Source organism: Acomys russatus, chromosome 7 (assembly GCF_903995435.1).
Source record: "Acomys russatus chromosome 7, mAcoRus1.1, whole genome shotgun sequence".
In the NCBI taxonomy this organism is placed as follows: Eukaryota; Metazoa; Chordata; class Mammalia; order Rodentia; family Muridae; genus Acomys; species Acomys russatus.
In genome coordinates this window covers 52,221,898-52,508,606 of record NC_067143.1, presented here as the reverse complement: position 1 = coordinate 52,508,606, position 286,709 = coordinate 52,221,898, and the positions used below count along the sequence as shown (strand labels likewise).

General features: G+C 45.7%; 7 protein-coding genes, 1 non-coding gene and 1 pseudogene across 8 annotated transcripts; 2 read left to right on the top strand and 7 right to left on the bottom strand.

Moving 5' to 3' along the window:
* Positions 1-2,956: 2,956 nt before the first annotated feature.
* Positions 2,957-3,482, bottom strand: LOC127192144 (cytochrome c oxidase assembly factor 4 homolog, mitochondrial). Its single transcript, XM_051149464.1, is given in 2 exon segments — positions 2,957-3,454; positions 3,456-3,482. Coding segments are annotated over 2 exon segments (267 nt in total). The 3' UTR covers positions 2,957-3,214.
* Positions 3,483-28,488: 25,006 nt separating this feature from the next.
* Dnajb13 (DnaJ heat shock protein family (Hsp40) member B13) lies at positions 28,489-43,480 on the top strand. The gene is made up of 8 exons (XM_051149044.1): positions 28,489-28,623; positions 34,846-34,949; positions 35,946-36,107; positions 37,780-37,937; positions 40,216-40,329; positions 41,843-41,956; positions 42,583-42,659; positions 43,287-43,480. Exons 1-8 carry the CDS (start codon positions 28,556-28,558, stop codon positions 43,438-43,440), a joined length of 951 nt encoding a protein of 316 aa, XP_051005001.1. The 5' UTR covers positions 28,489-28,555; the 3' UTR covers positions 43,441-43,480.
* A 4,363-nt stretch (positions 43,481-47,843) lies between these two features.
* Positions 47,844-51,318, bottom strand: Ucp2 (uncoupling protein 2). Its single transcript, XM_051149042.1, has 6 exons — positions 50,747-51,318; positions 50,376-50,586; positions 49,487-49,681; positions 49,313-49,414; positions 48,507-48,687; positions 47,844-48,107 (listed from the first exon to the last, which is right to left on the bottom strand). The coding sequence occupies exons 1-6, from the start codon at positions 50,870-50,872 to the stop codon at positions 47,993-47,995; spliced, it is 930 nt and encodes a 309-aa protein (XP_051004999.1). The 5' UTR covers positions 50,873-51,318; the 3' UTR covers positions 47,844-47,992.
* A 16,196-nt stretch (positions 51,319-67,514) lies between these two features.
* Ucp3 (uncoupling protein 3) lies at positions 67,515-80,036 on the bottom strand. Its single transcript, XM_051149041.1, has 7 exons — positions 79,981-80,036; positions 73,956-74,115; positions 73,255-73,456; positions 72,866-73,066; positions 71,782-71,883; positions 70,961-71,141; positions 67,515-67,679 (listed from the first exon to the last, which is right to left on the bottom strand). Exons 2-7 carry the CDS (start codon positions 74,079-74,081, stop codon positions 67,565-67,567), a joined length of 927 nt encoding a protein of 308 aa, XP_051004998.1. The 5' UTR covers positions 74,082-74,115; positions 79,981-80,036; the 3' UTR covers positions 67,515-67,564.
* A 3,739-nt stretch (positions 80,037-83,775) lies between these two features.
* On the bottom strand, positions 83,776-188,197 carry C2cd3 (C2 domain containing 3 centriole elongation regulator). Its single transcript, XM_051149040.1, has 33 exons — positions 187,955-188,197; positions 185,472-185,741; positions 181,609-181,766; positions 170,339-170,562; positions 169,387-169,634; positions 163,020-163,152; positions 162,450-162,569; positions 158,428-158,575; positions 154,812-154,963; positions 153,849-154,058; positions 152,858-152,970; positions 149,697-149,815; positions 147,251-147,373; positions 145,350-145,838; positions 143,228-143,379; positions 141,376-141,622; positions 138,467-138,647; positions 135,823-136,006; positions 134,589-134,761; positions 133,208-133,331; positions 130,796-131,064; positions 130,279-130,368; positions 128,780-129,382; positions 124,755-125,093; positions 118,519-118,657; positions 116,622-116,686; positions 112,663-112,868; positions 111,786-111,919; positions 107,069-107,230; positions 104,368-104,588; positions 100,594-101,515; positions 97,679-97,790; positions 83,776-84,212 (listed from the first exon to the last, which is right to left on the bottom strand). The coding sequence occupies exons 1-33, from the start codon at positions 188,007-188,009 to the stop codon at positions 84,063-84,065; spliced, it is 7,035 nt and encodes a 2,344-aa protein (XP_051004997.1). The 5' UTR covers positions 188,010-188,197; the 3' UTR covers positions 83,776-84,062.
* On the bottom strand, positions 153,461-153,591 carry LOC127192485 (small Cajal body-specific RNA 8). The gene has a single exon (XR_007830972.1). It is a non-coding gene; the product is annotated as a small Cajal body-specific RNA 8 (non-coding RNA).
* Positions 188,198-188,474: 277 nt separating the features above from the next.
* On the top strand, positions 188,475-237,041 carry Ppme1 (protein phosphatase methylesterase 1). Its single transcript, XM_051149039.1, has 14 exons — positions 188,475-188,736; positions 208,226-208,320; positions 208,802-208,893; positions 213,719-213,776; positions 214,264-214,315; positions 218,598-218,752; positions 220,638-220,728; positions 222,166-222,231; positions 226,349-226,472; positions 230,861-230,990; positions 232,056-232,100; positions 234,053-234,117; positions 234,643-234,710; positions 235,897-237,041. Exons 1-14 carry the CDS (start codon positions 188,636-188,638, stop codon positions 235,913-235,915), a joined length of 1,161 nt encoding a protein of 386 aa, XP_051004996.1. The 5' UTR covers positions 188,475-188,635; the 3' UTR covers positions 235,916-237,041.
* On the bottom strand, positions 226,149-226,270 carry LOC127192515 (uncharacterized; annotated as a pseudogene).
* A 5,259-nt stretch (positions 237,042-242,300) lies between the features above and the next one.
* P4ha3 (prolyl 4-hydroxylase subunit alpha 3) lies at positions 242,301-278,294 on the bottom strand. The gene is made up of 13 exons (XM_051149038.1): positions 278,074-278,294; positions 270,833-270,975; positions 269,388-269,611; positions 265,504-265,653; positions 262,372-262,423; positions 258,897-259,060; positions 258,352-258,528; positions 253,273-253,337; positions 250,882-251,041; positions 248,817-248,879; positions 244,319-244,387; positions 243,031-243,127; positions 242,301-242,371 (listed from the first exon to the last, which is right to left on the bottom strand). Exons 1-13 carry the CDS (start codon positions 278,271-278,273, stop codon positions 242,301-242,303), a joined length of 1,635 nt encoding a protein of 544 aa, XP_051004995.1. The 5' UTR covers positions 278,274-278,294.
* Between the last annotated feature and the right edge of the window lie 8,415 nt (positions 278,295-286,709).

Sequence of the window (286,709 nt, the reverse complement as noted above, 5' to 3'; positions counted from 1 at the left end):
CTTTGGGATTTTTGGTTTTTTTTTTTGTTTTGTTTTGTTTTGTTTTTGTTTTTGTTTCTGAGACAGGGTTTCTTGGGTGTCCTGGACTTGATTTGTAGACCAGGATGGCCTCCAACTCATTTAAACCGCCCCCCGCCTCTGGCCCCCTGAGTGCGGGGACCACAGGTGTGTGCCACTGCACTCAGCTACATCCAATTTTCTTAGGACTAGGATATGGGAAATATCCCCATTTAGTTGAAGAAACAGGCTTGTGTAGTCCTGTTCGCTCAAATGTAGTTCATGACCCACCTAGGTCTGGCTGGATAAGTATCTGAAGACTACACAAACCTCGTCTTCTTCCCTCATTCCCTCACGGTACAACAGCTACCTAAATGCATTTCCACTTATGATGGGAGTTTAATGGGACATCGCCCCACTGTGAATCATGTCTACATGTTCCTATTATAGAGCTGAATACATAAGCAACTGTGGTCCTTACTGATGGAAATTTACACTGTGACTGTGCTGCAGGACATATATTCAGCTGAGGATCTCTTGGGAAATGAGCTTGTATATTTTGATTTTCTTCTTGAGATAGGGTCTCACACTGTAGCTCTGGCTGTCCTGGAACTCACAGTGTAGCCCAGATTGCCCCCAACCCCTCCTGCTTCAGCCTTCCTGGGTGCTGGGATTATAGGAATGTGTCACTACATCCAGATACGCATACTTAATTGTTTTGAGAGCTCATCAAATTGTCCTCCCAAAGCCTAGTGATCCCTTCACTGAGAAGAACGCCTCTGTTCCTATCTCAACCAACACTGCTCACTTTACTTGCCAGCAGGATCAGCTAACATTTTCTTTGAAGCCTGTGTTTTTCTGATTGTTTGTAATATAGTACATATTTCCATTTTTCTATGATTTTAAGCATATTAGCTCTTTTCTTTTTTCTTAAATATTTATTTATCATGTTTACAGTGTTCTGCCTACATGTATGCTTGCTTGCAGGCCAGAGGAGGGCACCAGGTCTCATTACAGATGGTTATAAACCACCATGTGGTTGCTGGGAATTGAACTCAGGACCTTTCGAAGAGCAGGCAGTGCTCTTAACCTTTGAGCCATCTCTCCAGCCCCCTTTTTTCTTTTTTCTTTAAATAATCTTATTTTATAGGCCAGGTCAGACTGGAACTTACTACATAGTCCAGGCTGGCCTCAAATTGATGATCTCCCTGCCTCAGCCTCCCAAATGCTGGGATTGTAGGTAGGTTCGGGTGTCCATGCCCAGCCAGTGTTCCATGTCCAGTTGCTCTTTCTTACTGACTTTGATGGGCTTTTCATTCGCTCCAGAGGGTAACTCTTCCTGTGTTACAGATAAGTAACGTGTACTTCATTTTTAAAGGCTCCACTCAACTGACTCCTTTTCATTCTTGGGATTTTTTTTTTCCTTCTTGAGACAGGGTGTCACTATACAGCTATTGCTGTCCTGGAACTCATATGTAGATCAGGCTGACCTCATACTCAGAGATCTGCCTGCCTCTGCATCCTGAGTGCTGGGATTAAAGGTGTGCGCCACCAACAGTGCCCATCTTTGGGATGCTTGCTAACCCAGCCAGTGAACACCACTCACCCCATGACTCACAGCTCTAAGCTGGAGTGGACCAGCAGAGGTGCAGCTCTATCTGCTCACTTGGTCTTAAGCTTTACTGTTCCTTAAACTTCCCAAGCCTTCTCTACTTCCCTTCCCTTTTCCCTAAAGTTTCCGCACACAAGGCTCAAAGTAGCTTTCAGAGTCTACCATACTTACTTGGACTGCTAACATACAGATGCCTAAGAAGGGTTTGTTAATAATAGTTTTTTTTAAAAAGCACCATAGCTTCTATGGAAGGGTCACCTCCCAACCCTCTTCCCATTCCCAAATGACTTCCAGGATCACGCAGAAATAGATTCAGGGGTCCCACTGAATAAAAACGAGAAGCAACTGTTGATATTATAAGCAGGACACAACACCCCCAGAGAAGACATTATCAGTTGTCAAACTGTTGTCAAGTAGGAACAGAAGCTCTATGATGGTAGAGGCTCCGTTTTTCCAAAGGTCAAAGTCTGTATTGTAATGTTAAACATGCTTCCAAAATGTCAGGCGAGCTTTGTTGGTTAGGCTAGGGCAGATTCTGAATCTGCTAATTCAGCAGGGCCTGGCATATAACAGGTATTCATGGTTGAAAATGTTTTCCTGACAGCTGTGGGGGCATGTGCCAGTACTCTTGCTGCTTCGGAGTGGAGGCAGGAAGATCAGGAGTTTAAGGTCATCACTGGCTATAGTAAGTGTGAGGTCAGTCTGGGCTACACAGAATCTGTCTTTTTTTTTAACCCCGAGACAGGGTTTCTCGGTGTAGCCTTGGCTGTTTTGGACTCGCAATGTAGACTAGGCTGGCCTCGAACTCACAGAGATCCACCTACCTCTGCCTCCCCAGTGCTGGCAGATTCTGTCTTTAAGAAGAAAATAGAATGTTTCCCTATTAGCTTCGCTCACCCCTTTAAACTGAATAAAATACCCAGAAGAAACGAGGAAAGATAAAGGCTCTATGTCACTGTTGGGAAGTAAGTTTACTGTTTGGGTGGTGTTTACTTCTGCCTCTTGAACTAGTCTCTAAGCAACAGGAAGGTCACATTCCTCTTCAAATTACCTTAGAAACACTTTCTGTTGTTAAATTTGTGGTTGAAAAAAATAAAGGCCTGATTGGGCAACCAATTTACCTTGATTGTAAGTTTACTTATAAAGTACTTGACATAGGGACTCAAGAGGTAGGTGGAGGAAGTGGCCTATATCCCACCTTAGTTTTATTTTTATTTTTCTGTGCATAGGTGTTTTACCTGCACGTATATCTGTGTGATGGTGTCAGATATTGGAGTTACAGATAGTAGTGAGCTGCCATGTGGGTGCTGGGAATTTAACTCAGGTCCTCTGGAAGAGCAGTCAGTGCTCTTAACCACTGAGCCATCTCTCCAGCCCCACACCTTAGTTTTAAATACAAATATTGGTAGAACAAGAAAGATGAAGAATATTTGTGATCTGACAATAGAGTCAACAGCTCATGACGACCGTCATGTGCAAACTCCTGGTGTCTGGCTTTAAATCCCAAAGACTGTCCCCAAACTTTATTCCTCCTGTTGCATACTTCTTCTACTTTGGGTTTCTTCTTCCCAGGGTCTCTGGCCTGTGCGGACGATGGCTTAGGTCTCAGTGTTGAGCACTGGCTTGTTCTTTCCTCCTCTGCAGTTCCTCCCGCCGTCTCGCCTGCTGTGCACTCATGCAATCTCGGAAAGCCTGCACTTGCGGCTGGCACTGACGCCAGTCCTGGTGCTGGGCCATACACTCTTGCACGGCAAAGTGGGAGGCAGCACAGCCAGAGCGGGTGATCAGCTGGTCCAGTGGGTCCTCCTCCTCCCCCTCCTCCTTCTTCACCTGTCGGGTCCAGTTTATGGCCTGGTGGGACCGAGGCTGACATCCTGAGAAACCTAGAGTGTCAAGAGACAAGGTTAGCGTATAGTTATGACTATACAGGTCTTCCCGTTCACTAACGGTACAGTTTAAGCTGCACTGTATGGCCTGCGTATGTGCCTTCTCCCCTAGGAGAATAAGCTCTTTAACATCAGGTACTGGGCCTGATTTACCACAGGCGCCCCTAGCACGTGGCCTGACAGGGGCCTGCAAAATGATTTGATGAACTGAGACAAATGTATCTAAGCTCAGTGGAGTCAGCTAGTGGGATGCAAATCAAATGAAATGCCGTCTTTTTGGAGAAGCTATTTCTGATTTTGGATCTACCTCAAAAACAAAACAAAACAAAACAAAAAAAAAAAACCCCAGCCAGCCAAACAAACAAACAAACAAAAACACAGCCTTTCTTCTTTCCTTCAGAAGAATAAAGTCAAACACTTGGAATGTTCCAGCACAAGCAATGTTTGCCCCACGGGAGGAACTGGGGGTCTGGTGTAGCTGTGGCACAGAGCACAAAGAGTCTGTGGAGTATGAGGCTACTTAGTCAACAATTTCCAAATTTGAAGTGTGTTTGCCCAGGCTGTTTTCCCAAGACCACCTGCTCCAGCATCCCAACCACTGCAGCAAGGGTGAATCTAAGAAAGGCTTCAAGGACAGCCAGGGTTACACAGAGAAAGCCTGTCTCGAAAAACAACAACAACAAAAAAAACCCAAAAATAAATAAATAAATAGAAAGAAAGGCTTTAATAGAGCTGACTTTCACCTTTGCACAAACTTTATTACGATGGGCTGTAAAGGAACTAAACAGATCTCAATGCCTCTTCTGTCTCATAGTTACTGAGTGTTGTGTGCCAACCACTATGTTGAGAGTATACAAGCATGACCAGGCTAGAGACAGTTCCTGCCCTCATGGAGTTTACAATCTAGGCAACAGGTAGTTTACAACAGTATGTACAGATGGCTGAAAACATGGGCAGGAGTAAGCCATGAGTCCTTTCTTTCTTTTTTGGTTTTTCGAGACAGGGTTTCTCTGTGTATCCCTGGCTGTCCTGGACTCGCTTTGTAGACCAGGCTGGCCTCCAACTCACAGCGATCCACCTGCTTCTGCCTCCCGAGTGCTGGGATTACAGGTGTGCGCACGCCTGTGAAGACTTCCTAGAGGAAATGATTTCCAGGCTGAAACTCACGGATGAGTAGTGAGTTCGGCAAACTTGGGGAAACTATTTCTGGCTAGACGTAGACAGACAGCACTGGACACAAGAAAGGAATCAAAAGTTCAGTGGTTTAGTAGTAAAGCCAATGTCCACCGTGCGAGAGCCCACTGAGTTTAATCCCCCCCACCCCCCGCACTACAGAGCAATAAAACACTTCAGTGACTGGAGAAATGAGGAGAGCAGGAAATGAAAACTGGCAGAAACGAGCAAATGGTAGAACAACAAAAAACTTTGCAGCTCATGTTAGGAGTTTAAGACTGTTATCTTGAGGACAAGGGGTAAGTCACAAAAGGGATTTAAACACCCCCACCTATATGGAGGCACAATAAAAGGGAAAATGGCTTTCAAAAGACATTGAGTGAAAAACTGCCTCATTGGGGTTAGCAAGTTACACACGAAAAATAGCCGCTTTCGGCTCCACTAGGCGGACTCAGTAAATGGTACTGCAGTCTGCGCCCAATCCATGTTGCCCTCGGTATTCCTTGAACGAAATGAGTCCAACCCATGCTTAGAGATTAAGGGCGGGCTAGGTGGCTGACAGCTTGGCCTGGACTTAGAGAGGCATGGCAAGAAAGGGAAAGCACAGAAATAAAGGCATCCGGGACCCTTGGAGCACCTCTCCCAGTTTGGGGCGCACTCCCGCGGTCTCTCCGGCGTAGGGATGCGTGCGAAGTGCTCACCCGCAGGTGTCGAAGGGCGTGCGGACGCGTTCTGCCCTAGACGCCAAGCTCCGCGGGCAGAGAGCACTCCGGCTTCTCTCCGCAGAAAGCGGACACTTGCGGGAGAGCACACACACACACGGAAGGACGGAGCCCTCTGCACATTTTCATTGGTTGGCTCTCAGTGTAGAGCCCGCCCTCAACCCCACTCTTCCGGGAACAGGCGGAAGAAGCGGACAAATGGAGGCAGGGTGACAGGGAAGACGCCTTTGGTAGTTCTGAGTGACTCCAGGCTGGATAGTGGGACAGAGGAGAGGAGTAGCCTATTGTGCTTTCTCTTCTGCGAGAGCTATGCCTGACTCCGATGTCTGGGCACAGGGTCCAGAAAAGAAATTGTAAACTCTCATGGACATTATTTTTCATTCTCAAAACCAAGGAAACATATGCTCAGTGCGATTCATGTCAGAACTAGGATCTGTAAGCAGTTAACTGTTGCCATGAAAAGAAGAGGCTTTTTTTTCCCCCTCTCTGTTTTTAAAATTACATTTGTGCGTTTATGTGTGCCGCCAAGGCACACCTGTTGAGGGCAGAGGCAAGGAGAATTGGTTCTATCCTTTTACCGTGTCGATCCCAGGATTGAACTCGGGTTGTTTCTTTACTTATGAACCACCTTGCAGGAAGATATCTCCCTCCCCTCCCCCCTCCCCCCGTCTGCCTCCTCTCCCCACTTTCTCTCATAGACAGTGCACAGCAACCCCCACCCACCCACCCAAACAGGGTTTCTCTGTGTAGTCTTGACTGTTCTAGACTCTCTTTGTAGTCCAGGCTGGCTTCGAACTCACAACGATCCGCCACCGTGCCTGGCTTAGAGCTCCTTTTCTTAATCTATCATTCTAGACATCAGGGTAGAAACTGATTTACTTCACCTAGCTATAGCCAGGCAGCTCCCAATTCTTAACCTCTTTCCCCCATGAATGGCACTCTGTGTCATTTCTGACAGTTCCGTTCACCAAAACCAAATCAGCCTTCCTAAATTCTGTGAGAAGAGCTTGTTTTATTGATTATCTATCATATCGGATACCATTGCTGTGTTTTATATCTATTTTTGGTTTTGTTTTGGGGATTTTTGTTTATATTTTGGAGGAAAGAGTCTCACTATGTAGTGTGGGCTAGCCGTGAATATATTATGTACTTCAGGCTGGACTCAAGCTTATGACATTCCTCCTGAGTACTACAACAAGTGTGTGCCACCACGCCCAGCTTTGAAGTTTAATCTTTACTATGATAGGTGAAGACCATCAGCCATTTAATCTGATGATCTTCACCTATCATCATAGAAGGTGAATTCTATTTCATAACCAGTAAACAAGTTATAATTATTCTAGGAGGGTGCTGGAGAGATGGCTCAGGGGTTAAGAGCATTGTCTGGAGCTGGGCGTGGTGGCGCACGCCTTTAATCCCAGCACTCGGGAGGCAGAGGCAGGTGGATTGCTGTGAGTTCGAGGCCAGCCTGGTCTACAAAGCGAGTCCAGGACAGCCAAGGCTACACAGAGAGACCCTGTCTCGAAAAAAAAAAAATCATGTGTGTGTGTGTTGTGTTGGGCAATCACATGGTGGCTCACAACCATCTATGCTGGGATCTGATGCCCTCTTCTGGTGTGCAGGTGTACATACAGATAGAACACTCATACATAAAACAAATAAATCTTTAATAAAAGATAAAAGTATTTTAGCAACTTTCTCTACAAATGATAAATTGCATATCTAAAACTTTTGGTGGTTTTTTTTTTTTTTTGGTGTTTTTTTGTTTGTTTGTTTGTTTGTTTTTTAGAAGGTTTTATCTATGCATCCCTGGCTATCCTGGGACTCACTTTATAGACCAGGCTGGCCTCAAACTCAGAGACCCAGAGTTTAGGGATTAAAGGCATGTACCACCACAACCCTGTTTTGTTTTTTGATTTATAGTCGGTTTTTCATTGTATTCTTTCCTAAACTCAGTTTGTTTCTCTTATTTTACCTGACTTCCAATATTGGTATGTGATGTGGTTGGTGTGTGTGTGTGTGTGTGTGTGTGTGTGTGTGTTGGGTGTGTGTGTGTGTGTGTGTGTTGGGTGTGTGTGTTGGGTGTGTGTGTGTGTGTGTGTGTTGGGTGTGTGTGTGTGTGTGTTTGGGTGTTGGTGTGTTGGGTGTGTGTGTGTGTTGGGTGTGTGTGTGTGTGTTGGGGGGGTGTGTGTGTCTGTGTGTGTGTGTGTGTGTTGGGTGTGTGGTGTGTGTGTGTGTTGGGTGTGTTGTGTGTGTTGGGTGTGTGTGTGTGTTGGGTGTGTGGTGTGTGTGTGTGTTGGGTGTGGTTGTGTGTGTGGGTGTGTGTTGGGTGTGTGTGTGTGTTGGTTTGTGGTGTGTGGGTGTGTGTTGGGTGTGTGTGTGTGTTGGGTGTGTGTGTGTGTGTGTGTGTGTGTGTGTGTGTGTGTGTGTGTGCCGCTCTTGTTGTTGTTCCTTTGGGTCAATTATGTAAGTGAACCATTTGTTCAGATACCTGAATCGGGTCTTCAAGGAGACAAATATTAAATTTATTTATTATTTATTTATTACTTTTGAGACACAGTCTCACTATGTAGCCCTGCTAAGCTTGAAATTTGTTATGTATATCAAGCTAGCCTTAAATTCACAAATATCCACCTGCCTTTGCCTCCAAAGTGTTGGGATCAAAAGTGTACAACAAGGCCAGACGTGGTGGCACACATCTTTAATCCCAGCACTTGGGAGGCAGAGGCAGGCAGATCTTTGTGAGTTCAAGGCCAGCCTGATCTACAAAAGTGAGTCCAGGACAGCCAGGCCTATTACACAGAGAAACCCTGTATTGAAAAACCAAATTAATAAAACAAAACAAAAATGTACAACACCTTGCCCAGCAAGTTTTTATTTTTAAGACATTCTTTTGTGCCATACAAAGGAACCATCTTTGTTTGGCAGCCTACTTGTCAAGGAATTGGCTTAGATGGGGTCCCAGACTGTGAATAACATGAACAAGGCAAGCTTTATGCCCTGTAAATGGCACAGCATTGAAAACACCCTAACCATATAGCTCCTCCACATAGCCACACCCGTCTTTATCCTGTCTACTTCATTTGTAGAATAATCAAGTGTGCCTTTGATGGTGGTGTACCACCATGCCTGGTTTACATGGTGCCGGGGCTCCAACCCAGGGCTTCAGGTAAGCGCTCAGCCATATTCAGGCTTTTTTAAAAAATAACAGATAAATTAGAAGGAAGGAGACACTGCAGTTCTGTACAAGAAATGTTTGCCTTCCTGCCATCTTCTGCACAAGCTCCCCTCCCCCACCCCATGTCATGGCAGTGTCTCCCTTCCTCATCACTTCATCAGCCTCTCTGCTGTTAACCGCTCCCTCGCGTTTGCCATCACCCAGCAAATCTCTGCTGCAGGAATACAGCCCTCGCCATCCTCATCAAGCACCTGGATGCTTCTCTAATCTCCCCTCACCGTCTGCCCTTCATTTTTCTTGCCATCCTTGGGCTACGTCATTGCCACCTGTATCTGCTTCATTAATTGTGGCCTCTTACTCCGCTTCTGGGGATTCTGCACAAAGGTTGTCATGGCAGCTCCCAACCCCTTTGATGTTCTAGTTCTGGCACCATCCTTGTCAAATGTTGAAAATTCATTTGAAATCTGCAGTCTGCTCTCCAGGTGAGTTGGTCAGCCATGCTGTGAAGGCTACCGGGTTCTGTGATGGGACCACACAGCCACTTGGCATGATGCACTGGGTTTAATGTCTTTTTTTCCACCCCCAGCTCCTCTTAAGCCTATGTTCACTTTTGCTTTTGCTTTTTTTTTTTTTTTTAAGATTTATTTATTACTTATACAGTATTCTGCCTGCATGTACACCTGCCTGCCAGAAGAGGACACCAGATCTCGTTGTAGATGGTTGTGAGCCACCATATAGTTTTGGGAATTGACTCTTAACCACTGAGCCATCTCTTCTGGCCCCCACTTTTGCTTTTTGTTGCTGTTTTTGTCAGGGCCTTATATGACATGCTCCTGGCCTAGAACACGCTATTGAGATCCAGTTGGCTTCAGTCTCAGAGCAACCTAGCTGTGCCTGCTTCCTGAGAACTGTGATTACAGGTGCACACCACTATAGCCAGTCCTATATTTATGTATTTGTTTGTTTGTTTGTTTATTGGTTTTTTGAGACAGGGTTTCTCTGTATAGCCTTGGCTGTCCTGGTTTTGTAGACCAGGCTGGCCTCGAACTCTCAGCGATCCACTTGCCTCTGCCTCCCAACTGCTGGGATTACAGGCATGTGCCATCACACCTGGCCCCTATATTTATTTTTAATTCAAGTTGAACTTCTGTTTATTTACACTAGCTAATGATGCAAGCTATACCTGTGATTTTGAGTTTTCTCATAGTCACATTAAGTTTTTAAAAAATGGGCCAGGGAGATGGCTCAGGAAAGGCACTTGCCACCAAGCCTGATGTTCCAAGTTCAAGGTCAGAATCCACATGGTGAAAGGAATGAACCAATGTATGAAAGTTGTCCTCTGACATCCACACCAAGCTGTGGTGTGTGTACACACACACACACACACACACAATTTCATTTTTAATTTTGGTTTTTCAAGACAGGGTTTCTCTGTGTCGCCCTGCCTATGATGGAACTCACTGGCCAGTTCTCAACCAGGCTGACCTCAAACTCGGAGATCTGCCTGCTTCTGTCTGTGTTGGGACTAAAGGTGTGCACCACACTGAGCACCATTGCTAAGTTTTGCCATGAACATGCTGGGTGGGTTCAGACCACAAGTGTTTCCGGGTGAATGTTTGCTTCCTGCCTGCCGTGAGCCACTTTGCTGTTTGACATTGCTCTGTGCTCTGTTCAACAGAAGACCTGTCCTTACGCAGAAATGTTTAATCCTAGGAAGTAAAACACAGCTTGCCTTCAACTTTTTTCTCCGTTGGCGTGCTCACCCTTCCCTTCTTGGTATTCATCTGTTATGCTGACTTCTGCAGCTCTGCTTTACGCTATTTCAGCAGCAGCAGCAGCAGCACAAGAGGCATCAGAACACAGCTCAGCGTTTGTCTCCCTCCGTAGTTTGCTTATGAATTAGAGGCTGATTTGGAGGCTGATGAGCCTGCGGCAGCAAGCAAGGCTTCTTGAAATCTGTCACACAATCAGCCCCAAAGATCTAAAGGCCCAGAGACCAAGCACCAAGCACTCCCAGCATCCCTGCCGCCACCGGTAATTCAGCCAGGAGAGTTTAGCTGGCACTTCAGTTTGTGGTATGGGAGACTTTCCAGGTCCAGGTCAGCTAGCCTGCAGCTGGCCATGTGGTTTGTGAGGTGGTTCGTGGCAAAACCTTTAACAAGGTTTGCAGCCAGCCAGGCAAGGTTATGCTGGCAAACAACATTCTATTTGAGTAAAGACAGTTTTTTTTGTTTTTGTTGGTGGTGGTGGTTGGTTTTTTTTCTGAAATAGGGTTTCTCTGAGTAGCACTGGCTATCCTGGACTCATTTTTTAAACCAGACTGCCTTGAACTCACTTGAGATCTAGCGGCCTCTGCCTCGTCCCAAGTGCTGGGATTTTAAGGATTTAAATTCTTATTTATTTTATTTAAATGAGTTTGTTTTGGTTTGGTTTTTTGTATGGATGTCTATATACCACAAGAGTGCCTGGTGCCTGCAGAGGCTCAAAGAGGGGCTTGTATCACCTGGGACTGGAGTTATAAACAGTTGTGAGCTGCCATGTAGGTGTTGGGAATTGAATCCACATTCCTCTGGAAGAGCAGCCAGTGCTCTTAATCACTGAGCCATCTCTCCAGCCCCTGAATCGATATTTTAATTGTCTTTGAAACAGATGACCTGTCATAAGAGAATATTGATTTTTTAGGGACTTTGAAACTTTTGCTAATGAAATGTGAGTTCTTATCTGTTAGATATAAAGAGGTTCTAGAAAAATCTTGATTATTGAGGACGTTGTCACTGTCCTTCAGAATTCCCAGAAATTTTAAGTCCAGAAATAGCAGGCTAAGGGCCCTTATGTGAGTGTAGCTCCTGGCACCTCACAGAAAGCACGGTTTGGTGCTATTTTGCAGTTAGTCTCTGTTGTTGGTGTTGGTGTTAGTACTGTGTTGGTTAGAATAAGAGATGTCATGTTGAAAGGATCCTTGGAGAAGGGTTTTCCGGCCTTGTAACAGGGTTTTTTGTTTGTTTGTTTGTTTGTTTGTTTTTGGTTTTGTCGTTGTTGTTGTTTTGAGACAGGATTTCTCTGTGTAGCCTTGACTGTCCTGGACTTGCTTTGTAGACCAAGCTAGCCTCAAACTCACAGAGATCTGCCTGCCTCTGCCTCCCGAGTGCTGGGATTAAAGGTGTGGGCCACTGTGCTTTGTATTAGTATTTTGAGAACATTTTATTAAGCTTATTTGTCTGCATATGAGTTTGGGTGCACATGTAGAAGTCAGAGGACAGCTTACAGGAGTCAGTTCTGTCCTTCCACCCTGTGTGTTCTGAGGACCTTCACCTGTGGAGCCATCTTGTGTGTGTGTGTGTGTGTGTGTGTGTGTGTGTGTGTATCTGTCTATCTGTCTGTCTGTCTGTGTATGTGCGTGTGTGTGTAAGTGTCTGTGTTTGTCTTTTTGAGGCAGGTCTCATAGCTAAGCTAACCTTGAACTCACCCAGTTATAGAGGTTGGCCTTAAACTCATGACCTTCCTGCCTCAATGTCCTGAGTGCTGGGACTACAGGCACGAGCAGCCGGGCACAGTCGGCTTTCAGTCTTGTGTTTTAGGCGGTAGGCTTGGGCCAGGCGCTGAGTTTGCTCACATTTCTTTCGGCACTTGCCTGTTCCTTCCAGAACTCACTGAGCATATTAATATCTGATTTTCTTCTGGAAACGAATGCTTATGTCTTCTGGCTATATCCCGCTGCTGTTCACCTTCTATAGGAACAGCTCACTTCATAATTAAAAAGATAATGGCATCTCTTTGATAAGAAATTACATTGCATCTCTCTGCACTAAAAGGAGAAGGGGGAGAGCTGGCCTTGCGGACTGGGGAGGGAGGGGTGGAGGTACTCTGTGAGGAGGAGGGCTTCCTGGAGTCCTAATGTTTTCATTAAGAAGCTGTAATTGCATCTGACTTGCCTCCCTTGTGGCTTTCTTATTTTCCTCTCTGTGTAGACAAGTATTCATATTTCATGTCCAAAGGAAAACACATCCTCAGAGTTTTGGGCACCATATGCTCTTCCCAGGATCTGCACAAGGAGTCTAAAATATTTTAATAAAGGAAAAGTATAATGGCATGTTTATCTTTCTTTTTTCCTGATTGTCTGGTGGTATAAACATATTCATAGCTGGGCATGGTGGTGCATGCCTTTAATCCCAGCATTTGGGCAGCAGAAGCAGGAGGATCACTGTGAGTTTGAGGCCAGCCTGGTCTACAAAGTGAGTCCAGGGCAATCCAGGCTACACAGAGAAACCCTGTCTTGAAAAACAAAAAAACAAAAACCAAACCCAACAGAACATATTCACAATTAATGAGTGTTTTCATTGCAAGGTAACACAGCTAACCACTATGTTATGTGTTTGGCAATACCAGTACTCAAGACCAGAAAGTGTCTGGGCAAAGTACTCACCAATAGCCTTGAAGATAATATGAAATTTCTTTAAATATGTTTTTTTGAAGATTTATTGTTTTATTCTATGTCTAAGTATTTTGTTTTCATGTTTGTATGCACACCTAGTGTGCCCGGTGCCCACAGAGGTCAGAAGAGAACAAAAGAGCTCCTGGACCTGGACTTACAGATGGTGACGAGTCACCATATGGATGCTGGAAACTGAAACCAGTCCCTCTGCAAAAACAACAAGTGCTCTCAATGGAGGGAGCATCTCTGCAGCCCCTTTAAATTGTCATAATATAGTGACATCATAAGGGATACTTCATAATATGCTACTGGGCATATATTCCTGCTCTGTACCCTAGACAGGTGAACTTCCTTGAAAGTCCAAGCATCACAGTGTGAGGGATAATTTTAGGAAGTTATGTAACTAGGCCCCCCACCCCCTTTTTCTTCTTTTTATCACCGTGGACTTTTTTGGAAGCAAAAGCAAATTGCAGATAAAGTGATTATGTAATGTTCCCTATTTTTTTTGTTTTAATTTTTTGTTTTGAGAGAAGGCCTCATGCTGCCCAGGCTGGCCTGGAACTTGCTACATAGCTGAAGACAGCCTTGAGCTCTTTTCTAAAATGTTTATTCTTCTGTGAGTTTGAGGACAGCCTGGTCTACAAAGCAAGTCCAAGACAGCCAAGGCTACACAGAGAGACTCTATCTAAAAAAACCTAAATAAATAAATAAAAAGTTTATTTATTCATTGGCAATTTCACACACAAATACACACCTACATATATAATGGGCTCTGATCATATTCCTTTCTCATTACTCAATATTATTCCCCTCCCCACCCCACCCCTGATTTCTTCTTCCAAGTAAATTTCCCCTACTACTTAAAAAAAAAAAAAAAAAAGGTTATTTACTTATTTATTTATTTAGGTTTTGTGAGATGGGGTTTCTCTGTGTAGCCTTGGTTGTTCTGAAATTCATTCTATAAGACCAGGCTGGGGCCGGGCGTGGTGGTGCATGCCTTTAATCCCAGCACTCGGTCTACAAAGTGAGTCCAGGACAGAGAAACCCTGTCTCAAAAAAACCAAAAAAAAAAAAAAAAAAAAAAAGACCAGGCTGGTCTTGAACTCACAGAGATCCACCTGCCTCTGCCTCCTGAGTGCTGGGATAAAAAGTGTGCACCACCACCACCCAGCTAAAAAAATATTTTTTGATTCAAGGTCTTATGGAGCCAAGGCCAACCTTGAAATCACAGTGTACAATCCTAGTCTCAAGAGAGAGAGAGAAAAAAAAAGTACACATGAAGGCTGTCAGAGAAACCTTAGCCTAGGGGAAGAAACCTTCCTGTAAGGAAAAATGGCCCACTCTACAACACAGGATCACCAATCTGCACTAGGTCTGTTTACCCATTTGGTAATTGGAGGTCTGTTCTCAAATTTAGTGATTTGTCAGACAGAATGGGGTGTAGCAAGTGACCCAGGCCAGCTGTTAGGTTAGGGGGCAGGTAAATGAATCCCCAAGCTCCCAGCTTCTTACACTTAGATCTAGACCGAGAGCCAAGGAATTCAATTCTACATCTGTAGCTCTGAGCCAGGAAAGGGAGCCGGCAGCCCTTCGAATGCTGGCTGGGAGGCAAGTGAGCTAAAGAGATCCTTTACACAGGCTTTCCTAAAAGCCAGCATGTGGGCCACACGCAGAAATATCCCATCTAAGGGGCCTAGTAACGGGAGGTGAGGAGAGAGTGTTTGATGTGCTTTCCCTATCAGGCCTTGAGATTCTGCAGTGGCGGGAGGCGGGGCATGGATGCTCGGCTGCCGATCTGGCTCGCTGAAGACTCTGCCTGTGTGGTGACCTTCAAAGATTACAAAGGAGCTATGAAAAGGCCTCTCTAATAATTCCCAAGGGCAAATCACTGTCAAAGATAGAGACAGAAATTAGTTATTCACAAACTCATCAATAATTCACTCAGTGGCCATTTGGATGCTGTTCAGTCCCCAAGGGCTGGAAAGAAAGTCCTGTGTGTCAGAACAGCTGGTTTGTTTTTTTTTTTTTTTTTTTTTTTTTTTTTTTTTTTTAGAAAAGGTCTCATGTAGCCCAGGCTGGCCTAAAACAGGCTGTGTAGCTGAAGGTGTCCTTGTGTTCTGGTCTTCCAGTCTCCACCTCCTCCTGAGTGCTAGACTATAGGTACAGGCCTTGGTGTCTGGCTGTATTCAGTGCTGGAGACTGAACCCAGGGCCTGGTGCACTTGAGGCGAGCTACATAGTTAGCGCTGCTGCTCAGTTTTGTTGGTGATATCTAATACTGTCTTACACAGATTTTAAAAAGAAGTTTATTATTTTATGTTTATGGGTGTTTTGGCTGCATGTATGTCGGTGCACCACATATGTGCCTGCTACCCTCAGAGGCCAGATGAAGGCATGGTTGTGAGCCTCCATGTGGGTACTAGGAATTGGACCCAGATCATCTGGAAGAGCAGCCGAGTGCTCTCAGTTGCCGAGACATCTCTCTAGCCTGTACAAAGATGTTTCCCAAATGATTATGGGAAAATTATTCTCTATAGATCATCTACTTGTGTGCTTTGGAAAGACGGGAAGGGAATCTGCATTTTCTATTGTTAGATCCTGGGATGACATAAAAGATGGAGCTTCTTGTTTGTTTGTTTGATGAGCCGGGGTCTCAAGTAGCCCTGACTGGCCTCAAGCTCTCTTTAACCAAGGATGACCCTGAGTTTGTAGCTGGGAGTGGTGGCACACGATTGTGTGTGTATGGTGTAGAGGCAGGAGGGATGGAGGATCAGGACTTCAAGGTCATGTGGTTACATAGTGAATTGGAGGCCAGCCTGGACAACCTGAGACCACACCTCAAAATACAAAAAAGGACAAGGCCCACAAGGAGACTCAGAGCTTCTATTCCTCCTGCGTCTACCTCCAAAGTGCTGGGCTCATCGGCCAGTGCCATGGTAGCCAAAAACCCACCGCTTCTTGTGTGCCAGAAGGCAATGTACTGACTGTCCAACATTGTCTCTTCCCTCACCCCCTTAAAGACAAGATCTAACTATGGAGGCCAGGCTAGCCTGTAACTCCCTCTGTAGACCATGCTGGCCTCAAACACACCAGCCTCTGCTTCCCCAGTGCTAGGATTAAAAAGCCTGGCATCACTGTCTTCTTATGCTGTATATTCCTGAGCAAGAAGCCACTGTAAATATTCAGAGATGAGAAGTAAAGGGCTCCCAAAATAATGCAACCTATGGGCATGCTGTAGACTACATTACTGTTCCACTCTGGATCTTACTCCATCTCTTTTGCAGGCAGTGTTTTCCTCTGTGCTTAGGTTTCTGAGTTCAGTGTCCAACGATAAGCCTTTCCCTGGAGGAACAGCCTTTTGTCCCTCAGTGATGCAGCACTAGGTTTTCTTCCCATCTCAATGTCGCTGCGTCTTAGTCTCCTTTTCCTACCTTTATATATGGGTGAGTTTGGGCTAGAGAGATGGCTCAGAGTTAGGAGTGCTTCCTGAGGCCGGGCGTGGTGGCGCACGCCTTTCATCCCAGCACTCGGGAGGCAGAGGCAGGAGGATCACTGTGAGTTCAAGGCCAGCCTGGTCTACAATGTGAGTCCAGGACAGCCAAGGCTACACAGAGAAACCCTGTCTCGAAAAACCAATAAACAAAAAAGAGTGCTTGCTGAGCCTCCAGAGGATCCAAGTTAGATTCCTAGCACCCACATCCGGCAGTTAACAACTGCTTGTTTCTCCAGCTTCAGAGGATCTAATGGTCTCTTCTGGACTCTGGCGCCTGCAATCACACATGCACATAAACACATGATTTAATAATAAAATCAATCTCATATAGCCGTGTGTCTCACTTTAAAGTCCTGGGCCCTCAGCTCTAAACCTAGTTTCTCTCTCTAGGTTATGCCAGCAGTTCTACAACGTTAAGGAATATTTAAGCATATGATTTCCAAAGTGTGTCTAAAACATAGGCTTCTTGCCAGGGCTTGAAAAGCTTGACCATATCTTATCTAATAAGAAGTAGTTGTCCCCTCTACCTGACACACACACACACACACACACACACACACTGATTTTCCCCACTTGAGAAAAAGGCTCAAAGCCTTAGGCTTTCTCCCTTCAAAGTGTGTAATTGCCTGCCTCTCCTTTCCCAGCCTCCAACGTTTGCACACTGGGAATATCACAAATCTTGTGAAACCTCAAAACCCACCCTCAGTGACACACTTCCTTCAACAAAGCTGCGGCTCCTAATCCTCCCAAACAGGGGACCAAATATTTAAACATGGGGCCTCTGGAGGCCATTCTCATTCAAATATCTAAAAGATGAGGACTCTTTCTGTTGTTGTTGGAAAAGATAATTGGGGCCTAGAGGAATGGCTCAGAGGTTAAGAGCACTGGCTGCTCTTCCAGAGGTCCTGAGTTCAATTCCCAGCAACCACGTGGTGGCTCACAACCATCTATAATGTGATCTGAGGTGCACTGTATACATAATAAACAAATCTTTAAAAAAAAAAATAAAAGGAAAAGATAATTGTTACTCATAGTGCAGGGAAAGCTAAATCCCCCAGCATATTCTTATTGGAATATGAATTAATAATCGATTAAAATTTGGAAAAAGTTTAAAAATATTTATTATTATTATTATTATTATTATTATTATTATTATTATTATTGTTGTTGTTGTTGTTATTATTATTCAGTGCTCAGCCTACGTGTACATCTGCATATCAGAAGAGGGCATCAGATCACATTGTAGATGGTTGTGAGCCACCATGTGGTTTCTGGGAATTGAACTCAGGACCTCTGGAAGAGCAGTCAGTGCTCTTAACCTCTGAGCCATCTCTCCAGCCATGGAAAAGTTTTCTTATTTTAAATTACATGTATGTGTGCATTTGTGTGTAGGCATGAGCATGTGAATACAGGTGCCTGTGCAGCCCAGAGGAAATTCTCTGCAGCTGACCAGATGAGTACCAGAAGGAGAGAGACATCAGGTCCCTTGGAACTAGAGCTATAGGAAGTTGTGAACTGCCATGTGGGTGCTGGGAACAGAACCTGGGTGTTCTGCAAGAGCGGCAATTGCTCTTAACTGCTAAACTACGTCTCCAGTCCCCTCATATCTTCCTTTCTCCTAGTGAGTCCAATTAGCACTGTGCACATACACACAAGTGTGGGACTACCTACTGGGGCATGGGCACCCTATAGTTGGGGCCACTCCTCAAAAATAAGGACCCTCCCCCAGCAGCCATCAACTGCCAATAGCTCCTCAGCTGGGGGAAAAATAGGACTATGTGCCTGCCCAGGAAAGCGCTCTTCCAGTGGGCACCTTCCTTGGGTCAAGGTTAAGACTTACTGCTAGCGACTTTCTCACATACTCTGGTGCCTCACATTTGACCATGTCCCCTGGAGGGGGAGACCTGGTGGCACTCAGAGGAAGGACAGCAAGTAGCCAAGAAGAGACTTGATACCCTATGAGAATATATAGGGGGACGTAATCCCCCTCAGGAACAGTCATAGGGGAGGGGAATAATGGGAAAATGGGGGGGGGGGAGGAATGGGAGGATACAAGGGATGGGATAAACATTGAGATGTAACAAGAATAAATTAATAAAAAAAAAAAAGACTTACTGCTATTTTCTTGGTGAAACTTCCCTTCTTTTCCTAGTATATGTAGCCAAATCCATGGCTTCAGGAATAACCTGGGAGCAAATTAAAGAAAACATTTGTCTAGGGAGATGAAAGCACTGTCGACGATAAGTGTGCAAATAGATGCGTAACCGTGTAAGCTTGCAGCCGCTGGCTCTGTGTGTCTTTGGCAGGTGCTGCCGATCCAATACAGGCCTTTTTCACCTTGACTTTGCACTTGGCCTTCAAAGCCTTCCAGTGACACACCTCCCAAGGTCCTAGTTGGCTCTCGTTGTAAGACTTGTTGAGCATCTCAGGCCATCTTTATTTTGTGTACACGGAACTGGGAGTGGTGGTGGGTGGGTTGCAAGTGCCACAGCAAGTCAAAGGACATCCATCTTGAGATTCTCTCCCTCATCTGAGTCCTTGGACTCAATTCCAGATCACCAGGTGCCTTCATCCACTGAACCATCTCACCAGCCCATCTTCTTTAGGCCAGTATTCTACAGAGAGAGCAAACAAACCCCCTGACTTGTGTAAAGTCCAGCAGCACACTCTTTGTATTTTCTTTCTTTGGTGATGCATGGCGTCTTATCATTCAGTAAGACTTGGACTATGCCACTGAGCTAATGGGGCTGGCTATGTGCCTATGGGCAACACCTGGTGAGCCTTACCTGGAATGTAGGGCTTCGCAGGGACTGACCTGGGCTACCCTGTGGCTATTAGGGTGGCTGACATGCTGCTTACTGTAATAGCAATATGGCAGGATAGAAAAAAAAATCAATATGTTTAGTCAGAAAGGACTGTATTACCTAACTGGCCCTAGAATTTTAAAAGATGTCTTTATCTCCTTTGCCTCTGGGTTCATCTGCAAAGTAAGGCTAGAAATGAGATAATGGACAGGAATGCTGTTAGTAAATGTATTTTTTAAAATATCAGCAATTGTTATTGTTATCCATTCTCAGCTGAATAGAGTGGACAAAGAAAAATGAAATATGTTTTTGGTTAGACACTGTCCTGGCGACCCCACAAATGCCATCCCATTTAAGCTGTGTCACTCTGGTGATAGGTATGACTACTCCATTTTTTCTTATAATTTTCAAAACATACAGTCAGTATGTACATAACTACAAACATTATAACAATACTGAATTATACATAATTAAAAGTCTGCTCTAAGAAATTAGGGTTAACAGTTTCATATATATAATATTATATATGTGTGTGTGTATATTATCTATCTTATTTATGGATGTTGTGCCTGTCTGTGCATGCCTGGTGCCTCCAGAGGGCATTGGGTCTCTTGGAACTGGAATTATAAACAGTTGTAGGTCAACATGTGGTTGCTAGGAATCAAACCTGGGTCCTCTGGAAGAGAAGTCATTGCTCTTAACCACTGAGCCCTCTCTCCAAGTCCAATAGCTTCGTATATCTTAAAAAAAAAAAAAAAAAAAAAAGATAGGCTCTCAAATTCACTAAGCCCTACTTCGCCAATTTGAATGCTGAGATCCACCACACCTAGTTCTATATACCTATCCCTTAAGGCCTTTTGAAAATTTGCATCTCTGTATTCATTCATTTATGTAAACAATGTAGCTTCATCTTACTTTATGTTTTGCATAATTGGGTTCACTCTGTCTGTTGCCCACTAGTTCATCCATTTTTCACTCAATATCTTGGAGTTTCCCCTAGGTGAATGTACATAGATACAAAATTTATAATTCCTATATAATATTCTATATCTATTCCTGCATATAGGGGCACAGCCAGTTCCTCTAAGTTCAATGACATCATCAAAGTCTTTTTAAATTTTTTTAAATTTTATTTATTACTTATACAATACAATCCAATACAATCTTTTGCCTGAATGTGAGCCAACATCTAATCTCATTATTGATGGTTATGAGCTACCATGTGGTTGCTGGGAATTGAATTCAGGATCTTTGGTAGTACAGCCAATGTTCTTTTTTTGTTTTACTTCCTTTTTTGGTTTTGTTTTCTTAAAGATTTTATTTATTTAATGTATATGAGTGCTGTATCTGCATGCACACCTGCAGGCCAGAAGAGGGCATTAGATCAAATTATGGATAGTTGTGAGCCACCATGTGGTTGCTGGGAATTGAACTCAAGACTTCTGGAAGATCAAACAGTGCTCTTAACTGCTGAGCCATCTCTCCAGCCCCATAGTTCAAGTCTTACTGAACATACATATCATTTCAGTTTTACAGAGGAAGCTGGGACTCAACAGACAAAGGAAGTATTCATAGTTCTTTCTGCTCTGTGGTTATTTCAAAATGCATGCTGTTTCCATGGTGCTAGGAGCTCTCACCTTTCATTGAGAAATTAACAAAATGCTCATAAGAGGAAAAGGCATATATTCAGAACTTTATACATACAACTTAGTCAGAACCACAAAGCCCTGCCCCCCTCAGGAGCTGACTCTGCACGGTGCACACACACACAGGGCTTCGTTCTACTTGTGGTGGTCAGTTCCTCTCTCCTCTTCCTTAAGTGCACTACCAATCCTGGTCAGAGGTGCTGTGAACACAGGTTGATGACGGCCTCATTCTTACTCTTGTGGTCAATAAATTGCTCGGACTGAGGTTTGGCGTGGTGGTATGCCACTGTGCTCCCAGCATTCTGGAGGTGGAGACAGGAAGATCAGACAGTCAAGTCACCCTCAGCTACAGTGTGAACTTGAGGTTAGCTTGGATTAAGATCCTATCAAGCCGGACATGGTGGCACACGCCTTTAATCTCAGCACTTGGGAGGCAGAGACAGGTTGATCTCTGTGAGTTTGAGGCCAGCCTGATCTACAAAGTGAGTCTGGAATAACCAAGGCTACACAAAGAAATCCTGTCTTGGAAAAAAAATTTAAAATCCTATCAAAAACAAAAAACAAAACAAAACAAAAAACTCTCTCCCACCACTCCCTTGGATTAATCAAGGTTAAAATTAGGGTTTTACTTTTTAAATTGCTTCTTTTTTTTAAATTTTCATTTTATTTCTCTGTGCGTCTGCGTATGTGTATGCTATATGTGTGGGTGCCCGTAGAGGCCAGAAGAGGGCACTGGATCCCCTGGAGTTGAAATTAGAAGCATCTGTAAACTGCCCCACTCTTTTTTTGTTTGTTTGTTTGTTTTTCGAGACAGGGTTTCTCTGTGTAGCCTTGGCCATCCTGGACTCACTTTGTAGACCAGGCTGGCCTCGAACTCACAGCAATCCGCCTGCCTCTGCCTCCTGAGTGCTGGGATTAAAGGCGTGCGCCACCACGCCCGGCCAAGCTGCCCAGCTCTTAACCAATGAGTCATCTGCCCCCCCCCTTCTCTTTTAAAAATTATTTAATTTTACCTATATGAGTGCTCTATCTGCATGGACAGCTGCATGCCAAAAGGAGGCATCAGATCACATTATAGATGGTTGTGGGCCACCATGCTGTTGCTGGGAATTGACCTCAGGACCTCTGGAAGAATGGATGGTGCTCTTAACTGCTGAGCCATCTCTCCAGCCCGAGCTGTGAATTCTTGTTCCAGGTTGCCACGTGGAAGAGTCAAATTTGCACATGCTGTTTAGTCTGGTGTGACATTATCACTTCCAGACCTCTGATCCCCTAGAAAGAGAAGCATCAGTAAAGAGGATTGACCCTGAACAGCAGTGAGGCGACACGCCATTGGTCCTGAGCAGTGGGGTGACATGTCATTGGTCCTGACCAGCAGTGAGGAGACACGCCATTGGTCCTTCTATCTCTTTTGTTGAGGCCGGGTCCTTACAGAGCAAGCATTTTATATACTGAGCTGTCTGTATCTTTACAGCTTCCAAGTTTTGTTTATTTATTCTTTTATTGTTGTTGTTTTTGTTTGTTTGTTTTTGAGATAAGGGTTCTCAATGTAGCTCTTGCTGTCCTAGAACTCACTCTGTAGACCATGCTGGCCTCAAACTCGCAGAGATCCGCCCGCCTCTGCATCCCAAGTGCTGAGATTAAAAGCATGGGCCACCACAGCATGGCCCCATGTTCTCTTTTTAAAACAAAATAATGCCAAGCAATTTTTTTTGTTTTGCTTTTCGTTTTTTGTGACAGGGTTTCTCTGTGTAGCCTTGGCTGACCTAGACTTACTTTGTAGACCAGACTGGCCTCAAACTCACATCGATCTGCCTGTCCCTTCCTCCCCAAGTGCTGGGATTACAGGCGTGCGCCAGCACTCCCAGCATGCCAAGCAATTTTTATGCCTTTTGAACACTCTAAATATTAACTTATTAGTACAGAAGCAAAATGAATTCACATTTGGCCACACTTGTATTTGTTTAATAAACATACAAACAAAAAACTACTAGGTACAAAATGCTATGTAAATCTGAGCTTTCACTGCCAACTTTAAGGATTTCAACTTAAATATCAAGTAGAAACAAAACAGGAAACAAGAACAAGGTGACATTGGCTTATTCTACAGCAAACAAATGTCTCTGAGTTCCTACCCTAGGGTTTAGTCTCCCACATGGCCATCACAATACACACACACACACACACACACACCTTTTAAAAAAAGAATTATTTTAAAAATATGTGGGTGGTACGTGAGTGAGTGCAGGTGCCCATGGAGCCCTTCCCCTGGTGTTACAGGCAGGCGTGAGCTGCCTAATTGGAATCGAACTCAGGACTCCGCAAGAACAGCAAGTATTTTTCAGCACTGAGTCGGCTCCCCAGCCCCACACCGCTCTGTTTTCCAAAGGTCTCCAGAGTTGATGTTCTGGTTGTGACAGCTACCTGATTCTCTGTTGTCTTTGTCCACAGCGAAATGGAAGCAGTTCAGGCCTCTGCAGAGATCCGTTTCTCGGCTTGCCAGTGCCCCCTTGTGACTTCCGGGGAGAACTGCTTTTGTCTCTCACTGCCTGCTAATGTCCTAGCCGTAGATAAAGGCTTCTTTGGGGGAACATGTTTTTGTGCACATTTGGTTTTCTATTATTTTAAACTATTTCAACCATGCAGAAAAATTAACAGAAATCATACAACATTTGGTGTGCACCTGTAATCCCAGAAGTTGGAACACAAAGGCAGGGAGTGGATGCAAGTTTAAAGACAAGCTGGTCTCATAGCAAGTTCCAATGAGTCCTTTAAAAATATGGAAGTGGTTTCATCAAGATAGCTCAGTGAAGCCTTGGGTGGTGATACACACTTTTAATCCCAGCACACACACGGGAGACAGAGGCAGGAGGATCTCTGTGAGTTCAAGGCTAACACAGAGAAGCCCTGTCTCGAACAACAAAACAAAAAGGCTCAGTAAATAAGGGAACTTGTTGCCAAGCTTAATGATGATTTTTAGAGCCTGCCTGACAGAACCAGTCCCTGCATGTTGTACACACACACACACACACACACACACACACACACACACACACACTCAATGGGTAAAGTACTTGCTCCACATGCATGAGGTATGAGGTCCTAAGTTCGGGTCCCCAGCACCATGACAAGCTGAGCATGGCAGTGTGTGCCTGGAAACTCATTGCGGAAGGTAGAGACAGGACGATCTTTGGGGCTTGCTGGCCAACCATCCAGCCTCACCAATCTGTGAGCTCCAGGTTCAGTGAGAGACTCTGCCTCAGAAACTAAGAGGGAAAGCAAAAGGCAGAAGACACCCAACATTGATTTACAGTCTTTGCATATAAGTACACCAGTACAGAGACCCAGGCTGCACACACGCACACATACACACACGCACACACACACACACACCAGCGCAAATGATTTCTGCATGCTCCTGTCCACATCTCAAAGTTGTTAACTTTTAAATTGTTTCCTTTATCATTCTGTACACACAGTTTGTATTGCTGTATTTTTTTTTTCTGACCTGCTTTAGCAGAATACATACACACGCCATCTTGTCGCTCTAAAATACTTCAGGATGCTTTTGCTAAAATGGAGGTCATTCTCCTGCCTCATCGCTGTGTAGCTATGAGAACAAGGAAATCATCATTGGTTCTGTACTGTTACCCAGTCTGCAAGCCACATTCTGTTGCCCTAGCAACGCATTTTCCAGCTACCCTTTCCTCTGTGGCCAAACGCTCTAAACCAGGAGCGCATGTTACATTTCTTTGTTTTCTGTTTGAAGCAGTTCCCAGCTTTCCCTTGACTTTCATGAGCCTGATGTGTTTGGGATACAATCCAATTTGAGATACACTCTTAATTTCCATTTGTCTGATATTTCCTCATGATTAGATTTCGGGTACACATTTGGGCAAGAATAACACAGACATGATGTTCATGTCCTTAGAGCCACAGGATGCTGACTACCCCTTAAGTGATGATACTTATCTGCACTAACAGCACAGGAGGAGACTAGCCCAGGGCTCCTAACCACACCCCCGTATCTGCTTTGGCAGTGTCCTTTACTTATGGGGCTGGAGAGAGGGCTCAGCAGTTCAGAGCACTTTGTTCCCAGCACCCACATGGCGACTCATAACTGCCTGTAACTCCGATTCCAGGGAATCCGATGGCCTCTTCTGACTTTTGTGGGCTCCTGAACAAGTGTGGTGCATAGACATGCACTCAGGAGCATACTCATACACAAGAAATAGATATAGATAAAAGAGATGAGAGGTGATAGGTAGATATTAGATAGATAGATAGATGATAGATAGATGATAGATAGATAGATAGATAGATAGATAGATAGATATAGAAAAGCAGAGCAAGATACAGGGTGGTACATCTGTAGTCCCAGCACTCAGCAGGCTGAGGTAACAAGATTGTCATGAGTTTTAGAGCACCATAGGCTACATAGTTTACTGAAAAGGCCAGCCTAGGAAGAAGGATTAAGACAAGTTTGAATCCAACTTGGTCTACACAGTGAATTACAGGTCAGACAGGGCTGTAGAGCAAGAGCCTATCTCAAAAAACCAACTCGTGTGTGTGTGTGTGTGTGTGTGTGTGTGTGTGTGTGTGCATATGTGTGCCTGTGCATGTGTGTGTATGTGCAGTGGTAGACAGAACACTAGGTTCGTATGTACGAGAGATGTGGGAGTCCTCGGCTTAATCCCCAGGACCAGGAAAAGGAAGAGGAGGGAAGAAGGGGAAAGAGAGGAAGGAAGAGAAAGAAGAGGAAGAAGACAGTGGGGCCATGGGTGGATGAGTAAGGAAGCATAGACCACAGGGCTATGCCAGGGGACAAGGCAGAGTATGGTCTTGGCAGGAGAGAGGCAAGGTAGTGACACCAAGGACACTATCCTGCTCTTGCTGAAAGAGCCATGGCAGGGGCCATTGAGGTTGGAGACTGATGGGATGTGGGAGTGAGTGGGAAACAGGCTCTACTGCCCTCAGGGAAGGGAAAGGTGGCTCAAAGGGTGCATGTGGGGTGGGGAAACCTTGCAGTGGGGAAACACGGCTGACTACCTCAGCAGGGTGGTCAATGCTCATGTCACTGATAGGCCACATTGCTAGGGATGTAATACATTGATGAAAACGGCACCCTACTCTGCCAGGTTCCTCCTCACAAGCCACGTCCAACCACAAGGAAACTATCAAGGTAGTTAGTACATCTGACCTACTAAGGGTCATCTGACATAAGGAGAGTCAGGCAAGATGGCACACACTTGTAATCCCAGCACTCAGAGGCAGGTGGATCTCTGTGAGTTCAAGGCCAACCTGGTCTATAAAGCAAGCTCCGTGCCAGCCAGGACTACACAGTGAAATCCCATCTCAATAATAAATGAATGAAGCCGGGTGTGGTGGCACACACGCCTTTCCTCCCAGCACTCGGGAGGCCAGAGGTAGGCGGATCTCTGTAAGTTCGAAGTCAGCCTGGTCTACAGAGTGAGTCCAGGACAGCCAGGGCTACAAGAGAAGCCCTGTCTTGAAAAACAAAACAAAACAAAACAAAACAAATGAATAAGTAAATAAATAGGCTGGGGATATGGCCTCCTGGGTAAAGTGCCTGCTGTACATCCATGTGAACCTGAGGGTGCCCAGCACCCTCATAACAAACTGAGCATGGTGGCATTTGCAACCTCAAAGCTGAAGTAGTGGAGAAGCAGAGACAGATGGACCTGTGGAACTGGGTAGCTGCTCAGACTTGCCAAACCGGTGAGCTTCATATTCTGTGAGAGACCTTGTTTCAAAAATAAAGTCAGGGCTGGAGAGATGCCTACAGTTCCAGAGGGTCCAACACCCTCTTCTTGCCTCCAAAGGCACCAGGTGTGCATGTGATAGACATATATACATGCAAGCTAAACATCTATATACATATAAAAATCAATCAATCAATACATTAAAAATAAGGTGGGCAATTGAGGAAGACATCCAGTGTCAGCCTCTGGCCTCCACATGCATATGCACACCCCTGCATTCACACCTGCACATGCATATGCACACACCTGCATTCACACCTGCACATGCATATGCACACACCTGCATTCACACCTGCACATGCATATGCACACACCTGCATTCACACCTGCACATGCATATGCACACACCTGCATTCACACCTCCACATGCATATGCACACACATCACTCACCTGCATATACACAGGAACAGGAAGAGAACACAGAAAGAAAGTGGGCACTGATATTAATCATATTTATGACAAATGTACCACTCTTTTAAATTAATATTTTATTTTTTATTATATATATGTGTGGATTTTTGTGTGTAGTTATGGCACCTGAGTACAGTTGACTACGAAAAATAGAAGAGGGCATCAGATCTACTAGCGCTGAGCTCCTGGCTCTTGTGAGCTGCCTAGTGGGTGCTGGGAGCTGAGCTCAGGTATGGCTCAGGCCCTGCTCTTAACTGCTGTCTAGCCCCCAGAAAATGTACCCTTCTAATTTAAGATATTAATAGGGGAAACTGGGTTAACGGTATATGAGAACATTTTAATCTTCCTTGTTTTTCTGAAAATATAAAATATCCTACAATTTCAAAAACTCAGCTAGAGCTGAGCAGTAGTGGCACACACCTTTGATCTCAGCACTTGGGGGAAGGCAAGGGCAAGTGGATCTCTGTGAGTTCAAGGCCAGCCTGGTCTACATAAGCAAGTCCAGGACAGCCAAGACTACACAGAGAAACCCTGTCACGAAAAAACCAAAATAAAGAAAAAGAAAAGAAAGAAAAGCTGATTGTTACAAGTTATTTCACAGCCTCAGCTATTCTTCCAAGGCCATGAGTCACACGATTAAGCAGGCTACTCCACTTTTGTATGAAACACTTGCTTGGATGGCTGAGGTACCTGCTGAACATCTGTTACAAAACTGAGCCTTGCTCACACCCTGACAGGATTATGAGTTACTTTGGATCACCAACATTATAATTTTGTAGTTTTTTCTTTTATAATCTTTTGGTTAACAATAGCTGGGGCCTTTCATAGAAAATTCTGTTTGGCTTGGTCCTGGCCAGTCCCCTGCTCCTCTTTTTTTTTTTTTTTTTTTAAATAAAAACTTTCTAATTTACTAAAACCGAAACTGAGTCAGAGAGTCAGTGAAATCTCTCTCTAAATGACCTCAGACCCACAACAAATTCACTATGTAGATTAGGCTAGCCTCCAGCTCAAAGAGATCCAACTATCTCTACCAAGTGCTGGGATTTAAGGTATAGCACCACTACACAGTTTTGTTCTGAAGATTTTAAATTAAATCTGTACTAAACAGCCTGGTCTACAAAGCCAGTCTGGGACAGCCAGGACTACAAGAGAAACCTTGTCTCAAAAACAAAAAACAAAAAACAAACAAACAAACAAAAAACCCAAAACAACAACAACAACAAAAAAGCTGTACTACAAAATAAACAAAAAACGTGCTGGGGACTCCAGTTTCTGAGCTTGGTGACCTTTACCCTAGAACCAGTTCAAGGTGGAAAGACTACAATTCCCAGAATGCACGTAGTGGTTGCTAGGAGCAACCACAGCCCGCAGACTAACAGAGGCTGGAGTCTGAGGAAAAACTGTGACCGCTACCAGCCATGGGGCTGGATTACTATGCTGTGCTCCAGGTTACTCGCAACTCAGAGGATGCCCAGATCAAGAAGGCGTAAGTGGGCGGGATCCGAGCCTGGCACGTGCTGAGGCAGCTCCACCCTGATGCCAGGCAGAACAACTTCCTCGCACAGTTCAGGGAAGGAAAGAGACACCTCTCTCCTTCCTCTGGAATACTCTAACCTGGCTTTGGGCTGGCCAAGACACAGGCTGGAAATTCAGACACACCCCTAGTGCATCAGTGGGCGTCGCATGCCCAGTACTCCTGCCTCTTAGCTCCTCTTGGGCCGTGTCCGAAGTCTTAGCTAAGAAATGAGAACAAAGGGCCATTAGGACCTTATCCCGAGTCTCATGGAGACTCATAGGCCTGTAAACCAGAAATGACCCGGACAGGTGGATGACAGAGTTTCCATTTTGGCCATTATATGGGGTTTGTCACTGACTGATCATCTCTGTCAAGTCTCAGGGACTCTGTGAAAGTCTAGATATGGGTGTGATGGTACGTGCCTATAATCCCCAAATAGTGAGCCTTGGTTAGCCTGAGCTACACAGCAAGGCCCTATTTGGAAAATAAAAGGGGCAGTGTGTGTTGGCGGGGCTGGGGAGTGGGGGGTGGGGTGGGGGCACATTTAGGACAGAGGTCAGGCCATGTTTCTGTCTTTTGGGGTTTTTTGTTTTGTTTTGCTTTTTCGAGACAGTTTCTCTGTGTAGCCTTGGCTGTCCTAGACTTGCTTTGTAGACCACGCGGTCCTTGAACTCAAAACGATCTGCCTGCCTCTGCCTCCCAAGTGCTGGGATTAAAGGCGTGCACCACCTCCGCCCGGCTTAGGCCATGTTTCTGAAGATTTTTATCTTTTACAATTTTTTTCTTTGAAAACATTTTTTGGGCAAATATTTATGGAGCCCTAATTTTTGGGTTGTCCATAGTGTGGAGCATTGGTCATGGAGTGTGTATTGTTATAAAAAAAAAAAAAAAAGAAGGACTCCGTGCTGCCGAAGCTTGTGTTGAGATGTGAGTGGCTTCTCGGGAGGCCGCCCTGATAATTAAGCCATAGGACAAGGCTTGAAGGAGGAGTAAGGCTCTCTGGTGGGCTGGGGAGGTGACACTGAACTTGGCAATTGTGTCATCAAAGGTATAAAGACAAAAGGCATCTGAGGCAACTCCAGGTTTGGGGTACACTCGCTGCTTGTATTGAACATGTTAGGTGCCATTCTGAGTGCCTTCTATCTATCTTTGTGTCATGTACTCCTCACAGTGGCCCTGAGAGGTAATTGTCATTGTCATCCCAGCTTGTATGTGACAAATGGAATCAGAAATCAGACACCATCTCTATCTGCCTGGGCCAGGCCCCATGTGGACTGGAGAGGGGTAGATAAGTGAGTGTCCAGTGTGCATGGAGAAACGGATAAACTAATTAAACAATGGAGAACAATTCAGTACAGTGTGTAATGTCACCCACTTCTCAGTCATGGGCCACTGGGATTTATTAAATGAAAGGTTACCATGAGAGAAACCAAGTGGCCAGTGGGACTCATCAAAGGAATGGTTACCATAGCAAATAGAGAGATAAGCAGAGCCCAGTTACCAAAAGACGAAGTGCGCTGGCTACTTTTTTTTTTTTTTTTCTTTTCTTTTTTTCAGGAGACAGGGTTTCTCTGTGTAGCCTTGGCTGTCCTGGACTCACTTTGTAGACCAGGCTGGCCTCAAACTCACAGAGATCCACCTGCCTCTGCCTTTCAAGTGCTGGGATTAAAGGCGTGGGCCACCATGCTGGGTGCGCAGGCTACTTATATGTCAACTTGATGTAAGCTAGAGTCAGTTGGGGGGCGCTGGAGAGATGGCCTAGCGGCTAAGAGCACAGATTCCTCTTCCAGAGGTCCTGAGTTCAATTCCCGGCACCCACATGGCAGCTCACAACTGTCTGTAACTACAAGATCTGACACCCACAGACATACATGCAGGCAAAACACCAATGCATATAAAATAAAAATAAATAAATTATAGAGTCATTTGGGAAGAGAGACTGTCAATTGAGAAAATGTCCCCACCTTATTGGCCTGTGGGTTGACCTGGGACAGCCCAGCCCTTGGTGGGTGGAGCCACTCCTGGGCAAGCCAGTGAGCAGCACCCTTTCATGGCTCTGCATCAGCTCCTGCCTCCAGGTTCCCTCCTGTTCCTGCTCTGACTTCCTTTGATGACGGAAGATTTGACCTGCTTGCAGAAGTGTAAGATACAATAAACCCTTTCCTTTCCACGCTGCTTTTGCTCATGGTGTCTTAGCACGGCCATAGAAACCCAAAACCCTAAGATACCAAACATGGCAACCTTTGTGGGCCTCAGCTTCTCGTCTCAAAAAAGAAAAAGAAAAAAAAAAAGTGTGGTGTGGGAGAGATAGAGAGCCGGCGCAGTTGGTAAAGTGTTCGCTGTACAGTCAGGAGGACCTGAGCTAGAGGCCAGAACCCACATGAAAAAAAAGCTGTGTTTTGTTTGTAACATGGCCCTGGGGAAGTGGAGAAAAGCGGTGAATTCCCATGGCTGCTTGGAGAGTTCCAAGTCAGTGAGAGACTGTTAATGAGGTGGCCAGAGGAACAGGAGAGGCTGTCCTCTGGCCTGCACATGGACGTGCCACATGTGTATCTGCATGGACCCAAGACACACACTTTTTAAAAAGACCGGGAGATGTTGTGATATTAAATTAGGGTCAGATGAAATAATATGTATGAAAATGCCAGAAATCACTGCCATGTGAAACCATGTGAGACAAGAGTGATAAAAAGAAATGCATGTTTCTACTGACAGCCAGCAACTCTTCCACTGTAATAACTGTATAGCCTTGGCTGTCCTGGACTCTCTTTGTAGACCAGGCTGGCCTTGAACTTACAGAGATCCACCTGCCTCTGTCTCCTGAGTGCTGGGATTACAGGCGTGCACCATTGTGCCTGGCCTCACTGTAACAATGTTTAAGGCTTGAGCCTCCCATATGCTATATTGTTTCATAGAGCCCTGGCACTTGAAGGCCAGCTGTTGTAGTAGAATTTGTGAGCCCCAGAACAGCCTCCCCATCAACACACACACACACACACACACACACACACACAATCCTGTATAGTGAAGAAAATCTCTACGTTAATCACTGAGTTATCAGCTTCTTCAGAATCGCCCATTCAGTCTTTATCAGCACACATCCATTGTACCAAATAGCAGGTTTCATTGTGACATTTGCATGTACCCGGATCAAACACTCACCCACCATTCACTTGTGTGTTTACTTTTGAGAAAGAGTCTATGTAGCCCTGGCTGGCCTGGAGCTTGCTATGAGTGCCAGATTGGCCTCAAAGTCACAGAAATTTTCCTGCCTCTGCCTCCCAGGCATGCACCACCACACCCGGCATCACACCACTGAGTTCTGCACCATGGCGCCATCCTCTCTCTCCCATGCAAGACAGCTGATGAGCAAGGAGAGATGTTATTTTGGAGAGAAAATGGGGGCTTGGATCGTTAGCTCAAGGCATCTGGATTATCTGCGGAAAGGCAGCAGGAAAATGAGTGAGGAGTTTCAATAGGAGAGTGGAGTGATGTCAGAATATTTTAGGAGAGGAAAAGGAAAGGAGAGGGGAGAAAAAGGAGGGAATAAGAAAAAGGAAGAAGCCGGGCGTGGTGGTGCACGCCTTTAATCCCAGCACTCGGGAGGCAGAGGCAGGCGGATCGCTGTGAGTTCAAGGCCAGACTGGTCTACAAAGTGAGTCCAGGATGGCCAAGGCTACACAGAGAAACCCTGTCTCGAAAAACCAAAAAAAAAAAAAAAAAAAAAAGAAAGAAAGAAAGAAAGAAAAAGGAGGAAGTGGGAGGAAGGGATAGAGGGAGAACCCATTCGCAGCATGAAATAAGACAGAACTGGGGGGTGTTCTTGTGGACACAGGGAGACATGGTTCTGCCACAGTTACAGGAAGGAGAGGCAGGGCAGAGCGTTTAAGAACAGAAACGGACTGGGCGGTGGTGGCGCACACCTTTAATCCCAGCACTCGGGAGGCAGAGGCAGGTGGATCACTGTGAGTTCGAGGCCAACCTGGTCTACAAAGTGAGTCCAGGACAGGCAAGGCTAACACAGAGAAGCCCTGTCGCGGAAAAAAAAAAAAAAAAAAAAGAACAGAAACGGATGCCATTTGGTGACTGATGAGATGGGAGTAGAAGATTAGGCTTAGATTTTCATCTGTAGCTCCTGGGGGGAGGAATGGAGGTCCTGTCTGGGCTCTGGATGTGGGGTACCTGCAAGACCTGGGAGAAGGTAGTGAGATGCATTGGCGGCAGGGCACAGGTGGCTTCGGCTCAGGGACGTGGGCTGGGAGCAGCCGGGCATCTGCTGCGTGAGAGGAGCTCAGCCTGCAGACCGAAATGAGAAGAGATGCTACGGAATTCCAGACACCTGATATGGCCCAGCAGGGGCTGTGTGGGGTCAAACAGGGACGGAGCGACTGGGGCTGCTGGGCCGGAGGTTTCCTTCCTACCCTCCGTGCCATGGCCAGCAGTAGCGGGCTCGCTTGCCCACATGGCATGACTTCCCCACATCCCCTAAAGCAAGAGGATAGACGGGGAGAGCTGGCCTTTGGTCCTTACATCACAGTTCCCTTCCTGTGCGCTCTCTCTCCAGACCGCTCAAATCTCTTAACTGATGGCCTCAGCTCCAGGCCGGCCATGTGCGCACTTGTCAGGGTTCAGTGCAGTTCCCGGCACTCACTCCTAGAGTTCAGTATGGCCCCAGCATGTCTAGTTTGGGGGAGCCAGACTGTCTTTGTGGCGGTCTCCTTCCTGCATCTAGGGGGACGATCCCTTTAGTAAACTCCACAGACCATCTACTCGTCTCCAAGCTGTAGACCTTTCAGGACTGAGTGGTGGGGCAAGAACCAGCACAGAGGTGGAAAGGAGTGCCGGGACCGATGGGATCCGAGGGCTGGTCGTACACCCGAGAAGCCCGTGTGAGTCCTGGTCCACTGTAATGCAGACACCAGGACAGAATCAGGTGTACACAGTGCACTGCAGGAACCGATTTCAGGAACAGAGGGGAACTGCGAACTGCAGCGTAGGCCCAACATCTGAGAGGGAAGGACCTGTGAGGTAGGAAGAGCCCAGTGTGGCCAGTGGGGGAGTCTTCAAGGCAAGTTGGCAGAGGGTGTTGTGGTTTGGGTATGAAGTGTTCGTGTGTTAAAGGCTCAGTTCCTAGCATGCTGTGCTATTGGGAAACAACTGCCTCATGAGGAGCTGGAGAGATGGCTCAGGGGTTAAGCGTACTGTGTGTCCTTCCAAAGGTTGTGAGTTCAATTCCCAGCAACGGCGTGGTGGCTCACAACCATCTATAATGAGATCTGGTGCCCTCTTCTGGCATGCAGGGATACATACGGACAGAGTACTGTATAAATAATAAATAAATCTTTCTAAAAAAGGAAAAGAAGCCGGGCATGGTGGCGCATGCTTTTAATCCCAGCACTCAAATTGCTGTGAGTTCAAGGCTAGCCTGGTCTACAGAGCGAGCCCAGGACAGCCAAGGCTACACAGAGAAACCCTGTCTTGAAAAACAAAAACAAAACAAAACAAAAAGAAAAATTAATACCAATTAATGAATCCCTTCATATTGGGTAGGGACTAATTAGAAGAAGCGGGTCTCCGGAGGTTGGCCTTTGATGTCTTGTCCCTAGACCCGCCCTTTCTGTGCTCTTTTTTCCCTTTTCTCTCCCTCCCCACTGCCACCCCCACTTCCTCCCCTCTCCTGTCCATTCCTCCTGTTCTCCCTTTCCTCCCCCCACTTCCCTTTCTGTCTGTCCTTCCTGGCTGCCATGCCAGCGACCAGCTTTGCTCCTGCCACGGTGCTCAGCCTGAAACCAATGGTGCTAGCTGACCACATATGGAGACCATTAGCCAAATTTTTTTTCCTCCTTTTAAGTTATCTTTCTCAAGTATTTTTGTCACAATGTAAAGAAGCTAGCCTGGGGGTGTTCTGTGTCTCGAAGGTGGGCTGTCACTGAGTCCCCTGCTGTCCTTAGGTCTCAGCTGTGGCAGCTGAGGGGACAAACAGCCTCAGGACAGATGCCTAGGGGGGCAGCTTTTGGGGCTGGGGGCCAACTGTGCTCTCTACCCCAGGTTCTTCTCCAAAAGATCCAAGCAGCACACTCGTAGCCAGTGATCCCTGGTTCATAACAGACTAGAAAGCAGAGCCAACCCTGAGCCACGCCCCAGCCTCGGAGGCGGGGCAAAGGCAAGGGCTTGTATTCCTGTCCCCTCTAGGTACCGGAAACTTGCCCTGAAGAACCACCCAATGAAGTCAAATGAGCCATCTGCACCAGAGACATTCAAGCAGATAGCAGAAGCCTACGATGTGCTGAGTGACCGTGAGTGATGGTGGGGGCTGTCACTCACCCGTCAATTAAGATATTCCTCAAGTGTCTGCAGTAGAGAGTAAGCGACCATCCTCCCTGCCAGCATCTAGACAAACAGAGCAAACCAGGCCGCCACAGTCAGGTGTATGGGCTTACCCCTCACCTAGCAAGGCAGTACGAAAGTGGGGTGTATTCCTCTGTCGCCAGCCTAGCAGAATGAGGCTCTTGAGGAGGATGCTGGCTGCCAGGGGCACAGGGCTTAGGTGAAGACTTTCTCATTTATTTTCCCCTGACTGTCTCCAGGGACAGCAGGAGCAAAGGGCCACAAAGAGGCTTAGAGCCATTAGGAAATCTCTCCCTTTGGAAATCAGTTGTGTGGGACGAGGGTGACTCACCACAAAGCAACGTGCAGCAGCCCAGCTGGCTTGTGTAGGGGCTGGTCTTGGGGTCTGCGATTGTGGCTGCGTTCCTGAGAAACACTAGACTACAGCTTCTCCATTGTTTTGAGACAGGATTTCTCTGTGTAACAGCCCTGACTGCCCTATAGACCAGGCTGGCCTTGAACTCCCGGAGATCTGTCAGTCTCTGCCTCCTGAGTGCTGGGATTAAAGCTGTGCCTAACCGTGCCCGGCTCTCCAGCCCTGACTTTTAAGAACTCTAACATTTGCAAGTTAAGAATTCTTAGATTCTAAAGTTTTAAGATTTTAGAATTCTACTCTCACCTTCTAAGGCAAACCCAGGCATATATACACCTGACCCTCAGTCATCTAATTCCTCTCAAAAGCCCAACCCAGGAGGGTTTTAAAATTGCTTTCTGAGCTATCCTATAGAATCTATAGGATAAATAAATGACTCTGAAACACACAGCGTGACACTTCACCCTCCAACTTCTAGAGACTGCCAGGTGGCAGCTGTCCTTGCCCCTCCCCTCCCCCAGCTTTCTTGCCACCTCCCAGCCTGTCCAGCAATAAGCCCTGGGACCCTCCTCAACATCACTTGTACCCACAGCTGTCAAGCGAGGCATCTATGACAAGTTTGGCGAAGAAGGCCTGAAGGGTGGGATCCCCCTGGAGTTTGGATCCCAGACTCCATGGACAACGGGCTACGTCTTCCATGGCAACCCTGAAAAAGTGTTCCACGAGTTTTTTGGGGGAGACAACCCCTTTAGTGGTAAGAATCTCACCCCACCCTCTTGCCTTCCTGGGAGAGAACACAGCTGTAGAGGATACCTTTCTTGGCAGTTAGGTTTTGTTGCTTATTACTTATTTTGTTTACATCATCATCATTATTGTTTTTGTTATATTGAGACGTGTATCCCAGGCCAGCCTTGGCCTCAATGTTTAGCCAAGCATGACCCTGAACTCCTGATCCCTCCGTCTCCCAAGTACTGTAATTGCACACATGTGCCATCACACCCAGTTTTTGTTTTTTGTCTCTTTTGGTTTTTTGAGACAGGGTTTCTCTGTGTAGACTTGGCTGTCCTGGATTCACTTTGTAGACCAGGCTGGCCTTGAACCCATAGTGATCTGCCTGCCTCTGCCTCCCGAGTGCTGGGATTAAAGGCATGTGCCACCACGTCCAGCCCTTGATCCTTTTTAAAAAGAGTTTTTATTATATTAGTGTTTGTAGGTCAGAGGGCCACCACCAGGAGACAGTTGTCTCCTTCCACCTTGGGCGCTGGTAACAACTGCCTTTACTTACCAAGCCATGGCGCTGGCACCCAGCTACTATGTCTGAAGCCTCTGCGTATTCCCAGCTGTTGCTGGCCATCTCACCATCTAGCTTGGCACAGCCATTTCTTGACACCGACCACAGGAGGCAGGGTACATAATAGCCACCTCTGACTCCACAGTCTACAAAGGGCCCTACATCTAGCAATATAGCATAGGACTCTGTGGCTGAGAGGTCCTGTAGTACAGGTCCCAACTTCATTACTCACTAGCTGTGGAGCTGTGAGCATTTTGTTGGCCTTTCTGGACCAAGATGACAGTCACTAAGTGCAGAGCCTGATCCACAGCAGGCTCTCCCGAGGCTTAGCTGTTTCTCATCTTAATGGTACAGGGCAGAAAAAGTATTTCCCCATACCACAGACTAGAAAGGTCTGTCTGTCTGTCTGTCTGTCTGTCTGTCTGTCTGTCTGTCTCTCTCTCTCTCATCAGGTTAAAGGCAACAGGTAGGCTCTAGGATGGAGAGCAGGCAGGAGTAGATGAAGTTGAGGAGCTTGGGGCACACCGGTGACCACTCAGAAGTTGAGGAGCTTGGGGCACACCGGTGACCACTCACAGTTGCCGTGGGCCACCGCAAGTCCTTCTTCACATCAGCTTGTAACTCCAGAGAACTCCAGGCTGGCTTGTCTAGAATAGTCATACCGTGGACAGAGAAGGGCCATTAGGGCCCTGAGGAAGGGTAGAGTGGACTAGCTGTTCTGACCCAATCAGCCTGAAGGAGTCTTCTCTGCTCTACCAGGATCTACCACTTAGAGTGGTGCCTCAATTTGTTTACGAAGCGGGAGTACCAGCACCTCACTTTGTGGGAGTCTCAGGGGAGCCCTGGGGACCAAGAGCAGCTTCTTGAAGCCCAAGTGTGATGGCCCACACCTGTACTCCCAACATTGAGGAGGCTGGGGCAGGAGGATTGCCCTTAGTTCAAGGCCTAAAACAAAATGAAACAGAACAAATAGCCCCTGGTCCGTGGGTCTGAGAGATGGAAACGATGTGAGAAACCTTATTCTTGGGGCACTGAAGAGGTTCCAGGGAATACAGGTGCGTGCGTGCGCGTGTGCATATGTCTGACCTGTGTCTTTGGACATCATTTCTGTTACCCATCCTTTTCTCTCCTTTAGAATTTTTTGATGAAGAAGGAAAGGATGTAGATTTGAATTTTGGGGGGCTTCGGGGCCGAGGAGTCCAGAAACAAGACCCTCCAATCGAACGAGACCTCTATTTGTCCCTGGAGGACTTATTCTTTGGCTGTACCAAAAAAATTAAGATCTCCCGAAGGGTGAGTACTTAGCTTGCTCCTCTTAGCCGGCACCATCGCCCCTGCAAACTTCCCTATCACCTCCACACCCCCAAACAGGAAAACTCAACCTTGCAACCTTTTTTGAGGGCATCATGGGATCTTAGGTCAAGAGACTCAGCAATTTTAGGTTGTAGAATTCTAGAATATGACATTTAAAACGAATAATGGAAGGGATGCGCCCTTCTTTCTGGTACAGAAGTCACCTCTGCAGCTACCCAATGGGGACAGGATACTCCCCTTCCTCATCCAGCCCCACCCTTGTGGAAAGTGGAGGAGTAAGAGTGGAAGGGGTCCCCTGTGAGTTCCACTCCAGAGCAACTTTTATTCGCCTGAGGTAATTGTTGGCTCAGAGGTTTACCGCCTCTGTCTGCTAACCTAGGCCCAGTCCCAGAAGCTTCTAGGCCTAAAATGTTTTCAGCCTAGATACTTTCTGCTGAATAAGCTCACCCTTTCTAGTTCTTTCTGAACTCTGGCTGTCTGGTTCAACTTAACTGTTCTGGCACAAACTCCTCTCCAAGCTGACTGATTCAAACTGGCTTCTCTCACTTCTGCCTGAATTGCTCTGCTTGGCCTCAAACTAACTCTAGCAATCCATTCTAATCTTCTGGCTCCTTCTCATTCTCTAGCTTGTTCTGTCTTCACCTGTGTCCAGCTTGTTCTCTTCAACCTGTCTCTCTACAATTCTCCCTGTAAAACTGCCTCCTCTTTCGGTCCCTCTGTGCTCTCTTAAGTCACTTCTCTTTACTCTCTGTTCTCGTGAAAGTTGGGCATATCCTATTTTATCAAATCTTTCTCTGATTTGTTACTTTGTCTGCCTCTCAATTCGATACCACTTTTTTATTTTTTGTTTTATTTTTTGTTTTTTTGAGACAGGGTTTCTCTGTGTAGCCTTGGCTGTCCTGGACTCATTTTGTAGACCAGGCTGGCCTCGAACTCACAGCGATCCGCCTGCCTCTGCCTCCCGAGTGCTGGGATTAAAGGCGTGTGCCACCACGCCCGGCTCCATATCACTTTCAAACATGATGCTTCCTTCCACAAACTAACTTTACCTTCATTGTTTGGGATTAAAGATGAGTACTAAGGATCGTCGGGCGTGGTGGCGCAAGCCTTTAATCCCAGCACTCGGGAGGCAGAGGCAGGCAGATTGCTGTGAGTTCGAGGCCAGCCTGGTCTACAAAGTGAGTCCAGGATGGCCAAGGCTACACAGAGAAACCCTGTCTCGAAAAACCAAAAAAAAAAAAAAAAAAAAAAAAAAAAAAGATGAGTACTAAGGATGTGTCTGTATTCTAGGTAGATCACACAGACTAGAAGGTCTTTAGATGTGTTCACAGCAGCCATATTATTGGATTAAAATTCCTCTACAAGAGCATTGCTACAGGGCTGGAGAGATGGCTCAGAGGTTAAGGACACTGTCTGCTCTTCCAAAGGGCCTGAGTTCAATTCCTAGCAACCACATGGTGGCTCACAACTGTCTATAATGAGATCTGATGCCCCTTTTGGCCTAGTGGCTCACATGCAGGCAGAATACTGTATAAATAACAACTAAATATATCTTTTTTTAAAAAAGAGCATTATTACCAGACCACACCCCAAAGAGTATGTGCCTCAGCCACAGTGTGCATGGACATGGGCTGGCATAATCTCTAAGATGACAGCTTAGGGAAGACCCTTGTGAGTAGTTGTTGCAGCATCTAGTCCTTGGCCTATGGTCCAGCCACCTTTCTCCCCTTTGCCTGGGGGAGATGCCCATTGTGGCCATGGTATCCAAAGGTGGCACTGTGGACTCACAGAGTTTCAGACACAATATGGGGGATGCTTTGCATGAGGCACAATATATTGTCTTCTGAGAGGTCTGCAGCATGCTTGGGACCCCTCTTTTCTTCATATCAACCAATAACTTCCTAGAAACTGAAGTCTGGGGTCCGTAGTGGTCTTGTGCTAGACAGTGAGGGGCTGTGGAGCCTGGGGAAGGGTAGACAAGACTTTGGGATTAGGACCAGACTTCTGGGGGTTGGAGAGTGGCACCTTTCTCTGTGTTCTTGTTGGTGGCCAGAGTTAGTGGTGACTGGTGTCCCAGGCCACAGCTTCATCAATTTGAGGATATGCCTTGGGAACTCACAGGCTCTCAGATCCAGTGGCAATGAGTACGGGAGTGGGAATGACTCTGGTCCACCATTGCTATGGGTACTGTCTGAGCACAGACTCCACAGAGCCTTTTCCCTGAGCCGATTCCCCACCCCTGCCCCTGTCACTGTAGGTGCTAAATGAAGATAGGTATTCTTCCACCATCAAGGACAAGATCCTGACAATCGACGTGAGGCCTGGGTGGAGGCAGGGCACACGCATCACCTTTGAGAAAGAAGGGGACCAGGTGAGAGGGCAAGAAGCTGGCGGGAGGACTGAGAGTGAGGGACTCCATATTTTTTCCCTATCCCTACAAGCTCTGGTCTAGTAGAGTGAGAAGGTCCCTAAAGTCCCTTCCTAGGGACAGAGCCTCACAGTACTCCTTTGTGAATACAAGGTGAGGATTACTACCATTATACAAAGTGGGAAAACTGAGGCCCCCATAATGGAAGAAACTTGCTCACTATAAGAACACAAAAAGCTAAAAGAAAGGCCTTGGGGAGATGCCCAACTTGATCCCTAGCACCAATGGCAGAGCTGGGTGCCCTGGGAGCCCAATGCTAGACACAGGCAAGTGATCCCCCTGCCTCGGCAGTGGAGAAACAGAGGATCCTTCAGTTTACTAGCCAGCCAGTCTAGCTGAATCGGTGTGCGCTAAGGTGAGGAGAGATCCTGCCTCAAAAAATAGGATGGAGAGCAATTAAGGAAGACATTCAGTGTTAACTTCTAGCCCCCTAACCACATACATGAGTATATGTCCTTGTTCACACACAGGAAAACACACACACACACACACACACACACACACACACACACACACACACCCCACAGTGCAAGACTGAAGAAAGCCGAAGGGGAGAGCTACTTGGAAGCATCTCGTTAATAACTAAAGTACTCACTGTGGAAAACATTGTCATTGTGCTGGGATGCTGAGTCCTCACATCCCGAGAAGAAATGGAGTAATGGAGAGCTCAGAGCCAGGAGAGATGAGTTCCCTTGTTCATACCTGCCCCTTTCTCACCTGGAAAACATCTGCTTCCAACAATCACCCCTCAGCCCGGCTCACTGGAGGTTGAAGCAACTCAGGAGGCTGAGGCAGGGGATCACTTGAGCCAAGGGAGTTCAAGTTCAACCTGGGTGACATAGTGAATTCCAGGCTAGTCTGGGCTACAGAGTGAAACAGGCAGGCAGAGACCCAGTGCCAACACACCCCACTCTGGGAAGCTTTTCCCAACCTCCTGCCGTGGCCCAGGACCTCCTTAGAGCCCAGCCTCTGGGCCTCCCTTTCTCTCAGCCTTGAGCTTGCCATTTCTGACTATATGGCTATTTCTGACCATCTGACTATTTCTCACACCGGGAGTGGCAGCTGCTCTCACTCTGTACAGTGGCCAGAAGAGAGGCCAACCTTCGGGGAGGCCCGCTGGAGTGGAGAATTCATTGCTGAGTTTCTGCCTGACAGAGAAGTTGTCTGACTCCAACATAGTGTCCAGCTGTCACTCAAAGAAGCCCCGCCCCCACCCCACCCCGCCCCATACTATTGAGGAGATTACTTTGGGCATGCTCAGTAGAGAAATACTTGGGGAGCGGGAGTGATCCAGGCAGGCTCTAGGGATTTGGCCCTAGGCCACACTGAATGCCCCCTCTAGAGAACTGGGTCTGATTCTCCACCGCACTGATGAAAACCCAGAGACAAGTCGAGGCAGGAAGTTGGCTGACTCATCTAAGTAGTAAACCCCTTACCCCTTGGCTTTCCCCTCCAGGGCCCCAACATTATCCCGGCTGATATTATCTTCATTGTAAAGGAGAAGCTGCACCCTCGCTTCCGCAGGGAGCTTGACAATCTCTTCTTCGTGTACCCCATTCCTTTGGGCAAGGTGAGTGGGTACGGTGCAGAAGAAGGGCGTGGGGCCCAGTCTGAACCCCACTTGCAGCAGTTTAGGCTTCATCTCTTCTCCTCAACCAACCTTTACCAGTCCCTGGGTCCTGTGACTCCCACCCCTTGTGTCTCTCTCTCCCTCATTGGGCAGATCTGTGCGGCAGTCGTCCACCCCCCGCCCCACCTCCTCATCTTTCCATACACTGTCCTGGTCCTGCTGCTGTGCTTATGGTCTCCAAATAGTCACGTGGTACTCTTTAAGGTACCCCTGTTGACTCATTCTTTGTCCTTCAGGCCTCAGGGTGAACATATCTGCCTGGCTGGGGCTTTTTCACACCTGCCCAGCTCACCCTCCAGGTTTTTCAACCGCTGCCCCTACTGTGTGGCAGCACACAGAGCCTGTCATAGCTGCCTCTCAAAAGCCTTACTTACACTCTGTCATCACCAAACTGACCTACCACACGTCAAACTAGAAGGCAGGTAATGGCCGGCCTTGCTCACAGTTAGATTTCTGGCAGCCTTTCGCTTCCCTGGTACCCAGGTCAGGATTGGAACCCAAATAGGCTCCCGAATGCCTTCTAAATGGAATGGCTGTGGTGATGCTCCACATCCTACACTCTGCAGGCCCTCACCTGTTGCACTGTGGAGGTGAAGACCCTTGATGACCGTCTGCTCAACATCCCCATCAATGACATCGTCCAGTGAGTCTATCTGCCTGGTACCTAAGTAGTCACAAGAAAGAGAGACTTGGGGATTGTGCAGGCCACAGCCACAGGAGGGTTTCCATCTCAGAGGCTGGGACTCCAATCCCACCCGCCTCTCTGCCTGAGCCATGAGCTCTGTTTACCCTACACAAGAAATGCCTTTCTCTAACATACATGAAGCCCCCGTAGCGGCCCGAGAACCCCAGTATTGCCTCTGAACCCCAGTATTGCCTCCATTCCCCAAACCTCTCATCAGAGCATGGAACAGTAGCTCCCAAGTCTTGCTCCAAGAAAAGTCCTAGGTAAGGGAGGGCTTGGCTCCACCCCCCCCCCCCCCCCAACCCCGTCCCGGCCAGGCTGCTTTGCATCTTGGGGAGGGATGCGCACTTCTGGGGGTCAGTCAAGCAGGGCATTTACTTTGAGCAAGGGTTTCCAGGAGTGTGCTATTTGGGACAAGCCAGTCTCTCCACCTACCTGTTCCAGCTTGTGAGACCTGGCCATCTTCTGGGAGGCCGTGATAACGGCCCACTCCTGTGGTTCTGTGAACTAGTGTAGTGTGCACCCATTGGGCACCACTCTCTGAATCTTCTATACTTTTTATTCTCTCGTCTTGCCCTGCCTCAGCCCTAAGTACTTCAAGACGGTGCCAGACGAAGGGATGCCACTGCCTGAGAACCCCAGCAAGAAGGGAGACCTCTTCATCTTCTTCGACATCCAGTTCCCCACACGCCTCACACCCCAGAAGAAGCAGATGTTGCGCCAGGCACTGCTGACCTAAATCTGGGGACCTGGAGAAGAAGAGGGATGGAGAGGGCTAGCTGGGCTTTGCCCAATCCTATCCCCTCAACCCCCCACAGCCTGTGAAGATGAAGAGACATGAGACCTTAGGCTGACTTAATAAATATTCCTTTTGTATCCTCTAGCTATGGCCTCAAGTGTGCTGGATGGATGCTTCCTGCAGGACCCAGAAAGCTAGGCACCTGGGGCCCCACTTTGCCTCCCTAGGCATGGACTGTTCCCTGAGGCTTCAAAGCTTGTTTCCACCTTGGTAACATGAGACAGGGCCATGTGACCTCAACAGTCCCTCTGTGCTGGACATTTCATACCATAGATCTTTAGAAGGAACCTTGTGTGGTCTGTGCTGTCTTGAGCAATATAGACAGGAAAAGCAAAGCAAAGACACAGCACTTGTCCCAGCACTCTGGCTAAGCTGCCACCAGACCTTAGGCCACTCCATATAGACTCACAAACTTCAGTTAATCCCACCAGGGACACAGTGCCAGAGCAGCTTTGGGCTCCACCTCTGGCGTTGGTTCCTTCTCTGTGGAATGGGTCTTAAGCTACCTCTAGGCCAGTGCTCTGGGATGCCTGGTGGTTGGGATCGGGTCCAGGTCTGCCCCTGATTCCTGCATTGATTATTAATTCACCTTGTTAGTAGAGCCTACAACCTGCCTACAGGGGTGAGGACTGGGGAGTGGGGCATTGGCCGTTGGTAAATTCATGGTTAGATTATAGAGGGCATCAGAGAGCATCACTGCCTAGTGACCTGGAGGAGATCTGGCTTCTGGGTGCAGCCAGGGTTGTGTGGTCCATCCCTGTGAGGAGCTTGCCCTGTTTAGGCTGTGGTTAGGCCTAGGCTTATGGGTAGCAAGCAGGTCCAGTGGCTTCTAAGATATGAGGGAAAAAACAAAACAAAATATCCACATTGCTTAGAATCCTACCATTCAAAGTGCCATATTGGCTTAAGGATTTTTCCTTTAGTCCTTTCAAAAAAAAAAAAAGATTTTTTTTTTCCCAGATGGTTTTCTCTGTAGCAGCCCTGACTTTTCTGGAACTTGCTTTGTAGACCAGGCTGGCCTCAAACTTTGAATCCACCTGCCTCTGCCTTCTGAATATTGGAATTTAAAGCATGCACTAACACACCTGGCTTTTTTCTTTTTAAATTTTGAGGCAGGGTTTCAGGGAGCTGAGGCTGGCTTTAACCTCTTATCTTCATGCCCCAGCATTCCACATGCAGGGATCATAAGCATGTGCCACCACGCCCAGCTAAAAGATTGTTGTTTGTTTTTGCAGTTTTTCGAGACATGGTTTCTCTTGTAGCCCTGGCTGTCCTGGACTTGCTTTGTAGACCAGACTGGCCTAGAAATCACAGAGATTTGCCTGCCTCTGCCTCCCAAGTGCTGGGATTAAAGGCATGCACCACCTTTTTGCTTTTTTTAAAAAGTGAGAGTACAACTCTGGGCAAGAACTTTGTTTCTGAACACATTCAGTCTTGCCCCTGCTAGCCCCCAAACCCCTAGGCTCAAGTTATCCTATGGCCTGCAGCTGTCTTTGAACCACCATGAAGACAGCTCAGAGTGGTGGTGCACGCCTGTAATCCCAGCGCTTGGGGGGCAGAAGCAAGTGGACTTCTGAGTTCGAGGCCAGCCTGGTCTACAGAGCTAGTTCAGAGCAGCCAGGGCTACACAGAGAAACCCTGTTTCAAAAACCAACAAAAGGCTTTGAGATACTCTGGGGCTGGAGCTCCAGGAAGAATCTCAGTGGAGCAGTCACCTGTGGCCTTGGGTCCACTTGTGGCCTCTCTTCTCTAGGTCATTTTTTTTTTTTAAATAAAGTTGTCTATTTATTTATTTTTCATGTTTTGGTTTTTCAAGACAGGGTTTCTCTGTGTAGCTCTGGCTGTCCTGGACTCACTTTATAGACCAGGTTGGCCTTGAACTCACAGCAATCTGCCTGCTTCTGCCTCTGAAGTGCTGGGATTAAAGGCATGCGCCACCACTGCCAGGCATAAAGTTGTTTTTTTGTTTTTGTTTTTGCTTTTAAGAAGTGTTTTGCCTGCACATGCTGGTATACCATAAGTATGCTGTGCCTTCAGAGGCCAGAAGAGGGCATCAGATCTCTCTGGAAAGTTTTAGATGGCTGTGAGTTATAGTGTGGGCGCTGGATCCGGAACCCAGGATCCCCGAGAGAGTACTTGAGAGTGCACTTGACTACTGAGCCATCGCTCCAACCACTTTAAATCTATTTTCTTTTTTCCTCTTTAAATTTAGTTTTTCCAGGGTTTCTTTGTATAAAAGCCCTCATTGTCCTGGAATTCACTTTGTAGACCCTGCTGACCCTTAACTCACTGAGATCTGCCTGCCTCTGCCTCCTGAGTGCTGGGATTAAAAGGGAGAGCCACCACCACCTGGCTCCTTTTTTTTTTTTTTTTTTTTTTTTTTTTACAGTAAAGATTTCAACCCCTCTATTCCAGACTTGTGGAGCCAGATGTTCACTGCACTCTTGTGGCAGGACTGACCTGAAGGCAACCGTAACTGCCTGATCTGAGGGCAGGCCTCCAGCACTACAGGAAGGTCACAGAGGGACTCCCAGACCTCTCAAAGGCCACTGCTGCTGACCCTCCTGAAGGGCTCATGGGAAGCCTGGCCTCAGGCCTTAACCACAAACCTTTACCGAGATTTCCTGTCCTCTCAGTAACGAGGCTACATAGGGAAGCAAAGCAGGGTTTATCATACACCCTGAGGTGCTCAGGCCTCTGGTATGCTTTCCAATGACTGCCGCCTCTTTCTCAGGTCATCTGATGGCATCTCCAGGCATAAAGTCCAGTGGGCTCACATCCGCACCACTTTGTGTGCGGCATACATTGTGTGCTCTCACCTGACCTGTTGGCTGTCGGTAGACGTGCCTGGGGCAGTGAACTGTTCCTTGAAGGACTTAACACAGTGCCCTGCCAGTTGACCTTCATTGTGGCTTGCTGCCTCAGGACTGAGACTGTGGCCAGATTTATCAGTAGCCGAGGAGAACTGGGCGCCCTTCGCTGGAAGCCTGTCATCAAGCATTGAGAAGGTCTAGCCTTCCAGCTCTGACCCAGCCTGCTGAGGAGGTGAAAAGGGAAGAAGCCACAGCCTCTTTAAGCTGGCAGGACATCCTGCTGTCTGGGCCCAGCCTCACCGCTACCAGACACAATTCCCCAAGAACCCTGTCTTGGCTCTCTGCAGAGACAGGCAGATGTCCGAAAGAGGTATAAAAATGGGCCTTGGAGACTTGACAGGCCCATCCCTGTCTTGGACATCAGTTGCTGAAAAGAAGTAGTCCTGCCTCCTCCTCTTGCCTTGAGAACTTCTGGCTGGAAAGAGGTTGGAATGAACAAGCTAAGCCTTGTCTGGTCAACAGCGTTGGGAGAGGGGGAGACCTCTAACAGAAAGGCTCCTCTGAGGCCAGGAATCATAGATGCCTGCAGTTCCAGCATGTGGGAAGCTGAGGCAGAGTTGCCATGAGTTCAAGGCCAGCCTGGGCTACAGTGTGAGACCCTGACTCGAACAACAAAACCAAACCCCCTACAGGCTGTATGTTTGCCAGGCGCCTGAGCCCAACTCTTCAATAGGTCTGGCCTGCCCTGCCTCCCCAGTTCAAAGCCCGCTTCAGGTGGGCTTTTTTTTTTTTTTTTTTTTAAGACTAGGTTTCTCTGTGTAGCCTTGGCTGGCTGTCCTGGACTTGCTTTGTAGACCAGGTTGGCCTCAAACTCACAGCGATCCTCCTGCCTGTCTCCCAAGTGCTGGGATTAAATCGTGCACCACCACGCCCAGCTTAGGTCTATGATTTAGGAAGGTGGGTTGCTATGTGTGAAACAGACTAGAGGAAGCCCCAAAGAATAGAAGGTTCTGGAGTTCTCTACATCTTCCAGGTACTTGATGTGAGGGGACAGGGGTTCTTTCACTCTGCAGATGGACAGGCCTGGCCAGCAGAGGTGAGGAAGGCAGCTCTAGAGCCCCAGGCGTTGAGTGACAGCTTACAGGACCCACAGAGAAAGGCAGGATAGGCAAAGGCTCTGCTGCCTCCCTGGGCTGTGCCACTTTCCAGCTCAGCCTAGACTGAGTCTGGAGGAACAAGCTGATCTCCATGAGCCCCTTTCCAGGTGCTAGAGGCAGAATGTGGGTCACATCCCTCTAAAAAGTCACTGGTCCCCCCTGCACCACCCCCCTGCCTACCCAGGTGCTGAAAAAGCCCCCTGGACCAAGATCTCTATAAACAGCTTTGAGAGATAGAAGACACCAAGGTTGAGCTTGCTTTATGGGTGAAGGCTGGCTGGCTGAACTGAGCTGGGGATGAGGACAAAGATTTGAGTTTAACTGTAAAGAGCACTGAGGAGGGTCTGGTGTCAGGCCTCCTCACTGGGGTACCATCAGCAGGGAGGAGCAGGGAGATGAGGTGGGAAGGGAGTTGGGATGAGGGAAATGGAGTGAGAAGAAGAGATGTGGGGCTGGGCAGAGGATGAAGAAAGAGACAGGGCAGGGAGGGGAAGCAGGGTCCAGGTCAGTGGCTGGCCAGGCTCAAAAGGGTGCCTCCCGGGATCCGTAGGCAGCCATCAGGGCCCTTTTGAGCTGCTCATAGGTGACAAACATCACTACATTCCAGGATCCCAAGCGGAGGAAGGAAGGCATGAACCTAGATAGAGCAAACACAAGTCAGGGGGCTTCTCCACCTCTGCTTTTACCACAGGGCTCACCCACCCATCCAACCCGTGGACTTTTTCTCGAAGGAGGCTGGGAGGATCTGAAGAGCCCACAGCTATGTGCCCAAGAGCAAGAATCTCCAGTACCCAGCTCACTGCTTCTGCTGTGCCGGGGAGTAAAAGCCAGTGCCCAGAGCATGCTAGGCAAGTATTCTACTACCAGAGTCACCCGCCCCACAGCCTGAGTCCCCATTTTAACCCTTAAAAACCAGAGGTGACAGCAACTATGGGATGTTTGACATTTGACTATATCTCCCTCCTCTCCCTTCTGAAAGGCTTGGAGTTGGATAAGGTGTGTGTGTTGGGGGGTGGGGCGGGGACCAGAGGCTCACCCCTTGTAGAAGGCTTGAGGTCCCTCCTTCCGGAGCATGGTAAGGGCACAGTGGCCTGCGCTGTGGTACTGGCCCAAGGCAGAGTTCATATATCTCGTCTTGACTACATCAACGGGAGAGGCGATGACCGTGGTGCAGAAGCCGGCCCCAAAGGCAGAAGTGAAGTGGCAAGGGAGGTCATCTGTCATGAAGCAGCAAGAAGGACGTCAGGTCTCCCTAGCCACCATCCCATCATTGCAGCAGGAAACACTGTTTGTTTTTTGAGACAGGGTTTCTCTGTGTAGCCTTGGCTGACCTGGAACTTGCTCTGTAGACCAGGCTGGGCTCAAACTCACAGAGATTCGCCTGCCTCTGCCTCTTGAGTGCTGGGATTAAAGGCGTATACCACCACGCCCGGCCCAGGAAACTCTTTTAAGGAGAGGAGTCTAGTGGTTTTAAAGACACAGGGACTCCAGGTCGGGTCTCTTAGGGGGACTTAAAGATTCTTTTGGTCAATCTAGCCTGTTACTCTACGTGCAAAGTGGGGTCTTTGGCCAGCTGTTTTTGAATGGTAAGAAATATAAACTCTATAAGCAAAAGGCAAACAGGATAAAAAAAGAGGCAACTAGATGCCTCTACTAGCTTTTTTTTTTTTTCCTAGACAGGGTTTCTCTGAGTATTCTTGACTGTCCTTGACTTGCTTTGTAGACCAGGCTGGTCTCAAACTCACAACAATCCTCCTGCCTCTGCCTCCCAAGTGCTGGGATTAAAGGCGTGCACCACAACCCCTCGGCTCCCTCTACTAGCTCTTACTAACCCTAACATACCCGTCATGAGGTTGGCTTTCAGGAGAGCATCCTTGATGAGGTCATAGGTCACCAGCTCAGCACAGTTGACAATGGCATTCCGGGCAACATTGGGAGAGGTCCCTGTAGGAAGAACTTGTGTGAGCCCAGGACATCGGGGAGAAGAGAGGAGAAAAGCAAACACCCAGCACACACCTTTCCAGAGGCCCCGGATCCCTTCCTCTCGCGCAATGGTCTTGTAGGCTTCGACAGTGCTCTGGTATCTCCGACCACCGCCAGCCCGGGCCTGAGCCTGGAAGCGGACCTTTACCACATCTGTAGGTTGGGCCACAGCCACGGCCAGGGCACCTGTGGTGCTCCCTGCCAGGAGGCGGCTCCCAATGCCTGCATCTGTGGGCACACAGGAGGTCAGTGGCCAGCAGGCCTGCGCAGGGGTATAACAAGGAGTAACAAAATGGAGACTGCTTTCTCACAGGAATATGGTCATTTAAGCTACTCAGCAGCCTTGGGAAATCAGGGTTAGTTCCATTTAACAGATGTGAAACCCAAGACCAAGAGAAGTGACTTTTCCCAATGGAACTGGACTAGAGAGACAGGTTCTCAGCCCAGCTCTACCTCTCCCTGCAGTGTGATCCTGGGAAAGGCATCCTTGTCTTAGGTGCTCAGTTTCCTCACAGGTAAGGAGGGCGTAGTGACACATATTGGTAAAGCCAGCACTTGGGAGGCTGAGGCAGACAGAGCTGTGTCTGTGTCAATTCCAAGGCTGCATGGTGGAGACTCCTGTCTCAGCCCCCTCCCCTCCAAGGAGGGCTGGCTGTGGGGGCAAGAGGCTGTGGTTGCTTCCTCTCTGTTGTGCCTTTGGCCTAGTCCCTCCCCCATTTCAAGCCTCAGTCTCTCTGACCCAGGAGGCCACCTACTGCCATGGTGGTTGTGAGGACTATCAGTGGGCTCCTGCCTTGCTCGGAGATAGCCCCGGTGCTTGGATAACAAGAGCCAGGGTCACTTCAACTTCTCCACCTAGGGGTCTCGGGAAGCCTGAAGGAGCCGTTGAAACTATACACAAACTGAGGCCACTCATACTCACGCTCTGAGCCCTTGGTGTAGAACTGTTTCACGGAGTCATAGAGGCCGATGCGGACGGAGGCAAAGCTCATCTGGCGCTGCAGGCCCGCAACCAGCCCATTGTAGAGGCTGCGTGGACCCTCAGTGCGCACCATAGTCAGGATGGTACCCAGCACGCCGCGGTACTGGGTGCTGGCTGTGGTGCGCACTAGCCCTTGACTTTCTCCTTGGATCTGAAAGGCCAAGATGGGGTAGTTAAGAACAGGCAGGTGGTTCTGCCAGTCTTCAGCCAGCTCTCGGCTCCTCCCCACCCCTGAGGAGTCGGACCTAGGGAGGAAGCGACCCAGGGAGGGAGCGGATTAGACAGCATCAGGACTCTCCTTTCATCCTCACCTGCAGCCGGACTTTGGCAGTATCTAGAGGAAAAGTGATGAGATCTGCAATGCAGGCAGCTGTCCCAGCCCCCAGGAACTTCACGGTGGCTGTAGGGGGCACATCTGTGGCCTTGAAACCAACCATGATTCTGATCTCCTGCTACCTCCCAGAAGATGGAGAAAAACTGGAGAAGTGGGAACCTTCAATCCGCAAGACGAGACAGAGGAACTCTGCCGGAAGCTAAGGCAAAAGGAGAGAAGCCCTCAGTATCAGCATCCCCAGGCCAGCCTCCCCCAGGCCTCCCTCCATGTTCACCGTCCACCTACCCCAGCCTAGACTTCCCTAACGGCACCAAGCAAGTCTCAGGGTTCCCGGAAGGAAACCAGGAGAGAGCTCCAAAACCACCCAGGTAGGGTCTGGGAAGCAATTCCAGGCGAGGAGCTGAGAATCTGAAAGGCTCCCTCTTATTTAGTGCAGGGAGTGTGGCTTAGGATCATCCTGAGGCCACCTCACAACCAACAGGCTCATGATCTGCTGCTGGTATAGACTGCACAGAGGAAGGCCACATTCCTGTGCTGCGGGTCTATTCCAAGGGACAAGACTGGCAGAGCAGGGCCTGACAGGCAACCCCCACAGGCTTTTGTTCTAGGTTCCTAAGCAGGAGAGGGTCTAACTTGTGTGTAATTCCTGAACTGAAAGAAAACACATGGTTGCTTTTTTTTTTCCTAAAAATTTATTTATTATTATGTATACATTATAGATGGTTGTGAGCCACCATGTGGTTACTGGGAATTGAACTCAGAACCTCTGGAAGAGCAGTCAGCGCTCTTAACCACTGAGCCATCTCTCCAGCCCAGACACATGGTTGTTAATTCCATCCTATACCCCACACAGATCAAGCCCTCAGCTTCACCAGGTGCAGGTGTAATATCCGTTCCCTGCGGGTTTATTGTCAGGCAGAGGAGAAGGGCAGGGACCAGGCCAGCCGGTTCCATTTTCCTCCAGGGTAGGGAAATTCTGTTATCTGTGGTGGGATGGGAGGAGCAGTTCACAGGAAACTAGAAGAGATACAGGAAACTCGAAGCTCCATTTTGTTCTTAGAGCTGGAACACTACCTTCCTCACAGCCCCAGGAGGAAGTGTGCCCAGCACCCGGGGCGGGGTGACCTGCTTCTTCTTCTTCTTCCCTGTCTCTGATTTCATTGGAGCAACTGCTCTGAGCCCAGCTTGATTGGCTGCCTGTGTTGCTAGGGCTCGGGAGGAAAGCACTAGCCTGTGGAGGGAGGATGTGGTGGTAGCCACCTGTGAACACAGGTAACCATGGAAACCAAACAGCTCCCCCAGGCTAGGACAAACAGGGACAACCAGAGCGACTCACCATAACAACGGGTTCAAGAGCGCCTCTCGGCAAAGCCTGAATCATGTTTCTTTGAGGCTGGGTCCTTGTGCCTCAGCGAAACTAGGAAACCAATGGCAGCAGATGCTCCTAGACTCCCTAGCAGACACCTCCTTCTCCTAGGTTGTGCTCTACACTTTGTCTGGCTCCACTGAGAAATCCTGAGAGTGGCCTGTGAGGCAGCTGCCCTGCCTGCCTCCTCACTAGACGAGAGAGCGCAGAACTGTGTCCACAGGCTCCAGCTGTCCACTGTTTGTCCAGCCCTGTTGCACCTCACTTCAGATAAGGGCCTTCACAGCAGAAGCCCTTCCAACAGCTCTGAGAGGCTTTGAACAGGCCTACTCTTGAGGCACCGGCCGTATGATGCATGGGCCTAGTATGTGCCTGCCTGATCTTGAGCTAAGTGGTAGGGTGCTGTGGAACCCAGAAAGGTAAAGTGTCGGTTGCTGCCCAGATCCAAACCATGGGGCTCAGCTGCCATGGTAATGCTGCTTAGGGGTTTCCGAAGGTCAGGTCCTTGAGGGTTGGGTGTAGAGGCAAAGATCACCTGTACTAAAGCTCCTGACCAGTTACAACCCAGGCCTAGAAAGTGAATCCAGCCAGGCATGATCTACATAACACTCCAGGACGGCTGAAGATGTTGTTATGAGATCCTGACCCAGACGAATAAACAAAAATAGAACGTATCTTTATAGGACCAGCCAGCCACTGTAGTTAATTAAAAAACAAACAAACAAACAAACAAAAAAACCCCAAAAAGCAAAAACAAAAACAAAACCCTAACAATTTCTGATCTCATTCACAGGGACTGTCAGAAGCTAGGGGGAAAAATGAAGTTAGAAAGAGTGGAAGTTCAGACCAGGAAGATGGGCCAGTGTTGGTGCCCCTGAGTCTGAGGAACTGAGTTTGATGCCTGGGACCCACAGAGTAGGAGTTGTCTTCTGACCTTCATCTGCATGCCATGGCACGCGCACACACACACACCCTACACACATGCACACACACTACTGAACCAAACACCCACTGTGGGAAAGATTAAGCTTTGTCACAGGTGGAAGCAGTCTTGGCGGGCTTTACCCTTGGGGGACCCCATGAATACCTTGTGACAGACTGAGTGGAGCCATCCTGGGTTCACTCTTTTGTCCCTTTAACCTTTTTTCCTTCTTGTGTAAGCTAGTTGGGTTGTATAATAAAGTTTAATTGTTAAAGAACAGAGCCAACAACCCACCTCTGCTGCTGGCTGCCAGGGTGACCTGGAACCAGTTCCCATCCCACTGGGGTTATACCCTGGAGTCTGCTGCCATCTTTAAGGGCCAGAAGGTGGCCGGGCCTGGTGAAAGAGCTTGCTGAGCTGTCAAGAGCCACTTGCCAGGGTGGGAGGAGGTTAATTTTTATTGTCCTGCTGATTGTCGCCCTAGCCCTGAAAGAAGGCGGAGAGGGGCCTTCCGTCGGTGGTTTGGACTCCTTACCTGATGGTGGTTTGGACTCCTTACCTGACGTGGTTGGTGCTTTGAGGTCTCTCACAACGAGGCCTCCAAGATCAAGCTTCTCTAAAAGTGTCCCGTTCTTCAAAGTTGCCTGTGGCTATCATGGCCTGATCCCCGTGATTTTCCATAGAAAATGGCTGGGAGACGAAACACTTAAAGATCATACTATGTGTCCTGTGGGTGAGAGGAAAGAAGCCAACTTTAGAAAGGAAAATTCTCTTTGCAGGACCCACAGCCCTGCAAGGAAGGGTCACCTGCCACATGCGTCCTTTCAGACAGCCTTGCTGCAAGGGACCCAAGGCCCCTTTTCACTCAGGATAGCCAGGATCTAGCTAAGTGCACACTGGGGCAGAGGGAGTTTTTTCCTCCCACAGTTTGGCTCACTTCCATATTTGTTTCCCAGACAGTTATGTCGATAGGCAGCCAGGCTGTGCTGGGACAGTCAGTTGAGTGGAGCACTGTGTCTATTTGTGTGGGATCAGGATAAGGCAGGCCCAGTCTCCCTGTGCCTTTACTCCCACTGGATCAGAGAGCTTAACACTGGCCAAACTCCAAGCTTCCTCCAGGCACAAACAACCTCAGAAACCAGAACAAACTTTAGGGCACATAGTCCAGAGAGGACTGGTGACAGTCATTCTGGTCTTCGATGACGCTGACGTGGAAGTCCCCCGCCCAGGGCAGGCTGGGTACATTGTGGCTGAGAGGAGGAATGGACCAACTGGACGCCAGAGGCAAAGAACAAAGGGAAAAGACAAAAAGGATCAAGAGAGGATAAACTCGAACTCCAGGGAAGGGAAAAGAAAGAGCAAAGAGAGATAGATGCAGTGAAAGGGAGCAGATGCAGCCGACGCAGGGCTGGGGTCACGCTCACCAGACCGCAGGAGAACACCGGAGTGCAGACGACTGTGTCCGACAAGTGGACAAGTGATGGCTGCCTAGGAAGAGCTCGACCTGAAGAAACCGCGGCCGGGGCTGACAGTGGCTGCGAACCCGCGGCTGCGGAACTTAAACCTCGCGGGCGTGGTCAGGGCGTGGTGTGACGGGGCGGAGCCAGAGCAGCCCACTCTCCCGGGCGAGGGGGGCCTTTCCCATCTGTGATTGTCTGGGCGTCTAACGTCACTCCTGTTTCCACGAGGACCGCTAACCCTCGGTCTCCCCAGAGGGTCCCGGTGTCTGGTGTCCTCCGCTGGTCCCGGGTCCTCCAGTCTCTTTGTGGGGACAGCCAGACTGACTGGCTCGCGACCCCCACGTCCTTCAAGGCACCTGCGGTTGGGGTGGAGCGCGGGCTCTAGGGACCGGAACCAGCCCTGGCGCGGCGACCAGCTAGGCTGGCGTTCCCGCCTTCTGCTGCTGCTCCCCTCTGGTCCTTGGGGACCCGGGCACCTAACGGCTGGGGTGGGGCAAAAGCACCGGGCCTCACCTCCTCTCTGTACGACTGTAGCTAGGCTGCAGCAGCAAGGGAGAAGGCAGTGCACAGTCCCGCCTGCTACACTCCCAGCCCAGAGGTGACAGACTCAGCAGGTGGAAGGGACCTGAACTAGACAATGGCCACATGGAGGGGCCTGGGGGTGGGGGATGGGGACACGACGACATGAAAACAATTCTTGGGCCCTTCTGTCCCGGACTAACGTGCATTGTGGGATTAGGAAGCAGGTCTCAATTTGTCTTGGACTGTGTCCCTGCTTTGGTACACTCTGTTTTTGTTTTTATCCGTGTCCGCCCCAGAGACTTTCTTTAAGAGATTAATTAGATCAGGGTGCGGAACTCTTTTTGTTTGCCTAGGAGTTAGGCGTCCAGGAGCAGGAAGCCGGGCACCAAGGGCCCGAATATACTGTAATAGACGCTCAAGTAGGTTTGGGCTGCTGTGGAAAGTGTAGTGGGAGGAGAGGATTGAGTGAACACTTGTAGAAAGCAATTACTATGCATCAAGCAGGTGTGGACACGTCATATAACCCTTCCATGTCATGGTTAAATTTTATTTTCCAGAACAAGAAACTGGAGGCCCCCAGATTTTAGCACAACTGACTCGACGATGGAAGTAGCATTCAGGGGTTAAAACTCAGCGTATAGACAGCACCACCTGCCAAAAAACGAAAATAAAGACCTAAACTCTCACAATGTCTGTAGTTCTGGGAATGTTTTTGGCTGTTTTTGCTAATTGAAGTATGTCAACCTAAAACATGGGTGGTGTTTTGCTTAAAAGCTCACCCAGAGAAAGGATCCCAAACACCCAGCCTAGCATGATTAGCCAGCCAGCCTTCAGGATCCCAGTGTAGCTGCTGGTTGGCTAATAGAGACTTCCTATTTGCTTAAATCCGTGTCCAAGCCATTTTCTCTGGTGGATACCCCACAACAAAACTGAGTGCAGAGAGACTAACTCACTTGCCTAATGTCACACCGTGATGTGCTCTGGCTTAAACTCTGGTCAATTTGGCACCAGTTCCTCCATAAATAGAAGGAACTATCTGTGAAACACTGAGGGGACCTGAGCTGGGAGGGACTGGGTAAGCACTGCAGGAACTAGACACTCACCAGGCGCTTCGTCTTGGCTGAAGTAGAAACAGACACAGAGGGTAAGGCAGGAAATAACTTCTGCCACTGTGGCTGGAATCACTGCTCATCTGGCTGGTCAGTTCTGACTCTGGCTGTGGTGAAGAGACTGCCAGAGTTCTTGGCAGATTTGTGGTGGAGGGGGATGAATCCAAAAGCCTGCATACCAGGGTGTTATTCTGGTAGCTTAAAAAAGGAGAGATCTAGATTCTAAAGACACCCTGCTGTCCTTGAGATGAATCCCTGAGATTATCTCTTTTGTGTGTGTGTGTAAAATTCAAGAGATTGTCAATAGCACGCAATGACAGAGAAAATTGGAAATACCAAGTAATAAACATCAACATGAGAAAAAAGTAAACCTTTCCATTGTCTCTGGTGATTCTTGCTAAGAATACTGCGCAGATGCTGCCAATTCCCCTCCTCAGCATTAGCTGCCTCTTCCTCTTCCTCTCTTTCTGAGACAGGGTTTCTCTGTGAATCCCTGGCTGCCCTGGAACTGGCTCTGTAAACCAAGTTGGCCTCAAACCCAGAGATCTTCCCGCCCCTGCCTCCTGAGTGCTGGCATTAAAGGTGTATACCACCACAGCCTGGTGATGTACTTCTTTTAGGCCAAGGAAATTTGATGATCATATATGTTTTGAAATAAGGAAAAGTTGCAAAAACAAAGCTAAACAAAGCAAACAAACAAAAAACAAAAAAACAAAAAAACAAAAAAACCCAGTGAATACACAGAAAAACCCTGTCTCGAAAAACAAAAACAAAAATCAAAAACCCAGTGAAACTATGTCTCAGTATGTGTCCCCTTCTGGGACTATGATCTCTGATCCTACTTCCTCAATCTCCCAAATGCTGGCATTACAGATGTGTGCCACCACAGCTGATCTAAAGTTGAATTCAATCTTACAAAGATAGTAACAATGCGTGTAGCATGTATGCAAGCAGGATGGTGGACAGATATAAAGACAGACAGGATTATTTTAAGCCAGAGTAGAAAAAATAAACCTTCACTTACAAAAGTGGCAAACGCCATAGCTGGTGAAATTAATCCCAGGAGGCTGACAGTACTGTAGTTACTGCTGTGCCCATTGCTCACTTACAATGTACTCAATAAACTATTTTTAAAAATTGGTCAAACGAGTTAAAAGATGCATCTTCTCATAGATGAATGTGTGAGTTGATTATTGGGGTGGCTAAAACTCTAAATTTACCATTCTGAACTGCTACTGCTACTACTACTACTGAACTGTAAGTCTTTTTTTTTTTTAAATTTTAATTTATGTCCATTGGTGTGGGGGTGTCAGATCTTGGAGTTACAGACAGTTGTGAGCTGCCATGCGGGTGCTGGGAATTGAACCCCGGGTCCTTTGGAAGAGCAGGCAGTGCTCTTAACCACTGAGCCATCTCTCCAACCCCCACTGAACTGTAAGTCTTAAGCCAATGAATTGTATCATTTGTGGATTAATCTTGATACAACTGTTACAAAAAAGGGGGGGGGGTGGTGTAGCAAATGCCAACCAAGCAGTGATTGAATTGCTGCACCTTGAATAAATCTAAATGGGAAGCTGGGTGGTGGTGGCATTCGCCTTTAATCCCAGCCCTTGGGAAGCAGAAGCAGGTGGATCAGTGTGAGTTCGAGGCCAGCCTGGTCTACAAAGCGAGTCCAGGGCAGCCAAGGCTACATAGAGAAACCCTGTCTCAAACACACACACACACACACACACACACACACACACACACACACACACCAAAACTAATCTAAAAACAAAACAAAAATAAATCTACATGGGGAGATGGACTGGAGAGATGGCTTTGTGGGTAAGGGAGCTTGTTCTGCAAGCATGGGAGCCTGACTTAGAGTTCCCGGTACCTGTATACACAGCTAGGCATGGCTGCTGGTGCTTATAACCTCAGTATAGGGGCCGAGAGCTGGCTACACAGCTAGGCACGGCTGCTGGTGCTTATAACCTCAGTATAGGGGACGAGAGCTGGCCGGCCAGCAAACCTAGACAAAAACACACCCATGTTAATTTGTGCATCATTAACAAAGGTTAGCCGGTTCAATTCGCAGTTCTCCACAGTAGGTTTTAGTATGTCATCTCTCCGTAGTATATATCTATTGCTTTGTAGTTTTGCCCCTTTAGTTAGACCTTTCCCCACAAAGAGCTAAATCCAAAACTTCATTCTGGCTGAGGTGGTTGGGATGAGAATGGCCTCCAGAGGCTAGTGTGTTTGAATACTTGGTCACCAGTTGGTATTTGGGAAACTTTAGGAGGTGTGGCCTGGTCCATACAGTGAGTTCCAGCACAGCCAGGGCTACACAATGAGAAAAGAAAGAAGTTTTCTTCCATCCTGTGACTCATCACTGTAAGCTTTATCAAATCACCATGCCTGGGGTAATGAAGAGTAACATAATGTGTTAAGAGTTAGTAATAAGGCCAGATGTTGTGGCTCATGCCTTTAATCCCAGCACTCGGGAGGCAGAGGCAGGCGGATCGCTGTGAGTTCGAGGCCAGCCTGGTCTACAAAGTGAGTCAAGGATAGTCAAGGCTACACAGAGAAACCGTGTCTCAAAAATAAATAAATAAATAAAATAAAATACATGGTAAGTAGCAATGCCAGTCTTAAAACATGTCTGTTAGTTTCTCAAGCTTAAACCTTTGGACAACAAAATAAACAGAACTCTGATTTCCAGCTGTGATTCCTACATAGCTACACAGAGGAGTTCTATCCAGATGGGCTAGATTCATGGTGAAATGAACCGTGGAAGCAAGCAGTGAACAATTTATTTTTATCTTTGGTGTGTGCAAGATGTAGCTTTTTAATTTGTTTGTTTGTTTGTTTGTTTCTGAGACAAAGTTTCTCTATGTGGCTTTGGCTGTCTAAGACTTGCTTTGTAGACCAGGTTGGCCTCGAACTCACAACGATCTGCCTGCTTCTGCCTCTCTGAGTGCTGGGATTAAAGGTGTGTGCCACCACACTGGCATAACCTTTTAGTTTTAAAAAGTTACACTTGTTAAGTGTTGTGGGGGTACACAGGCCATAGCATGCATATCAAAGTCAAAGGACAATTTACAGGAGTTGGCTCTCTCCTACCACGTGGGTTCTGGGGTTGAAGGTCAGGCAGTCAGGCTTGGCCATCAGTGCAATTACCTGCTAAGTCATCTTGCCAGCTCAGGAATGTAACTTTTACTTAGATCGCTGTTGCAGGTCATAGGAAGCTTCCGCACTATAGAATACTTGGGGGGCGGGGCAGAAGAGTTGAGTTGTCCTCGTCTGAAGTTATATTTTTGCTATGTGGACATGGAATTCTGATTCTCAGAGTAAGAACTTGATCAAAATCTGTCTGCATTCCATACTTGTCCTTTACCAGTGTTTTGAAACCTACTGAGTTCTTTGTTTAGGGAGCTGCTCAGATACTCAAATAAGAGTGTGACAACTGTTGATGAAAATTTTCCTATCAAAGAGTTGAGCCAAATAGCAGTTTCTGGGGATTTCACACTTTGGGAGGCTGAAGCAGGAAGGGTACACAGAATCTCAGTCTGTCTATCTATCTGTTTATCTATCTATCTATCTATCTATCTATCTATCTATCTATCTATCTACCTATCTATCCATCCACCTATCTATCCATCCATCTATCTATCTATCTACCATTTATATCTCTCCTTCCTGGATACCATGTGCTTCTGCATCACCATAGATCCCCAAGTAGGCCAAGCAAGAGGATGGAAACCTATGAAATATCTTCTAATAAAGTTGATTTATTTCAAGCACTTGGGATAGTGATGGAAAAATTAATAACACACTATCATGAAAGAAATTCAAACCAAAACAGTGATGAGGTGCTACCTCATACCTGTTAAGACGATACTGTTCTGAGCCCCAGAAAGTAATGAGCATTGGTTAGGACATGGAGAAAATAGAGATCTGTGAGCTGGTGGGAGATAGTCCAAGGGCGCTGGTCTCCATCTTTTTTATTTTTATGCTTTTTCATTTTTGAGACAGGTTCTCCCTGTGTAACCCTGACTGGTCTGGAGCCTACTATTAGACCAGGCTGGCCTCAGACTCAAAGATTTACCTGCCTCTGTCTCCTGAATGTTGGGACTAAGGCTTGTGCCACCATGTTTGCTTGTCTTAGTTTTGAGGCTGGGTCTTACTGAAACTGTAGCTCACTGACTAGCCTGGCTGGCTAGGCATTGAGATTATACAGTTGCCAGGACGTGGCGGATCTGAACTCCAGTACCTGTGCTTTTGACACAAAGCCCTTGACCGACTAAGCTGGCTCCCCAGCACCCTGCATTTCTTTTTGACCCAGGGCTTGATATAGCCCAGGTATGATTGGAACTAAGAAGAGGCTGTATTTGAGCCACCAACGTGGTTCTCTTCTTTTTCTGATGGCTGAAGCTGTTGGGTGCAGGTATTTGATCAATAGCTGCCAAACCGTTCACCCATGTTGGCCATGGCGGCAGTGGCCTCGGGGCAAACCAGGTGTCTTTCCTAAAGCAAGCAGAGAGCAAAGCTCAGTTGGATTGCTACTGCTGCTCCCAAGTCTGGTAGTGGTGGTGGTGGTGGTGGTGGTGGTGGTGGTGTGTATGTGTGTGTGTGTGTTGGGTGAGGGACATGACACAACAGCTTTGGCCCAACCATTTTTGTGGATACTGTAGGAGCTGTCAGTTGCACAGCCACTCCTCTGGGGATTCCCCCCAGATGTTGTCATGGCAACTTTGACTGCTTTTAAAATCTCACAACTACTCAGGGAGACCCTGACCCATCCTCAGATGTTGAGTGGTATATGTACACAACAGGAAGAGATATTATATGTTCTTTCTTATACGTGAATCTGAGTTTCTAGTGTGTGTGTGTGTGTGTGCACCTGGATACGTGTGTGTACATGGGTGGGGGTTGGGGTGGCCATGTATAAGATGTAAAATGAGAAAGGGGACCATGACAGGGGAAGGAGAATAGAATAAAGTGGCATGGTAATGGTAAGGGAACTTCTGACAGGAGCATGAGCAGAGTGTAGGGAAAGATGGAGAGAGGAGCAGGGGAGGAGGATCGACCAAACCGAATGTATATGAAAAATGCCAACGTGGCCGCCTCCATGGCTCGCTCCTGTAACCCCAGCACTCGGGAGGCAGAGGCAGGAGGGCTCTGTGAGTTTGAAGCTGGCCTGATCTACAGAGTTCCAGGACAACCAAGGCTGTTAAACAGAGAAACCTTGCCTTGAAAAACCAAATTAACTGGGCGTGGTGGCACACGCCTTTAATCCCAGCACTCAGGAGGCAGAGGCAGGCAGATTGCTGTGAGTTTGAGGCCAGCCTGGTCTACAAAGTGAGTCTAGGACAGTCAAGGCTACACAGAAAGACCATGTCTAGAAAAACAAAACAAAAAAGAAAGAAAGAAAGAAAGAAAAGAAAAAATCCAAACTAAAGCCAGGCATGGTGGTGCATGCCTTTAATCCCAGCACTCAGGAGGCAGAGGCAGGGGCATTGCTGTGAATTTGATGCCAGCCTGGTCTACAAGGCGAGTCCAGGACAGTCAGGCATACACAAAGAAACCTTGTCTTGAAAAACAAACAAACAAAAAAAAAAATTCCAGCACTCGGGAGGCAGAGGCAGGTGGATCGCTGTGAATTCGAGGCCAGCCTGGTCTACAAAGAGAGTCTATTACAGCCAAGTCTACACAGAGAAACCCTCTGTCTTGGAAAAAAAAAAAACCAAACAAACAAACAAAACTAAACTAAAAAGAAAGAAAAAAAAGTGCTCCAATGAAGGCCAGGTGTGGTGGTTTATGCCTTAATTCCAGCACTCTGAGGTAAGAAACAGGTGGATCTCTAGGTTCAAGACCAACTTGGTCTATATAGCAAATTCCAGGACAGTTAGGACTACACAGAAAGACTCAGCCTCAAAATGAAGGAATAGATGGAAAGAAAAGTAAAGAAAAATGCCAAAGTTCTTCAATGTTCTACTGTGTCAGTCCTGTAGTTGAATTTAGATTCAATCTAGGTTATATCTGCTTGATACACTAGAAGAATTAGAGGAAAAGCAAATTTCTTTCTTTCTTTTTTCTTTTATCTGTTTTTGGTTTTTTGAGACTGGATTTCTCTGTGTAGCCTTGGCTGCCCTAGATTCACTTTGTAGATCAGGCTGGCCTCGAACTCACAGAGATCCACCTGCCTTTGTCTCTGGAATGCTGGGATTAAAGGCATGCACCACCACACCCAGACAGATTTTTCTCTCTCTCTCTTTCTTTTAAGATTTTATTTATTTTAAGCCTGTAATCCCAGCACTCAGGGAGGAAGAGGCAGACAGATCTCTATAAGTCCGAGGACAGTCTAGTCTACAAAGTGAGTTCAGGACAGCCAGGGCTACACAGAAAAATCCTGCCTCAAAAAGAAGAAGGAGGAGAAGGAGGAGGAGGAGGAAGAGGAGAGGGAGGGGAGGGGAGGGGGAGGGAGAGGAGGAGGAAGAGGGGAAGGGAAGGGGGAGGGAGAGAAGGAGGAGGGGAAGGGGAAGGAGAAAGAATTTATTTTAAAGTGTGTGTATGTGCGTGTACACATAAGTGTACATATGAGTGGAGGGCAGAAGCATTGGCTATGGCTACCCCTAAAACTGAGGTCACAGGAGGTCGTACCACCTGACATGGTGCTGGGTGATGAACTCAGATTACCTAAAGGAGCACTGCCCTAATTGCTGAGCTGTCTCTTGAGCCTTTGAATTGTTTTGACTGACCTGAGGCTAGGCACATGTGGAGTGCTGGGCCCCAGAACTCAGGAGTCTATTTCCTGGGTGGGCCCCTGTGGGAGAACTCGCATCAGTTCCTAGAGAGGGTCAGGTAAATAGTCTCTGGAGTCACAGAACTAAAGACCCTTCAATGAGCTGGTTCAGCCTCCTCTTTTAAGCAGGCAGAGGGTGGAGCTCAATTGGTAGCTCACTGGTCTATCCCAGAGCCCCAAGTTTGATTCTGAGAACAGAACAGAAAGCTGAAGATCTCAGCAGAGCAGCCAGCCTAGTGCTCTGCCCAGGGACCCCCATCAACCTTATCCTCCCTTCCCCGAAAGCCTGGACCCAAACATTGCGGGGCTCCTCCTCTCCTCTTCAGAGCTAGGCATGGTGATGCAGTCTTGGAATCTCAGCACTTGGAGGGGCAGAGGCAGGAGGATCAGGAGTTCAAAGTCATCCTTTGCTATACAGTAGATTTGGTCCAGCCTGGACTACATCAGGCTGTCTCAAAAACTAAACAAAGAAATCTCCTCAATCTCCCAGATCTTCTTCCTCCTCCTGCTCCCTGCTCTTCCCCATCCTCTTCTTCTTCATCCATATAGTCCCCTCTTCTAATGGCACAGAAATTAACAGAAGATGGTTTCTGGCCCCGGGAACTCCAAACAGAGATCAGGAGTTTAAGAGTGATTTACACATGTCAGTCAAGTCAAAAGAAAGAGGATCTTCTAAATGCAGGTTTTTGTTTGAAGGCCTCGATGGACTTTCAATCAAGATAATTTCTTTTTCTTTTGTTTCAGTTATCTACTTCGTGCATGTAGATGATCTCAAGCTACAGTTGAAATTTAGGAGCATGCTGGGGAACACTTTTCCCCAGTAGGCTGAGTGTCTGGGCAGGAAAGGAAGAAGCCCCCTCCCCTTTTTTTTTAGTGTTTTTTAGTGTTATGGGTTCAGGAATAGCCTCACACTGAGCACTCAGACTGATGGAGTTTATTGAACCCTAAACAAGAACTGATGGTTCAGGGCCACAATCTGGGCTTGGGAGCCAGACTCTGCTGTCAGTCTGTTTCTAAGGCAGGTTTTTGATTTTTCATAAGAAAAACTGTAACTAAGTAACAACCAGGTACTCAGGTGGGAAGCAGGGGGCCAGAGGCAGCATCACATCATTTGACTGGCTAAACATAATTGACTTTCTTCTGAGTACATTGTATCTAGGTAGCTAGACAAAGCATTTTAAGCTGATTGTTTAAGATCTATGCTTGGGGACTTTACAGTTACCCACTGTTCCAGGAGAAAGGAACATAGCAGGGTACTGTGGTTTTGTTTACATAGAACATACATCATTAATTTAAGCAGAATATGGAACAAGTATTGAGTTGTAAGCAAAAGGTTATTTAAGTTTTCAGCCAGGCAGAGTCTGAAACCCTGAACTAAATTTCACCTTATGATCAAAATGGAGACTTAAAAACAAAATGGCTTCTGTTGTGCCACGGAGGGGCTGTAGAGTTGAAGCAGGTTACAGCATTAAGATTTATTTATTTTTATTTTATGTGTATGAGTGTGTGCCTGCATGTGTGGCTACGCACCATGTGTGTGCAGTGCTCAGGGAAGACAGACAGTGTCAGATCCCTTGCACCTGGAGTTATAGGTGGTTGTGAGTTCCCCACCATACGGGTGTTGGGAATCAAACTTTGGTCCCCTGCAAGAGTAGCTAGTGCTCTTAACTGGTGAACCATCTCTCTGGCAGCCCGCAAGGTGTTTTTAATTAATCCTCACATGCTAGTGGGCAGGTGTTGTGACAGCCAAAGTTAAGTTTTAATTACCATGCCTAAAAGATCCATGAAACAAAAATGCCTCTAACCTTAAGCCCCTTGGCCAAGGACAGACACTCTCTGAAATGCTGGAGGCTATTATTTCTGTTTTCACTCCCCTACACACATTTGTGTGACCCAACCACACAGGATGTGCTTGGCCACCTGTAGTGGGAGGTACTAAGGCAGGAAATATGTCTGATGTGTGCTTGCTCCTGAGTGGACCTGGTGGAAAATACGATGGCCTTATGGGGTTGCCTTTTAAGCCTCTGCAAAATGTGACCCATTGTCATTTTCTGGGAACCCAGGAAAGGACCTGGCCAGAGTGCACCATCTTGTCTAGTATTTAGTTAGAGCTTGCTTCAAACTTGCATCAAATTTATGCAAAAGGTCATATTCTTGCCTGGGGGATTAACAGCATGTCACTGACACCTCTGGGAGGACACTGAGCAGCAAGGGCTCTCTGTGGCTAGCGGTCTAGTAAACTGAGGCAGGATGAGGCTTGGAGACCAGCTCTTTTCTTTCTGTATTCTTCTCGAGACAGGGTCTCATGTGTTTCAGCCTGATCTTGAACTTGCTATGCAGCCAAAGTTGGACCTTGAACTCCTTGACCCCCCCCCCTTCCACTACCTCCTGTGTGCTGGGATCACAGGTGAGCATCGTATGTCTGGTTTCTGTGGTGCTGAGGATCATACCTGGGACTCTGTGTCTGCTGGGCAAGCACTCTTTCAGATGACTTATACCCCCAGCCTGGAGCCCCTTCTGACTTTCATCAGAGCCAACCGAGCTCCTAAGAAGCAGGAAAAGGCACCGCATGTCACACATATGACAGTGTAAGACAGTTTGAGAGATGTGCACTTTCTCAGTGACTTTTCTCTTGCTGTGATGAAACACCATGACCAAGGTGACTTATAGAAGGAAGATTTATTTGGGGCTGACGGTTCCTGAGGAATTAAAGTCCATCATGGTGAGGAGGTCTGGCAGTAGGCAGGCATGGGGGCTGGAGCGCCCACTACAATCTCACATCTCAAGCTGAAAGCAGGAAACAGAAAAAAAAAAAAAAAAACAACCCAAAAAACAAAACCCCAAAAAAACCCAAACAGCAACTGGGAATAGCATGAGCCTTTGGCCTTTCACAGCCAGTCCCAGGTGAAACACCTCTTCCAGCAAGGCCACATCTTCTAAGCTTCCCCAAACAGCTGCCAACAAGTATTCAAATGCCTGAGATATACAGGGGACATCTCATTCACATCACCATATGCAGTAAAACTTTATTTCTTCTTCTTCTTCTTTTTTTTTTTACATTCATTCCTTTATTTATTGTGTTTGCACATATGTACATGCACATTTATGTACAGGTGCTCATGTGGAGGTCAGAGGACAATTTACAAGAGTCAGTTCTGAGCCAGGTGTGGTGGTGCACGCCTTTAATCCCAGCACTCGGGAGGCAGAGGCAGGCGGATCGCTGTGAGTTCGAGGCCAGCCTGGTCTACAAAGCAGGTCCAGGACAGCCAAGGCTACACAGAGAAACCCTGTCTCAAAAAAAAAAAAAAAGAACAACAACAAAACAAGAGTCAGTTCTTTCATTCCACCATGTGGGTCCCACGGATTGAACCCCCTGAGCCATTCATCTTGTTGCCACATGTGCAGTCTTAAGCTTGGAAGTTGGTCCTGTGCTTCATCTCTCCCTTCTGCAGATGGAAGGCTGAAGGCTTCACAGGTAAAGCAAGGGCTCTGCAGCCAAAGGCATCAAGAGAGAAGGAGGAAGATTGGGGGCGCGGGGTGGAGCCGGGTCTGTAGCAACTCTGACAAGTATGACCCCTGACACGAGAAATCTGTCGTGTGACAGAGAAGGCATAAGAGCAGCCGTCCTTAGTCTCACCTTTAAGGTGGGAATTCTTTCATTGAGTCATAACAATTTCCTAGCGATTCTGAGTCCTGCTGCTTTGGACTGATGGACAAGCAGTGCCTCTTCCCTCAACCCACAGTCCTTTGCAGTTCGCGGGCAGCAGGTTCCCATGGCGTCAGTCTTCCATGGTCCCCATTGTGCAGTTTCAGTGTGCACAGCCTCACCACCATAACCTGGATTTCCATCAAACTTCTTCTCTAGACAAACATTTCTCCTAAAATATTTTGTCCTCGTGTCTTAGACTTGTAGACGGGCATGGTTGCCATAAAGTACCTCCACGCCCTGCTCCTCCTTCGGTCTTCCCAACACCCTGATGAGGTAAACAGGGAAGGCTTGACTGTTGTCCACTGTGTATCCTCCATCCTCCAGTGTCCTCGGTGGGCCCAGCAGGACTCCATTGTGTGGCTTCAATGTCTTCTTCTTCCTTCCTCATTTTCCCCAGAATCCTAATGGAGTCTACTTGACAGACTGATTACAGAAGGGCAGATGACTCGTAGGAAGTCCCATGACTTGGAAGGCTGCATCAACAGCTTTGTGCTGAAGTGTCCCTTGGGGTATTTTAGTTGGTTCAGTGACACAGTGGGCTGATCTTCCCAATGTGTGCAGCCTTTTCTGTTTATTATTCATCGCCTAATCCTACATTTCAAAAAGGAGTTGGCAAACTCCCCTTTTGTCCAAAGGAGTCTGGTTTTCTTTGTTCTCTCTTGCCTAAATGTTAGGCATCCAACTGAAAGTGTTTTAAAAATTAATATAATTTATTTTCCCGTCAGGTGCAAAGCAAAGGTGTTTTTAGGACAAAACACAGAAGACCAAACTTTCCTCCTTTTTCAGTTCAGTCTCTCGAGTCAGCAGAAGGTACAGACTGTAGAGCGTGTGGGCCGGGGGTCCTCTAAGCTGAGAGCTGAGGTTCCATCCGTTCTAGGCAGCCTTTGATAAGGAAAGCGCCACGTGGCCCCTTGCCTTGTTCAAAATGGAGATTCCCGCAATACCTGGACTTTCATCAAGGCCCGCTTCAGCTGCTCATAGGTTACAAACATCATCACATTCCAGGCTCCCAAACGCAGAAAGGAGGGCACAAATCTGAAGAGAGAAACAAATGCCGCATGAGTAGGAGCCGGCTAGGAGGCCCAGGTACACCGGTCAGCTGTTCCCCTGCTCACTGGGGCTGCTTGTCACAAGTCTGAGATCCATTTCACCTTTAGCTTGTCTGCTGAGGGCATTTAGGCAGAAGAAGTTGGACTCAGAAAAGGAAAGAAAGCTGACTTGTTAAGGCAGGTTGCTGTAATTAGAAAGTTGATTCTCATAGGCCTGTGTGTCCACTCTGCCGGCTGCCAGGCCCTTTGCTAGAAACTGAGGCCAGAGAGGCTGAGTAACTCAAACCACAAAGTTGGTAAATTGCACTGTAGGGTTGAGACTGGCCCAACTTACCCCGAGGCTAGGGGCTTTGGGGGGGGGGTGATTTACAGTCAGATTTCCACCTAGAGAAGGTCCAGGCTAGGATGTCAAGAATTGTATGTGGGGCAGGGTGGAGGGAGCATGGCACCAGATTTAGCTCAAGTCCAGAAAGCACTCTGGGGCTCTGGTAGTAACTGGGGACAGAGTGTCCGTCCGTCCAGTGCTTCTCTGAGGCAGGGAGGAGCCTGTCCTCTGGCCCCTTAGCCCAGCCACTCTCCACTTTCTCCTGCTTGGGCCCCTTGATTCCTGCCAGACTTAACAAGTCGCCCTGACGATGCCAGGCCCTCTCCTGTCCCTTTAAGCACGTTACTTTCCCCTCAGCGTGCACTGTCCCCTATCTTCTTCCAGCCTGCAGGATTCAATTGGGCATGGCAGCCATATGCCGTGACATTTTCTTTGTGGGGAGGGTCTGAGACAGACCTTACTATGTAGCTCTGGCTGGCCTTGAGCTCGAGGCAACCCCCCTCTGCTTCAGCCACCATACCCAGCTTGCCATGGCTGTTCTTGAACCTTCACAAGGACTATATAACCAAGGCAATATCACCAAACTCTGGAGTCTAGTCAAACCTGGGCTAAGATCTTAGCTCCTCCAGCGTCAGGTGCCTCATCTTGCAAGTGAGGACAGTAAGAGCTGGGGGTGTGGCATATGCCTGTGATCCTGGCAGGGAGTGTGGCATATGCCTGTGATCCTGGCACTTGGGAGGTCCAGGCATGAAGATCAGGAGTTTGAAGCCTGTCTGAGCAACAGGAGGCCTTGTTTAAAAAAGAAACGAAGCCGGGCAGTGGTGGCACATGCCTTTAAGCGGATCTCTGTGAGTTCAAGGCCAGCCTGGTCTATAGAGTGAGTTCCAGCATAGCTAGAGCTGTTACACAGAAAAACCCTGACTGGAAAAACCAAACCAAGAAGAAGAAGAAGAAGAAGAAGAGAAGAAGAAGAAGAAGAAGAAGAAGAAGAAGAAGAAGAAGAAGAAGAAGAAGAGGAGGAGGAAGAGGAGGAGGAGGAGGAGGAGGAGGAGAAAAGAAAAAAGAACTAAACTAAAATAAAACAAGAGTGTGGCCACCTTTAATCCTAGCACTCGGGAGGCAGAGGCAAGTGGATTGCTGTGAGTTCAAGGCCAGCCTGGTCTACAAAGTGAGCTCAGGACAGTCAAGGCTAACACAGAGAAACCCTGTCTTGAAAAACCAAAAATAAAATAAAATAAAAAAATACAACAAGAGTGTGTAGCAGTACCTCCCTTACAGGGATGTCACATGGCTGACTGGGCCTGTGGGGAGGGGACAGCATCTGGCACTGCTCCATCAATGTCATGTACTTGTCCCTGACTCTTAGAGGGAGGCATTGGCCAGAGCCTGGCACACACATAATGTTCAATAAATGTTTTCCAAGAGAAAGAGTAAACTGAGGCATTAGATGGGGACACTTAGCTGAGCAGTGTCAGGCGACAGGTTGAGCATGTTACTTCCAGACATGAGAACCTCCAGTGGCCTCTGTCTGTCGAGTTCACCTTAATGTCACACGCCAGAAAACATCTGCAAAAGGCATTGGGGTGGGAGCCAAGCAAAGACCTTACCAGTGGGATAGGCAGCACCACAGTGGGCGTGGCCTCAGACCCAGGGCCCTGCCAGTTGATGATCTTGGGCAAGTTCCTATTTTGAAGTGCTGTGTGGGAACTACTTCTCAGTTCAGAGGGTTCTTGTAATACCGTATATAAGGTACCTAGCACAAGGCCCAGTGAGAGACTTGGCTTTTGGGATGGTGGTGAGGAACCCACCCAATTGAACGCTTGCTCTCTGTGTTCATGTCCCAGATAATAAAGGATGAATGGGCCGCCAGCCTCAGCTCCAAGGAGCTTGGGCACTAACATGCAGATGAGCTTCATTTTGTAGGAGGTGGAATTACCCAGAATGGGTCAAGTAGTATTGCTGAGGCTCCTGGGGAGGCAGGAAAGCTTAGATCCGACAGGGCAGGGCGGGTAAGAGTTAGATGGTGTGGGCAGCCAGGGAAAGGTGTCCCATGGACTCAGGCACTGCTGTAAGTGAAAGCACACCCTCAGACCGAGTTCCAACCCTGGAACCCATGCAAAGAGTGAAGGAAGGAACTGCCTCCACCAAGTTGTCCTCTGACCTCCACATAGGTGCTGCCTCAGACACATATCAAATGCACATGCACCACACACAATAATGATTATGATGTTAATGGTAATTTTTAAGGGATAGGCCTTCCATGCAAAGGCACAGGGACCCTGATGTTGGCGTAGTGAGTATGGCACCTCTGTGGTGGTAAAGTGGTCAGGAATGCAGGTGGAGAAAAGCGCCCCACCCCCCCTGCCTTGAACATTTAGAGACAAATAACAACTTTACCCAGCCTTGGCCTACTCTTCCTTAGTAAGGCTTCTATTGTAGGCACCTTGGATAAGAAAACCCCAAGAGTCGGGTGTGAAGGTATATGCCAATAACGCAGTGCTCCGCAAGGAGCCAGGAGGGTCAGAATGTCGAGGTCATTCTTGGCTGCATAGAGTTTTAGGCCAGCCTGGAATCATGAGAGTCACTCAGATAGAAAAGAGGGAGAAGGTGGAAAAAAGAGAAGACACACACACACACACACACACACACACACACACACAGAGAGAGAGAGAGACAGACAGACAGACAGACACACACACACACACACATACACACAGAGAGAGAGAGACAGACAGACAGACAGAGACAGACAGACAGATAGACACAGAGAGAGAGAGAGAGAGACAGACAGACAGACACACACACACACACACACACACACACACACACACACACACACACAGACAGAGACAGACAGAGACAGAGACAGAGACAGAGACAGAGAGAGGGAGCCCAAGTGTTCTGGAAAGACTGCTGAAGGCAGAAGGTGGTAGCTTACTTACCCTTTGTAGAAGGCTGTGGGGCCCTCCTGGGCTACCATCTTCAGCATACAGTGTAGAGGGCTGAAGTACCTGCCTGGGGGAGCATTCATATATCGGGTCTTTACCACATCCACCGGGGAGGCCACTACTGTGGCACAGAAGCCAGCGCCAAATGCAGAGACAAAGTGACAGGGGAAGTTGTCTGCAGAAGGGAGGGAAGAACAAATCCCAGGAATGAAATATGTGTCCATGCTGTGCAGGTGTGGGCACTGTCTGTGCAGAGGTGGGCATTGTCTGTGCAGAGGTGGGCACTGTCTGTCTGTCCAGATGTGGGCACTGTCTGTCTGTGCAATGTAACCCTGACCTCCTAGAGCACAGTGCCCAAAGCTGAGCTCTTGGTTAGTCTTGGCAAGCTAGAACTGAGCGTCTCTGAGTAAGAAAACTGCAGCCCAACGGTGTTCCTTTGTTTTGTTTTGTTGCTTTTTCAAGACAGATTTCTTTGTGTAACAGAGCCCTGGCTGTCCTGGACTCTCATTGTAGATCAGGCTGGCCTCAAACCCACAGAGATCCACCTGCCTGTGCTGGGATTAAAGGCTTGTGCCACCACAGCCTGGCTTGTTTTTGTTTTTTTAAGGAAATTGAAGTCAGAGTAGGCAAAAGTGGCTGTCACGAACAGATACATCAAGTTTGGTGCTGGCCCTCAAACCCACGGCTCTGGCCTCTAGCTTAGGCCTTTTTCCTCATCACAATCCTGAACTGGGTACTGGTCCTCTTTCTTTTTTGGGGGTGGGTCCCTGAGGCCTCTGGGTGGTACCCACTCCTGCCTCCCAACCCACGCTCACCAGTGAACAGGTGAGAGTCCAGCAGCTTCTCCTTGATGATGTCATAGGTGACCATCTCAGCGCAGTTGACAATGGCATTTCTCGTGATGTTGGGCCAAGTCCCTGTTAGGAAGGCAGCGGGGACAGATGAGTGCCGTGCTCCAGCTTGGGTGCAGTGTCCTCTAGCAATGGCCTCAGCCAGAGGACCAAACCTCCTCAGCCAAGCAGGTCCCACATTTCCACCTGGAGTTATCAGCTTTTAAACTCCCTGTATCTTCACAAAGACACACCCATTGCTTGGCTACGTTTGAAGCATAATTTGCACTGTCAGAACTTCAGCGTGCCTCCCGGAGCCCCAGGAGCAGGAAAAGATGAGAGGCTGAGCCCCAGGACAGCGACAGATGCATGGCAGGGCCCTAGTAGGCAGGTTTAACTGAGGAGAGGACAGACTTGACGTGTATGTGTGTGTGTGTGTGTGTGTGTGTGTGTGTGTGTGTGTGTGTGTGTGTGTGTGTGAAGGGGACACTAGCAAGGGAGTACTCTGGCAGCACCATGGCTTAAACATCAGAAGGCCATTTTTCTCCTGCAAGGCTTCATGGGAATGGTGGTCCAAGTGATGGAGGGATTTGGGCACTTGCCAAGGGCTAAACACATAGGAGATGCTACAGTCTTCACTCCCAAAGAAGTCCCCTCATCATCTCACTGCAGCTGGCTCCACAGCTGTGCTCCTCCAGGCCTCTACTTTTCTTCTTTGTCCTCTGAAATCCTCCCTCCTTCTCCACACCCTGGCCTTTGAGACCAGGTTCTTTTTGGAGCTAGCATGGCCTTTCCACCTCTGGCCTGCCTCCTGGCCCCTTGCCTGTGGTATAAGCTTGCACCTTGCTTTTCTTTGCTCCTCTGCAGTAAATCCCTGAGGAGTGGAGGCAGGGGAGGACTGGCAAGTTGAAAAGTATTTGAGGACCTGTGGCTGGCATGTGGAGTGGAGTGTTTGGAGCACCCTATGGTATTGAATCATACTTTGGGGGTTCCTCTCTGATGGATTCCCTGTCTCAGCCCTCAGGGAAGAAAAGCTTTTTTCCAATGGTTCCAAGGGTGCCAGGTTTACCTTTCCACAGGCCCCTGACTCCTTCTTCCTTGGCGATGGTTCTGTAGGCATCCATAGTCCCTCTGTATTTCCTCTCGCTTCCAGTTCCCAGTCGTATCATGGCTTGAAACCGGACCTTCACCACATCTGTGGGCTGGGCACAGGTCACAGCCATGGCTCCCGTAGTGCAGCCTGCCAGAATCCTAATGGCAACGCTGGAGTCTGGAGTGGGCAGAGAGACTTAAAAGTCCCTGACACTGCCAGGATCTTACCAGTGTCTGTCACCAGCTTCCCCATCCCCTACACTGCTTGGTGGACCACTCCATGTCCTTGACCCATACTCCAGCTGCCAGCTGGGCTTCCCGCCCACCCTTGGGTGTCCCTCGGTGTCGATGGGTGCCGCCACTCACGGTCTGCTCCCTTGGGGGTGTAGAACTGCTTGACGGAGTCGTAGAGGCCAATTCGAATGGAGGCAAAGCTCATCTGGCGGTGCAGGCCAGCCACCAGCCCACTGTAGGGACTGCGGGGGCCCTCTGTGCGCACCATAGTCAGGATGGTGCCCAGCACGCCGCGGTACTGCACGCTCTGCACCCCTGGATTCTCCCCCTGGATCTGGGGGACAAGCACAGGGCCTGAGGAGCTGATGAGTGGCCGGGGAGGAGGGGCCATGTGTGCAGGGCCCCTCCAGGGTCTTGGAACTAGCATGGTTATTACACCAGGGTGAAAAACGGCTGAGCAGGTCAGCGTGGTGCAGTTCACAAAGCAGCTCTCACTTGATGGGCAGCTCGGCACACCAGAGGGGCTGGCTGCTTTCTGTGTCTTACAGCAGATGGTTAGTGGTTTACCCAAGCTCACACTGTTACTTCCTTACCTTTATTTTCCACTTTATGGTTTACAAAGCAGGGGTAAGCAGTAAAGAGCCCTGTCACATCATGTCAAGGCATTTGGATTGTTTTGGTCACGAGGGATGGTGGTGGGGACCAAGGCAGTGTAGGGAGTGGCCTTCCCCAGGCTCTGTGTGAGGAAGGGCATGTTGGCACACTGGGCTGATGCTGGGTAGAAGCAGCCCCTCCTTCCTTGGCAATCACGAGTGCTGGCCAAAGGCACCCACCTGCAGGCGGACCTTGGCGGTGTCCAGGGGGAAGGTGAGGAGGTCAGCAAAACAGGCCGCAGTGCCAGCCCCTAGGAACTTGACAATTGTTGTGGGAGGCACTTCTGATGGCTGAAGTCCAACCATGGTCCCAGGAGGATGGGCCTGGTTCCTCTGGTGCCTAATGAGGTCCAAGGAGAGAGGTTACCTGGCAACCCTTTGCTTCAGTTCATGGAGGAAGCTGCAAGAGGGGCCAGGGGAACAGACGGTGGCAGGGCCGTTTGGCTTTGTGCCATGTCCAGGGACCCCACAGCACTCTGAAGGGGCTTTACGAAGCGAGAAGTCTGGACACTGCCACACTTAGGCTGCTTGAATTTGGCCCATACAATCAGTTGATTTCTCATCTTTCACACCTTAGCAATCCCTGTCACCTTTGCACTGAGGGTCCATGGGGGAAAGTAGACAGGGTCATTGGTGTCGCCACTGAATGGCTGAGGAAACAGTCCTGGCAGGTAGCAGGTCTGGCTCTGACTCCACAGGCTCCGTGTTCTCCCAGTGTCTCGCTTCTCCTCACTGATCAAGCTCTCTAACCTCATGCCTCTTTCCCAAATGGGGAACATTCCTTGAGACTCAAGGTGACAGTCATTCATCCTGCACTATGCCATCTCCCCTGAAAGGGATGGCTGAGTATACAGCACCCGTGTAGTGGGGATTGGACTTAGGGCTCAGTGTAAGGCAAGCCCTCTACCACGGAGCTACAGCCTCAGCACTTACTTACTTACTTTCTTTCTTTCTTTTTTTTTTTTTTTTTTGAGACAAAAGTTTCATTAAAAAGCCAGGTGTGGTAGTACATGCCTTTAATCCTAGCACTTGGGAGGAGGCAGAGGCAGGTGTATCGCTGTGAGTTCGAGGCCAGCCTGGTCTACAAAGTGAGTCCAGTAAAGCTAAGGCTACACAGAGAGACCCTGTCTCAAAAAAACATAAAACAAAACAAAAGTTTCATTAAATACATCAGGCAAGTCTTGAACTTGAGACCAGCCAGCCTCAGGCTCTCGAATGCTGGGACTGTATGCCTGTACTGCCACACCTGTCCTGGATATGCCTTTCTGTAGGATTTCCTGATTGGTGGTCTGTTGGTGGCACTCTGTTGCTGAGCCCCCTGTTTCCGAGTTGCTCTGCGGGTGGTGGTCTGACACATGAAGACTTCTGCTGTCAGGGCTGCTATGACTGCTCCTCCTGGCTTAGGTCCTGATCTTTCTCAAATCACGGAGGAGACCTTCTCACCTGAGGATAGAGTCTCGGGGGAGAGTCTCAGTCTTAGGTCAAGGTGACACATAAACAACACCGGGGCAGACATGTGCTCACTCATACACACACACACACACACACACACACACACACACACACAATTGTGTGCTCACACGTACATCTATCTTTCTGATGGTTACCCAGGGATCATTTGATGTGAAGGGCTTGGCTTCGCCTCATGTGTGCTGGGGAACTGGTGCACCATCATGGGTGGCCCCATGTTCTTACAATCAGATTTCTGTGCATCTTCTGTGTTGAGGCCATCTCTTGGTGGTGCCCATTCATGGTGCACTAACTCAGATACTCTCTTGGTGTGATGAAGTCCTGATCCTTTAATGACCCGTTCCCAGGGCCAGGGCTGGTCTCAGATTTGTGAACAGTTTGCACCCCTTCTCTACAGAGCAACAGGATTCTGGGCCAGTGGTTAGGAAATCTGGGCTGTGGTCCTGTCTTCTAAGGCTTGCCTTAGGTGCATTTACCCTGTCTTGGGCCAATGAGGATACACACACACACACACACACGTAATGTATCATTGGTATATATTGATATACATATCACATTTAGATATATCGTATGTATGTATGAATGTATGTATGTATGTATGTATGTATGTATGTATGTATGTATGTATGTGCCTCTGTTCATCAATAGGGAGTATTTATGTACCAAAGTATAGTGGCCAGGCTAGGTGACTTTTCAAGTTTTCTTTCAAGTCTGCCCTGTATGACTCTGGTTTCTTCTGTGATGCCTCTTCAACCTATACCTACAGAAGCCAAAGATTCAGGCTTGCTGTCACCTCTCCCTGAAAATTCCTGCCATTGGGAAGGGACTGATGTGCTAATTCTTGCTGAGCAAAGTGACTTCTGACCATCATCCTGGATGGCAAGAGAGATGGAACAGGTTGGTTAGCTTCGTCTTCAGGGGGTTTGATTTCTAGTCAGAAAGATGACCAGATGAGTGGGGCGAGGTCCATGGGACATGGACTGAGGCTGGAACCCACAGCTGCCGGGCACCAGTCTGGAAGCCTGGGTCCTACTGTGGAAGAGTGGCTTTTGAACCCTACCCTGAGGAAGGATTGAGGCAAAACTGAAAATCACTCCATGTTTCTTTCTTTTTCTTCTTCTTTCGGTAGGGTCTCTTGTAGGCCAGGATGGCTTCAAATTCTCTATGTAGTCAGTGCTGACCTTGAACTTCTGCCCTTCCTACTGAGCATCAAACCTAGGGCTTCAAGCATGCTAAGTACTTGAGCTATATCCTAGCCCCTGTTTGCATCTTAAGGGCCACTAAGCTCTAGATGGAGTTAGACAGTGACTCAGGAAAGTTGGGCCTGAACAGCAGAGGCAGGAAGTGTTCCCCACTGGAGACTTACATCAAAGCCTTTATCTGTCCTAGACTGTTACTCTCCTGGAACTGTACCCATCCAGATGTTCTGTACTTGCTGAGAAAACAGATGGTGACATCATTGGAAGATCCCCTCTCATACCTAACTCCAATCTTCACATCATGTCTCTGAGCTAAGCCAGGGATTTGGCCTGGTAAAAGCCACCAGTACATGCTGAGGGGACCCATTGCACACAGGGCTCTGTGCTTGGCTTCCCGGAATAAAAACCCATGCACATGAGCTGCCTGTGGAGGGTCTCCAGCGGCTGTAAGGGCTGGCATAGACAGTGCCCGCAAAGAACTGAGTGCAAGCTGAACTGTGGTCGGTATGGATGACGTGGAACTGTCAAGAAGGCATGCAGGGGAGGAAGAGCAACCTTTCACTTGTAGGGAAACAAGATGGTCAATGCAGGCTAGGCCTGAGAAGGACTGTTGGTATTTTAGAAAAATGAGATGTCCCAGGGGAGGCAGAGGCCTGAACCTGTAGGGCAGAGTGGTTCTCAGCCTTCCTAATGCTGACACCCTTTAACACAGTTCCTCTTGCTGTGATGACCCCCAACCATAACATTATTTTTGTTGCTACTTTATAAGTTCAAGTTTGCTACTGTTATGAGTTGTAATGTAAATATCTGAGAATCAGGGGTCAAGACTCACAAGCTGAGAGCCATTGCTATTGGGTGAAGCCAGAGCTCAGTGGCAGCTCAGAGCAGAAGGGCCTGGCTGCTGGGCTGCTGGGCTGTGGGGCCCCTGCAGTGGGAACTTGCCATATGTCACTTCCCTTGATTCTCAACACCTGTCAGGAAAGGTAACTGAGGCTTGAACACGTTAGCTTGCTCAGCATCTCCAGCCCCTGGTGTTTGGTCTATTTTAAGTTCAAAACCACTTTGGAAAACGTAGGGCAGTATTTAAATCCAGTTTACAGGTGAGAAAAATAGAGGCTCAAGATGGGAAGAAGTTGGGCTGGAGAGATGGCTTAGTGTTTAAGACTACTTACTGGCTGCTCTTCCAGAGGACGTGGGCTCAATTCCCAGCACTGACATGGCGGTATACTATTGTCTGTAACTCCAAGATCTAATATACCCACATGGACATACATGTGGGCAAAACACCAGTGCACATACCATGAAAATAATAATAATTTAAAAAAAAAAAAAAAAGAAATCTGGGCGGTGGTGGCACACACCTTTAATCCCAACACTCTGGAGGCAGAGGCAGGTGGATCTTTGTGAGTTTGAGGCCAGCCAAGGATACACAGAGAAACTCTTGACTGACCGCTGCTCTGCTGTTCTGATAGCCAAGCAATAAAACTGTCATTGTTGCATTGTGGCCTAGTCAATGTGGCCATTGGCTCCTCAGAGTTTTGCCTTTTGTTGAGCATCCAAAGCAGCTACTAAATGCTTCATAAAACCAAATGTGAGTCGGGAGAAGGCTGGGTGAATACCAGGGTCCACTAATCAGATGAACTTCGTGGGCCCAGAGAGGCTACGGTCTGTGTGGGGTGAATGTAGTCAGGCCTTGGCTCTCGCGGGCTTTTCCTTCAGCCCATCACCTTGTCTGCCTGAGTTGTAAGCTGAGACAAGCTCAAGGAGGGGGCAGGTTCTTCAGAGATCGAGGCCTGAGGCTTAGGGCCCTGGGTGCCAACTTGGCTGGGGGACAGCAGTGCAGGCGTGTTCGGAGAAACACCAGCTACTTGCTCGGGCTTCATTCCCCTTTGCCCTACAGAAGAGCAGCCAGACTGGGCTCCGTCCCAGCAGGGAGGTACTGGCGGCCCTGCCCAGGCCTGGAATGTACTGTGGGAGCAGCTGGCTCTCCTCGTGGCATCCTTGGGGGGGGGGGGCTCTCTTCCCCCTAAGCTTTGCATTTGCCCTGGAGAACTAGGCTGCTGGGTGACTTGACATCCTGAATCTGAGGCTCACTCAGAGCTGGGCAGGCCCTCAGGGTAAGTTCTTCAGTAGCCCTTCTTCAAAGCCTGTCTGGGGAACCCTCAAGTGCTGGTAGAAAAACCCTGTGTTCTGCTTTACTTTGGAGAAACACTGAGGTCAGACAGGCAAGGGGCCCCATGTATGGCCACTGTCAGAGCCCTGTGACTTAGTGGCATTTTTCTCCCCACTGAGGCAGGTGTGCCTCTGAAGATTTTGCATCCCTGTCAAGCAGGCCTTCCCTCTCTCCCTACTTTATCCCCTGCTACTTCTGACCCCACTGTCTTGCAGCTTTGCCCAGTTATCTGTTTTGTAGCTCTGCCAGAGGTTCTAAAGCAGGAACAAGACCAACTTGCTCTCCTTCCCTGTGAAGACTGTAGTTAGGGTAGGCCCTGAGACAGGCTAAGGAGGGCCAGCTGGCCCAAGAGTCATTTTTACCCCAAATGAGAAGACAGGAAATGAGGTCAGAGATGACCTCAGGGTCCTTTGGTAGAGGGCTGCAAATGGCAAGGTTACACTTAGTCCAGTGGAGACTGAGGAGGGCTGGGCAGTTGGAGCTGGTGCAGGCACAAGGATAGATTAGAAGGAACCAATGGGGCCTCTAAGACCAATGAGGACATTGTTGGGAAAGTGCTCACTTAAGAGCTTGTAATTGGGCGTACCCAAGTTTAGAAGGGGTACCCCTGAGCCATCCATCAGAAATAGAAACAATGGGCAGACACATACTTGAGTATGTGGGCAAGGTGACAATGGTAGGCGTAGTAGGAACCACCCTGAGGTCAGGGCTCCCCACCCTCCTTCTGGCTGCGCCTCAGCTGTTATTTGAGGAACACTGACAGGTGGCAGACCTTTGCCTCTGGGGCTGGAGGTGGAAATTGAGAACAGTCCCCCTCCTTGTAGTTCTGCTGGGGTACCCGCAGCATGAGATGCTCTGCTCTAGCGACCGGTCATGTTTGCTGAGCGTGTCCTGCACTGCCCAGCCCAGCTCCCTCCAACCAAGCCTGTGCACTGAGTACGCCACCAGGCAGAGTGGCCACAGGCTCTAGAAATGTCTACCACACACCTGGGCCAGGCTTGAGGCCAGAGGTGCCCTCATCGTCTCTACCCAGGCCCCTCAGGACCCTTGCTGGAGAGGGCTTCGTGTTTTGTGGGGGATCCTGGGCCAGAGGAGAGGGATGCTTTACATCCCGCATTTGTAAAATCCCAGCAGAGGAGTCAGTAGGACAAAGGGCAGTCACCGGGAGTCAACACAGATGTGGGAGTCAAGACTCTGCCCTGGGGCTGAAGTTCCTTCATCTTTACCAGGTGGGGGCAAGACTGAATCCCTCTTGGTCTCTCATGCTGTGTTGAGTGATCCCTGATAGTGAGCATCCATGGAAAGGAGAGCAAGCAGAGCGGCAAGGGAGAAGGGGCTGCTGAGGAGAGGCAGTGGTTCTTACCTGTGAGTCTAGCCAAGGGTGGGTAGTGCAGGGGCTCCCCTAGGGCTCCATTCCACGGGGTGGCAGCCGGACCCGACGGCCGCTAGTCACCATTCACTGTTATCTCTGCTGCCTCTGGCTTGGCACTGGCCTTATGCACCAGATGACCTGAAACCTAATTCTGAGAAGCTGGTTGACAGCCTGATCACTTGACAAGGGGCGGGCTGCTGAGGGGCAGGAAGAGGAGGGGACCAGTGAGTTCCAGCTCTGGGTTAGCTTCCTTGACTTGGGGCTCTTTAATATGGATGGCTCCTTTGGGCTTCCAAGAGGAGGGCTCGGTGCCCAGGAGATATGGGGTGTGTGAGCACGTGAACTTGTTACCTTTAAGAGCCCAAAAGGTCAAGGCCTATTAGGACAGGGGTTCTCCATTTCATGTCACCTGTTAGGTGCTTGATATTTTAGGCACACCATTTCTATTTTCCATATCCCTAGGAAGCAGGTATTTACCAGGATCCTAAATTTAAAAACAAAACAAAACAGCTTTGAGATGTACTTTGCATAGCATCGATTTGCCCACTGAGAGCTCACAACTGGAATACTTTTTTAGTATAGTCAGGTTGAGCAACCACTATAATCTAGTGCAGTACATTTGCATCACTGCTCAAAACCAAAACAAAACAAGTCATCCCTCCCCCAGCTTCAGGCAACCATTTATCTCTCATCTCTCTCTCTTCTTCTTCTTCTTCTTCTTCTTCTTCTTCTTCTTCTTCTTCTTCTTCTCTTCTTCTTCTTCTCTTCTTCTTCTTCTTCTTCTTCTTCTTCTTCTTCTTCTTCCTCCTCCTCCTCCTCCTCCTCCTCCTCCTCCTCCTCCTCCTTCTTCTTCTTCTTCTTCTTCTTCTTCTTCTTCTTCTTCTTCTTCGTTGTGAGCCTAGCCTTTAACGGCTAAGCCATGTCCCCATCCCCTCTTTCTGCTTCTTAATTTGCTTGTTCTATTTTGTCTGAGTAGGATCATACAGAATGTATGACTTCTTGAGGCTGGCATCTTTCATTTCTTTCACAGCCCTGTTATGTGTTACACCCTGCAGTGTGTTTCAGTACTTTACTCCTTTGCTGTATAGAGCTGTCATGTGTCAATGCTTCACACAGAAAACTGAACCTCAAGGGCAGTGGCTTCCCAAGGTCACACAGGTAGTACAACGGCAGAGCCTGACTTGGCCTGTAACCTGTAACCCACTTTAGGTCTATCTGCTGCAACCATGACATTCGCCATGACAAGCCATTTGGCATGGGCATGCTGGGGGGGGGGGGCAGAGTGAGCAGAACTCCTTGCAGCAATCACTGCAGGCTGGTCTGTCTGCAGGAGCTGAGGTTAAGATTGGGGGAATGGTTGGGCTGGAGAGATGGCTCAGAGGTTAAGAGCACTGGCTGCTCTTCCAAAGGTCCTGAGTTCAGTTCCCAGCACCCGCATGGTGGCTCACAACCATCTAGAATGAGATGTGGTGCCCTCTTCTGGTATGCACCCGCACATATATAAATAATTAAAAACATCAAATCTTAAAAAAAAAAAATAAATAAGATTGGGGCATGGCTGACCCTGGGAGCTGGGTGACACAGAAGGGAGACAACAGGGAGGAGGGAGACAAGACAGGTAGGACACAGAAGGTTAGAGGCCATTTTGGAACTTGAGCCCCGAGCCATGACAGCTATGATAGCTAACACGATGATTTTGGGCTCTGTCTGGAACTATCTGCAGTGGGGCAGGACTGTGGGAGCTATGTGAGGGAGGGGACTACAAGTAGGAGTCAAACTAGAGGCATCAGAGAGAGAGAGAGAGAGGAGCTCAGCTAACTCTGGCCTCAGCTTCCTGAGGGTGGGTCTGCCTGGGGCTCTTTGCTAGGAGGTTGAGGGTTGGCTGCTACAGTCTCCAGGTCACCAGAAACACCTGCTTTCAGGTGTGTGGAGGGTACGCATAAAGAAGTTGGGGTGACCCACTCTGGTCTTGGTGACAAATGTACTGTATAACTTGGCCAGTCATGGTCCCTCAGAGCTATCACTGGGGGGAGACGTTGGTAAATAACACACTGTGCATGTTGTCCGTGTTTCAGACCTTTCCCATGTCATCAGAGGCTGCCAGCAGCCCATGTCCTCCTGTGGCCCTGTCCTCACATGACCCCTCCAGGTTATGTACAGGAGCAGGATATGGCAACTGTCTTCCTTCACCTGAGGCCTGGAACCTGGAGGTTTCTTATTCCCTAAGGGGTGTGGAACTCCACTGGAGGCTCTATTCTGGCCGAGTGTGAGGCCTGGGGCCAGGTTGGCCTCTGCTTGGAGAGAGGGCGGGGCTGGCATTTCCTACACTTCCATTTTGTGCCGAATGTCAGCGAAGAATTTTCATACATGTCCCATTTGATCTTTACAGCAACCATATGACACCAGTGTGTAACGGTGTCTGTGTCTTCCAGATGAGGCCAGAGCCACAGACCCTGCCAGGCCGGACTAATATGGCCCAGAACATCCTAGGTTCCCTCTGTCCGTGGTCTGGTCCATTCTCTGGGCCTTACCCCAGGTACTAGCTTCTTTCAGGAATCCTTCAGTAGCCTGGGACTGCCCTAATGGACAGCACTTCCGGGCTGCACCTTGCGTTGGTCAGAGTCCCTTATTTCTGGGTCTGTCTGTCTTGTGTCCTGATGCATGGTCTAGCTATACAGAATGCATTCCACTTCTTTGATCTTGTGTTTACCCGTGGGGGGGGATCAGTTATTTAGGGGGGGGTTCAGCGGAATGACATACTCTTAGGGTGACAAGTGGCCCTCTGGAAGCTCCTTCCAGCCTCCTCACCCAGCTGGGGCTGTCCTGTACATCTGTACCCTTCAGAGTCATCCCCATTTGTCTATGGTAGCTGCCCAGGTAGCTGTGCTTTCAGAGAGATGCCTTCCTGAGCACCACACGGGACTCTAGGGACCGGGTCCTAGACAAACTTTCACTGTGATACAAGGTTTCAAGGGCCATCAGAGGAAAAGGCAAGCCAAGAATGAGCAAGCATGCTGGCTGTGGTGGCACACATCTTTAATCCCAGCACTTGTGACGCAGAGGCAGGCAGATCTCTGTGAGTTTGAAGCCAGTCTGGTTTACAAAGCAAGTCCAGGATAATCAGGATAATCAAGGCTACACAGAGAAACCCTGTCTCAAAAAACCAAACCAAAAAAAAAAAAAAAAAAAAAAAAAAGAAAGAAAGAAAGAAAAAGAAAAAAGAGCAAGCAGAAGCCCAGACAACCAGAAGGGGGATACTTCTGTCACTCTAACGTGGGCCAACCTGACACCTGGCAGAACTCAGAAGGCTCATGGCGACCCAGGTCCCTTGTTCCAGATGGCTGAGTCATGGTTGCCAGCCTTTTTGCAGTTTAGAGTAGAAATGAATTCCAACACCTTTTCCCCCAGTGACCAACCCAGATAATAATTGTACACAAATACAAACGCCAGACTTTTATTAAAACAAGGGCAAGAACTATGAATTTCTGAGCTGAGTAAAAAACAAGCATTAAGTTAAAAACATGGTTAGGAATCAGACAATCAAATACAGTTTTAAAGGAGGCAATTCCCCCTGTTCAATTGATTAATACATCACAAAAATAATTTATATCTATCAAATACCTCATTTCCAAACAAATGAGCTAGACAGGGCCCTGGAATTTCCTCAGCTATACACACACTTACTGCATGCCCCCTCCAATATTTAAGGCAAAAATAGCCTGTCCTATTCAATCAGAGGGTGGGTTCTGGTCAGCAGTTGGCTGTGCCAAGGACACTGGTTCCTCCGCTCAGATGCCTTCTTCGGCCCCACAGTCAGAAGATGGGTGGGAAACTTGGGCGCTGGAGGCCATTCATTTCCATCCGTCGCTCATTACAGAAGGAAGCTGAGGTCCTGGGAGGGCAGGGTCTAGGTGGTTCTGGACACTTCTCTAGTCTTAGCTGACTGGGTCTCAAGATGCCCATGGGATAGGGTGATGGTAGTGGCCTCAGGATGCCGAGGGAAACAGACCAGGGACCTTTTGCAAGCTGAACAAAGCTGAGGGGGGTTGGCTGGTAGCCGATTCCTGAGTCCTTCAGGCCTCATCAGTCCTCTGGGAGTACTGGGAAGAAAATATCCGTGCAATCCTGCGAGTTTCTTCCTCTGGAAGGTTGGGAGGGAGGGAGTTAGGTCTGGGACGACAAGGCCTCTGCGTGAGGGCTCCCCTGGTGGCTTCACTCTTGTCCTGGAGAGGAGGAAGTGAACTAGATTAGCACTGAGGGTATAGTATTGCCAAGGGGCGATTTTGGTCCTTGGGCTGACATTTCTGCAGAGGTACCTGGCTTGCAAACCACCACACAGGGTTTTGTGGAACCCTTGCTCCAGCATCACAAGGTGGGGTGGGGATACCTCTCTCCACAGCTCAGGAGCAATTAGTTCAAGCTCAGGCAGTTCTGAGAGGCAGAGCTGAGGTGGGAATCCCCCTTGAGCAGTACCACAGATAGAGCCATCTGCTCACATGCTCATTCACGCTTTCCTTTTTGGCATCCTGGGGTTCCTGTGATGAAGGGACTCAGATCTCTATAATAAAGCCGCCTGGGCGTGTGGGCCGAGAGTAAGGCCCCTAAGGGAAGAGATGGAGGCCAGGTACGGAGAGGCAGCATGGAACAGAGTAGAGATGACCACCATGGGCACTGGGCTTGGCTTCACAGCACACAGCCTGCCCTATGGGAAGATCTCTTTTCTGACCCCAGATCCATGAGCCTGATCCATGCTGATGGAGCACTGGGGCTCTACCACACCATGCCACCTTCCCAGCTTGCCCCCCAAAAGCCTGCTAACTGAGACAGGGCTAGCTAGAGAGGCTCCAGGAATGAGTACACCCGGGAATCCCATTGTTCCGTTCTATAGGGCAATACAGGTCAAACGGATGCAGAAATGAACAGTTCCTGGCTACATAGCTCAGAGTTAAACAGGTGAGACACAGTGACCTGCCCAAAGAATGAGGGCAGCAGCCAGACTGAGATAAGGGAGCGAGAGCTAGGTATCTCCTTCTACTGCTTGGGTGCTAGTTTCCAAACCATGAATGAGGGTGCTGAGCAAATAGTCAGTAGGGTCCTTGCCAGTCCAGAGCTCTAAGGCCTGAGGGAAGGTGGACACGCCGAGCAGGTCCTTAGGCAGGCTTTCCTGGTAACCAGGAATAACAGTGCCAGGCTGGGCTGCTTGGCAGAGCCTGAGGGTACAGCTCTATGTTCTGGGCAGGTCTGGGCTAATGGGAAGGATGTCATTTGTTGGTTTGCAGCTCCTCCTTCCAGGGGAGGGCTAAGGGGCCAGTGTTCCCATGTTTCCCTCGGTTCAAGACTAGGCACTTCTGAGGGCATGAACTAGAGGCTTCGATATATATAACATCAGGTAGTCCAGGCCAAGATGAGGGACCTGTGAGACCAGTGGCTGGGTAGGACTGGGCCATGAAGCCCTGGTTTAGATCAGGTGGGGAGGAGACTGCTCTTGCAGCGAATGCCTCATTCATTCCTTCTAGAGCCAGCGGTTGCTTGTCTGCATCTTTCCAGTTCTCTGTGCTCCCTCCCAAGATCTTGAGGGACTTTGTGTTTGGAGGTGACACTAGTCCCACCCAGTCCTTGGGCTGTAGCTATAGATGGATCTTTAGAGTTACTAGCTGTGGCATACGCTACATTTTCTTTTATGCATTTTAGAACTGCATGTAAGAAACTGATAAAAGAAATGTGAAAGGAGCAGGACGTGGTGGCACATGCCTTTAATCCCAGCACTCGGGAGGCAGATGCAAGTGGATTACTGTGAGTTCAAGGCCAGCCTGGTCTACAAAGCGAGTCCAGGACAGCCAAGGCTAACAGAGACCCCCTGTCTCGAAAAACAAAAAACCAACCAACCAACCAACCAAACAAACAAACAAAAACCAAACAAACAAAAAAAGAAAGGTGAAAGGGAACTAAGGCTAAGCCAGACAGGAAACAGGTCTTGACCTTTATGATGACCACTTCTGAGTAGCAGGGTTGATTTTTGATCATTTTGTCAAATTCTCAAACCAGACCTTTGTTTCCACACTTGCTAGAGTTCATTCTCTACTTTGGAAACTTACATAGTTCTGTTCAGCTCATGAAATGACTACCACAGCCTTCTGCTGGTGTCACATCACGCTTAGGACCTACTCCCTTTGATCCACTCAGATGCCGACAGACAGACACGGCTCCTGTCCTCGCGGAGCTACTCAAGACAGAAGGGAGGTGAACCTCTCACAGAGATGATTTGGAGCTGGGAGAATGGAGAAACAGCCAAGGCGGTCCAGACAGGCCTCAGTGACTGCTGGGGTCTAAGATAGGCTGAGTTTCACTGAAGCTGGGGTGGGAGCGAGGCCACCCATAGGGAGGAAGGGCATGCACACAGGCCTACAGGGGTTGCTGGGTCCTATCCTTGGAGTTGAGGAGAAGTGGTTGGTTCAGCGAACCTTCCAGCACCCACACCCAGACCCAGTGATCCAGGAAACCTTATCTATACAGGCCAGGCCGAGGCCCAGGGCAAGAGGGGGAGGGGGGCGGAGATATACATGCTCAGTAGCAACTGTTGACTTTAAAAGGGCCTAGCAAACATCTTGACTAGTAAGGTACTAAAGAATCTCTTTGTTAGAGTTTCTACTGTAAAACACATAACCCTGAAAGTCTGGGCAGAAGGAAAATGTCCAGGGAAAGCAAGAATGTCCCCATTCCTCCCATGCTCCTGCTTAGGGGAGCTGTACAGCAAACAAACAAGCAAGCGCCTTTGTATGAGCCATAAGCAAAGTGGATCATCAAACTTTGGGGGTTGTAGAGCCTTCAGGGTGTGGACAGAGGGACCATGCATTAAGTGGAGTTCCCAAAAGGGAACTTCAAGGAGGGACTAAAGAAAAACATGCAGATGGGGTCTGAACAGTATGACAGGAGATGATGCAAATAGAGGCTCAGCTTGAGCTCAGCCGTAGAGGGCATTTCTCCACGGACAGCGGTCACCAGGCGGTGCTGGCTGCAGGAGTGAAGCTAACAGAAGGAAGGCAGACCCAGAAAAAGGAGCTGCTTCAGCATCTGGGAGGCAGAGGCAGATAGCCAAGTTACACAGTGAGACTCTGTCTCAAAACCAACCAACCAACCAACCAACCAACCAACCAACCTAACCAAACCACAAAAAAAAGTCTGGAGAGGGCGAGAGAACGCTAATGTCAATGCAGGGCCCTTCATTACACCTCTCGATGCATCCCATCACAGGCTATGTGCTCCTGGGGAGCGGTGGGTGCTGGTGCCTGCCTCTAGTCTTCTTTACGTTTCTCCAGCCCTTTCTCAGAGGGGAGATAGTGGGATGAAGGGAATATGGGTCTGTGGTACAGATGACTTCTCTCACTTGCTTACGACTAAAATGCTTTCTGTTTGTGGGTCTCAGGGCCCACTGTCTAGCCGAACTGGTAAACTGGTTTTCTTTCTCTGGCCCACTGTGAAATTCAAGCCAAATCTCACTGAGGCTCATGCCAGACACATTGTGCAAAACGCGGGAGCTATGCTGGAGTTAGGGGTGACCCTAGCTAGACCCTAGCTTTTACTCGCATCTCAGGCAAGAAACTAGGCCTCACAGGTCCCGAGCCAAACAAGGGGTTGGCACCTCCCCAAGGTGTGTTTAGTGCTTGGCTAGGTAAGTGCTCCACACCTGCCCCCTACAAGTGATCCTCTGTTCTTTTCTAGGCTCCTTTAAGGGAGAAACAACACTGCAGAGATAACTGAAAGCAAACAGCTGCCCTGCTCAGTCAGGCTGGCTCAGAGGTTGTGTGAGGGCTCCACGCAGCTGCCACCCTTGCTCAACTTTCACCCTCTTGGCTGGCTGCCTTCCTCTGGGGTGGCTCCTACTGTCCTTTCCTAAGGCAGTGACAAGGACTTCCTAGACACTGAAGGCAGCAAAGAACTTAGCAGCCACAGCCAGGGGTAGGGGGAAGTGAAGACAGGATACTCAGCAGGGGTAGGGAGAAGTGAAGACAGGATACTCAGACGGGAGTCCCAGCCCCGAGTGGAAGATCGAAATCTAAGCAACCCAGCTCCAGCTTGGCTGGTGCTCCAGCTCACTCTCCATTAGGGTTAGCATTCTACCCCGGGCTCTGCTACACAGGTGCCCCCTCTGTGCCTTCCCACCTGCTCCCTCTGTTCTTCTGAGAAGTCATTTCTAATAGGGACACACTATAGGGCTCCTGGTGACACCATCAGTTTCCACATTGAAGGGCACAGGAGGGCCAGACTGGCTCCTTAGCCCACTAACCAATGCTGACTAGTGGGAGGTCTCCGCAGTCCAGACTCCAGAGAGAACAGGTTAGCCTAACAGTCCTGGCAGGGTTCCTAGATCCCGCCACACAGCAGGCTGCCTGCAGCTCAGGTCTAGACAAGGACAGCACATGCCAGCAAGCCTACAGGCCTTGCCTGGGAGGCACCATCAATGTGTGGCCTGAGTCAGGATAGGCACCAGCTGGTTCTGGCTCCTTGACTCCTGTATATCCTTGGCCAGGTTGCTCATCTCCTTCCAAAAACTTTAGGTCGCCTTTAGGAGAACCTCTCCATGACCTTTAGGTCTTTTCTTGACCTCTGCAGAGGGCTAGGGATATTTGGCTCGAAGAAATGAGACAGCAGGTCAAGATATCTGGCTAAACAAGAGGGGCAGCTCAGCCTTAAGGCTTGGGCCACATTCTGAGACAGGAGGGCCCTGGGTCCCTTGGACCCGACTTCTTTCTGGTATGATCTGGTGACTGTGGGGGCTGTGCATCTTTCTGGGGTCATTGGACTTAGGAGCAGCAGCCAAGGGAAGGAAAATCCTTTGGCCCTAGGGAGACAGGAGCCACAAAGCCTTAGCTTTGGTGACAGGCAGTGACTGTTGCAGCTAGGAATATACCCTTGGTGTGGGTTGTATGCTGGTCTGGTCTCTAACTCAGTCTAAATTGGGCCCAGCCAGCTGGCATGGTTCAGGAATTGCTCTCCAGACTTTTGGGGTGGCCCTGTACCTTCCCAGTGCCCACCCTAGTCCTAAGCTTTGGATCATGACCCTCTCTCCCAACATTTCTACCTTACCATACCTCCTTCCCTTCCACACATGCCAGAAGGGACCAGCTTATGAGGGAAGACATCTGGATAATATTGATAGTGATATTAAGACAGCTAATGCTCAGAGTGCTTACAGCAAGAACTCTCCTAGATACAGCCTATCTGACTGAGTCACTCCACAAGCAACTCTAGGTGACAGGTTCTATTACACCCACTTTTCAGATAAAGGAAGCATACAGGAGTCAGATAAGTTGAACTTTAAGCTTTGGTTGTGTAGATTCAGAAGTTAAGTTCCTACATAAAAATCGTCAGTGCTGCCTCTTCAGACCAGCGAGCACACTGCCCACAACCTTAGCACGCCAGCAGCAGGTCAGCTGGTGCCCTTCAGCTCAGCTGCTGGGCTGGGCTCCTCCATCCCTGGCAAGGTCTGCAATGCTGCGGTCTGGCTGAAGGAGATGTGGGGGTGGTGCAAGGTCTCCTGCCCCCTACACTTACTGTTTATGGAGAACTGTGTCTGGCCCCATGCCTGTGGTTAACCCAAGGGTTGTTAGATGAAATAGGCAGAGCCAGGGCTTGATGGGGGAAGGCGCAGAACAAGAGGGCTCATCTCATGGGAAAGACACAGGCTGAAGGCAGAGCAGGGAGGCCAAGGCTCAGGACAGGCTGCTTCTTGCTCTCTAATTCCTAGCCTGCTGTTCCAGCCCAGGCCCCTCTTTTAACCCTTCTCCAGGGCGTGAAGTGGGCGCCACCGAGTTCAATTGACTTCCTGAGGTTTCTTCTCTTCAAATTGCACAATCCTCAGAGCTTTTTATCTTTGCTGAGTTCTCCTGAAGCCCCACAAGGCCCTGCCCTCCACATTCACTCTGTTGGCTCTGTTTCACGTAAGTGCTAGCGTTGGTAAACAGCATTTGAGAAAGTCTGTGAGTGGTCTGGAGGCCAGAGCGTCTTCAAGTGCCAGGAGCCCAGGCAGGTGTGGATCTGCAGAGCAGCTGCCTGGTATGCACAAAGTCCTGACTTTGATCCTAGCATTACAAAAATAAAAGGGGGAAGGGCCCATGGCATAGGACTTTAACTAAATAGGCATCTCCTATTTAGCTTGTTCCTAAAAAGCTGGCTCTGCTGTGGAGCTGCAGGTTCCCTGTGGAAGGGGCTAGCAATTCCTCCTGTCTTTCCCTGTACTTAGCTAGAACTATGCCATACTGCTAGAAGACGTTCAGTTCTGATTTAAAGCTAAGGACTCCTTCCTATTCCCACAGGTCTATCATCACACTCAGCTCTGGCTCTCCTACTCCCTGATGGGAAGTCATTAGAGGGTTCTGAGCAGAGAAGTCATGTGACAAGTGCTGTATGGAGAATGGGCTGCTGGAGGCAGGGCAGAAGCAGAGAGAAAAGTCAGAGACATCTCTTGCATTGACAGAGGAACCAATGGTGTGGAAGAGGGTGCTGATGGCAGGAATGGTGAGTAGTTAGACCAGGATGTTGTGGTTTGAATATATATGGGCCCATAGATTCATGTTTGGATGTTTGACCACAGGGAGTGGCACTATTAGGAGGTGTGGCCTTGTTAGAGGAAGTGGGGTCACTGTGGAGGCAAGGCTCTGAGGTAAGCCAGCCCCAATGAAATGGTTCCCTTTGTAAGAGTTGCCTTACCCTGGGCGGTGGTGGTGCACGCCTTTAATCCCTGCACTTGGTGGCAGAAGCAGGTGGATCGCTGTGAGTTCGAGGCCAGTCTGGTCTACAAAGCAAGTCCAGGACAGCCAAGGCTACACAGAGAGACCTGTCTTGAAAAAACCAAAACCAATACCAAAACACACACACACACACACACACACACACACACACACACACACACACACACACACACACGAGTTGCCTTAGCCAGGTGTGGCGGCGCACATCCTTGGTCACGGTGCCTCTTCACAGCAAAGGAAACCCTAATTAAGACAGATGTATTTTAAAGCTAAAGCTGTCACTGTCTTTGGGCTCACTGTGAACACAGACACTGGGAAGGGTTTGAAGACCTCTGCTCTGAACAATTAAAGTAGGATGGATTACCCGTAAGTTAGATGGGTGTGAAGAAGGGACAGATATGGAGTAAACTCTTGTGTTCCCAGTGACACCCCAAGAACGCATGAGGGAGGCTTACGGAAGAGCTCACCAGTGCCACGTGCTGATGAGATGACAAACACACTGAGGACCGAGACTGGAGATCAGCGTTTTTGAATGTTGTCAGCCTGAGACAGTGCTGTTCTCCTTTGCTCCTTAATGGTAAAGTGAGGTGCAAGTATAAAAGGAATGGTAGTGGTACAAAGTGTGAGTGAGCGACAACAGAAAGTCAGGAGTCACTGAGTGGCCTGGGCAGCTGGCCGCTCATATTAGGGGTAGGATTAGCAAGGCGCACAGTAAGGGAAGGGCTGCCGGCTATGCGTTATAAAGGAGAGGTGGCAGATGACCCCTGAGCTCAGGAAGAGCAACTACGCGGACAGCAGCTGAGTTTCCTGTGAAGAGGAATGAGGTGGCTGAGGGGTACGCAAAAGAAAGCGGCTAGTTCAAATTTGGGGCGTAATGAATTATCTGTGCCACATCAAAAATGTGACTTCTAGGATCCAACTGAATCTTCATCTGCAGCGGGGGAAAGAAGTCTAGATTGGAGCTAACTCGAGAGTCACCAAACAGTAATACCACTAAAGAACTCATAAAACTCAAGTAATCAGAGTGGTCAAGATGCTATTGAGAGAGGCCCTGTAAGGGCAGAAGACAAAAGAACACATATGTAAACTGCTACTCTTCTTAGCTACTGCTCTTCGACCCGGGAAGGAAGCTAAAAGGACCCTGGCCAGCTTGAGCGTGGTGAACATGGCTCTGGCAGGCTTTGCCCTTCTCCCCCATCCCCTCTGTTTTGCTAAAAACTATTAGATTACACTCCTAAGGCTAGCCCCCCAAGGTCTATCTCAGATTTAGACACTTCCTCCTCCTGAGGCTGACTACCAAGGTGCAGCTATCAAAGTATTGAGGTCCAGCAATCAAGAGCCCCGGTCCCATTTGACTCACCTAATTAACAAGCACAATTAAAAATTAAACATTCATCTTAACACAGGGTTTCCCCTTGTACCTTTATAAACTGCCATCTTCCTATGTGCCACATCTGTCTCTTGTCCATCCAGAGGCAGTCCTTTGTTCCCTGGGGACAAATATCCCTGCCCTCTGTCCCTCATCCTCTATCTCCCGTCTCTGTCTTTTATTCTTTGCCCTCTGTCCCTCTGCAGCAAATAACTCCCCTTTATGCTGAGAACTTGGTCTTGGGCGTCCTGAGCCAACACTCTTCCTAACAGAAGTAGACAAAACCAGCTCACCCTTTGTGAGGAGAACCAGACATAAATGCAACGGAGACACTGTCCCAATGAAGTTCTCTTCCCAAGAGACAAGTGGTAGAGGCAGAACTTGATTCATGAGGGGTGTGAGCCTGTACATCAGATGGCTTTGCACGCCCCTGCTAGGCTAGCCACACTGCACCCCCTTTTCTTTCTTTCCTTTCTCTGAGACAGGGTTTCTCTGTGTAGCCTTGGCTGTCCTGGACTCGCTTTGTAGACCAGGCTGGCCTTGAACTCACAGCAATCCACCTGCATCTGCACCACCACGCCCAGCTTCACACCCCTTTTCCTCATGGGGTGGGAGCGTGAGGGCCTGGCCTTTATTATGCCCTTTTCTTGTGCTTGTGGTACTTGTCACTACAGTACTACCACTCTGTAAGGCCTGAAAGCCCAACTGACAGATGGAATATACAAGGTCTGTCGTCATTCCTACATCTGCTATACTGTGGGAGGGAGAGGGGAAAGCCATTTTCACAAGTGCACACAGAGATTATCTGGGAGGCTGTTGGGCTCGTGTACATTGTTCCTAAATGCAGGCAGGAGTGGGCCTTCCCTCGGACCTTGTGGAGGACTCCAGGGCAGTGGGTACGACGTCTACAAGCCCTTTCCTGTTTTGAGGATGGGCTGCTTGTTCTGGCTCTGAAGCAGGCTGATGATGGTACAGTGATCCTAGATCATGGGCTGGAAAGAACCTTCAGGACATTGTTCTTTTCAGAGTCAGGCCTGACTCAGGCGTGGGTTTCAACCTAAGAGTTGTGACCCCTTTGGGGCTCCAATAACCCTTTCACAGGGGTTGCCTAAGGCTGTTATGATTCATGACAGTAGCAGAACTAGTTATGAAGTAGAACAGAATTAGTTATGAAGTAGAAACAAATAATTCTATGGTGTGTGTGTGTGGTTCCCTATAACATGAGGCACTGTATTAAAGCATCCCAGCCGTAGGAAGGTTGACAACTTTAGGAGGTGTTGTGTTAACAGTTTCCCCTCAGATTGAAATATTATATTCTGCAGGGAAACTCCTTAAGCAAAAAGGTAAGTAACTCAAGCTTCACAGGAAGTTCCTGAAACTGACCAGATTCACTCCCTGCCAGAGGAAGCAATAAAATTGCTGAGAGTCACTCAGAGGCAGTAAAGCTGAGCTACAATGACTCTTAGATAAGCTGAGGTGCCGCGGAAGAGAAAAGCTGCAAAGACTCAGACTGGACTAGCTGCCTGGAAGGTTTAGACCAGAGTCACCTGAAAAGGAGCTATCTGCAGGTTGTGCAGTGTGCGCCAGGCCTCCCAGCTTTGTGAGCTGTCACTGTGCTGGGGTGGGCCTTGGTGATGTAGCTGTCTTTTGAGTCCTGTAAGGAGCTCTCCATCCATGGTCCTGCAAGTCACCCCAATACAACTCACGGTTCACCAAATTGAACTATGATGGTGTCCGTACTTTGGTCTACTCTGGGCTCCTCATCTGAGGTTGAGTAGATGTCTGTTTTGTCTTTTCAGCAAAAGTTTTTGTCACACAGAACAAGAAGGGACAACACATGGGATCCACAAATGAAGGTTTAAGATGAATCCTTCTTTCCTTCCCCCTCTCCCTCCCTCTCTCTGAGCTGAAGCTTGCCTGGAACATTATCAAGAAATTACGTTTCCATCAGGTAGGCAATCTTGTCACCAAATCTCAGCTTCTACCTGCTTTAGCACACTCCTCAGAAGGCCAATGCCCCACGTGCTCTGGATCCCAGGGACCAGCCTGCTCTTCTGCAGCAGCATCTCTACCCTCAGCTCTCTAGAGACCTCTGTACTGGTACACAGAAGCTGCAGCTCTCCTCATACTCACAAAAGCAAACCCTGTCCAGGGGCTGAAAGCACCAGCTGCTCTTGCAGATGACAGGTTTAGTTCCTGTGGTGACTCACACCACTTGTGATTCCATGGGCACCAGGCATGCATGTTTTATACATACATACATGCAGGCAAAACACTCATAAACCTTCTTTAAAAAGCCTTCCCTTCATTCCACTGTCCTGTTTCTCTGCTCCAAACTCCCACCCATTATCTTTAAATTTTTAATTGCATTAGATTTTGTAACATCATCCCATACTAATGAATCTATGTAATGTAAGGAAATAATTAGCACAATAAAAGCAGACTCTGCAGCGCTGCAACGCTGTTAGTATAGTTAATGATCAGCATGCTCCTACCTGCCCTTTCCATCTCCACAACAAAGACCACTGTAGTACACACCCACCAGAAGCCAAGGCAGATCTGAGAGGCCCTAAAGAATAAAGGCCACATAACACCTTGGAGAATAATAAGAGACATCTATATCTCATCAGAAAACATTGGAAGACCGAAGATGGGATTTTATTTGTCTCCCCCAGAGTCTCAGAGGTTATTCTAAACTTCTGATCCCTCTGTCTCTGCCTCCCAAGTACTAGGCTTAAAGCCATGCACAACCATGTCCAGTTTCTGTGGTGCTGGGGTTTGAACCCAAGGCTTTGTGTACGCTGGGTAAGCACTTTGTCAGCTGAGGCACACCCCAGCAAGGTACCTTTAAAATGCTAAAAGACATATAGAATCCAAGCTGGAATTGCATAGCCAGTTTCAAAAAGAAGGCAAAATAAAGCTACTCGAGAGCACCAAACCAGAGAGGCCTGGTTACCAGCAGGTCCACGAGATGTGAAACTTTAAAGGAAGCCATTCCAGCTGCAGGGGAACTGCCCCAGCAAGAATCAGGACGTGAAAGAATGAAGTGCACGAGAATAGCAAGTATGTGGGTAGTGACACAGGCGACCCGACTTTCAGCACCAGCAGGCTTCCAGCCTAAATCCCATCTCCCGGCATTTTGTGGTCTGGGATCTTCCAGTGCTAAACCTGGGCAAACTGTGATGACACTGGTTATCCTAACTGGGACCCAGTCTGATGTCCTCAGAAGAGAAGTGGCCCCAAGGGCAGCAAGCATCGAAGTTTCTTCTATGGGCAATCCAAGGAAAAGTGAGAACTACATGAAGCACATCTTCCTGAAACTCAGTGTGCCCTTTAAGAGAAGGGAGATTCTCATCTTTTCCTTCTCCCACACTCTGTCTTGAAAAGACCAAAGGCAGCTTGTCCCTGGGGGAGGAAGTAAATCACAAGGGCACAAATACAGAAACAGGAACAATATTTTGCCTGGCAGCTTTGTCACAGTGGCCTGTGGAACTCTTCCCCTGGTGCATGACTCACTGATCCTTCACCTACTTGGCCCAGATGATGGCAGCGAAGGATTTAAGTGTGCCTACTTAATGCTCACCTCATCCTGCTGACCGCTCACTATTAGCTTGATGTTACTTAGAGTCAGTGAGGTCAAGGCACAAGCCCCAGAGCCTTTGTTTACTCACTAGCAGGTTCAGAGTTTTGCTCCATGAATGTTATGTTCCAAGATGCTCGGTGCACACAGGCCCTGAAGCCTAGTGCAGATGTCTAGGTCATGTATGTGAACTGTGAGAAGAGGTGCAGAGCCAGAGGAGGAGTAAGAGCACAGCAGGTCCCTTGAGGACCCAGCACCTGTACCCCTGCAGGGGATCTATGGATATAGTGGGACCTCAGATCGAGCTACCTGCCAAACAGATATTTTGGAAATACACTGGGGAGGTCGGGAAGAGGGAGAAAGAAAACCAGTGAATGGTTTGGACATCTCAAAGCTTTTCTTGAGAACCTTCACACAACTGTCTCGGCCTGTTAGCTTTAAGTATAGAACTCGAACGTAGGGTTTTCAGGATGGGGCAGAACTATCCCCTATCAGCACAGCCTCTGGGGAGGTATGCGAAATGCTTACATTGTTAGCTGCTAAATGAAGTCAATTTAAACCAGAGCTCAGTTGAGCACAACAAAAGAAGCCAAGTGTCAAGATGGAAAGCGAGTGGGTGGAGGCAGGGTTTGGAGACAGGAACTGGGATCCAGTCGACTCCCTGAGGGTCTAGTTCTCTGGCAAGAGGCGCAGACTTTGTTTATCAGTTTCCTTATGTGTAGTGATATTCTCATCCCTTGTAGATGTGGACAGAAAGCTCTGAGCCTCAGTTTCCCCTCATACTAAGGGCTGCATCCCTTGCTAGTGGCACTCTTTTGATAGATTCTGGAGGTTTCAGGAGGTGGGGCCTGCCTGAAGGAGGAGAAGAGCCTGTGGTGGTTACACTCAGCTCACTAGTCCTTCCCTGTTCACTTGCCTCTTGTCTGCCATGAGGTGGGTGGCTTCTGCCACATCAGTGCAGCCAAGGACTGTGGACTGGGATCTTTGAAGCAAACCTTTTCTCCTTTAAGATGCTTGTCAGTTACCCTGCCACAGCATTTGTTATAAATTAGGTCATGTTCTCCCCAGAGGGCATCCAACGAGGAAAAGCTGTCAGGTGGCCCTAGGGACATGGCAAGGGAGCCAGGGGCAGGGTCATGGGTATGGCTGGACCTTGGATAAGCTCTCTTTCTCTGTCCTCTCTCCTCCTCACCCCCCTTTTTTTTAAAAGATGAGCTCACACAGCCCAGGCTTTCTATCTTTCTCCTGATACTCCTGTTTCCACATGCTGGAATCATAGGCCTCTCCCATTGTATGTGGCTGGCTGGCTTTTTGCTTGTTTGTTTAGAAGTTGTATAACACAAGGACACATAATTTATCTATATAATCTATACATTATATATCTAAATATAATAATATCAGAATGTTATCATTATCATTGTTGTTGCTACTTGAAGACCAGGTACTATGTCAGAGGAGAAAAGTGGAGAACAGAGATCTGTACACACGTCCCAACTGCCTACTGCTCATGAATGATGAAGTTATGAAGGTGTTTTGTAAATAGCAAGTAGGCACACTGCTGTGATGCTGCTCTTTATCCAGACCTGACTGTGTTGTCACAGTCCCGAAGGGATGCTCCTCTTTTTGTGGTGTCCTCTGCTGGTACCCCGTTTGCTTGGCTGGGGCCCCCACAGCACTCAGCACTCATCCGAGTGGACTCTTGTTCATGCTGTGCAGCCTTTACCTCTGTCAGTCTCAGCTGACAAGGCTCTGCTTGATTTCATGTTGTTTGAGCTCCTTGCCCAGTGAAGGACCCACAGGAGATTCTCCAAGTAAGCATGGAGAGTGACTGGAGCAGCTTCAGCAGGGAGATAGCCCAGCGCAGCTCTGTGTGCTGCAAGCTTTCATGGGTGCTGACTGGACACGGAGAGGGAGAGGGAGAGGGAGAGGGAGAGGGAGAGGGAGAGAGAGAGGGAGAGGGAGAGGGAGAGGGAGAACAGTGGCTGCTCTTACCTGGTCAGCTGTGGCTAGTGGTGGCAAAGCTGGAGAGTGAGAGATCATGCGTAGAGAGGCCTCCAGTTGTTGGGGAGGCAAAAAGAAGTTGGGTACCACAATAGGTTCTGGACTGCAATGGTAGTTAAGGGACAAAAATATCTAGAAGTCTACCCTCATGCCAGGCCAACACCCCACTGACCTCGATCACACTGTTTGTGTTTTCCTCATATCTTATTCCCCCATCCATGAATCCTTGGCATAAGTGGTTCCCTCACTGGAACACCCTGCCCTCTCCTAACATGTGTCCTTCCTCCTTCCCTTCCCTCTCATTAGTCTCTACTGTAATGACAGGTTCACATCTAACCTCCTTCAGGAAGATCTTTCCTAACCTTGGCCACATGGCCCTTCCTTCTTCACTTCCGAAATCATAGTTTGTAACACAGAACGTTCAATTATGCCATTTTTTCAAATTATTATGTGTAAGTTTTTTCTGCATATCTGTGTACCACAGGCATGACAAGTGTTCAAGGAGGCTGGAAGAGGGCATCAGATTTCCTGGAAATGGAGTCACAGTTGTGAGCCAACATGTGAATCTATATGAATTGAACGTGCTCCTCTGGAAGAGCAGTCTGTGCTCGTAACCACTGCACCCTCTCTACAGCCCCTCAATTGTTTTCATAGGCCTCTCACATCTCCTTCAATATTCTTCAAACTTCTCAATGGCATTTTCCTTCAGTTACCCCAATTCCTGCCTAGAGCTCGCAGAAGGCCAGGAGGTACCAAGCATTGAACATTGGCTGAGGGCTGCTGGTTCGAAGTGATGTGCAGAGGGTAGAAAGCTGGCTCTAGGGGCAATGCCTTGACCACAGAGGTGATTAGTACTGGGGGACCTGTCTACTAGCTGTTCTCTGAACACACTAAAAACCAAAACTGGGGTGGGGGGCCTGGCATAGCTGGTCGGCCCGATCTATAAGGTGTGGGCCTTGTAAGCTGCTGCTGGAAGCACGCTGTGTTCAGATGTCTGCTGAAGCACAGCACTGACTCAGATTGCCTAATTCTGAGGGAGGCAGAAGGGGCTGTTGTGGTGCTCTTTTTTAGGGTTTCTGATTAAGCAGCTAAGAATGGCTTTGCCTTAAATTTATTGTTTGTCCTTTTATGTGGGCAGAGATGATGTGTTTTTCATAGCCCCATTACTATTACCCGGGACAGAATAATGTTCAGTATTTAGCTCCTGAATGGATGACATGCGACCATGTATTCAAGCCTTTGATTCTTCTAGCGAGGTGGGTGGAACAGAGGCCCCAAAGGACTACAACCCCTTGGCCCAGGCTATCTTCGGAATGGGAGAAGGGAAGGGGCTGAGCCTGTTTGCTGGTGCTGCTCTTTCTACTCTTAGCTGGCAGTCTACTGTGTGGAAGGGTAGGTGAGGGTGAGCATGGGGGAAAAAGGACATTGGCTGGAGGAGGTTATAAGTCTGGGAGTGGGGGTGGGAATCATTTGCCCCATTTGATAAGAACAGGCTCACAAAGGCTAAAGCTGAATCCATAGCAGTAATAAGATGTGGGGCCTGGAGGGTCAAAGTGAGTTCCTCTGACTTCTAGGATGCAAAGATCTCCTATCAGGAAAGCAGCCTTCTATACTGGCCGGTGGCTAGAGATAGTGCTAAGTGGTTTACTTTCCCTAGAACATGTCATCGTTTCAAAGGAGAGGTGCCACATCTTTCCATTAGTAATGACGTTCTGGGAGCCTGGGCAAGTCTACCTCAACGATACCTACTTCTTAGTTCATCACTTTTTTTTCTTTTCTTTTCTTTTTTTTTTTTTTTGGTTTTTTGAGACAGGGTTTCTCTGTGTAGCCTTGGCTGTCCTGGACTCACTTTGTAGACCAGGCTGGCCTTGAATTCACAAAGATCTGCCTGCTTCTGCCTCCCAAGTGCTGGGATTAAAGGCGTGCACCATCACTGCCCGGCTCCTCTTCCTCCTCCTCCTCCTTCTTTTTTAAAGACAGGTTTCTTTGTGTAACCCTGGCTGTCCTAGCGCTCACTCTGTAGACCAGGCTGGCCTCAAACTCACAGAGATCTGCCTGCCTCTGCCTTCCGAGTGCTGCGATTAAAGATGGGATTAATCTTTAAAGATTCAAGATTTTAACTTTAAAAAGTTGCCAACTTATAGTGGAAAATTTTAAAAAGTATACAGTGTCCAGGTGTGATGGCGTATACTTTTAATCCCAGTGCTCAGGGAGGCAGAGGCAGGCAGACTGCTGTGAGTTCGAGGCCAGCCTAGTCTACAAAGTGAGCCCAGGACAGCCAAGGTTACACATAGAAACCCTGTCTTGAACAAAACAAACAACAACAAAACAAAAGCAACAAAACAAAACAAAACAAAAACCCCCAAAAACCAAAAACACAGAACAAAAACCCAGTAAATGGAAACTACTGGTAATATTCTCTCTCTGCATGCCCTAGCGCCAGCCTCTCCTTTTGTTTCAACTGAGATCCCGAGCCTTGCCTTCAGGTATGGAATTGCACAGTGTATAAATTGGAGAAGTCAGACAGAAAAGTTTACTATGAATGTATTAATACCTATGCTCTGTCCAACGTTTACACCTGAAGGGGCTGGTGTCAACGCAGAGTCTCTTTTTCTTTTCTTGACAAGGCATATGCAGCCTATACCGACTTACAACTCAGTTTTCCTACCTGGGCCCCACAAGTGCTGGGATTATAGAATAGGTTGCCCAGCCCTGGCCTCAGAAGTAGACTTAAAACACTAGTCATGCAGGTGACCTTCTGAGGGAAGAGCCTTCCCATGCCCTGCACCTCCAGTGCATTCCGCAAGGGCCACTGGTCGCACTCATTCTGTTAGCCTAATACCAGCATCCAAAATGCCCAGGACGGATGGCCTGCGTACCCACTTGTGGGAAACACCAAAGGATACGGGAGCTTCTGCCGCGTGGACCCCCCTGAGCCGCCTGTTACCTGCTTCGGCCTCACAGCAGGAGATTCCACGGGTGGAGATCCCACGGGTTGAGATTCCACGGGTGGCTCCTCGTGCTTCTCCCTTTTGCTCTGGGAGGGCAGGTGGAGAGAGAACTTGTCAAAGCTCTCGGCAGAGTCGCTGAGCTCACTGGAGAAGGCTTCACTCTCAGCCAGGCTCTCTGGCACGGGCTTCTTGTCCCGATTTGTCTGTGGTGAGCTCCATCCAACACAGTCACTGCCTTCGTGGGCTCCCGAGAATGTCAGGCTTGGGACAAGTTGTGGCACGGCTGAGGCAGGCTCTTCAACCTTGGTCAGATAGGCTCCACCCTCACAGGCCCTAGGGGAGCCCTGTTCAGATTGGGGGGTGACTGCCTTTTGTGGGCTACTTCTGACCTTCAGCTCCTCTCTGGGGAAAGGTCCTGGAGGACAGGATGGGCCTTCCCTTTGTAATTCATTGGGCTGTGGGCTGAGGACCTCACTCATGTCTGACATGAAACTGGACCAAGGGCTAGTTTTGTCTGTCACTGTGGTGATTTCATTTAGGGTCCTGGGCTCAATAATGTCTTCTTCGTAGTCTTCATCACTGTAGTCTGGGCCCACCTCAGTGCCATCAATGCTCTGCACCCTTGTGATGGGCACTGCATGCTCCAGCGACTCACGGAGCGCCCCGCCTCCCTTTGATGTCTCTTTGAGATCAGGAGGAGGCAGGGGATTTGTGCTCTTCTCTACAGCTCCCGCCAATGGCTCCTCAGGAGTGGCGCTTCCTTCTCGCACAGCCTCTGTGTCCTGAACATCTGGGAAGGTGGTGATCGCACTGCTTTTCCTCCTGGCTTGGTGAGAAGTCAAAGCTGCTTGTGAATCTCTGGTGATGGTCTGCAGATCTGAATAGCAACAGATATCACTCTTACTATCTGGCAGGGCTGCAGACCACTCAGGTTCCTGCTCTGGCCTCTAGCCTCACAAGTATCCTTGTGATGAGACTTTAAACAAACCTTAGCATAGTTAATTCACCCAGGAGTCAGTGAAACTATGTTCATGGCAGTACAGTTTCTAATACTTTATTCTAATATTAGAGGGCTGAGTGCTAATCTACTGCAGCTGTGGAGACACCTGTGGTATCTCATGCTCAGGTCTCTCGGGAGCTGGGTCCTGACGGGCATGCTCACGCTTCCATTTACTTCAGTAATCACCTAAATTAAAACCAAAACGAGAATCCACTCATTTACCTAGTCGATGGCAGTGATTAAGACTATTTTACTTGGAAAATAAAAGGAAAGCTTCTTGATGCACAACAAAAGAAAAGAACGGCGGCAGCAGGGCACTGGAAAGACATGGGCTTTGCGTCCAGTTTCTGTAGTTTGTGGTCACGAGCAAGCTGTCCCCTCTGAGCCTGTTTTTCTTTCAAATGTGACCAATACCAGCCACTGCTCAGGCTTGAGACTCTGAGAGAAATGGGCATACCCTGCATGCTGCATGGTGCATGCACAGACACTTAAGGAGAAGGTACCAGTCAACTCAAATTATTTTTAGGTGAAATGAGGGTGGATAAATGAATACACTAGTTGAAGAAGTTCAAGTCTTCATGTTACCTATTCTGAAAGCTCAGGCAAGAGGGTCACTTTAGGAGTTTAGAACCAGCCTGGGCAACACAGCAAGGTCTCATCTCAGAAAAGGAACAGCGACAACAAAGACATAGTAAATGACATGTCTGCATGATTCATTTAGAGAAACGGGCAGATACTAGGAGTGGATTTGATTTCCAGGGCCACGGCTATCCCTTCTCACGGACAGGGTTAACTAACAGGAGGTGCTCGTTTACCACAGTCATAATCTTCAGGCATCAGGAGAGCGTGCCTACGTGAGTACACCTGTAAACAGAACAGGCACCAGGCCGATGTACTTGGCTCTAGTCTTTTGGTCTTAATTATTGTGTTGGAACAAGTCCCCTTTTATAAAGCAGTTTATCTTTCAATGCCCCTTGCTCATCACATCTCCTCCAGGAAGCCTGCCCAGAAGCACCAACTGGAAAGCTCCACTATGTGGCCATGTTCCATGAGGAAGCACATGAGACACACTACAGGGTAAAGCTGTTTCCAATATCAGCTGGGCAAGGCCCACACATCTGGTTCTTCTTGTCTCTAAGGGCCAGCAAAGGCTCACCACACAGGTGCAGCTCTTCCTCCCCAACCCCTTTTCTATGAGGCACTAGGATGGGACCTGGGGGCTTACACATATTTGGTCAGTGGGCTGCACCCTTATTTTCTGTCTGGGTAAGCATTAAACCCCCTAATTTGACTTCAAGGCCAGCTTTAATCCTTCCATTCCCTTTTGCTACATCCCTATAAGGAGACCCCCTATTTGTAGCCACTTGTATCCTGATAAAGGCTCCCCCCCAATATTATATTATTTGTGAATTTCACATCATAAAATCCCAGTCCCTAACCCTCTACCCTTGTGACCCTACCGCCGCCCCCCACCCCCACACGCAAGGAAAAAAATAACAAAAAAAGGTCCAATTAGTGTTGTCGTATACTCACTGGAGCATGTCAAACTCCCAGTGGCAAGTCCGTTAAGGAAAACCTCCTAGCCTGGCCCCCACCAGAAGCCATCATTGTGGAGAGCATCCCTATCGCAGTTTTGTTTTTAGTTTACTTATTATGTATACAGTGCTCTGCCTGCATGTACACCTGGCCACCAGAAGATGGCATCAGACCTTATTATAGATGGTTGTGAACCACCATGTGGTTGCTGGGAACTGAACTCAGGACCTCTGGAAGAGCAATTGCTCTTAACCTCTGAGCCACCTCTCCAGCCCCTGAATCACAATTTTTGAGTTCTCTTGGATGAAAACTTCTCTCTTGTTTCATCTTTCTTTTTCTTTGGTTGACTACAGAATATAAGTTTATGATGCAGAGACAACAGTCTGGTCTGGCTGAGACAGTGCTGATATGTAATGATTGAGGGGAAGTCTACTTACAGGGTATATGGAGTGTCTTTCAGGCCGTGTAGACTTTTCCCCTTCTGTAGCTCCCAACATCAATATGGAGGCAAAGTGAGAACTGCTCTAAGGGACTTTTTGAAATGGTACACTTTAGACCCATCCAAAGTCTTCTACAGTGCTTCCCAAGTGTGCAGACTTTGTTCTGGGTATGTGGGCACATGTCTGCAACCCAACATTTGGAAGGACAAGGCAGGAAGATTACTGTGAATCTTAGGTCAGCCTGAACTACACAGTCAGATCCTGCCTCAAATCCTGTTAACCAACCAACCAACACCACCACCAAACCAAACCAAACAAAACAAAGCTTACACACTTGTGGACTCTGGTACTAGAACTTTAAACATGTTTGCAGTTAAGTTTTCCTGAAAGATGCAAACAAGTTCAAGAACAGCTGGGGAACCACCATCTAATCCATGCCTGTCATTTTTGATTAGGGGAATGAAAACTCAAGAAAGGAACGCACACGCCCAGTGTCAATAGCAAGTCGATGCCAGAAACCAGGGACCTGGGCTTCCTGCCTTCAGCCCAGTGCTCTTTCCATTGCCCCATGCTCCTGCACACACCACTGTCCTGTGCTTTGAAAGGAAGATGACAAAGGAAAAAAAAAAAAAAAAAAGGATGTGAAAATTGTTATATTTGTCATGGAGGACCATCTGAGGATAGACACTCAGGTGGCCTTTGAGCTGACATCTAGTGACCAAAGCTGACTAGCAGAGCAGCTCTGAGCCATACCTGAGATTAAGGAGCTGACTTGCAACACCAGGTTACTGGATTTCTCCAGGATGCACTGGCTCTCGGGGTCTCGGCTGCTGGTTCCTGGGCGCACAGAGTCCTTCTGGCTCTCCTGGCTCTGTGAGGGGACAGGAGAGCTGTGGGAGCTGAAAGGCAGGAAAGGCTTGCCGAGCTTCCGGCTGAAGTACTTCTGGATGTCATCCAGCTCACTCAGGTTCTTCCTGCAGAGAGGAGGGGTTGACAGAGTCATACATAGTGGCTACAAGGAGCTTCACATGACACTTGAGGCAGGACTTTATACTGCTCACGTGGCTCAGTGCTATACAGGAGCTACTGTCCCCTTTAACCAATCATTCACCCTTCATCTTCCTGTTGCCAGAGCCAACTTTGTCTCCTCTGTCTGACTAGTTCCTCTTCTGATATCTAGCGAAAATGTAACCTTCTCATAAGAAGCCATTCTCTTTGCTAGGTTGTTTTTTTTTTTTTTTTTTTTGAGACAAAGTTTTAGTATGTAGCCCAGGCTGACCTGGAACTTGCAAGTGTCATTTCACATGGCCCATAAGCAGCCGTTCTCGGCCCTCACCGTGGCAGTCCTCACTTCTTTGCTCCTATTACTTCCTACTTGTCAGTCACTCCTCATCCTCATCTAGCCAGCCTTCCGTGATCCTCCAGGTTGGCTCCAGGACACCAGCTCACTTTGTCCTCCATTTCTCAATCACTGCGCCTATTGATTCCCTACCTACTTCCCCTCATCACTGTTATCCAGCGATGACTTCTTATAACCTCCACACCCAGCCAGCAGAGGTCATGGCACAAACAAATGACAACTGAATGAGTAAGTTAATATGAATGAGTGGTTTGAAAAATATCTCATTTTTATTGTCACTACTCCCCGACAGGAAATAGCACCAACCTACATTTGTGTAGGATTTTGTTTTCAAATACACTACCTTGACAGTTTTCAGCCAACCACTTGAAATTGGGAGTTATTACCTTACAAATAGAGGATTCAGACTCAGAGACCCGAAGTGCTTTGTCTAGGATTAGTATTAGTACATGGCCATACAGACTCTGGGACCCCAAGTCTCAGACTGCTCTCGAGGACACTGGATGGGCTCTGTCCCAACCTGGTCCACTTCTCAGACTGTGAACCCCGAGATCAAGCTGCTTTCTACCCTGTCTCTTCTTTCCACCGTCTCTTACGGCTGCTGCGCATGGCTTTTCTTTCCAAAGTCTATTAGCTGAAGTCACTGGGTCACCTGCTTCCTAAATCCCTTCACTCTCAGCGTTAGTACATGACCTTCAGTTGTGCCTTTTTTTTTTTTTTTAATCACTGGTATTTCATTAGTTTTCTCTAACTAGGCCATGGGTTTCTGGGAACAGATACTTGAGGAAGCATGTCTACTGCCCTGAAAATGCCTGAGAGATCCCCATAGTCTCGACTGAGTCAAATGCAAATGAAAGGAGGACAAAGCTCATCCTTGCTCTATCACTAGAGGATTCGCTTCATCAAACCGTGGCGGTGTCTGTATCTTGCACATCTGCAGCAGGAAAATGCAAGCAGAAGTACACTTGGCACAGCTTCAGAAAATCTGCAAGCCCAGTGCTGTCAGGGGTTCTGGCACAGAATCATGTACTTTCTCACAAGTGACAGAGGTCTATCAATACTTGTACAACAGGTCACACATGGGTCCCCCTAGTCTATTCCAGGCCCTTCATGAGCTAACTTCTAAAAAACTGCCCTGCTGCCTGCACTTAAAATTTTAGTGTGTGTGTGTGTGTGTGTGTGTGTGTGTGTGTGTGTGTGTGTGTGTGTAGACTGAGGACAGCTCTAGGGAGTTGTTTCTCTCCTGCTGCTATGTGAAATCCTGGGATTGAACTCAGGATGGGAGGCCTGTGTGCAAACACACTTAACATGCTGAGACATTTTGCTGGCGTACACCTTGCATCTTTAGCTCAACTTGTTTTGAACTGTGCAGTCAGTATTTCCTCAACTTGATCTACGTGCCTCTGGGGTTTGGAGACATTCTTTCTGCACAGAATAACCTTCACATTCATTAGCCTCTTCTTTCAAAGCCCACACGTGCTGTTTTAACTCTTTCCATGTCTGTGTTTCTGGATTACTCATTCCTCTGTCGTCTGCTCTGGGACAGGAAACCATAGCCATCACTACCCTGTACGTTAACTGGCCATGACTGTCTCCTGTACTGAGGCGGTCAGGGCTAGAGGTCAAACTGTGAAATCAAGTCCTTTCCACGGTACTAGATTTCTCACTCGATAGCCTTGGGCTGATGTTGCTGATGCTTTAATTCTCATAGCGACTCTTTGCTAACTAGACCGACACAATGGCAGGGAAGGATGGACCCAGGATAAGAATAACGATATGGTTGTGCAGGTGAAGGCCACAGACAGGATGGGGCTTTGTAGACGTGACGATGTGATGTCATGTGATGGTGGTTATCAGTAAGCTGTGGTGAAGAAGCTCCAGTTCCTGGATTTACAGGTTCATCAGTACCAGAGCTCCAACTGACAGTTTATCTGTGAGAACGCCTATGAGGTTCCAAGGTCCAATTTGACACTAATGTGCATGACACTTTCCAGAGAAGGGGCAATTAATGGAAACGCCACACGCCATGCTGCTCCTTTGCCTGTGCCACACACACAGTGGTTCCTTGTGCCTCTTCTCAGTGCAGGCCCTTACCTGAGAGAAGTCAGAATGGAGGTGTGGGAGGCCGAAGGCACTGTGGTCGGTTTCTCTTCACTTGCGGAGACTGCTTCCCCGTGCTGCAGGGACTCGTGAAATCGGCGGATGTTCTGCACATGCTCCTCATGGCGTGCCGCCTGGCTTCTTACGGTGCCATTTCTGTTGGGGGAAATCGGGAATGAAATCAACTCCTAACCAAGGAGAGGACTCTTAGTGTGACAATGGAGTCATTTTCTTAAGATGACACTGCAACCAGGTCTGGCTGGCTCAGCTCCTGCTTGGACCACACAGGCTTCCTCACTTGCTTTCAGTCTTACCCATATTCCACTTCCACCTACTGTCCACAGTGGAGCCTGAGTGATTTTCCTAAAGCACAGATCTGAACTAAAAGAAACTACAACAGTACATAAAGAGCCTTCAGTATGATGGCAGTTGTTACAAGGACTCAGCAGGGATTAGCTGTCCGCCGTTACCATTCCTTTCTAGCTTTGCCTCCTTTAATCTATAGAACAAATCAAGATGTAACTACAACAATCTTCTTTCTTTCTCTTTTACTAAGGCAGTCTGACTGAGATGTGATTCATCTAGCATCCAGTTAACCCAATTAAAACATACAATCCAGTGATTTTAGTGTATTCAGGACTATCTACTTTTTTTTTTTTTTTTTTTTTTTTTTTTTTTGGGGACAGGGCTTCTCTATAGCCTTGGCTGTCCTGGGCTTGCTTTGTAGACCAGGCTGACCTTGAACTCAGTGATCTGCCTGCCTCTGCCTCGCCCTCCCCCTCCCCCCAGTGCTGGGATTAAAGGCGTGCGCCACCTCGCCTGGCTTATCTACTTCTTTTTAAGGATCAGTTTTAGAACATCTTATTACCCCTCTAAAAACACACTTCACACCTACTAACAGCCATTTCCAGTTCTTCTTGAAACCCTCAACCTGTGGCGACTGCTCATTTATCTTCTGTCTTTATTATTTGTCTGGTCATATATTTTATACAAATGGAATCACACAATATACCTTAAAATCTCTTTCATGTCATAACTACATCAGTACTTTATTTTTTAATTAAATATTTTACTTGTATTTAGAACCTTTAAAAAGTATTATTTATTTACTTATTTTTTTGTGTGCACATGTGTGTGTGAGTGTGGAGACCCAGAGAGGGTGTCTGATCCTTTAGAGCTGGAGTTACAGGTGGCTGTGAGCCCCCTGCTGTGGATGCTGGGAACTCAGCTCAGGTCTTCTGGAAAAGCAACATGAAGTTACATATGAATTTTAGAATCAGCTTACTCATTTCTAGGAAGAAGCCAGCAGGGATTTTGATATGTATTATGTTGAACCTATATAAGAATTTTGGAAGTATCACATTTAAAAAATGTTAAATTCATGAACTATGAATATGGAATGTCATCTCCTTTATTGAGATCTTTACCATCTTTCAACAATACACTGATAATTTTTAGAAAATATCATCTGTAGTCATCAATATTTGTTCAGTCTGATATTATTGCAGATGCAATTGCTTTCTCAGTATTTTTGATTCTTCATTGTCGGTGTTCAGAAATACAATGATTTTGTATGCTTAAACTTTAAAAAAATGTAAATGTGCAATATGGTAAACATTTTAAGATATAATCCACATAAAAAAACCCTCTGGGGGCTGGAGAGATGGCTCAGAGGTTAAGAGCACCGACTGCTCTTCCAGAGGTCCTGAGTTCAATTCCCAGCAACCACATGGTGGCTCACAACCATCTATGGTGTGATCTAATGTCCTCTTCTGGCATGCAGGTGTACATGTAGACAGAGCACTGTATACATAATAAATAAAATAAATCTTTAAAAAAAAAACAACCCTCTGGGAACTCATCAAATTATTATCATTTGTCACAGCCTCATGTGTTGGCTCAGCTGGCCTGAACTATGCATGTCACGTTGTTCAGACTCACAGAGACCTGCTTGCCTCTGCTGTTCAAGTGCTGGGAGTAGGCATGAGCACCATTCCTGGCCTGGGTTGTCATCTTTAAGAGTACAAAAGAGTTCCCAAGTAGGAATGTTTAAGAACCACTGTTTTACTAAGATGTAACCAAACCTAAAACACTTAACATGTTTAAATTACAGAATTTGATGAGTTTTGACAATATGCCTACATTCAAGAAGTCATTACAATATTTTTGTTTGTTTGTTTCTTCTTTTTTTTTTTTTTTTTGTTTCGAGACAGAGTTTCTCTGTGTAGTCCTGGCTGTCCTGGGCTTGCTTTTGTAGACCAGGCTGGCCTTGAACTCACAGTGATCCACCTGCCTCCCTGAGTGCTGGAATTAAAGGTGCCACCATGACTGGCTACAAGATAATACATTCACTCCTTCCTCAAGGTTCTTTTTGAAATTCCTTCCTCTTGCCTCCTTACTCAGCCCTTATCGCTGGGTCACCACTAATTTGCTTTCTGCCTCTGTAGACCAGGATGCATCTTCTAGAATTTTATATAAATGGAATTTTTATAATGTACTTTTATCCTAGCTATTATTTCTCAGCATAACTATTTTGAGGTTCAGTTTGTTTTTTTTTTTTTGAGACAGGGTACCTCTGTGTATTGTTGGCTGTCCTAGACTTGCTTTGTAGACCAGGCTGGCCTCGAACTCCCATGTGCTGGGATTTAGTTTTTAACTTAACGTATCTCTTTCTGTGTTACATTCTGTTTTATGAATATGCCACAGTTTGGCAGTCTGTTCACCTAGTTGGTGATGGCCACCTGAGTTTTTAGTTTCCAGTTATACTAAACACAAAACAGTTAGGAATGCTGCCCCAGGCATTTGCCATATATAATTATGAATTAAACCTCTTGTTTCAGATTGGTATGAAAACAATCAGCGGACATACATAAAGTACATTAAAACGAGTTTATTTCTATTTTCATTTATTCTTTATAACAATTCTTGATGTAATATATTGTTTTCATTAAGTAAATACAAAAGCTGAGGCTCAAAGAACCAAAGTAGGGGCTGGAGAGACAGCTTAGTAGTTAAGAACACTGGCTGTTCTTCCACAGGACACACACTCAATTCCCAGAATCTGCATGGTGGCTCACACCTTCCTATAGCTCCTGATGCAATGGATCCCACACCCTCTTTTGGACTCCAAGGGCATAAGCACCCAGTGATACACAAACATACACGCTGGCAAAACACCCATACACATATAATAAAATAAAGAACCAAAGTAGTTAGCACAGACCATATCCGGCTACTCTAGGACCCTGACCCTGGAGGAAGGCATGCTCAGAAACAACTGGCGGGGGCTGGGGGAGCGGGCGCCCGTCCTGGAGTGGATGGTTAGATCTGAGCAAGGACACGGCAGTACAGCCTTTCTGAAGCAACTGGGGCATCTTTATGTGGACAAAAGCAAATCACTAAATTCTTAGCTTTAAAATTACTAAATACTGCTCTTATTCCTACGCTGTCTCTTTCTGTCTTTCTCTCTGTCCCCCTGGGGTGCTCCTTCTCCTTCTCCTCTCCCCATGCTTCTACAATAATCTTATACCATGTCTAAAAAATTACTAAATACTGAGCCCTTAGAAACAAACCCCAAAGGGGAGGGGGCAGGGAAGAAAACAACGATGACGACGACGATGACAACGACAACATTAACACCAACACCACTACCAACAAGCCCTCAGCCTCGTTTCATTGACTGGAGCTTGGAGGCCAGAACACTGGACATAGGAATTGAGACACAGCTTCTAGACAAGATTATCTTCACATGGCGACCAGGGGAAAACTACAAAGCACTAAGCAGACCTTAGGGGGGTAAGCAGTGTGTGAGTGTCTGTCTCAGAATGCAGGTCTATCTAGCAATGGCCACTGCAGGAACTGCTGTCTTCTGTTTCAGACAGGGTCTCACCTTGCAGTTCTGGCTGGCCTGGAGCTCCCTATGTAGACCAGGCTAGCCTTGAATGCACAGAGATATGCCTGCCTCTGCCTCTGTCTCTGCCTCTCGTGTGCTGAGATTAAAAGCATGAGCCCTGTGAGAGAATATTTTTCTCGTTGTGGAGGTGGTGAGAAAGACGTGGGGAAACTGGTAGAGGACATCAAGGCCAGAAATGGAGTGGGTTAGGAAGAGCAATCTCATTTCTGGCCCTGTTCTCAAAGAGGATAGGTGCACTGCAGCCCTGAAGTCCACACACAGTGCTCGTGGCCAGCTTAGTGAACACAAGAGCCAATGGTGTGTGGCTTTGTTTTTTTATTTTAGCTTTTTTAGACAGGTAGCCTAGGTAGGATGGCCTTGGCCTTCTGATCCTCCTTCCTCCACATCCCAAGTGCTAAGATCACAGGTGTGCACCACAACAGCTGGTTATGTGGTGCTAAGGACTGGTCTTGGGCCCTGCACATGCTTCCACAAACTAAGCTACACCCCAGGCCTAGAACAAAGTAAACAAAACTTGACATATAGTTTTTTTCTTTGTGGGGGGTGTGTGTGGGTGGGGCTGGTGATGTAATTTCTATAAAAGGTTAAAGGGATCTAAGGACAAGAGAAGAAGAGTGTCCGTCCCTTCCTTAATGGCAGTAAAAACACTCTAGTTCATATCTTACAAAGCATTTTCAGAGATCTTGAAAGTCAGTGTTTCTGTGTCTCCAGTTTCTTCCTCTAATAAACGAAAGGGAAGTGACAAGGCAGTTCACACGCATCGTTTCTTTGACCTCATCTCTTCCCATCAACAGTTACCTTGCAGGGGAGGAGAAATCAACCTCCTTTGGAGAAGTATGAGCAAGCTGGTCCTGGATGTGCCTTGCAATGGGCCCAGGGTACGCATCACATATAGTAGAGGCGGGGAAGGAGAAGGGGCTGAACAAGGGTATCTGGAGAAGCAACGAGAAAATGGTGTGCTGGTTACCACCAACCCCTTCACAAGAAAGCCATACGTCACCTTGAACAATCCCTTGGTTTAGTTTATTCTCTGAACTGTTATGAGCAATATACACTGCCTCATTTAAACTTAATAATGGCCCTACGAAGTAGGCACTGTTATTATTACTATTTTACAGATCATGCCCTCAGACTGTATTTCAGTTGCTTTTCTCGTATTTATGTTCTTATTCTTTCAGGTACTAGGGTAGACATGATTTCATATTTACACATGAGAACTGGGCTGTCATTGTTTTTTTCTTCCCTGAGACAGGGTTTCTCTGTGTAACAGCCCTGGTTGTCCTGGAACTCACTGTGTACACCAGGTTAGCCTTGAACTCAGATCTCCCTGCCTCTGCCTCCTGAGGCTGTGATATTCTTATCTCGTGACTACCAGCGCTGATTGGAGGACTCTTACAAAAGGACACTGAGCTCTTGGTCATTTTCTCATGTAATCACTCAGTACTGCCTGATTCCATGCTGTGCCGGGCAAACCGAGAGATGAATACAATCTATTACACAGCAACAGAGTTCCCCTCTCTGCAGAGTCCAGAAAACTCCCCCTTTTTTAGCCCACTCCCACCCCAAGCCAGGAAGTTGTATATATGAAATGTGGGCTACGAGCTGGAAGCACCAAACGGTGCAAAGGACCGTCTTACAGCAGAGCCTTTAAGTAGGTATGAACAAGGAAGCCTACCAGTGATCCTGGAGTCTCCATCTCTCGTCTTGCTTGTCTTTCTTCTTTTAAGTGCATCAGACTCTCCAAAGGGGAAATAGCAACTTTTATTTGCCCTTGGCACTCTCCACTGAAGTCTGTAATATTGTACCAGCCACAGATAAACTGGAAGCCAGACAGTAGTGGGGAGAGGTCCACTGAGGCAAAGCCAACCACCCTCTCCTCATCTGTGGGGAAGAGAAGACAAGAGTTGGGCAGTGTGGCTGGTGTTGAGGTTAGAGGCTGCACACACAGAAGCCATTGAACAAGACTGGCAATGAGGCCGAGAGGCTGGGAGCCAGAGCCTGTTATGAAGTCCTATTCTGTGCTGTGTTATCCCCGACCCCACTTTTTTTTTTTTTTTTTTTTTTTTTTTTTTTTTTTAAGATGAGGTTTCATGTATCCTAGGCTGGTCTTGAACTTGCTATGTGGTCAAGGCTGACCTTGAACTTATCTTTCTGCCTTCATCTCCTGAGTGCAAGGGATACAGGTGTGTGCTGGAATACAGTTGTGCCACCATGCTGCATTTATGTGCACTGGGGATAGAACCCAGGACTTCACATGTGCTCAGCCAGCGCTCTACAAACTGAGCTACATCTCAGGCCCCCTGTTTTGGTGCATCAGAGAATGGCTGGCAGAGCTGTGCTTGGTATATTTGATATAAGCTACTAGGAAAAATTCTAAACCTATACACGACTTTCCATAGACTTCACATGCATTCATGATTGTTCTCAGGTGTGTGTGTTGGAGCGCACTTCCACACACATATATGGGTATTCTTGCAATTATGCAACTTCAAGAATTTTCATTTTCTTATTTATAGTTACCTGTAGGTCCCACGTTTTCTAAGATATACATGTGTATATCCAATTAAATCAGTTATAAGAGAAAGACAATCTCTTGGAAAGCAGCATGGAATACTTTGTTTGCTGTCCCTCTGATACAGCTATTAGCTGTGACCTGGGAAGCCATTTTGATACCCTAAGTCTGGGTAAGTCCCCTTCCAGCATGCCCTGTATTTGCCCAAGCAAGCTATACTGCATTTCTTGTGTCTCCCATGGCTGTAAGCTCTGTGAAGACAGGGGCCACCTGCCTTCTTGGTTTTGTAGCCCTGTCATTTAGCATAGTGACTGGCAGGGTAGGAAATCAAGTACCTTCTGAACATAGCCTGGTGTGCTTTGGACAGTCTCTGTGGAACGTCTGCTGGGTCTGTGTGGGCAGGCCCGAGGACGGGAAGATACTTCCATGTGCCGAGAGACAGATGAACCTTAGCTGTCTGGTTTAGGCATTTCTCTTACCTCCATTTACAACTTGAGCTTATAGGCACCACTAACGGTCCTGAGGATGGAGACTGCGCTTTATTGTTATACCCAGTAGCCCTAGCACAGTGGTAGCATAATCAAAGTGGCCTCATTTACTGAGCAGCACTATGTGCCAAGTAGTTAACAGATATTATTTCTAATTTTCACACAACCCCACAAGGAAAGTACTATATCCTAACTGCATGAAAAAGATAAGATTTCTCTTAGCATTGGTTGGTTCAGGTTAGCAGCAGCTGCTCTAGTCATGAAGGGCTGGCAGCGGTGGGGTCGCTGGTTAGAGGGATACAGTGCTCACGGATGTTTGTGATGAGCTTACCCCTCAGTCCCAAGCCTGTTCTCAATGTACAGACAGAAAGCCAGTGATGGTGAAACTTAAGTGGGGATTGGAATACAAGGGCTACCTGGTCTCTGTGGATGGCTACATGAACACGCAGCTTGCACATACACAGGAATACATAGATGGGGCACTGTCTGGACATCTGGGTGAAGTTCTAATAAGGTGTAATAATGTCCTTTATATCAGAGGCACTGGAGGAGAAGGAAGATGAGAAATGAGAGAATAGTGTCTCTGGAGAGCTATACACACACACACACACACACACACACACACACAAGATTTGTTTTTGGTTTTAAAAAAAGATGCTGAGGTACAAGGGTCTACTTCAAGGCACTCAGCAAATGACAGAGTGAAGATCTGCATAAAATCAGAGCTTATTATTTTTCTCTTGCCATTGAGTTGAGGTGAACCTTGCTCTGGAGGACAACTCCTATAGAACCTCAGGGAGGAAGGAGGGCGGGGAGGAGTGTGGAGCGCAGTTAAGCACAGCAGGGATGACTTACACTGATTGAGAAACTGACTTTTGCCCAGTCCTGATTCACAAGGCTGGAAGAAGTGGGTCTTCAGTGAGTGCAAAGCAGTAGCACAGCACATAGGCAAAGCCAGAACCAGGGCGGCCTCGCACGGGAACAGGCTGGCCAACGTCCCTCATGCCCTGGGACTCCTGCTGTTTCTCAGGCTTGTGGTCAAACTGAAGCCAATCACTGGCAGGCCAAGTACTGTCTGTGTCTCTCTGGATACCCCGAACAACTGAATACTTGGAACCTAGGCCCTAGCAGAGTCTTAGAGGAGCTGAACGTTCAAGAGTGGTTAATGAGGGTGTTGCTGGCCACCTCATGCATCTGCATCATCCAATCCTTACCCGTCGCTGAGCCTGGGTCTCTTGCTGAGCCTGGACTCGCTGGCTTGGGGAGGCTGACAGGTTGATGGTCTCTAGTGATGGGCCATCCCCACCTTTCCAGTGCTATGAGCAGCTTTGATGGAGGTGCTGGGGATCCAAACTCAGGCTCTCATGCTTGCACAGCAGGCACTTTAGTGACTGAGCCAGCTCCCCAGTTATAGTTATAAAATCAGGCTATATTCTTTATCTCGCAGGGATTAGAGCTATTTGCCACGCTTGTCGCACAGTGCCATTCACTACCCAAGTACGAGAAACCGAAAGGACATTTACTGTCTGGACCTTATGTGCCCAGCAGACCTGATGAAGGAGGCGTTACTAGTAACCCTGCTTCACAGACGTGGAGACTGAAGCACAGACAGGTCGAGTCATTTGCCCAAAATCCCTCAGCAACGGTGAGAGGCAGAACTGACCTTTGGATCAGAAGAGTCTGGCTTCAGAGTCTACTGGCTTTTATCTTTTTATTTTCTTCACATTCTGAAAGTTATATTTATTTATTTATTTTGGGGGTGGGTTGGGAAGATGCATATGCCACAGCTTGTATGTGGAGAGATGTCAGGGCACAACTTGTGGGAGTTGGGTCTCTTCTTCCACCCTGTGGGTCATTGGGTCTTGTGACAACTTTGTCTACTGAGATAGCTTACTAGTCCCAGATTATGCCTCTTAAGTGCTGACACATACCTGCAATTCCAGCACTTGGGAATTAGAGGCTGTTGGGGGGGGGGGCGGGGCATGAGTTCAAGAACAGACCAGATGATAGTGAGACCTCAAAACAAGTAAAATACCCATAGTAGCTAAGCAAAAGTATGTTCAAGACTATACTATTAGCACTCCCTCTTAGGGAAGCCTTTGCATAGGAAGAACAAGCAGTCAGACTCTGGCCTCTATACACTACTGGTTTTGTTTGACAAGACAGAACCAAGAGAAGGCCTAACATCATACATAGGAGGGAAATGGCTTGTATGTGTCCTGTACGTTATAGTTAAGGACAGACGCAACTGGAAAGGCTCAAGTGTAAGTAGATTCCTACATTAAGCATGTGGTCGAAAAATATGATTCCTAAGTACTTAAGTTATACAATAGGGGGCTGGGAGAGCTGGTCCAGATGTTAAGAGCACTGAATGCTCTTTCAGAGGACCTGGGTTCAATTCCCAGCAACCATGTGGCAGCTCACAACTGTCTATAGCTCCAAGATCGGATACCCTCACACAGACGTATATGCAGGCAAAACATCAATGCACAACAAAAAAGTAAATTGAAATTCCACCAGAGAATAGCGTAGTCTTCTGTATGATCCTCCTCTACCAGACACCCGTGTTCCCCGAGGCATCAGTACCATGATTTTGCTTAGCTGGAAAAGGAAACCACAGAGCAGTGCTCATACCTCCTTTGTGCCACACTTTGAAGACCAGGGTTTGATGTGGGTCCAGAAGCAGCTCTTTTGATAGCCTGTAGAAAAAAAATCACCATTGCCATGAGTTAACTATAGGAACCTTCCACAGTATGGAACTTAGATTTGTGGATGATACTCTATCAGATTAGAGATGTTTTCATTAGACATTTTCAAGGAGAAGCCCAAGGAACGCTACAAGAAGCAAAGAAAATGTTGCAAGAAGAAACTGATGCCTCAGATGACTGGATGCGAAATTTGGCCACAACATAAACCATGAAGCCAATGAAAGGTAAACATAATACCTCCCGTGTACATGTGGTGTGTATGTGTTTGAGACAGTCTTTCTATGTATCCCTGGATGGCCTAAAACTTGCTCTGTAGACCAGGCTGGCCTCAAATGCACAAAGTTCCACCTGCCTCTGCTTCTTGCGTGGTGGGATTAAAGGCATATACCATGAGGACGAGCAACTGTGTATGTATGTGTGTATATATATATATATATATATATATATTTTTTTTTTTTTGATCATTTATTTAAAATCTGCATGCCAGAAGAGTGCACCAGATCTCATTATAAATGGTTGTGAGCCACCATGTGGTTGCTGGGAATTGAACTCAGGACCTTTGGAAGAGCAGCCTGTGCTCTTAACCTCTGAGCCACTTCTCCTGCCCCGCAACTGTATATTTTAAGAGTCAGTATTCATGTCGGCATTTTATATAATGAATATATTAACCTTCTGGGCTTTACATCTGTGTTATTAAAATTGGTTATGCAATCTTGAAAAAGACACACCTAATTAGATTTTACAGTGACCTATAAGATCACGTCCATCTTAAGATGAGGAGTCCAATGTTTGGAGATGTGACGTAACTTAGCTCTCACAGCAGCACACAGCAGGGATGTAGTGGGATGTGGAGCTTCTCTGGTTCCAAAGACCAGGTTCTTTCCATTGCACTAAAGGAAGAGCTTCTCCTTTACAAGATTAATTCTCTACCTGGATACCGCCCACATCCCTGGTCTCTTCATCTATGTAATGTATGTGCGTACTCTTCTAAAGAGAGCTTACTTATGAAGCGCACTCTGACTTCCAGATTGGCCTACATAACCTTTTTTTCCTGAGCCATCTTACTGCCAGCATTGAACTTACTTCTTTTACTACTGTCACACTTAAGTAGAACCACAACCTAACAGTGGAGAGGCTTTTACTTATCTCATTCCCAGGGCCTACAATAGGGCATCCCACACACCTGTCTCTCATTGACTATTTTTTGAGCAATAGTTAAAGCTAAAATCACTGAATACAAGGCAAGCAATATGGCTCAGCAGGTAAAAGCACTTGCCACCAAGCCTGACAACTCAAGTTGTCCCTGGTACCCACAAGGAAGGGGGGAGCCAATCCGCACAATTGGTCCTATGACCTCCATGCGCTTGCCACGGTATGGTGCACTCATGCACACAAATGCAATGAAGTTTTTTTTTTAAACTTTTTTTAATTATTTATTTTATTTTATGTTTTCTTTTCTTTTCTTTTATGTGCATTAGGGTGAGGGTGTTGGATCCGCAGGTACTGGAGTTACAGACAGTTGTAAGCTGCCATGTGGTTGCTGGGAATTGAACTCAGGTCCTTTGGAAGAGCAGACAATGCTCTTAACCACTGAGTCATCTCTCCAGCCCCACAATTAAGTTAAAAAAACAAAACAAAGCCAACAACACTGCAATAAACCTTTTAATCACTGGTAGCCATGAATTCATAAACCCTAGGACTAAGTAACTGTATAAAGATGCACTTTGCAGCTCTGTTCAAACATTGTTTTATCTATTATAATTATGGCTCTGAGTTTGTCTCTTGGAACAAAGAGCTGATTCTAAACATCAGAAAATACAAACCTTGACTGCTGTTGAAAATTCCAGATGGGTGACTCGGAGTTTTCAACCACGTGGGTGTATACAGGAGATGGCTCAGTGGCTGTTGCAAAGGACACACAGCAACTGGGTACAGATACCTTCCGCTCCGTCAAGGGGCTCCCTGAAAGAAAACACAGTGGGGGTGACTGTATTTTAAGGCAGGGCCTCTTAAACTATCTACTTGGAACTACTTTTTATCTGAGGAAATTTATATTTGACTTGGGTGGGCATATAAATTTAAAACAGGCATAGAAATCAACATTTACTCACAGCAAATTATAAAAAAATTCTTTTAAAATTTCTTTAAAAATATAAATTTACTGTTCACAAAAGATAAAAGGAATCTATATACTATTGAGACCAATGTGCTTGTTTATTTTTACATAAAGAGTTAAATCTTGGCTGAATATTTGATTCTGCAGGATATGGTTGATCCAGTCTGCTTCTGGATTAGTCAATGCTGCGTGAGCCATTCTGTACAGGTACCCATACAAAATGGCAGAAGCGGGCTTAGGGCCACTTCAGAAAAATGTTGGAAATTCTGTCCCAATTCCAAGCTAAAACTCATCAAAAGATTTCCTTTCAAGCCAGGTGTGGTGGTGCACACCTTTAATCCCAGCACTCAGGAGGCAGAGGCAGGTGGATCTCTGTGAGTTCAAGGCCAGCCTGGTCTACAAAGTGAGTCCAGGATAGCCAAAGCTACACAGAGAAACCCGGTCTCGAAAAACCAAAATCCAACCAACCAAACAAAAAGGCAAAAAACAACAAAAAAATAAAACCTAAAACAAAACAAAACAAAATTTCCTTCCATCCATCCATCCATCCATCCATTTATTTGCAAAACTCAATTCAGCAATTAAGGAAAAAAATAACCCAATCTATAGATAAAATAATTGGATACATGTTGAAGAATAGTGATGAGAAAATATTAAAAGTCTTTGTTTTTCACAATTAAACTGGGTGTTATAGCTTATGCCTTTAAGTTCAGCACTTGGGAGACAAAGCCAGTGGGTTTTTCTGAGTTCAAGGCCAGCTAGGTCTACATAGTGAGACCCTATCTCAAAATAACAAAGTAGAAGAAACCTTTGTATAAACACTGTAACTCACAACATTTAATAAGTCTAAAACCAGCCGTGGTGTCTCAGGCTGTGTTTGTTGGCCTTGAGTGGTGACGGCATATGCAATGTAAAATGTGCACGCTGTGAGTTCAGCACCAAGGCCGCCATGAAGTCAAGTGCTATAAGCTGCCAGAAACAACTCAGGTTTGTTAATGCTTGACTTTGAACTAATTTTTGATCTCTGTATGATCAGAAACATTTCACTGCTGTCAAATGCTCCGTGACTCTCACACTCAGTTGTGCAACCCGCACAAGTTGTGACCCACAGGTTAAGACGCTGGGCTTCTGGGTTTCAGATGGCTGGAAGGGGCCTCACGTGTGTGTAAGCAGGGCCGTGTCTAGCTCTCTCTTTGGTCTTTGCTTGAGCTTTGCCTCCTTACATGTTTTCATGCCTCTTTCCCTTCCTTCCTTTTTCTTCCCTTCCTACTATGTCGCCTAGGCTGACCTTAACTCACAGTCCCCTGCCTCAGGCTCCTTAGCACATGCCAGCAAGCCTGGCTCACCAGTGACCTTTCCACTACTGCCATTTATTTCACTCTGGCTCCCTGGGCTCATGTTTCTCCTCTGGACACATGCTCTCAAATCACTTCCCAAACAAACTTCAAATTCTAGATGTACACCAATATTGCTCTGGTCTGTCTCATGCCACTGCTCCTAGCTCCATCCTGAGTTTTACTTTTTTAAAAAATAGTTTATTAATTTATTCATATTACATCTCAATTGTTATCCCCTCCCTTGTATCCTCCCATTCCTCTCTCCCTCCCAATTTCCCCTTACTCCCTTCCCCTATGACTGTGACTGAGGGGGACCTCCTCCCCCTGTATATGCTCATAGGGTATCAAGTCTCTTCTTGGTAGCCTGCTATCCTTCCTCTGAGTGCCATCAGGTCTCCCCATCCAGGGGATGTGGTCAACTATGGGGCACCAGAGTTCGTGTGAAAGTCAGACCCCACTCTCCATTCAGCTGTGAAGAATGTCCTGTCCATTGGCTAGATCTGGGTAGGGGTTTGAAGTTTACTGCATGTATTGTCCTTGGCTGGTGCCAAGGACCCCTGGGCTGAGTTTTACTTTTGAAGCTACTATTTGTAGAGGTTTTGAAATAAAACTAGTGTTTTGACTTGGGAGAAATGGTTCTGGAGATTTCAGCCAAACAGGCAGTGATAAAGAAATCAGCTGGGCAGCGCAGGCCTGCCAGGTCTCCTACTCTTACATCATGGGTGGGAACTCATCTGGCCTTGTTTACATTTCTGGAAAGGGTCAAAGAAACTCCGTATACCTCCAGGAGGGTGGACACACACATGGAGACCAGCTGAGGGCTGAGGTGAACCGGCCTTACAACGCTCAACCTCTTCACTCCATTTCCAGCATTTCAGTTAAGTATGAAAAGTATTCTGGGTATCAGGGACTCAGAGTCAGAGAGATTAACTCATATTTAGATAACACTTTTTAAACTGCTTTATTATGCACTAATTTCATACTGATGGCACCTCTGAAAAATCACTAAGTGACTCTTCCTGCGTTACAAATAAGGCAAGCCAGGGAGGGTCAGGGAAGCAAAGAGCTAGCTTAGCACACTTGTGGGGCATTAGAAGTAGAAGAATAAGCCATGTTTGGCTGACTCCTTGTCCAGGGGTTCCCACTGTAATAGTTCTAATTCACTCTAGTGAAGAGAAGAGCTTCTGCTTTTAATACGAGCCAATGGAATCCTTTCAAAGGATGGAGAGATGGCTCAGCAGGCACAGGCTAGCTACACAAGCCTGGTGACCCAAATTGTACTGCAGGTACTCTGGTGGTACGCAACCGGAACTCAGCACTCCTCCAGTGAGACAGGAGCCAGAATTGCTGGGAAGTTCATGGACCAGCCAGCCTGGAGCACACCATCGAGCAGCCTGGAGCACACCACAGAGCAGCCTGGAGCACACCACAGAGCAGCCTGGAGCACACACCATAGAGTAACATGGAGCACACCATCGAGCAGCCTGGAGCACAATGTACACCCTGCCTCACTGACCTGCCTCAATTAAATGGGAGGTGAGAACCACTTCCCCAAAGTCCTCTGACCTGCACAGGTGCATGCACCATGACATGTGCACACATGCATGGACACACACACACAAAACACATTTTAAAAAAAAGTCTGGTTCTATGAAGTTAGCATTAATTGACATTTCTGAGCCAACTGTGCACAACCTGAGTCAGATTGGGTTCTTGATCCAAGGAGACAGCCCAGCAGCATCTACTCTCCAGCTGTAGCTCACACCACTTCGAAGCACTTTAACTTTGCTCTTCAGCTGCCTCTTTTATAACGCAGGGCTTGAGGCACTGTCTTGTGTGAGATTATTAAGCTGACTTTCTCTTCTTTTCACACAGACTCTTACTATGTTGATCACGCTGACTCTGAATTCCTGTAATCAAGCAATGCTCCTGCCTCCGCTTCCCGAGTGGCTATGATTAAAGGTCTCAAAGCTACTTCTTAAACAAGAGCTCCCCAGAGATTTCTGTAACACATGTCCTTATATCTTCAGAACCACAAGTGCAGTGGGGACCATGGAAAGTTCCCAACTGCTCCATGCTCAAGCTTTAGGGTGCTTGATGCTTTGTATAAAGAAACCATTCGCTCCATTCCAAGGCTTGGAAAGTTCGGGCCCAATGAGAGCGTTGTTGGAGGTGGGAGCAAATCCAATGTGTTGATGAACCATGTAAATGGCTCTTTTGAAAGCTTGACAAGGGACTCGAGTGTACAGAGAGCACATACACCGCCTCAGCCCCATGTTCTTAGAAGACAGACATGGAAGAGATTCTCTGTGATAAGCTTGCATGATCATCACATGTGATAGTTGGGAAGATGAGAGGTGGGCTTGCTCAAAGTCACAAAGCAGTTACAAGTCAGCTAGGCAGACGTGGCCCTCCAACTCCCATTCTGGAGCCCTGTCTCCATCATGGAGAGGGCCAGAGACAGGTTGCAGGCCTGCACTTCCCCCACTGGCTCATGGGTAAAGGGACTACATGCGGACACCAGTACAAGAGTAGCTATCTGAATACAAATAGCATCTTTTAAAGGCAGGTCTATCCTGACTTGTCATGATCTGATTGTTACAAGAGGCCAAGTGATTTACAAGTTGTTAACTCAGCCAGAACCGTGAGAGGGAGGCTATGATGCAGAGCAGGAGATATTTACCTCACTGCATCACGAGGCTCAGGATATTAGGACACAGAAACAAATAACACACTCCCTGACCCAAGGACAGGAACCAGAGTCAGTGTTGTGAGAATGTGGTGGTGGTGCCGGACACTTGGGGGGACAGAGAGGCAGGTGTACTGCTCATAGGTGTGACAGGGTAGGCATCAGAGTGTTGGCATCACTTTAGCCTACTCTTCTAAGGAGAGGGAGCAAGTCTGCCAAATAAGAGAGAGAGAGAGAGAGAAAAAAAAGGCATTTTCAGTAGAAGAAACAGCATAAAGCCTGACAGTCTCGAGATTTAACAGGGAACTATTACAAAACAAGTTGTTGGCTCTAAGTGAACATGTGAACATAGTGAGAAGTGAAGCTGGCAAGGCTGGTGAGGCCAGATGAGCAGGACCCTGTGTGCTGTTACCAGGGTTGCAGGTGACATAAAACCAACCAAGTACTTTGACTGATGGAGAGACAAGGTCAGATTTTTGGCCAGACAGTCTTGGTAGCAGAACAAGAAAGACACTGGGGGAGAGGACGGGAAGCAACAACCAGGGCAGACCTGGCAGGGTCTGAGAATGAGTCTCCCACAACCTCAGTGAGCGGCACTATTTTCAGAGGTTGGGCCTAGGTGGAGGAGGTGGGGTATAGGGTGTGTCCTTGGGGCTGTAGGTTGTTCTAGCCTCCTCCTTCCCATTCTCTTTGCCTTTTCTGCCAAGAACTGAAGAAAAGCCTATGCCACCTGATCCGCCCTCCATGGCCAAGTAGCCATGATTAAACTTTTAAAGAAGTCCTTCCTCTTCTTCAAGCTGTTGGTCAGAGACCTGATCACAGGGGGCTGAATTCAGACTGTTCACTCTATTCACCGTTCTGTGCCTGGCACTGAGACACGTGCTTACACACAGCAAACCCTACTGCTCACCTTGCTGCTAAAGGAACAAATGCACTCATTTGAATGGTCAACAATTACAAGGCCTTTACTCTTGAGAGCTTATTTAGCAGGAGAAAATGTCGGTACCATTTTATGGTAATCAGAAAGGTGCTGAGGGAACAGAGAGGAGGGAGCCTATGTCAGGCAGCTCTCTGGTGCACAGTGATGCTAGACCTAAGCCTTGCGAGTGGAGCAGGAGTGAGCAGCCTGAGGAGGGAATCCTAGTGAAGAGGCTGGGCTGAAGCAGGCCGGGGAGGAGGCTGCTTACCAGGGACTCCTTCACAGTCTGGTGAAGCGCTTAAGCCTTTTCATTGAATAGTGCTTCTTTCAAAACGCATAAGGGAAGACACATGGGATCATAAAGATATCCAATTCTCCTGGTAGCTATCAAACCCTAGGAGAACTCTGTGAGGTGGAAGTATATGTTCTATTGCTGAGACGCAGCTGTAGGTGGTAAATGCTGTAAGGTCAAAGAACTGAGATACTAAATGACGCAGAGGTTTGTGATTCCTATGGCCTCAACACTGTACGCACTGCCCTTAATATTTTTTTTCCTGTCTAGTATCACCAACTCTGAGTTTTCCTTATGAACCTCCTGGGGACTTACAGACCCAGTGCTAAGAACCCCCAGTCCTGGGTGCATACTGAGGACTACGCGAGTGGAGTGGAGGAGGAGGGAGAGGAGGAGGAGAAAGAGAGTTGTGAGAATTTTAATACAAGTGTTTACTTGATGTGGAGATTGGATGGTGGATAAGGGAAAGAGAAGCACTGAGGTTACACCTGGCGTTCTGGACAGGAATTTATGATCTGCAGCATTAACACAATTGACAAAGCTGGTTTTAACATCAGAAAGGCTTTCATGTTACTTCAACCTTCTGGCGTGGAAAATAAGATAATTAACCCTCCTTGCAAGTCTCGGCACAATCTGAAAGCTCTGTGGAGACTGAGAGTACCCTGAGGAACGGGAACCTGCTTTTGGGTAAGTGCACAGTGCATACCTTTCAAGCTCAGGTGCATTGCTCTCTCTACCAGGATACTGACTGCAAAACTCCCATCCAGCTCAGGAGGGGCATCCTGGGTGGGGCGCACATCAGCTGCAGTGCTGCTGCAGTGGACCTGGGTGGAGGTGGGAGACTTCTGGAGGACGCAGGGTGGAGAGAGCTGCAGCTCGTCGTTCTTTCTGGGAAGCTGCTCAGACTCACTGTGGCTGCTGCAGTCCATGGAGTCCTGCTCGCAAGTGGGCTCAGCATGTGAGGAGAGAGGGGACAGAGCCACATGAACGCGCAGAGCAGCTCCAGAGAGGTCAGAAGCATTTCTTCCAAATAGAGGATACACACCTGCAAGAGAATGGAGGCAAATAAGCCTGGGGAAGAGAGAATAGCTCTTGGAGGCTTATGAGCCTCTCTCCTGTGACAGGACCACAGGTCTCAACACACCTATTTGCAAAATGAATCTGAAGTGGTATATATAAAAATTTTGACATCCAATGACATCCAACAACACCAAATGGGGACATTTTTTATTTGAAGCCAGAACCAAATGCTTTGCAGGTCAGGCAGGGTATCTATAGGAGAGAATTCATGCACCAAGGGAAACTGAGTAAGACAAGAGGAGCCTGCCTTCTCTTCTGCATGCATACAGGCTCCCACTGAGATTTATCCTCACTAGGAAGCTATCCAGTGCTCCTATCAGCCTCTTTTACCATCTGAGTAGGACCTGGCAACACCCCCAAAGATCCACTGGGAGGAAGGCAGGAGGTGACAGCAAGGTGAGTCCTTTCTGGGCCAGAATTTCAGATGGGCCAATGAACCTGTCAGAGCCATTCTCCCAATACTCAGTGGATTTGAACTTCACTGACTTGCTGGATCTTTGTTGGAGCATGGTCTGGTGCTTTGTATTGGTTAATTGCTTGCCCCCAGAGATTCTTCCTGCAGACTGTCACATACCCCAAATATTGCTATTTAACCTTGCCTCCCTGTTTGACTAATAAAGAAAGCCGATACCTGGGCAGGGCCAGAGGAAGGTAGACATGGCTTTTGGGGGACAGAGGATCTTAAGAGAGAAGCAGACAGGGACTAGAGGAGGAGAAAGGAGAACCACCATGGGATAGAAAAGAGCCAGGCGGGGCTAGAGAAGAACTCTGAAGTTCCACATGAAAAAATGGCCCAGATGAACAACCTTAGGAGGTATTCTGGGCTATGGATGGGAGATAGCCTAGATAGAAACTGTCAGAACAGATGGAATGGAATAGAGGATAAGAGATACTGGAAGGTAGTTTAGGGGGTCAATGTCTGCCCAGACTCAGGTAAAATACAGTTTATTCTAAAATACAATAGGTGTCGCCAGTGTCTTTTTAATTATGATCATGGGTTAGATATTACCACCATAATAATTATAAGCATAATAATAAATATTTTATCACTAAACTAACAGCAATAGATCTTAAAATGAGATTTTACTTAGAACAGAAGGCATCAATAAGTTCTTCTGTACCTCAAGGTTTGCTTTGCTAGATTCAGTCCTATTTGAGGAAAAAGATGTTACCTGTCATGGCTGGCAATAAGACAGAACTTTTTTTTTTTTTTGTCTCTTTATAGCCCTTTCTTCCCCCGTGATACAAAGATCACCATGGCTCTCAAAAGCAGGAAATGAGAGTCATTATAGAGGAAGGATGCCCATATGCAACCCAGTGGGTCCTTATCCTTGGAGGTTTAAACAGACATAGAGACAGGTTGGCTGGCTGAGTGGATATGGACTGACACATTTAACAAACACAGGAAATGTATAAAGCTTTTGTATAAGTGGATACAAGCCTTAAACTAGTGAGATATTACAGACACAATCTGAAAAGTTCAACAGTCTCTTTGGAAACACTTAAAAGAGGGTACTTCTGATGGAATTCTGACCCTTGACCTATATTCTGTATCCCAGATCTGTTTTCTTCAGCAGTTAAGTTAAAAGCTTATCTTAAAAAAAAAAAAAAAAAAAGTTAGTTCAAGTGAGCCTGGCTTACTTCAATGATTTCCCTCTAGTTTCTATAGAGTGACCTGAACTGGCCTAGATAAAATAGGGCATAGAGCATTTGATGAGACACTTCCTAGGGACAGATTTATATCTGCTGGGCCCAAAAAGAACCCAAGAACTTGGATAATCACCCAAACTCACTCATTTATCCCCCTTTTTATTTTTAGATCGGGTCATCTACCCAACAAAAGGATTAGGGCCATATACCTGTAATCCCAGCATGTGGATAACTGAAGCAGGAAGATTGTGAGTTCAAGGCCAGTTTGAAATATATCGCAGACTCTATGCCAATCTAGCCTATATCATGAGGACTTGTTTCAAAAACACCAAGCAAGCAAGCAAAACTAAAATCAAAACCCCCAACAAAACCACACACCAACAAAAAAGTAACAAAAAAGCAACAAAACAAAACACCAAAGCAGAAGTAAAGCAGGGTCATGACCCCATTTCTTTAACTTCAGAAAGTAGGGAAGTAACTCACCTCATTGGAGTGTTAAACTGAGTAAGCGTCATGTTTGTACAGAATCCGTCATGGGCTGGTGTGAGCTCAGTTGGCAGAGCGCCTGCCAGGCTTACAAGAATCCCTGGGTTTGACCCCCAACACCACATAACTAAGATGTGGTGGTCCATACTTGTAATCCCAGCATCCTACAAGCAGAGGCAGGAGGATCTGGAGTTCAATGTCATCCTTGGCTACACAGTGAGGGGACTCTGGGCTGTGATCCATGAGATTCAATACCAGCAGAAACACCTAGGTGACTGCCTTCAATTCATGCCACATTACGGTCACTAGACTCACTTTTCTAGGATGCAAAGCTCTATGACATGTCATTCCAGAACCCATTATAATAACCTGTTGTAGTTCTTGGGACAAAGACCAAATACTTGTGCTCTGATGGGTCCAGTTCTCTTGGCCACTGTTCGGGCACCATGCAGTGCTTTGTACACCTGTGTGCCCCGAGGCCCAGGTCACTTACAGCAGCTACAATACACCTGACTGCTTTGCACCTTTACACTGGTTCTTCCTCTATTTAGAACACATTCCTTAGCTGGTGGCACACACCTTTAATCCTAGCACTTTGGAGGTAGAGGCCAGTGAATCTCTGTGAGTTTGAGGCCAGCCTGGTCTACAAAGAGAGTTCCAGAGCAGCCAGGGCTACACAGAGAAACCCTGTCTCAAACAACAACAAAACCAAAACACCTTCCCCCCCCCTTTGTTTATTCCTAAGTCCTTTGAAACTGTCATTTCGGTTGCGAGTCTGTCCTTTAATCAAGCCTGAAGGACCATGAACCCTCACAGTCCCGCCCGCTGGACCATTGAGAACACTCTCCTTTTAGCTCTTATGCTCACAGTCACTGCTTACAGCTGTATTCTCCTATTGGATTAGAATATAGACACAATTAGGCTAGGAACTAATTCATACTCATGTTTGAAGTCCCAGGGCCTAGTACATGTGCTGAGCACTGAGAGAATGTGAAATCAAAGTACTGCATTCTGTTTGTAAACCATAACTTTTCCCTTCTGCCCTTGAATCAGTTTAGTACCAGAAAAAAATGAATATTCTGAAAAATATCCAGAGAAATGAATATTCTTGGTGGGTATTCTTTTCTTTCTTTCTTTCCTTTTTTTTTTTTTGAGACAGTGTTTCTCTAGATGGCCCTTGCTGTCCTGAACTTGCTTTGTAGACCAGGCTGGCCTTGAACTCACAGAGAACCCCATCTCTGCCTCCTGAGTGCTGGGATTACAGGTATGTACCACTGTGCCCGGATAGGTATTCTTTCCAATGTAGCAAATAAACTATCATCCTCAATGATCACATAGGCTCTTACACATGTGTTTACAGGTAGTCACTAAAATTCACTCAACCTCATGCTACACATGCTAATTAAGCATTTATGATAACTTTTTTGGTACCACATTACATACATGTACAAATCTGATGAATTCAGGTCTAGAGGAGGTTCTCAAACAAAGAGTTAAACCTAGATCTTCACTTACCACTGACAGTTAGGGTCCTCGGTGATTTCCCCCCAAGTCTGGACAGGTCTACATAGGCTGAGCCAATCCAGCTGTCAGTCCGGTGTGGCCTCTCCAAGATATCATTGCCATAAGCTCGCCACACCTGGATCTCTAACTTCTCCTCCTGGAAGTACCAAAGCAGTGACTGGCTCCGAGTGACTTCTGCTCTTTTGGATGCCTTGAAAGTAACCAGGACCTGGTTTTTGTTTGTAAACTCCTTAGGTTTCCTGAGAGGGGTCCAAAAGGCTTCTTGACTGTACAGCTTGTAGCGAAGGTAGCAATACGTGTTCTTGTGAATGCTATTATGGCCAGCGAGCAGCACACAGTGGAGAGGAAGCCAGAGTCTTGGGGTGGAGATGGTGACAGTGGCTGGCACCTCTTCTTCCATCTTGACAAGATCCTTCTTGTTATTCTCAAAGCTCCAGCCCAACAGCTCAGCAGCTTCCAATACCCGCTCTCTATCTCCAGGGTGAGTGAAGGAGACAGAAAGCTCCAAGCCTCCCACAATCTTCTGCATAAACTCCAGGTCCGGAGGCAGGCCTTCGTCTTCTGGTAAAATGACAGGGTACCATCCTGTGATCCCTTATGGAAAAAAAAGAAAGATTTTCAACCACTGTCTTCAAAGAGAAAATACACATGCTCTTTACATCTCAGCCCCCATCCCCCTGGCCCAATGCTGAATAGAAGCACACCCACACTGAGTGGCCCACTGAGAGGAAGGCTAAGGCGAGGAAGTGAAGGTCTGAGTTCTTTCCTTGGTTTAGACTCTAGTGGTTTATTCTGGATAAGTCATTATATAAGTCGCAGTTCTCATTTCTATAAGGCACACATGGGAAAATTCACCCTGATCTTATTTACTGATGTCGCTTTAATTGCTGAATGAACAATGGCCAAGGAAGTGCTCTCAAGAGACGTGCTATAGAAATACGAAATGTCACCATGGAGTTGCGAGTACACGGAAAGGGAATGGAACAGCAAGTCACGTGTCTGGGGTCTGGTTCCAGGCTGTGTCTGTCTGTTCAGGCCTTTATGTGGTTATCTTTATTCCATCTGTAGTGGGGGCAGGAGAGTGAAAATAAAGGGAAACCAGACTACACTTCAAACCCCGCTACTCGATAGCGGTGAGGTTTTGGTAAACCAGTTTCTCTGAGCTCTTCTTCTCCTGTGTCACATGTAAATAGAGCCTCCATGTCCTGCTGGAGGCTTACTGTGGGGATCACACGAAACCTGAGGAAACATGTTACAACATGCTATATACACAGAGGTCTTGCCACTGTTTTCTCATCACATCATGTCTTCCTGGGGTAGGGTGAGTATGACCCTCAGTGCCTGGGACAGGCCTTCCAATGCCGGAGAGAACTGAGGGTCTCAGGTGAGCGTGCCTCGGGGGGCAGGCTTCCTTCTGTATTTTGCACAGGAGGGAGACAGGATTCCCGCAGCAAGGGCGGGATCAACACATGATTACTCAGGATCCTTACCAGATCTTTTGACCAGCAGCTCTTTTGTCGGAATCTTTACTACTCCAAGCAGATAATCTCGGCATGACTGGATGCTGGTTATATCACTGACTGTGAAATGAAGCAAAAACCAGCACTTATTGGAGGGCTACTGCAGCCTGGCAGCTCCCACAACACTTCCTTCTCACACAAGACTCAGAGGTGAACTGATGCGTTAGGGATTAGGCTACCTACATCCTAGTCAGAATCTGAACATCCTTCAGACCTTTTCATCAAATCTTCCTTTGAAGGCACATGGGAAAGGTGCACAAAGCTCACAACGAGCACGCATCCATTCTTCACTTAGACCCACCCACTAACATCTGAACACATTGCTGTTTTCACACACATTTCGTGTGCTTATTTTTGCTATGCCCTTTACAAGTTGTAAAGACGATGACCCCACGTATCAAATTTTCAAGGTATCTCCTGGAAGGAGTTTGGCATCCAAACCAGATTCTCATTTGACTCTGAAGGTGATGAGCCATTTGGTGCTTACCTGACTTGGTATTTTCATGATAGATAGCAAAAATAATTTCTGCAAACTCCAATAGCTCCGCCAGAAAACAGGTTTCTCCACTACAGTGCTGAGTCACCAGGTTACATGGGAACTCAATGTGATAGGAGAACTCAGGGCAGAAGGAACAGGCCACAGGGCGGGTTCGGCGCTGTTCTGCCTTGGGCAGGAATGAGAGATGAGTGGTGACAGAAGCATTAACTCCAACGGTGGCACTAAACTGCACAGCGGGTTCCTGCTCAGCCAAAGCCCTGTAGAGAATGAGAGAGGAAATGAAAGGATACCACAGCGCTATGAGAAAGCAGCTTGTATGCCCAGGTGCTTTCACAAGGTCCCAAGTGTGCTTACCAGCACTTATCTAGCCTTGTGACAGTGACACAATGTGGTTTCTTAGTAAGCTAGATATGACAGCATATTCACATGGACAGATCCTAATGAGGAGTAGACACTGGGAAGGCTCATGGGTATACAACTAGGACAGTAGAAGAAAACATAAAACTTGTTAACGTGTGTACTGAAGTTTCTCTATTCTGTAAGACATTTCATAATGTATTTAGTATATTAATATAGAGGCACATGAAGATAATTTATACATAAGAAGCACACCCCAACTTGAAAATACGCTAACTTTTAAATTAAAATGCTCTGTTAGAACTGATAACCATTGCTACTGACAATGGGAAACTCAAAAGTCTTAGTGTAGGGAGTAACCTGACTAAAGACTGCTCAGAGGGGCTAGACACAGGTCCCCTGTCACCACGATAAAGAGAGACAAAAACCAGACTTCTTTACAATCTTCTTTTAGAACATATCAAAGTGAGACCACTCTGTAAACCTAACACTCCTGCTTAGACTGGGTGACCTTGTAGCTTAAAAAGTTCAACTTTGACTCTAGTCTTGCCTTCCCTTCTTTTGGATAAAACTTACTTAGAGTGAATCCCAGCAGGATGCTGCAAGACCTCTGTGGCACCTTTTTACTAAGACACTCTCTGCTTCCCCCTGGTGTTTACTTTCTGTCATTGCAATGAGCAGTAAACCCAATCTGTTCAATGAAATTGATTGCTGTGATCTTAGTGTCCTTAGTGCCCTTAATGTCATTCGTTATTGGCAGATGAATATTATCAATTTAACAGCTTGGGTACTTGGGTCAGAGAAAGCTCAGCAAATACTTGCTGCTCTTACAGAGAAGACCCTAGTTCTGTTCCTGGCACCCACAGTGAGTGGCCCACGTCTGCCTATAAGTAGTTCAGATACCTTCTTCTATACTCCAAGGGTACTTATAGGTACATGGTGCGTGCGCGCGCATACACACACACACACACACACACACACACACACACACACACACACACACACACACACACACACACACCCAGAGAGAGAGAGAGAGAGAGAGAGAGAGAGAGAGAGAGAGAGAGAGAGAGAGAGGAGATCAAATAAAAATTTTAAAATTTGCCTGAAAGAACTTATAATTTTTAGTACATTTTCATTATTTATTTTGTGTGTGCACTCATGGAGGTCAGAGGTCAACTGTAGGAACTGGTGTTCTCCTTCAGTATGGTGCACCAGGGACTGAACTCAGATCATCAGGCTTGGTAACAAATGCCTTAGCCCACCAAGACATCCTGCTGTCCCTCAAAGTGTTTCAACCAACACTGGGATGTTGCTGGGTACTTCCTGAGAGTCTGCTTGGAGAGTTTAGCAAGGAGTGGCTCAGTAGACTAAGCCTTTATCAGTTGCTTCCGCATCAGACCTCACATGGGCAGTGAGCCAGTCGCACAGGGTTGGAGTTGGCTTTAATAGGCTATTATTGGTCGTCAGGTTGAGAACAGATGAAGAGGTACAAGAAGGAACAACAGGAGGTGATAAAGACAGACGGGCAAATGTGATCACGGGTTTATAAAGGATGTGCAGCAGGCACAAGCATGGTTTGGGTGTGCAAAACACAACCATGGCAGCAGAGGGCTAAGGCGCAGAGAACACACAGTGCCGCAAAGTGAAGAAACTGAATTCGCAATAACGGTACCAAGAGTCTGCAAGTGGCTTCCTGAAATTCTGAAATGCTTTAACAGAAAGTCATGGCTAGTGAAATGGAGAATTTTCATAGGTCACCCATGTGGGAGCATCACACTGTACAGACTGCAGTATAGGAAGGTTTAAAAAGCACTTTTGTAGCTGAGCATGGTGGCACATGTCTTTAATCCCAGCACTCAGGAGCCAGAGGCAGGTGGATCCTTGTGAGCTCGAGGCCAGCCTGGTCTACAAAGTGAGTCCAGGACAGCCAAGGCTACACAGAGAAACCCTGTCTCAAAAAAACAAACAAACAAAAAACAAAACAACACCCCTTCCCCCAAAAAACAAAACAAACAAAGCACTTTTCTAAGATGGACTTACTTTGCTGCTGCCTGCAGACCACAGGCTCTGATAATCTGGACTGAAATGGAGACAGCTCGGGCAGCAAGAACTCCCTCTGTTGTTCTTGGACTACGCAGGTACCTTAGACCCACATCCAGTAAACCTGCCGAATGAGAATAGGAAGAAAAAGACTACCAGGTGCTGTTGCTCTGAACCATCAGCTCCTAGGCAGGAGGCAGGAGGATGACTGCAACCACAGCGAGTGACAGAAGAGAGCTGTCCATGGTGGGAGTCACGTTGTATACTGTGCTTCATGTAACCACGTGCCATCTTTTCTAAAAGTCCTCCACACTACAGCCTCATTCATTGATAGCATCAAGGAAGAACTCAACAAGCTGAATCAGGGGGCTCGGAAGGAACAGCTCAACGTTAATTAAGGTAAGATAAAACCTTTGGTTTTGGCAGATACTCTTTCATAAGTATCACAGTAATTTTGATAATCTTGCAGGATGAACTGCTTTTATGGAAACCATCAGCAGCTTGGAGTGCCATTTAAAGTGCCAAATTCTTGTATGTTCTTTCAAGTTCTTTCTTTCTTCCTATCTATCTATCTATCTATCTATCTATCTATCTATCTATCTATCTATCTGACAACTTGTGGGAGTTGGTTTTCTCTTTCTAACAAGTAGGTCCTGGGGACTGATTATCAGACTTGGCAGAAGATGCTAAGCCATATTGCTAGCCTTAATTTAACCAGGTCTTGGGACGGGATAGATGGCTCACCACCTGTTGCTTTTGCAGAGACCCCATATTCAGTTCTTAGACCCATGTGGAGGCTCACAACTGCCTGTAATCCTAGTTTCAAAGGATCTGACACCGTCTTCTGACCTCTGAGGGAACTACACACATATGGTGCACATACATATAGACAGGCAAACTAAACTAAACTAAAATCTTAACTCTCACAAATGTTCTATGGCAAGTATGCCCTCCTCACATGTGTATACACACATATATCAACAAAAAGTTTTTAACCTTCTCCCTTACAGGCAATTTCCAATCCAAGCTAATTACATCCCATTAGTCCTACTTCTGCTCATATTGGCTTAGGATAATTTTCTAGTATGCCTATAAAGTACTTAGCATTAATGCTATACAAGCTTTTTTAATGCTTAAGAGTTCAAGGGAAAAATGAGACAAGCAGCATTTATACAGAGACCGTGGAACTGTGAGTTTTCTAAGATTATGTGCAAAATTGCAATATATATTCTACACTCATCTTTTTAAATCATCTTTCACAGTTCTCAGAGACTCAAAAAGGTAAATACCCCCAAAAGTGAAGATTCATTAACTCAGAAAGAAGCAGGATATTTATATGCACTGACTTTGAAAAGGAAAGACACACTAAGTCCTCAGTTACCTGATGACTGGTTCTTCAGTTCTTTGCTGTTCTCAAGTCTGGGGGTTAACGGGAGGCTAAAGTTCTGGATTCCCACATCTTCACGGTGCTGCATGGTTACCATGGCACAGATCCTTGATAATGGCAAGGTTCCTTTGGCAACCATCTGGTCCCTTACATTAGGATAATAGTACCTGAAAACCACAAAAGCACAAGACGGCAGCTGGAGTAATTAGTGGATGAACAGCACAGTCTGCCCGGTGATCCGCTCTCAGTAGCTATCTTTGGAGACAGCTGTTCTAGACTGGTGGTGTATGGTGGGGGCTGGACTGGCTGGATACACTGCCCATCACATGGGAGCAACCTCAGAAATCCATAGCCTCAGTTCATGGTGACAAAGTTCTGCTTCCTACAGGCTTTCTGCATGAGGACCTGCATGTACCTTGGGCCTTCCCCACAGCAGCAGAAGTGGCTCTCGGCAGGGCAGCCTCTCCCTCATCCCCACGGCTCATCTTTGCTTCTACGCCTATGATGTTCTAATTTGCAGTAGACGAGAATCTGTTAGTAACCACTCTGTTTCCTTTCCATGTCCCACTAACCCCTTCTTAGGTCATAAAGCTGCACATCAGAGCTGGGTGGTTGTAAAAATCTATTTTGTGTTTGGTTCCCACCTGATGGTGGAGTATTTTTGTTGTGTGACAGTACTGTTTGTGATCCTATTTCTCTTTCCTTTACATTTATTTGTATTCTTTTCATCACCTCAGTAGGTTTCCTGGAGGTGTAGATGCTGGAACAGGGCTGAACATCTACAACCAGACTAGCATCCTTTCTGGAAGCCTACCAGTGACTGTGACATTAAGTGGACCCTTGCCTTGTGAAGACGGTGGGAGGAAGCCAGTTTAGGAGTGGGGAGAACAGCTGGGAGGCTGTGGAAGTAGTTAAGCCTCATATAAAAAAGGCCTGAAGTAAACAAAGTGGTAAAAGAACACCGGAAATGGCAAGTGCTTTGCTTAAAGGACCAGAGGAGGTAAGGCTAGTAGGATCTTACTCCTTCACAGGTGGCAGAAGGATAGGCGTAACTGCTCAGAGATGCCTAACATACGGTAACTTCCAGAAACAAACTATATAAAAGGATATAAAGCAGGAGAGGAGTCCTGCTAGGCCTCTTACAAGGCTTCAACCTGGCCAAGGACAGGAGGCCTTAAGACTGTGCACTTCCTTCCTAAGCAGGGGGACTGGCTTGTCCATACTGTACCTGCACCAGATTTCAAACTGGACTCCACCCCCAGGGACCAGCCCCTGGGAGGAGAAGGCACTTAGCAGGAGCCTTTGCACTGGAACTTCAGTTGGCAGCAGGAGAGAGTGATGGTGCTCGCTGTTAAAGATGGGATCTGGGACACACAGTGTGGTTGAAGTTCTAAAGGGCTTCAGAGTAATTCCTTTGAGAAAGAAAAGCAGTTGAGAATATCGAACACATCCATGGATGTATCAGTGCAGCACAGTGACTGACATATATAGCGTTCATCTCCATCCTCACGCTCTATCTGTGACAGCACAGATGAGGATATGGACACTTTGAAAGTATTACAGACAGCCAGTTCCAGATCTGCTACAACCTGCAACTTCCAACTAACATTTCTTTGCGACTACAGTCCACTGACCAGATCTCTTTATTGGTGGATAGTATATTAGGGTTCAAATTTTCCATATCCTTTCAAATACTTATTAGTACCTTAAACAATTATACCTGTCTCTGTGGGTAGTTTTCATGAAGGTTTTGGTCTGCATTCTTTAAGTCTGATGACACTCAGTGTTTGGTTCTAATTTGTTCCCCAAAGCCTCAAGTGCTGGGGACTCAGGCCCTAGTGTGGCTATGCTGTGAGGGGTGGAACTTTTAGGAGGTAGGCTCTGGAAGGAAGCGGCTAGGCCACTGAGGGTGCTTTCTCAGAAGGCTTCACGCTAATCATTTGGACTAAATTAGTTCTTCCAAGAATAAGTTGGTACAAAGTGATGCCACCCCACAGGCTTGGCCGTTCTGGTATCCAGCCTTCTGATTTGGCTTATCTGTCATTATGACACAGCCAAGGAGGTCAAAGCAGGGGACATGCCACTTCTAAACCGAGCTAAATTAAACCTCTTTTATTTTCTGAAAGTTTCAGCCTCAGACATTTTGTTCTATCACCAAAGCAGACTAGCACAGTGCTTTGCTAAGTGCTTGCTTATTAGTTATTTGTATATCTCTGGGTATGTTTCTATTCAGTGTCAGCTCTTAGCCCAGGTTTGCTTGTTTTATGGTACTAGGTGTTAAATCCAAGGTCTTATATATGCTAGGTCTGTGTTCAATTGCTGCGCTGTCACACCAGACTATTCTGAGACAGTCTCACACCAAGTAGTCCAGACTATTCATGAATATGTCTCAGTTTCCAATGAAACTTTTTTTTTTTTTTTTTTTGAGATAGGGTCTCATGGAGCCTAGGCTACCCTCAGACTTGCTATGCAGCCAAAGATGACCTTGATCTTCCAGGCTCTCTGCTCCCACCTGGGATGCCGTGTGAGCATTGCCATGTCTGACTTGTATGGTGCTGAGGATCAAGCCCAGGGCTCTGTGTGTGCTGGGCAAGCACTCTACAAATTGGGCTACATCTCTAGCCCTGATTTGTTAAAAACTGTTTTTAAGAGTTTGTAATTTGCCAGGCATGGTGGTGCACGCCTTTAATCCTAGCACTCAGGAGGCAGAGGCAGGCGGATCCCTGTGAGTTTGAGGCTACAAAGTAAGTCCAGGACAGCCAAGGCTACAAAGAGAAACCCTGTCTCAAAAAACCAGAAGAAAAAAAAAAAAAAAAAAAAAAAAAAGAGTTTGTAATTTATTCTGTATATACATCTGTTGGAACGCTAAAATAATATTGGTAGCACCTGGTAGCCAGACATGCAGAGTGATGACCACTCCTTCCTATCAGATGAGATCAAACAAGGCAATGCCTGCCTTCTTGAGTTAGTTCTTAGAGACAGATGATCAGAGAAGACAGAGATGGAAAGGGCAGGGCCGTGCAGTGAAGGAAACACTGGCTCCGGTCTAGTTTTTTTTCTTGAGATGGGGTCTCATAAGGTATCCCAGGCTGGCCGTGAGCTCTCTGCCCTCCTGACTCAGCCTCCAAGTGTTGGGATTACAAGAGTGCACCAGCGTGCTTGACCAGGGCTGGAATCCTAAACGTGGCACTTGTTAGTGAGGTGTTCCTGACGTTTGTTTTCTCTTTTGGAGAAAAACAGAATCTACCTAGAAAAGCAGTTTGTATGGTTTAAGATTATGTTGTACACGAGGCAGTTATGTGGACATTTGTTCCTCAGCATCTTCAAGAGCCGAAGGTATTCATGGTGACTTTGTGAAGCATGCCCGCCACAGAAAACCAGTAACACACAGAGCAAACATGCAAAGAAAGACTAATATGTAGATAGCTGGTACCATGAAGGGAAAGGGTACATAGGAATCCTTTGTACTAGTTATTACAAGTGTTCTTTAAACCTGAATCATTTCAAAAATAAAGAAACTATATGAATCCATGCTTTGTTACTTTTTCTACAAAGGAAATGCTGAAGCAATGGTCAGAAGCAATGGTCTCTAACTCAACACAGACGGCCAAGCTCACCAAGAAAAGGTGAGTGCGTGAGTGTATGACTCCATGTTAGTAACGCACATGAAGACACACTATGAATAGCATGCCAGCGTCAACAAAGTAATTAGTTAAAAAGCAAAATGAGAATTTAGGCCATCTCTTATGTCACTATCTAGGTAGTACTGGGAACAACTAACAAGATAAAATCCACTCAGGAAAAACAACATTTCTAAGTATGTCCAATAAAAGAACCAAGCACGAATGGGAAGCTGTGGTCTCCCAGCCTACCATTTTCAAGGAAGTCAGGTCCTCGGAGCACACTGGGTTGGGAGTCTTGGAACGGAAAGTAGTACTGGACGTAACAGTCTGCTTCTCCCCACACTGTTGCCTGAAGGGGCATGAGTCCTTTTACCATCACCACGTGGAACTCAAAGTGGTGCTCCATCAGTCGCTTCCCCTGATTTTCTGGCTATGAAATGAAACAGATCCTGGTGAGCTTTAAAGGTGAACCTCTTTAGAGTACCCTTGTGCTTGTCTACGAAGAAACCTAACAGAAATCTATGTCTAAGTCTTATAACTGCTCTGTGTAACTAGACTAAGCAGGATTTTCCCTCGGCCACATGGCTGAGTCAATGTTGGGAAGTCTGTAAGGATGATTCAGAGCACGAATGGAACAAAGGAAGGTGACCTCAGCCTCAACAAATGCTGAAAAGGTGGTAAGATTTAACATCTGTTGTCCATAAGAACAGAGATGTGTTCATAAAACACAGAATAGAGCATTACTTCCTTAGTAGGAAAATGAATACATATTTGACGCAAGCAGGTATGAACGATTACTTCTAAATAAGCTGGGGGTGATGCTGAGCCTTGGGAAGGACTGGACACGTGGCTATTACTCCATAGCCACTACTTGTGTGCTTATTGTTTACCACGAGCCAGGGGCTGAATCCGCACGTCCCTTGTATTAGCTGGTTAACATGAAGGACTGGTAACTGCAGCCTAGGGTCACAAGCTGCCTGCCCTGCCGCCCATGTTCCTCACAGTGCTAACTTACAGAGCCTCAGCAGACATAACATAACATAATGTTAAAGGAAGAATTCAGGGTTCAGGTAAGAGCGGGATTGTAGGTTTTAAATAACATCCTAACTACAAATCCAATAAATCTAGAGAAGCATTATTTGTTTTGAAACCCAAAAATATGTAAGTAATACTGGTTCAAAAGTTCCCTTGGGTAAATAAAAAGATTGCAATTTGATCCCTGTAAGAAAAAAAAAAAAAAAAAAAAAAAAGGCAGAGTGGAGCCCTCTTATGAGCCATGATGGAAAGCTCCCTAATTTGGCCATATGGCATTAGAGCAACTTAACACTTTGGTCCTGCAGATGGTGAACTGGATGAAAGACAGTGCAGAGGGGAGCAGTTACACGTGCAGCTGTCTCCCACTCTCCCAGGAGCTCCTCCATGGATGCACCTAAGAATCATGCTCTCACTCTCAGCATGAGTTTAATAGATTTCTGAGTCTATGTTGCAACCAGAGGGCCATACACCACCTAAAAAGACTTGAGAATATTACAGATGCTTCTTAATCTGTGCTTTTAATGTAATTTTCAATTAGCAGAAACCCCAATTTACAACACCAGGCAATTAATATAATGACTTTGATTTTGTTTTATCTCCTATAAAAAAAATGAAAAAGAAATCCACTGTATGCATCTGTTATGAAACTAAACATGGAAATGTGCGCTAATATACCTTTTCAATTATACAGCAATGTATAAAACTAACTACTTCTTGGTAACTAGTGAAAAGCAAGGGACTTCACTGTTACTTTACCACAGGACTTCGTTAACAAACAGGGTAAGATTTTACAGCCTTATTATTTGGGTGCTCTCTATCTCTGTCTCTCATAAGACAATTTAATTGGAGGATTAATACTTGGTTGTCTAAGCAGATTTCCTTCTTTTTTGTGGTCTTTTACATACTAGGTAAGTTATTAAAGATTTGTTTATATTTTACGTGTGTGTGTATCTAAGTATATGTATATACACCATATGTGCAGGATGTTGAGAGTGTGTGTGTGTGTGTTTTGAGACAAACTCCCATGTAGCCTAGATTGCCCTTGAATTTACTAACTAGCCAAGTATAGTTTTGAGTGTTTGCGTCTTCTGTTTCTACCTTCCAAGTGCTAGGACGACAGCTGTGCTGCCATACTTGGCTTTGCGCAGTCCTGGTGATAGGACACAGGGTTTCATGAGTGCTGGGCAAGCGCTCTACTGAGTTAGTCAGCATATTAGGTCTTTATTGTGGATTATATCCCTAATCCTAGGCTTTGTTTATAAACTTAAAGAGGCAAGAGGGCTATGAAGACCATTTAATGTATGAGAGAAGAATACCAATGACTGATTTAAACAAGCACTTGTAGGGCTGGGGAGATGCTCACTGTGGTGGCCCATGGTTGTAATCCAAGTGCTCAAGAGGCAGAGACAGGTGGACCCTGGGTTCACTGGCTCGTCACCCTAGCCTGTCTGTTGAGTCCTAGGTCCCACTGAGAAAGTCTATCTTTAAAACAAACAAACAAACAAACAAATAAACAACAACAACAAAACAAGGTAGAAAGGGCTAGAATGATGAATGATGGCTCAGCAGTTAAGAGTACTGGATGCTCTTCCAGAGCCCAGGGTTTGATTCCTAACACTCACACAACAGCTTACAATGTCTGTAACTCCAGTTGAAGGGGTCTGATGACTTCGGGCCTTTTCTGGCATCAGCTACACACATGGTGCACAGATGTACATGTAAGCAAAACAATCATATATACTAAATGAAAAAAATTATTAGAAAATTAGAAAACAATAGGGAAAAAACACCCAGTGCTGACCTCTGGCCTCTACGTGCACACACAAGTACACATACTCAAATACAGATACACAACACACAGAGACACATACGCATAAAAGGTGGAGGGCTCCTGAAGAGTGACACCTGAGTTTAAGCACTGGCCACTGTATGGATGTGGACACACAGGCACTTATAAGATAATGTGCACATGCATACACATACCTTCCCCCACATAAAACAAAGCAAGTACTAGAGTACAAGTTATACTGTTTACTGGAGCTTTTCACTGGGTAATGGTTTCACTAAAATGTACAAGAAAAAAATGAGATAGTTTTCTGTGAACCATAATGTTGGATCATTACCATAGCAACAGATGCTACAGGTGGCTGGTCCAGGTAATGGGCTGGCCTAGGGCTGAAGGGAGGGAGTATTCCTTCTTCATTCTTTAATCTTTGCAGCGCTGTTATCTGATCTGAAGAGCCCATGGCTAAAAAGACTCGAAGACTCCCATTCTGGTGGCCTGAGAACACATCAATCACAGGCATATAGCTGTCGACAGCAACAACTGGGTACCTGGCATCAAGCAGCAGGTGAGAAATCTTGGGATCTCTAGGGAGTAAGACATTGTGAATGAGCAAATAACAATCACCAGTCAGGTCAGAGTTGCTCAAGTGACTCATTTTCTCAGTTTGTTAGAAATGGATTAATAACCAGAAAAACAAATTAATGGTTTTAAAAATTATGTTTCTGTCAGTAACCAAATTAAAATTACAAGGCAGGTAATTCAATCTGCAGTAATTACAGGGCTGGTGATGAGTCCAGTTGATCTCTGTACCACGGTGGCACCAAGTCCAGTGTCTGCAATGGAACGATACTTCCCTTGCTGAACTGCCCTCACAACAGGGTTGTTAGCACTGAATTGAGACAGCCTGTGTAAATGGTCAATCACAGTACTTGGTGGACAGTAAATGTTCAGTAATTGGTAGCTACTACTGCTCTGTACTTGATCAACCAAGAATGGGGCCTAATGGGATAAGGTGGGAAGGGAAGAAAGGACAACGAGTCAGATGGTGGTAGGTGTGTGTGTGTGCGCTATGGTGTGGTGGTGAGCAAAAGGCTGCAACAGATACTGACATCCGTGTCAAACAGTAGCACTCCTCAGCCTCGTTATGTTTAATGTTACCAACATATTCCTGGAAGGCAAATCCATGCATTTTCTCACTAGATCCTCATGATTACTGAGGAGGAGTCAGAGGAGGAAGTAGGGGATTCAGCTCTGGGCAGAGGTCCAGGAGACATCAGAACAGAGCAGCTGGGCAGGGAAAGCCATAAAGTGCAAGTGTCTCTGGGATGTACCCTGGGAGGAAGTCAGACTAGCTTAGAGGGTTAAGATTAGAGTACTACCTGCTCAATATTGTGCTTTAAATCTTGATAAACAAATAATATAATAGAGTCTCAAATATTTGGGTGATGATCGGGTTAAGAGAAAAACCGAGAAACAAACACAATTTTATAAAAATAACTCTAACAAAAAATTTGTAGGAATAAAAATAACCAAGTTAATCAGTGTTTTACCAGTTATTAAAGAGATGTGAATATAGTTGCAAACTTCAACCTGTTACAGAAGTCTATGAACTACGTGCCATTTCATGATGATTAGCTTGGAAGACTACCTCTGTCAGATGAGCTTTTGAGTAGAGTGGACTGAGAGAAAGGTTATCTGGTTCCCACCCTGGTTCCACTCTTACTACTTAAGCAACAAGTAATGCAATGCCTTTTGAGTCTCACTCTTCTACACCCACGTCAGAGGCTGCAATGAAGTTAAATGCCTTAAAGTCCTAAGGCTCTTTTTCTTTCTTTTTTCCCCCCCCCACCACCCGAGACAGGGTTCCTCTGTGTAGCCTTGGCTGTCCTGGACTCACTCTGTAGCCCAGGCTGGTCTCGAACTCACAGGGATCTACCCGCCTCTGCCTCCTGAGTGCTGGGACTAAAAGCATGCACCAGCACACCTGGCCAGTCCTAAGGCTCTTAACAAACACTTGAAACTCAGTTTCTGTATGGCTACTTTACAACAGGAGAAGAGCGGGATGTGGCTAACCCTGACAAAGGCCCTTGGAGGGATTCTATTCATACTTGCATACTCAAAGAATTAAACTTCAGTCTATATAAAGTTAAAGATGCAAAATAAAGAATACTCCAAAAGGTCCTATTTACTTGAATGACATGTAAAACTGATGGAGAGGGAGTTTCACCAGCCCGAGCAGCTTGTCCTGTCCTGGGCTCCGCGCCTTGTTCCAAGTTTCAATTATCATCACATTGTTCTTAAGTCTTTCCAGGTATTTGGGAGACAGAGAGACAGGAATCACCTGGGGAGAACAATCAGGAAAAAAACTGTCCACAGCTGACACAATTAATTTATACATTTACCCAACAAATGTTTACTGAAAGCCTACTATGTGCTTTACTATGCTGGAGACATTAAAAGAAAACCCAGTCTGTCTACCATAAGAAACTAACACACAAAGACAGACAAAAACCAGCATGGGTTCTTCCTGATGACAGGGTTCATACAGGACACAGAAAAGGTTGCAGGCTGTCAAATATGGTGCCTACCAAACTCACCCAACCTTTTCTAAGGCAAAACGATCCACTTTTAAATCCTGCTGCAAGATATGTGCACTTTAAAAAATATTTTTATTGTTTTCAACTACATGGATGTGTATATTGTCTGTGCAGGTACCCAAAGAGGGCAGAGGCTTGGGGGGGGGGGGTCATAGGCCATCGTGAGCTGCCTGATGTGGGCGTTAGGAACCAAACTCAGGTCTTCTGCAAGAGCACTGAATATTCTTTTTTTTTTTTTTTTTTTAATTTAAATTTTTTTTTTTTCGAGACAGGGTTTCTCTGTGTAGCCTTGGCCATCCTGGACTCACTTTGTAGACCAGGCTGGCCTCGAACTCACAGCAATCCGCCTGCCTCTGCCTCCCGAGTGCTGGGATTAAAGGCGTGCACCACCACGCCCGGCTCTTTAATTTAATTTTTAAAATTTATGTGCATTGGTGTGAGGGTGTCAGATCTTGGAGTTACAGACAGTTGTGAGCTGCCATGTGGGTGCTGGGAACTGAACCTGGGTCCTTTGGAAGAGCAGACAGTGCTCTTAACCACTGAGACAACTCTCTAGCCCACACTGAATATTCTTAACAAGAGCCGTTTCTCCACCTGGAGAAAGAGCTGCTTGTAACAAGGATGGCTACTACATGGAAAAAGTGAACCATTTACCAAAGGGTTGTCAAGACAGTGCCTGGACAGCAATTAATAAAATAAACCTGCTTAACATGTGTTATAGCAAATAGCAAAGCCATCTCTTCATGTGTATTTTCCATGTAAAATTGTTCTAGAATAAACTAGCTGGTAGTTGAACCGGGTATCTACAGCAAAGAGTAGTCTAAATTAGTAACTGTGGCAGGAGGCCGCCAATTTGAAGGACCCCAAGGGATAGGACATCTTTGAATTCTTTCATTGGCACATCCTTAATGGATACCTGGTACGTGTTGGGCAGTCCCACTGTAAAGTGCTTTAGAGACATCCAGGTGCTGATGTCCAGCCGACAATCAGAAAACTGACCCCTAAGGGAAATGTCTGATTTCCATAAAAGGACAGATCTGAAAGTTACCTTCACAGAATGAAGTGGGTTCATAGGAGAAGAGGGCGGTTAGAAGAACGCACAAGTGGGGGCCTAACAGTTAAAGAGAGAGAGGAGGGAGAAGGTGCTGGGGCTTCCACCTTCTCCTAATGGAGGGGTATCTGCCAAGCATACCCAACCCTTCCTAAGGAAAATGAGCTAGGTTTTCTTCTGGCCTGAAGACTGCAATTGATCAGCTGCTGAGTCAGGAAGAAAAGCAGAGAAGCTTGCCTAACACACACGAGGCCTTACGATCAGTCAGTGTCATAAAACAAAGCAAAAACAAAACAAAACCATCAGCACTAAATTCTACAGAAAAATAAAATCAGGAGATGGATATTAAAATAGAGAGTAAATGAGAACATATGTAACAAAGAACAGAGTTTAGAGATAAGATAAAGGTGGGAAGTTTAACTGGCCAAGTTTTAAAAGAAGCAGAGAAAAACAGAATCTAGAACCTAGGTAAATAAAAAAAAAGATGCATAAAGCAAAACTTTGGGCAGTGTCTTCACCTCCTCCCAGCAATATAGCACACTAGATAGCCAGGAAAACCTCTTCCAGCATGAAGACTCGACACATAAGACAGAATCCTGAGTTAGGAGACATTTGTCTCCTGCCCCCATAAACCACTAATGGACAGGAGACATACAAAGTTACCTGAGAAAAATTAAAGACAGGCTGTGTTGTGCCCCATGAGATGACAGATCTGGTGACTTCTTCTGTGCTGAAGAGCTTGCAATTGAAATAAACATTGCATGGTGGTTGTTTTTCTGAGTCGCCAGCAACAAAGTCTTTCCCATCCGGCACCATCAACAGTACATGTAGTAGCAGAGCCTGTTCTTTGCTCGACCTGTTTGCTTGGTGTACTAAATTGTGTGGTGGCGCAGCCATGAAGCCGGAAGAACCCGAGGCTATAGGGTTTGCTGACGTTGAGTGGGGGAACACTAAATTCTGTGTGTTCTTTGCAGTTTCATGAGTTTGATTTGAGATCTGTGGATTTCTGGTACAGCTGGTGTCCTGGCTTGTTTCTGGTAGTATCAGATCTGGACTTGTAGCAGCAGAAAGTGGAGCACACTGGGTGCTGCAACTTAACTTAGCGCTGATACCAGTGAAATCCTTGTTGCCTAAAACCAGCTCCATGGTGACCTAGAAAACACAAAAGGAGAGGCACCTGTAAGAATAGCTTGCAGCACTGGAATCAGAATTTTTGGAGCTGGAGCTGATAGCAAATTAAAAAATGAATTAATCCATCCTCAAATACTAACAGCCATGTATATGTCAACTTGCCAGACTAACAAGAGCCAAGCAGATTATTTATCAGTATATGATGACCTAGAAAATCATCTGGTACCAGAGAATATGGACATGCTAAGGAAAGGGTGGGGGCAGGGACAATGACACACGCCTGTGATCCCAGCACTCGGGGGCAGAGGCAGGCGGGTCGCTGTGAGTTCGAGGCCAGCCTGGTCTACAGAGTAAGTTCCAGGACAGTCAAGGCTACATAGTGAGACCCTATCCCAAAACAAAAACAACAAAGAAACAACCACCACTACCAAGAAACCACCATTTTACAACTATCTTAATAACATGATTCAGGCTTAGTCACAGTGGACCTGTAATCCCTGGACTTGTAGGAGGATCAAAAGTTTGAGACTGCTGAGAGAGAGAGAGAGAGAGAGAGAGAGAGAGAGAGAGAGAGAGAGAGAGAGAGAGAGAGAGGGAGAGGGAGAGAGAGAGAGAGAGAGAGATTCATACTCTATAATCCTGAGCCTTCCTCAGGATCCCCAGGCTCGCTCTGCTGCTTTTCTCTTTGTTGCCGCCACAGCTCTGCTCTGAGCCATCACCCAGCATCTCTTTTCAGAACTAATGTTTCAGGGCGCTGGAGAGATGGCTCAGAGGTTAAGAGCACTGCCTGCTCTTCCAAAGGTCCTGAGTTCAACTCCTAGCAACCACATGGTGGCTCACAACCATCTATAATGAGATTTGGTGCCCTCTTCCTCTGTGCAAGTGTACATGCAGCCAGAACATTGTATACATTAAAAAAAAACAAAAACAAAAACTAATGCTTCCGTGTTTTTATTGCTCCTTCACTCCCTCTAAGGTACTGTCCACACTGAAATAACTTAAAATGAAAGTGAGATGTCACTCCAGTGCTTTGGTGTTTTCCTCTTGGTTCATAGGCTAAAATTTAAACACTGCTTTGACCAAAAAAGATCTGAATTTCACTGTTACTTGTCTGTACCACTCTACTTTCTAACATTTAGCTCTTGCTTGCTATCCTGTGGGAACAATCATCAGTGTCACTTTAGGGCTTTTCTCTGTGCTTTTTTCTTCAAGTATCACCTTAAACACCAGCACCCTAGAGAGGGTTTGTCTGAGCATCATCTGCTTCCCCAAGATGCTAGTGTATGTATTGACTTCCTTCACAGCGCTCCGTGCTCTTCAGCAGACGCCTCCCAACTGCAGGGACCCTGTTCTTGTTTACAACTGTGTTCTCAGGGCCAGGCAACAGTTCATGCACAGGAAATACTGTGGCTTTCTGATGGATACCCACGTACCTTTAGGGGGCCAAGTGAAGATGGACCATTTTCCTGTTGCACAGGAAGCTGGCTACTGAGAGACAGCTGCTCTGACTGAATGACGGCTCGCAAAGGGAGAGATGCAGATCCAACGGCTTCTGGCTGACGGAATAAGAAAAGAAAAATCGTAAGGAGGAGCCGCAGGGGGGTTTGACTGAAGTGACAGCCTGTGACGGCTTGTGAGAGAATAGTGCTTTATAAAGTACAAGGCTCCACCATGATGCGACCAACAATGCTGCCGTAGCCGGCCAGCTTTCACTCTCCCTTCCGGGTTTTGCTATCTTCCCCTAGAAGAGTACAGAGGATTTCATAAGCCACAGAAATTATCCTTCTTATTAAAACTCAGTTTTCGCATAATGATACATAATGTTTTAAGACTAAGAAAATCACATTTGGAATGTTTGATCCCACCAAGGCTATATAGGAGCAAAAGGCTATCAATGAACAGGCTGGAATATAAACTCTAACACACCTGCACACAGGAAAATTGGCAGTTATTGTGAGAAGCTTTGTGGTTTTGGTTGTATTTCTGGAATTTATACTAGATAAATAACATATAAAAGCTATGCACAAAGTTCACATATTAAAAGCAGTTAGTAGCTAAGAAACAAACGTCTAATGCAGCAGTTCTCAACTTATGAGGCTTGCCCCCTTGGGTTCTCACAGCAGAGATTTACATTACGAATCATGACAGTAGCAAAATTATACTTATGAAGTAGCAATGAAATAATTTTATGTGTCTGTCCTGGACTCGTTACGTACAGCAGGAGATCCTTCAGCCTCCCATTCGCTGGCATTAAAAGCACGAGCCACCACTGCCAACTCACTGAGCTTATGGTAATACGAGCAACACCTGTTATGCTTGATAAAAGTTGAGTAATAAATTACATATATTATATAAATCCACAAACATAAAATTATGTAAAAATTATTTCATTTAAAAAATGAAATAAAAACCCATGGTACATGTTAAAAGAAAAAAATCCCAACAAACAGAAAATACATACAAAATTATGAAACACTGTACCTTGGTGAAAGAATCAGCAGGGCCTAGTGCTATGGGTCTGAAGTCTCAGCTACTTAGGAGCTAAGGATGGGCAGAAAGCTCAGGGCCTTGCTGCATGACAGAGTGAGTTCAATACCAGCCTGAGTAACTTAGTGAGAACCTGATCAAAATTAAAAAGTAGAAAGATGTCTGGGGCTGCATCAGCTGGAGACTAAGCGGAGCTCGGGCTCTTAGGCTGCTCAGGTGTTGGGGCAACCTTCCCTGGGAGCTGTAACATCTCTGTTGAGGAAGCCTCTACTCAGAGCTGCGAGGTTCCCTTGGGACATTGTCCCACTGCAGGCCTGGAATACCTTCCCAGCCCTCAGAGTTGCAGACACCCTTCCAGCCGAGTACCAGAAGGCAGGCCATGCACACACAACAAATCTAATAATCACACAGCGCAGCCCTTGCTGGCCTGGAACTTGCCTCGTAACCTGGCTATCCCTCAATTGCCAGAGAGCCATCTGCTTCTACCTTGGCTATAGGCAAATTCTGCCTTCTTGATGGGTGCTATTCAAATGGAAAAACATGTTTCAAGTTTCTTAAAAGAATGCAAAATTATTTTATAATTAAAAAATGCCACTAGCTAGGTTTAAGGAAATGCAATGTAAATGTATTAAAATGGTAATTGAGCTTGTCTTGAAGTCATGTCATAGCTGAACAATAATGTGATTTTTACTCCCTCTTCTTTATGTTTTACTATTTTCCTAAGGAGAGTTCACACTGTTCACAGTCTGGGGTAGGGGGATGACCACAACAAAAGGTGCACTCACCCTATTCACACCTGGGCTGCTCTTTCACTAAACAAACTGCTCACATCACTCATCTCCATGTGGTCACTTGCAAATGAACTTCATAAACTAGAACTATTTGATTAATCACTACCTATAATTTTATTATTTTTGGTGTGGGCTGGGTACTTCATGCATTTTGCCCAGAAACAGAAAGGAGAACTTCAAACTAAAGCCTATATAAAACAACCTATGCTAATACTGCCCCTGCCCTGCAGTGTATGGGCAGTCAGGACATGGGCTCTGTCAGCTGCGGTTGGCCCATACCTGTATACCTGAGGCAGGAGGACTACAAGCTCAAGACTAGCCTGGATTACATAAGTGAGACCCTGTCTCAGAAAAACAAACAAAACCCAAAAAATCCAAACCAGAGCAGACCAGGAACTTGCATGATGCTCTGTTCTGCTTTTGTTAGAAGGGGAACTTCAGGTCTCTGAGCTGCGCTGGGTCGCAGCTTCTTCTATGAAATGTAGCTGACAAGGGACTACTTCTCAGTGTGATTACTAGATTTGACAGTGTTACTTGAGTCCAGAAATCTGGTTTATTTAGGAAAATGTCTGGTGTGAATGTTAAGGCGTGAACGGCTTACCTTTTTCTGTGGGGTTTTCTTTGCATAAATTTGGAAGGAGAGGCTAGAGTTCCACCAGTGCTCTATCATCGGGCCACCGAACGCTATCGGACACACAAACCGCTGCTGGAATCTCACCACTGTGAAGGAGAACAGGCACATGCCACACAACCCAAACAGAGCCATCAATAATCCATGCTTGGACTCCACCCACCCTTTTCAAATCAGGAATTCAGTCAGTGTGACTTCATAAAATCACAGGCTGTAAGAAGAGACAAGAAAACCTGGGTACAGTGGCAGCAGGCAGGCAGGATGGTACTGCTCAGCCTCGCTATGAGAAATGGTCACCAAACATGCGAACGGAAGACATCTCTATACACCGCACTGTGGCCAAGGTAATATGATTTATTTATAGTAAATACTCATTTATTTATTTGGAGATCAGGTCTTACTATGTAGCCTGGCTGGCTTGGAACTCACAGAGAGTTCCTCTGCCTCTCAGGTGCTGAGACTAAAGGTCTGTGCTAAGTATGGTTTGGCAAAGATGACTGTTTTTGAAAGACAGGCAGGTAAGTGGCTCAACAGAAAAAAATATTAACTAGATGGAAGATGAGGGATAAATGGATTCACAAAAGCATGAAATTAAAAATTCCGATAACAAAAATGAGTTAATTTTCTGGCTAATGGACAGCTGATCTGAATGCTGTCATTCAGATATCAACTACTCGTGCTAGTTAGCCCTGTCAGGTGAGTGGAGCCCATGCCTGAATGGACAGAGATTTCTGTTATAAACACAATAAAGTGACAGTGGTATTTCGTTTGCCTTTGTTAAAATGGAGCTTCATCCAGGAAATAAAGGGAAGAAAAGGAATCTGAGAATAAAATTAAAGGAGACAGCGCTCCTTTTACGTTACTTTTGTCACCTGTAAGATGACCTTCCTGTTCATTCACTTCTAAGCATCTTTAATAGATCCGCAGAATGCTCATCAATTCTGTAGAGAATCTGGCATTGAATATTCATTCATGCAAATCATTGGTCTGACCTACTCTTCTTTCTGGCAGTCTTAATTCTTGGTTCTCAGCTTCCCGTTTCTCATAGGCAGGATATGGTTCTTGCTATCTGGGTTGATACACAGGTCAAAAGGCCTGTAACTAACAGTCACCATGAGCTCAATTTCTCTAGTTGCCATAATTGGGAAAAGGAAGATAACACTTATATCTCTTTGGGGCACCAGGAAGGCCAATGGAGGGGACAAATGGAAAGACACTCTGAGTACAGTAGTAGTTCTTAATGAGCAAACAATTCTGTTGCAATCTGGTGTTAAGATTGCTCCTTCCTACCTCGGCACATTTCCTCATAATCACTATATTAATCATATGATTCTGTTTCTTAAATCTTTTTTAGTACTGAATGAATGTGGTAATGTAAGAAACTTGTATAAGTTGCTAACCACGGGGCTGGAGAGATGGCTCAGTGGTTAAGAGTGCAGCCTGCTCTTCCAGAGGTCCTGAGTTCAATTCCCAGCAACCACATGGTGGCTTACAACCATCTATAATGTGATCTGATGCCCTCTTCTGCAGATAAAGCACTCATATACAAAAAAAAAAAAAAAAAGTTGCTAACCACGTCTTAGAGAATTTTTTTTAGAGTTGGAAGAGATCATGAAATACACAGTCTAATCTATGTTACTGGTAAGAGAGACCTAAAGACAAAAAGTAATTTTGCCTAAGATTATGATGAAAACGAGGACCCAGACTGTGTAAGGAAAGCAGCTGTAGGGCCAGTAGATGGCTCAGAGATTAAGACATGAGCTGCCACGCCTGGTAACTTGAGCTTGACTCTTGGAGCCCACAGCAGGAGAGAGCTGACTCCTGAAAATTGTGCTAGGACCTCCACACCTGCTGCTGCCCCTCTCACATCCACTTACAAACATAAAACTAAATTTTTAAAATTGTAATAAAAAAACAGCTGTAATATTTACTAGATTACAGGAACATATTTTTCGGGGTTATAAGTATTTACAACAAAAAAGAAAAAATATCATCAACAACAGAAATATCAGCAACAAAAGAAAAAGTAGATAAAATCGACTACATAAAAACAAAAAGCTTGGCTGGGCATGCTGGTGTATGCCTTTAGTCCCAGCACTCAGGAGGCAGAGGCAGGCAGATCTCTGTGAGTTCGAGGGCAGCCTGGTCTATAAAGTGAGTCCAGGACAGCCAGGGCTTTGTTAAGCAGAGAAACCCTGTCTCAGAAAACCAGAAAGAAAGAAAGAAAGAAAAGGAAGGCAGGAAACCCAAACAAATCAAAACCTAAAATCAACCAACCAAAAATAAAAAAACCAAAAAACTTAGCCAGGAGTTGGTGGTGCATGCCTTTAATCCTAGCACTCAGGATCCAGAGGCAGGCTGATCTCTGAGTTCAAGGATACCCTGATGTACAGAGTGAGTTCCAGGACAGCCAGGGCCACACAGAAGTTCTAACTTCAAAAACCAAAAACCAAAAAATCCTCTCAAACCAAAAAAACTTCAAAACCCACTATCACCACCACCAAACTTTTATACTTGTGCTGGCTAGTTTTATGTCAACTTGACACATGCTAGAGTTACAGGAGAGGAGGTACCATCATTTGAGAGATGACTCAATAAGACAGGCCAGGCCACCCATTGGCAGGCCTGTAAGGCATTTTCTTATTTAGTGACAGATGGGGAGTGATTAGCCCACTGTGGGTGGTGCCATCCCTGGGCTGGTGATCCTGGGTTGTATAAGAAAGGCTGAGCAAGCCACATAGGGAGCAAGCCAGTCAGCAGCACCTCTCCACATCCTCTGCATCAGCTCCTGCTTCCAGGTTCCTGTCCTGACTTCCTTTGATGATGGACTAAGACGTGGACATGTAAGCCAAGTAAACGCTTAACTCCTCAACTGACTTCTAGTCACAGTATTTCATCGTAGAAATAGTAACTCTAAGACGTTACTATAAACCATACCATCTACAGCTAGGCATGGTGGCATATTCTTGAAATCCTAAAGGCAGGACGACTGCAAGTTTGAGGTCAGCCTAGTCTACATAGTGAGGCCATTGAAAAAAGCAAAACCAGGCCAGGGTTTGTGGCGCATACATGTGGTCCTAGCTGACTCTGGTCAGAGGCAGTGATCAGCAGAAAGCCAGCAAGCCTCTTACCTCCATCTGTGATTTTACTGGAGGCAAGTCGAACAACCTCAGTGACCAAAGCTGTCTTTCCCAGTCCACTTTTGGAAAAGCCCACAGGAAAGTGATACTCCACAAAGAAAGTGCTGGAAGAAAAAGAATCTATTAAAAACAAACCAAACGGGCTGGAGAGATGACTCTGCAGCTAAGAGCCCTTGTTGCTCTTGCAGAGGGGCCTAGTTAGGTTTCCAGCCCCCTCATGGAGGCTCACAACTGTCTCTAAGGCTAGTTCCAGGGAACCCTACGCCCTCTTCTGATCTCCCTGGGCACCGGGCACACATGTGGTACACATACAGGGAAAACATCCATACACATTAAAAAAAAAAATCTAAAAACAAATATGAAACTATCTTTGAAGTTCCCATTAGGATCAAATTGCCTCAGAGGTCACTTAGCGATCACGTCTGTTCTTGAAAGCTCATCATCTGCCATGTGGGCTGCAGCTTGTTTTTGAGAGCACTCACAGCACTTTCATTTTTTTTTTTCTTTTTTAATTTTATTTTAAAGAAAATGACAACAAGTCCAAGTTATGTGTAGGTAGGCACTTAGTATCTTGATATAGCTGAGTATCTAAGAAATTGTCTGCCCCGTATCTGTCCATGACGATTTCACTCAATTCGCCCTGGTCATCAAAAGGCAGTTTATTCTTGGGAGGTATAGTGACAATTAGGGCAGCACTTCTGCCCAACTTGTGTATCACTCTCCCTCACAGCACTTTCAGTGTCAAACAGCGATCTGGCCTCTGAGGCGCTACACTACAACCATCTTAGGTGTTCGTAAGGGCTATAAGATGGTTTCCACCCGAGTTTTCTTTATTCCGAATTTACCCTCGTTCTTGGGAACTTAAATCAATTTTACTAATTGAAAAATGTACATGAAAACAAATCATCAAGAGTTAAGACTCTTCCCGTCATCAGCCACACTGTCTCCCGACACCACAATTAGCTTTCTCAGTTAGCTGTACCGCTTTTTTGCTGCTGCTGGCTTTGGTGGTTTCCCGGCAAAGCTTTTCCGGCTTGGTGTCACTTGGGGACTGTCTGGAGGGACACCCATGGTTTCAATGATGATTCTGACCGAATGTATTCTACCCAGAAGAGCCAGTCTATCCACACTTAGTGACATCGCTGGGGTATGTTCTGGAATTCTTGAGGGTACTTGTTGGTCAACTGGATTTCTGTAAGTTCACAGACAGGTAGGCAGGAGTTAGAGGCCCAACTGGGAACAATCCAGTTGCACAGGAGGAAAGAGAATGAGCAGTGAGGATTTCTTTCCAGTGTTAAGTAGGAGCCACTCTGTGTTTTACTTTAAGACAAGGTCTCACTATGTAGCCCCGGCTGGTCTGGAACCCTGGTCCCTCCTACTTCACCTTCCATGGTGGGCTAGAAACCAGCTGTTATGAATAGAATCTGGTCCTCACCCGAAAGCTTGTAAACATATTAACTGTAAGGTTTATATCCATACAAGTGTGGAACGGATGATACAAAAATGACACAGAATTAGATTTTTCTAGAAGGGAAGTCTAACTTGTTCTAGCTTACCGACTATCCTAATCTCATTATCACATCATTTTGTGTATTCTTTTCCACATTTTCCATGTAGGTGTGATCACAGTAAACACACCACAACTCACTGTTCGGCTTCCCCGCCATGACCCATCTTTTCATGCATCTTTCTTTTTTTTTTTTTTTTTAACTTTTTTAGACAAGGCTTCTCTATGTAGCCCTGGGTGTCCTGCCACTCACTATGTACACCTGACTGGCCTTGAACTCACAGAGATCTACCTACCTTTGCCTGCCAAGTTGTGCATTACATTTTTAAGGACTGAAATCCTTCAATGAGTTGCTATTACTTAACCAGTCAGGCAGTCTGAAATCCAGGCCATTTCCCTCGGCTCTGCTTTAGCCTGCATCAACACCCCGAGGCTCACCTGCTTTTCTTGACAGCTGCCCTTTTCTTCAGCTTGTGCGCACTTGACCCTACAGCCTTAGATCTGCCAGAAGCTTTTGAGTGGTTCATTGTTTTAGAAGGTTCCATGTCATCTTCTTCACTGAGGAAGTCACTGGCGCTGACATCAGATTTCTAGGGGAAGATGAACATAAGACCTGGCCCTGAAAGACCCTTGCTTCAGGAAAGCAGTTACAATTTTTCTCCAGAAGCAAGCAGCAATTTCTTTCTTGCAGACATCATTCTCTTAAGAGCTAGCTGACAGCAGGGGCATATTCCACATTGTTCCTGGTTACACAAAAGCAATCTGTAGTTCACAAAGATAAGCTCCAAGTCCGTTCAGAGTAAACAAGGGAAAGACATAGTTGTTCTCAGGGAGGCCTCTGCGCTGACTGTGCGCTGTGTTCAGCACTGTGCTAGGAGCTGCACATGTAGCTAAGTGTCCAGCAGGTTCCTGCCAGGCATCGTGTCTTGTCTTTACAATTGGGAAAGCCTGGGAGCTTGCTTGTGATTCCTAGCTGTTCGGGCGAAGGCACATTTGGATCTCCATGAGTTTGGATTCTGTCTTTCCAGCACAGAAGAGGTGAGGCAGAATGGTTACCACAGTGGTACCTGCACAAGGTACGAGGTACCAAGACTGTCTCCCCCTCCACGATCCACGCTCTAAATTATTCACTCTGCTCTTAACTGTGCTTAAAAATTAATGGCTATTTCACAAATTGCCTCCATGAAGGAGATCAGTTGAAAAATCTCCTCTAATTTTATTTTTGATAAAAAGGGCATGTACTGTAATTAACTAATTAGCCTCTGGTATCACAAAATGTAAAACAAATGGAGATTATTTGGCTTCAAATTAAAGGGCACAGAGTGAGCTAATGCGTGTTCAGGGAAGCCCGCCTGCTCAAGCCTGTCTTCCCCAGCTTCCACCTTTCAGCGTTTTTGGGTGCGCAGTTTGTTGACCCATGATAAGGAGGACAAATTAACTCAAAGATCAAAGTGGAAAGCTTTTGCTTATAATTTTCCTTTAATAGCAGCTTTTAAAACTAAGTACAGATGGATGCCTGGCATGGTGACACATGCTTTTAATTCCAGCAATCCAGTAATCTACCAGATTACTTTTGTATAACCAGGAACAGGCAGAGGCAGGTGGATCTCTGAGTTCCAGGCCAGCCAAGATGACACAATGGGAACCTGATTCAAACAAAACAAAACAATTAATTAGGGCAAATATAAATTGGGTTGTTAAAAAGCTTAGCCAAAAGCTTTTTACCAGGAGCCAAACGCACACAGCGACAGTGTTGCGTTTCTAAGCTGTGACTATGGCTCACTATTAGACCACCTCACGTCGCCGGTGGCGCAGCGTGAGCATGTCGAGTGCTTGGCCTTCCTGAGGCCTCGTGATAACCGGCTCACCACCCATCAGCAAATATTTTCTGACGTTGCTTTGCTCACATAGCATGGGGGATTATTTAGTGCCCTTCAAACATCCATTTCCTCAGTATCTTCGCTGTATGGGTAACAAAAGAGTACCTCCACTTCACAGAAGAAGGATCAGGAGAAAGAAAGAAAAGCAGGAATGAATAAGAGCGTTTGGTACAGTCACAACTAACGACAGGCAGCCTGGGGAGGCCTTGGCCCATGAGTGTGCAGCAGAGACGGGCCCTTTCCTCTCCCACACGGAACATGGTCATCAGTGACGACTGCTACGGCAGGAAGTCCTGGGAGCCTAACAGCTGGCATCTTTCCAATTCAAACTCTTTTTTTTCCCTTGGTGCCAATTCCACCTTTTACTCTGTTTCTCTCTCCTCTCCCAAGAAACCAAAAGTATTTTCTCTGCTTCTGCTTCTGCCCTCTAATTCTGGTCTCATGGGTTAAAAGCCTCATCATTTGCCCTCACCTGACATGGAAGCTGTTCAGTCTGGCCAGTGTGCTAGCCCAGCCTATCAACTGATTTTCCACATAAATGTTTTCCAGGGTTGGGGCTCAAACTCAAGCTCTTACCTGCTTTAGGCCAGTGCTAGTCTCTATTCTCTTGCAAATTCTCATTAACTGGATTTCTTGTAGAACATAAACACACTTCTATTTGGACAAGGGATATAGGTGAGTTTTAGAGCACTTGCCTAAGCACACAAAGCCCTGGGTTCAATCACCAGCACTACACAGAAGAAAACGTATGCCCCCACTGCCTACATCTGCTCTTTCTATACACGCCCTTTCTGCCCCATGTCCTGTTAGATTTTTGTGATTGGCCTATAGCTGAGTCTATAGTGCATTTCTTAATGAATGAATGAAGTGGGAAGGCCCAAACCACCCCTGGCAGGTGGACTAGGTTATGTAAGGCAGGCTGAGTGAGCCCTGAGCAACAACCTGCAAGTGATGTTCGTCTGCTGTCTCTGCCTGAGTTCCTGCCCTCAGTGACAGAAGATGTAAACTGTAAGATAAAGGAAATCTTTTCCTCCCTGGCTTGCTTTTGGTCTTGGTGTTATCACATCAACAGAAATCAAACTAATACAGCCCATTTCTCTGCCTTTCAAAACTCTCAAGTCTGTTAAAAACCCCTTACCCCTACACATCCTCTTCCTGTCACTATCATATAATTTCCCCATTTTGTCTCAATTCTGGTGGCCTCCATGACTTACTACCAAATTAGAATAAACTACCTTGTATTTCAGTCATCCCCTCCCCCCCCCCCCTCCTTGATGTAGAATAAAAGGAAAATCAGAAATGTGATAGTCTGGACATGATTAGAGTGTGTCCCTAAAAGCTATTTATGTTGAAAGCTTGGCCTGAAGTGACTGTTAAGATGTCAGGACTCATGGGAGGAGATGCTTACTTCTGTTAGAATAAGTCCTTAGAACGGATGATGATGGCACTGTAGTCCTGCCATGGCTTCCTGTTTGGTGATATGATCCCACCCTCATATATACCATAAGATGGTGCAGCCAGTGGGGTCCTTATAAGAACTTAGAACAGTGCTGTTTAGGCTTTCAGCCTCCTACACAATAAGCTATATAAACCTCTTTTCTCTATAAAGTTAGCCTACCTCAGGTATTCTGTTATAGTAATAAAAAATGGATTTATATGAGGAACATGACAGCAATCTCCAGGATTACTTGTAGAATTAGGTTCATTATGTATAGTGTCCAGAAGATGCTGCTAACTCAGCAACAGATCATGTAGCTTGACATAAAAAGAAGGTTGCAGAACTGCCTGAGAAGAATTTCCTGTCTAACAAGCCAACAGATGGGTTCTGTCACCTGTGATTAGAACTGTTTCTGGACTCTTCTGCATAGATACGAAGTGAGTTTCACGGCATGCCTGTACTAGCTGTTTCTTAGAAGTGCTCTGAAGAAGCCTACATTGTACTGGAACACAGGCTCTGGACGTGTGTGAATCTGGTCTGATCTTGGCTCTGAATCCTTGAGACAAAATTCTCACGCTACTAGGCCTGTCTCTTTTCTGTAAAACGATAATACTTTCTTCTTTAGCCGTCATGATTACTAATAAGCTATATGCAGAATGAAGTTTCCTGCAAGTACCATGCCTGTCTACTGCAGGCTGTGCTTTTGACTTGTAGAGCTTCAGAGTCAATGACTTACAGGCACTGTGTAGAACAAGTTCTCCAGGAGACTCTGGTCATACTGTGGGTCATTCAGGTCACTGCTGCAATACACATCACTCCCAGGAGCCGGGGAATCTGGAGGAGAGCCTAATCCATTCCAGATACGACCTTGCGATAATTCAGCACTGGAGACAAGAACAACAAAGCCAGAGGGCTGTAAGAGAGGTTGGCAGAACTAGTCTCTCTTTATGGCAAAACTTACTAACATTCTAAATGTGAAAGAACATATGCCAAGGACTCACTCTTAACTGACTATGGCGTGACATTTTCCATCTCTATTTCCCCTCTCTTGGGATGACGTCAACTAGTACTCAAATCCCATTCCTGACAACGCATTGTGCTCTCACTCAGCAAATGTCTGTTGGCCATCTATTATGTGCTATGGTTGCCATAGAGATGGCTACCCTAGGTCCAGCTGTGCTCCTGTGGCGTCTGTGCTCTCACAGGGAGGAAAAAAATGGTAACTATCATTTTACAAAGTAAATGTTTTTGTGAAAAAATGGCTAATTCACAAAAACACCTTCTTCCATTAAGCAATCACATGTATTTTGGAATTATATTAATTTTATATTGAATATAAGAATGAGTAACATTAAAGGAGTTTATAAACTAAGGAGGTAAGCATATAACTATAAACTCATATTTTAAGGAATGATTTGTCCTTTTTTATTTCTCTTATGTAACTAATACTTTATTGAACTTAACTACATATATATGCGTACACACACACACACACACACACACACACACACACACACATATATATGCACATTTTTTTTTTTTTTTTGAGACAGGGTTTCTCTGTGTAGCCTTGGCTGTTCTGGACTCACTTTGTAGACTGGGCTGCCCTCACAATGATCTGCCTGCCTCTGCCTACCTGAGTGCTGGGATTACAGGCATGTGCCACCATGCCTGGCAAACTTAACAATATTTTAATGAACATCTATTAATAATAAAGTAATAACATTGTTAAATCTTGTGTGCTGATTATTGACTTAAATATTTATTATTCTTCTGCTTCCTTTTCAAGTAGCTACCATTCTTTTTCTTTAATTTCTAAAAAAATGAAAGTAATATGCACAATCATTTCTTTCAAATGAGACAATGTTTGCGAGGACAACTTGTAGGAGTGGGTCCTTTCCTACCAAGTGAGCTTCAAGGATAGGACAAAGATGGCCAGACTGGATAGTAAGTGCCTTTATCTACTGAGCAATCTCACAAGCCTCCTGGAACTCTAGACCTGCTCTTTGAAAGTATTCTTGGTACCCCTCTATATGTTTTTTTAAAAAACTAAAAATGTAAAATTTATGTCTATGAGTGTGTGCATGCATTTGTACCTAGTGTGTGCCTGTGGAGGGCAGAAGTGGGCATTCTATCCTCTGGAACCTCCTCATAGCTGGCTGTGACTGACCTTGTGGGTGCTAGGAAGCACCCAGGTTGCAACAGGGCCAAGAGCTTTTAAAGCTCAGCCACCTGTCCAGCTCCTCTTTATTAGGACCGAGGGCTTATGCTGTCCACCACAGCTGTTTGCTACCGCAACCTACTGTGCACACACATTTACAGAGCTCTCTACTGTTCGCTATGTAGCCCTCCATATTTTGCTTTTCCTTCTTGCAGTTATTTCTTTGAATTAATGTACCTATTTATTATAGTGTTTACTTTTGCCTGTTTTTTAGCCTAATTAAGACAAGCCCACTGTCAGCATGATTCCTTTATTTTTATTAAACATTATTTTTGAAGTTTCAATTATCTAGATGTTGAATCATTTGAAAATGTTACCAACTTTAAACTTTACTTTGATATTTTCCAGTTTCATTCTTTTTGTTAAATTTTCTAGGATTTTTTTTCTTCTAAAATGCTCTGCTGCATCTTGTTACCTGATGTGCTGGAGGAATTCCTCATGTCTTAAGTCCAGGCCCCGAGATGCTGACTGGAGGCTCCATACGCAGGCTAAGAGTCAGGAGGCCGAGGGTAACTGGTGGCTTCACTACAAAACTACCGGGCAGGGCTGGATCATTTTGTTGAGTAAATTTCAGTTTGTGGTATCTTAACCTTTTATCCTGCTCAGGTAATTTCCTGTCTGGGAGGTAATGGGGCTGTGAATGTGCTTAGGGGTCAAGAAGGAAAAGGGGCTTGAGGCTAGAGAGAGGGTTCATTATCCCACGCACTTCTCTGATCTTAGTTCCCTTCAGCGTGGTGCTCCCCTCTCCCCTCAGCTGTGCTGGGCACCCATGATTCTAGAGCCTCTACAGATAGCATCTATCCAGTCTTCCAACGGGCAGGAAATGTCAAGCCTCTTACCTCTGGGGAAAGCAGCAGAATTATGATCATATTGAACATTTATCAAGAGATTGCTCTATGGCAAACAATATACTATAATGTATGTTTACCTGAATTACCTCACTGACTTCAGACAGCATGCCATGGTAGCTGCTGTGGAGGCTGCAGGAGACAGCTACCTCTTACGTAAGTCTCAGTGTGTGGGTGGTCAGAGTCGGACGTGAGCCATACTTTCTGCCTTGCTAGGTCAGCTCCGCTTGTCCTTTTGCTTTCTAACTCCCAAAGTTTCTACTGACACCCCTTCCAGGGCCCCCATCTCCTTTTCAGTTTGATTTTATGCCTCTTCTAGTCTTTGACCACCATCGTACTAAGGTTTAAGGGTAAGTGGACATGGAAGTAGGTCCATGTTTACTTTGATTCTGCAGTTCACTCCCTGGGTGACGTGCTCACTCTCCAGCTTTCTGTTTCTGCTATGGAGCTAACAGATGCCCTATTTTTATCCTCTCTCCTGAGCTTTGCTCTGTATGCTCAGGCACTTACTGAACTACATTTGAATGTTCCACAAGCAACTTGGGTTTACAACTTACAGGCTCAAACCTGAACCATCTTCAAATTGTTGCCTTCCAACATTCATATTTGTCATTATGATACCAAGGGCAAAACTCCTAGGGGCTGTGCTTCACTCTCTGCCTTTGTCTCAACTGCTACCTTCCCACCTCCACTGGGAAGGACTTTTCATCTCTTACTCAGTTAATTTTTCAGTGTTGCCAGGATGATCTTTCTACTCTTCTACTCAGTCAAAGCCCTTTGTCAACAAATGGTTATGTCTTACCACTTCTCTATAAGCTTAAATTTTAACCAAATTAAGCTAAATGCAAAAGCCAGGCAGTGTGGTGCATGCCTGTAATCCCAGCACTTGGGAGGTAGAGGTGGGAGGATCAGGGTTCACTGTCATTCTCAGTCACATAGCAAGTTACATGAGACCCTCTGCAGACCTTTAATCTCAGCACTCGGGAGACCGAGGCAGGCAGATCTCGGTGAGTTTGAGGCCAGCTTGGCTTACAGAGTGAGTTCAGGACACCCAGGGCTACACAGAAAACCTGTATCCCAAAGCAAAAACCATAAACCAACAAACAAATCCAACAACAACAAACCCAAACCAACCAGCCAGCCAAAATAAAAAATTACAAGTCTTAAAACAAGTGACCTTCTTAAAAACATGCATTTTACGTATAACATACTGCTTTTACCTCTCCAAGACAGTGATGTTTACAGAGGCGACTCAAGAGACAGTACGTGATGAGTCTGGTTTCAGAGCACAGTTAACAACAGTCACAATAATACCAGCATCAAACTGGTGTGTGAACTCCTTTCTGTACATCATTTCTTATTCTCACTGCAAGTTCACAAAGTTTGCAAGCTCTTTTAGTGTTTCTGTACCTGAGGTAACTGCCTAAGGCTGCAATGCTAAGCAATAACCATCAAATTTCAACTTGAATTAGTTAAAATTCATGCTCTCTTCATCACACCACACTAACATGGATGATGAGGAGAGCGGGGACTCAAGAGCAGAAAGGTGGATTAGGGGCCATTTTGTAAATAATGCCCAAAGAAAAGGCTTCTTATTTAGGCAAACAGTCCTAGTTTAAGGGCCAGGAAAGGACTTAGGCCACGGAAGTACTGCTAGCAGTATACTCAGTGCACTGGAAGAGCACTCACCTGCCTAGCAGCAGCTGTATAGCCCTGTCAGCCCTTGCGTCATCTTTACAAAGCGCGTTCCCACTCATGGGGAGGAGGTAGTCTTCACTGTGGTCCTCAAGTTGATTCTTAGATGAGTTCCTGGTTCCAAATTGTGGGAAAGTGTTGTCATGAATGGCTAACAGATGGGAAAAACTTAAATCCTAACTAACCTAAGAAAGAGTAGAAGGTACTAGTCTAACTTAGAAAATTTAACATGTAGACTTATCTGTCTTAAATGTATATAAAACTTTATAATTTGCGATGTTCTTCCTAACATCAGAATCCCATTTCATTTCTGAAAGGAGGGGAAAACCATCTTCATTTTATATAAAGCATTCTGGTTTAGAGATGGAAGAACTTATCCATTTATATATTTAGCAAACACGGAAACTAGGTGTTAGATTTTTGAGTACCTTCTACTGTAGGCTCACCACATTAAGAATTACTTGCTGGACACCTCTGAGATTATCCCATTCATAATAACAAAAAGAGGGAAAGTCAACAGCTCAGGAAACGAGCTGCAGGGGCACGTGCATGCCCCTAACTTACGTCGCTGATGCTCTGACAACATCTTCCATCATAGAGGGAGGAACTTTGTCCAGCAGCATATTAGTATCTGGGCTTGAGTTCATTGCAGAGATCAACATGGCATTCCGCAGTTTATTGCCTTGTTCTAACAGAGCTAAAGGCAGCAAAAAAACAGAAAATGAAAGCGTCTGAAAACCAGCAGGAAGGGTTTCAATGCTCAGTACTTGCCCTCCTATGAGCGACTTTGCAGTGGTTTGTGTCTGCTCTCTCATAGGCCCAGGAATTCCTTGAGGACGTTCACTTAGCGACAGTTGTTTGCTTGGCTTCTGCCTTGTGTTTAGCGATGTCACGTCAAGGAGCGAGTGCACTACCCCAGAGAGCCTGATCTTACTGTGGGAGTTGTTATGTCTCCCAACTCTCCCAACTGCTGACTGCACATGATGAGGTAATGGTGTCTAGGATACATTTTATAACTAGCTACCTTATTCTGACTCTCTTATTTATAAGAGTTTTAATATTCCTAACCAAGAAACACTGACAGCTATATTAGCTAAACTTTTGGAAGCCAGGCATACCATAACAATCTATTCCACATTTATATTTTCATGAGTAAGAATGACAAAATGAAGTCCATGGCTCCTCTGGGTTCCCACAGCAGGACACTGGAAAAACTGAGATGAGCCCAAGGCTTCGGATTTTTTGGTAAGTAAAAGCTGCCCCACCCCTTAGGTAATAACAACAATAGCAATGGGCATTTATTAAGCCCTTACCATGTGCCAGGCATCACTCTCACTGTATTACGTGTGTCAACTCACCAGATCCTCTCAACACTCCTCTGAGATGAAAGTGACCTGCGCACGTCACACAGATGACGCCTGCACTATGAGCACCCCTTGCCTGTCTATGGCTTCACTTTCTGCAATGAGTTCAGTCAAAAGCATTAAGTAGAGACTATGTATTCCAAGTTTTAATTTATGTGCTATTCTGAGTAGTGTGATGAAATCTCAATCCGTTCTACTCTGCCCTGGACATGCACTCCTTTATCTAAGGTTGCCCATACTGCAGACAGACTACCCACTCTTCTTAGATACACCATTGTGATATTTTAAGCTGTTGTATTAACTAACCTTTACCTAATAAAGGTCCCAGCACGCAAGGACAGTGGCATCGACAGCTTTAACATAACATATAATCATATTTAATGATTAGCTATTATTTTTAATATCTTAGTGTTCCTGTGTAGCTTCCAATCCACCCCCTGCCTTTATTTTTGCTTTCTGATACTGGACTTGAGCTTAATTTTCTTGTTACAGTAAAAATGTCTCTTGGAATGCCAATATTTCAAGAGCAATATATTCCGTCATGGATACATAGATGGCAGTTGTTATTTAGATACTTTTTCAAGGCAGGGTATAGAAAGGAAAGAAACATTAAAGAAGACAGGGAAGCGGAATCAGAACTCAAATTCTTCACACTTTGGCCTCCAGCTGGCTCCATGGCTGACAAAGCCTCTGAAACATGCTCTCAAAGCTTCAGGCATGACAACAGGAGCGCCTTCACTTCTCAGGACACTGGACAGAACAGCTTCCTCTGCTCCAACTTGGGAGCTCCTTCCCACACTGACAGGGCACTCAGGTCCGTTCAGGGTGATGTTTCCCACACTCCTTCCCTAGGTGCCATGGGCACAGGCCTGTTAGAGCAGTGGTATTCAACCTGTGGATCACAATGCTCTGGGGGTTGAATGGCCTGTTCACAGGGGCTGCTGAAGACCGTCAGAAAACACAGATATTTATGTTATGATTCATAACCTTAGCAAAGTTACACTTAGGAAGTGGCAACAAAAGAAGTTTATGGTTGGGGGTCACCACAACACGAACTGTATTAAAGGGTCGCAGCGTTAGGAAGGCTGAGGATCTTGTGAGAAGGTTGTGTTGAGGAATATATATAGCTTCTGGTTCTTCTCCCAACTCCCTTTGATTCACTCTAAAGCCCAGCTCTCTTGGGTACAATGTGTAGCTGGTATTTCAGAAATCCTAGCTGGCTGACTGACTCAGCTCTGCACCCTCTTTGCTGGTGTAATGTACAGAAAAACTGGGAGGATCACTATGTTTATGTATTTGCTTTATTTCTCCAGTGACCTCAGCAGCTACAGAAGGAGTCCTTTCAAGTTTAGTTTCCCAGATTCTTATGGCTGGAAGGCTCTTCTACAGATCATGTCTATGCCAGGTGTTGTAGAGGAATTATAATCCAGCAACATGGCTATTCTGACTGGAATACAGACACTTCTTTAATTCCATGAGACAGAGGCAAGCAGATCTCTGAGTTCAAGGCCAGCCTGGTATAGAGCAAGTTTCAGGTAAAGAAAAGCTTAGGTTCTGGTGTGGTAGTACATGCTTTTAATCCCAGCACTCAAGAGACAGACACAGAGACTAGACCATCTCTGAGTTCTGTTCAGTTGAGTCAGTGAGTTGAGAGACAGTGCAGGGGAGTTGAGTTCATGGTAGTTTAGTTCATGGAATCCAGAGCCAGTTTTATCAGGAGAGTTTTAGAGACAGGTTAAAGAGAAAACAAGCTAGACACAGGTAAAGACAAAACAAGCCAGAGAATGAGAAGGAGCCAGAAGATTACAACAGATTGCTAGAGGTAGTCTGAGGCCAAGAACTATTCAGTCAGAGGTGGAGAGAGATCAATTGCATCAGTCAGCCAGGAGAGGAGTTTGAGCCAGAACAGCTGAGTTGAACCAGCCAGCCAGAGCTAAGCAAGAACAAGAAAAGGTGAGCTTATTCAGCAGTAAGTCTCACAGGCTGAAAGCATTCTAGGTCTAGAATAGACTGTGTGGAAGCTAGAAGTTTCCAGGACTAGGCCTAGGTTAGCAGACAGTGGCAGTAAGCTTTCAAGATGACAATTACATCAGGCAAATAAAAGATACTTTTACAAGGTGTGGTGGCACATGTCTATAATCCAAGCACGTAGGAGGATCAAGTATTCAAGATCATGTTTAGCTACATGGTGAGTCTAAGGCCAGGCTGGGCTATGGGCCCTATTAAAAAATCATATCCAGCTGTATATTGATCATTGACTCAAATATGTAAGAGGTCTATCAGAGGGCCACCCAGTCCACTCCTGGCTATTTATAGTTGCAGTGAATTTACAGCCTACACTGGACTATCACACTGAGCCACACTTTGTCTTATTTCATCTTTTTTTTTTCAAGGCAAAGTCTCATTGTGTAGCTCTGCCTGTTCTGAATCTTGCTCTCTGGACCAGGCTAGCCTCAAACTCAGGGATTAGCCTCTCTCTACCTCCTAAGTGCTGTGATTAACGGCCAGCTTCATGTCATATTTAAATCCACTTATCCTAGTAAATCTTTGGAAAGGTACACACTGGCAATCCATGGGTTGAGCCTGTCATGTTTTGCCTGGCTTGAATAGCTGTTCTGCATGGTCTTAATTTAAACTAAAGCAGGCCGGCCTATATAAATGAGAGCCTAAGGGAAGAAGCAGTGGAAGGTCTTAGCCTTAAAGTCTAAGGCTGTAATGCACTGATGCTCGGGAGAGGCACTTACGACAGGCAAGAGCTCCTTAACTACTGGTTCTTGTCTTCATCTTAGAACGAGGTTAGCAGGACCAGTGAGATGGCCCAGTGGGAAAGGCTGTTTAATGCGCTACCTACAATCTGAATTTGATCCCCAGAACCAGCATGGTTGGAGGACAAAACCAACTCTTCCAAGTGTCTCTGGCACCATAACATATATGTACCTGCACTCAGAAACACAAATAAATAAATGTAAAACAAAAATTTTAAGTGAGGATAACCTTCTCTACCACACATGGTTTTACTGATAAAATCCTGAATCTGAAGCATTTGGCAAGGAGCAAGTATGTAACTTAGTGATGCTTAGTGAGTGGGAGCTGCTTGCTTCAGGCTAAATTTCCCTTGGAGACTCTTATACCCGTGACTCCTCTTAGAAGGAGCTTGCATCCTTTCCTGTTCCTCCTTGTGCTGCCTGCGGGCCCTCACAGGAGCTAGGGTAACATCCTAACACTGAGCGATGCTTCTAGCTCTCTTCAGATCATTTGCTACTTTCTTATTGAGGTCTGATTTTGCCAACTTACACAAAACTAGCATCCTTTCTTCTCATCTTCCCTGCTTAATTTACCTCCTCGGTCACTGCCACCACCTAACATATGTATTTATCTAGCTTGTCTTCCCATCTACAATAGCAGACCCCAAAGACAGGCTCTTTTTAAAGAAAAACTTAAGCTGCTCATCCCTGACATACAGAGGAGTGCCAGACATTTTGTAGGTGCTAGATAAATGCCTAGTTAATGGTGCGCAACTCTATATCAAAGAATCCAGGTAGAAGGTAATTAGGTGCTAAGTGTAGTAGACAATTTTCTTCTTTGTAAAAGGACTTTTTAAATTAAAAACTAAAATTGATGGCTTATAATCTTAGAGAGAGAGTGTGTGTGTGTGTGTGCGCACGCACATGTATAATGTATTTGTTGTTGTGTGTGTGTGTGTGTGGGGAACCTGTATGAGTGCAGGCCCACATGTGCCATGGTATGCATGCAGAGGTCAGAGGACAAAGCTCAGTAGTTAGTTCTCTCCTCCCACCTTTATGTGGGTTCCAGGGACTGAACTTGGGTCTCTAGGCTTTCACAGCAAGTGCTTTTGCCCACTGAACCCTAGCCCTAGAGTATATGTTTAAGAACAGGAATGCCCAAGACATTTCAGGTGAAAGATATGAACAACATAGCTCAGTGGTAGAGTGTATATATGCAGAAGACCCTGGGCCTGATTCCCATCACTGCAAACACAAAGAGCACTTGTCCCTAAGCATGTAAAATATGTGTCTGAGTAGTTACTTATAAGACATTTTCATGAATGGTACAAGTATCTACTTTGGAAATTTTATTAGTGGGAGTGGAACACATTCCTGTCATGCTCTTGATGTCACAAAAATAACAGCTGCATGCCACCCCCTGACCTAACCTAATACAGGCTGCTTCCATTTGTTTTTTATAGTGGTCGGAATGCAGACTGTCTTCCACAGGCTTGCTCATGTGCTTAAACACTTGTCACCCAGCTGGTGGCGCTGTTTTGGAAGGTTGTGGTACTTGGAAATGGAGCCTTGCTGGACAAAGTGGAGCACTAAGGGCAGGCCTTGAACTTTTATAACCTTGGTCCCACTTCCTGTCCCCTCTCTGCTTCCTGATGTAGGCCTGCTGCAGTCAGTGGCTCATGCTCCTTTCCTGCCATGGCGGGCAACGTTCCTCAACACTGACAAGAAGAGTAACATATCCACGCTAACCTGTCTCTCTCCTACTTCTGTTGTAGCCTGGCATACTGTAAATACCACCATAGAGCTTAACTCCCAGTCGCAAGCAACAGGGTCACCTACAGCACTGAATGTCCCCATGAAAACGAACAGTCTTTAGAACATGAAATGAATTTTGTACCACTCCAGTGGCCTTAAATTATCTGGGGACAGATAAGGACTAATACATTTCTCTAAGAAAAGCTTTACCCTCATATCCAAATGCACTGCAGTGTAAGGGTTTAATTTACAGGTTCTTAGGTGCTCATGGATGAGGAATACTATGTCCCTGGAGGATATCAAGGGAAATAAAGTAAAACACAGAAAGACAAATATATTACCTTCTCATTTATTTGTGGAAGCTTGAAAGTTGATCCCTAAGCAGACAAGGGAGGTCACCATAAATGTGGAAGGGCAGGCGGGAGGGTAGGAAGGGAATGGCCGGTGGGCACAGGGTGCAGCTGACAGGGAGTAATGTCCAGTGTTCCATAGCATCATGGGATACCTCCAGTTGACAACTGACGTTGCAAAATTGCTGGTTAAAGGCATTTTGTGTTTTTAAAATGTGTGTGTGCATGGAAGCGCATCATGCCTGTGGTGGGGTGGGAAGTGGGTACATGCTACCTGTATGTGTGTGGAGGTCAGAGGACAACTTGCAGGAATCAAGTCTCTCCTTCACCACAGGGTTGTAGGGATCAAGCTCAGCTCAGCATGGCTTGGCAGAAGAAGCTGAGCCATCTTACTAACTCCCTAAAGGACATTTTAAATGTTCCTAACACAAATGGTCAATGTCAACTGCTATGATCATTACCCACTGTATATGTTACTGAGACACCATACTGTACCCCACAACACCACTTATGTCCCACTAATTGAAAGTAAAAACACCTAAGCAGCAGATACTTAGCAGGTAGCAGAGCTGCCTTTACATGAGCCAATGGACGACAGCACACCTCACACGTTTATTTGGCTGCTGAGTTCATAAGGAAGTCTTGCTTCCCTCTGTGGGATGACTAACAAGCAGAGCAAACCTAATAAATCAGTGTAGTCTTAGGTCATGACACATACCTGAAAGAAGGTCCTTTGTAGGGGGGTTGTTGGAAGACACAATGCATGAGTCACTGTGACTCTTGGCAACTGCGCTCTCTTGTGGCTGAAATTCAGAGCTGTTGAGGAGGGATAGCTGCTTCTGGGGGGCTTTGCCTCTCAGGGCTGCAGTCTCTGCACTTGGGCCTGAACTCAGGTGATGCTGTGGTCCACACAAAGAACTCTTTACTGCATCGGAGTTCTCTGCAAAGTACAAGTGGTCCTTCCCCCTGTCAGAGAGAGAGAATGCCAGCAGCTCACACCTGTCGGAGCTCAGAGGATCAGTGAGGGCACTGTAGCTGGGGCCTTGGAACAGGTGGCTTTTTTGCAATGTGACTTTGTATATCTCCCCAATTAAAGAAATAATAGATCTCTACCAAAGTTGTGGGTTGTACTTTAAGTGACACAAAACAGAGACCAGCACACAGAAGAGGGAGTGTGTCTGTGTGTGTGTGTGTGAACAGAGTCTGATACAATGCAAATGCTTCACAAGTAATTACTAAGACAAAATCTATTTCTCCTACTCCATTCTATTTGGCAAAATAACACCTTCCCCCTTTCCCCGCACAGATATGTTTCTCAGTACCTGCAAACTTGTTAGTCATATGTGTACGTTGGCTTCTCTAGTAGACAGTGAGCCATCCTTAAAGACAGGACTTGTGGGGTTGGTGACTGCTGTAATTGGTTTTGGTCTGGGGCGTGCTAAGCACACATTCCACCTCTGAGCTACTCCTTCAGCCCCAGGGGTTGTGTCCTGTTCAGTTCTATGCCAGCACCTGGCATCCAGCCAGGATGGCAGTGGGTACCTAGGAGCTACCTGCTGAGTGACTGACTGTGTTTCTGTCTTCAGTTTTTCAATCTACTACAAACAACACAAAAATCCTGACAACAGTGAGAGTTAGCAGATGCAGAGACTTGGAGATGTGATCATTACCTTGGTGTGGTTGACCTACTGTTGCTGCCTGCTAATTCCTTTCCATCATTTTTGATGGTGGGTGCCCCACAAGACTTTGATGGAATCATAGAGTGGGTGTTGCTGGATTCAGCATTCTCTCTGAGTTCTCGCTCAGATAAAAGTACATTTTCGGTCATTTCAGTGGTAGGAAGAGGCTTGTAGCTGTCATAAGTTTCTGACAGAGGCTCCAGGGCAAGCGAGACCTGAAAGAACATTAAAATAGAACAAATTTTCTTCAGCCTCCAGTAACTAAATGATTTCCCTGCCTAACAGAAGTTAACATTCATCCATTCCTCACAAGGTTAGGCCTAGCTCTCTGCCTACCTCAAAAGCTTTTCTCACTGTTTTCCAGGTGCCATGGAAGTTTTGGTTTGTCAGTTATGATACGTAAGCATGTTTTTGTCTTACTCCCAGGTGTGGGATATGGGGGCTGCTCCAGTTTGTCCACAGCTGATAAGTGCCTCACGAGAGGGCCCGTGATCTTTGTCAGCTGGGAACTTCCTCGTGTGGAGGCATAGTCTTTGCCAGTGGGGGGGGGGGGGATACCAAATCCAGAGAGAGACTAGGGGCTCAGACAGAGAAGGAGGAAGAATATGGGTGCTTCCCCATGCTGCTCCTGGTTGCAGTTGATGCAGTGTGATGAGAAGTCGGAGATGTTCTGAAATGAAAACTGAACTGGCCCCAAGGAGCCCAGTGGCCCCAAAGAGCGGGAAGCAGCCATAGAAAACTATGCCCTCTCCCCATTAACCTTCTTCCTCTCCTACCTGGTGTTGGGGTGTTGGACTAGGGTGGAGAAGGAAGAGGGAGGCATTAAGGAACCCCAAATAAAAATAGATTTAAAAAGTATGCCTACACCCAAGACCCCTTCACCCCTCTGTCTGAGACAGCGCAATCACCTAGGTTTCCTCTAAGTGCTCTATGCTTGCTGCTTTGTGCCTGCTTACTCCAGCCTCGATGTCAAGGTCACTGCCTTCTTCATGCTTTCCTTACTCTGTATCTACCCACCCACACAACTTCTGTTCACCCAGTACTGTCCTACAGGCCAGGAAGGCGCTGTGCTTTTCACTCGGACACACTTCAGTGATGGCACAAATGTCAGGAATTCATATTATCTTAACTTTAAGGAAAAAAAGCAGAGGTCAGATGTGGTGGTGCATACCTAGTAATGCCAGCACTTAGGGTGCAGAGGCAGGAGAATTATGAGAAGGCATTTGCTCTTCCAGAGGTCCTGAATTTAATTCCCAGCAACCACATGGAGGCTCACAAGCATTTATACTGGGATCTGATGCCCTCTTCTGGTATATAAGTGTACATGTAGATAGAGCACCCATCTACATAAAATAATTAAATAAATCTTAAAAAACAAAACAACAAAAAAACAAAAACAAAAACAAAAAGCTCTTCAGTCCTCTAAAAAGCCCAACTGAGAAAAACCTAATGAGGGGAGTGAAACAAAATTAAAGAATATACCTCATAAGAAAAAAATTACTAAGTATTGAAAAGTTTAGCGTTTAATGACAGAAAGAGGAGGAGAAACTGTTTAACAGCCACAGACCATCAAATAATGATGAATGACCCAACACAAAAAAGAAAAAATTAGTTTTTCAGGTATCTCTGAAAAGGTCAATAAATATTTTGTGTTGAGAAACTGCCAAACTCTGAAAAACCAAACCTACATCTTACTGAGAATTCTGACCATGAACCAGGAAATGTAAAATCCTTCCTACAAAGACAAACACCAAGAACGCACTGAGATAAACACTGTGTGCAGTGAGCAGGGGAGCAGCATCCCCTCCAATCATAGCTGCCCAAATGTAAATGTCTGGGGGTTCCCTTATCATCGTTCATCACTTGCCAAAGACTGCCACTGCATCTTAGCGCACAGGAGGCACTCGGAAGAAAAGCATCCGGCCCCTTACTTGGACTTGCTGATTGGCCAGTGAGGTTTGCTTTTCCCTAAGCAGGCTTGAACCAGTAACAACACTCTTTAACCTGCTGTGACCTTGGATCCTGGAGAAAGGCTCAGAGAAAGACCTCACACTTTCCTCAGCAATCTTTACCAGCTCATCTGCTAACATTTGTTGATACTGGCTCTATGCTAACTGCCTGGGGCAGAGAGATGACTGAAACACTCTGTCCCAGATGGGGAACTTGAATAATCTAAACATCAAATGCAACTGTTCAGGTAAGACTGTGTATGTACTAGGCGATGCTGGAGCACTAAGGAGAGAGAGCTGAGCGTAGGGAAGAGGTGAGGAAGGACTGCAGGGATGGCTTCCTGCAGCAGAACACAAATGACTCAGCTCAAAGTACTCGCCATGAGGAAGTGAGATGAGGAAGTGAGATGAAGCTGGGGCAGTGGCAGAAGGGGGTGGGGGCAGCGTCTGTTATCTACTGAGGAAAAACATCTAACTTCGGAGGCATAAAACAGATTGACCAATTGTTACCCCTAGTGATTCCTAAGCCCTCTGCTTCTCACAGTGTTCCTAATATATTCCTGCATTCATCTTTATTTTCACTCCTGCCCATCTCACTATGCCCCTCCCCAATTATGTTCGCTCTGTGTTCATTCCTGTGCCAGTGTCATTAGTGAGTCAGCGCCTGCCCCTGCTTGTCTGTATCTCATGCTGGGAGCTGGATCTGAGTCTCAGGCAATCTAAGCACATGCCATATTCCCAACTAGATTTTCTGTTATACAAACTATTTTACTTGAAAAATATGTATTTTTATTTTATGTGCATTGGTGTTTTGCCTGCATGTATGTCTGTGTGAGATCCTCTGGAACTGGCATTACAGACAATTGTGAGCTGCTATGTGGTTGCTGGGAATTGAACTCGGGGCCTCTGGAAGAGCAGTCAGTGCTCTTAACCACTGAGCCATCTTTCCAGCCCCAACTATTTTACTTTTTAAACTGGAGATTTCTCCCTTAAAATGTCTTTTATGTCCTCAGAGTTTCCCCCAGTGGGAACAATTTTCATCTGTCAGGACAAGGGAGCAAACGGTAATTCTTTTTTGTTCTTCTATCTCCAGGCCACACTGGACCACCTAACTGTATCACCCTCTTCTGAGGCCCACACCTTCCACACGTACCATAAATGCACCATATGCATACGTCATCTCTCCCATGCACAACAGCAATGCTAAGGATGCTCATCTGCCTCCTAACAAGGATGCAGGGTCTCTTTGGTACAGTTTTCTACTTATAGCCACCACATCTAGTCTAATTTTCAGAATATACTGGGCAACACAGCATTTAAAAAGTGATTAAGCGGTGCTTTAAAAACTATATTTCTTACACAAATTTGTATCTCTGGCTCTTGAAAAATTAGAAGATCCAGCAGTGAATGCTGAGTCCTCATTCTCATGTGACAAAAATGACCTAGAAGCCAGGTGGTGATGGCGCACGCCTTTAATCCCAGCTCTTGGGAGGCAGAGGCAGGTGGATCACTGTGAGTTCAAGGTCAGCCTGGTCTACAAAGTGAATCCAGGAGAGGCAGGGCTACACAGAGAAACCCTGTCTTGAAAAAACAAAAAACAAAACAAAACAAAACCAAAAGAGCTAGAAAAGACCAGGCAGTGACTTGGTCAGGACATGTACCCAGTTGCAAAGTCCCCAGCACATCCCAATGAGAAGGAAAGTGACAACAGTGACAACTACTCTCTGTTGCCACACCTGGGGCTGCTAATGTTATTTTAATTTCCGATAGTAAAACAACACTTTTATAACTGTAGTTTTCTAACTTCTCACATACATATACACACATGTAACTACCACAATCAGCAAAAGTAAGAGGCCCGTCATCTCAAACAAGTCTTGTCACCCTTTGGAGTCAAGCCTCCTCACTGCCAACCACGACCATGCACTCACAATGGCTTTCAAGATTCTCCTGCAAATGCCACTGTCTAGTGTACAAGCTTTGGAGATCCCCATAAAAAAGATTTTATGCTTTTTACTGGCCAGAACACCACGGCTGGTGTCTTATCCCATTGGTTACTTTGTAAACACTGAAGGGCTCTGCACTGCTGGGGGGGGGGGGAGCTCCTCCCGGTGGGGGGTTGGGGGGGCTCCTCCTGTACAGTGCTGGCCCCAAGCTACTGGTATTTAGAGGTGGATGTTGAGGTCGAGGTTGATAGAAACACTGTTCTGTAGTTTTCTTCTATTTCCCTTTTCTGGTTTTGGTATCAGAGTGTTACATGCCTTGGAAGAGTGCTTTCTCCTCCTTGGTTTTTCTGAAAGAGAGTAAGACTGATGGTATTATTTTCTTCCCTGAAGTGTCTGGGGAGAATTTGTTAAGTAGGTGATCTAGGCCGAGGGATTTCTTTTTTTGTCAGGTCTGAACTACAAATTCAATTTTTACAAATAGTCCCAGGTCTACTCAGGCTCTCTCTTCTTCAGGGAGTTCGTGTAGCTCCTAGTTTGGGAAGAAATTGGCCATTTAAGTTGCCAGACTTCACTGTGTAGGGGTGCTGGGGCGTTCCTCTAATGGCTGTGAGTTACGTAATCTGCTGACTTTCTTATAGCAGCGAGAAGAGGGAAGCGACTGTTTCCTTTTAGAATGAGTGTATGCTCGTTGTACACAGTGATGGTTTTCATAATGACTTTTTAAAAAATCTGTGCGCTTTGTGTGTTTGTGTGCATATGTGCAGGCATGGGTGTGCTGCGGTGCTGCAACTGGGGCAGGCGACAATCCTGGGTGCTGGTCTTTGCCTTCCACCTTGTCTGAGACAGTCTCTTGCTCACCAGTGCACAGACAGACCAGCAGGCCCATGAGCTTTCAGGGAGTCTCCCTTTCCACGTCCCGGCTTGTAGGAACACTGTGACTAGACACACGTCCACCTTAAGTGGGCTCCTTGGGTCTGAACTCAGGTCTCACACTTGCACAGCATGCACTTTACCCAGGGAGCCACATTATATACTTTATGACAATGTCCTCCCTGCAGTCTCCTGTCCCCTTCCTCCTCCCACTAGACCCCTTCCTCTTCTAAATCAGTCCTGATTCTATTTTTATACCACATACAAGAGTGTTTATGCAAAGAAAATCGAATATTTCTATGTCTATTAAGGGAGAAAAAGAAACTTAGAAATTTCAAATAAGTGGGAACAGGCATGTTTCGTTATGGAAAAGAATCTCTGTCTTTCTCTCCCCCCACCCCCTTCTCTCCCCCCCCGTCTCCCACCCCCCCTCCTCTTCTCCTCCTCCTCCTCTCTCTCGCCACCCCCTTCTCTCTTCTTCTCATCCGCCTCCTCCCTTCCTTCTCCCCGCCCCCCCCAGACAGGGTTTCTCTGTGTAGCCTTGGCTGTCCTGGACTCACTTTGAAGACCAGCCTGGCCTTGAACTCACAGTGATCCACTGCTCTCTGCCTCCCAGCATGCTTAGATTACAGGCATGGACTACCTCACCCAACGAGAATATATTTCTAATGGGTAACATATGAACAAAATGTGATAATGTGATCACCAAGTCCATTATGCTAATACCATCATGAAAGAGATGATAGCCATTCTGAAGAAAAGATGCATGATGGAAATGGAATAAACAGAGGAATATTGAAATTTAAGGAGAGTTTTAAAAACTGAAGCAAAGTAAAGGCAGATCTATGATATAAAGTCACATAGCAGATAAGCTAGAAAGAACCAAGATGGTAAATTTACCAAGATGGAAAAAATTTTTATTTATTTTATTTTTGCAGTTGTTGTTACTATTGTTTGGTTTTTCAAGATAGGGTTTCTCTCTGTAGCCCTGGCTGTTCTGTAACTCACTTTGTAGACCAAGCTGGCCACAAACTCAGAGATCCACCTGCCTCTGCCTCCCGAGTGTTGGGATGGTAAAATTTTTTAAAGGACTCCACCAAATGCAGCTGGATTTGTGTGTAGTAAACACTAGTTGCATATGGTAGTCTAATGAAATGCATTGTTCAGAATGTTAGCGCCAATGTTGCATATGCTAATGGCAAAAATGCATCCTGACCAAATTCTCTTCAGAATCTTAGGATCAGCTATCTTGTTTTCCATCCCCTATTGCTTTCTCTTTGAACACACCAGGTCCTCTCTACTCTTACAGTGAGAGGCTTGACCAACATATTTTGTAGTGGACCAGAATAAATATTTTAGGCTTGCAGGGCTGTGGTGGCACACACCTTTAATCCCAGCACTTGGGAGCAGAGACAGGCAGATGTGAGTTCAAGGCCAGCCTGGTATACAAAGGGAGTTCAGGGCAGGCAAGGCTACACACAGAAAAACCCTGTTTCAAAAACAAAACAAAAATTTAGGCTTTATTCCATATTTTTCTTTTACATTAAAAAAATATAAGAAGCCTTTAGAGCTGAAACGCTAGATGGGAACTGCCAGGCATTACGCACTGCGTCTAGTGCCTCTCAAATGTGTGCTTTGCGCTACTTCTACTGTGTGGCTAGTCCAACATAGAGTGTTTCTGTAGTTTCATCTCATTTAATGCTGGCAACAATGCTTTAGAGCTGTTTACAAATGGGTTATTGAAGCTCAGCAAGTACAAATGATGTCTTAGTTAAGGTTTCTATTGCTGTGAAGAGAACCACAACCATGGCAACTCTTACAAAGGGAAACACTTAATTGGGGCTGGCTAACAGTTTTAGAGCTTTAACCCACTATTGCCATGGTGGGAGATGTTGGCATGGAGGTAGATGTGGTGCTGGAGGAGCTGAGAGTTCTACATTTTGATCCATGGACGGCAGGAGACTGTGTTCCATACTGGCCATACTTGAGCTTATAAGACCTCAAAGCCCACTGACATAACTCCCCCCAAAAGACCACACCCACTCCAACAAGGCCACATCTCCTAACAGTGCCACTCCCTATGGGCCAAGCATTCACATATATGAGTCTATCGGGGGTGAGAGGTTGGGAATGGGGGTGTGGCATTCCTAATTCAAACCACCACTAATGGTTATCTAGTAAACATGAAAGTTACATGTGTGTCCAGGCACAACTGCCTGTGACAGCTATGTGGAGGCTAAGTCCGAGCTAGGGATGTCTTCCTTAATCTCTCTCCTCTCTCTCTCAACCATATTCTTTTGAGACAAAGCCAATCACTGAACCTGGCGCTCTCTAGTTCAGCTAGACTGTCTAGAATCTGCCTGTCTTTCCATCCCAGTGCTGGGTTACAGCTGTATGCAGCCACCTCTGGCTTTCTACATGGTTCTGGGAATCCAAACTCAAGTCCTCATGCTTGCACGGCCAGTACTTTACCACGCTAGCTCTCCAGCTGTGCATTTCCGTTATATCCCAGCACATGCTTCCTTCACGGGAAAAAGGATAAATGAATTTTTAAAAAGTTATATATCTTTTTTAAAAAAGATTTGTTTTATTTTAAAGTGTGTGTGTGCGCGTGCGCGTGTGTGAATGTAGGTGGCCTGTGGACGTCAGAGGTGTTGGATCCCCTGGAACTAGACATATGGGTAGGTGTGAGCTGTCCAGCAGGGGTGCTGGGAACTGAACTCTGGTCCTTTGGAAAAGCAGCATGTACTTTTAACCCATAAGGCATATTTACAGGCTCAGAGAAAATGAAGCTGTAATTGTTGCTTCTGCCTCACTGTAATTGTTCCGTGTTTCCAAACTCCTTATCTTTCAGACTCTGATTTCTGTCTCAATCTTCTATTAAAAACTCAGTAATCCAATGACCTTTAAATTTAAAAATACAAATCTTATTATATAAATTACATTTAAATATGATAAAAAAAAAATAGTACAGCTACTTTGGAAAACTCTGGTAGTTCCTTAAAAAGTTAAACATAGTGCCATATCACCCACCAGTTCTACTCCTACATGTGTGGCTGCGGGAACTGAACACACATGCTCACAGAAGAGCTTAAACAGAGATGCTCACAAAAGCTAAAAAGTGCAAATACCTGTTAACTGAAAACAGACAAGCAAAATGAGCTCCATCTGCACAGCTGAACGTCTCACCCACAAGAAAGTCTATATACTAAACCTTTCGTGCTAAGTGAAAGTAGTCAGTTTAAAAAGAGCACATAATATTCTATTTCTTTTGAAAGATAGAAACAAATTTCTATTTGAAACATCAGGAATAGACACTACATAAAGACAGAAAATAGGCTGTGGCTGATAACGGGTATTGGCTTCTGGAATGGAAAAAATGCCTGGAATTAGAAACTAGTAAAGCCTGTGTAATCTGATAAATGTACTTAAAAACCAAAACAAAACCTTGAACTATACACTTTTAAAGGGTGAATTCCATATTTTCAAATATCTTCCTTTTAATTTTATGTGCATTGGTGTTTTGCCTACATGTATGCCAGTGTGAAGGTGTTAGATTTTGAAGCTACAGACAGTTGTCCGCTGCCATGTGGGTGCTGGGAACTGAACCCCAGTCCTCTTGAGTAGTCAGTGCTCTTAACCACTGAGTCATCTCTCCAGACCCTCAAATCATATCTTGATCTTAAAAAAAGAAAACAACAACAACAACAACAAACACCACAGAAGGCCACCAAGAATCCTACGCGCCTACTGCTATTATCGTTTGTTCCTGCCCAGGCATCAGTCACACGCATACATGTAGTACCATCTCAATTTTCTTTTGTCATCACTGTTGTAAGCTTCTTAAATTCTATAGCCCCTCCACTGAGATCTATTTTAGTTCCTAGCATGACTGTAGCTCCTCTGTTAACACCAGCTCTTAGCATATCAAAAGCCATTTTGACTCTAAGTCTCCACTTTGATTAAGATAAATGATATTTATTCTTTACTCCCCAAGAGCTGGAAAGTCCCCAAGAGCTCCCCTACCCTAAATCCTGGCCAATCACTTTAAAATGTTTTGCCTAGCTACCTGGACATTGTGCTGAGAACAAAAAGGATTCTTCTTGTGTTTAACTGGTCAAAGTGATGATGTAACACTGCCCTCCCTCTGCTTCCCACCTGGTACCTGGTTGTTACCTGGTTACAGTTTTTCTTATAAAAAGCCTGCCTTAGAAGCAGACCAAGGTCACTGTCTAATACCTGAGTTTCGACTGTGGCTCTGACTAGTCAGTTCTTGTTACTAATGTCTGTCGGAATTTACAGACCATGGCCCTGACCGGTCAGTTCTTGTTCAGCGCTCAAATAAACTACCATCAATCTGAGCCTGGTGTTCAAGTGTCAATGTGCGGCTATTCCTGAACCCTAACAATCATCAGACTACAATTATAATTATGCTGAACAACTGTTTCCATGTCTCTAGTACTGAAAGGCATTGCCATAATTAACCAAGGATGCAGAGCTTTCTCTTCTTTTTGTGCTATTTCTGTAAGGTTGAGGTAAATGGAGCTGAATGCCTTTATGGCTCTTAAAACATGTTTACCATCCTGCACTCCTGATGCAAAATCCTACACCATGAGAAATGCTTGGGTAACAAGGCTCACTTCACTGCACAGTGATCTGTGGAAGGCACCACTACATTCTAAATAAAAATGTCATAAACCCCGTGAGAACGGAGTTGCTATTCTGCTGCACAGGCGCAGTGGCGGGTGCTTCTGTGGTGCATTCTTGTATCTGGCAATGCTAAGTGTTCTTTCCCTATTTTTCCTTGGTTTCTTTTCCTATTTATTTCATTTTCTGTATTAGCTTTAGGACAAACTTTGCAAGGTGTAAAGCCAGTTAAATTTTTAAATTTTTATTTGCATTTATTTCATGCTGATTTATTCCCATGCCATAACTTTTAGTTTCTTCAGTTTCTTCTGGGATATCTTTTTTCTCTGTGCACCCTCCTCTTTTGGCCTCAGAACAATTTGTTCCTTTTCAGTGAGGATCATCTCATCATGCCAGGGGGAGCTCGTGTACAGGTTAATTCAGCCACGAGCTCTGTTAGTTCAATAGAGCACCCTAGGAGCTTTGCTCACGGATGTTCAGTGACTAGAGAACCAACATCTAAACCTTTAAGATTAGCATCACTGTCTCCATTCTTAGGTATGTGCAGCAAAATTCAGCACTCTTTTTGGGCCACTGACCCTGAGTCCAGCCCCACTGATTGGCCTGGGCACACCTATGGACTCCACCGTTGTGTCTGTCTGTCTCTCTGTCTGTCTGTCTCTCTCTCTTAACCATATGGCTTCTTTTAAAATGACATCTTTCAGATACTTGGTGCCTTTTTGGACATGAATACGTTTGATGGCCTGGGCAGTTTCAGTGTTCTTAAAGTGAACATGAAGATTTGAATGTCTGAATTTGCATGACTTTGTATGGTTTTCTTGGTCAAGAGAGTAGTGAATCATCTTCACAGATTACCTCAGGCGCTTACAGGAAGAAGTATGAGGGCTCCTGGGAGAATTCACTCATCACGTGAGCTTGTGAAATGTAAACAGTAAGTATCCACTCGAAGCTCTCCCGAAGAGTCCCCTCAGAAAGGAACCCTTCTCTATTCTCCCAGCACCTTCTATCCCTACAGCGAAATACGTCACATACCATGTTCTAGAAAACCACACGAGAGCTGTTCCTTATCTCTGTAGCAGTGGCGCATGAAAGTGTATCAGAAATACAAATTGGATCAACGAGGGACAATATCAAAGTCAGCACTCACATGAGTCAAACAAATGCTTCTCGGCACTATATTAGGAACTAGGGGGAAATGGAGAAAATACAGTGTCATCTTTTAGGGAGTCTAGACTCAGAACGGGGATCCCACCAACAAACAATTCTGGATACCACACCAGAGCAATGATAACGTAATAATGTTCCTATGAATTCAATACAGTGCAGCAGACAGTGTGAAAGCCTCCTGCTGTAGGATTTAGAAGTCAGAAACAAAGGTAGCTACAGTCTTTGGTTAAAGAATGGGTAAGGCACAAGGTAGGGCTTTGCATGAGACGTGGGAATCATGACCTTCCCACTCCAAAGGACTCACCTTCTGCCCCCAGACTGTGTTCTCTGCAGCTGCCCCTGGTAGTCAGACATGACATGTCCCCCATGAGCTCCTGCATTTGATCTTGTTCCTCAGCTCTGGGGCTGTTTTGAGAATGTGGAGCCTTTAGGAAGTAGAGCTGAGCTGGAAGAGGTGAGCCCTGGGCGGGCTTGAGGCTTACAGGCTTCTGCCCTATCTTTGCTTTCTGATCTTCCCAAAGGTGAGTACGCAGCCTCAAGCTCCTGCTGCCATGCCGTCCCCACAAGTGACTGTCACCTCAAATCAGGGGCCAAAATAAACCCTTAAGTTGCTTGCTATCAGGTCACAGTAAAGAGAAAAGTGGTAACATAAGGAAGGAGTTAGAACAGTAAGGAATTCTACCTGAAGTTCTCCAAGTTTCCTAGATGCCGGTGAAACAACGGTAAAAAATCCATTGATTTGATGGGTTGGAGACAGCTGGGCGAGTCCATTGATCTGAACTCTGCCGATTGGAAGATGATCAAATTTGGTGATTACTTCCAACACCAGCACGGCCATATCTAATGGAAACAATTACAACATATTCAGATAGTTACCACTGTCTTTGTTTTTTGGAAGAAAGCTAAAGGGTATACAATGAAAAACTTTAAATTTGAAGTAAACCAGGTATGTACCATGCCAGATGAGGAAGGAGGAGTGAGCCCAACACCAAAAGAACAAGAGTTTTAGAGAGAATGGCAAGGGCTGTGTATTAAAGCATTATATTGACTATTTAGCACGCTAAGTACGTGGTAAGAAATACAACTTTCATGGGCTAGGGAGGACGGTTTTGTGAGTAAATTGCTTCTCGTGAAAGCTTAAGGATTTGAGTCCAGTCCCCAGAATCCATGTAAAAAAGTCAGGCAAGGTGGTGTGCACTTGCAATCCCAGCACCAAGAAAATGGAGACAGGTAGACACTTGGAGTTTGCAGGCCAACCAACCTAGCAAGTGCCATAACAGTGGAACCTGGGTTACACACACACAGAAGTGGCAGAGCCTGAGGAACAATTTGAGGTTATCCTACAAACACACACACACACACACACACACACACACACACGGCCATAAAAGAGTTACCTTTAATAGTGCTACTATATGTATTCAGCCGGGTGTGGTGGCATAGCCTTTAATCCCAGCATTGTAGAGGTAGAGACAGAGTGATTGATCTCCATGAGATGGAAGCCAGCCTGGTCTATGCTGTAAATTCCAGGCCAGTCAAAGCCACATAGTGAGACTCTGCCTCATTAAAAATAAAATAAATGTATTTGCCAAGAACTTGTGTTGGTTCTAAAATACTGAAATATAAATACAACCAATCTTAGTTATTTCATCCTCATTCTTTCAATTTTGGCTTAGAGAAAGGGCTCGTGGATGACTACAGGGGTTGGTCTTGGCCTCTCAGTAGCTAATTGCTTGTTCCTAACTTATATTTGGGGTATTGAGGTACTGAAAACACTTGAAACAAAGACAAACAGAAACAGACCCCTTAACTACATTCTACAATTTATTCCTCATCCCTTCATGATCTTAACTCATAGAAAAAGAATAACATGTACAAAAATGGAATCTAAAATCATGTCAAGATAGTACAAATTCTGAGTATTTTCTTACCAAACTGAGAAACGGTTCATTATTACTATTTGTCCAATACTTAAATGAAAAGTATGTAGGACTTATACTGAGAAGATCCATGTGGGTTTTCTTGGCTCTAATAGTCATAAGCTTTTTTGGTGGAACTCACAGCCACCTATAAAATAGGCATCTTAGCATCTGTGTGGGGGACTAACTGAGGGTGCTGCATATAGGATCACACAGGACGGCGTCTTCCCACACAGCAGCTACTGAGTGACTATTATATGATTTTAAACAAATTACTTAACATATCACAGCCCTTTTCTGCTGGTTATTTAAAAAAATTATATAAACTGATGCAAAGCACTCTGTAGGTTGTGAATGGCATGCACACGTGGATTAAGAGAAATGGACCAACATCTATTGGTTACTTACTAATAACTAGATGCTTTCATGCCTCATTATTCCCTTTGTAATTTTTTAAAATCGCATTTCTATTCACTTATTTTTGGGTTGAGTGCTTGAGTATATCACAGCATACAAGTGGCGGCCACAGGACGACTTGCAGGACTTGGCTCTCTCCGCCCACCATGGGGAACCCGGGGGTCAAACTCAGGCCGTGAGGTGGTAGGTGCCTTTGCGCACTGAGCCACTTCATTGCCATCCCCATCCCCCCACTTTTTCTTTTTTTCCAGAGCGGAGGATCAAACCCAGGGCCTTGAGCCATGCGCTCCATCACGGAGCTAAATTGCCAACCCCTGGCCCTTTCTTTACTCTAGGTTTCTAACTCTAGGTTGGGGGTTAAACAAGATCACAGAGGTCAGGTAGCATTCCTGGGTTCAGTAAGTTTTAAAGTCATCAAAATGGGCTAAAACTCAGCTCTATCCAATTCTAAAGCTGACTATACCGTGTTACTTTACTATACCTTGCCAATGGAAAAAACACTTTATTTTAAATAGATTTATGATCTCTATCCTTCATTTTTTGGTGGCATCATCCAGTATTACACTCACTCCTACTGAGTCCCCTCTGATAAACAGTGTTGAAGATGGTCAAGGTCCACTGAAGTATGTCACTGAATGTTTATGACCACTATTTCTGGCAAAAGAGTAAATAAAGCATTAAAAAAAAAAGACATAATATAAAGAAAATTATGTGTATGCATGTTTGCCAGCATGTGTGTCTGGACACCACTTTTGTGCCTGGTGCTCCCTCAAGGCCAGAAGGCCTTGGGTCCCCTGGAATTGGAGGTGCAGACTGTTGACAGTCACCATATGGATGGTGAGACCAACGCCAGGTCCTCTGGAAGAGCTGACCGTACTCTTAACCTCTGAGCTGTCTCTCCATCTCCAAGCCCTCTTCTCAAAATCAGGGCTATGGTATGGCGACCTTGGGTTCATCACTTACTTCTTTTAACTTCAAGCCCACCTGTGGGAAGGACTGTAAGCTTTGTCACAGGTGAAAGCGCTCTTGGCGGGCTTTGCCCTTGAACACACCACGGATACTCCCTGAGATTAACCTTGAGATAGACTGGGTGGAGCCATCCTGGATTCCAGGCCCTTTGTAAAGTAGTAGCAAGGGTAAAAGCAGACGTGGGATGTGGGTTTATTAATAATTTACAAGATTCCCCTTTACTGACAACCTAGAATAGTCACAATTCTCTATGCATGGCGTCATGACCTATGCCCTCACGTACTGTCTGGCATCATTCGTTAATGCTTTGTCAGTTCTTCATTTTTCAACTAATCTTTACATGACTTCTTGGGAGGGACGATAACAAAACTTTATCCCTCAATGCCTCAAATATTTTCTCTGTAGACCATACGCCTACAATGTAGCAGGCACTGGACCCATCACTTTACATGTTTCCAGTCAAGTCCCATAATTCCTAATAAGGATATACTATCATCGCCATAACAGGAAACCGAGACTCCATGATCTTTTTGTTTGCTTGCTTGTTTTCTTTTTCGAGACAGGGTTTCTCTGTGTAGCCTTGGCTGTCCAATACTCACTTTGTAGTCCAGGCTGGCCTTGAACTCATAGTGATCCACCTGCCTCTGCCTCCCGAGCACTGGAATTAAAAGCATGTGCCACCATGCCTGGCAAGAGACTCTATGATCGTAAGAACCATTCTAGCCTGGTGGTGGTGGCGCATGCCTTAAACCCCAGCTCTTGGGAGGCAGAGGAAGGTGGATATCTGAGTTCCAGGCCGGTCTGGTTTAGAGTAAGTTCCAGGACAGAAAGGGTTACATAGAGAAATCCTGTCTCAAAAAACCAAAACCAAAACTAAAACCAAAAGAGAGGGGTGAGGGGCCGCCTAGCATCATACAGATCATGCAGCAAACCAGGTCTAAATCCAGAGTTCAAATTTAACTCTCTAGACTTTAAATCTGTGTTCTTTCAACTCAACTAGGTGGTTCTTCATGAAAATAGCCAGAAGGTCTAAGGGCAGCTATTTGATCTCACTTTACAGATGAGGAAATAGGTCAAAAATGTAAAGTTACTTTCCCCAAATCCTACAGTTTCTAGCACCAACTTAAAATGTTCAGAGGACATATAGTTATCTCACCAGATGTACAAATAAATGTATGACTGCTGATTCCTGCAATAAAAGACACCTCTTTATTACTTAAGATGACAAAACAAACCATACCTGTTAGATACGAGGTAAATTGCTTTGGGCCACAACGGACAGCATAACGAGTAGTTGTTCTCACAGCTTTTGGCTCAGTCTGCAGTGCATCCCTGGGGCAAAAGAGCGTTCCAGCTGACGTTTCTCCCCACCACCTTACTCGGACAAGGACTGAAGTGGGAGGCTTTGCAATCTTCCACACGACTTTGTTAATAGTAAGTTTGAGAAAGCAGCGTAACTGCCCTTCAACCAGAGGTGGCAGGCTTGTAGATGGTGAAATGTCACTCAGACCTATGGAGGAATACAACAAAACTGAGCTAAAATCCAGAATAACTATGGAAAACAAATGTTGCTTGTTTTTAATTTTTTTTATATGATTTACTAAGATAGTCTTGGCTTGTTTGAATTCTACTCATGTAGAATAGGCAGGCCTCAATCAAATTCAGAGATCCATCTGCCTCTGCCTCCAGAGAACTGGGATAAAAGGGCATGTACCACTCCACCCTAATATGATGCTCTTTGAGTAAAAAATAAAACTCCTCAGTGTCTACAGAGAAGGCTTTTCCTAACTGTTGTAATACTGAGAAGTAATTAGAAAAACAGGCCGTGGAATAACCCACCTGGTCACTTATATGAGCTGATTAACTAACTACGCAACTAAGGCTGCATTCAAGTCACTCTAAGGAAGGAACAGTTTGTGGTCAGCATGATAATCCAAACTAACTGAAAGATACTATTTGAAAGACACAATTTAAACCCCGGTAGTTAGAAGTTTTGTTAAATACAGTTAAGATACATTATTTTTATCTCACTCTTAAATCTGTCATTAAGCCTAAAACAGTAGCTCCCTTTAGCCACAGTTTAGTATGTATCAATACAACTTAATATTTCAGTAAAGGCCAGCTTAAATTGTCTTCTGTGGGAGAGTGTGGAGATAAGCCTCTCGGAGGCCCACAGAGAACGGCGAGTGAAGCCATCAGCAGCTCCCAAGACCCCTGACCCATTGCACACAGTGTTGATCTACGAGGGGCCCCTAGCACACCAGTGAAGTCTCAAATTGGATCCAAGGCTAGGGTGGTGACTGTTTCCCCTTCTTTACGTAAGTCTCCTGAGGTGACTTTGTCGTCCCCCCACCCAACCCCAATTGATTGCTGTTGGTGCTTAAGGCTAGCATGGGATGCTGATTGGCCCTTCAGTCTTATAAAAGCTCATACACTTAACAATAAAGTTAGAGCTGCAGCTTTGGGTCTGTTCTTCAGAGTCTGATTCCTGGGATTCTCTGTGGGCTCCGTCACCATTCACCCTCCTTGCCCCGGGTTCCTGTTCCTCACAGTCTTTGCTGCCAAGATGATGCAGTCAAGGACAGAGGCTAACATCTCTAGATTGGCTGCGATCTTTTAGTCCTGGGTTCATAGTATTTACTAACTTTGAATCTTACTAGATTTCAGAAAGATAATTGAAATGTAAATTAAACAATCAATTACAACCAGTCAGTACCTTTTCTGAAAGATTTAGAGGAGACTTTAAAAAAAATATATATATATATATCTGAGAGACTATGGCAGGATGATCTCAAGTTCAGGGATAGCCTGAGGTCCATAGGAAGATCCTGTCTCAACAAACAAATAAAACCATTTATTTCTTTGACTCTTTTCCTTGGGAAGTGATCATGCTTCACGAGAAGAGACTATATTGAAATCGGTCTGATCAGGAATCAATACAAATAGTTCTTTCAACTAAAACAAAAACTTATGCCCTGAAGAGTGGAGCAAAGATCCACCATAAAGCTTAGAGATCATCTGTTGAAATATAAAAGCGTATGCATATTCATGCATATAATAAGTGTGCCTGTATATGCACACTCAGTAGCAAGGTCATCCTATAGTCCACTACACGCTTGGGTTACAGATTTCCCCGACTCCTCTACCACACACCGTCTTTCATCATCTCAGGTTCTTTGGGAGTTAGTTGTGTCCTTTTCCCCCATACTCCAAATCCTACTACCACACATACACATATCCTTGTCGTAAATACTACTCTTAATTTTGTACCTATTGGAGCTGGAGAGATGGCTCGGTGGTTAAGAGCACTGCCTGCTCTTCCAAAAGATACGGGTTCAATTCCCAGCACCCACATGGCAGCTCACAACTGTCTGTAACTCTAAGATCTGACACCCTCACACCAATGCACATAAGTTAAAAATTAAGTTAAATATTAAAAAAAATTCGTACCTATTAATCCTCATTTCGCCTCATTTATCGACCTACAGGCGCTATTTTCTTTCCATTCTTAAAAAGAAAAAAAACTCTTTGAACTTTCCCTGGTTATTCTCTTATATTTTTGGTTGTGAGCCTAGCCTTTAACGGCTGAGCCATCTCTCCAGCCTTCCCTGGTTATTCTCTGTTCCGCCCTTGTTTTGTTTTGTTTAACCGCAGCGGATGGAGGTATCCTTAGATTTCCTTCGACCTTTTCTGTTTTCCTCAACCTTGGACATATAAAGTTACCTCTCTTCTTGCGCCCACGGCCGCCTCCAGGCACTTGGCCTTTCCGTTGTTTCATGCCGAGCCCGGGCCCCTGGTCACCAACTCAGCGCAGGTGCCAGCTACTAAGCTGTACACTCCCGCCATCCCTTCCCATGGCGCCTGCGTTCCCCGGCAACGGGAGCCGCTGGGAAGCCTGGGACGCAGGAAGAGGTAACTCTTCCTGTAACAGTTCCCGGAAAGCAGAGCTAATAGCCGGCGCCAATAAGCTTTCCTGCAAATGGACTACAACACCCAGGATGCTTTGCTTCCCTACCTTTAAGAGGTTGGACCAGAGCACCTGGAGGTGCGCAAGCGCAAAGTGACACATCATGTGAAGACTTCATTATCCAACATGCATTGCTTTCAGGAGGACTCCTTTTTCCGGTGAGGGTTGTCGAGTTCTCTTGACAGTAGTGCGAGGGATCCTTAGACTCCGTTACCCAGTTTCCTTTGTGCGAAGGCCCTTGCGCACTTCCGGTGGAAGCGCAAAAGCGAGGGGGGCGGGGTTTACTGTGCCAGTGGGCGGTAGGCGGCGCTGCCGGTGGCTGGGTGCTGTCCAAAGGCGACTGGGCGTCGTTAAAGGAGTGCGCTGTGACCGGTTGTACCGCACGTATCTTGGGACGGAGCTTCGGCCACTGTTATCGACGTACGGCCTCCCCCTCGATGTCGGCCCTCGAAAAAAGCATGCACCTCGGCCGCCTACCCTCTCGCCCTCCCCTACCCGGCAGCGGGGGCAGTCAGAGCGGAGCCAAGATGCGCATGGGGTACGTGACTTGTACCTCTCTCCCAGGAGGCCAGGCCCAGGCTATTGGAGAATGGTGTCTGTGCGTGCAGAGTGCTTCGGGAAGGAACGCCGTGAAGTGGAGGAAATGCTGGTGTTGGCCTGGAGGTGTTTAGCTAGAATAGGAGGTAGATTCGGGGACTAGGTGAGTCGCTAAGGGAATAGAAATTGGAGGACGGATAACGTTGGAGACGGGAATAAAGATCAAGGTTGAGAAAGATGAAAGGATAATTTAAGGAACGACGGGAAGCAATTCGAGACGTGATGAGATTGGGAGAGAAACAGTGAAACGAGGAGAAATCTGCCATCTGACTGAGAGAAAAGTTGAGGGGATCGCGTAAGTTGGCCAGGCGGAAGAAGGCTTTCACCTGACGGGTATAGAGAACATCTGAGGCAGAAACTAGAGAGTAGAAGGTTCTAGAGAAAGTTTCCAGAAGTTTAAGAGTCAGGTTCAGACAATAAGGGATGAATTATAAAGCTCGGGGAATGGGCCTAAGGAAAGATAGAGAACGTGGCTAGGAGACTGTTACAGGGAGGGAGCCAAGAGGCTAAAGGAAATAGGTGAGGTGTGATGAGAAGACACTGGCTTGGAACAGTGACCAGAAATTGAGAAATGACTAGGAAGCACTGGAAAGGCAAAATCTGGGAAGCTTAAAGAAAAAGAATTGAGCATTCCTGCCACCCCCCCCCCCAAGGAAATGGGACCTGAGGGAAGCAATGTACTGGTCTGTGATTTAGAATTAGTAAAGCACTTAACAGTAAAATGGGGGGTGGGGAGACAGTTTGCTGGAAAGGTAGTAGGGCTCTGTGTGTGTGTGTGTTAAGAGTGTTTACTCATTTTGGGGGTATTAAGAACGGAAACCAGAACCAGATAAATGCCACATCACTGAGCTGCACTTTCACTTTAACAACTGAGTTCATGAAAGAAACTTGGGAAATGTAGGTTCTTGACAGGCTTGTGCAAGTTACAGGATACTTGCCTGCTGGAGAAAGCATGATAGGAGAACATTCTAGAAAGGATTGCCGGAAAGCAGAGAGAACTGGGTAGTCATTGGGTTATTTAGAGGATTGCTGATTGTAAAGAGAAGAGAGGTATGTGTTGTATTTGGGATTCGAGATAGAAGCTGGTAGATGTTCCTGAGGAAAGGCCTACCAAAGAGACACATTCAGTTCCAAAGAAGTCGTGTGTCACAAACTGATCAAAATGCAACGGAGATAGATGTAGTGCTGTGAAGGCTAATTCTAGGAATGGAGAGAGAGAATCCCACAAATTGGGAGGTGAGGGTGGAGAGGTAGTGAAAATGGTTGGGAAAATCAGAATCCAAGAGATGTATGATTTATAATAGAAAAATGAAAAAAAAAAAAAGATAGATCGAATGATACGCAGCAGCAGGGGAAATGGAAGGCTTGTTGTAAGACAAAATAAAAATTGGTTGTAAAAGACATAAGGATTGAGCTTTTAACATAAAGAGAATTTGGAAGCTGACCTCTATCATTATTTTGTAAAATTAGCCTGATATAGAAAACTAATTTAATAATCTCGATGGGTTTTTTATTTATCATTTACTAATTTTAGTTATTGCTTTTTTTGTTTTGTTTTTGTTTTTGTTTTAAGACATGGTTTCACTATATTGCCAAGCCTAGCTTTGAACTCATGATCCTCCTGCCACACCTAGCTTAGGGGCTGTTTTTCCTAACTACCATTTGAACTTTCAGTACACTGGTACTCATCTGTACACATATACTTAAAGGCTAGTTTTTTTTTTTTTTTTTTAAATTCTACATGCTTCAGTTAAATTTAAACAGACCTCAGCTCCTTGCTTTATCAAATATGTTTTCCAAAAATAAAGAATTGGGCGACAATACCAAGAAAAAAATCTGTTCATTGAAAGATTGTATAGTTGCTAGTACTCCTTTTTAGTACTTTTTTTTTTTTTTTTTTTTGGCTCTTGTTTTTGTTTTCCAGACACGGTTTCTTTGTGTAGCCTTGGCTGTCCTGGACTCACTTTGTAGACCTGGCTGCCCTCGAATTCACAGAGATCCACCTGCCTCTGCCTCCCTGAGTGCGGGGATTGTAGGCATCACCACTGTGCCCAGCTTCTTTAAACTTTTTAAATAGATGCTTTGGTTTTATTGACTTAGGTCATTGCTTATTCCGGAAAGATAGTGCTTTAGAAAGATGCTGTTTCTTTCGATGTTTGATAACAGCATCTTGCCTGTAGCCCAGGTTGACCTGGATTTGGTCTTCTTGCCTCAACCATTTGTGTACTAAGATTACAGGTTGGCAGGTTGACACCACCAAACCCTGCAGAAAAGTGCTTCTCTGTCATCGTGTTATGAAGAGAAGAGCAGATGTTGATGAATTGTGTGTGATCCTCAAGTGTCTCGTTTCCTTTTCTGCTTCCTTTTCATACATAAAGCTCTCTAAGTCCATGCTAATATTATAAGACAGTCTTCCTTTTAGAGTCATAAAGCTGAAAGAGAACCTAGCGGCTGTGCCGTTTTAGCACTGTGTCTTTTGGTTGAGGAACCTGAGGGTACCAGAAGTCTGTATTTTTGCTCTATAAGGTAGACGCAAAGGAAATATTTTATTTTAGTAAATGTGAAAACCAAGACTCAAATATTCCTGCTCCTCAGTAAGGCGCAGTTAAAGGTTGACTGGTAGGGCCCTAGCTCTAGGGGGTACAATTGGGTGTCTAGACAGAGACCTATTGATTTGATTCGTGTTATGACTCTGCTCATACTTAACTTGAGCTGTGCACATTGTCTCTAGTATTCTTTTCTCTTAACCCTGATTTGACGCATCTCATTTCTTCTTATTTCAAAGCATCTTTTAAAATTTCTCCTTCTACTTGCTTTTTACTTGCCACTTCCTCCCTGCCTTGCTTTGATGGACACAGGGTCTTACTATGTAGCTCTGGCTGGCCTGGAACTCACTATGTAGCCCAGGCTGATCTTGAACTTAGAGGATCCTTACATTTGCTTCCTGAGTGCTGGGATTGTAGGCATTGACCATCACACGCAGCTGGTTTCTGTTTGTTTGTTATTTTTTTGTTTTGCTTTTTCTTTTGGGGGATTGTTTTTGCAACAAGGTCTCAGGCTGCCTCAAATTTTGGGCAGTCCTCTCTCCTAAGCTTCCCAGTGCTGGGATTAGAAGTGTTTGCTAGGACACCTTGATTTCTTGCCTCATTCTCACTAAACTTTTGTGTACATTTGTTTATTCCAGATCTTTCAATTTCAACTTTATGAATTTTGTTGAGTATCATTTGGCTTTTCAAGTAGTATTTAGAAATTCCAACATATTCATAGATAATATAATATTTATTTTTAAAATGTTTTGTGTTAAAAAACAAAAAAAATAAAAATAAAAATAAAATGTTTTGCGTTGTCACTGCAACATAATTATGTTATTTGGTTTAATCTACCTACATTTCTACAGAATAGATATCCTCGTCCATTGATGGGTAAGGAAATTTTGCATCAAATCAAAAGTCACCCAACTGGTGTGTGAGAGAACTAGAATTCAACCTAGCTTTAGCCTTTGGGAGCCATTTCCTTTTCAAGTATACCAGTGCGGCTCTTGGATAAGGCTTGAAATCCTGGTGGCCTGATTTCTTAATAGATGCTCTTAGAATACACAAACATATAGTTCTTCGTATTTACTACAGATTTTGACGCTATTCTCATTAAATTGGATTGGGGTCCTTTTTGTCTTGCAACCCTGATATGCTTGAGAGAAGTATCTCTTAAAAACCTCTGCTTGAGGCAGGGATATTCGGGCCCACACTTTTAATCCCAGCACTCAGGAATCAGCAGCAGGCGGATCTCTGAAATTTCAAGACCAGCCTGGTCTACAAAGCAAGTTCCAGGATAGGTAGGGCTACACAGAGAAAGTCTTCTAGAAAAAGAAGAAGAAGAAAAAAAAAAAAAAACCCCAAACAAACAAACAAACAACAACAATTAAGAAAACAAAACAAACAAAAATTTGCCTGAGCAGGTGTGTATCATTAACATTGGAAAGACCACAGAGCTGTTCATTGTTCAACTCGTTTATGGTTTATCAATGGTTTTACTTTAAAAATGTTATGTGTGTGTGTGTGTGTGTGTGTGTGTGTGTGCGCGCGCGCGCACGCGCGCGCACGCACGCGCATACATTTGAATGCAGGTCCCTGCTCTCACAAAGGATCAAAGCTCAGATCCCAGCATCCACTTCAGATTGTTAGCTCACCACCACTTGTAACTCCAGCTTGAGGGGATATAACGCCGCCTTCTGCCACCACAGGGACCTGCATTCATATGTATACCCAATTTTTTTTTGCATTATTAGTTTTTTTGTTTTCTGCTGTAGAGTCCCACTACATTGTCCAGGCCAGTCCCCAGCTGCTTTAAGTATGCTCTCACCTTTTAGTAGCTGAGATTATTGCTACATGAGCTGCTTTTCCCTCTAGCTATGTATTCATTTCTGATAGTCTCTCATCTTGACTTTTTGGGGGGATGGTGGTGTCAAGACAGGGTTTCTCTGTGTAGCCTTGGCTGTCCTGGACTCACTTTGTAGACCAGGCTGGCCTCAAACTCACAGTGATCCACCTGCCCCTGCTTGCCAAGTGCTGGGATTAAAGGTGTGCACCACCACGCCAGACTTGACTTTTATATCTCAGGAATGTTTTGAAGAATTCAGCCAGAAGGAGAGAAAGAGCACTGTGAAGTGTGTTTGCTGAAGGGTACATATTTATTGTATTACTAAAAAACCCAAATCCTACTGTTTCTGGCTTGCTACTTTTAAAATTATATTTTAAAAATTGTGTGTGTGTGTGTGTTTATAGTTCATTTTTCAAAACAGTGTTTCTCTGTGTAGCCCTTGCTGTCCTGGAACTCACTTTTTAGACCAGGCTGGCCTTGAACTCAGGGATCTACCTGCCTCTGCCTCCCAAGTGCTAGGATTAAAAGTGTGCACCACCACCATTCAGCATAAAATATATTTTAATACTACAGAATTCATTTTATCCCCCCCCCCCCTTTTTTATACAGGCTTTCTTTGTGTAGCCTTGGCTGTCCTGCACTTACTTTGTAAACCAGGCTGATCTCAAACTCACAGAGATCTGCCTGCCTCTGCCTCTTTGAGTGCTGGGATTACAGGCCTGTGCCATCGTGCCCCGCTCAGAATTAATACTTTTAATGTGTGCAGTTTGGGCTAGTGATAAAGGTCACTGGTAAACCATGTATTTAGCATGCTGGAGTCCCTGGGTTTGATCCCCAGCACCACAGTAAATGAATAAATAGAATTCATTAATTTTTATTCTGTCTACTAGGCTGCACAGTGATCACTAATTCTAAACCGGTTTCATTGTTCACTAAGAAACTACCCAGAGCTGTCACTCTTCCAACCCCTAGCAACCATGCGTCTGCTTTTGTTTCTATGAATTTGCATGATTTTGACATAGTGATCTTTAGTAACTAGGTTCTTTCATTTAGCAGGATGTTTTTAGATATATCCATGTTGTTGCATATATCCATACCTCATTTCTTTCTGCGACTCGATTTATTCTGTTGTGTGGCTACACTCCCACCCCATCAGCTGATGGGTATTTAATATGTTTTACTTTTTATCTCTTAGGAATTATGGTGCCATGACTATTTATTTGTGTAGAAATATGATTACATTTCTCTTGTGTGGATATCTAAGAATGGAATTGTCAGGTTATATGTAAATTAGGTAGAACTTTTGAAGAAATTGCCAGTTTGCTAATAGTTCTTTAAAGTTTTTCATGTATTTAGGATTGTTTTCTCTTTATTGGTGTCAGAAATTGTTTTCTCAGTTGTCCTTTTATTCTGCATATCTTTTTCCAATGTAAAATTGTGTTTTTAATTATTTTATCTATCTGGATTTCTCATTTTTTAATATTAATTCACATAAAAGGCCCTTTCTCATCCAGATTATAGAGGAGTTCTTATATATTCTTTTCCCACCACCTTTGGGGCTTCTTGTTTTATATCTGTGTTAAATTTACTGTGATGTGCTAAGTGAGGAACAGTTTTTGTAATACTGTTTCTTTGAAGTCCTTTTCCCATTATGTAAATGTCGCATTAATAAAGGAATTGTCCTATCCTCCTTTATTACAATGACATCTTTATCATGTAACACATTTCCAACACAGTTTTTTAAAATGATGTGTTTCTTCTTTTCTGTTGGCTTATTTATTTGTATTATTGCTATATTTTTAGTGATAGGAGATTTAGTAATATATTTTAATAAATGGAAAACGAAGCTTTCCCCTCACTCATATTTCCATGGCTCCTCTTATTTAATTCTTTCAAAATAAACTTTTGTTGTTTCTCAGACAGGATCTTAACTATGTGGCTTAGTCTAGCCTTGAACTTGCTTCAGCTTCCTGAATGTTAGGATTATAGCTCTGTGCTGCCACACCTGGTATGGATATTGATTATTCATAGAATGTTCCAGAGTTGATGACCCCAGACTTTGCACATCCTTTCTTTTGCTCTCCTTACAGTGGTGGCTTTCCTTCTCTTGCTTAATTGTGTGGTTGGTTGTGATGTTTGCTGCAACTTTGCCTGCTCTGTCTTTATTTTTCCAAATCATTGGCATAGGAATGCTATTACTATGACTTATTCAGACCAATTCTGTTCATCGATGTCAGGAAAAGAATGAGAGTTGTGCATGTAGATATGGCTGTGTGGAGGATGTAGGTAGTCAGTGACTCCTACACCAAGCTCAGTTTTAACAAGTATAAGAACTACAAATCCCCTCTTCTTTTCTTTGCACTATGGGTAAAGAAGGTGATTCCCTCTGCCATGCTCTTCTTGCTGCATTTAAGCAACTTACTATTTGCCTGGGATCTTCTGACCAAAAGGCGTATTGTTGCCTACTGTCAGCAAACCTACGCTTTTAGTATCTCCAAACGAGTAATTAGCTTTTGTTTTTGTTTTTTAAATCTAGTGAGCTCTCCATGGTATATTACTTGAAGGCAGATTTGGGAGGAATGGAGGAAGGAAAGGCCTTTCAGGCTATGAAATAGGTTTTTTTAAGAAAAGAAAAGAAAAAAACCTTAGTGTTCCACAGTGTATATGTGGAAGTCAGAGGACAGCTTGCAGGAGTAGGTTCCGTTCTTCCACCATGTCAATCTGGGAACCAAGCTCAGGTTGTCAGGCTCGGCGGCAACCTCTTTATCTGCTGACCCACTTTTTGTTCCAAGAAAAAGCTGTTAATTAATAGAGCCATCAGAAGGTTGGTTGCTACACTTAGATGTCCCAGATGAGGTGCTGACTACTACCTCCAGCACATACTAACAATATATTTTGAAAGACTGACTAAGAGAATATGTAGAACATTCCAGCCATTTCAAACCCCACCAGAAAGACTGATTTTGCTTCCTGTCAAGTCCTTTTATCTTCTGCCATTACCAAGCCTTGTAGTTCTGGTCAGACTTCCCTACCCCTCCATGGCTGCCCCTCAACCACCGTGGTATCATAGAAGGAATGTTTTGGCACCAGATATACTTGAGTAAAAATCTAGAGTGTTACCAAAAGGAACATTTCTGAGCCACCTTTAAAACAGAAATACTATAATTCCAGAATTTAAAATCATGCTGGCTATATAGCAGAACCTATTTGTTTTCCCTCCTAATGCAAGATTTGAGTTAGATAATTTCTAATGACTTGATTCAAATTGTATATAGTTTTCAAATGCAACATCTACTTTAAGAGAATATCCTTATCACCAGTAATGGGCGCTCCAATCCTACTGTAACTCCCAGCCAGCCATCTGGTTGCTGTTTTCTGTTCTCTTTAAAGTACTGCTAATGAGGGCATCTTAAAAGCAGCAGTGCTTTGATTTAAGTGGCTGACTGCAATTAAACTTCAGTATTAGCCTCTCTGCTGCAAAATTCCTTATCTAGAGTTTGTGACAAGTGACTAGGACAGCACCTGTGAAGTTCGTAAGCCTCATCAGTAGCTCTCTAAGCAGATCCTCAAGTCTAACAGGCCTACTTATATTTGAGGCATTTGCTTTAACACTTACAACCTTTCTTTCTTTCTTTCTTTCTTTCTTTCTTTCTTTCTTTCTTTCTTTCTTTCTTTCTTTCTTGTTCTCTCCCCTCTTGCCTTGGATGATTATTTAGTTTTCTTCATTTGATTATCTCCTCGTAGGAACCACACCGCTGTAGCTGTTTTGGCTCCTTGTAGATATAACACCCATCGGATGTAACCATTGCTAATCTATCTCTTCCTCAAGAGCTGCTTTAGGATAAGATTTTTTGCCAGAGTTTTTTGTGGCGTATTAAGTTTTGTGTGTGCACACATGTAGGAGGTCAGAGACCAAGCCACAGGAATCCTGGTTCTCCCTTTCCACCCTGTGGGTCCTGGGGTTGAACTCAGGTCATCAGGCTGAGCCTAAGGCACTTTACCACCATCCCTCTCTGACCCTTTGTTAAGTGCTGGCCGTTGGTAGAGCCCTATTTTACCCCAATTCTAAGAGTAATCTTATTTCCCCACTATGCCTTGAAGATGGCATAACCAGAGCTATATTTCCTTTTTTATTAAATTTTGCTAAACTTTATAGAGTAATAGAATTTGTACTTTATTTCACCAGAGTGTAGGTACAATAGGACTTTTTTTAAGACTTAAAACTAGATCATGCTTATTACTGGTCTCTTTACTATAAGGACACGGTCCTGGTTGTCTCTTCCTCTTTAATTCTCCTAACCTGAAAGCAAGTCAATTCATACAAGAGAGTAATATCTATTAGCAGTTAGTTCTGTACTAGCTTAATTTTATAGGATCTTTGTTTTTTTTCCTGCTCTTGCCCTGTTCATCTCTTATTCTTTGACTGAAACTATTTTGTAAGGAGGTGCCACCTATACACTGGTGACTCAAGTCTAGGTACTAGATCAAATAGTGCACTTTTAAATGGAAGCATCAAAAGCTCTCCATAATTATGTCTTGGGCAGTGGTGTTAAGACTTTATTTATTGGTTGATGATGAGCATTGAACTCAAGCTGCATGCATACCAGTTATGTTCCTTTCCACTGAGGGACACTGCCTGCCCACTGAAGGCTTTTTGCATGTGCCAGCTGCTACATTTATTTTGCTTGTAGTCTTGTCTTCACTTTGTGAAATCCTACTCTCACAGAGCACTTTGAGGCCACTCAGCCCGAGTCTTTTCTCTCCCTATCTCCTGAGCACCCATAACATGTTTTGTCATTTCCATGCGCATGTTCATTTTTACGTGTTAGTAGTTGGTTTTCCTTTTTTCTATTGTTACTGTGTCGAACTTGTGTGTGCTAAATTAATGCAAATTGATTGTTTCCCTTTATAAAATTCAAACTCCTGGAGTGCAAAGTGTTTTGTTTCTTTGTTCCTTCTGTAATAGTTAAAGAAATGCTTTTGTAAATTTGATTTGGTGGATGCATAACATTCACTTCACGTGGATGTTAGGGCAAAGCTAAGCTTTGCCTGACCAGTGCAAACCTATTGTTCTGGTCCTGCTTTATGCTGTCTTTGTGGCACCTGTCATTTATACACAGGATCAGCAGCTTTCCTCTGAAGGACCTCACAGAATGGCCGCTGTAGCCCTTGAGCTCTGCTGTTGTAGGGTGAAGGAAACCAGTCAGTGAACGGACTTGTGCTCCAATAGTGCTTTATTTAGTCTTCACTCTTATGAATCACTCTGACCAATATAGTTTTCTGTGCCTCACAGGAACATTGGCCATGGAGTGTTTCTTAAAACCAAACCCACCCACACACCAGCACCATGCTTATGTAAAACCGTCTTACTTTTGACATCTGCTGCTGACGTCATTTGACTGCACATCTAGGCCTCAGACCCTTCAGTTCACAGTGGTTGGAGGAGCACTTGACGTTACTCTCCATGGTCTGCTCCCAGCCTGTCACTACCTACCTTGACATTCCTGCTTCTGGTTTTCCTGTTCACTCTCCGATAGTCACAGTTGACTTAGGGCTGCTCCTTGGCCACCTGCATTGTTGAAACATTGCTAACTTAAGTATGAACAGAAATGTACCAGAATTGATAGAACATAGCAAAGAAGTTTCTGTTGGATTGCTTTCCACCGTTTATAGTGACTCCACACGGATGCCACTTCCCTTTCCCTCAAAATGACGTGAGTGAGCCTCATACATTTTTCGAAAACAGAGTCAAGGTTATGCCAGCAAGATGTTAGGTAGTGAGGCCACATAGGTAACTCTAGTTCATTGAAAATAGATGTTTTAGCCTTTTAAATTTTTGGTAAAATAAGTTAGTGACTATGTTGTCCTCAGGTTGGGTGAGTAGTGGAATAAAATATTGGTCTTTCCCCCTAAATTAAAGTGGATATAAAATTACAGCTCTTCTTACTGTGTGGCAGCACTTTAGTATCTATGCGTTTTAAGCAAAGTATATTTTCATGTTGTCTGACTCAGTGGGTGAAAGTTGCTTGTGGATTAAGTGTCTAGTGTGAAATGGTGTTCAGTGAAGCACACTGTCACTTACTTGCTTGAGCTGCATTATTTGAGCACTCCTGCTGTTGAGCCCTGTCTTGTCTATGCAAGACCTTATATAAACCACTGTCATTTCTACTTTTGGACTCCACAATGCCTGATATCTGGATAATTTAATAATCTCACCACCAACAGAATTAAGAACAGGACTTAGGATTTTCACGTACAGTAAGTACATCAGTATTTATGACGGAATTCTCTTAAAGCACCTCCTGTGCTCTCTCTCCAGGAGTAGCAATGGCTAAGGTGGACAGAGATCTTCAATTGCGTCTCGCGTCATGCCCTTGCGTGTCCCGTCGTTATCACTCAGTTACAAAGCTTTACTCTCATTCTGTTTCCAGCTTTGCCGAAAGCCCCCGCCTGTGGTTATGCTCCCTTCCTGACAGCGGAAAGAGGGTCCCTGTCCCATCGCCTAAGATTTGTGGGGATAATTTCCAGCTTTGATGGTTTCAAGAACAGAGGACCTAATATTATTTTGAGGACAGTACAGAGAACTGATTTTTAAAAAACTGACCTGAGAGTGGTTTTAAAAAAAGACCTGTCAGTGGTTTTGTTGTTGTTGTTGTTTTGTTGGTTTGGTTGAATGGTTGGTTTTTCGAGACAGGGTTTCTCTGTGTAGCCTTGACTGTCCTGGACTCACTTTGTAGATCAGGCTGGCCTTGAACTCACAGCAATCCACCTGCCTCTGCCTTCCGAGGGCTAGGATTAAAGGTGTGCGCCACTACACCCGGTCTGCTGTCAGTGGTTTTAGACAAGGTATTTATCTTCTTTTTGTTGTCAGTTTTAAAACCCAGAAATTTGTTGTAGATATTAGTGTTTCTTTGTTGTCTCCTCAACCTGTTAAAACCTCACTCAATTGTAGTAATTTGGCAAAAGCCAGGCACGACGGTGTGCACTTGTAATAGCGGTGCCAACGTGGAGACAGGTCTTCATGCTTTCATGGAAGTATTTTACCACCTGAACCACCTCCCCAGCCACCCTAAGTATTGTTTCAATTTTTTAAAAATTGAAAAAAATAATCTACTTATATTGTTATTGGGGGTGGGATGGGCATGCCATCGTGTGCACATGGAGGCCAGAGGACAATTTTGTGGAGCCAGTTTTCTCCTTCCACCTTTGCATGGGTTCTGGAGATTGAGCTCGTCACATTTTTTAAAAATTTATTTATTTATTTTTATTTTTATTTTTATTTTTTATTTTATTTTATTTTTTTTGAGCTTGTCACATTTTTGAAATAAGTTCTTTTACCCACTGAGCCATCTCACCTACACTGCCCCCTAACTCTTTGTATTCTTTTTTTTTTTTTAACTCTTAGTATTCTTAACAGTGATACTTTGATAGAATTGTTCTATATGTTTTAAGTTTTTTATGGTAACTATATAGAATTGTAACTTATTTGTGTTGATCTTGTCTTCTATAACAAAACTAAAGTTGATCTTGAAGATTTTTTTTTTTGAGTTATTGAGGGTTTTCCCATAGGTGTTGTAATCTGAGTAGAAAAGTCCTACTTAAATCACTATCTGTTCCTAAATGGTACAAAGAGTTTAAGAACCTGTGCCAGGTAGAGGAATAGCATCTGTAGCTGATTTATTATTATTATTATTATTATTATTGTTGTTGTTATTTTTATTTATTATTATTATTTTTTTTTTTTAGTTTTTTGAGACGGGGTTTCTCTGTTATCTTGGCTGCCCTGGATTTGCTTTGTAGACCAGACTGGCCTTGAACTCACAGTGATCCACCTGCCTCTGCCTCCCAAGTGTTGGGATTAAAGGCTTACACCACTATGCCTGCCTATAAAGATCTGTTAAAGAAGAGGAAGGCAGAATGGATTAGAGTCTGGAAGAGACTTGAACTTGTTTCATGGCTTGCTGTCTTTGAAAATAGGAGAAGAGCCTACAGGTTGCATATTCTAGGCAGCTGTCAGCCCCTGGAAGTGATGTCACACCCTGGGTACCAGAAGAACTTACTATTACTAATTTGATTATTGCTTGTAGGCCTTTGCACTAGACATAACTAGCAGTAATTGAGACAGGAGGAATCACAAGCACACTCATATCTCTACTTTGAAATTAAGATTAGGGTCGTTACTTTGATGTTATATGATTATTTCTTTCTCTTATAACGACAATGCCCTGCCTAGTTCTGCCTTTTTGCTGCAGCCAACTTCTCATCCCCTGCCGCCCTCCAGGCTCTGACATACATCCTGCATGCCTGCACAGGGCTCCTCCCACCATCTGACTTCATCCTTCCTGCTCCATCCCATCTTACTTCCAGGCCCATTTCAACCTGCCAGGACCCAGCACAGTGAGTCTACCAGACTCTCTCCTCTGCTTCCCCTCCCCAATTCCTGACCAGGACTGATCTGCTCAGCTCTACCTACTCCACCTCTAGACTCCAGGCCAACCCAGATCAAATATCCTGTGCTCTGTCCCAGCCTGCTGTGTCTACATCAGACACAAAACTCAAAAGAAGAGGTCCTCACACACGTACAAAACAAACAATATAAAAGATCAAGACAGCATTTCTACCCTAAAATCTGCCAGTCTTATCAAAATATTCTCCAATATAATTATCTAGATAAACCCAGGACACAGGATTTAAAAAGTACTCATAGGCATCATAAAAGAAGTTAAGGAGTTTAAAGAAGACACAAAGAAACACGTCAGTCTATTTAAAGATATGAACGCTGAGTGATGCCCAAGAAAACACAAACTTTAGAACGAATGAACTGACAGCAACAACCCAAGGTTTGCAAAGAGAATTCAGTAACGAGAAACGTTGAAGAAAACTCCAGCTGAGATGAGGATGGAAAGGTAGTGGAGGGGGTGAATGTGACCAGCACATGTCATCTGCATATATGGGAATCTTACAACAAAACCCATTATCTTGTACAGTTAGTATAAGCTGTTTAAAACACATAGTAAATAAAAATTATTCACATGACTCCAAAGTCATACTGAACTGTGTATTCAGAAAAGCCTAACTTGTGCCCTTTCCCTACAAGTAGCCATACTTTCTCTACAGGTAGCCATTTCCCCTCATTTTTGTTTGAATTTGCAGTTTAACAGATGTACATAAAAACAGTGTACTTACTATTCCACTTTGTAAAATCTGAAGCAACCTTATCACTCCTTTGCTGTACATGGAGCTCTCTTCATTCTGTCTTTAGCTCCATAGTACTCTTGTGTTTAAGCCCAGAATGTTCAGCCTGATGCAGTTGACAGGCATCGCGTTCTTCTAGTCCCTTTCTGTGTCACATGGTGATGGCATGACAAGTACATGACATGTCCTTCAGTGCTGTCTTAGCTTCCTGCAGTTTTAGTAACATATTACTCCCTTTGTGGTCTTGGGATCAATTGGGCTTCATGCATCTGCGCTGAAGCCTACACCATCATGTCTGCGTGGGTATCCATCCTGTCCCACTCTTACTGTGTGGAACTCCCATTTGACATGAGGCTTGTGTGCTCTTCTCTTTGTAGTTCTTTGCTTGTTTTCTAGTCTTTGTTTCTACACTTTTCTAGATGTAGCCAAATGAATGATAGTTGTTGTTCATGTCAGAGGGTTCTTACTTTACCAGTTTCAGTAATAGATGCTTCTAATGTTTAGGGAAACAGCCCCTTATCATCCGCTTAGAATGCAGCATGACTACATCTGTAGCATTTCCATTGTTTTAGGTGTTACAGATGATCTAGGAATGACTGAAAATATGAAGAGTGCAAACACTAAGCCACTTTATGCAAGTCCTAGCATTTGAGGATTTGGGTGTCTTTGTGGGGGTTCTGAAACCAATCTCCCATTGACACCGATGAATGACTCTAATATAGTCTATTCTTTGCATTAGCCATGTGCTCAAAAGTCTTGTAATTATTGAAATGAAATGTAAACTAAGGTAATCTGATGTCAGAGCCATGCTGTAGCCCATGAAATGTACTTAACCACCCTTCTGAAAGTAGCCTTTGTGTGGCCTTGGCATCCGTGGGCAGACCGCTCTGTACCCCATTGAACTGCTGTGCTCTCTGAATCAGGTAATCACGTTAGAGTTTGTTTCAAAACTGAGTTGATCCTTATCCTTACTCGTGTACTACAGGCGTGATTACCATAGTTGTGTAGTGTCTCATTTTCTTTTACTGGAAACCTTATTAGGTTTAAGTAAAGGGATTGTGTTTATTAGTCTCCAAGCCATTTAATAGTAGTAATATTGGATATATAGTGAGGCACCAAGCTAAGTGCTATATTCACATTGGCTCGTTTCATTGTGTCAACAGATGCTAATTATTAGTGTGTCAGGTTCTGCGAATACATGGGGAATGCTCTTGCTCTCAGAGATCTCACATGGGTGCCATGTTAGATGGATTAACTGGAGAACTATAGCAAATGTAGAACTAAAATATTTTTAGAAAATGTATAAATAGAGCAAGCTAGCCTGAGAGTAGTGAGTAGTGAGAAGGCTGCTTACTCTTCATGCCAGCCTGTATGAGGTTGACAATACAGCCCATCAGGCACGGAGAAGCTCGGTTGGTAGAAATTAAGTACTATATTTAAAGCCACACAGGAAGCACGGAATTGGGTTATAAATTAAACATATTATGAAACAAATGAAAGCTTATTACAGGTTTACCAACTGTTTTTAAAAAGTATATTATCTTGCCATTTTCGTTTTCTCTTTTCTCTAGAAATAGGATGTTGGGGATCAAAGTTCAGGTCCATAGTTCTTAATACAGTTGCAAATGGACCACTAGAGTTGTATCCGCCCAGGACCTGTATGTGTGATTTTCATGGAGTCCACAGCTCTTGTCAGATTCTGAATGTGGTCGGTGATCACAGCGAAGGCTCTGTGAAATTGGGCAAAAGCCAGATTGCTTTGTGTCTCACAGTACTGTTTTGTCCCTCTCTGCCAAGACAGTAGCAGGAAATAGAAATTATGGATTCATCTTTTTAGGTTTAAAATAAATTTTATTTTGACATAAAAATAATTTTGTATGCACTGACCTTTTAAAGTAGTTTTTATTTTAACATAAGACTTAATAATCCAACTTATCAAAGTAGTTTTTATTTTAAAATAAGACTTACTAATCCAACTTTAGAATTGATTCTGATTCTGACATTCCTTGTATTGTAAATACTCCTGAGTTTTGTTGGTTACTTTTTCAAAGGTCAAATTTTTTTTTTTTAAATTCCATTGTCAGTCCAGACTATTATCCCTTCCTTACCAGGTAGTTAGAAACATATTTTCCTGCAGAATTAATTTCATCTTGTCCTTTTATCATATTGATTTTTTTAAAAGATAGTTTTATCTGTGCATTTTATTGGTCTTTCACTTTCTATATTATTCAATATCTCTTTGACTTTTGGGGTCCCACCAAAACCACACAAACATACATACACACATACACAAGCGCGTGTGCGCGCGCGCACACGCACACACACACACAGACACACACACTCAACTTTTTTATAGCCAGCATTTTTTCTTCCTCCCAATATATACTTTGGATTTTATTGGCCTCTTTTAGCTTTCTGAAACTGCTGTAGCTATTGCCACTTCTTCCTAGTAGCTGTTTTGTCTGCAGTATCTCCTTCTGCAGACTCTGTCTGTGATGGGTCCATCCCCTGTCTTCCATTTACCTGCAATACCTTGCTCACTCCTCCTTTCTGTGGTCCACACTCTGCCCTTCAGTCCCTTAAGAGTAGTTTTCCTTTGAAAGCTCTCTTTACTTCCTGGACTGGAAGTGATCTCTTCTTTCCTTACTTGAACATCCAAAGCACTTTAGCTGTACCCTCAGGGTTTTCAACACTGTGTGTGTTGTATCAGACACTTGTGTACTCTGTACTTAAGGGCAGAGGCATAGTTTCTGATCCTATAACTATCCCAGTGTTTCCCAACACCTTACTTCAGATCCAACTGCATAAATATAGGTCTTGGCAAATTTTTATTGAATTAATATCATTTTAAAAGTATGGTTTAATCTTGTTAGACTTTTGAAAACCTTTTTTATTTTGTTTTGTGTGTAGCCTTGGCTGTCCTGGAACTCGCTATGTAAACCAGACTGGCCTCGAACCCACAGCAGTCCTCCTGCCTTTACCTCCCAAGTGCTGGGATTAAGGGCACATTGCCACCACACTCAGCATGCATTAGAATTCTTAAATTTATTCATGAAAAAAATCTCAATAATTCATTTTTTAAAATTATAACTAAAGAGGCCTATATGGACTGCAATGGACATAAAGTAGCCATACATAAAATAGGAATCTAAAGCTGTGTGTGTGTGAATGCGCACACATGTGGAAGTGGAGGGTGGTGTCCACCTTGTTCTTTGAGACTGTGTTTCTTGCCAGACCTGGAGCTCCCTGTTTTAGTTAGATGGGTCCTTACGATCCCCTGCTACTGGCCCACGGCTTTGAAGATCTCAGCCATGTGCCGCTGCTCTGGCCTTTACATGAATTTGGGTCCTCAGCAAGCAGTTTACCCACTGGGCCATCTCCCCAGACTTACAACTAGCTTTAAAAAGAGTACAAATTACATCTCTCAAATGCAAGATATGCTGGCCTAACTAGAATACAAAGATTAAAACAAGTTTCTTTATTCCTACTTCATGTCTAATGTTGTTTGCTAAATCAACTGAGGCCCTGGAGGTTCTAAACAATTATGTGTTCAGAAGCAGAAATCAAAGATGTGCTAGGACAGTCCCATGTGCTAGAGCAGCTTTGAGCAGTGTAGAGCCGTTGACTTGTTAGCCACGTGGACTCAAGCAGTTGGTATAAACTGGAGCCTTGGTTTGTTTGACTTTTTTAAATAGAGGAAACTAAAGAGTCCTGGGAATGACTTTTATTTTTACAGAGTAATTTCTTTTTACCTTATTTCTGGCCAACTCAGAAAGTTTCTTTGGCATTGGCACAACTGGCCATTTTTAGACTCTGAAAATGAACCCTCTGACAATGTGCAATAAGACCTTACTGCCTTTTATAAGTGTAAATGAGAATAAGAAAAAGAAAATAAAAAGCTGAAAGTAGTATAGCATGGAGTAGCTTAAAGAGGGTTGGAGAGATAAGAAACTGGATGTAATCCTGCCACAGCTACTTTCCAGCCTTGTGACCTTGGTCTCTTTACATAGCTAAATCTTTTTTTTTTTTTTTTTTTTTTTTTTTTCTTTTAGCCATTAAATAGGATAAAAATAACTACATTTGGTAAGGGTTAAATAGAATCATTCCAGTAAAGTTTTTGACTTGGTGGCCTGCTGTTGTGCACAGTAAAAATGTTGGGTGCTTTTACTACAGTGATAGTGCTGTCCTTTGGTGTAGATGTCATAGCTTACACTGGAGCTGTAGGATCTGTTACCTGTGAAGTGTTGGACACACTGCTGCCTTGTGAAATTAGCATATGCATCTGTGTGTTTGTGAGTGACTAAGGAGTAAGGGGAATTAGATGTCCTGCTTCTAGGGTTCCCATGGGAATTCCTGTACAGCCCAAATAAAACAAACTGGTCAGGGCTAAAATTACAACTTCAACAGAGGCACTTTTTCTGTTAGAAGACAGACCCATCTGTTTGCCCAACAACTCCCCGCTGGCGGGTAGATGCATAAGGAGCTGTTGGCAGTCGATGACTGCTGGGAGGGGGAGTCGGCGTTTTTTAAGGACGTGGCCTTTATCAAGTTGACCCCGCTCTAGTGGAAGACCACACATCAAAGAGTATCTGGGCAGCAACATCTGTACCCATGGGTTTAAGGAAGGGGGGATGGGGGAAGAGTGTACTAGTTGGGTGAGTTAGGAAAGGGGAAGAGATAAAGGAGGAGTGTGAAGGAGGGCTGAATATATTCAAAATATAGTTTAACAAAAAATATTTATTATTTAGTCACTACAACCCAGGACAGAAAGAGCTTGATTAATTTAACCAGTTTTACACATATGGTAGAAGGTATATTATGTTTGCCTTTTATTTTACAGTGTATCTTGGGTTTTGTTGTTGTTATTTTTGAGACAGAGCCTCATGTGGCCCAGGCTGGCCTTTAATTTCCTATGTAGCAAGAATAACCTTGAATTCCTCCTGACCTTCTTGCCTCCTGACCTCTCAATTGCTGGGATTACAAGCTTGCACCAGCACACCTGGTTCTTGGAGATACTATTTATCCATGTATAAACAATCTTATTATTAAGTAGTCTCTTTTTTAGAATTAAGTATTATTTCTCTGTGTGCCACAAATTAGTCCCCTGCTGATGGATGTTTAGGTTCTTTCCAGCTTTTCTCAGTTATTCCATTGACTACATAAGTCATTTCACCGATGTGCAAACAGCTCTTCAGATGCATTCCTAGAAGTTTTAGACACTGCTATCATGTTTGCCTTCTGTGAAGTTGTCTTTTGGCTGATTGGGAAACGAAAAGGAACTTGAAAAACTTAGAGATTAGAGTTATGAAAAAATAATAGTGACTAAGAATAGTTACAATAGGAGTGACCTAAGAGGAATGAGTCTATATTATTAGAGTCAGTGAAAAAAATAGATTTTTGATGTGCATAGATAATTAGAGTTTATCCATGATTAAAGTACACTAATGACTTCATTGTATAAAATCTTTTTTGTTTTCTTTCTTTCTTTTTTTTTTTTTTTTTTTTTTGAGATAAGGTCTTGCCTTGTAGCTCTGGCTGTCCTAAACTCTCTCTGTAGACCAGGCTGGCCTTAAACTCATAGAGATCCACCTGCCTCTTCCTCTGAAGTGCTGGAATTATAAGCATGAGCCCCCAGGCCTGGCAATTGCATAAAATCTTAATATATACTCTTTAATCTGCTTGAACTTATTTAAATACTGTATATGGTGTTTTGTGAACTCTTTGTATCTTTATGAGAAAACATTCTTGGTATTTTCATTTCATATTTACAATTTATATTTTTTGGCCAAGATTTGCCTTCCTGTGCATGGTAATCATTTTATTTGAAACAGCTCTTTCTCTTTTCTTCCTCTCCTTAGCCCTGGACGGAAGCGGGACTTTTCCCCTGTCCCATGGAGTCAGTACTTTGAGTCAATGGAAGATGTGGAAGTGGAGAATGAAACTGGCAAGGATATATCCTCTCAAAGAGGCCGCCTCAGCATGAGGGCGAGGAGCCAAGGCTGACCTGGGTAGCTCCTAAGTGTTCTTTGTTCCGCTGATGCTGTTTGTCCCCACCAGTCCCTCCCATGGCGTAGACTATTACCTGGAAGCTGTTCACAAAGTCGTTCTTGGCTGCAGTTGTCTGATACATGGGATGGGATTAAGGATTAAATTTCTGAAAGTAATACTCTGAATCCAGCAAGCTGAAGTGCCTTAATTTCTAGAAACCAAGCACTGAGCCTCTTCAGAGAAAAGGAAATACTTATTTTTCATTTTAAAGAAGTCATAGTGACAGCAAGCTTCCAAACAGTTTTGATTATCTCAGAAACATCTAAAGTTTCTTTGGAAGTCCTCAGTTTTCATATAGCTTGTTTTGGCCTGTTTGTCTTTTTAAAAAACAAGTATTGTTATGATTAATAAAAGCCTTAAATCTATTATCTTTAACTGTTCATACACTTTTCGAGTTTACAAGAGTGGTTCTGAGGGTCCAGTCCTGCTGCTGCTTCATGGAGGAGGCCATTCTGCCCTTTCCTGGGCAGTGTTCACGGTAAGTTGTCGCTATCAGAAGCTGTGCGTTTCAGTGGTTAACTTCTCCTGGGTAGACTTGGCCTGTTAGCTTTTCTCTCCATGCTCATTCATTGCTTGGAAGGAGGTTAGAATGGACACAAAGCTTTAGCATTGTGTGCTCAGGGTCTCCTGTTCTCTAAGCCAGGAGTTCTTGTAACATTTTATATGTATATGCACTGGAGTGAGAGAGTATGCAATTTGTTCCTGTCAAAAGTGGAGGGTCTTTATCTCAGTAATTTAAATATAATTGAGTAGACATTTTATTCCAGATGCTTTCGATTATGTCTCTCACTTTGTCTTCTTCAGAGCCCTCATAGTACCTTGCACGTGGAGATGTTTTAGAAATATTTGGAAAATATTTCTTATTTTTGAATATTTTTATTTGGCAATTTCATACATGAATATAGTGTATCTTGATCATATCCAACTCAAATCCTTCCTCCCACTTCTTCCAGCACTTTGAAGACTTCTACCTTCATGTCTCTGTATTTTTTAAGTAGCCCATTGAGTCCAATTAGTGCAGCTTATATGTGCATGAAATGTGGGGCCATCTACAGGGACATGGTGGCCATGTCCCAAAAGGAAAACAACTCTGCTACCCTAAGAGCCAATCAGTTACCAATAGCTCTTCAGCTAGAGGTGGATCTTCATGAAGCCCTCTCATCCATGCTTTATTTTACTTTACTTTAAAAAACTTTGTCTCTGCACATGTGCATACTTGCACCTCTGGACTCTTAGGAAATAAACAACACTTGACTGGTGGTGCTCTGGTCCACTGTATAGGATGCAGGCTAATATGAATACTGCTGTTTGTAAATCATCATCTGGGCCAAATCTCCATCCATGCCAGCCATGTGCTTCTTCTCCACCTAAGTCATGGCTCAGCCTCCTCTCGTCTTTTTCCTCCCAAGATTCCCTCTGTCCCCCAGAGTCCGGGAACCTTAGCCATGCCTGTCCCATTTGCCCTGCCCAGGTGCCCTGGCCTTTTATTGGTCAATCAGGTTAGGCTCTTAGGCTAGGTACAAGGTGGGGCACAGAGACAGTAAGCAGTACTTAGCATAAAATACATCAGACCAACCTCTAACACTAGGCTGTTTCCAAGTTTTGACTATTATGAATAGAGCAGCAGTGAGCATGCTGAGCAAGCATCTCTGTGATAGAATATAGAGTCTTTTGATATATGCCCAAGAGTGGTATCACTGAACCTTGACTCACTGTGTAGACCAGGCTGGCCTCAGACTCACAGCGATCCGCCTGCCTCTGCCTCCCATGTGCTGGGATTAAAGGCATGCGCCAAGCCTAATCTCTATGTCTTTATTGAACAAGTCATTTATATATGACTGGTAAAGAAGTTGCATAATATAGTTAGAAAAACCCCATACTCTAGGACACATGGTCAATGAACACAGGGATAGAGGAAGAAGAGGTGAGTACTGGGCTTGGGGTGTGGTGCTAGATTCTGGGATCCTTGAGCACAGACTGCTTGGTTCAGTCTTGCATGCCTTCTGCTTCCACTGGCCAGGACAATTATTTCACAGAGGTGTACCATGTTCTGCCATGTGGATATATCCTGTTTGTTTTTATCACTTACCATCAATCAAGTCATTAGTTATGTCTCTCATGTTGTAAGATACTTGGGTCTGTTCTTTCTATTTGCTATAGTTCCTAATCACTGTTTTTTTTTTTTTTTTAAAGATTTATTTATTATTTGTACAGTATTCTGCCCACATGTGTGCCCGCCTACCACAAAAAGGCACCAGATCTCATTACAGGTGGTTGTGAGCCACCACGTGGTTGCTGGGAATTGAACTCGGGACCTTCGGAAGAACAGATGGTGCTCTTAATCTCTGAGCCATCTCTCCAGCCCTCCTGTTCACTTTTAACTGTGTTATAATCACAGATATGCTCTAAAGCCTGAGATTTTCTGACCCTTGGAGTCAAGGCAATTGCTAGAGTGCTGGCTTTTGCATGGCCACTTTTATTTAGTTGCTAAGAGTGTTAGTTTAGACAATAGCTTTTCCTCAGCTTAGAATCTCTAAGTGTACAATTTCTTTGTTAAATAGTAGAAATACACTGATGATTGAATCCCTGCAAAAGTGTTCTGATTTATAACCAACAATGTTTGGAAATGTCTAGTATTTTTGCTAATGAAAATAAATTTTGTGGAAAACATTATTAATCTACAGACAAAGAGGACTCTCACAGTGAATCGCACTGACTATGATGACCCTCTAGCCCCAGGCTTGTTCTCCATCGTTTCCTTTCATGTCGTCTTCCCGTGCCGACTAGAGTTTGGGACCCATGAGCCCCAGAGATCAACCACAATGAGGAAAATGAGCAGGGCATCTCCCTAGACATTTGCTTTGTGCTGGACACCCTATGCCTACATATATAGTCTCACTTAATTTTTCTGTGATCCTTTAGTTTAGTCAGGTGAGGATGTTGAAATTTAGAGAAGCCGCATAGCTGTGACAGCAACAGAATGCAAGCATCTTTGTCCCTGAGTCTAGACAAAAGCTTACTACGTCAGGATTGTACATGTTTGTGAGGTAGTTGTTTCTCCGCATCTTCGGTACCTGTCAGGTCGAATTACTGTACCGTAGTTTTTCAGACTACTTCTCAGGGCTGAAGCGCTCTAAGATATTTTATAGGATATCAGTGGGATCCTGATTCCCCGTACACACACTTTGGAGACTAGGCCTTGCTGTGTAGCTCAGGCTGCACTTGAACTCGATCCTGCAGCTTCAGCCTCTTACTGCTGTAATTCCAGGCGTGTGCCACCCTGCCTCGCTCTGCCTGGGCCTTTCTTCCAACTTTGTCTCTATACCGTAGACTACCCACAGAGTTCCAAAATGTGATAGAGGTAAGCTTGGGCCTCCTCTGCTTCACTGAAATCAGAATTTCTGATGGGCTTATACTGTACTCATCAGTACTCTTTAGGTACTTGTGTAGGGCAGGCAAGGTTCAGGACGGCCTTGGCTCTGTCGGTTATTGGCTCTTTGGCCCCAGTGAGATCCTTAAATCCCTGTAAAATCTCCTCACCTGTAAAATGGTGAGAATTGTGTCTGAAGAGTTCTGAGGAATAAGTTAGGTGATGCATTTAAGATTGGTAAATGGACTGAGTGGTAGTAGTGCACACCTTTAAGCCCAGTACTCGGGAGGCAGAGGCAGGCGGATCTCTGTGAGTTCGAGGCCAGCCTGGTCTACAAAGTAAGTCCAGGACAGCCAAGGCTAAATGGAGAAACCCTGTCTTGGAAAAAACCAAAAGATTGGTGAATGGTACCTCAGAAGTATTGGTAAATATTAGCTGCTATTGATAATAATACCTCGGATTTGTTGATAGCACAGATCCCCTGGAGAAAACGGTTGGATGAGTCTGGTTCTTAACGTGCTGTTTTTCACTTACTTCCAAAATAACACAATTGTGCTGTTTGAAACAAGACTGGGAGTCACCAACAGACACACTCTCACCCTTTCTCTATAAAGCACATGGTATTCTGTGAATTTACTTTGAACTCGTGTATTTTTCTCTTCTGTTTTTAACTTTACAAAAGTGTACATAGCATGAGTGAAGGGAATCATCTGTGTTGTTTACTGCTGTAGCCCTCGTTTATGGCAGCTTTTAGATGTCTTTTTAGAAAGATTTATTTAAATAAGTAAACAAAAAGCTGCTTTTAATATTCTTGTCATTGCACATATGATTATAAATCATTGACAGTTACTGACCTCAGATCTATCTTTTGTTCATTTGTAATAACATTTTAAATTGTGGAACAAACAATTAAACAGATTTGACAAAATTTTGTCCCATGACTTTATATTCACATTATGTTTATTTTTGGCCTAGAAGATTTATCACCACCATAGTGTAATCAATAACTCCTGTAAATTAACAAATATCTCCCAGGGACAGACAGCACAGTATGGTAGCACTTTAGGCCTTTGTTTCTCATTAGAAGTAGAAAGATTGTCTTTTTAAATTTTTATTATTTTTAAATGTAACTCAAGAATCTGGCTTGTTTTCTGATATATTTTGACTTTACATTATGTCAGTAACTTACCATGATGCTAATTCTGGTTTTACTACTAACTTGTTACACTAATGCGGATAAATGGTTCCCTTTTTCTTAATCTCAGTTGTCTCATTCTTAAAATGTGAGGGTTAGACTAGACAGTTACTTTATTCTTAAAAGATAGAGATAGCATTTGCTAACTGTGATGTGTGACTGTCAGAAAATCTGATTCCCTAAGGAAGAAGCATTGTTCAGGGTTAAGCCTCTAAGACTGTGTCCCATGATACTACCATGCCCCATCATCTTATGGAACAGTAGCACAGCGTGGGTGCACTGCTGGGTCTATCTCAGTAGATGACATGACTTGTTCTGATTTTAGGGTAATCTCATGACTCAAATGTCATGTGCATGTAATTCCTGAGCCTAAATAGCTTCCAGCTGATTCATGATCCTTATTTAGGGGATTCTGGCTCTAAAATAAAGAAAAGCCAACCAAGAACCACAGATGAAAGCCATAGGCCAGCATCTGGAAGTGCTTACACTGTGTGCGGGAAGGCTAGCAAGAGTGGCTTCAAGGAGGGGTTCAGAGAAAGTTTATTTTGAAGTTGGAGACAGACCACGATGTATAAAATAAAACAAAACAGGATCATTGTTCTTTTATTATCCCTAAAACCTTTGAGACAAGACAAGTGTTCTTTTAGTCCTTTGTGGAACTATGATTGTAGTTCATCTAACAAAGTCATTGGTAACTGAGCAAAGTCCGTACCTTACGCTTTGTTCTTTTCCTTCCAGGCAGCAATCATCAGTAGGGTGCAGTGTAGGATTGTGGCTCTGGATCTGCGGGGTCATGGTGAGTATAGCTCCTCACAGCCTCTGACCCATGCAACCATCTAGCCCCTTAAAGAAGCCCAAACACTAGCGCTGTTGGCACAAATGAACCTAGGATATTCCATGTGGGGATCTTGGGAACAAGGCTAGCTTGTAGGTAGACTGCTACGCTTATTGTCTTCTGAATAGCTAGCCATAAAGATTTGTCTGAAAGCCAGGTGCAGTGGCGCACACCTGTGATCCCAGCATTCAGGGAGGCAGAGGTAGGCGGATCTCTGTGAATTTGAGGCCCACCTGGTCTACAAAGCGATTCCAGAACAGCCAAGGCTACACAGAGAAACCCTGTCTCAAAAAGCCAAAAAATTCAAACAAAAAGATATGTCTGAAATACAGAACATTTTTGCTAAATCTGTCCTTAAAATATATAAATTCCCCATTTCATTACTTCTGGCTTTATTATTCCTATCACTGAAGGTTTTATTTTAAACTTTTTTTTTTTTTTTTTTTAGGAGAAACTAAAGTCAAGAATTCTGAAGACCTGTCAGCAGAAACAATGGCAAAGTAAGGAAGCAAACCCTGGTAGATTGCCTGAGTCTTACCACCATCATAAACAGTACTGCAGTTTTATCATGCTGCTGGTGAAATTGTTACACAATCATTAACATACAAAGTTACTTCTGTTCTCTCTTTGTATATCCTTACCACTTAATCTCAAAAGCCACCTTCATCTTTCTTGGTGTATCCAGTCTGGTGGTCATCCCATGAAACACATGAAAACTGTTTAGTTTGTGCGGGCCTTTGAAATATTTTCTTCTGTTGCTGGAACTAAGTGGAGTGTGGCTATCTTTTATGGATTCGTGTTTAGAGAAGTATCTGTTTACAAGTAGCCTTGACTGCACTAAGGTAACCTGTATGCATCCGTTGTCTAGTGTCACAGGAAGGTAAGGGTAGGCTAGAAACTCAGCCTCTAAGTCAAGTCTTGTATATGCCAAAGTTCTCACCAGGATCACATTGGACCTACCCCAAACCTGCTGAATTGGCATTTTTAGCAGTAAAATCTAGACATATAATATACTTTAAAATATTTATATTACTTATGGGTATGGATGTTTTGCCACCTACTTGCCTGGTGCCTGCAGAGGCCAGAAGAGGGTGCCAGATGCCCTAGAACTGGGGTTACAGACAGTTGAGAGCTACCTTGTAGGTGCTGGGAAGAACCTCCAGCTTCTAGAAGAGAGCCAGGGCTCTTGACTGCTGAACCATCTCTCCAGCCCTGGTATTTATATTCTTAAACACTGTAAAGCATCTGGTGTAGTATGTCCCATAAAGGGATTTAAGAATATTGTCTTTAATAAGAATAAATTCTATGTGATTAATCAGTCACCTTTAGATTGGGTAAACACGCCTTTCCTAAACTTGGATATGATGCTGAAGCATTTTATGTATTTTTATGTATCTGAAAGCTTTGTCTGCAGGTATTCCTTCACACCAGAAGAGAGCATTAGATCCCATTGTAGATGGTTAGAAACCACCATATGGTTTCCACCATATGGAGTTGAACTCAGGACCTCTGGAAAAGCAGCCAGTGTTCTTTTTCATTTGTTTGTTAGTTTGTTTTTGTTTTTTCAAGATAGGGTTTCTCTGTGTAACCCTGGCTGTCCTGGAACATATCCTGGAACTCACTCTGTAGACCAGGCTAGCCTTGAACAGAGATCCATCTGCCTCTGCCTCCTCAGTGCTGGGATTTAAGGTGTAGTGGCTGCAGCCACTGAGCCAGTTGTTAAGCATGTTAGACCCTGTCTAACTTCATACATTAACAACTTTCACAGAGAGTGTCTAACTCAGTTAATGCATGTTTTATTATGTTTCTTTTTTAACATATACATTTATATTATTATACATGAATAAGACAAACTACATACAGCAGGAAGAACCACGAGACAGTCATGAGTTATATGAATGTTACATTCGTAGTGATTTGGCTGTTTGTATTTGTCAAGCTTCAAGTAACATCTCTCCTATCTTGTGTCTAGAGTTAATGCATGTTTTAAGATGTGGAATTTAATGTCTTCCAGAACATTTTATTTTATTTATCTTATCCTTACCAAGTAAAATTGTGTTAGAATTCAGAATTATTCTAGAATTTATTCATTGATATTTGTTCTAAACTTTAACCCCCTTTTAAAAAAGATTTGTCCCCAAATAATAAAATCATAGCCCACATGGTTGTAGATTAATTAATTGAACCCCTAGTCTGTGTGTGTGTAAGTACAAACATATCTTTAGATAGGAATGAGCATACAGTTTTTCTTCTGCTTTGTCATATGATATATATAGGAATACTGCTTAGTTTACTTTTCCAAAACTTTACAAACCTCCAGTATTACTTGTTCTAGAGACTACTCCTAAGTCGTCTTTGTTCTTAACTCAGTGGAGATCACTCTGATCTGTGGTGCTGGATTCCAAGGAAAGGGGGGCTTTACATATACTTAAATGTGGTAGCAGAAATCTGCAGCTTTTTGGTTTTTTTTAACTTTGGTGGATATGCAATGATATCCTGGTAAACCCAATGAACTCAATTGCCTTGGCTAGTTTTACAGTTGGTATGTATGTCTTGAGTTTCTTGTAGAATAGTAGTACAGACCCTTTCAGTCAAGGTTCCTCAAGAATTACATTAGATGACACAGAAAACTCACAGTGCCTGACAAGTGCTTGTCTGCCATTGCTGTGTCGCTGAAACCACAGACTTGGTGATTGACAAAGAACAGTGGTTTATTGAGACTCACAGTTCCAGAGGCTGGGAAGGATTTCACATGGTGAGCCTCTGTGAGCCAGAGAGAGCATGCTTTGTAACAGTGACTTACTCATTAATCTGGAAAGGAGTTAACCCACTCATGAGGCCCCCTTACGACCCAGGCACTTTATAAGTCCTTCTTTTACTACTGTTATCTAGAACAAAAGCCAGTAAGATGAAGACGGAACATCCTTCTAGTTCTGAGTGTAATGCTTAACTTCATCAGTGTTTGCTCTTCCAACAGATACTGCAAACTTGCAAATAATCAAACCTCATATAATATGAATTTGAGAGAAACATTCAGTGATTATAGCAACACAGAATAAATTTGACTTTCCTTCCAGTACTATCACTTTGCCTTTCACAGGATGTCTTGTCTTTAGAAGCAATGCTGCTATGAAGGAAGTTTGGGTACTTTTTTGGTCGGTTAGTTGGGTTTTTGTTGTTGTTGTTGTTGTTGTTTTAACTTTTCAATTATATTTTCTGTCTTTTGAGTTTTCTTTTGCACAGTGCTTTGCCTTTTGGGTAACAGTTTCACATCCACTTTTCATTCATTTCTCAAAGTAAATCCTACAAATTATCCTCTGACTTCCACTTGTGCCATCACACACACGCGTGCACACACACACACACACACACACACACACACATGAAATAGTAACTTTTTTATTGTTATTATTATTATGCATACAGTGCTGAAAAGGGCATCAGATCACATTATAGATGGTTGTGAGCCACCATGTGGTTGCTGGGAATTGAACTCATGACCTCTGGAAGAGCAATCAGTGCTCTTAACTGCTGAGCCATCTCTCCAGCCCAGAAATAGTAACTTTTATGCGTTTGTTTCATTTGTTGTCTCAGATGATTACTGCCTCTGTCTGCTAACCTAGGCCTAGTCCTGGAAGCTTCTAGCATCCATACAATCTAACCTAGGCCTAGAATGTTCTCATCCTCTGAGACTTACTGCTGAATAAGCTCACCCTTTCTTGTCCTGCTGAGCCCTGGGCTGGCTGGTTCAACTCAGCTGTTCTGGCTCAAACTCCTCTCCCAGCTGACTTAATAAATTTGCCTTTTCTCTAGGCCTCTGACTTGCTCTGCTTGGCATAAACTAATTCCAGTAATTTGCTCTAATCTCCGGCTCCTTCTCCTTCTCTGGCTCATGGCTTCTTATTCTTTGGCTTATTTGGTCATCACCTGAGTTCTCTCTCTCTGCAACCTGTCCCAGTAAAACTCTCTCCTCTCTCCTCAGCATTGCCCCTTAAGTAAGTAGCTTCCTTTTCCTCTTTCTTCTCATAAGAGTTGGGCATATCCTATTCTGTCAATCGCTGAGTCGTCACCTTTTCTGCCACTCAGTTAGACATTACTTTGAAACATGGGTGTTTTCTTCTACAAACTAACTTTACTTTCATTGTTTGGGATTAAAGGCGTGTACCACCACACCAGGATCTAAGCTTTTCTTTACCTGAAACTTGCTCTATACTAGGCTGGCCTTAAACTCAGATCTGCTTGCCTTTGTTTCCTGGATTAAAGGAGTGTTTGTATTCCAACCGGATCACACAGACCTAGAAGGTCTTTGGATGTGATATCTTGCCAGAGCAGCCACGTTCTGAATTAAAATTCCTCTACACACACATATATACATATAAATGTAAAATAAATAAACTAAAGCGGCTAGTCATCTTATTACCCTAAACTTCATTGTATTATACTTGGGAAAACAGACTGAGTAAGGTATTTCTTCAGAATGCCAAGCTTAAGATAAGTGTACAGCTTTGTGTTTATGTGGTTGTGCTGCATGTGTAAGGTGGTAAGAGGGAGATTTAAGAAAAGATCAGAAATTCAGGATTCTTAGTCCTTAATCTGCCACTTATCTGGAGGAGTAGGTGTGTGGACCACGTAAGCAGGTTCACATAGGTGTGTTTGTAGGGCAGCCCTGTAAGTCTTTACTGTTTCCCATAGCTCTTAGTTACAGCTCCAAAGAAGGAACTTAGAAAGCAAATGATTTTTGGTGTCTTTCTCCAGCACTCTCAGATTTCTTCCTCTTTTCAGAGATGTTGGCAATGTGGTTGAAGCCATGTATGGAGACCTCCCGCCTCCCGTCATGCTGATCGGGCACAGCATGGGCGGTGCCATTGCCGTGCACACAGCATCCGCTAACCTGGTGCCAAGCCTGTTAGGCCTCTGCATGATTGATGTTGTGGAAGGTAAGTTTTCTCTGTACTGAGCAAACCAGACGCAGTAATCTTTAGGAGACATCCCTGGTATACCATTACCTTGGCTTTAGTTTATTCTCAGTTTCACTCATCCCTAAGTATGCTTCTCTGTCTTTGTATCTTTATGGAATTATACAATCATCTTTCATGTTACCAGGAACTGTTCATCAACACCTTTTTATGGCTGTATTAGATTTCTAATTACATGTATGTCTGATTTATTTAACCACTTTAAAAAGAAACTGCTTTTTATTTTCTGACTTAGCCTGAGAATCTCAGTGCTGTTTGTACAGGCTAGCTGAATTTATTAGTGTGTGCCACACAGAGTGAGTACCAACGGTCAAGAGTTGCTGAGAGCCATATTGGAAGCTGGCGTGTGTTAATCTTCAGAATGTTCTTAAACTGCATCTTTATCTTTACCCAAGCATCACTGAGCATTGACTTGGTGTGACAGTTTTGCCACTGTGACAAAATATCTGAGATCAGCAATTAAAGGAGGACAGATTCATTTTGGCCCACAGAGGTTTTGGTCCATGGCTAGCTGGTCCATTGCTTTTAGGATGTGCTGAGTCAGAACATTAGAAAGAGGGAAACAGGGAACAAACTGTACTCTCAGGGCTTGTCCCCAGTTACCTGCTTCCTCTACCTGGGCCCTGCCTCCAAGCAGCCCACTCAGTACACATTCAACAATGGATCAATCTGTCGATTAAGTTAATGTGTTCATTATCCAATCACCTTTCGACAGTGTGGCCTGCCGAGGGCCAAGCCTTTAGTGCATGAGCCTTTTGAGGAGGATTCTTCCTGGGTAATGGGTGCCGTCACTGTGAATGTGAAGAGGAGGATGAGGAAGTTGATGATACAGGCAGAGGCAAACCCTAAGACTCCAAGAGCATGGGAGATAACTTCATCAGAATATCCACAAGCCAGCAATAACAAAGTGACAACAACAGGAACCAACAACAGCAGGGGGAGCAGCAGCCGCCGCAGGCCCTCTCAGGCTTTTGCATTTGTACTTTCTCAAGAGTTCCCAGAACTCAGCTGACAAAAATCATGCCCCTGCCAGAGTGTGAGACACATTACAGTTAGCTGCTGTGGACAATCTGAAGTGGCCCTATATCCCACACCTGGGATTAATTAACATAACAGAACTGTGTTTTTTAAGAAACCAAAATTCTTACTACAAGAGTTCCTCAAAAATTGAAAATAGAACTACCATATGACCAAGTGCTACCTTTTTTGCATGTATACCTGAAAGACACTAAGTCAGAATACCAGAGACACATCTATGTTTATAGCTACTGTGTTCTCAACAGCCAGGAAATGGAACTAGCCTAGCCGTCCAAGATAGGTGAGTCAATAAGAAAATGTGGTGCATAATGTGCAATGAAATTTTATGCAGCCATAAGAAAAATGAAGTCACGACATCTGCAGGAAAATAGATGCAACTGCAAATCACTGTTAGGCAAAATAAGTCAGACTCTGAGAAATAGAGCATGTTTTCTCTCATATGTGGAAACTAAATTCATGTGTGTGTGTGAGGGGGGGAAAGAGAAGAGAAGAGAAGAGAGGAGAGAGAGAGGTGGGAGGGAGAGAGATCATGAGAGAAGAGGAAGGTGTCTGAGGTGTGGGGAGAGGGTAATAGAGCGTACATGATAGGAGAGCGAGAGAGGCCACTTGACTGGGGAAGAAGGAGGACCAGCTGGAGTGGAGCAGGAAAGGCGTCGTCAGAGCGATTGAGGATAAAGTGTGACAGGAACGTGATGAGACCAGGATTTTGCATGTAACCTAAAAAGGAAAGTAAGTATTTAGTAGAACTTGCAAAATAAAAAAACAAAGACGTTTATTGATGTGGTTAAATTTTTTGGTTTAATATCAGGTACGGCCATGGATGCACTTAATAGCATGCAGAATTTCTTGCGTGGTCGTCCTAAAACCTTCAAGTCTCTGGAAAATGCTATTGAATGGAGGTAACTCACAAATCTAAGCTGTCTTAATTTTAAATGTTATGTGATAGCCTGCTCCCCCCCCCTTTTTTCTTCCTTTCTCTATTTTTTAATCAGCTCAAGTCACTAAGACAAACAGGTGACTTTCTAAGCCTTCTGTGATAGTATGTAGGGAAGTATTTTAAAGCAGAATATTAAATGTTTCATAGTTGCCTCAGTCATCTGTAAAGTGTGCCTTCCTAATATAGCATCTCCTAAGACATTAGTAATTACCGGTCACCTGCTGTCCAGCTGGTTTTGACCTGATGATGAGAGCTTCGACCAGTAGGTCTCCAAGGCCACGTCCTCCTCTGAGGCTTTATGGTTCTAGAGTCACTTTCTGTGTTTCACATAAAATGATGACAAAACATCAGGTGAAGGTTCTGTTTTTGAATGAACAGGGCAGGTGGAGGGTCTGATCTCTAGAATTATAAGTCTATATGAAGTGTACTTTGTGCTACAGGATGGGGATTCAAAGTTGAGTGGAACACTGCTGCTCTCTGCAGAAGATAAGTCTTAGGATAATGCACCAGTGCTCACTGAGCCATCTCTTCAGCCTCAAACTTACTTCATGGCAAACCACCTCTTTTGTCTGTATATATTTGTATCACAGATACACAATTGCCAATAAAGAATTGTGTGTGGGTACCCACAGAGGCCAGAGAGGGAATCACATCCCCTGGAGATGGAATTAAACATGGTTGTAAGCTGCCTGACATGGGGACTAGGACCATCAGTGCTCTGGTCCCTTGGAAGAGCAGGAAGCATTATTTAATCGCTGAGCTATCCATCCAGCCCAGCAGATTCCTTTTGCAATAAAGATCTTAGAAAGAAGAGCCTAACCTGGTCTTAAAGGCCCCGTCTCTTTACTGCTCAGTGAGAATCTAGTTCCTAGGGAATGAGCTTTGGGCACCCATTCCCACTAAAGCAGCATACACGGCCTTGGAAGCTGGCCTCTGCTGCCAGCCCTGCCCTGTCATTGTCCCCCTGTGTTTCTTGCACTCACTTCTGAGAAGCCTTCCTTCTGCCGACTCATTCCACGGAGCCTGCAGCTTCACAGAGAGCCGTCTGCACAGTGTTCTGCTGTGCTCTCCTTTGTGCTCACCTCACGTTCAGTCCCTGGTGTACAGAACTTTGGGCAGACTATTTAGCTTCCTCATTGGAAATAAAGCACTTCCTCTGTTCCTTGCTCTATTGTATCAGTGTTGTCGGTGCGTCCTGGCACACAGCACCCTCTGAAATGCAGTGGGTTCTTTATGCTTCTAATAGCCAGGTGAAGAGTGGCAGGTGTCTGCACAGTAGCACATGATGACTGCAGCTGTTTGTTAGCTCCTGCAGATCTACAAGATTACTCTTTCCTCCCTGCTGTTTGCTGAGACGAATGTGGAGTAACCTCTCTCCTTTCTCATTTTTCCTGCCTAGTGTGAAGAGTGGCCAGATTCGAAACCTAGAGTCTGCCCGTGTCTCCATGGTCGGCCAAGTCAAACAGTAGGTCTTTTATCTCTTTGTCTGGTTAGAGGATGAAAGACAGGAGAAGTTGGAATGTTCCTTTGTTCCTATACTTAGTCTTCCATACTATTAAATGCTTTTATTATTTTAGATAAACTTACAGGTGAGTTCTGTTAGGTTAGCCATGGAGCCATTTCCCCTAGTTTTTGTTTTGTTTTGTTTTGTTTTTAGAAACCCCAAAGCCTGATAGTATCTGGTGAGTAAACATCTAAACTGTCTACTCTAGTGTTCCTGTGTTAGCTGCTATGGTGTCACTGAGCCAAACCCAGTAGCTAGGAAATACAGGTATGAAAATTTGGCCAGAGCTAGAGTGAAAGCCAGAGTCAAAGGCTGAGCTAAAGATATTTAACCGAATTGATCTTTCCTGATGGAGTTATAGGAGTCCTTTGTGTACCACAAAATAAATGTTAATTGAGGAAATATTGTCCTCTAGACCAGACAGGAGTGCGGGACTGTGCAGCATGTTCAATATGCACAGTTGTGTTTATAAGATCTGGACTTCCTGAAAAACTGCATCTTAGGGACTCTAGTTACCAGCGCCCACTTGGAATGCTTTAGCCAGCGGCCAGTCTTGTTTAGTCTGCATGTCCATTTACTTCCTCTAGGCACAGATATCTTAAATCAAACTCTGCCCAACTCTGATTACTTCTGTAAGAATTCTTTATGCTCTGGAAGAAAAGATTAAACATAATAATAATGCTATCACATCTAAAAACCAGAATCTAATAGCATTAGTTAATATAAGCAGTAATATTTCTTATTATCTCAAAATTTTCTAAATTTTTGAATTTACAGATAATAATTGTGTATGTATACATGGGTATAGTATAATAAATATTTTAACATATGCTTTATAATATTTGATTCGGGGTAATTAGCATGTCTATCACCTTGAAAGTTGATTTCCTGATAAAATCACTCAAAATCTTCTTTCCTGGCTTTTTTGAAATATGTGCTACATTATTGTTAGCTTTAGTTGCCCTGCTGTTTAACTCAAAGTTAAAAGTAAAAATTAAACTAAGGTACAGACAGATGCGTGAGCAGTCTGCTGATACCCCTCTTAAGTGTTTGAACACACAGGTTTTTCTCTCTCCCTCCTCTCTCCACCGCTGTGTGGATTTTTGAGGAAACTTGTTGGCCACGTAGAATTTCTCACAATCTAGATTCATCAAGAAAATTCTTCCATTATAATCGGTGTTGTCTTATGAGTGAGAAAAAGGAAATTCAGAGAAGTAAATTACTTTGGGGAGACCACACAACTAGTAGAGGATAGACTGAGATCTAAACGGTGGTGTGTTTGATTTCAAGCCTGTGATGTGGATCCCATGCCTACAGAAGGTAATCATTTCAGTAGTACTATTAGGGAAAGAGACTGCGACCATTTGGTGCAGATGTGAGCTTGCCCACTTTTGATGCCTGATATTTTGAAATCTGATGCATGTGAACAGTAAAGCACAATATAGTATATTTGATTTGAAATATTTATAATAGTATATATTTGTGAGGAAGCTGCATAAATTTCATTTCAAGTCATGTTTTTTCACAAAATGCTTAGTCGTGTGTGTGGTGGGAAGGTCATTTTCATTCTGCAGTGGCAATGTGGAGGTCACAGGGCAGCTCAGGCTTCTTCTCTCCTTCCGTCTCTGCCTGGGCTCCTGGGATGGAGTTCAGGTTGTCAACCATCTGTGGCAAGTGCACTTCCGCACTCCGCCATCCATCCATCTGGCGTGCGTGTGGCTGCTGCGTGCAGCCTGTCTGCCCCTTTTAATCCCAGTGACACTGCCGTGAGCTTTCTTATCCATGGGCTTTGCACTTCAAAGCACACAATGTTTTGTTATAATGATTTTTAAAACATTTGTTTTGTATACTTAATGTAAAACTTGATATCTCAAGTTTAGTAGGCCTGTGATTAACATTGTGAAGACACTTTACCATGTTTTAGTGCTAAAAAAGGAAAAGTTGCTGTTTATAAAAATCTGTTACTCTCTCATCAATTAAAAAAACCGTATTTTTAAAAACATTTTTAGAGAGTGTATCTGATCATATTCTTTCTCCTCCCTGACTCCTCCCAGATCTTCTTACCTCTCTGCTCACCCAACTTTATCTTCTTTCTCTCTCCAAAAAGGAAAAACAACAAAAAACTACAACCAAAACAGGAAAACTAGAAAAGAAAAGACAAAGATACTAAAACAAAAAGTGTACAAAGCCCCTGGAGTCCGTTTTATGCTAGGCCTGTGGGAAAACCTACTGCTTTATCTGTTAAAGAAAGTCACAGCTGGACAGTGGCCGGGAAAGAGAGTCACCTCTCAGACCTCCCTGCCCCTCTCTCCCTCCCTTTCTTATTCTCTCTTCCCCCTTGTCAAGCTCTCTCAAAGGCAAAATAGCAAAATAAATTGTCTCTATCGTGCAGAGCAAACCCTGTTCCAGCTACCTTCAGGCTCACATTGACACCTGTCAGTACACTTTATTTATTTATTTTTTAACTTTTATTGGTTCTTTGTGAGTTTCATGTCGTGCACCCCAATCCAACTCATCTCCCCTCCCCTTTTACCTGCCCTGGCAACCTCCCGCCTCAACAGAGAAAAAAAACACATCTAGTTGTAGACGCTGTAGTGTGTCACGTGTGCCCCTTTTGCCCAAACAGCTTTTTTGCAACGAACAAATGTTCCTTGCAATGACTTAGTCTGGCTTCTGCTACTGTATAGACACTGGGGCCTCACTGGACTCCTCTCAGATATCTTGCTGTTGCCCTGTGTCATGGAGATCCTGTCATTTGGGATCCATGGGACTGGCCCCTTCATACACCCCAGCAGTGCATCAATGGCGTAGATGTTGGAGTGGGCCAATTCAAATCCCTGGATCTGGGCCTGAGAGGCGTCTGAGCTGGTCAGCCCCAGCGGGCTCTCCTGCGCTCATATCCCCAGGGTCAGCTCTCCTACAATGCCCAAGTGAGGCCAATTCTGCACAGCCCTCAGACAGCAACATGTGTGCTTTCCGTCCAGTGTGGTCCAAGGTGGTGGTAGAGCATGTGAAGCAGCCCACACCAGGGACATCCTCCTGGCCTTTGGTGGTAACAGACTCAGACGTAGCCCCAGGCAGCAGCAGCACAGGCCAAGACCCCGCCATGGTCCCAGGTGGCATCATGTCAGGCTGCTGCTCAGCACCCTCAAGTCTCCAGTTCTGCGTCTCTTCACTGTGCTCACATGCTTCTGATTCTCTCTCTCTCTCTCTCTCTCTCTCTCTCTCTCTCTTTAGTTTTTTGTTGTTGTTGTTTGTTTTTTTGTTTTGTTTTGTTTTGTTTTTTTGAGACCGGGTTTCTCTGTGTAGCCTTGCCTGTCCTGGACTCACTTTGTAGACCAGGCTGACCTCGAACTCACAGTGATCCACCTGCCTCTGCCTCCGAGTGCTGGGATTAAAGGCGAGCACCACCACCACCCGGCCCCCTTCTGTTTCTCTTTCTCTTCCATTTCTCCACCACTTACTTGCCCCTCTTAGTAGCGCCCAGTGTCTCTGAGTGTCTGGGGTCATCTCTGGAATGCTGTGTTCCGCTTGTGTATTATGGTGCTGGACAGGGGTCAACTTGGGCATGGTCTGTCCCCAAAGGCCTGCGTTGTGCTGACTGGTGGTTGTCTCAGGCTGGTTTCACAGGCTCGCTCCCCACCTGCCTGCCACAGTGGCCCCAGGGAGGTGGTCAGCTGTCTCAGGGGCTCATTGCGCCCCAAGGCCCCCAACCCCAGGGAGGGTTCTTCTAGTCTCAGGCTTGCTTCCGGTCCTGGGAGCCATCGGGACCAGTGCCTCTAGGGACTGGTGGTGGTCTTAGGCTAGTTCCATGTCCTAGACCCCTGGCGCTGGACCCCTGGCGCTGGTGGTCGACTCAGGCTCGCTTTTTTTCAGGAAATGTTACACTACTAATTATTCCGCTGCTCATAGGTCAGAGCACTGAGCGTAGACATAGCCTCTCTCCTCTCTGTCACTTACTGTGACACAGCAGCCACACTACCATGCTTCTGGGGGCAGGGGCAGTATACTTTTTCAATCAAGTTTTCTCTAAAAGGAATCTATAAGACATTCATGAACATACTTTTTTTCAATCTAGGTGTGAAGGAATTACAAGTCCAGAAGGTTCCAAATCCATAGTAGAAGGAATCATAGAGGAAGAAGAAGAAGATGAAGAAGGAAGTGAATCAGTAAACAAGAGGAAAAAGGAAGATGACATGGAAGTGAGTGAGGGTCTCATCCTTGGAAAGAGGAGTGGGTAGGGGGAACAGATAACATTGTTTTTGTAAAATTAGGTATTTTAGGAGGCAGAGACACATGGTAAGGTGTGAGATGGAGGGTGCAAACATGGTGCTCACCAGTGAGAACAGCGAACTTACTGTGTGTTCCCCTCAGACTCTCTCACCAGTCCTCACTTCTGTAAATTTGTTCCTCTTAGGGGGAAAAAAGTCTCATTTCCTACCTGTTTCCTATGACTGACTGTTCTTCCTGTCTTCCAATGCTTATCCCTTGGAACAAGCCTTCTGACTTTAGTGTCTATCAGTCCATCTGCCTTGTGGTCTTACAGTGACACTATAACAATGTAACATTTTTTGAAGTTTTGTGTGTTAAGTCCTAACTGAGCCACACTTAAAGGTGCTGTGGACGCCTGGCGATGCCTGGCTGTCAGTGCTGCCTCCTGTTGTCTTCTAACTAAATAGAAATCATTTCCCAAGCAAACAAATTATGTTCAGTTCACGTATGTGTAATAGTGAGTTTTGGTGGATTCATTTGTTTGAGCCTAGTGATGGGAAGTGCTGCTTTGCAGGTGGGTTAGTGACTTGCTAGGGCATATTGTAAGCATCTTTCTTTCTCCCCCCCCTCCCTTTTTTTTTTTTTTTTTTTTTTTGTTTGCTTTTTGTTTTTTGATTTTTTTGGGTTTTCGAGGCAGGGTTTCTCTCTAACAGCTCTGGCTGTCCTGGAACTTGCTCTGTAGTCCAGGCTGGCCTCAAACTCATGGAGACCTGCCTGCCTCTGCCTTCCAAGTGCTGGGATTAAAGGCGTGCGCCACCACCACCCGCTGTAAGCGTCTTTCTTGACAGCAGGTAGTGTGCCACATGCGCCCTTGCCTTTGGGGATGCTGCTGTTAGCAAGAAAAGCACATTTTTTAAAAGATTTTTTATTTAATGATGATCTTACTGCCATCCTTAAGATCACTGATCAGAATTTTATGTTTATTTAGAATTAACAAATATATAAATAATGCCTCAGCTGTTTGGGCTTCAAAACACCTTGTAAAGCGAGCATAAGATAAGAGTATTAGTGTTTAGTCCAAGCTACTCTCAAACTAGCAGCTCTCCTGTCTCAGCTCCACAGTGTTGGGACTATAAGCAGCTATCACACAAAGCTTGTGTTTGCATGTTTATTGCCTGTTGCTGTTGGACATCTTTTCATTGCTTATTGTTCTGCATGACTCTGTATTTGTTTTTCTCAGCACTGTAAAAGAGGCTGTGTGTCCCCACCCATGCTCTTGATTCTCTTAGCGGAGTTCATTTGTCCATGTATCTCAGTGGCCACTTCTAGGGCCTCTGCTTCCTTTGTCTGCCTTTAATGACAGAATTTAATGTTCTTGTTTCTGTAGTGCTGAAGGCCTCACACATGCTAACCCTCTGCCTCTAAACTATATCTCTAAGTCCCAAACTTTTAATTACTGCAGCTTGTAATGGTTTTGAAATCAAGAAATATGGGTTCTCCAGTTTCCTTCCTCTTATGCAAAGTTGGCTAGATATTCAGCATCCTATGTAGTCTTAGACAAATTTAGGATCATTAAAATAGCTTCAAAAATACCATTTAGATTCCATGGGGATGTCACTGGCTCTATGGGTCACTTTGGTAATGTGGACATCTTACTCACGCACTGATGTTCAGCATGCTGTGCTAGCTCATGTCCACAGCTAGAGCTTTTTGTTTTAGTTTTTTTTTTTTTTTTTTTCATTCATGTTACATCTCAGTAGTTAGCCCATCCCTTGTATCCTCCCATTCCTCCCTCCCTCCCTCCTGCTTTCCCCCTACTCCCCTCCCCTATGACTGTGACTGACGAGGACCTCCTCCCCCTGTATATGCTCATAGGGTATCAAGTCTCTTCTTTGTAGCCTGCTATCCTTCCTCTGAGTGCCACCAGGCCTCCACATCAAGGGGACGTGGTCAAATATATGACACCAGAGTTCATGTGAAAGTCAGTCTCCACTCTCCACTCAACTGTGGAGAATGTCCTGTCCATTGGTTAGATCTGCACGTATAGTCCTTGGCTGGTGCCATAGTTTGAGCAGGACCCCTGGGACCAGATCCGCCCATCATAATGTTCTTCCTGTAGGGTTCTAGGACCCTCTGGATCCTTCCATTTCCCCATTCTCCCATGCTTCTCTCGCCTAAAGTCCCAATAGGATGCCCTCCCCTCTGTCCCACTTTCCTGGTAAGTAAAGACTTTCATGGGACATGCCCCTTGCCTAGTGTCCAGATATAAGTGAGTATATACCATTTGACTCTTTCTGCTTCTGAGTTAACTCACTCATTAAGATCATTTCTAGTTCAATCCATTTGTCTACAAATTTAGGAAATTCCTTGTTTTTAATAGCTGAGTAGTATTCCATAGTATAAATGTACCACAGTTTCTTTATCCAATCTTCTACTGAGGGACACTTAGGCTGTTTCCATGTTCTGGCTATTGTGAATAAGGCTGCTATGAGCATGGTAGAGCATATGTCCCTGTTGTGTGATGGAGCTTCTTCTGGGTGTATTCCAAGGAGGAATATCCATACCCTATCTCAACCTGTATTATAGAGCAATAGTAATTAAAACAGCATGGTACTGGCACAGCAATAGGTTGGCGGATCAATGGAATCGAATTGAAGACCCAGAAATGAAACCACACACATTTGGTTACTTGATTTTTGACAAAGAAGCCAAATCTATTCAATGGAAAAAGGATAGCATCTTCAACAGATGGTGCTAGTCTAACGGGATGTCTACATGTAGAAAAATGCAATTAGACCCATATTTGTCACTATGCACAAAACTCAAGTCCAAGTGGATTAAAGACCTCAACATAAAACGAGAGACACTAAATTGGTTAGAAGAAAAAGTGGGGAAGAGCCTGGAACACATTGACACAGGAGACAACTTCCTAAACAGAACACCAACAGCCCAGGCCTTAAGGTCAACAATTAATAAATGGGACCTTATGAGGCTGAGAAGCTTCTGTAAGGCAGGAGACACTGTCAACAGAACAAAGCGACAGCCTACAGACTGGGAAAAGATCTTCAACCCTTCATCTAACAAAGGTCTAATATCCAAACTATATTAAGAACTCAAGAAATTAAACACCACCAAACCAAGTAACCCAATTGAGAAATGGGGGTCAGAGCTAAACAGAGACTTCTCAACAGAAGAATATTGAATGGCTGAGAAACACTTAAAAGAAATGCTCAACATCTTTAGTCATCAGAGAAATGTAAATCAAAATGACTCTTACACCCATCAGAATGGCTAAGATCAAAAATTCAAGTGACACCACATGCTGGCGAGGATGTGGGGAGAGAACACTCCTTCATTGCTGGTGGGAATGCAAACTAGTACAACCACTTTGGAAATCTATCTGGCGCTCTCTCAGAAAACTGGGACTAGGGCTTCCTCAAGACCCAGCTAGAGTTTTATGTTACACTTGATATAGCATCTCCTCAGTTACAGTATTTGACCTGTGTCCACGATGCAGGGAAGTATGGGGCTTGATAGCCCACTGCGTGCTCATTCACCATCCAGTAGTCCAGAGAGGACAGGTGTTGGCACTTGTTATATCTGTCACATGTTACTAGTCACCATCATAAAAAATCCAAAAGTGAGAAAAATATACTCTACCACAAATCAGCTTGTTCTTTCCTGTCACATTTTTCTGATAGAAACTTGAACTTGAATGGCAGTTTGTGCTCTTTCTTTCTCTTAGGTGTTTTGGGAGAGGGCTGTTTTGTTTTACTTCAGTGTGATCTTTGCGCGTGTTCTTTTGCTGATATGTTACTGGAAGGAAACTTCCATCTTCGCTCAATAATTAACTGCCTTTGTGACCTGAAGAAAGTACCCTGAATCTGCAAAAAGTAATAGAAGTTGTTGGGTCTATTGGACCATGTCTGTGTACCAGCCATTTAGGTGGTTGAGGCAGGAAGCTCATGGAAGCCAGGAGAAAGCAAATAGCAGTGGAAAAGAAAACTTCAGATTATTCAAAAACAGAAGTTACAGCAGCCTGCAGCACTGTTAGGAGGGTTAAAGGTACAATGAGCTGTCTGGGCCGTAGTGGGTGCTCAACAGTGTAGCTCCCCTTTCCTCCCACAGACCTGTCTCTGCCCTGCTGCCCCAGGCCTGCCCTCACACTCTCCTCCCACAGACCTGTCTCTGCCCTGCTGCCCCAGGCCTTCCCTCACACTCTCTTCCCACAGACCTGTCTCTGCCCTGCTGCCCCAGGCCTTCCCTCACACTCTCTTCCCACAGACCTGTCTCTGCCCTGCTCCCCAGGCCTGCCCTCACACTCTCCTCCCACAAACCTGTCTCTGCCCTCACACTCTCCTTGCTCTTGTTCCTGCAGACCAAGAAGGACCATCCGTACACCTGGAGAATTGAACTGGCAAAAACAGAAAAGTACTGGGATGGCTGGTTTCGGGGCTTATCCAATCTCTTTCTTAGTTGTCCTATTCCTAAACTGCTGCTCTTGGCTGGTAAGTGTGTGTGTGTGTGTGTGTGTGTGTGTGTGTGTGTGTGTGTGTGTGTGTGTGTGTGTGTGTGTGTGTGTGTGTGTTTCCTTGGCTGGAATAATCAAATACCATAGATTTGGTTGACTTAAAGAACTGAACCCTGTTTTCTCACAGTCTGGGGCTCAAAGTGTAAGATCAGAGTTCTCAGCGTTCTCTCCCTGTTCACAGACCTTCTCTCTGTGCTATCACATGGCCAAGAGAAAGCAAGACCGTTTTCTGGTGTCTTTTGCAAGGACAACATTCTTACTGGGTCAGAGACACCTACTTACAACCTCATTTTACCGTTTTGTAGACCCCCATCTTCAAATACACTGGGGGTTAGGGCTTCAGCATGAATTGTGGGGGACAGTTCATTCCATAGAAGTGTGAGGATTTTGTCATCTAGATGTGACCTCATTAGAACTGTTAATACAAACCAAACAGGTGGCAGCTTCTAAACTGGAGAAGCACCCTCTAGCCTCCTCCATATGCAGACCTAAACCTAGCAGGGTGCAGACGCCCTCCAGTGTGGCACGGTGGTGACCTAACCAAAACCAACTATTAGAGCATTCTTAATACTGTGTTTAGACAGTAAAATTTTGTTTTCATGTAAATATCTTTAAATAAGCATGATTGGTGCTGGAGAGATGGCTTAGCAGTTAATAATATTTGTTATTCTTCCAGAGAACCTGAGGTTGGTTCCTACTCCCTACATGGTGGCTCACAGCCATCTGTAATGCCAGTTCTAGGGGATCCAACGCCCTTTTCTCACCTCTACAGGTGCCAGGCACATATACATATAGGCAGAATAGTCAAGTACATAAATAAGATAAATAAATCTTTCTTTACAAAAAAAAAAAAAAAAAAGGAGCATGATTACCCAGAAATCTCAACCCAGAATTTTTCTTCTGGTGAGAACATGGAATCAGAACTGTGTCAGGCTTGGGAGGGCAGGGGTGTTTGTAGCTCTGCAGCAGGGTTTACCCAGTGGACCTCTCGCACAAGGCCTCCTCTAGGGAGCTACTCACAGATTCTCCTGTTTTGTTCTAGGTGTTGATAGACTGGATAAAGATCTGACCATAGGCCAGATGCAGGGTAAGCCATCCAGAGACTGTTCTCTTTTCTGCAGGTATGGTGGGCAGTCAGAGGGCAGGAGATGCTCTGCGGGTGGGGTGGGCAGTCAGAGGACAGGAGATGCTCTGCGGGTGGGGTGGGCAGTCAGAGGGCAGGAGATGCTCTGCAGGTGTGGTGGGCAGTCAGAGGGCAGGAGATGCTCTGAGGGTGGGGTGGGCAGTCAGAGGGCAGGAGGTGCTCTGCGGGTGTGGTGGGCAGTCAGAGGACAGGAGGTGCTCTGAGATGGTGAGTGAGCATAAGATCTCTTAGAGCGCATCATGGTGAGGAGGGAGCAGAGAGCTTCAGAGTGCTGGTGAGTCTTGGGTGCTGCCTTCCTGGTAATCTGTATCAGCTGGAATGTTCTTCGTGTGTAAAATGAGCTCATCAATGCTGGCCTCAAAGAGTACGCGGTACAATGGGTATGAACACCACACACAAGTACAAATGCGAGGGCCACACAGCAGCAGTGGGTGTAGCAGGACCCATTTTTTACTGTATTAGAATCACATGCATTAGGGCCAGAGAGATGGCTCAGAGGTTAAGAGCACTGGCTGCTTTTCCAAAGGTCCAGAGTTCAATTCCCAGCAACCATCTATAATGAGATCTGATGCCCTTTTCTGGCCTGCAGGCCTACATGCAGGTAGAACACTGTATAAATAATAAATAAGTCTTTTTTTTAAAAAGAATCATGCGTTAATATAAGAAATCTGAGGGAGAGGCGGCCTCATGCAGGAAGGGGGGCCATTAATAGGCTTAATGAGTGGTATGGCCTCAGTTCCTTCATTGGTGACACAGGACATTGCCCTAATCGTAGCTAGTTTGGGTACCCAGTGTGACTGTAGAATTGGCTTTAGCAGTGGGTAGACAAGTACACTGAAAACATGAACTGCTATTGCATGAGAGAACTACTGCTGCCGCTGGCATGAGAGCCACAAAGACTTCTCCAACTTTCTTACATTTTAAATGGAAAAACTGGGTCTCACCCAGTTTTTTAAAGTGTGTCTCACCCCCACCCACTGCCCCAAGTACTTAGCACTTAACTAGAGTATTTTGGTGCCTGGCAAGCACCTGCCATTCATGCTATAGGTCAGTCTAGCTCAGCTCTAGTCATTCTTTTTTTTTTTCTTTTTTTTTTTTTTTCCCCCAGTTTTGGTTTCCAAACCCTTGGACCAATACACACTAGGAAAGCTATATGCCCATTTGCTGTTTGCTTTTATTAATTGTCATATTAGGGTTTGGAGTATAACTCAGTGGTAGTGTTTGAGTAGCATGCTTGGCCCTAGTTTCAATCCTAAATACCCCCGCCCCCAAAGTTACTATAAGTCATGAGCTTTCAGTGTGCTGTAAGGCAGTGTGAGGGGCATATCATGCAGTGCCTGGCCCATTGTTAAGTACTCATCTGCTGTGTTTTATAATAACCCATTTCCTCATTCTTACCCTAGCTTACAGAGCTCCACATGTGGCCCCTGCTTCCCCGGGCAGCCCCATGCCTGGGCACACAAATCTGCATGCGCCAAGAGTAATTGCCATTTCAAGCCTTGCTCCTGCAAGTGGGTGGGCTATTGTTTCTGTGCAGAAACTTGTCTGGATGCCTGCTGGCCCATGAAGCCCCATGGCCACACTTGTATAGCCTGTGTGCCCATTTTCACCTTGGACAACATCTACATTAGTGCTGTGTTTACTCTCCTGCTGGACTGACTCCTGTGAGCACAGGCGCTGAGTTTTCTGTCCAAAGTAAATTAGGAAGGAAAGTACAACAGGCAGAAGTGAAAAGTGAAGGGAACATGGGAAAGGGTTCAGCTGCACTCGTCAGACTTGGTAGCTGTGTCTAGAGTGTCCTGGGGAGAGCCTCCTGGGCTGCCCAATGACCTGTGAGGTACAGATGTGAGGGGAGGCCTTTTGTCCCTGAAGTCGCCTGCTTGTCTCTTCTCCAGGGAAGTTCCAGATGCAGGTCTTACCCCAGTGTGGCCATGCAGTCCATGAGGACGCTCCTGACAAGGTGAGTCTGCTGCCTGGTGACTTAAGAGGACAACTGGGAGGACTGTGGGTCCCACAGAAAGTAGGAAAAGCCTGTGGCCTGGGGTTTATCTGCAACTGCTGCTCACACACCTTCGCAGTCCACCAGCTCCCCAAGCTCCTTCCTGGTGAGCACCTGTGGTCTTGACTTTGCATGTGTGCACTGAGGAGCCACTAATCCCGGTCCCTCTCAGGCCCCTGTAGCTAAGATCTTTTTTACCCCTAAAGCCAAACTGCACCCTAAGTTCCAGTTACACTCATAGATTAATAGGGCTCCTCCTGTGAGATAAGGTACTTGTAACCCTTCTGTGAGTAACCGGTCCTTGTTCCTCTTTGCCTCGCTGGATGCATCCCTGGCCAGGAGCCCCTGCGTCTCGGTCTTTTTGCTCTTACGCTAGGCACACAGCAGTGCTCATGAGAGCACCAGTGAGCCCAGCAAGCCCCAGGGCTCCCAGTGCTAAGCCCGGCACTTACCTTCACGGGGTCTGGAATGTCTCTCCTCTTCCAGGTCGCTGAAGCTGTTGCCACTTTCCTGATCCGGCACAGGTTTGCAGAGCCCATTGGAGGATTCCAGTGGTAAGTACACACAAGATACATGAGTCTAGCCAGCTGGCCCACCTCAAAACTCAAGAACCTGGAGGGCATGAATATCTCTGTCTCAGCCCTGCCTGGGCTGGGTCACAAATTGCAGTGTGTGTTCTTGGTTATGTGGGGGCCCTAGTCAGTGGGGTCTTGCTGAGCTATGACTGAGTCATGCCTCACTCATCTCCTACAGTGAGGTGGCTGTTCTCTGAGGAGGCTGGGATGAGAACCGCCTTTGCCAGAGATTTATGTCCTACCTCCTGCTGAGGAGAGTGTGGCAGGCCATAGAGGTCGTGCAGTGGTCTAGATGGGATTCCAATCCCTGCACTGCTGACCTGTGGGGGAGGTGATTCTCTGCTGGGGTCAGGGGGTGTCCTGTGTACCACAGTAGCACCCTGGCATCTGTCCACTCTCTTCCAGGAGCACCTCCTAAACCTAATCTTGCCAATCAAAAGTGTTTCCAGATGGTACCATTTGTCAGAGAAGGCTAAAGTGAAACAATGGCTTGTCTAGAAGTGGGAGAGTGGGCGAGCAAGCCCTCATCCTGGAAAGCTGTGGTATTACTAGGAAGCCAAGTTGGGCTGTATGGCGAAGGAGAGACATGGAGACCCACATTAGGTGGCTCTGGGCCACCTCACAAGCATCTATTCTGCACTGGAGGAGGCCCTTGCTTCTGAGCCCGTGTGTCACATGTGGTGTCACTCCTGTTAGCCTTCTCTCAGATTTTGGTGAGGCTTTGCAGGGAACTTGTGCCCTACCTCAGAAAGTTTGTAGAAGAAATGTCTTCTGCCTTAGACAACTCTTGTCAGGCAGTGGGAGGTGAAAGTGACAGGAGTGGTGGGCATCAAACATGACAGGGACCTGGTACAGTGAACCAACCACGAAAGTGAAGGTTTATGCTACCCATCCCTCTCTGTTAACTGACCATCCATGGCCCCTATGCATCAATTATGAAGATTTCACTTCTGAATAAAGTGTTTGGGGCTTCTAACCATTGGTGTCTGGTCAAAGGAGCCATCCACTGAAGGCAGCACCCCTGTGTAGCCCTGTGTGGTACTGTAAAGAGATGGGACATTGGTGGTTATTAGGGAGTCCAACCTAGAGAAAGGAGTAGGCTGGGTAAAAGCTTGTGGAGGTTCAATTTGTAATGGTACCCCCCCTCCCTTTCTACCCTTGACAGTGTGTTTCCTGGCTGTTAGTGACCTGCCGTCCACTCCTCCCTCTACATTGAGCTCTGTTGTAAATACATCGCACTGTGATGCCGCTGTCTCCTCCTCACCATCCTGCCCAGCCGTGACACCGGCTCCCTGTAGAGGGCCATCCCCAGATGTAAAACCCTTTCCTGTATACTGTCAAAAGCATTGTTCTCCAGGGCCCGTGTCCAACAGTGGCCTGTGCAATCTGGGATCCCGAGCTCTACCCCTCCCCTCCTGTGTTCCCTGCCTTGCCTAGGGCGAAGTCTCTAGAGCTGCTCTCTGGCCCTGTTCCTGACATCTGACAATGTACCTGGGTCCATATGTCTCCCCAGGCTCAGGGATCTCCATTCCTTGAGGATGTTCTTGGCATGGTCTTGCCCTACCTCATGGGGATGGGCAATGCACACACTGGCCCTTATCTTTCCCTTTCAAATAAAACACCAGTCAGGTACCTTTATCCCAGTCTTAACTGCTCCAAGTCTAGAGGATCCAGAGTGACCAGGGGTCCAGCCTTAGGTTCAGGGAGAGGTAGTGGATAGCAAGTATCCCAAGAAACCAGCTGTAAGCCAGGTCCAGCCAGTCCAAGCACATGGCTTCCCATCTGGGTGAGCCCACTGTCCCACTCCTTCATGACTGGGCACCTGCCCTGGGCTGAGGCCAGGCTGCTCCCAGGGCCTCATGAGCCCCCATCTGCCACAGAGCAGCCAGGTTAAACACAGCCCATGCACAAAGCCGTGGGATAAATCCCGTGGACTTGTTTTTAATGATTGACTTTAACCATTTTCCTAGTTGGTTCCTGGAGGTGTGCCAAGTGCTCGCGTGCCTCTTCTAGACCCACAGCTTCTCACTCTACTTGTGCTTCCCATGTCACTGTGTAGAAGCATCATGGACTAGCATCCCCTGTCCTTGCTGTGGCCTCCCCCTGCTGTCCAGGCACGACATTCCCATGGCAGGGAGGGGCAGCCCCTGATGCCCATCTTTCTGTGACTGTCTTCAGTGACGTGTAGCCGCTCCACTTTCCACCAACAGCTTCCTACCTTGTCCGCTGCATGGTCCAGTCTGGGGCCGATTTTTGTTTCTTTGTTATTTATGATCTTGTTTAAAGAAAATAAATATATCCCAACCTTTATTCATCTGAGGAGCCGTCCTTATTTTGCTGATCTGGCTAGAAACAGTTCATTAGATGTACTTGCCACCAGACTCCACTTTCTCCATATCCTGTTGTTAAAAAAATGAAAAATCCCATATCATCTGATTTTACCAGTGAAGACTCAGGAGCCAGATGTTGGGGTGAAAACCTGCTAGCTCAGAGAGGCAGAGAAAAAGCACCCAGCTGACCTTCCTACTCAGCTCCTGTCCCAAAGGAAAACCAAAAGCTTGCTGGCTCAGCTGACAGCCCAAGGAAAAAAGGCCTGCTAGCTCACCTTACAGCCCAGGAAGAAAAAGACAAAAGCTAAAAGCCAAAGAGTGCCTTCTTCTCCACACTGTCTTAAATACTCCTCTCTCAAAGTTCTTCCTTTCTACTTAATCCCTGTCAGCTGGTTTCTTACTCCGCCTTTTGATCTGCTATTATAATCAAAAGACACAGACTCCTGGTAGATTTTAGAATAAGCCTTATTTTACCTGGGGCTGGGCTGATATTACCCCATAAGCTATCTCGTTATCTTCCAGCCCCCATTCCATCCCGTCTGCTTCAATCGTTTCTATCTGGGCTGCTTCCCACCCATAATCCCAACATACTTTCCATCTGGGCTGCTTCTCTCCGGCCTGAGAGTTCCTCCTCCAGCCCATGTGGTTCTTTATCCAGTGGCAGCTTTGCCCCTTCTTGCTCCTCCGATACCTGTCTCCTCCCATGATCCTTCTGTCCTCCTAGCCTTCGACCTTAGCTCTACCCCTCACTTCTGCCCTGCCCAGGCCTTTTGTTGATCAAACAGGAAGGCAAGGTTACACAGTAATACTTGGGGTTCACGCCTAAGAGACAGCAAGCAGACCTCGGGAAGCAAAATAACTAACAATCAAATACAAAACATCAGCCCATGCTGTTACAACCATTTATAAAACAAACAAACAAGCAACAAAAAACGTGTAATTCCAAGGTGACTACTTTTATGTCAACTGGACTCAAGCTAGAGTTATCTGAAAGGAGGGGATTCAGTTGAGAAAATGCTGTAAAACATCCTCCATAACATCTGGATGTAGGACGTTTTCTTAATCAGTGATTGATGGGAGAGGGCCCAGCCCATTGTGGGTAGTGTCGCCCCTGGTGCTCCTGGGTTCCATAAGAAAGCAGGCTGTCTCGAAAAACAAAAAACAAAAAAACAAACAAACAAAAAAGCAGGCTGAGCAAGCCATGGTGAGCAAGCCAGCAAGCAGCACCCTTCCATAACCTCTGCATCAGCTCCTTCAGACTCCTGCCCTATTTTGGTTCTTGTCCTGACTTCCTTCCATGATAAACCCTTTCCTCCCCAAGTTGCTTTGGTTGTGGTAGTTTATCACAGCAACAGGAGCCCAACTAATACAAATATACCTAAACCTAAGGCTGTATATGAACTACATAGATAGTGTAAATGAACTCTTCCAGCCTGACGGTCCCTCCAAGAGCCAGAGACTACCTAACAAACCCCAACACCAGGCTCTAGACAGACAGAACGTGCAGGCAATCGCTGTTGCCTTTGGTTGCCCCGACCCCACAGAGTTAAAGGCAAGTCCATATTGCTGAAGACACCATGTACTTCAGAACCAAGGCCCAGAGAACCCTGAGTGGGAAGTGACCTGAATGCCCCCTCTCTGACGTCTAGCTTTCATGGCCAGAAGGTGTCCAAAGGAGGAAGGCAACCAACAGTCCTAGCCAGCTCTGAGGCCTCTGAACCGCAGCAACCAGCCCTGCACTATAACCCTAAGGGTGCAGTAGTGACACAGACCCTGGTGGTATCCAAAAGCTCTCAAAATGGACTTAAGACCCACTCAATAAGATGAAAATCATGCCCAGAACTGGGAGTGTAGCCAGCTACCCAGGGCTAGGGAGTCATGGAGACTCTCCCGCCACCACTTTACTAAAACAGCAGCATCTCCAACTACACTCTGAGCAGTTACCCTTATACCCACAGATAGACAGAGACCAATCAAAATGCAGAGCTGTGGAGCCCAGTCCCAAGGGCTATAGCTACAATATAACTCTTGCACAAAAGGGCTCAAGGAACATTGCAGGAAGTAGAAGTTTGCTGTGACATTGTATCTGCTAGTAACATCAGAAGCTACACCTATAAAGTGTCACCATTATGACTGCCTAACCGTTAGCTGAACAAGAATGACAGAAATAAGACAAGCTAAAGTGGATGTGGGGAACGACCACGAGGCCTCATCCCTACACAAAGAACCACAGACAACTAAGGAATGCTGAGTGGGAGAAACAGTCCCTTCCCCAGAGAGGAGCACACCAATTGGTTATCCATTACCAAAAGCTCAGCCCTGAAAACACACATGAGTAGCATTATATAGACTGAACAGGTTATATTTAAATACATATATATATACACATTATGCATATACAACAATTAATGAAAAATAGGCCATGATTTTGAAAGAGCAAACAGTTTGGAAGGAGGAATGTAATTATATGATAATCTCAAAAGAAAAAAAAACAGGCATCTGTGGTCCAAGTAAAAAGGATGTACCAAGTTGAACAGGGTCACAGTGATGTGAAAAATGAATTGTGTCAGGGTTTTTTTTTGGAGATGGAATCAACAGGACAAGCTAACTGCATTCAGAAAGAGAAGCCAGGAAACCATAATGTTGGCTTGAGAAGCCTGCTGACAACTGGGAGTTCAGAGTAAGAGCTACAGACATTAAAAAGGAAGACACAGGGCTGGAGAGATGCCCCTGTGGCTAAGAGCACTTAATGCGCTTCCACAGAACCTGGCTTCAGTTTCTAGCATTCACACCATGGTGCTCATAACTGCCTGCAAATCCAGCTCCAATGGATATGACACCCTTTCATGGCTTCTGCAGTCACCCACATGCATGTGCACATACTAGCATAAATAAATACATAATATATAAATAAAAATAAATTAAAAATAAAGCATTAAGAGACTAAGATGGCCAGGTGGTGGTGGTGCACGCCTTTAATCCCAGCACTCATGGAGGCAGAGGCAGGTGGATTGCTGTGAGTTGAAGCCATCCTGATTTACATAGTGAGTTCCAGAACATCCAGGACTATACAGAGAAACCCTGACTCAAAAAGACAAAAATAAAAATGTCTAAGATGGCGGCATCGGAGGCCCGGGGCATCTCCTCCCTCCTGTAAGAACACGTATTTGTAGTCTTGTCTAGCCGCCTGCTGCATCAGCAACCGGAATCTAATACACTGTGCCCTGGGCCCAGGACTCAGCACATTAGGTCAACTCGTGAGGCACCCATATTCCTCAAGCTGGCTTCATCTCCCCATAGTTTGCTAGAAAACCCCAGCTTGTGGCCAGGCAGAGCATTGAAGCCTGAGACCAGCCAGTTACCTGAGCCATTAACTGAAGGTGAGAAAGGGTTTTCCTGATGGCCAATGGAGATGCCCCCTTCTGAGGACTGAAGGATCTAAGTGTAGGACAACAGATACCATTCAAACCCCAGGAGGCCCCACGCCTCTGAGGAACAGAAAGGCAGGCAGGTTGGCAGTGACTTCTGCAGGTGAGAGGGCAGCTCTGGCCTGGAAGTGATTTGCCCAAGGCTTTGCAGCAGCAAACCCTGGATCAGGCTGCAATTCCCAGCCCAGCATACACTTGACTACCCTGAGCCACACCAGAGAGAAGGGCAGGGATGAGTGTGCAGAAGACAGGCCTGGTGGTGGTTTGGATGAGAATGGTCCCCACAGACTCATATGTTTGAATACTTGGTTCCCAGTTGGTGGAGCTGTCTGAGAAGGATCAGGAGGCGTGGCCTTGTAGAAGGAGGTATATCACTGAGGGCTGACTTGAGGTTTCACAAGACTTGGGCCATTCCAAGTTTCTCTCTGCCTCATGGCTGAGTCTTAAGATGTGAGCCCTCAGCTACTGCAGTGTCATGCCTGCTTCTAGGAAGCCGAGCATGGGGAGTTAGGTCAGCAGAACAAATGGTGGGGAAGGAAGGGGGTAGATGTGAGAAAGAGAGTCTAACTGCCCAGTCCTTTCTTTGGTGGCTTCTTTGGCGCAAAGCACACACATGTCCCCAGTGAGGAGCCCAAGCCAGGCATCATCAATAATCTCTTGGCACAGACACTCAAACACTCTGCCCCATCATTGCTGCACACCTGGCCGTCTGCAGGAAGGAGTGCCAGCCTTCCCCTACAAAGGTGGCTGCCCATTTCAAACCAGCCCCTTTGGGGATTCTGAGAGGCCAAGGAAGCACCCTGGCAAGTGTGGAGATGCAGCGAGATGCAGCATCATCGACAGAGAACAGGGGCCGAGGAGAGCAAGTGGCCCAGACTAAAAGGGAACAAAGTCTGCTCAACTCACAGGAGCATTGGCAAGGAAATGCTGTGGTGAATACAACAAAGAGGCCGGCAGGAGGTGGTCAGGGGAAGGGTCCTCTAAAAGGACCTCATGTAGGACAAGGCAAGCTCCTCTGAGGATGTGGAGGGGCAATAAATGGGGGCAGCCTGAGAGAGGAACAATGTCAGCAGGTCCAGCAGAGGGGGACAGAAGTGGGGAGTCAGGGCTGGGCCACAGGAGTAGCACTACTTTGATTTTTCTCACTCAACATCATGGAAAACTATTCTCTGTTACAAGAGGTGATTTTCAAAAACGTTTTAATGACAACAAAAACTGTTATAAAAAAAGAGAACAAAATTGCTTTTCACTTAAAAAAAAAAAAGGCATCACATGATATACCCACTGGTGATGGGATGGAGACCTCTGAGTCAGGCTCTCTGGCTGGAGCAGCAGCAGGAGTCAGCCAATACGTTGTTAGCAAATTTGTGTGTATATATGGGCATATGTGTATGTATGTATGTTTGAGTATATGTGTATGCATGTATGTGTGTATGTGTGTGCTTGTGTGAATGTGTTATGTATATGTGTGTAGGTGTTGGGCAAGTGTGTATGTATGGTTGTATGTGTGTATGTGTGTGTTCAGTGCCAGTGAACAGAACCCAGACATTTGCACATGCTAAAGTAGTGTTCTATACTGAGCTCATCCTTTTTAGCCCCAAGAGTGTCTGAGCCCCAGAAACCTGTTAGGCCTCTCTTGTATTATCCGTTCTAAGTCTCCCAGCTGGAGTAGAAACAAATGCAAATTCTGGCAAGTTCCTGGTAAAGACCTTTTCTCGACTCCGTGAGGGCATCCCTCGGGAATCTGCGTTCCCCCTCTGCCCCTGGCTTCGGCTCCTGGCTTCTCTGACAAACTGCCATCTGCCAGGGCTTCAGTCTTCGGGGCTGGTGCCACAGGGTCTTCGGAATTCCTGTCCATACTCGTGTATCCACTTGTTGGCCACTGGAGGAGAGCAGGGAGGGGGAGGAGGCTCAGCAGGGAGATGGCCACCGGGCTCTGCACTGGCTCACAGAATGGGGGCGCAGCCTAGAAGCCTACTGTTCCTTTGCTTACTCTAGTCTCAGCCCAACTGTACACAATCTGCTACTTGAAGCATAGCAAGTCCGTCCCAGCAGATCTTGCTAATGGAGAGTACTGGTTTTCCCAAGTGTGACACTCAGGTCTTTCCCTGAAATTGAAGCCATTGCTGGGTAACAGGTGAGAAAGAGTGTGCTGCTCCTGGTGTCCCTGTCAACATGAGTGTCATTTCTACTTGCCTTTCTAGCTTCCGAGAGAGGTGCTCTTAGACACACAGGCCCATGAACACATCCATCTGCCATGGGCAGGCCCACCCAGCCCCTGCCTTTCTGCTTCTTGTCTAACCTTGGGGCATAAATGGGGGCAGCAGGTCAGGCCCATTAACCTTTGCTGACACTTGCTTTGGCCCAGGCCCCCTGCTCTTCATAGGCCCCAGTCTGCTGGGGCACCTGATAATCTATTCTTGTCACTGGTTCTCGGCAGTGCCACAAAGCCGTCAGAAGGGCGGCTTTGCCCATCTCCACCCACTCCCATCTCACTCTTCTATGCCCCCCCCATCCCATTCTCTCACCCACAGGCCTTACCCCACTTATCTCCCACCAGGACGGGACAGCCAGCATGAAGTGTGTCGCCATCCCCCTCTCCACTCCTGTGCAGGTTCCACCAAAACAGAGCTGCGTTCTGAAAACAGAGGGCCCAGCCCCAGGCAGGCAGGGAAATCAGGCCAGAATCCCGGACTTTTGGTAGGCGTGTGAATAAGGACACTGAATTTACGCCATTAGGTAAGGACACTCTTTTGCCTCCGTGCAGTTTGGAGCAAGCAGGCATTGAAAGACACAGGAGGGTGAAAGTTGCCACTCAGCTGAGGGTCACCGCCTCCTGGCCTGCTCTGCTCTAGGCCTGGGCATGTGGAGGCAAGCCACACCCAGCTCTGCTCTTGAGGAGCACAAAAGAAATAGATATGAAAGGACATATGCAGCATAGGACAATGCAGAAAGTTCTGGGAGCTGTGTAAACACAGGCTCATAGGGTCAAGACCCACAGGGTGGAAGAAGATATCCCACATACACGGCTGGAAGCGAGTGCACACAGTCCTCCATCCTTTAGGGCCTTGAGATCAAGTCTCTGTGCTCAGATCCCGTAGACTGTGTTCTCCTCCATGCACTGGGTTCTCATTCACTCCCTAAGACCCCCTTCCACCATGGCCATTAGACAAGCAGCGCTTGTGGCAAGGAAGGAGCATTGGACCAGCCCAGGCCCTGGGCCACTCATCAGCCGCTTACTGGGTGCTCAGGATGCACCAGGCTCTGGGTGCTCATCAGCTGCTTACTGGGTGCTCAGGATGCACCAGGCCCTGTCTCTGTGCTAGAGACACTCTTACTTTATTTCCTTCCCTGGTTACTAAGAGCACATTTGATCCCATGATCAAATGGTCACCCATGAACCGGCCCTCTTGGTACCAGCTCTCTGGAGAGCCACATCTGTCACTGCAGTGTGTTGTCACGGCTGTTATTCTCTGAGCTCTAGGGGCAGAGTTCTGGGCCTTGCTCTGAGTCTCAGGGCCTTAGCTCTGTGGGAGAGCTAGTTACTGTGAAAAACTCAAAGGGGACTCAGAGTTCTAATCTCCAAGGAACACACAGTGACAAGGAAGACAGCCATGCCATCACCTACTTAGAACAGATATAAAAATGAGACAGCAAACGAGACCACAAGGACATGCTGAAGTGATAGATAGGAATTGGAGGCTGTCTTTGGGATTCAGGAAAGATTTCTTTTCATCCATCTCCCCAGGCGTCAGCTGGAAGGGGGGCGGTGAGTTCTACACCACTACACACTGTCACAGCCCCATCTTTAGGGCCAGGCCCCACTTACCTTAACCACAGGCACGCTAAAGTTGCCGTAGATGAAGGCCGTGGCTCCACCAGCCTCTACTGAGCTCAGCTATCATGCAAGACGAAGAAGACAGAGTTAAGATAGCTGCTGACAGTCCTTCAGTGTCATGTGCTCATGGACTTAGAGGTCATTTCTACACAGACTGTATGAAAGGGGCCCCTGGGGCTTCTCACCACAAGATGAGATTTTAGAATCCCGCCCCCCCCCACTTTTTTTTTCTTCTGGCTACCATCTTGATGATGGGCTATAATAAGTAGACTGAAACATTTTAAATACATTTACTCTTTTAAAAATTACATGTAGGGGTAGGAGAGCTAGCTCAGTGGTTAAGAGCATTTGTTCCTCTTGAGGACTAGGTTTGGTTCCCAGAACCCTCATGGCATCTCACCATCACCTGTAACTCCAGTTCCAAAGGATCCAAAATCCTCTTCTGGCCTCCTTGGGTACCAGGCATGCATGTGGCACACAAATGTATATGCAGGCAAAATATTCATACATAGTAAAACAATTTATGTATGCGTGTGTATGTGTATGTGTGCAGGTGCCCTTGGAGTTCAGTAAAGCTGGAGCCATGGGCAGTTGTGCGGTATCTGATGTGGCTGTGAGAACAGAACCCTGGTTCTCTGCGAGAGCAGTGCCCACTCTTAACTGCTGCGACACCTCGCCTGCACCTCAAGTATTTTTGATTGAATCTATTTCTCTCTAAGGATCTAAATTAGGAAAGAGTGGGCATCATAGGAACTGTTCATTTGCCCCACTAAGGTCCTCAGGTCACTCAGATTCCTTCCCGGTTACCTAAGCTGAGTGTGCTGACTAGTTTTATGTCAATTTGATACAAGCTAAAGTCCTGAGAGAGGAGGCAGCCTCAATTAAGAAAATGCTTCTATCAGATGGGGCTATAGACAAGGTCATTTTCTTAATTAGTGATTGATGGAGGAGAGCCCAGCCCATGGTGAGAGGAGCTATCTCTGAGCTAGTGGTCCTGGGTACTATTAGAAAGAAGGCTGAGAGGGGCTGGAGAGATAGCTCAGAGGTTAAGGGCACTGACTGCTCTTCCAGAGGTCCTGAGTTCAATTCCCAGAAACCACATGATTGCTCACAACTATCTATAATGTGATCTGATGTCCTCTTCTGGCCTGCAGGTGTACATGCAGGCAGAGCACTATATACATAATAAGTAAATAAATTAATCTTAAATAAAAAAAAAGAAAAGAAAGAAAACAGGCTGAGAACCATGGCTGAGAAAGCCATGGGGAGCAAGGCAGTAAGCAGCACCCCTCCATGGCCTCTGCATCAGCTCCTGCCTCTGGGTTCCTGCCTTGTGTGAGTTCCTGTGATATGGAAGGGTAAACCAAATAAACTTTTTTCTCCAAGTGTTTTGGTCCTGGTACTTTATCACAGCAATAGTAACTCTAAGACACTGAGGAATAATTTGGTGTTATACCCTATACCTCTGTGTGTGTGTGTACACACCCACGTGCATATGGCCAAAAGTCAACCTCAGGTGTCAATTCTCAGCCACTGTCCATCTTGTATTTTGAGACAAGGACTCTCTCTGGCCTGGAACTTGCCTAGGACCTAGACTAGCTGGCCCCTGAGCCACATGGCTCTACCTGTCTCTTGTCTCTCCAGAGCTAGTCTCAAAGCCTAGATTTTTACATAGATTCTGGAGATCAAACAAGATCCTCATATTATGTGAGGCAAACATTTTTACCAACTGAACAATTTCAGCTCTGGAAGTATTTTCTTAATATAAATCTTTGTATTTTCAGAGAAACAATACAAACATTTTCAACATATGAAAGTATTAAGAAATAGCATCCCCTGCCATCTTACCATCCAGGAACACACACACAGTCGCAGTTCACACTGACTAATAGTTGGCGTTTACGGCAGGCATCACACTAAGCCTGCACAAATATATTGTCTCACTTAGTCCTGACAAAAATCCTATGAGTTAAGACTGTTATTATTAGTCACAGTTTACAGATGAGGAAATAAAGTCTCAGATTTCATGAAGGTCATGTAACTCTTCCCAGACAGAGGCAGGATTGGAGCTGAGCCAATGCCCTCTGGGCCCAGTCCCTTCACATGCTACGGTTACAAACATACAGGTCATTTCTGAATGTGACTCTAAACTCTGCTGCCCTGAGCTCCTTAACATGTAAGACTATCTTTGCATTCTGATTTGTGTCCCTGGGGAAGAATGCCAACATCTCATTGCCAGGTGAAAAGCATTTGCATAAATACATTGTTTCTGATACTGCATTTGCACTGGCCACACGACACAGGAGAGCTGGCCCTGCCCACACGACACAGGAGAGCTGGCCCTGCCCACATGACACAGGAGAGCTGGCCCTGCCCACACTACACAGGAGAGCTGTCCCCTGCCCACACGACACAGGAGAGCTGGCCCTGCCCACACGACACAGGAGAGCTGGCCCTGCCCACACGACACAGGAGAGCTGGCCCTGCCCACACGACACAGGAGAGCTGGCCCTGCCCACACGACACAGGAGAGCTGGCCCTGCCCACACTACACAGGAGAGCTGTCCAGGCAGGAGAGCTGGCCCTGCCCACACGACACAGGAGAGCTGGCCCTGCCCACACGACACAGGAGAGCTGGCCCTGCCCACACGACACAGGAGAGCTGGCCCTGCCCACACGACACAGGAGAGCTGGCCCTGCCCACATGACACAGGAGAGCTGGCCCTGTCCACACTACACAGGAGAGCTGGCCCTGCCCACACGACACAGGAGAGCTGGCCCTGCTCCTCCTGCCTGGAACACAATAAAGGCCATGCTCTTTAACCCTACCGCAGTCAACCCCCCTCCCCCAACACCACCACCTGTGTTACACAGCAAGAACTAGGAACTGGGATGCCCAGACTTAGAGGAAACGGAACTGGCTTGCTGGTTCTGCATGTTCCTTGACTCGCCCATTCGCCTGCCCATGTTCAAGGTCGGTGAGAACACCAATTGGCTTCTGTCTTTAGGAAATGAGAGAAGCGTTCCTTCTGTTTACAGTCCTGTCTGGACTGATCTTATGTCCAGTCTGAGCAAAAGATCACTAACTGGTTAGCTTTCGCCTCAGTCCTTTCTGCATTTCTTAAAAGACCATTCCCTCCTTCTCACGTTGCTTGTGCTTCCCGTGAGCCTGAACAACTGTCTGGAGAAGTCTCTGGCATTTCTGTTGGCATGAAGAAACAAGCCTTGGACGTAACTGGGCCTATCTTAGGTCCCTACGACACCGACTGGCCTTATGACACTCTTTCCCATACTTGCTTGGAAGGACACAGTGACAGGCACAGAGCTCTATGACACTTTCTAGGTGGCATTCTCTTACTACAGGAAGTATGCAACTGGGCCCCTGGGAGACACATTGGAACCGTTGACATGGAGATGACTCTGAACACCAGCCTCTGAGTGCCTTTTCTGGTTAGGCCCTGGAGGCCAGATCCAGCCCTCAGGGAAGAGGATATGCCGAGGGACTGTCTGTTCTTCCACAGAGCATGAAGCCAGGCCTTGTACTTGGCATGTTTACCCTTCCACTGACTCTAAGCCTCATCTACACTTGATCTTAGCCAAAAGACCAAGATGCATTAATAAATCTCCACGATAAGTGATGCTTCTAAAAGTCTCTTTAAGCGACAGGGGATTGGGATTATGGCGGATTTGTGGAGAAGAAAGTAAACCCTCATGGTCTGAAGGATGATGATAAGGTTGGTAAGGGCTGGGACTGCATCCCGTGGACTAGGCTAAGGACCTAGAGAGGAGGCCAATTGATCACTGTTTTATTTAAGGGCGTGGACTCTACAGGAGACAGGAGAAGTTTTTTCACTGCATGTCAGAGGTACTTACTGACTTTATATCTCATCACTCTGCCCTCTCAGAGTCCAAACTGCTCCTTTCTCTTATCTTTCTCCTCCAAGTCCTCAGGCTCACTGATGGGCCTATGCTTTTCGGTACCAACCAGGCTTTGGGACCTTAAGGTGGGAGACAACTTTATTCTCTTCCTGTGTTATTCAAGTCCTCTGGTCTCCTGCCTCTCTTCATCCTGACCCACAGCCTAGGCAAGGTCATATTTAGATCTTCACACTGCAAACTCTCATTAGTCTGTCTGATATCTCCTTATGTCCATGCCTAGCCTCGCCCCCAATGCTGTCCTGAAGTTTACAAAACTCCTAGAGATGTCTGTGTTCAGTACCAGATAAAACCAATATATGAAGCCAGGTGTGGTGGTGCACACCTTTAATACCAGCACTTGGGATGCAGAGACAGGTGGATAGCTGTGAGTTTAAGGCCAGGCTGGTCTACAAAGTTAGTCCAGGACAGCCAAAGCTACACAGAGAAACCCTGTCTCGACCCCCCCCCAAAAAAAAACCCAATATATAAAATCCATTTGAAGCCCTATACAATAAAATAGTTTAACTGGCCACTAAGTAAGAAGCCCCAGTTTTCCCAGAGTGAGACTCACGTAGATCATAAATGTTGCAATTCGGTTCCCAGACTTCATCCTGTACAGGGGACTGCTGGGCGACTGCATCAGAAACAGAACAGATGGTTAATTTGTGTAAAAATGACACCAGAGTGACAGCCACGGCTTACCATTAGTATAGGAAGGGATAAAACGGGGGTGTCAAGGACAGCATAGAACCCCAAGCTACTCGAGGTAGAGTATGCACCCATCATTGCTGGCGAGCACTCAACATACTGTTTAATTGGACATTAATTTTGGGTCTGCACATGAGTGAGTTCTATACAAGTTAAATAATTTGTCAAGTAAAAAACTAGACAAGGGGTTCTGCACTTTGGGCTCTCTGTAAAACAAAGAAAATATATAATATATTGTAAAAGGTAATTATAGAAATATAAAATAAAAAATATATAAAATCATACTATTGGTGGTCCAAATTGCCCAAGCCACTCACTCATTCTTTAATCAAGGGACAACCAGAAATATAAATTACATACCATAAAACTCACTCACTGTAAATACTGTTTGCTGAATTTTAGCAAATTTTATGAATTGCCCAACCTTGACCACAATCTAGTGTTAGAAATTTTCATCTGCTCAGCTGGGCGTGGTGGTGCACGCCTTTAATCCCAGCACTCGGGAGGCAGAGTCAGGTGGATCGCGGTGAGTTTGAGGCCAGCCTGGTCTACAAAGCGAGTCCAGGGCAGCCAAGGCTACACAGAGAAACCCTGTATTGAAAAACCAAAAAAAAAATTTTTTTTCCATCTGCTAATAAAGGTTTATTATCAATCATGTCCCCATAAATCTGGCTGTCTACTTTCTGTATCTGCATATTGTCTTTTCTAGAAATTTATGTAAACAGAATTATAAAATACGCAATATTTTCTGCCTGGCTTCCTTCTTTAATTTGTCTCTCTCTGTCTCTCATTCTCTGTCTCTCTGTCTCTGTCTCTATTTCTTTCTATGTCTCTCTCTGTCTCTCTCTGTCTCTGTGTGTGTGTGCGCGCGTGATGTGTACATGTATGATGTGTACGTCCCTGATCATAGGCATCACATGACTGAGCACACATGTGGGAGTCAGAGGACAGCCTTGGGTGTAGGTCCTCCTTCCCCACCTTGTTTGAGACAGGGGCTCCTTGCTGTTCGCCTGCTGCATGTGCAGCTGGACAAAGTCTTCCAGGCATTCGCCTGTCTCCACCTCCCATCCAGCCCTAAAAGTGCTGGGGCTAAGGTGTGTTCTTTTGTGCCCTGACTGCTTTTTAATGTGTATTCTAGGGGTTCAGACACAGGGGTTCATGCTTGCATGGCAAACACTTTACCCTGAGTCATCTCCGCAGCCACTGGACTACTGCTTCATGAAGCACTGTTAGAGTCTGATAAAGCTGGAGCGGTAGATGACTTGTGGGGAGGTACTTTTTCTTTTCACAGTGTTGTGAACCTTTTCCTGTGCTTATTGGTCACCTGTATATCTAACGTGTCTTGCTCATTTCAAAATTATCAACATATTATTTGTATTCATAGGTTTCATTGTGATATTTCTATGATTTGATCATGTCTCCCCTCTTAGGGAGATCCTTTTAACCCTCAAAAATATTTTGAAGAGAAACATAGGAGGAGTGGGTCTGAGGGAGAGGGGAGGTTGGTGGGGGGGGGGCTGGGAGAAATGGAGGGAAGAGAAACTGCAGTTGGCATGTAATGTATGAGAGATATGAGAGAAGAATAAAGATGAAGAATACTAAACAAATAAATGCTCCTGGGAGTACAGGTGAGCAGTTGAGATCATGAAGAAAGGCGAAGAATTTGAGGACCGTCCTCACTGAAGAGTCCTTTAGGGAAGTAGGAGATAGGATTTTATTACAGGCCATATTCTTCTCCCACTGGAAAATTCTGGAGAAGAGGAAAGTGGTGGCAGATAAGCAAATGAATCCACTAATCAGCAGAACCAGGGCTCTGTTCTAGGACCTTACTTCTGAGAGTGTTTTCTGAGAGCCCTAGCAGACCTGTGCCTCTGAAGAAGAATGCACTGGCCCCTGCCCCGAGGACTGGCCATCGACCCCACCATTACCGTAGCATGATCAAAGTGGGGCTCATAGTGCCCTCCGATCCCATAGTTCACCACCTGGAGATGCTCTGCGTAGGGAGGCTGGATGTCAAGGCCTGTGAGGGCAGCAATGCGCTGCTCAAGGGTCACCAGCATTGAGTCAACTGTGTCCTTCAGCCAGGCACTAAAACACAGCAAGGATTGGAGCGTCAGTGATCTGATGTTGTAAATGACTACGTGATGTGAATGGATGGATGGATAGACATGTGGATGGATGAATGAATCAAGTCACTTGCCAGAGGGAAGGAGGGAGGGAGGAAAGAGAGAGGGAGGGAGAGAGGGAACCGTGAATGCCTAACCACCCACTCATCCTTTGTGTCAGGCCAGCTTGGTCTACAATTTCATTCACATAGCTCACATTCTCTGAAGGGATGCTGAGCTGAGCCGGGTGAAAGCTCACAGATCCCAGGCTTGTGACTCAGAGAGGAAAATGACAAAACCTCATCCTTAATGTCACTGTGCTATAAAGACATCTCCCACAGAGGAAGCAGAGTGCCATGAGGAGTAGCCAAGACTTAAAGTGACAACTGACAACTGCTGGGTGTGGTGGTGTGCACCCAGCACTCGGGAAGCTGAGGTGGGAAGGTGGCTTGAGTCCAGGAGTTCAAAAGCAGCCTGGGGAACACAGCAAGACACTGATAGCCCAACCGAAGGGAGGGATGGGAGGGGAAGAAACTACAGCAGCAACATTTCCCCATCTCTGCATGATGCTGTCAGGGACTTAACCTCTCTAAGAGGCGGTGTACTCCTCTATAAATAGGAGCAACGGTTATATCTACTTCCAGGATTTTAGAAGACTGAGAGAAACACTTGTGGAGTTATCTTGTAAGGCATGTTGCTGACTGCTATGATACCCAGGGGAGTCTCAACTCTGCTTCAACTCTGGACAAACCAGGACAGGCAAAGCTCAGTTCAGGCCTTACTCCTGAATGTCTTCTTGAGGTTCTTACAAAATAGGAAGTTTGGGATGAGAATCGAGGCCCCTGGACAAAAGAGGCCATGTTCTCTAAGCAAAGGCAGTGACACCCTGATGGGTTAATTTCGTGCATATACATGACACTCAGATTATTAAACTACATGCTCTTGGATTTGCAAAGATACCTAGGACAAAATTAGCCACTGCTTTCAGAGAAGAAAAGCACAGAGGCTAGAGAGATGGCTTAAGAGCACTTGCTGCTCTTTCAGAAGACCTGGGTTCAGTTCCCAGCATCTACAGAACTGTCTGTAACTCCAGTTCTAGGAACTGCAATCGCCCCGCACCCCCACCCCCCCCGCCTTCTGTGGGCAAGCACACGGTGCACATACCAACACACAGACACTCCGAGGCTCAGAGAACAACTTTTAATGTAAAATGTCCCTGGAAAGGGTTTGGATGGAAAATGTTCCCCACTGGTGCATGGGTTTGAACACTTGGTCTCCAGGTAATGATGGAGGTTCTAGAACCTGGGGGTTGGCCTTGGGGATCATAGACAGGACCTGCTTCCAGCCCCAGTCCCTGAATCTGCTCCACAGAGATGGAAGAAGGAGAAGAGGCTCCACTGCCCGTTCCTGCCACCACGGAACCACCAGCCGCCCTGTCCTCCTGCCACCATGGACTGTATGACTCAAACCAGCCACCAAAACCAGCCCCCCTTCTCTTCAGTGGCTTCTTGCTAGGTTTTTGCTCACAGCAAGAAGTAGAGCACAGAGTCCCTAGATGTGCCAGACAAAATCAATTAAGCTCAAATAATCCTAAGCCAAAGCTCATCTCTCATGGCTCCCCTTCCCCCAGAGGACAAGGACACATGCCTAGTGGTCTAGCCTTTCTCTAGGACGGTGATGCTGCTTTCTTACGTGGCTGTGACTTCCTCCTCTCGCTCTCTCCCCAGACCTGTGCTCACTGTACAAAGAAACGGGTGAGGGTAAGGTGGGGGCATGATAGGACTGGGTGCCCACGTTGGAGCCTGCTTCTCAGAGAAGCCAGAAGGCCCACGAAGTCCGCTCCTGTCTTTTGCCAGCATGGTGCTAGGAATGCTTTGCGTAGGAGTCAGGAGGCGGGAATGGAGTCTGTAAAGTCAAATTACAGATGCGTGTGGGAACGCATTCTCTGAAAAGAAGCATGGGATGCGTGTTTTCTGCTTTAAGGCGGAGGAGTTTTGCCAAGCCTTCTCCTAGTGACCTCTCGGTTAATCTCCAGATAATACTGCAATTTGATAAAGGCACTGGCGTGGCAGCCTGGAAGCTTCTCTTCTAACAGATTTCAGGGTGAACTACAGGCTCCCTAGTGGTCCCAGAAAGGTTGTTGCTGACCTGACCTAGCAGTCAGCTGTACCCTCAGCCCTAGGACCACATGGCTGACCGCAAGGCTCTTCCTACCTCTTGCTGATGCGGTACTCCACTTGAAGCTGCTTTTCCCCGGAAGCCACCACTGACCTCTGGAGCTGGTAGGAAGCACAAGAGAAAGACCAGGTGGTTCTGATGAAAAGGGGCAGCCCGTCCTGCCCACAGACACACCTCCCTCTGAAGTGTAACAATCACCAGTTTCTTATTCATTGGAGGGTACTTGGTGCCAGCACCAACACGTTCTTTGTGTTTAAAGAGCTAGTACAATGGGAGCACCACGGAATCCCTTTTTGGGGCCGTGACTGAGTTGTGGAAGAGCCTACCAATTTCTTTTCTTTCTTTCTTTCTTTCTTTTTTTTTTTTTTAAAGATTTATTTATTACATATACAATGTTCTGCTTATATGTACACCTGCACACCAGAAGAAGGCACCAGATCTCCTTATAGATGGTTGTGAGCCACCATGTGGTTGCTGGGAATTGAACTCAGGACCTTTGGAAGAGCAGACAGTGCTCTTAACCGCTGAGCCATCTCTCCAGCCCATCCTACCAATTTCTTATCTCGGTTTGTTATCACAGGGTCAGGCCTGGGGCCTGAGCTAGGGCAAGCACTTCATGTTTGTCAAATTAAATGAACACTTCCAACAACGAAGGTGCACTCAGGGGCGGCCTATTCCTTCTTAAGAATCCTAGCCAAAGCCCTTCCTTACAGAGGACCACTGCTAAGCTGCAACTGCCCGTATTATGAGAAAACAAACAAACAAACCTGCAGGATTGAGTCACTAATTTAACTGTTTCTAGTTTGTTCTGGATACATCTGTGTATAGCATTTATGTTCTTTTTTTTTTTTTTTTTTTTTTTAAGTGCATCCTTATTGCAAACTCACTGTTCTAGGGGCAGCACTTGAGGCTGTGTCTGCCTCTGTCTGGTATCTGATTGAGCCTCTGTAGAGGGTAAGGACTTGGCCTGGCAGGGAGCAGATGCTCAGAAATGGTTAAAAGGACAGCCTCGTGTGTGAAGCCAGCTCCCCCAGCTCCCCCAATCTCCCCTATCTCTGAGAAGTGAGAGAAGAGGTAAAACAAGTGGTCTACAGCCAAAACCCTTCCCCTCCAGAACCTCAGGCAACCGAAGCCCTTCCCTTTGGGGTCAGAGCCCCTCCCCCTCTCTAACATGGCCGCCCTCCCTGCTGCTAAACCAGACAGCCTGTTCCTTTCCCCTGTGTCTGCAGGCACAGACCAGGCCACTCCTCAGAGCTCTGGTTGGCCTGGTGCTCTGCTATACTAGGGTGTCCCCAGGTGACTGGCAGGGCCTCTGCTCTTTCTAAAACCAGGAGAGGAGAGATTTAAAGAGAAATGTCCTCTTTTGTTATTCCAGTGCAAAATCAATGTTTAAAAAAAAAAATTCTACCCCCCCACCTCATTAGGGAATTACTTTGTACCTAAGTCCTTTCAGAGCTCTGTCAATAAGTCATTCATTTTTGAGAGCAAGTATTTATTGTATTTTGGTGTTAAGCACTGTGACGGACATTATATATACATATGTATGTATGTATGTATGTATGTATGTATGTATGTATGTATGTATGTATATTAAACCAGACAAAGTCCCTGTCCATAGACTGATGGTGTTGTAATGGGCAGACATGGGCTGCTTTGGATATACAGAGACAGGCCTCCTGCTCCTTCTTCTGAGGGACCGAGAACCTTCCCAGAATGCCCACATTCATACAGATTGAAAGAAACCAAGGGCAGAGTGTTTCAGACATAAAGAAGAGAAGGAAGAAAGGAGGGAGGGAGGGAGGGAGAGAGGGAGGGAGGGAAGGAGAACAGGAGGGAGAGAGGCCCAGTGAAACTTGCCTGGAGGCCCAACACGCAGGAGGCTGAGATGGGAGGATTCTCTGAACCCAGGAGTTTTCGAGCAGTTTAGGCAACACAGCAAAACCGTTCTCAAAGTATAACAATAAAGGCTTGGAGAGATAGCTCAGTTGATAACGGGCCTGGTGTGCAAGCAGGAGGATCCGAGTTTGGTCTCCAGCATTCATGTAAAAAGCCAGGTGTAGGGCTGGAGAGATGGCTCAGCGGTTAAGAGCCACTGACTGTTCTACCAAAGGACCCAGGTTCAATTCCCAGCACCATATGGCAGCTCACAACTAACTGTCTGTAATTCCAAAATCTGACACCCTCATACAAACAAACGTACATGCAGGCAAAACACCAAGACATATAAAATAAAAATAAATAAATTATTTTTAAAAACAGCCAGGTGTGGAGGTGAGTCTGTAATCTCAGTGGTTATGGAGATGGGTCCTTGGAGCTCATTGGCTAGCCAGCTTAGCTAGATTGATGAACTCCCAGCTCAAAGAGAGATGCTGTCTTCAAAACATAGGCTGGGGAAGTTAATGAAGAAAATCTTCAAATTTAATCTGGCATCATGCAAATGGGCATGCACATATAAACAAATACAAGCACCACATACATGCATGCAACAAGTTCACGATATTCTGGCAGCAGTGAGCATAATAGGGGTTGGGGAGACAAGACATTAACCCACAAAAAGTCTAGTGATACCAGCCAATACACTATGGCAGAATTGACATAAAAATTAAGTGCTGTGCAGCTGGCAACAAAAACTTTGAGTTCAGAGAAGAGGTGGCTTAGTGTATGTGGCCCCATAAAAGTGCCCTGAGAGGGACAGTCACTCTGAAAATTGATGCAAGCAGGCCAGACCTGCAGCTAGTGCTGGGGAGGGAAGGGGGTTGGGGGGCTCCATGGTTTCCATTGAGTTTTTGAGGAGAATGGGCAGGGGTAGATGGGCAAGGAAGTGATGGGAGGAGGCTTCAGGAGGGAACAGTGAGGAGGAGGAGGCAGATCAGTTACCATGGAAGCTCAGATACCATGGGGACCATCCTCCCACAAGCCCTCCGCGTATTCCTGGAATAATCACAGGCCAGAGGGGCATCAACAACTCCAGGGAGAGGTTGTTGGGAAAGGGGGGGTGGCAAGGTCTGTGCATGCCCAGTAGATGACCCTGCTGTGAGGGAGTCAGTGAACATCTCACGATGGGTCACCTGCCCTATCACCATGGCAACAGAGCTGTTCTAAGAAAAAGGCTGCTGCTGGCCTGATGCCACTTCTGGCTCCTGGAGTCGCTGATGTCACTGGCAATGAGTTGTTATCATCCACATCAGAGCTAATCATCTTAAAACGAACAAAACAAACAAACAAAAAAGCAGAACAGACCTAGCCTGGGCTGGAGGACCTTCAGCATGAACTGAGGACTGCTGTCCTCACTCCCACCCATTTCTGCTCTCAGAATTGTCCTTAAAACCACAGCTCCAGTCACACACACCCCTTCTGTTTACCACTTGCCCCCAGCTCCTCCACAGCCCATGGGATAAAGCCCAAGCTGTGTAATGTGGCCTTTGCTAGTGGCGTCTCATTGTCTATCCCCAATGGTCACCTTCTGTCCTGTCCTGTGCACATTAGCCACCAGGCTCCTCCAACCAGGCCCATACAAGTGTGTGGCTTTGTCTTCCCAGAATAGCCTGGCCTTCACTCTCAGTGAAAGAAAACCCACTCCTCTCCTCTCCTCCCCAGGGCTCGCCTCAGATCACCTCACAGGGCACAGTTGGTCACAGCACCATCTTTTCTTTGCACCAGTGGCTCTCAGCCTTCCTAGCACTGTGACCCTTTAACACTGAGCCCCAACCATGAAGTTATTTCCATTGCTACTTCATAACTGTAATTTGCTATTGTTATCAATCGTAATGTAAATATCAGATATGCAGGACAACTGATATGTGACCCCTGTGAGAATCTTTGTTCCCCCCAAAGGGGTTGAGACTCAGGTTGGGAACCATTGCCTTACACAGAGGAAAAGCTCCTCACCTCTTTGTAAAAGCAAAGGGTCTGGGCAGGCTGTACTCTGTTGATAGATAACAAAGCACACTAAAGGACATGGTGTCTGGCTGGAAATAATCTTGCACGAAATGACTAGGATGCCTTTAAAGAAAGTACACAGGATTGTAGAGGTGAGATGGATTCTGTTTTCTGGATATTTGGCACATTTCCTAGTGGGGGCATTAGCACATCCCTTCTCACTGGCACCAGCTTAGCTCTGTCGCTTGCTATGCCTTCCTTCCCCCTGGGAAGGATTAGAGATGTCTTCTTGCTTTAACTCTTTGAGACAGGTGTCTCACTATGTAGCCCTGGCTGTCCAGGAAGTCACTATGCAGACCAGGCTGGCTTCATATTCACAGAGATCCTCCTGCCTCTGCCTTTGCTTTTACCAGTCACGTGGGTGGAGGTGATGTTTGCACTTCCAGATGGAAGCTTTAAAGCCAGCTCACCGTTGCCATTTCTGCCTTACTCCCCTCTTCTCTGAGCCTGGTAATGTCCCCAGCAGAGGCTCCGCTGCCAGGCTGGGTTCCAGATCAAGACCGTCTGCTGCGGAGCTTCAGCCAACCCAACAAAAATGTGTACTGTGCTAAAAGGTTCAGGGGCCACTTCCTACCCAGCATCCCTTAGCCCGAGCCTACTAATAGAGAGAGCAACAGAGTGGCAGTTGGCACACTCTAGACTCAGTCCTGACTGTAGCTACAAGTTTACCTTCAACCAGGTCCCCTTTTCTGGGCCCGTTTCCTCTTTTAACAGAGTCCTGAAAGCTGAATCGGACAATCCAGATGTACTCTGTCTGTAAATGTGCACTAGTGTGCCACCCCTTGTCACTGTCACGTTCTTTTCTTCTATTAGTTATAAGGAAAAGTTGACAGTTTGGGAAGTCTCCTTTGTGTTTTCCGAGATCACTTTGATGTACAATGATACACCCAGGTCTCAAGCACACTATCGGCTGGATTTTAATGACTGTTTATAGCTCTGCATTTCACATCTGTAAGAAGACACTACCAGGACAAACTGAGCATCCGAATCCCCTGGTACCTCATCTCAATCCTTTCCTACTAGAGGTGAGTACAGCCAAGCTTTTCCCCGCTAGTGACTGACTGGTCTTATGAAATGGTTGGCATTTTCAACTCCTGGGCTAAGAAATTGCCTTGCCATTCGAGCTATCTGTTCTTCAGGCGCGCAAGAACACAAAGGGGATTTGGAGATGCTCACCCACGGTTCTGCAAGCTCTCGGATTTTCTGAGCTTCGGCATCACTGACAAAGTCATGGTAGAGAGCTACAAAGGGTCGCAGGTGGATGACCTCTTTGCGGGCGGGCTGAAGCAGCAGGTAGGGGCTAGAATTGGTCTCGTAGGAACAGTAGAGGCTAGGGATTTGGTAGTGTGTAGGCTGGAAGGAAAGAGTAGAGTCGATGTAAGAAAAGAAGGGTAAAGGCTCCTGGGAGCCATGGCATCAAAAACTCATACAAGAAGATGGAGCCCCAGGACTGGAGAGATGGCTCAGCGGTTAAGAGCACTGACTGCGCTTCTAGAGGTCCTGAGTTCAACTCCCAGCAACCACATGGTGGCTCACAACCATCTATAATGTGATCTGATGCATACTGTATGCATAATAAATAAATCTTTAAAGAAAAAGAAGATGGAGCCCCTCTGTGTTGTACAGTAAGTTGTATTGTTGTTAAGGCATCAGTTTTACCCTCAATTTATCCCAACTCCAGCCAGTCCTCCTCCCCTTTCTCTCTCCCTGAGGAATCCCACCTGGGAGCCCAGGGTCTGGCATAGCCCCTCGTAGGTGTCCCTGGTCTGCAGGTGGGGCACATTGGGCCTCTGAACGACCATCTCAGCTGCCGCCTGGTGAGCATTCTCTGCCAAGAGCCTTTCATATTTCAACACATTCCTGGCCATCCTCTTATTGTCTGGACCTGTCGGAAAACCCAAACATGAAATAACACAATGAACAAATACCAGCCCCAAGGAAGAACTCTCAAGATTTCCTGCAGCTGACCCCAGCTTCCAAGAGGCAGAGGCAAGAGGACCTCTGCGAGTTCCAGGCCAGCCAGGGCTACATTGTGAGACCTGGCCTCATTAACAACAACAACAACAAAACAAACACACCAAACCAAAACCTTCCTGAAGCTTTCCTATCACCAAGGATTGACACTTGGACATTTAAAGTAACTTTTCATGTCAGTGTCCTTCCTCCTGAAAGAGCATCTCGCATTAAAAGCAATGACTGGCCTGGCCTGCTGGACCCGAGGATGGCTGTCCACTTCCTTGGACAGGGGACCATGATGGTCAGTTTGATGTTAGAAAAATAGCATCACTATTCATGTACCCACTCAGTTCCCAGTCCACTTAGGAGATGTTCCAAAACAAGTGCTATGCCAGATACTGGCCTGGGCTGGGCTGGGCTGGGCTGGGCTGGGCTGGGCTGGGCTCCGGGAGCGTAGAGTCCAATAGCTGCTTGGAAGAGAATGTGGCAAATATGAGCAGTAGACGGGAGCTCAGCCATGACCTAAAGTACAGGCCCCACATGTTCTTATTGTATATTACATTTCTCTCTCTGTCTGTCTCTGTCTGTCTGTCTCTCTCTCTCTCTCTTCGTGTGTGCGCGCGTGCGCGCATGTGCGTGTGCTTTCAGAGGCTAGAGAGGGGATGTACATAATTAATCTCTTCTAATAAAAGGAGAAGTGAAGCTTTGCAGAATGGAGGTGATGGACCCAAACAGCAGCAAGTTGGGCCTCTGAAAGCCAGAGAGAAACCAGGGTCTTCAGTGACCGTACCCTAGTTACTGCCAATGGTAGTACACAACCTGGGTCACTAAGAGATTCGAATGAGTCAAACACAAAGAAACAAAAGGGCGTTGACTTTAAATTTTATCTTCTGTTCTGCGTATGTGTGTGTACGCCTGTTCTCCCACTTTTGTGAAAGCACGCGGAAGGGTGCACGCGCAGGCCTGAGGTTGCTGTTAGGCGTCATCCTCCGCTGCTCTTCTGCCTTATTCACTGAGTCAGGCTCTCTCAGTTGAACCCAGAGCTGCCCATTATGGCTAGCTTTGCTAGCGACCTTGTTTTGGAGATCTCTTGTTTCAGCCTTTGCCTCTGAAGGCTGGAATTACAGGTGGGCCACCAGGTACACCTGGCGTTTTATGTTTTTGGTTGTGAGCCTAGCCTTTAATGGCTAAGCCATCTCTCCAGCCCACACCTGGCGTTTTATGTAGGTTTCTGTTGATCTGAACACAGGTCCTCACACTCACAAGATAAGTGCTTTCATAAGAGCCAACAGCCCAGCCCCTTAATTTTCTCTACTCTAATAATTACTAATACATTTCCAGTCCACCACGCCCGGTCTTTGTCAAGGTAGCAGAAAGGAGCGATGTTCAAGGTCTCTCCCAGAGCCCACAGTGGGCTGGTTCCAACTTCTCTTTGGATACCATAATCCACTGATGTGCAAGCCTGTTTGTAAAATAGTGTGGTACTTGCAGACATCTTTACACACCCGCCAACATGCTTTACATCATCCCTGTTTTATTTATAACACCAAACACAATGTAAATGCTATGCACACAAGTGAGGAAACAGCTGGTACATTGCACTGCTTGGGGAAGAACGACAAAAGGCTCTACTTGTTCTTAATCAGCACCACTGTTTACATGTATTTTTTTTTTTAAATACAAAGTTGGTTGAATCCATAGATCCAGAACCCAGAGATAGCTATGGAGGGCCAAACACACTAGATGGATTCATTTAAAAGTTATGAATAATTTCAATTTTAAAGTACTCCATAGCGGCTGGGCAGATGGCTCAGTGGTTAAAAACACTGGCTGCTCTTGCATGTGGGGTTCAGTTACTAGCACCTCCATGGTGGCTCACAACCACCTGTAACCCCAGTTCCAGAGGATCTGACACCCTCTTCTCCTCTCCACGGTCACCAGGTATGCGCATAGTGAACAGAGAACATACATGCAGGGTGAAACACCCGTGCACATAAGATGAAAAATCAAGTGTGAAAAAGAAGTCCTCAAATTCTTGGTGACTATTGGTGATTTTGCATCTTACTTTAGTAGCTGAATGTTTAAAGGAGACTCTCGGAAGCCATCTACCACCGACACTAAGCAAAAATGCCGAGGCTGAGCTCTGCAGCATCTCCTCCTTTGGCTGTTGACACAGGCATTCCCTGAGGGGCTGGAGCTGGACCCGGGCAGGATGCCTGCATAGCCGAGCGCGCGCTGGTTTTCAGGAAGAACTGATAGCTCTCAGTACACGGTCGAAGACTTGAATGACCCTCTGAGTTCCTCCCTTCTCTCACACACAGTGCGCATTGATTTTATTCATTCCTGGGTTTCCTTCCAAAACCCGGATCTTCAAGCTGCCTCTCTGCAGAGACTGGCTCTGAGCCTGGACTTGTTCTTCTTGAAAGAACAAGTTGGGAAGGTGCAGGTTGACATGTTCTAAGTATTTTTTCCAACTAACTCATGTATTTCCCTCTTTCAGTGATCTGTGTATAAATAAAATGAAATTAGAATGATTAAAAAAAGGGATATCTGGGACCTGGGGAGGTGGCTCACAGAGTGTTTGCTGTCTTGCAAGGGAACCTGAGTTCAAATCCCCAGTACCCAGATACACAGGGGGACATGTCCTCCCCCCATTTGAAATCCCAGCTATTGGGGGTGAAGACAGGCAGACTGTGGGATCTCAGGACCTTGCTAGCCAGACAGCTTAGACAAAAGAGTGCACTTCAAGTTCAGTGAACGACTTTGTCTTTAAATGTAAAGTGAAGGGACTGGAGAGATGGCTCAGTGGTTAAGAGCCCCGACTGCTCTTCTAGAGGATCTGGGTTCAGTTCCCAGCACCTCCACAGAGGCTCACGACTATCTGTAAGTCCAACTCCAGAGAATTGGGATGTCTTCTTCTGATTTACCCAGGCACCAAGCACACAAGCGATGCACAAACATACATACAGACAAAATACTCATACACATGAAGACACTCAAAAAGTAAAAATAAAAATTAAATTAAAAAGTAAGACATCAATAAAGGAAGATACCCAGTACCCTTCTCTGGTCTCCATGCACAGACATAGGCAATCTGGCGCGCGCACACACACACACACGCACACACACACACACACACACGCATGCACACATGCGCACAAGTACACACACTCGAACTATGTTTCACTTGCAAGAATTAAAGGTCAGGGGCAGAGTGAAATGGATCTTAGCATCACTTACGGTAGAGAAGGAATTCTCGGGAGAGGTTGAGGGCACACGAAATATTTCCTGCCTTATTTTTAAAAAAGAAAGAGAGAAAATGTCAATAGAAATGGAAATATTTTCTCCAATCGAATCACTTAATAGTTTTTAAAACTATAAAATATTCTTACCACAGTAGATAATAGTGTTCATGGGGGGCGGGGGAAGCAATGGGCTGGAAATGCAGAGGATTGTGGGTTTTTGCAGCTCTGCTACAAACCAAATCTCCTCGTTAACAAATGAATTTTTACCACGCTGACCAGCAGAGGTAGAAAGTTTGATTAGGCTTGGTGCATAGCTCGGCAGCGAGTCCTCGCCTGGTATGTGCCCTGAGTTTAACCCACAGTACCACCCAAAGACAAAAGGACGGGGAGAAGAGGAGGAGAGACTGAGAGAGAACGTCTAGCAAACGTACACTCTATTCTTACTCTCCAGGCTTAGTTCTTCCTAGGGAGGAGACAGAGGGGAAGGAAGCAAGAGGAAAACTAAAGTGAACATCGCCTGGTGTGTAGGAATTAGCTGTCTGCAGCCGCTCAGCCTTAGTCTCATCATGGTCAAGAGGACCTAAGTCTGAGGAAGAAAGTCCCGCCCAGGCAGGCTTCCGCCGGCCTCTGTGTGCTACAGGATGATGACTACCTGACTGGAATGTATAGAAATGAAATTTCAGCATGCCAACATTTCATTTTAGTGATAAAAGCTATAATGATCACATTGTAAAATACATGAGCAATGAGACTTAAAAAAAAAAAAAAAAATCACTCGCCAGGCGTAGTGGCACACACCAGCACTCGGGGAGGAAGGGGCAGGCAGATCTCTGTGAGTTTGAGGCCAGCCTGGTCTACAGAGTGAGTTCCAGAATAGCCAGGGGGCTATATACAGAGAAGCCCTGTCTTGAAAAACAGCAAACAAGCCGGGTGGTAGTGGTGCACATCTTTAATCCCAGCACTTGAGAGGCAGAGGCAGGGGGATCGCTGTGAGTTCAAGGCCAGCCGGGTCTACAAAGCGAGTCCAGGATATCAAGGCTACACAGAGAAACCTTGTCTTGAAAAACCAAAAAATAAAAAAAATTAAAAAGATAAAAAAGAAAAGAAAAACAACAAACAAACAAACAAACAAGTCACTCCATTGAAACCCAGCCACTCAAGCTCTTCTGACTCTACACAGTTTTTATGTAGTTACAATCATATTTTTTCATATCACTGTTGTTTTCTTCTAATTTTGCATCATGAATACTTCTTAACATTGCATAGTATTCATAGAAATTACTTTTCTGGCTGCATTTTGTTCCACCCAGAATCATTACAGATGACCAACGTTCCAGTGCTCTTGGAAACACAAATTGTTCCTCATTATTTATTACTGTGGGTTATTCTGTTCTATACTTAACAGAGGACTGGATAAATAGCCTGAGAGTATTCTGTACTTGCCAAATCCTAACTTAAAGGCGTAGCTTTTTTTAACAAGCACCGCTCGTACTCTCTTTTACCTTTACAGGTAAGGAAACTGAGGCTTGGGGAAATAAAAATCAGTGGCTCAAGTTTTCCACTGAATTTCAACTTTGCCTGTGTGACTCCATGGTGTGTGGATTAATGTCTGACTTAATTGTTACTACTTTTTAAAATTACAAACATATTTTATACGGTAATCAAAGGTTCGGGGTGGAGGGCCACCTACCAGATTTACTAGGGAGAAGTGGGAGGCACAAATCATGTATAAGGTGAAGTCTTCTCTGTGTTTTGTTACTTTTGCAAATTTCAAGTAGGATGGAATGTGCTGTGTGAGTCCACAGGGCAAGCTGGGGAGTGACGAGAGGTAAGAATGACGTCATAACGACGGCGACACTTGAGCTGAGCCTCCCTATGAACAGATTCTCACTGGACACATCGGATGTGGCACGGGGAGGAACGTGGGAGGGAGGAGAGGCCTATCACCAGATTTGAAGGGAAATAAAACAAATCCGTGGGCACTGTACTTGCAATCCCATCTTGGGGATAAGCTTGCTTTAGTCTATTTTTTTGTGAGCCTCTCTATGATGCTGGTTCTCCGTCTTCTTCCTCTCCTAAAACTCAGCTGCTTCTTTCCCTTAGCAACCTCACAGTTAATCATTTAATACATAGCAACTGCCCAGAGCGGGTAGGAGGGGCACACAGAGGTGTAGCAAAGACACAGTACCAAGAAGGACCGTGGAAGGAGCAGACTGTTAGCTGCTCTGAGGATAAATCTGTTTTCTCAGCAACTTGTGGGTTTGATTGCCCAAATGCACTTTCTTTCCCCTCCCTCAGGAAAACACAAAGAAAATGCCCAGATAGGGCTGGGGTTGTAGCTCTGTGGTTGAGCACTTGCATACCATACCCTACGTCCAATTCCCAGAACCCTCAAAAAAAAAAAAAAAAAAAAAAAAAAAAAAGCAACAGCCTGGATTATTGACTTTGGAAAACTCCGTGGAACCTGCCAAATGATGTGGGTTTTTTTCCCAGCCTATTCTTGAATATTATACAATTGGTGAGAAATGAGGTTAGTCATCTGGGAAGATGGGAGCTGCTGTAGACTGGGCAAGGGATGTCTGTGGGCAGCAGGTCAGCAGCTACGGAGGAGAGATGGGAGCTGCAGGAGGCCTTCAGGTTGGTGCGATGGAATGAAGACATCGCCTCTGTAGCCAACAGTGGCCACACTACAGCTGGACTCAGTGTCACGTGGGAGAGAATAGTCACGCTTCACTCCTTACGGCAACATCATGCTATGTTATCAGCGTTACCGAGAGTGCAAGGAGCGCCCTCCATTGACCGAGGTCCCACCACATACCTACGTGGGTGCTGCGGTAGCACATAAGAGAGAAACCGCGTTACGAGAGGTGAAGACTGTAAAGTGGTCCATGCTCTGGGTAGCACACTAGACTTAGATTTGGATGTGGGTTCTCAGTCCACCTCTGTGAGCTTCCTGAGAGGTTAAGATATTTTTTTAAAGCTTGATTTACCTACATTCACCTATGGTGATAATAAAAATAACAGTCTTACATTTTGTCCCCTGCCCCCAGGAAGATTAAACAAATCCGAAAATTATGTCCAACATTGTACTGACTGTGATAAAAAACGAGCTTCATCACTCCTCTACCTGGAAACAGGCGAAGGCCAAATAGTCCAGGGCATCTTCCAGACTGGCCTCATCCTCTGTCTTCCACTCTCCATAAGATCTTCGGAAGAGACTGACAGCTTCCTCCAACCATGGGATGGCGTGGTAGTAATCCCCCATGTCATAGGCCACCTACAGGGAGCACAAGCCACAGATACAGCTTTAGCCCACAGACAAAAAAAAATTTAAAAAATAAATAAATAAAAAGAAAAGTATCTGATTACTCCGAATAGGAGGCATTTGTACCTTAGAAGGTTGGCTACTCTCAAATTCACTTTAATTCAGTTTAGTATCTGTTATCTAATGATAGCATGAGGCATTGCACTTATGGAGAAATGGCAGGGTTCTGTGTCTGAGGAATTTATGATCTAGGAGACAAGAGAGATGAACTCAAGTATATACAGGTCAGGGCAGAACAGGGCGGGACTCTAAGGAACTTGCGTAGTGCATTGTGGTGGTGAGGAGAAGGGAAGACACTTGGGGTCTCGGCAGGTTGACAGAGTGGCATCTGAGGCAGACGTTTCTGGAAGAAGGAGAAGGGTTTCAGTGAGCGGAGGTTGTGAAGAAGAGCCTTTTAAGAAGAGAGAATGGCAGCGTGGCATGGTGGAGCACGCCTTTAATCCCCGCACTTGGAGGCAGAGATTGCTGTGAGTTCAAGGCTACTCTGATCTAGAGGCTAGGACAGCCAAGGCTACACAGAGAAATCCTGTCTCAAAGAGAGAGAGAGAGAGAGAGAGAGAGAGAGAGAGAGAGAGAGAGAGAGAGAGAGAGAGAGAGAGAGAGAGAGAGAATGGCAGCATTAACACTCTGTTCACGTGATTCCTTGGGGTCTAGCATGAAGAAAACAAAACAGTAGGCCTGAGGAGCTGTGCCGAGCCTACTGCAGGCCTGCATGCCTTCTCAGAAGGAGACTGCTGGGAGCTCTGTGACGATAAATCACGTCTTGTTTATTCAATACTCTCAGATGACTATGCATACGGTGCTTCTTATCCTTAGAGAACCGAATCAATGCAGCCTTGTGAACGAACCGATCACCATGGCACAGCACAGTCAGCACGTAATGACGGTGGACAGTGGGAACGCTATGGTGGCTGAGCAGCTCACTTCCGGTTAACGGGTGGAATGCTGGGCCACACGGCAGCATGGAGCAGACATGGCTCCCCTCTCCTAGCAGCTTCCAGTTAAGTAGAATACCAGACCTTTGGGGAGAATTTCCTGGAAGTCAGTATTGAGGCAACGTGAAATTATAAATTGACTGAGCTGGAACAAATCTTCCAGAATGATCTCACCGAGGTGTAACTGCCAGGCAGGGCAGGAACTGGAGATCTGCTAGTCTGCAGGCAGAATGGAGGAGCAGCCCGTGTCTCAGGTCTGCCTTTAGCCTGTGGCCTTGCCCTGCTGGTCCCTCACACATTTCCTGATTGTAAAAAAACACTGAACTGAATGATGATGATGACAACCTAAATGTGTTCTGTGAAATTAACTGCGTGTGCTGTGTGTATGTGTACATGTGTGTGGTATGTGTGGTGTGTGTGGCATATGTAGGAATGCGTATGTGTGGTGTGTGTATTCACATGTGTGTGGCATTATGTGGGTCTGTATAGTATGTGTGCATGTTTGGTGTGTGAATCTGTATGTGTGTGGCATGTATATGTGGTGTTTGTGGTATATGTGTGTGTGTTATGTGTGGTGTGTGTGTAATATATGTGTGTGGTGTGTATGTATGTGGGGAGGCAGTGTATGTGTGTATAGTGTATAGGTGTGTGTGGGGTATGTGTGTGGTGTATAGGTATGTGTGTGTATGTGTGTGTATGTGTGTGTATGTGTATGTGTGTATGTGTGTATTGAACCTAGAGTTTCATGAATGCGAGGGAGCTACATCCCAATCCTCTCCTTTTATCTGATATTTTCATAGGGAATCCCAAGTCCTAGCAATAAGGTAGAGTGACATAACTGGAATTATATCAAACACAAATATTTAGACATTTTAAATAAAATACATAAAGCACAAGGTCACATGTTTTCAAGGAAAAAAGTTAAATGCCAGGTGGGTAGAAACAAAAATTTAGCTGAAAACTTAAGCGGCGAGCACATTAGCAGATGCTTAAGCTGCGTAGGATGTGGGAGGCTGAGGACAGCCTGAGCTACAGAGCGAGACAGGAAGAAAAATCAGCAAAGAAGACAAGCAGCCACGGGGCACAGCAAAAGTGCTAACAGCAGCCCTTCCTCGCCGTAGCTGAGCACATAGCAACAGGAGACTAAATAAACCACTTGTGGTAATAGTCACAACAAGAAAAATGAACTACCGAACTGGAGAGGTGGTTCAGTGGTTAGAGCACTGGCTGCTCTTGCAGAGGGCCTGGGTTGAATTCCCATCACTCAGACGGAGGCTCATGAGTGTTTATAACTCCAGTTCCATGGGGATTTGGCACTTCCTTCTGACCTCTGAAGGCACCAGGCATGCACGTGGGCACCCAGATATACATGTGAGCAAGACACTCATGCACATAAGATAAAGTAAGGAGATCTTTTAAAAAATGAACTACTAATGCATACAGCAACAGAAATGCATTCTATAATATAAGCTTCAGGGTGAGAAATCCAGCCTCAGAAGATAATGTCCTGTGTGGCAGAGGACACTGGTGACCTGGGTGGCGGTAAGATGGTAAGAGTAAGAAGGAAAATTTTGTAATTAAATATAGCCCAATTTTAAAATGTATTTCACTTCATTTATAGAAATAACTGTATATATATATGTGTGTGTATATGATAAATAGATAGATAAAGCTACTTTTGATATTTTTCTGTGTACTGCCCTTACATTTGAAATGAATTGTCTTTCAAATAAATACAGAAATAAAGATTTCCAGCAAGACTTTCTGGAAGTTGGCTTACTAACTTTTCAGCATGTGGCTTATGGTTTTCAATACATGGCCAAGAGGCTTCAATAACAGGCATCTCCTGGGACTGTGCACCCAGCCACGTGAACTAGCCGTGTGCATGGCAGGACTCTGCTTCTGCTCAAGACTGCAGAGAAGGGGTGGGGGGCGGAGAGAGAGAGAGAGAGAGAGAGAGAGAGAGAGAGAGAGAGAGAGAGAGAGAGAGAGAGAGAGAGAGAGAGAAGCAGGAAGCAGAGAGGCTCACTCTGCATAGCTCTGGGAGACTGACTCCCCAAGCTTGGAACTAGGGCCCATGAAACCCATTAAGTTTGGTAGTAATGGTGGGAGGGGAAAAAAACCCAACATTTTCCTGCAGTAAGCATCTTCAAAAGGAAAAGGATTAATAATAATTTACCTCATTTTGAAGGTAAAGACTGGCAAAGAGTACATTAAAAAACAATTCTGTGTGAACAAAAACTAGCAAAATACACCCATACAGGGAGACCCCTGAGGTCTAATGGTTGTGTGACACTAATTTAACCCACACTTCCAAGTACTTAGGGAACACTGCAAAGTGTCCTAGAGCCTCTCAAGAGGCTGTGCCTGTGATCTTACTGTCACATGACCATCTGGATCCCCTCTTCACCTTTCTCTCTGTTTTCCATCCACCGGATCATACACCAGCAGGGTCTATAGTTAGAGTTTACATTTTTGCCTGATTTATGTCTATCAGCCTGGCATGTTTAATGAAATCATTTTGTATGCATAGGGTTTAGAGCTAAAAGATGGGGTTCAAATTTGACCCTGTTAATTTGCGTTGTGCAGTCTCAGTGATGTACCCTGTCTGAACCTCAGCTTCCTCCCCTGAAAACAGGAACGATAGACAATGTCAACAGTTACCACAAACATAGGGGTTACATAAAGACAGCTGAGACAGTTCACCCCTAAACCACTAGAACTGAGCAGTTGGCCCTCTTTATTTGTCACCTTGCCAACTTGGAAGCAGTCATCTGCTGTGAGGGAGAAGAGTTGCCGTGGACTATAGAGGTCAGTGATGGAGGAGCCTGTGACCTTCTGGAAGACGCCTCGGGCCAGGCCCTTCACGTTGAGCATGTACACATCCTGCAGCCGCATCAGGGCCCTCGCTGCTCCCTCGAGGTCCTCAAAGGCAGGAAGGTCACGCTCTACTTTCTCATAACCATCCTTCAGCGCTGTAAAAGTAGTGGGACTGTGACCCAGCCTCCAAACACAGATTGTGGGCATTTACCCAGCAGAAAGCTCAGTTCCTGACATGCAGTGGGTTCTTTTTGTTAAAGGTGTGTGTGTGTGTGTGTGTGTGTGTGTGTGTGTGTGTGTGTGCGCGCGCACGCGTGTACGCACACACACAGGTGACCTCAGAAGCCACAAGAGCAACACATGGGATACCCCTAGAGCTGGAGTTAAAGGGTGCAGTGGTGCGTGCCTGTAATCCCAGCACTCTGGTCCATGTCTGTGAGTTCGAGGCCAGCATGGCCTACAAAGTGAGTCCAGGACAGCCAGGGCTACACAGAGAAACCCTGTCTTGAAAAACAACAAACAAAAGGGCAGTTGTGAGCTGCTGGGATGTGGGCACTGGTGTCTGAATTGGGTCCTTCTAGAAGAGCAGCAAGTGCTCTTAACCACTGAGCATCTCTCCAGCCACCAGTGTGGATTCTTACTATGACTAGTGAATAAAGGGCATTCAAAGGAATAGAAAAAGAAGTGAGGCACACAGCTTTGTCATATTGCCCTGCCCTATATGTCTCTAGAAATCTTGCCCTTTAGCAAAAAGCAACTCTTTCTTCTTCGCCTGCCCCAACCTAGCAAACTTCTAATAGTGCAGGGTAGAATGCATTACGGAAGGGGCTTGTTAGAGATCACAATACATTATTCTCATTTCCAAGTTCAAAAACTTTATAGAAGCTACTAGAAGACCATGACTTTCTGCACGTAAATAAATACACAGACACATATTTAACTGGGTGGATAGACACTTCTTCCCCTGATTGTAGTGGAGAGCAAGTGAAGTAATAGATGTGAAGGCATTTTTAAAAAAGATTTATTATTTATTATTATGTATACAGTGTTTTTCCTGCATGTACACCTACAGGCCAGAAGAGGGAATCAGATCTCATTATAGATGGTTGTGAGCCACCATGTGGTTGCTGGGAATTGAACTCAGGACCTCCAGAAGAGCAGTCAGTGCTCTTAACCTCTGAGCCACCTGTCCAGCCCCGTGAAAACCATAAACCTATTAGCAAGGAGACTGACTCTATAGACTTAAAAGGGGCGTGGGAGTTCAAGTAGTTTCAGTCTACTCTGCCAACCCTCATTGCGATTTGACAGACTGTCTCGCCTTACCACTGAGTCAGGGGTTAGAAGCTTTTCCCATATTTGACAACCGTCCCCATTACCTCGGATGTTCTCAGTGGCCTCCAGGCTATGTACCACATTCCTCCAGTCGGACTGCAGGCGTTTGATGAGAGTGAAGGCAAGTAAAGGGTTCACTACAGGGATGTTCAAGTCCTCGTGCAAAGAAAGGACCTTGTCGTAGAATCTGAAAGACACGAGGAAGAATGATCTCACCTCCAGACACAGCTGCTATACCCCAGGAAGGCTGGCATGATGAGCACGGCTACAGTTAAGAGCCAGGCACAGCCTGTTCTTAATAAGGACCTCCCTGTGGGCCTTATTCTCTAGGCAGGGCATGGTGGTTTAGCAACTGGAGCGCTGGACTTCTTGGAACTCATGTAAACAGCTCAACTAAAGAAGCCAGGCAAGCGTTAAGAAGCATGGAAACTATAAATAACACATAAGGGGGGGGGGGGAGTCCATTCATTTATTCACCGAATGAGCCGGTGTGGACCGTTTAGTTGCACTATGCCTGGGACCATGATAAACATTAGGAAAGACATGCTCCAGCTAGAGATCCAAAGGTAAGACATGCTCCCCCTCAGTGGGTGTACAGACACAAAGCTTTTTTCTTCTCTTATACCCAATACTGAGTGTCTGTAAGGGGCTCAGAAGCATTCTGGAACAAATGACAACCAGTGTGATGCATGCTAAGAGGGCACTGAGCATGCATCACTATGGTAACTAGAAGAGGTGACACCTGATCTGCTTCTTTAAGGGTCTGTTTAAATATTTTGGTGACTGCTGCCTACTGGATTTTAACCATGCACTGGGAATTCTGCTGAGTACTTTGAATATATCACCCCTCTAAGAGTTGTTGCACACAACAACCTTTAGTGTAGACTTTAAAAATTAGATTTATTTTAATTTTATGTAAATGGCGTTTTGCCTGCTTTGTGTCTATGTACCACATGGGTGCAGTTCTAGTGGAGGCCAGAAGATGGTGCTGGATCCCCCAGAACTGGAGTAAGCCATGAGGGTGCTGGGAACCAAACCTGGATCCTCTGGGAAGCATCTAGTGCTATTAATTATGGAGCCATCTCTCCTGCCCATTTAATGTAGATTTTATTTTGCCCTACTAGCAGTGGAGGAAATCAAAATAAGGCTGTGCTCTTAGCAAAGCCAGCACTAAGACCAAATACATTCCATTCAGAGCCTGAATTCTGGGTTGATTTTGCCATGAGTCCCATGGAAATAAACAAAGAAGGGAAGGGAAGAAGAGGGGGTTTTGAAATAATGGGAACCAATGTGTACAAAGATACAAAAGCTTGGCATATAATTACTCATTCAGTGCATTAATATAGAATCATCACTTTCTAGATGCACAGCTGCATGCTGGGCATGGGATACAAAGGAATGATGGGCCCCACTGCCCATTATGTTCATGAACTGGGGGGGTGGGGGTGGTAGTGGCACACACCTTTAATCTCAACACTTGGGAGGGAAGAGGCAGGCCAGCCTGGTCTACAGAGTGAGTTCTAGGACAGCCAAGGCTACACAGAGAAACCATGCCAAAAAACCAAAACCAAAACCAAAACCAACCAAGCAGCCAAACAAACAAAACATTTGTTTCATTGACCAAAGAGAACTTATTCTCATCATTTTGTACCTGTATTAGTTACTTTTCTATTGCCATGATAAAACACCATGACCCAGGCAACTTATTAACCATAGTATTTAATTGGGTTTATGGTTTCAGAGGATTAGAGTCCAAGATGGCAGAGCCATAGCATGGCAGAACAGCTCAGAGCTTACATCTTGACCCATAATCATGAGGCAGAAAGAGAGAGCATACTAAGAATAATGAAAGGTTTTTGAAACCTCAAAGCCTGCCCTCAAAGATGCATCTCCTCAACAAGGCCACACCCCCTCAAATAAGATCACACCCCCTCAAACAAGGCCACACCCCCTCAAACAAGGCCACACCCCCTCAAACAAGGCCACACCCCTCAAACAAGGCCACACCCCCTCAAACAAGGCCACACCCCCTCAAACAAGGCCACACACCCCCAAACAAGGCAAATCCTTCCCAAACAGTTTTACCAAGTGGGGACAAAGTATTCACATGTATGAACCTATGAGGGCTATTCTCATTCAGGTCACTGTAGCATCTAAGTTCAATACCTTTTGTGTGTGTTTATGTGTGATCCTGGGGATTTAACCTAGGACTCCGTGCCTGAGGCAAGTACTTTACCCCTATGTTACATCATTAGATCTCTATCAATTTTGAGATAAGGCCCAGGATGACCATAAACTCATTTGGTAGCCAATGCAGGCCTTAAGCTTGTGATCCTCATGAATTAGCCTCCCATTAAAGGCCTGTGACAACGCGTGTCTCTATGAAATAATGAATGAAATCTAGTCTTCTAGAATATAGGAGCCAAACCTTGAATAAGACAGTGAGGTTGGCCCCAGTGCCTCACAGTCCAGTAGGTGAGCAAGATACAATTATGTTGTAGATGCAGCACTGGGCTGAATAAGAAGACCTGGCAGAGAGCAAGGAGTGCTTAATTTGGCCAGGGCAGGAGAGAGTGGAATCATCAGGACTTGTTTCCATGGGTGATTTTGTCAGAAGGTGGGAAAAAGAAGATCCAGAGATGGAAGCAACTGAAGCAGAAGGACCAAGGAGGTGGTCAACGTGAGACAGGAAGAGTGAAAGCCATCATAGTGACCCTAGGGAAGAGAATGGGATAGAATTGAAGGGATCAGCCTCGGCATCAGCACAGAAGCTGCTGGTAACCCTGGCAGGAGCAGGGAGGGAGGCTGTCTGCTCACTTCCACTCTTCCAAAGTGGTGACACTAGCAGAAAAGGCTGGAAGCGGTGGGATCTGGGGTGATCACCTTTCTAATTAATTTCTTCCCGGGTGTTCTACAAGTGTTCATATAGGCAAAAGATGCCACTCTCTTTCCTGCTGTACTGTGGTTATTCCACGTCTAACACAGTGATGGCATTTATATCACTGGAATTTACTGATCATGTTGAACAGGGCAGGTTATAGATACTTCTTATCCTCTAGGACAGTAGCTCTCAACCTGTGGATCATGGCTCCTTTTGGGGGTCAAATGACCCTTTCACAGGGACATCCTAAGTCCATCAGAAAACACAGATATTTACATTACAATTCATAACAGTAGCAGAATTACAGTTATGAAGTAGCAATAAAAATAACTCTATGGTCGGGGGTCACTACAACGTGAGGAACTGTATTAAAGGGGCTCAGCGTTAGGAAGGCTAAGAACCACTGCCCAAATGCTTTATCTCTCCTTATCCAAAATAATAATAATAATTTCAAAATCACTATAACAATGACAAATGGAGGTAGAATGTATGAACGTGGACATGAGCTCATGAGACACTGAGTCTTATGGGGAAGGTGGGAGACTTGGCAGATGGAATGGTGAGAAGAGAAGAGAAGAGAAGAGAAGAGAAGAGAAGAGAAGAGAAGAAGGGAGGGAGGGAGGGAGTGGCAGGGTAGCGTCGGGGACCTTCAGCACCTGATGCAGGGCAGTCTGACGAGTCCCAAACAGTGAGGCTCTCAACTGAGAAAGGAAGCCAGAAACAGGCAACCACTGGCTCCTAAGCTCCCAAGAATTCAAGTGTTCGATGAAAACAAAGGAACAGGACTCTGGGCCTGGGTGCCCGGAGCAGGACACAGAAGCCTGGCAAGACCCGTGGTGTCTCCAATCCCAAAGACTGTTTGTGAGCTGTTCTGTTGGGGTTTCAAATGCAGACCAGGCTTAGGGTGTAGGATCATTTTACTGCCCATTACTTCCTGCTCGGGCTCCATATGGAACCACTTAGTGAGCTGCTAGACAGAAAAGAAAAAAAAAATGTACATGCATGGGCCCAAGCCAAATCCAGCTTAAAAAGCAAAATGTCTCGGAACAACTGAGGCTGAGCACAGAACGATTTTTATAAGATAGTTGGACAGGGGGGAGCTGGGAGGAGCCCCGAGATGAATTCTGACCCAGCCACCTACCAACCAACCCTCTTCTCTGTGAGGTGAGAAAGCTGGTCTGTCTAGAAGGTCTCTTTGGGTCTATTCATTTCCCACTCTGATTCTTTCTATCACTTTCCACAGTGGAGGACAACTGTTTAATAGGCATCCAAGCAAACAGAGGCACTGCAGGAAAGAAAGGAGGCTCAGGAGTGAATATGACTCCCAGTTAATCATCACACCAAGAGCACCGTGTGCATATCATACCCTTGCCTTCTTTGCACCCCACTTCGCACCCTGATTTGTTTTAGACCAGGCGTTTGTTCTTTACTGCAGCCCATCAAGCAATGCAGTGGTCAAATATGACTTTTTTCCCTCCCTTTCACACAGGAAAGGAAAGGGGGAGGGAATTCTACATACGTTGATATCCGAGGCTGGCTAGGAATGCAAAACTTGGCTGCATGCCCAGCCTCTGAGCAAATAGCCCCTTCCCAGAGACCTAGGTACTAGTTGCTGAAGGCAAACCTCAGGCTTCCCTAAATGGCCTTTTTGCTGCTGAGAGTGGAAAATCAGGAATCTGCACATGGCATTTGCAACCCAATCCCTAAAAAAAGCTTCCTGGGTAGATTACTCAACCCCTCAATACATGGCGCCAATTCAATATGTTTCTCCTTTGAAATTGAGAAATGGCCTCGTCATCACGCTTCTGAGACGTTCTGAGTGCTTCACTCTGAGCTCAGAAACAATTCCACTCTTTGACTGTTTGTACTTTTAAACGGCAGCAGCAGTAGAATAGAGAGGAGCTCCGCAGGCGTGCAGATGTGTGCTCTCCTACTAAGTGGACGGGGACTCCAGCTGGCTCTCTCTCTCTATCAGCAGCGAGGAGCAGCTTCAGCAGCCAGACCACCGCCTTCCCTGACTTAGAAATCCAAAAGTACACACCGAGGGCCTTAGAAATAACTCTTCAAGGCATAGAAAGTCACCAGATTGAGACTATAGAAAAATGAACCGGAACTGCCCGAATTCTCAATTTTAAAAGCAAACACTCCAGTTGGAGTGTTTCAGAGCAGGACGGGAGCAGAATCAGGGCCTTTGCAACATCAGACTGAGCTTGATGAGATTAAATGTTTGTAATCACCCGAGAAAAGATTCTAGGGTTTTTAAAAATTCCTTTTGTAAGCCTTGTAGAATCCCAGCTGGTGCTGGCAGCTGACATGATCAGTGGTTTTGCCAGCAAGCACCGGCAGGGCGATGCTTGTCTGACTCGCAGTGGTCTTCCCGTCTCACCTCCCCAGTGCTGGAGCCACACCTCACCAGGCAGTCTTAGATATCATACAAAGAGTTAACATCCCAGCACTGGGGAGGAGGCAAAGGCAGGCCTGAGTTCGAGCTCAGCCTGGTTGAGGACAGCCAAGGCTATATATACAGAGAAACCCTGTCTTGAAAAAGCAAAGAAAAAAAAAAAAAAAAAAAAAAAAAAAAAAAAAAAAAAAAGAAAAAGAAAAAGGAAAGAAAAGAAAAAAGAAAAAGAAAGAAAGAAAAAAGAAGGAAAAGAAAAAAAAGAGTTAATATTTTCCCCAGCAATTTTCTACATGTTACCATGGGAATAAGCATTACTTTTTTATTTTAAATCATCTTGTATAGATTAGTAAACTAAAGCCTAAAGTTGTAACAAAGTCAGAGTCACGAATCCAAACAGAGGTCTGTTGAGCTCCTGAGTCTAGACGCTGAGCCACTGTGTACTCTGGCCACTGACAAAACCCAACGTACAGTGGGGCTCTATCTGGGTCCTGACATATCAGATAATGCGAGCAGGAGGCACGTCAAAATGTGATGGAATGGACATTGGAAAGTAATCAAAACAACTATGTTCTAGTCCTAGGTCTGCCATCTTTCATTAAAACTGAGTAATATACCAAATGATTTCTTACTTGCTAAGAGTGTAACGCCAACCTATTTCAAAGCACTATGTGAGAAATGAGGTTGCTGTGAGGCTTCCACTGTGACAAAGCTGTGAAAAGATCTCTCTCACACTTCCATACCCAAACTGACCCTTTCCCACGTACCCACAGTGTCCCACAGACCTTTCCCCCTGCAGGACATGCCTCCTCTTCTTTTTAGTGTATTCAGGTCTCTTTTATTAGCTTTTCCTAACCGTGTCTCCTACTTATGCAATGATTTGCTTAGTGTAAGAATGACCTGGAGTTGTTTGTTTGTTTTTCCTTTTAAACAAACCAATTTGGATAATGCAACCCAGACAAATGCTTGTTAGCACACAAGTCATCGGTTACCACCAATGGCTATTTGAAGAGCAGACTGCAGGATTAAGCCAACTCTTATGAAACTGACTGTCCTCAATGACCGTTTCTTATAAACATTTATGTGAGTGGAGCAGGGAGGGTTCGGGTGTTGGCATGGGGATGAATTAGAAGGTTAAAGTTAAGCTAGAAATCAAGTGATCTGCGTGTGCACTGTCTAGACAGCCTGTGAGACTGGTTGGATTTACGTGGAAACAACTGCTTCTTACAGCCCATGGGCTTCTCCGTGTCCAAAGCAAAGACGACACAAAACATGTGGTCCCACCGCTTACGACAGTTTACCTCCCAGTCTTTAGCACTATGCTGCTGGCTACATAAAAAAATAATGTTGGCTGTGCATTTATGCACACTACCCTCAGTGTTGCCCGACATGAAATGGCTTTTCAGAGTGTTTTCTTTGAGTCAGGCATTTTAATATTCATATAACCTCTCAGTTACTACTTACATTCAGAGAGCTTTTACCCACGGAAGAGAAATAAGAGCTGTAATGGTCACCATACTGTTCGGCTGTGTCTGAGGTAACTTGACCAGAAGCCAGCTTGTCACAGCATTTGTGAGATCAACTCCAGATCAACTAGATTCTAGAATCACCACGCTCTACACGTTTTCAAAGTGCACCAACTTGGATGTGTGAGAGTGGATTGCGCGCGTGTGTGTGTGTGTGTGTGTGTGTGTGTGTGTGTGTGTGTGAGAGAGAGAGAGAGAGAGACAGACAGACAGACAGAGAGAGAGAGAGACAGACAGACAGACAGACAGACAGAGAGAGAGAGAGACAGACAGAGACAGACAGAGAGACAGAGACAGACAGAGACAGAGACACACACACCCACCCACCCACCCACACACACACACACACCTCCCCCCACCCCCGCCCCACTCCTTCTCAAAATGTCTCAGGGTCCACCAGGACAGTTGGATCTGAAAGTCACACTGGTCCCCCCCCACCCCCCACCCCCACCCCACCCGTCTCCGTTGCGCTGCCCTCACCTGGTCAGGTCCCGCAGCCGAGCCTCCTCGCCGCGCAGGTAGCGCCTCAGTGTCCCCAGCAGCCGGCGCTCGGGTGCCAGGGCGCGCGCCACGCTGGTCAGCGCCGAGAACGTGTCCTCCCGCTCCGTGGCCCCTGCACGGTCCCCTGCCCCGAGCGCCACTAGCACCATCAGTGCCGCCAGCCGCGCCCCTGGGCCCATCGCGGGGTCGCGCGTCCCTCCGTGCTCCCGCCCGGCGCGCCGCCGCCGCCGGCCAGCCTGCCCGCCTCTCCCGCCCGCAGCCTCGCGTCCTCCCCCCTCAGCCGCCTCCGGTGCTCAACTCAAGACGCTCCTCAAGGCCCGCAGCTAACTCCACACTGATTCCAGCGTGCCTACCGCACTTGGGGAAACTGAGGCAGAGCGGGTGAGGAGTGAATTCACTAGTTATGGCCGTGCTGCGCCATCAGCGAAATAACCTGGTGGGACAGGGGCGAAAAACACAAAAAACCTCTGGATCGTGAGGGGGATATGCCAGAGGGTGACAGGTAACAAAGGTGACTGAAGCTCAGGTGGTAGGGGAAAAACGCTTCATAGAGGACAGGACCTCCGGCAATCTTGAAAGATGGCCAGGACCAACAGAAGCTGAAACTGTGGGATCGAGTCACTACACAGTCACACAAAAGTATAATCTGTATATTCTACTAGGCTGCTTGTTGATTTCACCCCGTTACTCAGTTGCCAGGCAACGTTCATTCATTTACTCACTGATTTAAGTGTTCAATAACATCTGTGCTACTGTAAGTGAAGATGCAGCCCGCCGCTCACAACAGGAGACGGAAATATGAAATACCACAAAACACATCATGAATAATCACAGGCTGTGCAGTGGGTGAGGACACCCAAGAGGGGGTCCACCTGGCATGGGATGATGGAGAGAGGGCTTCAGAGAGCTAATGAGTGTAGTTCCTACAGGATCTTGACTTTAGGCCAACCTGGATTATTCTCGTGGGCTCAGTGCAATTGCCAAAGTCCGTTTAAAAGGATCTTGACTTTAGGCCAGCCTGGATTATTCTCGTGGGCTCAGTGCAATTGCCAAAGTCCGTTTAAAAAGACAAAGAAAGACCCAGGACAATAACAGCAAAGTCAGATTTGAAGCTGCTGCATTGTTGACTTTGACAATCGATAAATGGCCTTTGAGTAACAGACCATGAGCAACTTCTAGACGGCTGAGAAGGTTAGAGGACAGCTCTTTCCTAGTCTGCAGAAGGAACAAATTCTTGATGGTTCCTTAATTTTAGCTCAGTGACACCCATTTGTTATGGTCTGAATTCGAAATGCACCCCTACCAGTTCGGTTCCTTCTCTTGAATTCTTGCTGGAAAGCAAGCTATGGAGCTTTGGGGAAGTAGGACTTCCATAGTACACTAGGCTAGGCCGTAAGGGTTATAGCCAGGCTTCACTTCTGCTCTGAGCCATCAGGTTCCTGGGTGATGTGAGCACCAGCCAATTGCTCTAGCCACCACCTTGGAGCAGGTCCCGCCATCACACCTTCCTTTTCACAATGGATCCTATGAGCCAAAATAAATCTTTCAGATATTTGGTCACAGTGATGAAAATATATCTAATGCATTACTTCAAAAAAATACTGAATTCTGATTCAGTAGGATAACTGATTTGAGTTATTATAACACACAGAGTTGGTGATATTTCGTTAAAACAGTAGAAACTAGGGCTGGTGAGATGGCTCAGCAGTTAATAGTACTTACTGCTATTTCTGAAGACCTGAGTTGGTTTTCCAGTGTCTCCATCTGCCAAAGTCCAGCTTTGACCAGCCAGGGAAAACTGGAAAGGTGTATGTAGAGTCAGCTGTGGTAATTACTCTGCAAACTTTTTTTCTGCAGGGTGCAAAACTTAATTACCAAAAGCTCTTTAATTCAGAAAGAGGCAGCACAGAGCTGCCAGCCCCTTAAGGGCTTTCAGCTTGTTAACTCTTTGTGAGCTGGCTAGAAAGAAGAAAGAAAGAAAAAAAAAAGTCCACACACACATATATTCATACAATAGATGAAGTAAAGAGGCATCAATGCCTTTTATTTTTGTACTTGGGTTTATATATGTTCTCAGCAAAAACTCTCTATTTAAGGAAAAAAGATTACCTCATAGCCATAAAAGCCATTAATCACAAAAAACAGATGGAATCAAAGTTATAGCAGGATAACAGATTACATGCTTTTCCATTAAAACTCATACCTAATCAAACATTACTTACGTCTTCATTCCACAAGTTCATGTTACGTTAAGAAAAACAGTTTTTCATGACATAGGTTGACAAGGATTAAAGTTAACAGAGTCCAAAGGCTTACAAGAAGATATTGTTTGTATGTCTTTCTATCAATACTGCACCTGATAGAGGCAGGAAAGATGGCTTAGAGGTTAAGCACACTGGCTGGTCTTCCAGAGGTCCTGAGTTCAATTCCCAGCAACCACATGGTAGTTCACAACCATCTATAATGTGATCTGATGACCTCTTCTGGTGTGCAGGCAGACCACTGTATACATAATAATAAAGAAATAAATCTTTTAAAAAAATAAAAAAAGTTCAAAAAAGACCGCACCTGACTAAACATACTTTAACTATCTCTTGGCTCCATGCATTCATACTATTATTTCTTTTATTCCACAAGCAGTTTTCCATGTCATAGGTTAACAAAGTTTTTTTTTGTTTTTTTGCCAAGTCTTATGATTTATTTTTTAAAGTCTTGTATAGCTAAATATTTTCTGTTCGTGGCTCATCTTATCATGGTACACACTGAGACCTGATGATATTATCTCCTAACCTAAGGCAAGTGTTTTTCTTGCACTGTAAATCTGCCTCAAGCCTACCTTCTACCTAGTGCAATTTACATCCCAGTGACATGTGAAGACTCACAGACTATGTGGAGTCTTCGCTATTCTGCAGGAGGGGCTGGAAGTTACTTGAATCAAATCAACAACTCTATAAAATCATTATCAGGAATTATAAAATTACCAATTCCTCCAAACAGCATTATTTTATCAACGTATATCTTCATATTGGTTCTACCGGAAATCTGCCCAACTAGAGTGGGCAGGAAACCACAGGCACACTCAATTACACCGTGCCAGATATATGAGACAAGCATGGAAGCAGCAAGAAGCAGTCCTGGGACAAAGCCCTGGTGGTCCTTGCCATCCAGGGCGCATCCATCATAGACCATGCAAAAATGGTGGACTGTCTCCGGGAAGCTCACTTGCTCACTGCACCCTTGCCTTCAAGATTTCTGGCGTGTGTCGCATCAGGTGGCTCACAACCACCTGTAACTTCAGCTCCAGAAAACCTAAGATGGCTGTGTGGTTTTTGTTTCTTAGTTTCTTAATAGGGTGTGTTATAGAAATTGATTGTTAAACTAACCTTGCATGCCTAAGGTAAATCCTCTTTGCTCACGATGCACGATGCTGCTGGGTTCTGTTTGCTAATATTTTGATACAGATTTCTTGTATCTGTATTATAAGAGAAGTTAGTTTATAGTTTTCTCACATTATTTTTGTCGGGTTTTCATATCAGTGTAAAACTAGTTTCAGAGAATACGCTGGGAAGTGTTCTCTCCCTTCCTACATTTTACAAGAGTTTGGAAAGGATTAAAAATTGTTCTTCTTTGAGTATTTGGAAGAATTCACCATTATAATGAGTTGATTTTAAGCTTTCTTTTGAGACTTTTCTGATTCTCCATTCAATCCCCATAGCAATTGCTTCAGAGTACATTGGAGGCAATTAACCCTTTTACTTTTCTTCCATCAAAGACTTTTATTTCTGAAGTTAGTCTTCACTGGCTATAAAATCCCATGTTAACATTTCTTTTCTTTTGGCACTTTATATTTTTTTTCCTGTCCTCTGTGGAAAACATGTAGTCATTTCAATCATTGTTTTCTAAAAGCAATGCATCATCTTCTCTAGCTAGTTTCAAAATGTTTGTGTTGTGTTTTATTTTATTTTTCAGCAGTTTAATGGATAGACATAGTTTTCTTTGAGTTTATCCTGTTTAGAGGTCACTGAATTTCCTGCTTCTGTAAGCTGTGTCAAATTTGGGACTAGGCCTACATTTCTTTCCCTGAATTTTCTTGACATAAATTTGATATTTCCTATCAGGCTTCTGAGACTCAGATAATTTTTTAGAAAACTATTTTTTACTCATCCACATTACATAATTTCTATGAATCTGCATTTAAATTCCCCAGTTCCTCTGTCATCTCTATTTTTGCTATCAATCCCAACATGTCCATTTGTTTCTGCTCACTCTTGCCTCTTAGACCATTTTCTAACATTCTGTTTCCAATAACTTGTGTTTTGTCTTCATCAATATTTATCAGTTGCCTTTTTTCTTTTTATTGCATTTTTATGCTAATTGAGATTTTCTTCAGCCTTTGTATGCTAAGTAATTCTAGGTTAAACACTAGACAATTAGATTTTTTTGTATTTTATGAGCTTTGATCATACTGATTTTGGGTAATGATTCTCAACCTGTGGGGTCAGGACCACTTTGAGGATCTCATATCATATATCTTGCATATTTACATTATGACTCATAATAGTAGCAAAATTACAGTTATGAGGTAGCAATGAAATAATTTTATGGTTGGGGTCACCACAACATGAGGAGCTGTATTAAAGGGCTGCAGCATTAGGAAGGGTGAGAACCACTGATTTAGACAGTCCTGTTTTCTTGGTGTTCTCCATGCCCCCTTGCTTTTTTTTTTTTTTTTTTTTTTTTCTCATTTATTTGATCTCTTTACAGCCTGACCACAGTTCCTCTTTCCTATCCTCCCAGTCCCACTCTCACTTTCCCTCCTCCATCTCCCCTCTCCTTTTTCTCAGAGAAAGGGAGGCCCCCTAAGGGGTATCAACCCACCCTGGCATCCCAAGTCACAGCAAGACTAAGTGCATCCTCTCCCATTGGGGTCTGTAAAGGCAGCCCAGGTAGGGGGAAGGGACCCAGGAACAGGCAACAGAGTTGGAGACAGCTCCTGCTCCCATTGTTAGGGGAGCCACATGTTCACCATGTTGCATATCTGCTACATGTATATGGTGTCTAGGTCCAGTCCATGCATGCTCTTTGGTTGGTGGTTTAGTCTCTGTGAGCCCCCGTGGCCCTAGGTTAGTTGACTCTGTAGGTCTTCTTGTGGTGTCCTTGACCCTTCCAGCTCCCTCTATCCTCCCCCCCCCCACTCTTCCACAGAACTCAAGCTCAGTCTATTGTTTGGCTGTGGGTCTCTGCATCTGTCTCCATCAGCTGCTGGATGAAGCCTCTTAGAAGACTGGGTCCTGTCTGCAAGCATAGCACAGCATCATTAATAGTGTCAGGGGTTGGCTCTCTTCCATGAGATGAGTCTCAAGTTGGGCCAGTCACTGGTTTGCCATTCCCTCAATCTCTGCTACATCTTTACCCCTAGACTTCTTGTAGGCAAGGCAAATTTAGATCAAAGGTTGGGTGGGCTGGTGTCCCCCTCCATGCACTAGAAGTCCCACCTGGGTACAGGAAGTGACCACTCCAGGCTCCTTAACCTCCTCACCCATCACCGCTGCTAGAAGTCTCATCTAGGGTCACTCCCATAGACTCCTGGGAGCTGGCCCTGTTCCAACAATCGGAACTTTATGTCTGGCACTCTTTACATTCTGGCATGCCATTGGTCCAGGTGGACTTGTCTCTGAGGCTGTAACACCAATGCTACTTCAGCTTTGGTGACATTCAGATGCATCTAAGTTGTGCACACAATTGGCCAGTTTGGGATGTGGGCAGTGTGGACTCTGTCTCAGTACTCAAGCCTATGCCATGCTCTTAGGTATCAAATCTATAACCACACAGTGTAAGACTGGGCCCAGGAATTGCAGGATTTCACTCTTGATGCTCCTCCCACGTCAACCTGACATGTCCCAGTCCCTTGAGCCCCCCATTTTGGTTCTCAGGTCAGAAACCTGGGGCTTCCATTAACCCGCACTGCTGTTTATTTCCTAGGACTGAGTACAAGTATTGTACTGAGTCCAGAGTCCTCAAACCCCCCTGCTTCATGCATTTGGTCCAGGTTTTTATAGATGCACACAGTGGCCAAGGCAGGGTAAGACAGACCCTTCATCTTACCTACAAGAACATCTCACAGCATAGGAATTTGCTTAATTCTATTATTGGGGAAGATTTTTTTTTTTTTTTGAAGTCTTTAAGTCACAACATAAGCCACAGATAAATTACAGCCAAAGCAAACTAGAACTTAATTAAATTATGCTACAAATACAAATAATTTTATGGTGTTGGGATAGGTTTTCTACTGGGCCTCATGGCACACACCTGTAATTACAGCAATGGAGAGGTGAGGCTAGAGGATTAATTCAAAGCAGTCTCTGCTACATAAGCGAGCCTGATCTACACGAGACCCTAACTTAAATAAAGATAAAATAAAATAAAAAGGGTAATTTCTAAGCACAGCTACACTCTCAGGGCTCAAGTTCCGGTTCGGTATTTACCAAGATGGTGGGGTTCTTGTTTGGACTCCATTTTGTGAGCCTGTATTATTAGGCCATCCCAGTTTCTGAAGGTCAAAAAATGAGAAGTGTTTTTAGCTTTGAGGAAGTGTTACTATGGTCAGGCTTTTTATTTAAAAAGAACAGAAAACTTTTAATAGATATAAAAGGATTGAGGAAAGATCAAGATTTTCAAGTAAGTCTGAAGGAGGAAGAGCGAGCAGCAGCTTCAAAACCAGCCACTCATTCCCCTGAGCTCATCTGTGCCTCTCCCCCACTCCCTCCCTCCCTGTGTGCTGCTGCTTTTTGGTCTTGTCATTTCTGGCTCTTGCCATGCTCTTTCCTGACTCATGTGTAATTTCTGACTACCTCCTTTTCATCCTTTGAGTCATTTCCTCGGGGGACATTTTGTCTGCAGGCTCAGTTAAAGTCTCCATATTTTCCCTTAGAAACACACCCTGTATTTTCCATTAGAAGAATTTATCGAAATCATAATTTATTTGTGTGGGAAAGAGACCATAAGCCTCGGGCAGGCAGGGCTTTGCCTAGTGGAGTGCCTGACAATAATCAGTATGCATTCCAAAGGAAAGAACAAAGTAGGAAAACATTCAGAACAATCCATCCACTTCTCGTCATTAAAGGTCCACCACACCAGCCTTCTGCCAAGCATTTTATGATGCCTATCCCCTCTTTTTCCCTCATGACGAATCCATGGTATCTATTAGTTAACTATCTCATTGCTGCAACAAAAATACCTGACAAAACCAACACAGGGAGGAAGAGTTTGGCTTCCAGTTTCAGGGCATACATACAGTCCATCATAGCCAGCCTACCACACCTCCTCTGAGGCCTCCAGCATCTACTGCTTGGGCTCAAATCATTTTTTTTAGTCCACGACCACAGGCCATGGAATGGCACCGCCCAGAGTTAGGATAGATCTTCCTGACTCTTAACCTAATCTAAATAATCCCTTACAGATCTGAGTTTTGTTTCCATGGTGATTCTACATTAACCACCACAGGGCTGGAGAGATGGCTCAGGCATTAAGAGCACTTGTAGCTGTTGCAGAGGACCTGGGTTTGATTTCCAGCGCCCACATGGCAGCTCACAACCAATGTGTAGGCCCAGTTCTAGAGGCTCTGATGCCCTTTTCTGGTCTCTGTGGGTCCCAGGTACTCATGTAGTGCACATACATAAACACAAGCAAAGCATTCACACACATAAAAAAAATAAATCTAAAAACATTTAAGTTAGGCATCATGAAATACGTATTGTACTTTGCAGTTGAGAACACTGGGAGATGAAGGGGCTCAGCTGCAGGAAAGTAAAGTCTGACCATGAACGACAGAGTCTTTGAGGTTTAGTTGCATGCTCTTTCCAGTCCATAATTTTTATTTTGTGTGTATGGGAGTTTTGCACACATGTATGTCTGTATATCACATAGGTACCTGGTGCCCAGAAGAGGGCAATGATCCCCTGGAAGTGGAGTTAGATTGCTATATGGGTGTGGGAATTGATCCCAGATCCTCTGAAAGCACAGAAACATTTAATTTTATTAGTTTAGTTTTATTATGTTAATGTATGTGGGTGTTTTGCCTCTATGTATGTATATGCATTACATGCATACCCAGTGCCCATAGAGGCCAAAAAGAGGCTTCGGATCCTCTGGAAGTGTACTTATGGGTAATTGTGAGCTGCCATGTAGGTGCTGGGAATTAAGCCTAGGCCAATGCTCTGAACTGCTGAGCCATCAGTTCATGGGGTAGCCGCTCTTCTATATTCAGGAAGAGTTTCTGGGATCTGAGTTCAACTCACTCTCTCTATTAAAAGAGGAAACACTAATCTCTACCCTGGCTCCAGAGGCCAATAAGGAGGAGAGTCAGACATGTTGTGAAGACTCTTAGGGTGATTCCAGGCTGAAGAATTGCTACAGGAGGAAGTGGGTACTGTCAGGGTTTATCCAGTCTTCAGGGCTTTCAGGTGGCTCAGATACAGCTGTCTCCAGGACTCGAACAGCCAGTTTACTAAAACAAAACATCAACCAATGCATCAAGTCACATTTCCTTTCAAAGCAGATAGGTTCTTTCCAAAGGTATCTTTTATGAGAGCAGAGATGTTCTCACACTGCCCCCT

Bases quoted from the DNA above. Each gene is read 5' to 3' on its own strand.
- Dnajb13 (XM_051149044.1), top strand. From the start codon at position 28,556: ATGGGGCTGGATTACTATGCTGTGCTCCAGGTTACTCGCAACTCAGAG. The intron at 34,950-35,945 runs GTGAGTGATGGT...TTGTACCCACAG, and splicing joins CTACGATGTGCTGAGTGACC to CTGTCAAGCGAGGCATCTAT. The intron at 37,938-40,215 runs GTGAGTACTTAG...CTGTCACTGTAG, and splicing joins AAATTAAGATCTCCCGAAGG to GTGCTAAATGAAGATAGGTA.
- C2cd3 (XM_051149040.1), bottom strand. From the start codon at position 188,009: ATGAAACAACGGAAAGGCCAAGTGCCTGGAGGCGGCCGTGGGCGCAAG. The intron at 134,762-135,822 runs GTACAGTATGGA...TGTGGTTTTCAG, and splicing joins CAGTTTGAAATCTGGTGCAG to GTACTATTATCCTAATGTAA. The intron at 101,516-104,367 runs GTATGGCTCAGA...GTTGCTATTCAG, and splicing joins AGTCAGCTCCTTAATCTCAG to ATCTGCAGACCATCACCAGA.
- P4ha3 (XM_051149038.1), bottom strand. From the start codon at position 278,273: ATGGGCCCAGGGGCGCGGCTGGCGGCACTGATGGTGCTAGTGGCGCTC. The intron at 258,529-258,896 runs GTGGGATTCCTC...CTTTCCTTCCAG, and splicing joins GCCAGACCCTGGGCTCCCAG to CCTACACACTACCAAATCCC. The intron at 251,042-253,272 runs GTAGGAAGAGCC...GCTGTGTTTTAG, and splicing joins GAGTACCGCATCAGCAAGAG to TGCCTGGCTGAAGGACACAG.
- Ucp3 (XM_051149041.1), bottom strand. From the start codon at position 74,081: ATGGTTGGACTTCAGCCATCAGAAGTGCCTCCCACAACAATTGTCAAG. The intron at 71,884-72,865 runs GTAAACCTGGCA...CCTTCCTAACAG, and splicing joins AGTCAGGGGCCTGTGGAAAG to GGACTTGGCCCAACATCACG. The intron at 71,142-71,781 runs GTGAGCGTGGGT...TCCCTTCTGCAG, and splicing joins GGACTCTCACCTGTTCACTG to ACAACTTCCCCTGTCACTTT.
- Ppme1 (XM_051149039.1), top strand. From the start codon at position 188,636: ATGTCGGCCCTCGAAAAAAGCATGCACCTCGGCCGCCTACCCTCTCGC. The intron at 214,316-218,597 runs GTAAGGAAGCAA...TCCTCTTTTCAG, and splicing joins TCAGCAGAAACAATGGCAAA to AGATGTTGGCAATGTGGTTG. The intron at 230,991-232,055 runs GTAAGTGTGTGT...GTTTTGTTCTAG, and splicing joins TAAACTGCTGCTCTTGGCTG to GTGTTGATAGACTGGATAAA.
- Ucp2 (XM_051149042.1), bottom strand. From the start codon at position 50,872: ATGGTTGGTTTCAAGGCCACAGATGTGCCCCCTACAGCCACCGTGAAG. The intron at 50,587-50,746 runs GTGAGGATGAAA...TTGGCCTTTCAG, and splicing joins CTGCCAAAGTCCGGCTGCAG to ATCCAAGGAGAAAGTCAAGG. The intron at 49,682-50,375 runs GTGAGTATGAGT...GTGTGCCCACAG, and splicing joins CTACACCAAGGGCTCAGAGC to ATGCAGGCATTGGGAGCCGC.